The sequence below is a fragment of the Emydura macquarii genome, unplaced genomic scaffold, assembly GCF_026122565.2.
Source record: "Emydura macquarii macquarii isolate MOO-44397 ecotype Brisbane River unplaced genomic scaffold, CSIRO-AGI_Emac_v2 contig_3240, whole genome shotgun sequence".
Taxonomy (NCBI): domain Eukaryota; kingdom Metazoa; phylum Chordata; order Testudines; family Chelidae; genus Emydura; species Emydura macquarii.
Window position 1 is genome coordinate 4,593,167 of NW_027133377.1, and position 288,358 is coordinate 4,881,524.

General features: G+C 40.5%; 2 protein-coding genes and 1 long non-coding RNA gene across 7 annotated transcripts; 1 reads left to right on the forward strand and 2 right to left on the reverse strand.

The window, feature by feature from the left end:
• The first annotated feature begins 44,421 nt into the window (after nucleotides 1–44,421).
• MPPED2 (metallophosphoesterase domain containing 2) lies at nucleotides 44,422–183,740 on the forward strand. Of its 2 annotated transcripts, none has more exons than XM_067532135.1 (7): nucleotides 44,422–44,813; nucleotides 50,513–50,756; nucleotides 95,134–95,315; nucleotides 122,718–122,943; nucleotides 173,931–174,046; nucleotides 178,302–178,415; nucleotides 182,394–183,740. In XM_067532135.1, exons 2-7 carry the CDS (start codon nucleotides 50,629–50,631, stop codon nucleotides 182,510–182,512), a joined length of 885 nt encoding a protein of 294 aa, XP_067388236.1. In that variant the 5' UTR covers nucleotides 44,422–44,813; nucleotides 50,513–50,628; the 3' UTR covers nucleotides 182,513–183,740. The 2 variants fall into 2 exon arrangements, with proteins under 2 accessions (XP_067388236.1, XP_067388237.1); XM_067532136.1 differs by lacking the exon at nucleotides 44,422–44,813 and adding an exon at nucleotides 47,603–47,661.
• A 33,658-nt stretch (nucleotides 183,741–217,398) lies between these two features.
• Nucleotides 217,399–220,632, reverse strand: LOC137142693 (uncharacterized). 2 transcript variants are annotated; one of them, XR_010917000.1, is made up of 2 exons: nucleotides 220,334–220,632; nucleotides 217,399–218,242 (listed from the first exon to the last, which is right to left on the reverse strand). It is a non-coding gene; the product is annotated as an uncharacterized lncRNA (long non-coding RNA). The 2 variants fall into 2 exon arrangements; XR_010916999.1 differs by lacking the exon at nucleotides 220,334–220,632 and adding an exon at nucleotides 218,487–218,639.
• A 17,630-nt stretch (nucleotides 220,633–238,262) lies between these two features.
• On the reverse strand, nucleotides 238,263–248,725 carry ARL14EP (ADP ribosylation factor like GTPase 14 effector protein). 3 transcript variants are annotated; one of them, XM_067532137.1, is made up of 4 exons: nucleotides 248,479–248,725; nucleotides 243,353–243,861; nucleotides 241,176–241,306; nucleotides 238,263–239,097 (listed from the first exon to the last, which is right to left on the reverse strand). In XM_067532137.1, exons 2-4 carry the CDS (start codon nucleotides 243,776–243,778, stop codon nucleotides 238,869–238,871), a joined length of 786 nt encoding a protein of 261 aa, XP_067388238.1. In that variant the 5' UTR covers nucleotides 243,779–243,861; nucleotides 248,479–248,725; the 3' UTR covers nucleotides 238,263–238,868. The 3 variants fall into 3 exon arrangements, with proteins under 3 accessions (XP_067388238.1, XP_067388239.1, XP_067388240.1); XM_067532138.1 differs by having other exon boundaries at nucleotides 248,484–248,499; XM_067532139.1 differs by lacking the exon at nucleotides 248,479–248,725 and adding an exon at nucleotides 247,386–247,531.
• Between the last annotated feature and the right edge of the window lie 39,633 nt (nucleotides 248,726–288,358).

Sequence of the window (288,358 nt, forward strand, 5' to 3'; positions counted from 1 at the left end):
AAATGGGTTTAAGAGGAGAATCAGGCTCATATTGAGTGCTTTGTGTAGGCCTCAAGTGCTCACAGAGGGCATTTTAGCATTTAGCAGGGAAACAAATATGACCTCACCCTAAGAGAGTTCCTGTGGTGTTTAGGGCCTGATTGAGCTCTATTGAAGTCAATGGCAAAACTGCTATCTTGATCCACAAAGGTACTTAGGCGCCTAAGTCCCATTTTTAGGCACCACCACAATCCACAAAGCTCCTGCTCAGTTGCCACCTAATCCTGCAGTTGTCTGAAGTTGCTCGTCACCTATGTTTTTGCAGTAAAAGTTACCCGTGTGCCTGTGTTTCTGTCTGAGTGTGCGCACTGCTGCCTCAAACTAGGAGCCTGGATGCCTGTCTCCCTGCTAAGCCCCAGAATGAGCCATGAAGCTGGGGAAAGATGGGCATTCAACTGCCTAAGTCACATGCAGTGCCCAATCTGGAAGGTGTGCTCAGAGGCCACTGAACTCCACACAATACAGTGTGGGTGGTTGTGGGAGGGACGGGAATGAAGGATATTTCCTTTAGCCCCAGTGGTTAGGGTACTCAACAGGGATGTGGAAGACCCCCAATTCAAATCCCCCTTCTGCCTGATGAGGAGAAGGGATTTGAACAGGGATCTTCTATGAGAGCTATAACTTGTACAGTATCTGTGCACAAGCAGGGGAATCATTCCCCTAGATCTTAGCCTACAAGCAACATTGCGTGAAGTGACTGTGTATTGGAACTCTCTGCCACCAAGAACAAAATAAAAAATTCCTTTCTAATCGGACTTGTTTTTTTTCTCCCTGTTGGTGTTTTAGCGTCAGGCTCAAATCTTTTCTACAGCAGATCAATACAGAACTTGTTTGCAGTTGCAGGGCTAACTTTGCAATTGGCTGAGGTGGGTGGATGTATACAGAGGTCAGTTCAGTTGGAAATGCTTGAGAAAAAACAAATCTCTTTTACTTGTTCTGGTTGAATCTAGGGACGAGTTCAATACATAAAAAATTCCTCCTTTTTTCACAGAGAACTGGTTTCTTCTTAATTGTAGCTACCATAGTTTGTTGTTGTTAGCCTCTCTGAGGCTAGTAAGAAATCTTAGCTTTAATCTTATTTTTAAGCTCACTCAGCAAAAACTCAAACCACCTTCCTGTCTTGCAGCCCCTTTTTATGTAATTCCTCCAAACCTTGTGGTCAGATTAATTTGCAAAATATTCATTTAAAAAGATTTTCATAAATCTGTCATTTTGGCTAATATGTGCTTAATCATAGCACATTCACTCACTCTACACTAAAAGAGTGCAAGCTCATTGTAAAAGATATCACACTTATGACCAGAGGAGTTGACTCTCCTTGTTACCTGACTCTTCCTGCACGAGAGTTTCTAAACTGTACTGACATCTGCTGACGACGAGAGGGTTATGCCCTCAGTGGAGGAGGTAGGCAGGAACTGTGACCATCTATCAAGTAGAAATGGGTTCAGGTGTATAGAGAGGAGTTAATGGCTGGTTGTGGGAATCAAAAGTGCTAAGAAAATGAACTTAGCATTTTTCATCCAAATGATTTCCATAATGACAAAACATCTTTCATTTCCTTTTGTTAAGGAATGGTGCTTTTCATCCGTATGGATACCTAAACACTGTATCTACATGTAATATCATGTACTACATGTACTAAATGGTTATACTAAACTGTTTACCCACTGGCTGAGTGCAACCACTTCTTGGATGAAATCCATAAACTGTTTTACAGATCTCAGCAGTATTACACAGACCGTTATGAAGAAAGGACAACTGTGTCCATTTGAAACTGCATTTGGAATTTTAGTGAGACAGGAAGTAATAAAAAGTTGGAGTTTGACCAAGACCCCAGGGCTAATTTAACAACAGTACTCTTGTGAAAAATACCACTGGACTCTTAATTAGCACAGTTGGCCAGAGCCTTGGTTCTCTGGAAAATCCAAAAGATGGCACCTCCAGCAGCAGCACGGTAAGCATAGTACTATGCTGGAGCAATGGTTCAATACCAACCTGATGGAAGAGTGCTATTTACTAAATCAGCAGCACCACTTTCCTATAGCATGCTGGGTTTCCCTATATGTTCCCCCCTCCAAGTACTGACACAGCACAGCCCCATTTAGTTTCTGAGATCTGACAGAGTCACAGCTTGTGTTCATATGGCTGCAGAATCCTTAATACACAGCCTTTTGGTTTAGAGCAAGGGGGGACAAGGCTCAGGCTGGAATGGATGGAAATGTTAAAGTTCCACAGATGGAAAAAAGTTGTTTCTCCACTTAATTCTTTTGTGAATTCTTTGTTTCTCTAATGCACAGAGTATCCTTAGAAAACATAACCCACAGATACACTTTTATCCATCATAACAGAGGTTCTGAATTTCTTTTTTCCTGAGTGAAGCGCAGTAATGCTTGGGGCTAAAATCAGAAGCATGTATAAAGGCAAAATAATTCCACTTCCTCGTTTCTGAAAGTGACTCTGTAAGACCCAAACCTCAACTACACTGACTTCACTGGGAACCAGATTGAGCCATTTGTCTCTATTTTGCCTAAGACCAGTTGCGTGAGGTGCTCAACACCAGACAGGAAGCTCTCAGCGCCTTGCAGGACTGGGCCCTTACTTTTTCTGTTCTGTGCCTGGTACTCTGCCTCTTAAGGATAGTGGTGGGTGTGTGTAAGGACCTAAGAGATGTTGGTAGAGAGAAAGATGTTCTGGGAATAACTTGTGTCTGGGAGGAAATCTGTTACTGTTTCAGGGACCAGGAACTTATCAGGGCTTATCAGCTTTTGGAAAGGACCCGTGTATATGTTGCCTTCTCTCACAGAAAGAGACACTGGCAGGAATAGGCTATTTGCTGAGCGCTCTGAGCCAAAGAACTAATTGGGGGGAAAGGGGCCAGCTGGCTAAGGCCCTAGAATTAGCCTAAATTACAACCTATCTCCAAGGAGGAGAGCTGGGGACTCCCGTCTTGAGTGGATGACAGTTTATAGTACAACTCCAGCTCTAGGAAGGAGGCTGTGGGTCTCATGAGCAAGGGAATGAAAACCTTCCAGGACTCTTTATTGTGGACCCGGAGCAGTTATGAACTTGAGCAACTAAGAAGTGGTTACACTCTGCAGAAAGAGTTAATAAAGCAGACACCAATGAAGGGGATATATATTTTTGATCTGATCTAATCTGGGTAATTGACTGGAAGAACCTGAGTGGCTGATGAGGGCAACTGCAGGGCCACAGGGAGGTGTGTGTGAGGACAGCACCCTGTCCCAAGTTCAACAGAAGATCCTGCAAAGTAACCAAAACTTTTTGTGCTTACTGAGCTTACCTGAGCTCTGTCTGTTTCCAAAGGATAGGATCTGTTTTAGTGTTTACAGCTGCGATGGGAGGTAATAGCAAGAAGGCTTCAAATAGAGTTGTTCAAAATGTTTTGAAGCAGAAAAAGCATTAGATTTACATCAGGTTCACAACAAGCTACTAACATTCCCCCCCAAACCACAATCACTTTGTGCAGACACATATTTACTATTTGCCCTAATAAACTAAGCATTCTTTGTAAAGGAGAAGTAGGCCTTATTCTTTAATAAAAAGAATGTGCAAAATTATCAATTTGCTTTTAGAAAATCACAATTTGCACAGAACTTTCGTTACAGAAACTAAAATAAATATTTCAAATGGGACTTGGACAATAGGTATAAGAAAAAATATGGGATAATCTATTCTTTAGGAATGAAAATCGTATGGATAGTCCTTTTGGAGGATATTTTGCTCTATTCGGGTGGAGACTGTTCATTCAAAATAAGATTAATTATAGTTCTACATATTGAAAAATCTGTCAGTCTTAGTCTGATTTCTGACATATAACTAATGGGTTTTCATTTTGAAGGTGCAATTGGGCTGTTTTACTGTGTGTAGTCAATACATAAATGTGCAACATCCAGAATCTTAGTCAAAGCAGTGTTTGTACATAGTTCAAATTAGCAGTTCACATGAGAAATCTAAAATAAGCCTGTTAGTAGGAAATCTTAATATATCCTTCACCAATAATTTTTTCATGCAATTTAAATTCATACTAACCCAATCTGAAAACAAAGGAAGAAGCTAATGCAGGGTCTGATCCTGCAGTTCCAATTTCTGAGTCAAGGGTGCATGATTGAGCCTGAGATAGGAAAGTTACTATTACAGCGTCCTGTGTTCACCTTGAGCAATTATATGGTTTAAAGTTTATGCAGCAGATTAGTAGGTTTGGCAATGACTCAGTCATCAAGATTAGTTTTACACCAAATTGCTTGCAGACACCAAATGACAAGCTGTGTAGTGAAAGGTTGAAATTATTTCTAATTTCTTCAGTAGTAGTCACTAATCACTGATGCTAATTCTCCCATATGAGCATGGCTTTTTTTTTTTTTTCCCCCAGACTATCCTGATGTATCTGCCTTTCCAACGCTTTTATTCAGCTCCAAAAATGGATGAAGAAATCAGGTAAAATTCTAAATGAGCAGGAGGAATTTTCAGACAAATTACTGTTAAATTATCAGTTTTTGCAGTGCATTCTTATTATGCCTCTAGTTCCTAGGTGGTATTGTTCATTGTCTATCATTCATATTTATGGTTTCCCCTTTTGATTGATTAAAGTGAATTGCAACAGAATGTGAACTTGATTTATATCCATAATTTCTACAGTATGATATTAATACTGAACCAAATGCTACAGCCTTTACTCAAGCTAGACTCCCTTTGAATTCAGTTGGAGTTTTGATTGAATAAAGGCAGCAGGATTTGGCCTGGTGATATTGATACTACTACTCTCTTAAGCATTTTTACAAATTCTGGGCCTAATCTGCCAAGCTGAAATAAATAAAACAGGAGTGGGCTCTCCTTTTAGGTATATATCACTTATACCCATTTTCATACAGAGAGAGATGGACTAGTTGGCCAAAAATCCTGGTTCTTCCCAATATGGAGTTTCCAATTACTTTTGAAGAGACTTACAAAATAATCCTTGTATCCCATAAAAGTTTTATCCTAAGAAGACCTGAGCTGATTTTTTGCTTCAGGGACCTGAAATCCCAGGAATCTCATTTAACGCAGTGAGAGGTTCAAACTGAATCTCTGTTATGCTTAACCTTGGGCTACATCAGACACCTCAGTATTAGTAGCACTCTCCTGTAGGCCAGAAAGCAAGACATTAAAGTTCCACCCCATGACATGTGCTTGTATCCATTACAGAGAGTCTGCTATGGTACAAGTGTCAGGGGAAGGTTATATGTATGAGATGGATCAAATGAGATGGTAAACTGAGGTGCCTGTTTGCTCATTGGGGCTGTTCAAGTGCATCTTAAAGATCAGATTGCACTTTTCAAAAAGAAATAACTGAGTGTCCATTATGTTTAGTGAGCACTGAAGAGTCAGGCTGGTCAGGAGAGAACACACAATTCAGACTGAGTTTGCTCAGGTTTCTGAAAAACTAGTGCACATTGGCCATGCCCAGAAGCTTAACACATTGCGACTCTCATATAATCTTCTTCTTATCATGGTCACTCTCACTCAGATAACATGACAACTTATCCTGACATCATCCTGGCCAGTATTAATATATATTCTCTCCCTCAATAAAAAAAAGCTTCTAGTTGGCTAAGCTATGTGTGAGCTATTGTCTACATGGTTACTATTGCTACTACAAGTGTTGAACAAATGACTTTGTAATACCATACATATGAAAAAATGCCATGTAAAAAGAAGCTCTAGTTTATTTTGTATCATGTTCCAATAGTCTAGCATACGTGAAACAATACTATTGTATTGGGCTTCTACTGCTCTTTTCTGATAAGTGCTTTTTGTAGAAAGCTTTTGCTCCTGGTGCATGTATACTGAATCCTACCAGGAATGCACAGCCCTATGCTGGCTATTCATATGCAATGGAATAGTGGAAAGTTTTTGGACGTGATTGTGAATGAATCTGGAGAAAGTAGGTTCTGCTTTTTGTTAAAAAGAGTACTTGAATGTAGGTTTTCTATTATAATTCCTTTTATTTTTCATGGTAGTATTAGGAGAGAACTAAACTGCGCCAGAGTCAACTCCTCAATTGCACCAACTAAACAGGACTTTTTATTTAATTAAATATTAATTTCATGATTATCTGCAGTCTCAGTCCAAGCTTTGTTATCTCTCTACACATTTGTATGTGGTATAGTAGGTACCAGTAGTTGGTATTCCTGTGGTGCGTCATCTCTAAATTTGTCCAATTATATCACTCACTAAATCTTCCAAATGATCTGGTTATCAAACATGCAACTCAAATCCTGTCATATTGCAGGAAGCAGCATGACTAATGCAGCTTAACATAATACTGTGTAGCGAAGGCAATACTCCTCTTGGGACATTTGAACAAACTCTGGGTTTTTTTATTTACATTCCAGAATGAACCTCATTTTTTAAAAATGCTGAAGTGTTTGCATTGGATTTATTCAGATACAATGGGTATTTTCCTAAACTCAGGAATACGGTTGGGTAGATGTTTGTTGCTGTAGGGAGAACCTCTTCCCTGATTCTGGGAAGAAACAAATTGTAGGGAAATGACTGCTTTTAGTAGACAAGAAAAAAGTCTCTCCATTTTCCTCATAGAGACCCACTCCTATACACTTTAGAACAGATCCTCCACTGGTGTAAATTGTCATAGATTCACTGAAGTTAAGATTACATCATTTGGTTGAAAATTAAGCATGAAGAATAATCCAAATCACGCAAATCAACCTGGCCTCTGGTTTAATGCTTGCAATTTTTTGCACTTGCGGAATTGGTCGTGTGTGTGTGTGTGTTTGTGTGTGTGAGAAAGAGAGAGCACTTTGTTTGAACAGAAGCAAATATCAAACTTTAATACACCTTAAAGCATTATTATTAAAATGTAATCTGTCAATAAATGTTGAAATAATTAAAATAGGATTTTATTCTCATGAGATATTTAGAGTATGGTGTGAAAATAAGTTCTGAAAGCTTGAAGATAAAATATTTTGAGTTTCCTGGGTGGAGAAAGGTGCAGTGTTTTTATTTCTTAACCAAATGATGTTCAGAACATGCAGTTTTGATACAGATACAGACTGCTAGTCTGGAATTGAGCTCATTCTCAAAGATATAAATTTTTATCCAGAAAGGCAAATCACAGGGAAGAAAGTTGATGGGCACAACTTCTTTATGTCTGTGTCCCTCCCTCCACTACAGGCTCTGCAGACTTTTCTGCTTTATCAGTCAAGTTAGAGGACCACTGTATGCTGGTGCTACTGAAGAAAAGCATTGGTGTGAGCTGCTAACCTCAGAAAACCGGTCACTACACTGAAAAATGCCAACAGTAGCACTGACAGTCCAACCATAGCGAAGCTTTTTTGAGAGATAACGAGAACCTGCAGCATGTCTAACGCATGGCAGTGTAAGCAATCCTGCTGACAGTCCAGTATAACACAATGAATTCCAGGAATGCATCCCAGATCCTGCTGCATGCGATGGGAAAAATAATACTGTATGCTGGCTGGGGAAGGAAGGTGGCAAAGCATTATCATCAAGAATATTTTGGGGAGGCAGCAATCTTGTTTGTTCAGCATATTTTATTAGTTGTAGAATATGTAGCGGATTCTTAGTAGCAGTTTTGTGGTGAACAGTCTTGTCATTTTACAAATAATAAATGAAATGGAATTCAGTACAAACAGGATAGGAAGGTTAGTATCTGCTTGCAAATAGACTATGACTAACTATCATCACAGTAGGGACAGTAATGCTTGCTCACAGGGCGAGTATTTCAGCCCCTATGGTATTTGATTCTTAGTACTCCCAGGTGGTTTTCACTCCCCAGTCTGCCTTTACATTGAGTGTGTTCTTGTCTGACATAACAAGCAAGCAGGGTTGGTAAGTCATTGAACCTATTCCTCATCATGTTATTAGGGAGCACTTTACTACTGGAGCTGCTGTCTTACAGATGAGACATAAAGCTGAAATGTTAATCACATGTATCCTGACCAGATTGCATTTTGGGCAAGTACATCTGTCTTGTTCCCCACTACAGTTTCACACAGACACCGTATTCTTCACTTCCTGTCTTAAATTGTGCAGTGTTTGAGCAGTAGGTGAAGTGTGCCTGTCTATTGTGAAGTTCTGCAAAGCACTTAAGGAGTACTGCAGATGAAAGGCTCTGTATAAATGTAAGGTAGTATGAATAAATAGTCCCTTAAATCCTGCACTGTGAGCTAATTAATCTAAAAACTTAAATGTTACCTTAATTTCTATCGCATATTTGCTTTGTATTAGGGAATCCGCTTAGACAGGAATATACAGGTGGTTGTGTCACAGAGAACAAAACAAATAGCAAAGAAGCTGGCTTTCGTCTTTCGCCCAGCTTATGAGTTCTGTACACTATGCTTAATATTTGTCACGTGACACAGAGCAGTAAATATTGTAAAATTTCGTGCCATGATGTCTTAGTAATGAGAGATCATGATCCACCAGAATGACCCAGCTCAGACAACACAGATATGCCTCAATCTCTCTCATTCTATGGGAAATTCCACAGTATATAAAAACTCTCCATTATTTCAGCTCTGTATATTCAAAGCTTAGTTATTAACCTGGTTTATTTTCAGCTGTCTCCATGCTTGTCTCAAATATATTATTTTCTTTAATAAGTTCAATGATAAGAAGATCATATCCTTCTAATGAGGTCTTTATTATTACCACTTTCCTTTGACTCCAGAAAATCTGGTCCCAAAGGTAGCAGATTTATTAAATCCAGAGAGATAACAACTTTCTGAATGGCATCCAGTCTCCAATTACAGGTGCTTTTTCACTGGAACAATTTAACTTTTCTAAAGTATTTTGCCAACTTGAGTCATTTGATGGGGGCCCTTCAGGGGAGAAGTTAGGAGGTGATCGAACAGCACAAAAGAGGGAGACTGCTTCAACGCCCCAGCCCTTACATTTTGCTCTGACTAAATTGTTTTGACTTCCCACTGAAGAAATATTACATATAAAATTGAATTCCCCACCACAGTGAAAAAGCGAATGCAGTAAATCGGTGTAGGACACAAGGCTGATATAAAGTTCACCATCCTCCCTACTCTCTCTCTCTCAAGTTTATATGACCTGTCCTTTGTCACATGGAGTCTGTCACTGCAATGGTTGACACAATTTCTTTTTCTGTACTCTGTCATTTGGTGCAGTCTCTTCTTCCCAGTCTGTTCCCATGGGCTACTGCCTGGGACTTCCACTTCATCAAGGTACAAATATCATGACAAAAAATATGCAAAAGGAGAACTTAATGGCCACAGCACTATTCTTGCAGGGTCCAGAAGACACCAGCTAAAGCACAGTTAGTTTATACTTTTATAGTGCTTTGACTGTAAACCTCTACTGGTTGTAAATGAAAAATACTATTACTGTTAATTGACAGAGGGATAATTTTACATACTCTTCCTCTGTTGTTGTTAGATCCAGAATATCCACAGAATAAGGCCCCCTTTCAGAAAAGCATCCGTATTCATGGCAGCACTTAAACATATGCTTAAAGTCAATTGGAACTAAAGCATGTGCTTTAAAAGTAAGCATGTCCTTATGTGTTTTTCTGATTAAGAATGAACCAAAGCATGTGCTAAGTGCTTTTCTTAACCAGGGTGTCCTTTCTTGAAGAACTTCCTGAAGTTCTCACTGAGTTCTTATTCAGTCCTTACTCAGGCAAAACTCCCATTAAAGTGAATGAAGTTTTGCCTGAGTAACGGCTTCAAATTCGCAGCAAGTGTGCAAAGTAATGTTAAGGCATTAACATTAGGGTTGAAATGCTGGCCCTACTGTAGTCAAAGACAATACTCCCACTGACTTGAGTAGGGTCAGGATTTCACTCTAGAGCCTGCCTGAGCTAATCAATTTCAGCCATGCTGCATTTAAAAAAGAACACAATATGATAGTGACATCTAAGGAGGTCAAAGAAGTTTATAGATAAAAGAGAGAAACATCTTGGAAATATAGGAAGGTCTCTCAGCTACAAATGTATAAACTTAGCTTGGTCAATTAGCAATAGCTACTCTTTTATGTTATCACTAAAATGTGCAATACCCTTTCTCTTTAAAAAACTAAAAAAGATGATGAGTATATTAAGTTATCATTATAAGAGCATGAAAACTCAAAAGATTCTGAAAATAAATGAGTACTCACATTGCTCTCTGCTTTCCACATTTGGCTGTGATCCCATCAGATCTTATAAGCTAAGCAGTGCTGGGTGGGAAATATGCAAGGAAAACCAAGGATGCTGCTGGAAGTGGTATTAGCAAGTCAGTTGATGGCCTGCAGACCTTCCCTTTGAGTGTGTGCTGAACCTATGCATCCACCGTGTTAGGGGATGCAGCACTGCTGCAATGTCATCTTTAAGATGTGCCATAAAATCAGTGGATTGACTACTTGTGTTAATTAAAGATCCCATGATGCTTCTCATGGCTTGGTAATTAGCCTGGTGTCCTGGCCAATTGCCATTTTAATAACTAGATTCTGCCTACCAAAATTCCCCCACAGAGTTTCAAATCGATAACATAGGTCAGATTCTCTGGCCACCTCTAGCACTTCTGCCCCTCTCTTCCAGCACCGAAGGGCCAGAAAGCCACAGATCTTCCCAGCTGGAGACTTCTCTGCTATAGAGAGCTCCCCAACTCTTGTATTGCTTGTGGAGATGGCTTCTACATCAATCTGCCTGCTGTACTCAATGTTAGGAGGTTAGAATTAGAAAGCAACATGTCTGGAGTGTAGCCAGCCAGCGTAGATTGGAGCATCTCTGTGGCTGCCCTGATCTACTCTGGGACTGACATAAAAACTGGCACCAGAATCAGAAAACTGCAACCAATTCCTTTGCACCCCGGCACCAGGTCTCTCAGGTGCACTCACTGGATAGTACTAACTGCTAAGAATCTCACTATATTTTTTCTACTTCCTGTCATAAACTGTTGTGCATTAGTAAATATTTGCTGTATTCTACTACAGAAGTGGTTGTGTTTTAATGGTGGGTGAAACAGTTGCTACATATAAACTGAGTAAAGAACATTGGAGTGAACAGATGCTACACAAATGTAAGATATTTTTTATTGCATTTAATTGATTAAAAAATCTGAAACTATGTTTGTGATGATGATTGAACAATATTAAGAAACATGCTGTAGTTTCAAAAACTACATGAAAATGAGAGAGCACAGAATAGCCTGCATTCTTTTAACCTCTGGCCAGTATGCCTGCTGACTTATTTTTAAAGAGGTAGAATATTAATCATGAGAACTGGATCTGCAGTGGAATTTGCAGAATAGAATAAGAATTGGATATTGCCTTCAAAGTAAATCAAACACAGATAGAGTGTTTACCAACATATCTTTGCAAGAGATCTTGAAAATAATGTACCTATCTACCAGAAGATCTTTTTCTTTTCCTTTCTACTAAATTGTCATGAAGCTTTGACTCCAGATAAGGGAACTATAATGAAATAAAGGAAACATTGTTTAGTTGTCAAAATGAATTTGAAGCTTGACATGTGTGGGACGGAAGAAACCACACAAAAGTGGATATTGGGTCTCTGAAATTTACCTATGTGATGTGATGACTGTGCATTGTCTAAAATAAAAGCTAGCCCTTCATGCGTGATAGAATCAACTGTTTTGTTGGTTTTCTTGATTTCACAAACAAAGCAGAAAAAGTGAGATGGTGAACTAGAGCTGGGGAAATACTACAAGAATGTTCAGTGAATACCTATTTGAGTTATTTAACTAATTTACTTTGACATTGTCTCCTTTTTCATTTGATTTTTGTGGATTTTACTGGAAGGATGTTTGTGGAAACAGTAAATTTTAAGTGAATGTTGCAGAATATACACAGAAATTACATTGTTGAATTTGTAAATGTCAGATCAGGTTTGCAGAGCAGAGACTGAGTCATTCTCATCCAGTCAGGGAACAGTAACATATCATGTGATCTTTGAGGCCGATCCATACAGTTACAATTTCTAATATCATGTTTTTTGGGTAGGGATAAATGTCACATGCCCCAGCTATTGCTCAGTGTCCTGTACAAAGGTTATTTGTGTACAAAGGAGCATATTTCTCCATACTTGTCATTGTTGTGTATATATTTATGAGTAAGTTGAAAAATTGATGAATTGACACACTTTAAAACAGAGACCTGAGTTTAATATTTGTGTTTGTCTTACAACAGCTAAGCAGTTTTAGGTAGCTGTGATTCTATCAACTTTCTAAGGAGCACACAGAATCCCAAACTCAGGTCTTGATAGTTACAGAAAGAAGCTGCTTTTCAAGTATCTTGTTTTAAAATGTCCCTTTACAGAAAAATTCGGGAGCATTTTCAATAACGATGAAGCCAATAGGATGCTATAAACATTTTCTAGAGGTTTTCATAGAATTTTATAGTATTGTTCAAAAACAGGTTATCATTTCCAAAAGAGTCTTGCAAAAGTATTTGATATTTTGAAGTCTATGCCCATTTTAAGTTAATGATGTTCAATGTTGAATAGAGGTGTTTATTTTTTTAAATCAGAGCTTTGTAGCCCACTTTTCTGGGAAGTAAACTGAAAGGTTAAAGAGTTAACTTAGGAAATCTGAACTCAGTGTTGAAGATCAAGTACAGATGTCTCCTCTCTTATTTACTCAATCCTTTGTAATGTAATGTACTCAGTGGAGTACATTTTTTACCATTTCTGCTGGGGGAATTGCACACCTAACTTTATTACTGTTATCAAATTATTGTTCCTTCTGCATGATATTGAAAATGTTCCACAATAAAGTTACATTTTTGTGATGCTTTTTCCCTACATCACGTGTTACAAGAACTCTGGTTAGAAAACAAGAAAAGCCCAATTATAAGGTAAGTTCTTCTTTCCTTCAGTGAAGTTAAGCTGAGAGATAAAGTGACATGGATTTAAATCAACATTCTTGGCCCAACCCCATCTAGGTGCTTTGCACTACTCAAGGTGGTATTTAGTATTCCCAGATTGCTGGGTGGGAACTCCAGCCATTTCTGTTTTGTGATGTTAAGAGGAACCCTTGGATACTGAACCCAGCCCATGTTGCAGTTGACACCACCTGGGAGAAGAATTATACCTACTTGGTCTAAAACCATGTGAACAGCTCTCCTCCTCCTGCCCTTGCTGTCCTTCATAGTGAGCATGTTGGGGATGGGTCAAGGATGGAAGGCTATCACAAGCTATTAGGGCACTTCCTAGGAACCTACTACTGGTGGCATAATATAGAACAGCCATCAAGTTATGCTAGAAGCCAAACTGTTCCCCTGCCAACCCAGGATTTGGGGAGCAGAAAGTTGACTTACGAGATCCTTCACTGAGTGCAGCTCGGCTGGACCTCAGGATCTGGCCCACTAAATTCAAAAGTATGGGTTATTACTGAAAGTATGGATTACTAAGCAAATTGCCTTCCACCAAAGAATATAATATTTATTCCATTTCTTAAGAAGATACTTGCTTTTATTAACTATACAGGAAAGGTTTAACAATAGCAGACAATCAACATTTCTGTTATGTAGGACTGGACAGTTCAAGTGATTGGTAATAGACCACTGGTTAGTGTCTGCCATACGTTGTATTAATGACTTTTAGTCACTATCTTGACAGTTCTTTGATAGTCAGTGTAAAAAAACTGGGTGGGTGTCCAATCAGCTCCAGGGTCACAAGTGTCCCACATTTCAGAAACTACTATTGTGATTGTCAACAACTGCCATGCTTTTTTGGCAGTCTCTGCAGGGATATTCAGGAACTGAATGGGTTATGGAGACTTGACTTAACCCTCTTACAACTACAGGTGGGGTGGACCCTCCATCCACAATTCAAGGTGTTGATGATATTGATTTATAAGGCCCTAAGGGTTTTGAGTTCTAGCTACATAACAGGAGAACCTCCCTCTCTTCTCTCATGTTTTGCCACGTCAGTTGAGGTAACTTGAGGTAACAGTCCCTTAATGTAAATGCCTCAGGGTTGGTAAAAGGACTTTCTCATTGGAGGGACCACAACTCTGGACTTATTTTTCCCAGTGACCTGACAGAACCTGAGTCTAATGAAATTTAGAACATAGCGCAAAGCTCATCTGTTTATATAGGCTTTTTCATAAGAGAGATTTTTCTGTGGGTCGAGCCCTCAACTCTCTAACTTTAGCTTCTTGCAGGATTAAACCCTAAAATAATAACCCTGAAGGGCTCCTTTTCAAAGACCTAAGATGATTCTGATACTTACTCTAGTATTTTATATCCGTCTGCCTATCTAGCTTGTCTTTTGTTGGTGAGGATATTGTGGTCTGTGGTGTTGAAACTAGTGCATAATGGGTGGAATTAAATATATTTGTTCACCCAGTCATGTATATAGCTCTTGTCTTTTCATTTTTCTGCCCATGACTGTCCTGAAATGTAGTCCACTAGTGTGGACCCGTGCAGCATCTTGTTGAAGTCACAAAGACTCCATATGTGTGCAGGGCTCTTCCCTAGTGGTTCATATTGCAGGAACAAGGCCCACAATTTCAAATGAACTAATAGTGGGCCAGATTGTGCTTTTAGGTACAGTCTGCTGTTACAGGTGGTGTGCAGTTGCACTACCCCAATGTAGCACAAGGAGTTGCAATTGCTTCCCTGTACTTACTTGTACATGGGGGAAAATAATCTGCTACCACTGACATTTAGCAGTACCAGACTAATCCCCTCCACTCTCCCACAACAGCTCAGTTGTTCTGACTGGGATATTGAGGGCAAAGCCAATGCTCCACTCATTCCACGTGTATTTACACTGGGGGAAAGGGAAACTGGGTTTGCAGCCCCTGCTCCCCTGATGTACATATAGCTGAAGTGAGAAGAGGATTCATCCCCTTATGCCCCAGTATGGCTATGTAAAACCAGCCCACAATATGGTCTGGAGTTAAAAAATGTGGTGATCCAACAAAAAGCTACGAAGCCCAGATGAAAATGGCAGCGCATTTGTGCTGATTTTTAGTTGTTAAAATATGTCATCAGCAGCAAAACTGACCTGTGTTTAAATGGTGGTTGAGCCACCCCAGACTTGCAAAACTCAGCTCACAAATTAAGAATTTAGTAAAGAGAGGCTCTATCATTTGCAGTCTGATACTCGATGCAATGGTCGTGCGGATAGTTGAAATGGATTCTGAACAGTGTGTTACTAGGGAATGGAGTTTGTTCACGGAGGTTACAGTGGCGATCAGCCCTTGTGTGGGCTCCACAAATGAAGGAGGCTTTTTACACATCCCCATCCTTCCACTCAGCCTCCCCACCCCCATTGTGCCTATGCAAGGTTGGTCATAACCTAGCTCTAAGTGTAAGGAGGCGTTCTTCTACTAGACCTAGGTATTAAGGCAGAGGGCCAGACTCTGATCTCAGTTACACCAATATAAATCTGAAGAAAGTCCATTTGCTGTAATGGTGTCACTCCAGATTTATTGTGGTGTAGCTGAACTCAGAATCTGGCCCTTAGATAATATTTTCAAGCATTCTTGAGTATGGGTGCCCCTGATAAAAACAGGGAAATGTCTATTATTAGGGAAGGACTACGAAGGTGTTTAGTCTGTGTTTTAAATGTTAGATCCTTCTCAGCTTCAGTTTCCGTCTGTAGTTAGATTGTACATATAACTGTACATACAGTTTTTTATCACCCTTTAGTAAAATTGAAAGTCCTTATGACAAATTGTAATTAGATATTTGAGCTTGTTCTGAACAATTTGATGTCTAATTCGCTGAAATATACCCTAACGTTTAAAAAGCTACCAAGTACTGTGTTTCAAAAGCTTACATTTGTGCTAGCCTCATTATATTTTATTAATAGGCAGTCACACTACAGTAACAAACTCCAAATTTGCATCAGTAAGATTTTAGAGATGAGGTATTATTCATTCTCAATATATAATTCAATTTTGATGCTGGTTTTCCACTAAAAACCAACAATTTGGTGTATTTCTATTATTAGAAGCCATTTTGCTTTGATGGGGGGTGTTTTAAGTAGCCAATATTTTCGAACAAAAGTTCTCATTTGTAACTTGTCATATGTATAATGTATAAGAAAATCTTATCTATCATTTAATTAAATTGTGAGGAGAAAGAAATATTTCTTTGATCAGTAGTAACCAAACTCTAAGAATAAAGGGAGAAAAAGATGTGCAGAAAGGTTCAAAATACAGAACTGCATTGTTTGCAAAAAGCCTGCTGTTTCCTTTATGTCTAACTGATCCGTGCCAGAAGCCCTCTTGAATTTCTACAAGAATAGAGCTTCAGATCATCTGCATTCAGTGCCAGAGTCATGGCCCTGGAACCGATAATTGCCTCTGACAGGATTTAATTACCTTCTCCAGGACCTTTTCTCTGTTTGATTGGAGACCACCCCCTGCCTCCGATCAAATCAGACAGTAATAACACACTGAAGCACAGCAGCCAATCACGAGTCAAGTCTGAACAGTGACCTTGCTGAGTAGAAGCTGATTGGTGGTGTCAGCCTTGTCAACTGTGTCAGTGAACCATCAGACAAGAAGGAGAGAGAGCGAGAGAAAGAGAGAGAGTAGAAGATAAGAGAACAGCATTAATGCTAATGGAGTCTTGTCAGCATGCAGAGCTCCAGGTTGCATTTCAAGCATGTCAATGCACAAAAACAAAAATATTATAAAGCCAGTGCAAGCCTGAAATGTTCAGAAATGTTCCTTTTTTCAGGAGGCTAGTTATGGGAACACATCAAAGCTATAGTTCACTGACAGCTCAGATAAAGTGACCGACATATGCACATGATGTGACAGAATCACTTTCAGAAAAGAATCTCCTTGCACCCTTGCATCCCTAAATAAATTGGGCAAATTTTTCAATTATAAACTCATGACTGTTATATCAGATAGCTGTGGAATATTAGTAGTCGGTATGTGCCAGGCAGCCTGTGTTTTTAATATTAACCACTGTATTATTTATGGTCATGTTAATATGGAATCTAAATGTACCTGTGGTTTTAAGAATATAGCATTCTTTTAGCAGCCAGCTTTTAAATTATTATTTCTTTTAAAGAGAAGCACTGGCAGAACTTAGAGAGTGGTATTTTTTTGCCAAACATTTTCTTGGTATGTCATGGAAAACTTGATAAACTTTACTCTTCACTCCCCCGCCATGTGCCCCCTACTTATAAACCAAATATACTTATGTTACTAACTATGAAAGTACAAAAACCTTGAAAATTGAATTGGCTGAACTTGGAGAGAGAGTCCTAATATGTTGACAAGAAGCAAGGAGTACCAACCGGTCTTTTCATTTTTGCTTAAGTTTATGTTGCTCTTGGTACAGGTAGAGTTGGGCCCAAGCTCTCTTCGCTCTGTATTGGTTACTGTATCTGTTTCACCTCAAAATAAGATGTGAAAACACTTTGGTAAATGAACAGAGAGGTGGTCTAGTTTCATGGTGATTTCCCCAAGTGCCCCTAAATCCTTAGATGATGTGCTATACTGTAATTTACAGCAATGCTTCTTCCTGAATTGTAGCTCCTCTTACAGCAACAGAACACTAAGGGGATTATCTTTCCTATGTCACCACCAGTGGGAAGAGCTACTGTACTAATGAATGCACTAATTTGGGGCATTTCCCCTTCTGTCCTGATACCTGTAGGATTGGGTGGCACATGATTCCAGCCTTTGGGAAGGCTGGGCGGGGGGAACACCGGTGCTCGGATTGTGGCCCTGCCCCTCCTCCATCCCCTCCCTGAGGACCCACCCACACTCCACCCATGCTCTGCCCCAGGCCCCGCTCCTGTTTTGTCCTTCCCCCAAAGTCCTCCCCGCCACTCGCACCTCTTCACCCCCTCCCGTTTGCCGCTTGTGCCTCTCAAAGAGCGCGAAAAGGCACAAGTGGTGGGCAGGGGAGGGGTCTCAGAGAAGGGGGACGAACGGAAGTGGGGCCTGGGATGGAGCATAGGCAGGGCAAAGAGGTGGAGCAGGAGTTTCTGGTGGCATCTGAAGCCTCCCCAAGCCTATTATACCTGTAAGTTCCATTCTCAGGTTATGTTCACAAAAATGAAGTTATAATTGAGCACCAATGGTGCTCTAGCAGAATCAGTAATAGTTGAAGCTGTAGTGTAGAAAAGGCTCAGGCATTTTCACTCCTGTATTAACCAATCAAGATCTGTGCATGAATTCCACATTGAGTTTTGCTAATGTATCTGCACCCTTATTAACACATCACATTGACACCAGAGATATCAGGTAAGTGACTTATATTGTGGTAGAAAAATATAACTAAGGTTATTCTCCTACTCTCTGAACAGCAATTTACACAGGAGCTGAAACTTCCACATTAGGGCCAAAGAATCCCAATACATGGAGCATGGCTTGGGTGAAAAGAAGTGGTTTTACTACCATGCATCAGTAAATCAGATTTTTCTGTCTTTACACAGGTTTGACTGAAGGATTGTTCTGAATATAGTTTGCAGTGTTGTTGTAGCCATGTTGGTCCCAGAATATCAATGTGATAAAATGGGTGAGGGGATATCTTTTACTGGACCATCTTCTGTTAGTAAAAGAGATTAGCTTTCTAGTTCTATAGACTTGCAGAAAAGTTCTGTGGTGTTCGAAAATTTGTTTTTCACCATCAGAAGTTGGTCCAATAAAAGATATTACCTCACCTACCTTGTCTCAGTTCAAATGATAGTTATTTTACCTGTTAGATGGACTCTCTGGCACACAGCAGGGTCCTGGGATGTAGAGCATCTAGAGAGAGAGAGAGAGAGGGTTGGATGTATGTATTTTTCACTCCCCTGCTAGAATAAAGCTAAGAATCAAGAACATGTCTGGATTTGGGACATCCAGTGAATGATCCTAATTCCATTAAATATTCTTTGGCAGTCTGTGACATACAATCCTGCTCTAATTTTTCTTAGGGCAAACTGTCAAATAAATATATTAAAATAAGTACTTCCTTCTCTTTAGAATTACAAATATAGAAAAAAGGACTGGGTTTCATTGTTTGAAAATGCAAACTTCTAGGATTTACAAAACAGATACATTTTTTCTTTACACTGTTCTGTGAACTTCCAGCAGCAAGAGAGCAGAACAGAATGGAAACGTTTTATGCTAAATGTGGAAGGGGATTTGAATAATGTTTCTTTTGTCAGCCATCTGCCACAACCTTGCATTGCAAAACTGTATTGCTACAAATTTCATAGCAACGTATAGGGCCTTATTTTCAACTCTGATGCACCAGTTTTGTGCTGAAATAACTGTTTTCAGAATGGAGAATCAGTTTCATCATTCACACTTGCAGGGAATAGGAAAAATTAGTCTGATTTCTTTCTCCTTTGAATGCTATATGGTAGTCAGTATAGATTATGTCAGCTACATCCATAATGGCAAAACAGCAGCAAACACACAAGCAAAAGAAGGACAAAGGATGGTCCAGTGAAGCTGCTATTCTGAAGACCCAGGCTCAATTCCCTGGTGCCACAGACTTCCTCTGTGACTTTGAGCAAATCACTTAAGATAAAATATTCAAAAACACCTAAATGATTTAGGAGCCTGAGTCCCATTAAACGTGAAAGTCAGTTGAAAGTCACTGGGACTTAGATTCCAAAAAGTCTAATTCACTTCTGAAAATTTTATCCCAGTCTCTCTCTGCCTCAATTTTCCATATGTAAAATGGGGATAATAGCATATTCTTAACTCCTTTCTTGATCACTGTGGACATCACCATCTCCAGCCTGTCACTCCAGCCCATAACCTACCCATCATCTTCAACTCAGACCACTCTCTAGGTCCTCATGTCAGGCTATATCTAAAACTTACTGATTCTTTCTGAATAACATCTCTAAGATGTGTCTTTTCCTGTACATCCACACAGCTAAGATTCTTGGCGAGACTCTTTGTCTCCCATCTTGATTACTGCAACATCCTTCTCTCTGGCCTTACAAGTACATTCTTGTCCCACTCACCCATTCAGAATGCAGCTTTGGCCATGTCATCTGTCTTTTCATCCTTTCACTGGCTACCCCTTCTCTAACACATCAAACATAAGCTGCTTGTCTTCACTTTCAAGGTTCTTCATGATCAATTCCCTCCCTATCTATCGTCTTTCAATTGCTATCAAACAGTCATTGCTCGCCTCTGGCCCATGCTGGTCTTCTGATTGGTCCAGCCTCCATCGCCCATTTGTTAATTTTTCAAATAAGCACCTTTGTGCTTTCTCCCCGGCTGTTTGATGTGTGAAGGAGGAGCTCCCCATAAACATCCATAAAGCTACCTCATTTAACTCCTTCAAATCTCCGCTCAATACTCCTCTGTCATACAAGGAGAACTAGACAATGGTTAGTCTGCTTGTGTGCAGAAATCACTGGCTATCAAGTTGGCCAATACTATCTAAAGTTCCCTTGTACTCCCCAGTCTGTCTGCATTCATCTTTTCTTTTGTCTTGTACTTAGATTGTAAGATGCTTGGTGCAGGGACTGTTATTTTGTTTTGTATTTGTACAGTGCCTAGTACTGTGCGGTCCTGGTCCAGGACTAGGAGTCCTAGGTGCTCAAGAAATACAAATAGTAAATAATAATAATCATGAGAGTGGTGTGAGGATAAGTACATTAAAGAGTTTCAAGTGCTCTGATCCTTACATGGCCCCAATTACAGCAGTATCTAAAATAGTGCATTTTCTCCCTCCTTTGGCACCATTATTCTCTCCCTGGAGAGACCCTAAGAAAATCTGCAAATGTCTCCAAAATTAAACAAACACATTCACTGTAAAAAAATTATTCACTTTTGAATGAACAATTAGGCTGTGATTATTTTTGTTATTTTGTATACTTAGAAAAGGAATGGGTTTTCCAGAACTGTAAATGTTCTGTTGTAACACATCAGAAAGGTTGATCCTGCTTCTATAGAAAATGGGGGAGTTTTGCCATTGATTTCAGTGGGAGCAAGATTGGGCCCCTAATTTTTGTCTATTTCATGTTTTGTTTTGTCAGAATATGCTAAATACATAGACGCTACCCTGTGTATAAGTCCTGTAAAATGACATGTGGGAGTTACACTGTTAGCCAGTTTGATGGTGTTCGATTATAACAATAATCTTCAAATATGTTAAGGGCTCTTTTAAAGAGGATGGTGATCAGTTGTTCTCCATGTCTATTGAAGGTAGGACAAGAAATAATTGGGTTAATCTGCAGCGAGGGAGATTTAGGTTGGATGTTAGAAAAAAAAACCTTTCTAACTATAAAAATAGTTAAAGTCTGGATTGAGATTCCAAATGAGGTTGTGGAATGCCCATCACTGGAGGTTTATAAGAACAGATTATACAAACACCTGTCAAGGATGGTTAAGGTACAGTTGGTCCTGCTTCAGTGCAGGAGAATGCACTAGATGACCTCTCAAGGTCCCTTCCAGACCTACATTTCTGTGAGTCTATACAGAGTCAACTCCATCCCTGGAGTATCTTCGTGGACTTCAGTGGAGTTACACCAAGGATGAATTCAAACCATTCTGTGTAGCCCAGGTTGTTTAAAAAGGAAATGCTTTTACTAGCAGAGCAAGTTAGGGTCCCATCTGGCACGAAGTCCTTTAAAGGCTAGATCTGTCCTGGTATCTCTATAGTGATTATTGAGAGGAGTAAAGGAACGAGAAATTCAGCGACTCAGAGTGTTACAACTTGCTAAGCTACTTCTTGATTGTACACCTTTCCTCCCCCCATTTTCCTGATGAGCAGCCATCTTTGGGTACTTACTGGTCTAATTCACAGGCCGATTCTGAGGATTTGTTGTTTAATATTTGAAAAGTGCTACAAAAACATAGGGCCTGATCCAAAGCCTAGGGAAGTCCACAGGTATCGTCTACTGACTCTAATAGGCTTTGGCTCAGACCCTATTGAATTCAGCTCACTGAGTAGCTGCAGAATCAGGCCTATAAAGCATAAGTGCTAAGCAGCAGTAGCATTTTTTATTTTGGAAACCCAAAACTAGGCAAAATTTACCAGGTGTCATGTGATGAACCTGAAAGTTGTCCCAGGCTCATGAAGGTTTGCAAACATACTGACATGCCTGGGCTGAACGTCAAGCAAACCTAGGCTGATTTGTGATTTCAGGTAGAAATCAGATGGAACATGGCATTTTCAGCTGAGTTCTGCTTTGATCTTCTGGCAAAGTGAAGCTCTGGAGGTTACCCACGTGAAATAAAGATGGAAAAAGAAGTTCACATGACTCCTTTCTGAAACAAAACTCTACATCTCATTACATATTTAGTTAGGCCTGTGACATGTGCATTAATGTCAAGGGCCTGGTCTACACTTACCTGGCGATTTGGTGGCAGTCGACGGGAGTTACGCAAGCTACACAGAGTAGCTTGCATAACTCTCGTCGACTGCTGTGCTTCCCTTCTGCGCGCTGTCTTCCCTGCACTGCACCGATGGAAACTGCATTTCCATCGACGCAGCACTATGCCACTTGAGGAGATGGTTCAACTAGGTCGACTTCTGGATCAATAGAGCAGTTCTTCACTGACCACTGAATTGATCCAGATAGGTCAATCTGATGGCGGCGACTTTGCCGCCATCACTATAGACATAGCCTAGTGCTATACAGGCAGGTTGGGTTAAACCTCTTTGAAACTGATGGGCGTAACAGCTGGATAAATGTAAGAAGCCATCCTTTGGGAGTAAGATTTCTGAAACAATAAGAGCCACTGCCTTAAATGGGTCACATACAAGGCCGGGCAGGAGCTGAGTAATGTGGGCAGAGAGGTTTCACTGAGCATTGTTTGGTGGAGCTGTGTTGGAGAGAAAAAGCCAGAAACACCATAAAAAGAAAATAGAGAAGGCAGCAGAAAGCTGGGAACAACTGGAGAAGTACTTTTAGCATGGCCCTGAGAGAAAGCTAAAAGAGAGAGTGTTTGGGGCAAAGTCCTGGCAGGAAAAAGAGGCTTGGAATATTGAGCAAGCTATATATCTCCTGCTGTTTGATTCCTCCAATGTCCAGTGAAAGATGACTTTGTGTACATTCTTTGTAAATAGGATTGCAACAAAGAAATACCTGACTCCATCATCAGTTTCTCCCACTAATAGAAACAACTTATTTGGCCCCGAATATTGGCAAACCACTTGGGTAAAAAGGGTAACAATATGTATTACAACATATTTTTATGTTCTACAATGGGTACTACAATTATTTTTACCACTTGTGCTGATATCAAACAACCAACACAACAGAGAGCTGTTTTTGTAGATAATATTCATAAATACCTATATTTCTGTATGGTGTTTTACTTGCATAAAATGAGCTAAGGTAGCTTCCCCATGCAATTTACAATCTGTGGAGTGTCCACGGAGTTTGAGTTTTGTGCTGATCTTTCAAAGTGAAGATACATTTCCCCTATAAGGAAATGACTAATTCTTAGCTGCACTGTGCTATAAGCCATGTATCAAGTGGACTGAGATCAAAAGTAAATTTGAGATGAAATAGTTAATAGAGACAAACTGGCTTTGAGACTATTAATCTGATGCTGCTTGTGATCCTTGGCACAAAACTCCTATCGGAAACATTATACATGAGAACAGGTCCTGGGGAAATTAATGTAAAAGGAGTTGCTTATAAAATACCAGTGGATGTCTTTGTTTGTGTATATGTCTGGGGAGAAAGGGTTGTTTTTAAGGTGACCCCATCTGATTAAGTGCACTGCATATTTATTTTAAAACCCTCATAAAAAAAAGATAAAATACTGAATGCAAAAAAGCCTAGAAATGCATCTAAATTGAGAAACTGCAGCCAATTGATTATTCAGCTGGCAATATGGAAATTTCAAGTTGCATAGACTGCTAATTGTGGCCTGCCTATGGAATGACAGGTCTATAATTTTTAGTTTTGTGCACATTCAAAGCCAGTCACCTTGACACTTAGCAGTCCATTATCTGCTGGCCACCAACCATATGATGATATTCAAAGAGTGACAGGTCTCTTCCATTATAGAATGATAAAATGTGCCATGCTTTATTTGGATAAAGCTGTCTTCACAGACAGAACAAATCAGGTGCTTATCTGATCCCTGCATGTGACAATGACTCTGGGGCACCTAATACTCCACAGGGTTAAGATATTTTTCGTTCTTCTGGGAAAAGGAAAGTGAAATTGGCATCCTCTGCATTGCTTTCTAAACAGACAGGTCACTTGTGATTGGATTCTTTCAGAATTGAGCATTTTCACAGAAGACAGGTTCCGAGAAGCTCTGGGTTCCAGTTCATGGAACAAATGATTCACAAACAGTTGAGAAATGTTTTCTTTTTTTAAAAAACAATTTTGTTGTGTGTGTTGGGTGAATAGAGAACAAGGTCATGAAAAATGTCCCGGGAGACGCATTATTAGACAATAAAAATCAACAAACCAGGACAAATCAACAATAATCCAGGTCAAGACCCAGCATTTAACTCAGACTTAAACAAACAGACAGTGCCACATTCAGCCTGGGTTTATGTATAGTTTCTGTGGCACATATAAAAGTGCAGTGCCGTGTAAGTCTGTCAGTGGCATAGCACAAGATAGCTGCAACCTCCCTTCTACTTTAGAGCAGTGGTTTACAACCTGTGGTCCGCAGACTCCTGTGCCTCCACAGACTATGTCGAAGATTTCCAAAGGGGTCCGCATCTCCTTTTGAAATTTTGTAGGGGTCTGCAAATGAAAAAAGGTTGAAAACCACGGCTTTAAAGGACAAGCACAGACTGAAAAGTGAGTGGTGCCTACTAATAAGGAGGTGTTGCCATTTTGGCTGTGGGATTCTCTGGGATAGCTTATCCCGCTCAGCAGTGGCACTTTTTGAATGCTGTAGGAAAGTGAAGCTGTTGCTCCCTAGCAAAATGCGTGAGTAAGATTGGAAATTCTGATTGCCCTTTCCTGAGGAACACATGTTGAAGCATGGCAAGCCTTGCTGGTACAGGGATGTAAGAATTGCAAGATCCCAAATAGGGATGGGCCCAAGCAAAAATCCTGGACTATAGGGATGTTCTGTTCTGGCTCCAAAGGTTTTGTCTCAGGCTCAGCTCTAGTTTCTGTATGTAACCAGGCATAACTCAGTTCAAATAACTGAGTTTTGATTTTAGAATTCTACATATAACCCATTCAACAGGAAAACTATTTTAGAAATATTTTAGGGTGTTTTAACAAGACACTAGTACCGTGTTTGTGTATCTCTGTCTGTAACTCCAAAGTTACCGTATTCACTATAGGCCTGATCCAACACTCACTGAATTAATGGGTCAGGCTCTATAAGCCCAACCAAATGCAGAGGGAGGAAAAAAACTATCAATAATATATTTTAGAAATTTCTAAAAAAAAATGACCTGAAATGGATTATCTGTACACAATGCAGATTTAAGGTCCAGGACCTTTTGACTAACCAGAGCTAGAAACAATAGCCTTATACTTCAGAAAAGGAGAATTCCTTGCTTTTTAAAATGACACCCACCTGCCATTTCATTGTGAGATTTTGTACCTTAAACTCCTCACTCAGCTAGAACTGGTACTAAAGGCTAGGGTAATCTGAAGGGGAAAAGCCACATTATTCTTGTAGGTTTTTTTGTTTTTAGGAAACTTTTGGGTATATAATATATTGCATACACACAAATTCCCCCCTTTTAGTTTGTAATGTATAGATCATGTACAGTACACTCCACATACCTTAACTCTGGAGAATGGATTAATGGAGAGAGTGCTCTAAACTGAAAATTCTGAGATTCTCAGCTATTCCCTACATGTAACAATAGCACTAACAGAGCTTTTACTCCACAGGATGGCTTGCACTTAGGGAATTCTGTTTCATCCAATTTTCTTACAAATAATGAACAAGTTCTATCAGGTTTATTGGCACTATCTTTGTGCACACTTTTTTGGTGTAAATTATGTAATCTACTAATTTAACTGCAAACCGTCATGGACCGTGAGTTTACTGCGGCAATTTCATACATATTGGTTGTAGGTTAATTATTTAGAGATTGAGATATCTGTGGTAATGCCAAATAAGTGCCGATCTCATCAGTGGAAACAATTGGATGCTTCTAGGTTTTTCCAAAACTCAGATCATGCAGCCATTATATGATGCCTACAAAGTTCTGTATCTTATCACAAAAGAACACATACATGGTTTGAGATAGTCCAGAAGTTAACCCTCTTGGTTCCCATTATTTCCCAGACTAACAAAAGGCTATGATCCTTCTGAGCCAGCTGGCCAGAGCATGCATATCTATAAACTATGTTGCTGTAGTAAAGGGGATGGTGCATGCTGCTACTGGACATTATTTTCTGAGATGTTCCAGTGCTTAAGGTGTGTTGGGCATATTTGAAACTTGGATGCCCAAATCCATTTTAGGCACCCAAATAAAAGTGGCCTGATTTTCAAAGGTGCTGAGCCACTCAAAAGTCAATGTGATTTGAGTACCTCTGAGAAGTAGGCCACTTTTATTTGGGTGCCTCCATATGGATTTAGATGTCTAAAGTTAGAAAATGTTGTGTTTTGAGTATAATTAAATAGCTTGAGCTCCACATAAGATTGATATTCAGTGTTAGCGACATAGAAAAATTGTGCAGTATTCCTTTCCTATATAACTGACAAAACATCACTCTTGATCAACATAGGTTACTTGATTTGCAACAGGAAACTTGAACAGTTCACTTGAAGGAAGTGTGGACTCTGATTAGCATGGGCAGAGACTGAGTGTAAAGAGAGATCACCGTTCCCAGGGAAGATAAAATGTTACTATTACAACAAAGCTGCTCCTTTTGTCATCTTTTTTTTTCTGCAGTGTTATTACTACACTGTGCTGGACCATACAGTTACACACCTCATGATATTTTCAAACCAGGCTTTCAAAAAGGCCTGAAACATGACTTGTGGCTCACAGCATATTTTTATATCCATATTTGTGCATCACAATATTGAATGTTTTTTTCAAAGCTGCAGTTACAATTTGTGGTGTAGGTTTGAGAGTTTTATTTAGCAGACTAGATTTGAGCTTATGCGTAGGCTGTGACCACCCGGTGATTGAAAACCACCTGGAGGAGTGCTGTCATAGCTGTTGTAGTTCCTCAGGTAGGTGGTCCCAGCTCAGGCCAGCCAGGAAATACACTGGATTAGTGCATCTCCTAGGAGACTTCACTGATGGAACTCACTCACATTCTGGCTGGTGCTACATGGAAGCCTTTCTTGTCTCCTTCCATAACCTTCAACAAATCCTTTTTTGTTTCATAACCTCCAACAGGCTCACTGTCCTTACCTCCAGCCTGTTCCTTCTCTGCAACTTCACAGTCATCACCACCACTGCAACCTTCCCTTCCCTCTCTGCAACACACTCTTTTTTGTCATCTTAAATGCACAGCTACATGATATACCATGTTGAAAACTTCACTGCAGGTAGGGCTGGTTTCTAGTCCTTCTGCTAAGCAGCACATCAAATGACCAGTTTACATCATGTGTATTCTGGGGCTTCCCCATTCTGGTCCTACCCTAATTCCCCTTAGAAGTTAAGTGTGATCTAAAGGATTAAACTGAGGGCTGGGAGCCTGGAACTCCTCAATTCTGGTTCCAGCTTTGTCACTGGTTGACAGATTGTAACTGTGGGCAAGTCAAATCAAGTTTCTGTGTTTGTTTTTCAATCTGTAAAATGAGGATAATAAATAATACCTACTTAACATACTGAATTTTGCAATCTTTATTTACAGGGTGGTGTATATGTCTGTTGCCACTCTCATCAGTATTCTGGGGGGATCCTAGGATTATCAAATTTTAATTTCCTGATCATCTGTTCTGATATACTTTTCTTTAGTATTTTACTCCCTCCCCTCGGAAACGTAAATGCTTCATACATTTATCCCTCATTCTTAATGGAATTGATAATATTTTTTCTCTCTCTCTAGTAATATCTTTTTCTATTAATTGCCTAACCTAGCTATCTTTCACTGGCCTCCTGCCCTTTTTGTGCTTAAACTGACCTATCATGTATCATCATGTATATATTAATTTTTTTCAAGCTTTTTTTTTTTTTTTTTTTTAAATCAATGCAGTGCTGGGAGTGGGAAGATGAGAAATCATTTATAGTCTGACAGTAAGGGGTTGTCTACATTGTAATGAAATCACATGCTCGTGTATACATAACTAGGGTACCAAAGCAATGAAGCCGCAGCAAGCACATGCATCAGTTCAGGCTGTACTAACTTGTCTGGAATCCTGGGTAACTACTTGCATGACTAGCCTGTGTGGAAGCCCATGCTACCTTGACTTCATTGCTCCTTAGCTAGCTAGATTAAAGCTATTACGGGGGTGTCTATGCAAGCTGCAGTCATACCCCATGACTGCAATGTAGACATTCCCTAAGCCACACTGATCTGCTTTGATGTTTTCTGAGCTCCCTGGTTCCTCTGAGGTTTTGTGCTTACATTTTTGTATTACGATGGCAACCTCTCCCCAAAAAGAGAACTAATAAAACTCACCAGCCCAGAAAGAGGATAGAACTTTAAATAGTACTTTAATAATGGAGTTGCTTAGGAAGGCCACTAAGCAATTAATTGTAAATTTGCTTAAATTTTGCTTAAATCAGGTGTGCAAGGGGCTAGAATTTGATGCTGGTCCATGGCTAGCTTCTCAGTAGGGATCCAGCAGATGGATACTGAGGGCTATCAAAACTCTCAAGAAGATATTGGGTGGGGTAGAGGGGAAACTTACAGTAATGAGCTTAAAGATTGATTCTGTCAACCTAGATTTCATGGAGCTGTGGAAACTAAAACTAAAAGTCGTGGAAAAAAGGCTGAAATTGTTGGAAACTTATGGAGAAGCTTAGCCAGGACATGAAGGAATGTATATAAGAGCTGTAATTAATGAAAATACTCCACTTTAAATAGCATATGTCATTAGAATGTGGTAAAAACAGCATTGTTTGGGATTCCCAGCAGGTAGGGAGGAGGAGGAATCCACTAAGCAATGAATTATAATTTTGCTTAAATTATTGTAGGTTAGGAACAGACCTCAGATTAACTAATGTTCAGTGTCACAGCCAGGGCATGGGCTGTCAGTGTAGTGGGTATAGCCAGATTCAGGCCTAGTGGGCAGGGCCAGAGCCAGAATCAGAATCAGGACCAAGTCAGGGTTGGAAGCCAGGAACCATAGCCGAGGGTCACAGCCAGAAACCAAAACAAGGCAAAAGAGCAGGGTCTGTCACAGCAATTGGCTGGGGATCCACGTAGTTACACGGACAACATCCTGATACCCCTCCAAGCTTAAGGAGTGCACCTGGACCAATCAGGGACCCGGCAGCATGCCCTCTGTGGGTGACCATACAAAGCTCACGGCCTGTAGATCACTACTTTCCCAGAGCTGTCGTAGCGACGTGGATGTGGCAGTCGATCAGGGTCCAGCAGACTCAGGTTCCAGCCCTCTGGAGCCTCATGCAGTCCCTGTGCTTTATCTACAGGTCCATCCTTTCAGTTTAAAGCCCTGAAAGTACTTATGGAAATGGAAACGCAGCGAGAAAAAGTCTTCAGAATTACATTATGAAAAAAATATTAATCAGGAGTGGATAGGATGATATGAAAGATTTGGAGCAACTGGGAAATATGCCCACTATCATTACTTTTTATAGTCTTCTTTTATTAAAAACTAGCATTGAAGCCTGTGAAAAGTAAAAAGGATTTTTTGTTTCCCCAGAACATAAGAAAATACACTTTGCTAACCTAGCAAACAGGGATGAAAGAAGAAAATTTCTTGAAATCTGACTTTTGAGGAGTAGGTGTACAATACAACATTAACATTAACTGCAAAGCTGAGAACTCTGTGTAAGGAAAAAACAAACAAAAAAAAAGCTATGAGTAAACTATGATTTAGCTGTTTCACTTGGATAGTGAATTAGAGCAAGAAATAGAAGAGAGCTCTTTATAAACTGAAAAAGTTCTTGAATGAGACAATCCAAATCTTGAATATAGGTCCAACATGAGAAGAAAACATTTATGCCAAGCAATAAAGTGTGCTTCCTAGGGCACTAAAAGCCTTGATGTTCTCAGGATTTTCAAGGATTGAAATATTTATTTTACTGACTGGTGTGGGCATCTTGGCTAGTCCAGTGTTTAACTAGGATGTTTTGCTATAAATTCCATGATTTTTCTGTCTCTCTCTCTCTCTCTGGCTGTGAAAGAAACTAAGAGCAACTTACAGGCCATAAAATTGCATGAAGCATTAGAATTCCTCCTATTTTTAAAGTGCTCCTTTTCCGCTAAGTAAAATCCATTTATTCTTGCCTGAATATTGGTAATATCATACCAGAATTTTCAAAAGACTTCTCGATCCACCTCTAGCTTTGAGTACGCAGCAGCAGTCTCTCAGTGATCAGCCACACACCATCTAGCCATCTCCTTAATGGTCACCCCTACTAAAATGAACTGCCACCATTCCTGCCATGATAATTTTCTCAATATTATTTCTATCTTCAGCGATATTTCTAACATAAATATTTGTCATCTTTTCCATTCAGGAGATACACAAGAATCTTCCCTAGCACCACATTGCAAAGGCTTCAATTTTCGTCTTGTCAGCAGCATTAGTTTCCCATGATTCAAATCCATAAATCACTTGGAGAAAATTAAGCTTTTCATCAGTCAAACTTTTGTACATTTCCAGATGCCATGTTTTTTCCAAACTTTCATAAGGGAAGACATGGCTGAGTGAGCCATTCCTAGGCTTCTTCCAGTTTCTTTGGAACAGCCTCTGTGGTTCGATCTGTGTGATTCCAGATAATTGCATTTATCTTCCTCTACAGCTTGACTCTTGTGATGTCTGCTTCCATCCTGTTTTTGTTAATCATGTCAATGTGCGTGCATTTCAATTTCACCAAATTCAGAAATAGCTCATGTTCCTCACAACTGTTTTTACAGACACCAACATTTGTTGTATTGCACCAGTGGTTATGGTAAATAGCATTGTGTCATCTGGGAATATCAGGTTGGGTAAGAAGTGTCCACTAATGGAAATCCCAGCTCCTTTCACTTTGTCAAAACCTTCCAGGGTTTGTCCCATAATAAATTATGTGTAAGTGTTGATGTTTCTGCTAGACCTTGAATAATTGTTAAATAAGGTAGTTGACATCAGTGGAAGCTACTTCATGCTCAATTCTTGAAAATCAAGCCATTTATTGTGTGTGGCTAACTATGGATTCAGGTAATGTCTCTTTAAACAAAAGCTCACTGTTGAAATGTTTATTATTTTCTTTCTGATATTTACATGGCCAGGATTTGTAAACTTGTTAATAGTTCCTAAACGAATAAATAGTATTATATATTTTATATATGTGTGTGTGTATGGATTCAGGAGCCAAACCTCCATCACCCAGTTTTAAAAAGTTTGGCCTCAGGTTTATGTGAGTAGAGTGAATTTTAACCATCATGACTACCTGCAAGGATGGTGAGATGTGTTCAAAAGTGATGATCAGTGAAGAAAGTAAATCAATGTTTGAGAATCTTCTTATAGTTGAAGTCTGATCTACACTGCCGGTGTCGTCGATGGTGGATATGCAAACTACGTACTGAAACTTGCGTATCTCCCGTCGACTTACTAACTTTCACTTACCACGGCATCTTCACTGCACTGCGTCAACAGGAAACGCCCGCCCGTCGACACAGTGTTACTCTTTTGGGGGGGACTGGATTTACTGCATCGGCTGAAGAACACTGTTGGTATCAATTGTGCGGGTCTCCATTGCCCACTCAATCAATCCTGCTGCATCAGTCCTGATGCAGCACCCGCAGTGTAGACATAACCTAAGTAATTCTCTTCTCTCACTCATATAAAAATTACTCTACGTTTCTTCTTCCAGCATTTATTTAGTAGCTGTTGGAGAATATGCTAATAAATTAGCCCATCCCATGTTACCTACTGGGAAGGCGCATAGGTGGCAAATTGTCCATTGGATGATGAACATTCCCAGGGTGAAAGTTGCCAAAATGGATCACTCCATCACACATCTCTACTAAATTCCCAAAATGCACTTACAGTTTTTCATTTAGTTTTGATTGAAATAACCCATTTAAGATGCCTGAAAGAAAAAGCATCTTAAAACATTTAAAGTCATCAAACATTGTGTAATAATGATACATGATGCTGATGAAAGTAATGGAATGTAGAACAGAATTATTCCAGTGCTGTGTTACTGCTTATATATGACTATCTTATCATCAAATATTGGGCCCATCCCTATCTCATTCCTTGTTTCTCCTCTGCTACACCTACTGGAGAGAAACTTACCATGGATGTGGCATGAAGCCCAATATTCTAGCCCCAGGTCTTTCCCTTGATTGCATAGAGAACCCCCAAATCAATTCCATTATTAGAGTTCTATCAGCATTTCTATTGTCTCTCAAGGATTTAATTCTCTTTTTGTGGAGAAGATGGTGTACTTTTGCAGAAAACTAGTTCTTTTAGTTTAATATATGTCTTCCACAAAACCAAACTCACTGAAATCCTGTAGAAACTCAACATACGTAATATACTGGGCTTTATTCAGTATTTGTTGTTTTGTTTCTACTGAGAACACCTCACTTATACAGCAGACAAGGATCTGAATAAAAGCACTAAAAATGACTGTCTTACTGATCATTCTAAGATCGAAGAGGCGCATCCCTTTGAGCACAATGCAAACCTTGAAACTTTCAAGTGGAAAGGACTGTACTTTAATACAAAGTGTATAATGGCCTCTAACATATTATTGAACTGTTTTTCCGTTTCCTTCTTAGTGCTGCTGGTAGCACAAAGCTGAGACTGCGCTATAGGAAAGCTCAGACTTGCACTAGAGGCGCTTGAGTTTCAGATCTAAAGATCTGGACTGCCTCCCTAAACTTTGCTCAGCAAGCTCTTAGTCCATCCAAATGAAAATGAGGGCACGTGCCTGATTTGGATAGAACCAAAGTGATCTGAGAGGTTTGAAATAAAAGGAGTTGACAGATTTGGGGGTTTCCTGATGAAATGTTACCTTTAAAAGACTCTCTCTAGAGACTAACACTTTGTCTTTCATTGGAACTGAGTCCTCTTATTTTTACCCAAGGAAGTTTTATTCTTTAGCATAAAATGTTAAACTGAGATTCTATCTGCCTGTCTCAGAAGTAGGTCAGAATTTGATAGCTATATTAGAATGTCTTTGCTAGAATCCTCTTTCGTTCTCCTTTACTAATGTGCTTGCCATCCCTCCCAATTTTCCTAAGCAGCCATGTTCCATTTCGGAAAAGAATTTTTAGTCTCCTCTCTTTTTTGAAACTGTCTCCGATAATGGAGGTGGTGTGTTTTTGTGTATTTGTTTTTGTTTTGTTTTCATCTACTAAAACAGCTTCCATTCAGTCACAGACATGGGGCCAAACTGGCATAAACAGTGACAATCTTCACTGCTTTCACTGGGAATTGCACTTAGTTATTCCAGGGCTGAATTTGTGTCTTGCTCCATTGTTCTGAAAATCTAGGAGCCTGTGAAAATCTCTGTGCAAATGCTTAGAGTATATTCAGAATATTTAAATATATTTAGTTTAATTCTCAAGTCTAACACCCAGCTCATTTTCAGTGTGGTCAATCATTCTGGTATGACACTACTGAAAACCTTCTGATTAAAGCCAGCTCTCTTATGCATACTTTACCTCTGTGACCTATGAGTAGCTTGAAACCATTTGAACTCCGTCTAAATTGGATCCCCCTGGTTGTGAGTGTTACTGCCTGTCAGTTCTATGTCAATTGGATGGAAATCTTGCTGCAGAGGATGAAAGTTCATGGCTCAGTATTAATCTACTGGGCAAACTACATCTATTGCTTTCAGTTTTCTTGAAATATAGTTTCTGATGATCTCTGACAGGTAAAATGCATCATTGAATGTTCTAATAGTCATGTTTAGTGAGAATATTTAAAATATAGCATGTGTCCCTAATGTATGCCAAATAAATACTGTAAGAGAGAATATTAAGAGCACTGAGAAATGGCAATTGAAATGAAGGCCTTGTTAATATAACATGTTTGGGACCATTTCTACATTATTGTTTTGTTCTACCTGCAGAAAACAATGGGCTTTTCTTAGTAAGAAGGCTCTCTCGCTAGTACAGTCATGGTTCCCTTGATATAAAGTGAAGCAGGATTAGACATCCAAATAGGTACGTGAAAGTGACTCTCAAAAATACATGGAGCAGCACTACTTCCAAAAGTGGCAGAATAAGTCATGAGGATGCTTGGTCAATGTGTCCTCAACATGTGTGAACATTTTTAATTTAGTATCAACAAATGTTTAAAAGAGAATTTGTACAGAACATTGCCCAGGTGATACAATAAATAGCACACAAAGGTCTGCTTGCCCTTGTACACCACTTTGGCAATGTAAAAGAGCCCTAAACTGGGAGTAAATTACATTTATCCCCTCTTTAAGTCAGTGGAAAGGAAAATGAAGTTAGTGTAAATGAAAACCCAGCCCAAAGAATATTTGTGAGTTTGTAAACCTAAGGCTCAATCCTACACCTATTTAAATCTATGATAAAACTCCTGCTGATTTCAATGGGACCAGGGTCAGTCTCTTGATTACTATATTATTCATTGAAATATAGGAAACTAATCCTGCATTCCTTGCACATTCAAAACTATATTTGAAGTCAGTGGAGTTTGGAATGAGGAAAGAAATCCAGGACTGATCTCTAACTGCTTATCTTGGAAAAACCAGTGTCACTTAATAGAAATGATGCTCCTAAAGTACAGAGCATGAATCAAATTTATCCCTGACATATCACAGTTTCAGTGCTATTGAAGTCAACTGGAAGAAGTGGCACTGTATTTAGCTAATTATACTCTTCACTGGGTATACTGTACTTTTTTGGATTACACTGGCTTCTTTTCTCATTTCTGTATTTAAAAGATTTTTCTTTTTAAAAAACATGACAATTGTGACAAATCAGGTAGAATACCACATCTGGCAAACCCTTGCCATGCTGCCATTTGGTGGCTCTCGGACGCTGCTGAAAATAAATAAATAATTTTTTAAAAACTGATGGGCTGTAATGTTGAGATAAATAAAGGTGGGTGTGATTCCAGATGTTTATTGTGATGATTCCTTGGACAGGACAGGAGCATGTTTTCCCATGAGTTCTGAGTTTGAATCCAGACTGTATCCAGACTCATGAGTGTGAGATTCTTTCTCCTGTGAGCCATGTGCAAAAGTAAAGTTGTGAACCCAAATGAATAACAAATGCAGAAGAATTACAGTCCAGAACAGGGGGTTCTTTCCTGTCAATACTCTGACTTCGATTTAACTGCAGCATTAATGTAGCACCTCGTGGGTGCAGAGGACCTTCCGTGCAGATATGATTGAGCGGCTGGGGCCTAGTGTGCTAAGTCCTGGACTTCAAGACCAGAAGGCAAATAAAAAGAATATAAACTTTTTTATTTTTAAAATTTCATGATTTTTAAGCCAATCTCATGATTTTGGGGGGCCTGTCATGATTTTTTAAAATGCTTGAATTTGGCAAAACTGAGCGTATGCACCATTAGTGTTATGAACTGTGAAGTCTAGTGGAAAAAAAAGTGATACAAAAGTGCAAGAGATAGATGCATGTTTCAAAATGCCTTGCCTTATAGTATGTCTAACATATATTTGGCCGACTAGGGAGCTTCCCAAATTCTGAATCAAAATTAGCAAAGCGTATATTGGATTGATAGTGGTGATCTTGTCCTTCATTTCTCTTTGGTTCTGATTGTTTAGTTGGGGTAGAGAAACCCCAAGTATGAAGAGAGAACCTGCCCTCAGTGCTAAATGCTGCATTTTTAATAGTACTGACACGTTTCTACTTACTTGGTATGTTAATAAATTGGGAATAAGAAAAAGTATTTACTTCAAGCAGGATGAAAAATAGAGGAAGTAATAGGTTTTAATGTTTTTATTGCTTATATAGCATCTGGCTAAGAATAATGTGTGTTTAAGGACAAAGTTCCCAACATATACTGCAGTATAGACATCTCTACTTCTGATGAGAAGTCACAAATAAAAGGTCTGATCATGCGAGATCCAGAGCAACTGCAACTTCTAAAGACATTAGTGGCAACTGGCAATAAGTTCTTAGGAGCTAAGATCCATGAGGAATGTATAGATGTTGCTTGCAGACTTAAGTGGGATGAAGGGGACTGCTCTTTCCTAACAATGTGAAATATGGCCCTGGTCAAATTGAGGCTTGGGAGGAGATAAAGGTGCACATACACTGCAAGATTTTTCCGAATTTGACATTACTTTTTTCTGAAGAGCAAAGGTGGGTGAGGTGATATCTTTTACTGGACCAACTTCTGTTGGTGAGAGACAAGTTTTCAAAGGTCAGCAGTGAGTTCAGATTGGTGAAGTGAATGATTTTCGGGCCACTGATATATCTGGCATCTATATTCCACTCTGACCTCTATAGATAGGCTCCAATTGGAGCCTACATACCAGTCTCCAACCCAAACCCCGGGGCTGTTCGGATCTGGATTTGGCTCCAAATGCTGCAGATTTGGCCTATCTGTAAAGTGGGCCCAAACAAGAACTCAAAATCCAAACACCTCTGCACTTGTAGAAAATTGTGATCTGAATCTGGATCTAATCACTGCTGTTCAGGCCCAGCTCTAGTTTTTTTTTTTTTAATTTGCCTCCTTCCTTACTTTTTTCACTTTCAGTTCTTCCTACTGTATTTTATTCTCCCCCTTGTCTCTTTTTTCCAGAGGTGAGAGGCTTTCCAGACCACTGTGTTCAGTGACAGACATCTCAGTGGGCAGTTTCTTGTGACTACTGGGGTGTTACAAAGAGACAGTGCAGTTCTGCTTCTCTCAGCCACTGTCTAAGACGATGGCATGTTCAAGTCTGAAAGCCAAACTAGAATCAACATAAATCCTAGACAAACTCAAAGGTACTCTTGGTAAAATTCTAAATGATCTTGATTTTTATAGACTGCTTCTGCTTTGGATGGCAGACTGGCCTATGGGGTCAATATGTCTGAAAAACAAAATTATACAGAATAGATCCTAAAATGCAGAGTTCAGTCTGAGCAGTGAATTGACAGAGGAAAAAAAAAAGACTTTTAACACCTTGGTTTTGAGATTTCCTCCCATGTAAAGATGATATCAAAAGCCAAGGAACTCATTGTCTGGATTGCTTTTAGAAGTCTGTATGTATTTTCTGGAAATCATCTCAAGATTCCATTCATCTTTTTTTCTACTAAGCCTCCTATCTTTCCACTCTCTTATAGGAAGAAATCTTCAAGCTGTTTATTAACACAAGTTGTACTCAGGCCTATTGACAATTATTTTATATAAACCTGTGTAATGAAATTTCTCAAATTTAACTTCAACACACAATACAAAACTTTCTTGTGGCATTTGTTGTTTAACCACTAACAAATATTTAATTCATACTGTCTGCTATCTACACCTCATATTGATGTTGCGAGGAGTAATTAATGTTTTACAGTGCTTTGAAATTGTAATGAAAAGAAAAAAGTGCTAAGTATTGTAAATGATTACTTTGATATTAGTATTTTCATTTGTACATAAATAAAATCTTGATGTCATTTTTTCCTCAAACTCCTGATATTAATTTTTAACTTATTCTAGCACTTTCCCCCATTACTTCCTATTGTTCAGTTCTGTAAGCATGCTGCTAAATGGCAGAGGGAATAACATACATAGCTCGCAGTCTATCATCTGCATTCCCTTTGCATTAGGTGTAACACTGGCATGAAAATCAGAGCCCCAGCTCCAATTTTTCCAGCTGTCTCTGTTTCCCTGTGATCTTTTGGTATAAATTTTCTGGCATGTCTTTGAAAATATAGGCTTACACCCCTTCCTTGATTGTACCAAAGCATGACGCCAGCTCAAAACATGGATAAATCTGTACAGAATCATTGACTATTTTGAACAGAAGTCATTTTAGTGAGTTTAGTGATATAGTTGAGCACTAAAAAAACAAAACAAAAAATCAGCCTGTCTTTTTTTCAATTTTATATATAGTTTAGGTCTGTTTTGATTTCACACAGATGCAAGAATATTAGGATCTCCTCACTGCAGTCTTCACGTTGTCTTTATGGAGTCCTTTAACAGCTTCATGAATTGCTAACTTCTAGGCAATTTGTGCCATCTTACTTCAGAGGTTACATTCTTTCTCAGCAAATTATTACTTTAAATCATGTAATATATGTTCTGTTTTGGTCTTTTTTTGTTCCTCCGAGGGATTGAGCTATAGCCAGGATTTACACTGGCCACTGCAAAGTGTTCTTATTAGGCACATGGTTAGCGTAGACAGGCTACAGCCGCCAGGACCAAACATGACATTCCTTGTGAAAAGCCTCTGCCAAGCTTTAGGTCTGAATAGTTTAGAGGAGACATGATGTCATTGTCTACCTAAAGTGAATTTGGATAGTATTTTTTGTTGTATTTTTAGGTGTTGGTTTCAAAAACAACAATAAAAAAATTGCATACATTTCCTTAACTTTTTAGTTTATTATGTGGCTGCACAGCCTTTGCCCTGCATTTCTCATGTACTGGTAGTATTTCTGTTTCATTATTTTTCAAGCACTGTTTGATGACACTGATTTAGCAGTTTCTCACAGTTCACTGCTTCAGTTTTCATCAAATTATACTTCTAGTTACACTAGACACTTTCATCATCAATTTCTATATGCCTCAAAGACATGTAGGGACCAGTTTGCCAAAACTGAACTCAAATGCTAGACAATAACTGGAGTAGAATAGTTTTCTCATTGAATGCCTGAGACAAAGAGCTTAGAACTCCACTGTTGTTTTTAGCAGGCGGTTTCTGCTTATATGAGCCCAAAATCTAGACACAGGTAACTATTAGACAATATTCATTTTAGTGTCAAATCAAAGTGTAAAAATGAACATTAATTCATTTTGTTTGTGGTTGAAGTTAAGACCAGTAACTGTGTGGAGATTAATTGGGATATATTTTCACATTCTGCTACTTATTCCCTTAGGAAACTTTTCATGATATTCACCCTCCAGTTCATTTTCTATAAAGGGAGCCCTGCATACGAGTAGAATTTGGTCTATAAACCATAACTGAATGTAAAAATGCTGGAGACTGTCAGTTGTGGATCCATCAAAAAACATAGTTAATTATGCAAAGCATAAAATGAAGCAACGATGCCCATATATCTGAAGGTAATAGGGGGTTGATCCTGACTATCTGTTGACAATGTTTGTCATCAACAGATTGTTTTTCTAGTGTAGATTGGAATTAAATCTGAAAGGGAATATCTATCTATACCTTAAAATAATCTTCAGGACTGTTACAAAATGAGCAAAATTCACCATCCCACTCCACCATTAAGATCTTGTATGTGTACTGTGAGTGAACCTCTATGGCAGATTTTGTAATTGTTCCATATGTGGAGCTCCCACTGACGTCAAGGGATTTCACATATGAAATGAGTGCAATATATGCTATAGGGAGCCACACTGAGAGGAGAATTTTACCCTAATAGTAGGAATATTGGTTCAGTAAGTCTTTTATTTAGTGCATGTAGTGTAATATGAACTGCTTTAATCTATACTTTACTTCTCTTTCTAAAATCAGAAAGACATAACCAGAGAAGGAGCATGAGGCGGAAGCTCTCTGACTTGATTGTGGCTCCCCAAGACTCTGATTGTTTGTGAGTAGAAATGTATTGTGGTTAGAGGGTTTTAGTCTGTTTGCCTCTCTGCACTGGCTCAGGTCCCCTGTTCAATGCTGCTTCTGGATTGAATAATCCACATGATGAAGAGGGAGGGGTCTGTTTCATAGGTCAGAGGTCAAGCAGCATTGATGTTCACCATTATGTTCTTTGTTGTATGAGTGTGCACTTAATTTCTAAAACCTAGGGTATTGGAATTTTTCCCTACAGTAGGTATGTATGCTAGATGTTTGAGTGGCTGGGCTGCAGTCACAAAAAGCTGAAATCACCATTCTGATATATTGGCTGTTGCCTGTATTGCAGTATAGTCAACCCTTTTGAGCAGCCGTAATCCTCCCACTTTACATTAGTGATCAATAAGTGATCATTTGAGAGAACTGATTTAGTGAATAGTATAAGTGTTTGTTATCTACTTAACAGATAACATACAGAACAAGTAGGAAGTTGGGACACCCAACATTACTTTTAAGCAGGATTCTTTTGTGTTCAAGACCTGAAAGTGAACTGCCATTGTTCGTTGACCTGAAGGCAGCCTCCAAATATCTTTCCTCCAGTCATGGCCTAGCTTTCCCACATTTTACTAGGTTTCACTGTCTGTGGATCCTAAGTGCTCCTGATGTAATGTTTGTGCAATATCTACCTTGGTGAAACAACGTTAGCATTTGTAGAGTACATGTATATATGAACCTGAAGTAACTACATACCCTGTTTACCAAGAAGTTATAAATCATTCTGATTTCCTTTGTACTTTTAAAAATAGTGCTCAGCAGAATATTCAGAAGAACACAAATGAGCTGCAGTAGTTTCTTATCTAGGTGCATTTATTGGTAGATACACATCTGAAAATTCCAACTATAAGTGATTAATCTGCAGATTTTTATATCACTTTTTTATTTCTACAGAGAACAAGGGGGAATGTTCCAATCAACTAATTTAATTTTATAGGGGCAAGGCAGCAGATGACCATTACCCTGTGACAATGTTCTGGTCCACTGAATGTAAAAAGAATGCCCAGAGGAAACTGGTGATATTTCCTTCAGTAGCCTTACTTGATACTCTATCAGCATTACAATGATGTATCCCTCCCTGACTGAGGATGCTGACAGCACATGTGAGAGTCACATCCTTATGAGAATTGTCCCCTTCTCAGAGTCCTGGATTGCTTGTATGGACAGAGAGGAAGATGGACTCTGGGTCCTTTCCTAAGATGCAGAGCTTGCTGGAATGTTTGAGAGCTTAGTTTCTGAAGCCTGTTTTTGTGAGGGGGAAAAAAAAATCAAATAAAACTACAAACCAGCAGAAATGATAGAGGGATGAGATTACAAAAACCTAAATCTTGGACACTGGAGGTAGCATTCATTTTTCCAGGGTTCAATTTGCTGTCATTTTTTCTTGTTCTATTGTTTCCTTAATTGAAAGCACTTCTAAGAGCTATAAGAAGAGCTCTCTAACTAGTCTGGATATCTTGTAGTCTGAATCCTCTCACTTCTTGAACTTATTCTGTATGTACTAACTCTATCATAGAGTCAACCAAGTTGCTTACCTAATAATATGCAAATTTTCAGACTATATAATGGGGGGGAAAAACAAAACCCAGTAGAGATCTTCATAGGTCTGTCTATACTTTTGGAACATTATATCTTCTCTCTGGGGTGCGATGACTGATCCAATATGTAGTGTTTGTTTTAACTGTCTTCTGTTCCCCCACTTACTTAAAAGTATAACCTTCTCACCAGAGGGGTAGGCCTGCATCCATTGTAATCCCTGGCATAATCCCACTAATCTCTGTGTGTGAATATGATCAGGCCTTAGGTCTTTGTTGTAAAATTCTACTTGTAGAGTTCTTCCTTGTATATGTTGCTATTAATTAACGATCACTTGGAGACAACTAGATTCCCAGATCATATCTTTCTTCAAACAAGAACCCTTAATTCTCTAACCTTAAGATGTCAGAACATTATAAGCAATAAAGCACTACAAAATCTCTCTCTGGTGTTGCATCCAAACCAGAAGAAACTTCCAAATAAATGTAGAGCAAGCATGCTTGAGTCACACTGGGTAGCAGTTTACTCCAGAAGTAGTCCCATTGAAATAAATAGGGCTGTTCATGGGGCGAAGATGGCAGAATCTGGCCATAGATTGAATGCCATTTGGGGCAGGAATTGTGTCTTCTTGTAAGTCTGTCTAATACTGCAAATACATACCAGTACCATGATTTAAGTCCTTTATTTCTTTCCTTATGGAAGCTGTGCAAAACTGTTCTTCATTTAGGGAAACAGTTCTTAACCAACGATTTTTTTAAATGCTTTTCTTGTACAGTTTCAGACACTTTGTGGAGACTGTCCAAAGTGATTGACAGAGTTAGGAGCTCAAGTCCATTGATTTTCATTGGGACTTGTGCCTGACTTCTTTGCGCACTTCTGAAAATCCTACCCTCCTTTCTTCTGTTTGCCAGAGATAAAATGCAGTGGGACTGCGATGGGATGATAGTGGGAGCTTCTGTAGCGCCTATTTATTTTACAGAATAATGAAATCTGTAATGAAATTTTTAACATGCATCAGCCTAGTCCGTGTATTTCTTGTAGTTCATGTTAAATTAATAAAAGTATAAAAAAAGTGTCTAGGGTTTAAAAACATGTTTTACATAGATCTTTTCCCCTTTAGAACTAAGCAGCATTAATGTAAACAAAAGCTGTTTGTTAGAACCTGAAGAATATTTTTAATTTCATCCAACCAGAAAATCAAACCTGTGGCATTCAAAACAAACCATTTGTTTATTTGCAGTTCCCAAATATATACCCTTAGATACTCTTGTCAGAATTTGTATTAATAAATCAAAATCCCCAGTCAAAATAAAGACAAACATACCATATTTTTTCTTACCTTGCATTCTTGTGTTTTTTTGTTTTGTTTTTTTCACTTCTTTATCCATTACAAAAGAAAGGTGAGAAAACAAAATAGGGAGTTGCTTTCCAAAAAAACACTTTAATCAATCTAAGATTTGCTGTGATAGAACAGCCGCAGGATCACATCTATTCCTATTCCTCACCTTTCCAGAGGGGCCGCCGGTTTCTGGTGCCCCGTGTTCAACCCATGATCACTGAAGAACATTTTGACCCAAGGTCCTGCCTCCTTCCTTGCACTGTCAGTTTGACTAATGATAACTCAAAAATTCTTGCCACTCCTCTGTGCATATAAGAGAATTGCCTAGGAGGCCCCAAATGGTCAACAATTAAATAGTTTATTAAAAGAATTAGGGGTCCAATGGGTCCCCATTTGACTGAAAATGTTATGTTGCTCAGACACATTTTGAGCATGGTGATCCAGATGACTGGTATTGACTTAATATTTTTTGTCTGAAATGGGTGGAAGGAAGCAAAGTGATCTACAAGTTAGGGTAAATATATGCCCCAATTTACAGATGAGGAAACTGAGGAACTAAGAAGTGATTTGACCAAGGTAAGGCAAATCAGTGATAGAACCTGTCTCTTCTGATTCTCAGTCCTGTGCCTTATCAAAATATCTCAGGCCAATTCTTTTTCCAGTGGCGGGATGTGTTTCTCTGAAGTTCAGACTCCGTTTCAGTCCTTTATTTGTGAAAAGGAAGACTCACTTATCTGAGGCCCATTTTATCTGAAACAAGTGAAATCTCTTTTGGGCCCTTACAATGATCACCCTACAATAAGCCCAGATGTGCCTTATGATCAGCATTGAAAAAACTCCTGCGACTTAATATATTTTAGGCTACTTGTTTGGCGAATTGTTAATGTGTTGTATATGTACACTGCTGCTTTTGCTCTCATGCTGGATTTCCATCTGATGGTGGTCTAGATCTTTGAGGCTGTCTTCAAAAAGAAATTTAGGTCTGGTTGTCACGCATATCCTAAGGATGGCCAAAGCCAGTATTGCTTTTAAATGTGTGGGACCCTACTGGCATAATTCTTTAAGGTCCAGCTAGAAACAGTTTTATCAGCCTGATTTTTCTGGGTTTTCTTTTACATTCTCTCCCCTTTTTGGCCCTGTACTTCTAAAATCATACAAGTCTTTTCTTCCATTTGTTGTCTTCAGAGAAAAAGAATAACCAGTTCTAATGTTTACTTTCTTGTTGATGTGACTGTTGACAATTACTATAAGGTGCTTATTAGGAAAAGAAAAAGAAAAAGAAAAAAAAAAAGAAAAATCCCAACAAATTCTACTAAAAAAAAAACCAAATCAGGTTTATTAAGCTTTCTTCTGGGCGCTTAGGCTAATTCTACTGTAGAACAATTAACACATTTCAACCATCATTGTATTTGTACCTCCTGTATTACTGAAAACAGTGCTTTTAACAAGGGAAAGCAGAGGTGCAAGAAATCTATGATACACAGGTCTTTTCCTTTGTCATAAAGTATGCCTAATTTGTTCTCACCTAGCCCCAGCTGGGGGCTTTTCACCCTTCAGTACTGGGGAGGTTTGTTTGTGTGCTCCCTTATCAGAAAAGTGGCTGGTCTCCTGAATTGCCTGCCTTTTATGATTATTTATTTCCAACGTGATGATCAATCTGTCTTTTTCCTTTGACCCAAGTAACACAGAGCTTCTCCTTTCTTTCTCTTCCAGGCTCCATGGGAGGGGGAATTGCAGCAGTTTGGCAGAAGAACTGTACTCTTCGCCCCCCCTCCCTTGCTCGGGGAGTGAAGTGAGAGGCAGCAGGAGGAGCTGGCTAGCTGTGTGTGTGTGCAGAGCTCCTTGGCCGCCCTGTTTCCTGGTGCTCTGCTCCCTGACCCCAGTGGCAGTCCCTTCGCACTGCACGGCTCTCCTCTCTCCCTTCTCCCCTGCTCTCTCTCCCCTCTGTCTCTCTCGCTCGCTCTCTCCCAGATCGAGGCTGCTCTCATTCTTTCTCTCTCTGCCTCTCATTTCCACTCTCCAGCCAGCCGGGGGACCCTCAGGGTCGAAGGTTTCGCCCTGCCTACACCAACCTCCTCCACTTTCCAGCCTTTCTCTTAACCAGCTCTCTCACATCCCCCATGGATCGCTTCCTCTCCCAGCACTGAAGGCATCCCTAGGACACACAGCAGCAGCAGCAGCCGCCGCAGCCGCCAGAAACAGAAAGGTAATCAACCCCGATTAGAGAGCAGGGGAAAGAAATCAAATGGAAAAATAACAAAACACAAAGCCTTGGGTTAGAGGTGCCTTGTCATGTACCAGTAGACGGGGAGCAGACAGGGGCTATCGCAGCTGTGCTGAGCCAGGCTGCTTTAAACAATAATAAGAAAAACTGGCTGCTTATTTTCCGCTCACCAGAATGGTCATTTAGCTGGATGCTTTGGCTTTGATTTGTTTTGGTGTTTTTTTTTTTTTTTTTTTTTTTTTTTTTTTTTTGCAGAGTGAAAGCGAATTATTTTGTTGAGCTGTGTCTCGTCTGCCTCCCTCCACCCCAGGCAATACCCCCTGCTTCCCCCACTGCGTTATTTCTTGTCGGAGGGGGGGGAAGGTAGCGGTGGAAGTGATTTGGCAGCAGAGAGAGAGAAATGGGATGAATTTTCCTGGCTGTTTACTAGAAAGTCTCGGGTGATCGGGGTTATAATGTTAGAGCACAGCCGTGGGAGGCTAGGCCAGGGTGCATTGTGCTCGCCGGAGAGACCAGGGAAGCGGCAGATCAAGCGGGCGAAATACAAAGTACAGTTACATTCAAACTGAGATGTAGCGTTTGTTCCGATTTTTCTGCATTTCAGGGAGGTTTTTTTTCTCTCCCCCTTTCCCTCCCCCCCAAGCGTGCATGTGTTTGGGGGCGGGAGACTCCAAGAAAAGTACCTATTGCAAATCGGTTTCTTTTATATTCAGAGGTGGAGTTCCCATGTCTGTTTTACATGCGGGAGAGCTACATTTTAAAACATGTTTTGAAATTCTGATCCCAGAGGCCTAGGGCACTTGGAAACCTTTAGAGAGGAGGGATTTTTTTGGGGGTGGGGGGGGGGAATGAATTGTGGAAATGACACAGCTGCAATAAAAAGTGTTTGTTCCCTTGGTTGAATATGTAGCTCGTTTCCCCCCCCCCCCCCCGTCCCCCCCCATTCAGCTTTAGTGCAAATGTGGGCGTGGAAAAAACCGTGCATTAGTTTCAGAGAGCGGGGAGGAAAAAGGAGGATGGAAACTTTATGCATTTAAGAAATTGCAGAAATTCCCCCGTCCCCCCCGACATAATAAACACGGGAGCAATTGCAAAATCAGGAGCTTGTAGAGCGGGTTTGTGCTTCCTGGGGGCTGTGTGTGTGTGTGTGTGTGTGTGTGTGATGGGCTGTAATGCCAGCTCGTCTAGTGGAAGGGGGAGATCGGATGGGATGAATGACGTTGGGAAAAGGGGGCTGCTGTACAAAAGGCAGGATGGTGCGGTGTCAGAGCCATTGGCCACTGACTGTGATCAATTGATCCGAGCCTGGGAAAAAAGGAGTGAGAGAGCGCCAAGCCCCCTGCGTAATCAGACCAGCCAGCACAGGGGCTGCCCAGAGAGTAGGAGGCAGCAGCAGCCGGGCATGGATTGACTGATAGAGGAGGTGTCGTGTGCAGACTGGTACCACTTCTGCCTTTTTTGCCTAGTTCTGGGTACCACATAACTAATTTTGGCAACTGGATCGTGTATGCTGAGAAATCGGCTTGCCCTGAGGTTTTATTCCGCAGACACATGAAGGGGGAGGGACGGAGGTGGTATTTATGAATGTACAGCCTTGCGTTTGTTTCTCTGTGCGACTCAAGGTGTGTGTGAATGATTTTTTGGATAAGCTTTCTGTGGGCATCACTACTTTGATTTAACTTTTCATGTCTCCCGCTCTGTCTTGAAGTCTGCGAGAGCTTATCTGGAAGTGTGTGCGGAGTGCGTAATGTGTTGCCTAGGATGAAATTTTAAAACACACATCTACACTTAGTATATGTAGTATCACTTTGATATATGCACCGCTCTTGAGGAGATGAAGTTGGAGTTGCAGGAAAAGTATAGCATAACATTGCAGGGATTTAGCAAATTGTTAAATAATTTCTAGCACATCCTGCAATAAGCTATGAGAGACCAAATAACTATCTTATTTCCTGGGATAGGCTTGTGTTAATATTTTTTAAAATTATTAAATGCTCTGTCATTGTCGGTATAACAGATATTGGAATCCTACTTGAAAAGAAAGTGTTAACATCTAATTTAACCCTTCCCCCCCCTTCAGTCTTAACAGACTTCTGAATTTTCTCCAACTAAATACCAGTTAGAAAGGAAAAAGCACTGATTGTTCAAACTGAGGACAGAAAAATGCATAAATTTGAGTGGGATTTTTTTCTATCAGTGCCATAAATAAATACGAAGTGCTATTATATACAATGTTGTTTTAATTATAGTTAAAATTAAAATAAAATTTTAAAAGCTACTGAGTATTAATACTCATTAAAAAGTATACAAATTTTCTGTTGTATAAAATTAATATGCCTGCTCTTTGTTTTAAAAAGTGCCAGTCTTGTACATTTTATAGATTTAAAATTGAAAAAATGGACCCACACAATAGGGTATCTTTTTTGTGATATTCTAAATCATAAATATATGCTGAAAGATGGCTATTGTAATTGCCAGAATAACCTCTGGCATATCATTAGTAAAACATGATATAATAAAGTGTGTTGCTTATCCTTTTTATAGTTATATTTCTTGCTTAAAAATTATCAGGTAAGAAGTTGCAAATATTGCATATTAGGTTGCACTTGACAGCTATGAAAAAACATGCAACTATTCTTTTGTGCTCATCTACTCAGTGAGTGTTTACTGTTAGGGGGCGAGAAGAACAATAGTGTTGAAAAATAAGCCTTTTTTTCCTTGGGCCCAATATAAATTTGGTTATGAAAGTTTTGAAATACTTTGCTTCTGTTCGACATTCTCTTCAAAGAACTCCCCATTAAAGAAGATGATAATCCAATACATCTGATAGGTGAGCTATATTGCTCTACAAAGCATTCAAGAGATAATAGGAAAAATGAAATTAAAATCAGCCTCCCAGTTATGTATTTGACTTTTTCTAGGTTGCGTATTGTTGTTGCCTTTCAGTTTAATAGGATGCTTTGTTTAACTTAGTCTTATTTAAGTATAGAACTGTATATTTAGGATTAAATACTATGGGAAACAACTGTAGTTTTTGCTTTAAATATTACAATGAAACAACTTAAAAGTATTTTATATGACTATCCAATATCCTCGTAGTACTTGTCCTATGCTAGTTAGCTGAAATTTATATTTTTGTAATAGTTTTATGAACACCGTAAAAAGGATGTTTAATATTATCTTTGTATATAATTCACTCTAATGGGCAAATTACATTTTTTTTCCGACTTACTTGTAATATGAAATGTTCTGACTTTTGCTTACGCTATTAGTGAAACTACAGTGGCGTAGCTTTTCTAAAAGTCATCTGAGCAAAAATTTGGTTGGATTGCTTTTAATGTTCTCTGTTTTACATAGTAGATTTTTATTGCAAAAAAATAAGATTGCGTTGTAATTTCCACACTGTTCCCCAAATTATGCAAACACTAAAGTTCTTGCTGTATAAAAATGTATATTTTTTCCCTTCAAGCCTTGATGGCTAACATTCTTTTTAACGACAGTCATTTCTCTAACAGGAAGATTTGTTCATTTGTATTTACTTCTCAATGCAGTGCAATTATGCAGTTTTATGCTGCACACACTTAATAGTTTGTATCTCAGAAGAATTACAGTACTTGGAACAGGACTACAGTTTGAAGCAGGTTTTGTGTTTTACTGTTATGCAAAATAACAGTAAAATATAATTGTGAGGGAAATAAAGGAAACAGCTGCAAACTTGGTATGAAAACCTCCACATTATGATTTGAGTGGAGTTATTACACGTATCTTACTTACTTCACACTTAACAGGGCAAAGATTTGATTTAGTAAATCTTATCTTGTTGATTTTATCCCTCAGACCCTTCGTACTATTCTTGTGAAGGCAAATTAGTACAAAGACCAAATAGTGACTTCACTGAAACATAAAACTATAAGTAGTTGTCTCTCTCTTGGTGAGAATTTTAACGTTCAGTTTAATTTTGCCTGCTTTTTTACTGATATTGGAAATGGATGTGAGAATCCTATTCTTGGAATGAAGAGTGTGGAATTTCTTTGCCCAACAAACATATGGAAGCCTAGGTAGGCCTGAGGTTGTAAAATAATAAAATAAATGGCCTATGGCAGACCATATGTCATTTGCTGGGCATTTTTGTAGTATTTTATATCAAACTGTAAAGTAATCTTTTATTCTAAATATATTTTATTACAAAGCAAAGATTTCAAAAGTTTAATGTTACATGTTGTAAAAATACTTCTGTTTGGGAGCTAAGGGTAGTCCAAGAGCATCGCTGTAGGAAAAATATTACATAGTTTGATGCCTGAGGCTCCAATCACTCTCCTCCCTCCTATTTTGTATGTTCTCATATCAGCAAATGGAGATTTACTCTTATAATTTACACATAAATACAAGAACCTGCTGGTTGCATCTAATAATTAAAGGCCAGATCCTCCAGCTGAGGATCTGCTCCATAAATAGCAATTACGCAGAACTTGAAAGCACTTTACAGACATTGATCAATTTTCACAAAACTCTTGTAAAGCAGGGGATAGTCTTCGTATCCTATTTTACAGATTTGGGGAGGGGATGAGACAAAGTTTATGAAGCAGTCAGGACTGAGATTCGAAGTTGAGAGTTCCTGGCTCTTAGGCTTGTGTGCATGCTGCTAGACCACCGTGCATCTCCACTCTGAATGCTAATATTCTTTATGGTGTATGTGTGTGTGTGAGAGAGAGAGACAGATACAATATATATATATATATATATTTGTGAGAGAGAGAGAGAGAGAGAGAGAGAGAGTGTGTGTGTGTGTGTGCTTTGAAGAAATGAAACAGTTTGGCATAATGCTGTGACTACAATTTGATGATGTCTGGTGTACCAGCAAAGGTGTTGGTACTTTAATTTAGTGACTGGCACATTGTGAACCTGTATCTAAGGCATTTGTGTGTATAGGCAGAGGAGCATGTTTTTCTCTTATCATATATGTAGAATTCTCATTAATAGAATTATATAGGTGCACTCAGAGAAGACTGATAATAGTAGCAAATAAATCACAACTATTTGATTATGTAAAGTGTAGAAAGCGTAGTTTTGCTGGAGGTGGAATGAGTACTTAAGTAATGCTGCTCAAATGCCAGTTTTCCTTCTGAGAGATATAAATACTTTGATCCAAAGTGGTTTGAGTTTACCTTTTGTTACAGCTTTGTAAGATGGGCTGTCTTATATTCAATTGGCAAAAGATCTGATGAAATGTAACCAATTTTGTAAAGCTAATATAGTACTTGAAGAGGGTGCAGGTGTTGGATGAGCCATTTGACCTTCATGAAGTTAGGGCCAGTTATTCACTTTCACAGCTGTAATTAGTGCAAGATGTTTATTTAAAATTAAGAGGAATAGTAAATATGGGGCACTTAATTGGGGCTTTCCACACAGGTTATTTTGTAGTGGTAAACAAAGTCTTACTTTAAGCAATCCATACTACAAAGGTACTTAAAATAGTACAACATGAGGAAGCCTTAAAAAAAAGATTCAGATATAATTAACATTTAGTGGCTAGATACCAAAATAATGGGTATATTAGAAATATATAGACAGAGATTTCCAAAGGAAACCAACATAGGGCATATTGAAATGTATCATAGTATGATTTTTATGGAGTCTCAGAACTTTAAACACTGTCTTTGTTGTTTTTCTTCCTTTTGTAGAAGTCTATAGTGTTGATGAGGAGATCCTTGGGTTCAGAAGTTGGCTGGAACACAATGCCCACCCCTATTCTTGGCTCTGGAAAGTTGTAAATTGCTCATGTCTATAAGGAGGAAGGATGGCTCATGGAATTCCTTCACAAGGCAAAGTTACCATAACAGTGGATGAATACAGCTCAAATCCAACCCAGGCATTTACACACTACAACATCAACCAGAGCAGGTTCCAGCCTCCACATGTACATATGTAAGTATTATTAACCCTGATTTTTAAGCTAATTTAAAATGAGGACTGTCAATAGGACAGTTGGTTGAAAGCCAGAGCAAGTGATTTGTCAGGTAAACTACTTGATGAAAACTGCCAAATTTGTTGCATACTATACTTTACAAATAGTGTTCCATCACCTCTAGCTGCTAATTACTTTGCCCTCCCAAAAGCAATGGCACAGACTTAGGCCTGCTCTACACTAGAAAATTAAATTGGCTTAACTATGTTGCTGAGGGGTGTGAAAAACCTGCAACCCTGAGCAGTGAAGTTAAGCCAACTTAACTCCCGGTATTGACAATGCTAAGTCAACAGAAGAATTCTTCAGTCAGTCTAGCTATTGCCTCTTAGGGAGGTGGATTACCTACACAGACAGGAGAATCCCTCCAGCCCTTGTAGATAGTGTGTACACTAAAGGACTGCAGCGATGAAGCTTTGCCACTGTAGCATTTTTAGTGTTGAAATACCCTTGGTGAAACTCATCAGAATGTAGCATTGTGTATGAGGTGCAGATTCTGAGGTTGACTTGTAACTTTAGTGATTTCACTGTAACTTGCCAGAGGGATCTATTTCTTTAAAATTTTATCACCCTTCCCCCACCCTTTACACTCATCTGGGAAATAGGCCTAATTGGGACTAAATGTCTTCTGATCACTAAATCCTTTGTCCTCCTTGTTGTGAGTGGAATGTGTGCCACATGCTGTATTCCACTCACACCAAGAAGGACAAAGGATTCAGAGATCGTGGAACAATTAGTCCCAAGAAATACAAATACTGAGTTAAAATAATGTTCATGGCCTGAACTTAAACCAACAAAAGCATGGGAAATTCAGAGCGAAGGCGCCTTACCTTACCATGTTATGCCTTTAGAATTGTATGACTTGTAAAATCATTCTACAATATAGTATCTAGGCACAATGGGGAGTGTTAAGAACTAAGTGCTAGCTTTAACTCTGAATTTCCTTCCCATTGTTTGGTTAAGTCAGATCCTTATCAGCTATTTCTGTTTAAGTTCTTTTTTTCTTAATAGTCTCAAATGTATGTTAAACTATAAAACAAAAGGGATGGCTCTTGACCTCACAGATGGCCCCTGTGTTAACCAGGATTTTGTACATTGTCAAGCTATTGCATTTGATAGGGCCTTTGCATAGGAAAGTGCTAAAGTGACATGCCACTTCATAGCCTTTTTCCTATGCAGAATTTTGCCAAAAGGCTGACAATCCCAACAGTAGAGCATTTTCTCCTGGGACTTCATGTAGTTAACAATATTCATAAAATCATAAACCATCAATGGAGCTTCTAAGAGGAAAGGTCTGAAGAGTAACTATTGTAGAGTAGCCATTTTCCAAACTTGGAAATGTTTGCCTTATATATTTCTAATTACATTTTGTTGTAGCTGAAAAGATCATATTGCTTTCAGGGCAAAACTCTCCCCTCAGCTCCACAGTATGGATCTCTTATCAGCAGTGCAGATCTCCCTTGCACATTTTGCACTCCAGGCTGCACTGCTGACTTCCATCAATATCAATAGAAGTTCTGTGTACAGAATGAGTTCAGAATAACCCGTCAAGATCCAGACTGTAGATTGGAGAGAATTTTGTTCTTAAAGGGCCCCTTCCAACTCCTGTTGAATGCAACAGGAAATTGCCGTGGACTTCAGTAGGACCTGAAAATGACTAAAAAGAAACATTTTTATTTTTCAAAATGCAGCTCTGATTTGTTCTAAAAATGGGTGGTAATAATAATGATGATGATCTCTCAATATTTTTGTGCATCTCTAAGCCAGAAGTAGTTTGACAGATATCTTAAAGTTTCATTGGATTTGAAAAACTCCCTAATTGGAATTAAAAATCTGAAGTTATAATTTACAACATAATGAAAATGAAAACAGACTCTTAACTACAATATTGCTGCTTTGATTTCATCACGAGCATAAAAGAAGGGTGTGATGGTACAGAGATGGAGTGATGGGAGAAGGAAATGATTTTTGCACCAAAATCTTGACTAAACTGGAAGCGACTGAATGAGGTGACTTACTTAGAGCAGAAAGACAAAGATTGCAGTAGTTGAGGCAAGTTTTGGCAGTTGAAATGGAGAGCAAATGCTGGATTTTCCAGAAGCTATAGAGGAAGAAATGGCATGATGTGGGGGCGGAGGCGAGTGATGAGATGAATACTCGAGATTGTGAGTGTGGGTGATCAGGACAATAGAGTTGTCTTTGCTGAAGGAGAAATGAAAGAAAAGTGAGAGCTTCAGAAAAGGATACTCATTTGCCTTTCCAGGGTGTTTATAATTGGAAGCTGGGTGCATACACACAAGTGAGGGGATCAGCAGGTAAAAATCTTGATACGAAAATTGGGAAAGACAAAAATAACCAAGAAACCTTTCCTTTTTCCAAAAGCGCACATGCTCTTTTTACCCTACTATTAATGCCACACTGCTGCAGCTGCCGACCTTTTACACAGCTTTGTTTTTCTTAGTGCACTCTTACGTTAATGCCTCTTTATAAAGAATTCAAAGAACATTTTTCTCTCTGTTAAATGGAAAGTTACAATGCAGCCTGATAAAAGAGTGTCGGAAAGTTGACAAAAGAGTATACAAGCACTGAGCATGCTACAGCGGTGGTTCTGAACCAGGGGTATGTGTACTCCTGGGGGTACGCAGAGGTCTTTCAGGGGGTACATAAGCTCATTTAGATATTTGCCTAGCTTTACAATAGGCTAGATAAAAAGCACTAGTGAAGTCAGTACAAACTAAAATTTCATACAGGCAAAGACTTGTATATTTATATTCAGTTGATTTATTTTATAATTATATGGTGAAAATAAGCAATTTTTCAGGAATAGTGTGCCGTGACACTTTTGTATTTTATATTATGTCTGATTTTTTTAAGCAAGTAGTTTTTAAGCTAGGTGAAACTTGGTTTATGCAAGACAAAACAGACACCTGAAGGGAGTACAGTAGTCTGGAAAGGTTGAGAGCCACTATACTAGAGTATACTAGCACATGCCAATGGACTGCTACATCACTTTGCTTGTTCTACACACTAGGATCCATAATCTAAGGTAGAACTCAGTTTGAGGGCCAAGCATGCTCTCATGCATGAGAGCTCCCAAGCGTTTTTCTCAAGGGATTTTCAAAATGACGTGTGTGCAACATATCTCAGTTTACCCTTTGTGTGTGTGTTCCTCTGTGTGTGAAGGCGAGGGTTGGGGACAACAGTTAAAGGGGTAGTTAATACAATTTATTCTGGATTGATTGAGCTGCTTATATGCCTCTTGCATTCATTGGGCTTGATTCTGATCTCACACTGGTGTAAATTAAAAGTCAGTGGAACCTTATCAGTGTAAAACCACAGCATGAGATCAGAAACATGCTTACAGTTTCCTGAGACCTTGTCCTCCTCCCCCTCCATTTGATGTCTCAGAACAGAGACATATGGTGTAATCAACACAGAACAGAGAGCCAGTTTCTCTTGTGTTCTGATTCTGGCTCTGCCACTGACACTTTCTGTGGCTGTGGGTGAGGTGTTTCAGAGGGGCACTATCTTCACTTTGAGTAGGTGACACAAGGCCAGTTTCACTTTTTCACTGTCTGATTGTTCTGCATGTGCACAGTGATTCAGTTTTTGGTTTGCAGACACCATGAGACCAAAAATGTGTCTTCATTAACCTTTTTAAAAATTTATTAAAATATTTCTATTGCATTTTGTAAAACTCATTTGTTTTATGTTTTTGGACTAAACTATCTGATTGTACCCTGCTTAAATGGAACTTTTTAAGGAAAAAACACAAATTGCATTTGTGTCCCCTTTTGCTTCTTAAGAATGTATAAAGAAGCTGTAAAAGATCGGTTTTCCTCCCTAAGTTTTCTAATTCCTCATTTTATGTTAATAGTTTCAAGGATATAATTTTTTCCCCTCCTGATTCTGCTGGAGGTCTCATTGGTTGACTCTGAGAAGTAGATTGGGATCTTTCATAGTTCTTCGTTGAACCTTTGACAAAGATAACTTTTACTTTCATTTGCTTACTAAGCATTTGAGTTAAATAGGTATAAAAAGCTCAACTGGCCAGCCAGAAAACAAAACAGAACACCAACCAAAAAACAAATAACAGCACGGATCATTTTAATCAGTCTGAATAAAAATAACTTTCCTTCTCAGACGAGTATCACTTCTTTGATGGTTGTGATTTCATTACCAGTTCTCCAGTCATTTGCTGAGTAATTCTGGAAAAACAAAATAGAGAACTTTTATAATGTAATGAAGCATGGAAGAAAAAGCTTTAAGAAATAAAATGACCTTAAAGACTTATAAGTACATCAAATACCTGCATTATTTAGGTACATTGTAAGCTCTTTGGGGCAGGACTTTCTTTTACTGAATGGTTATACAGCACCCAGCACAACTGGGCTCTGGTTGTGGCCTCTGTGTGTACTTGTAACACAAGTAATAATAATAAAGCAAAACAAAAGACTTCCCCCACCCCACCCCGCCACGCTGCCTTTTCCAGGCCACCTTTTTATCTTCTTTCCTCAGTTTAATTTACTAGGAGTGGTCTTTTTTATTTAAACAAAACAAAAAAAAGTTTGTCCAACTATATGAAAACTTTTATAGAAATGTTCATTTTTAAAATTTTTCATTGAAATGAATCAAAAATGTTTAGATTTGAAAGAAAAAGCTTGTTTTTATTTTAAGTGAACTGAAATTTTTTCAGTTTTCTGGGTTCAGACCCCTCCCCCCTTTTTTTCATCTAGAAAAGAGACTAAACGGATGTGAAAATGGAAAGGAAACCCCCCATTTCACCTCCCACCCAAACTGAAAAATGTTCAGTTCTTAATCAAAATGAATTTTTTTTATTTAGTTTTGACAAAAAGATCAGAAATTTCTTGGAAAACTTTTGGGTGAAAAAGCTAATTTTTTTCTTTACTTGGAAATTTTTCATCATTTTCATAGTTAGCTTACCAGTTTTTGACCAGCCGCATTATTTACTTCACAAGGGTGTTGAGAGTATTTGTTAATTGAACATCCTGCTACTGCAAACTAGTCCATGTAGACAGATTCTCATTTACTTCTATGGGGGTCTGCCCAGATATAAAGTTCCAGAGGGGTAGCCGTGTTAGTCTGTATACAGCAAAAACGAGAGTCCTGTAGCACCTTAAAGACTAACAAATTTCTGTGGGCATAAGCTTTTGTGATGCATTTGACGAAGTGGGTTGCAGCCCACGAAAGCTTATGCCCGCAGAAATTTCTTAGTTTTTAAGATGCTACAGGACTCTCGTTTTTTCCAGATATAAAGGTCCACTTATGCAAAATAGCTTGCAGGAATGGGATCATTGTTTTTAAGGTGCTTTGAAGATGAATAGTGCTATATAAACAGTAAGTATTATTGTGTTAAATATATGATTTGGTCTAAGGACAGTTCATTACCTCTGGGAGTAAGGAAGGTGGCGATCTCAGTACAGCAGCAATGGATGGAAACTTGCCTAAGGGCTTGTCTACATCAGGAAATTTGCCAGTATAATTATACTGCTATCCTTATACTAGTATAACTCCCCATGTGGACACTCTTATTCCAGAATAAAAGTGCTTTTTTTGTCAATCTACTTTGTGTTGCGTCGGTAGCAATATATGCTAAACTGGAAAAAGGTATTCTTATTCCAGAATAAGAGTGTCCACATGGGGAGTTATAGTAGTATAAGGATAGCAATATAATTATACTGGTAAATTTCCTGACGTAGACAAGCCGTTAGGCAAGTTTCCATCCATTGCTCTGTACTGAGATTGTCACCTTCCTTACTCCCAGTACCAGTATAACAATAACAAAGTAATTATGCTGGAAATTTTTGTTCACACTGGGATGCTAAATTGTTAAATCCACAGTCATTATGAGAGAGTTAACTTTGGAAAGTAGGATCTTTTACATTTTTCTTCTTATAGGGAGTTGATCAAACAGTCACTCAATGCTTGGAAATCCTATTGAAGACAATGTATGTTGCTTGGATTTACTTTTTAATATTTACTTTTCAGTATTTATGCTGTTTTTAAAACAAAATAGTAAAAAAGCAAACACACTACATTTAGGGCCCAATCCTGCAAACACTGAGGGCTTGTTTATACTTACAGCTCTGCAGATTCTCCCCTTGGCATAGGTACTACACTTCCCTGAGAGGTGGTAGCTATGTCAATGGGAAAGGCCCTCCCATCCATATAGTGCTATCTTCACCAGAGTTAGATTAGTATAACTGTTGCTCAGGGATGTGGATTTTCCATATCCCTGAGTGACAGATATACTGACATAAGTTTGTAGTGTAGTCCAGGGCTTGCATGCCTGAACTTGTGTTTGCAAAATCAGGGCCTTACTTTGAGATGTGAAAACAGGCTAGTCAGTTTTATTTAGTCAGTTTCATTTTCTGGTGCTCATGCAGAAGAACAATGAGAGTTGGACTGCAAATATGGTAATTTTAACTTGTTCTTAAAAAATCTGTTCCACAGTAGTGGTGTTGTTGTTGTTTTTGTTTTTTTAAAGTAATGGAAAGATTTCTACTGGTCTTAAATTTTTAATCACTTATTTTATATAATCAAAGTTTGGGACTTTTAATTTCATTGTACATAAAATTCTTCATCTGTAAAGTGAAAATAACAGTGCTTATTTCCTTCACAAGGACATTGCTAAGTTTAATCCATTATATGTAAAGCACTTCAAGATCCTTAAATGGAATGTGCTTGAAAGTGAAAAATATTCCTGTTATTATTGTGTATAACTCAGAGATTGTCCTGTAAACACTTATACATGTGGTTAAGTTTAAAAATGTATGTAAAGTCATTCAGACTATTCAGGTGCTTAAAGTTAAGCATGGAGATGAGTGTTTGCAGGACTGGCGCCTAAAGGAGAAATCCTGGCCCTATTGAAATCAATGGAAATTTTGCCATTGACTTCAGTGGGGCCACAATTACACCCTTTGTTACATTTGTAGTACATTGTGCTAAATTCTCTTTAAAAAAGTATTCCATCTGCCTTCTGTTTGTAAGGCACTTCATATCAAGTTTATCATTACAGCTTTTTCAACACACTCTACATTAATCAGAGCATTCCTTTATTTAATTTTAAATAATATACAGTGTCTCACTCAGTTGAAGAATTTAGTGCAGAGAGTTAGTTGACCTTCAGCAAGTCACTTACCTCTCTATACTTCTGTCTTGTCATCCCTAAAATAGCAAGACTGATGTTGACTCACCTTTTTCAGAAGTGCTTTGAGGTCCTTGAATGAAAAGTGCTATAGAAGTCCCATGTGTTATTGTTATAAATACAGGGCATAGTTACAGAGGTGATGTTTTGCCACTGTTATTTCCAAAGGCATTGTGCTTTCACTGTGCAACATTCTCCTTTAAAGGGTCTGACTGTGTTTCCACTGAATTCAGTGACAAAATTCCCTTTAACTTCAGCTTTAGCAGGAACAGGCTGTAAGAGTCTGATCTGGAACCCACTGAAATCAGTCTTAAAACTTCCATTCACTTCAGTGGGCCTTGGATGGAGGAAAATTCTGTGGGTGTAAGTCTCATTTCCGTTAAGGCCCTTTGACATCACTCTAGCAGCATATAAAGAGGCCTCATGGTGACCCCACTTTCAGGCCTCTGTAGACCATCAGAGCTGTGTAAAGAGGCCTTACTGTAAATGAAAATCAAACCCTGTGAATCATGGAATTCTCTGTGTATTGTACTATCTGGGGTGGAGTTTGACTTTAATGAAGGGAACCATGGGTCTGGGGCCCTAGATTTTGCTGATCCACTGGGATCTGTAAGAGACAAGAGCTAGCCAAATAGAGTCTGTTCACTAGCTGGTGTCACCATCCAGATTGCTGGCAGTCCAGCATCAGTGAGGGCCTCCTCTAGTTGTGTTTGCTCTGGAACAGCTCATTACAAGGTTTGCCATTGTGAAGGGGCTCAGCAGAAAAGTTGACTGCTTCAAGGGACCAGTAGGGGAATGATGTGTGTCCTCATCCCCTCTGAATGTGACACTCCCAAGCCCTTTCCCAGTATAGAACCCAAAATACCAGGAAGGCAGGGATGTTGCTATGTAGGCTGCAGACCCCTCCCCTCCTTTCAAGCGTGAAGAGTGGAATCGAGAAGGTACAATCTGACCTTTTCTCATCTGAACTTAAAGCTTCTGCCTGATTGTTTCCTCAGAGGGGCGGGGAGGAGATGGCACTCCTGTGGAACTGAGAAGGGAGTTTGATTCCTGTAACCTTTGGATCTTCCAAGGTTGGTAGAGGCCCTATACCTCTGCAGTGATTCCAGGCCTCTTGTTTTGTGTGTCCTTGTTTGCGCTTTTCTAATGGGGAAATTCGAACTAAAATTAGAGACTAAAGAAAAGCCCTGCAAATGAGTATATGTATGTAATGTAACTGCACAGAGCCTACACGCTGACATTTTGCACAACTGTTTCAGAAATATCAAAACCTTAGTGCAGATGTCCATTTCAAATTCTATTTTACACAATGACTCTCACGTTTGGATATCAAGTCTTGAGCTGCCAACCTTTACTGAGGTTAAAACAAATAGCTCACTGCTGAGCCAGCTGTGGAGCAGGAGTTCTGTTGTAGGGTCCTAGAAATCCAAGGCAACATGTCTTCCCTCTCCTCAAATGATATCTGAATGATTTTGCTTATTTCTGACTTCTGTAAAATGTCTTTCTGAGGATACCTTGACCCTTGGTAATAAAGCTTCTCAGATGTGATAGAAAAATAATAGGGCAGGGTAATTTCTTCAAAGCATGTACTTTTTCAGAATGCTTCTAAGTTACATGTTCAGAGACATAATAAAATTTGGCCTGGGGACTACCTGTGTTGTCACAAATGACAACTGCTAGCTGAAAAAGTCAGCACCAGTGTCAGGCATAGAATCCCCTGAGTCTCATAAGGTGAATTCATTCACCTATAAATCTCAGACCAGATTTTCTGAGTCCCTAGAAAGGATTCCAATATGTATAAGTCCTTGTAATATTGGCATATAGAATCTGTGGGCCAAATTCAGATGTGATGTAAGCAGGGACAATGCCATTTATCTCCGTGAGGTTGGTCCTACTTATACCATGCCTGATTTTGACCCCCTTTGATTTTCTTTTGTTTCACATTTCTTATGCGCAGAGTTGTGCAAAATGCAAAGACTAAGGATATTTTAAATATACTTAGCAGCCTTCATTCCAAAAAATCCTAAAGTGCTTCACTAACTGTATACATATTACACCACTGAAATTCAGCTGCCTGTGAGGTGGAACGCAGCAACCAACTTCAACATAGCTCACTGCTCAAAAGATAAGGAGAGTACATTTTGGCTAATGACACTGGCTACCCTATTTTTGCTGTATGACTTTTTAAATTTTGATGCCGAGCAAACAAGGTCTCAGTTCTTAAGATCTTGTCTGATGCAAATAGACAGTATAAAGATAGTCTATTGTGTTTTTGTTCCTTTAAAGACAAAGATATTATACCCAATACAATGACCTTATTTATTGTGCAGCATTTTGGAATTTTGTGCTGGTCCTCAGGAAAGGTAGTGACCAAAAAGGAAAATATGTATAAGTTAAAAACATTGTAACAGGAAGTGCTGTGTAATTAACACAACTAGACCTTTTAGGATTTTATTTCAGTGGACATTGCAAAACAAGATGATAGAAACAAGATGACAGCATGCAGAGATGTATTTCCCCAATATTTAAAGCAGGACACTGAACTCAGGTCTCCAGGAACCCTGACTTTTGCATTGTGTTAGAGTCCTTTTATGTGGTCCAGCAGAGTAGGCCATAAACGAGCAGTTCCAACCAATGGGGTCTATTCTTGCATAGTAGTTCTATCTCTCTTGCAGCTGCTGGTTCAGGGGAGTATGGGGATGTGCTCTGGTTATTCTTTGTCACTGAGACCTTAAGTCACTTTGGGGACCGAACCAGCCCGTGGCTGGCTGAGAATATAGGTAGCCCTGTTTATGCTTTGTGAAGCCTAGCTGGACCTGAGAATCAGGGTCTCACCATCCTTTCCTGGCTCTTCTACTGCTTTTAGCACATAGTACTGTATCAACCAACCTTTCTGTTCTTCCTAATACCCTAAAGGAAGGATGATACCACCATATCTCACAGGGATGTCCTTTTGTAAAAGGCTTGGAAATCCTTAGATAAAAAAGTTTGTCAGAGGAAAATTTGAGGTAATATTCTGAAATGGAGTAAGTAATGGAGGAGTAAGACATTTACTCCATAGACTTGCTTCTTGTGTGTAATTTTAGATTTAATGGAAAACTTGTCAGCGCTGACACATTTTGTATTGTTCACTGACAGAAGAAATGTCTGCCCATCTTTTTTATAAGGTGCATATTTTAAACATGTATCCTTACTTATATGGATAAAATAAGTAACAAGAAAACCAAAACTTTACCTTGTTTTTACCAAGAGATTATTCTTCCCTTTTTGAACTGTTACACCACGGTATCTTGTAAGATTTATTTTTATCCCAGTTGTTGGATTTCTTATTCCAAGCCCTTTCTTCTGTGTATGCTGCTTCACATTAGGGCTACGAAGACTCAAATAGATGTTGACAAGAAGAGATGGTACTTGGAGGCTCCCTCGTAGCAGAGCCCCGATGTATTGTAGTGGGCATTACCTTATATCTTGCACATTGGATTTAAAAGCACACAGCCATTCAGCTTAGACTAGTTCTGTCCCTTCCTAGGAGGGCAGCTGCTCGGGAGGGTTTGGAGAGAATGTGTGTATGACAGAGGGATCTTATCTGATGTATTTGTAAGCCAGGAACTTGCTAGTTAGCACATTTGCAGTTTCTGTGGCACAAGGAATTGAGTGCAGTGACTGAGAGCTGCAGGGTCAGCACATTATTCCTAAATGGTTAGCTACTGTATCAGTTTGCTGGGAGGTAACGGTGCCCCGTACTGTACATTTCCCCTCATATCCATGTTAAAGAAGACACAAAACAAAAGTTCACCAGTTTTTAATTATATTAGAATATCCATCTTTTGAATTTCATATTTGCTTTTGACCAACAGTTGGAAAACAAAAAACTCTTCTGAAAACAAGAACATTTTCATTTGTTGAGGTCTGATCCATATTGCAGCCTCTTAGATTCTTTGGAGATTGTTTTACTTGTGTTGCTGAGTTTCTAGACTATTTTGTCTACTAGGAATGTTATCGTTATAATGAGGCAGCACAGATATAATACAGTAATAAAAGTTTTTGGATACCATGTAAGAATTTCATTTAAAAAAGAGAGAGAGAGAGAGAGAGGGAGAAAAGATGATAACCCAGGAGGAGTATTATATATAATTTTTTTTATTTTCTTTCTTTTTTCTTCATTGTGGCCTTTGATGGTATTTTTGCTAGACTATTTTGTATTGCCACACCTTGACAGTACTACAGTGTCAATGAAACGAGGCACAGACCTTGTTTATTTCGGAATTTGAGACACCATTTTTTGCAACAAAACTAAGACCTTTAACTCTTGGAGTTTTCACCATTTGTTGTTAATTATCTGTTACCATAAATTCAATGCCTTGGAGAAAAGGGTGTGTTTTGAAATGTGTATGTAAGTAGAGCATTCAGTTTCTCTGGGCGAAAAGGAGTCAATCCTATTGGTATTGCTTTCAAGGAAATTAAATGCTCTGAGGTTTTTTTTGTTTTTTTTTCCCCAGCCTGATTTAGCTAGATCCCATTAGTACTGAAAGGATTTTACAATAAAGGACCTTTGCAATTCAGCCATGGTCTAGATTAGAGAGAGAAATCCCAATTTAAGTGAAAAATGAACGTTGCAATGAGTTGCTTTCCTGATGGTCTGTTCATGCCATAATTATGTATTGTATGTGCAAGACCCTTTGCTTTCAGCCAAACTGTTCCTTTAGAAGGTTAAGACAGCATGCTATAAAATGGAAAGATGCTTCAGCTACCAGTCTTTTATGATGTGTTTATTTTGTCCAATATAGAATTAAAGAATTTGATCCAATGAAAGTCAGTGGAAGTTTTCAAGTGACATAAATGGGTTTTGGGTCAGGCCCAAAATGAGCTAGGAACCATTAGCAGATTTGATGCAAGAAACGACAGTTTGCAGAGAAGATTTTACCTTGAGTCACATTATAAAGAAATAATGCAGTTTCGTTAGGCACAGTATGAAGGGCCATCACACCTCCTGTCTAATAAAATGCAGAAGGAATGCAGGAAAATAGCAGATGAAAAACACAATGATGTTAGGCAGGAAACAGAATAAATGGAAAATGAAAGATGAGCAAATGATTTGAAATAACCAGAAAGCAACCAGAGGAAAAAATGTTGGAATTAAGTATAGCTCTCTATACATGTCCCACAGCTGTGCTTTGTGTGTCAGGATTTTATTGTCTACATATGAGTTTGAAGGCAGTCCTGCTCTAGCATGAAATACAGTGATTGCGTATGGCACACATTATTACTGAAGCTTTAATGCCAGAGTCAATCTGAAGTTGTGTGTTTTATTATTTCCTTAACAAAAGCTTTTTTCAGCTCTTACGCCTCTAGCCTTGTGTCTTGTAGTGATTCACAAAGGAATCTCTCAATGCTGACCAAGGGTTTATATGTTCACATACTCACACAAGGTCATTTAAACCTTTCAGTGCCATGCCCAGAGCCTAAAAGCTTTAAAGACAATAGTTATTTTTATTATTATTTTATTTTATTCTTTGCAATTTTTCTTCTATTAAGCTTAGTGTGCTTGTGAAAGGTGCCACACTGGGAGCAAAATCCATGCTTTACAGAGGCGCACAGATATATTGTAGTTGCCATTAACGCTTCCTTCATAGTGTCCAACAAATGACCTTCATCTCTTTACTGCCTTCAGGATAGAAACGGTAAATTAGTCTTCATGCCCATTCAGCCCTAGACATTTCTTCAGAGAATGCCAAATGTAGTGGTTGTGTTTGTAGAGCAGACACTTGTCCATGAGGAAGCAAACCAAGGCCACTAACTTGTTTCAAGTAGGCTACCAAGGATCCATCTGATTGTAGTGGGTTTTGTTGTTGTTGTTTGTTTCTGTTTGCTTATATAAAGTCAGATTAGAAACAGTGACTTCTAAGTGAACAACCACATAATCCATTACCAATTCCCCAAGCCACCTACTTCTACTCAATATATGCTATGTTCCCAGGACATAAAAATGTCTCAACTGGACCGACAGGATGTTTCCAATTAATTTATGGGTTTCATCTAATTATTTTTCAACATGAAACAGGGCCAGTTTGAGTTACTATTGCTAATATGGTGATTGATTTTCCCTTTTCCCCCAAATAAACAAGATCTTTTTGTGGCACCTGTCACATAAAGTGGTCACCCTTAGAAGTTCACTAGCTTTGCCTTGGATGGATGGATGGATGGATAGTCCATGTACTGTTACCTAGTTTACTAATGAAATACCTAGAATAGTGCAAATACGGAAGTAATATTATTTAGTTATCTAAAACAGGTGTTAAAGGTTGAAGTCTCATATTAAAGTTATTATCAGATACAATCGGACACTTTAGGATCTTTAGAGCTAAGCTAGTGTAGTTCAAAAGTCCAAGGCATGTACAATGAGCACATTTTAAAGCTTACAAGTGCCATTAAAAACTAAACATTTACCACGCTGCAGTGATTGTGGTACCAACCACAGTATCCCCTAAGAAACAAAAAGTGTTTTAGTTAGTGCAGGAGCTGTGAAAGGTGAGTGGGTTTTTTTAATAGAATTCACTGAATGGTCCTGGCAAGGTCATAATTTTAAGAACCATCACAATGGTGAAAAATTTTAAAAAGGTTCTTTACAGTTTACAAAAAGTCACTTATTTTTCCATTAGTTTTGTGTTCCTTCTGCTATTATTTGTGTTTGAATGAAAGTTTTTACTTCATTATCCCCTTTACCTCTCCTGGATCCTGTGAGGAAGCCATAAAGCTGTGTTTTAGAGATGTCTCTTGTTAATGATATAACTGTGATGGCAGAGAGTTGGTATTACGACATCATAACAGAATCAGTTTGAAAGTTCATATGGTCTGTAAAAGAGAGAAACGTCGTTTATTAACCACCCTCAATATATCTTTTGATCATTAGAAAAAGAGGTAGAGGCAACAGTAAAAACAATTGAAAGGCCTAAAGTATGACATTAGAAAGTATTCCCCCAGTTTGAGAATCTCTTTTTAAAAGGGGTGAGGAGAGAGATACCAATATCCATGTCCAATTTAAATGAGAGATAAGGTGGGTTAGGTAGTAGTATCTTTGATTGGACCAACTTCAGTTGGGAAAGGAGACAAGCTTTCGAGCTTACACAATGTAAGCTTGAAAACTTGTCTCTTTCACCAACAGAAGTTGATCCAATAAAAGAGATTACCTCACCCACATTGTCTTTGTAATATCCTGGGACCAACACAGTTACAACAACACTGCAAACAATTTCAGTGAGTCTGTAGTCTACATTATAAATATACACTGGATGTAGGGTAGAAAACCGGCACACACTCTCTGGATTCTGTTAGGGCCAAGCAGAATCTCATTAGGGACCACTTCAAAGATCAGTTCCTCATGTCCATAAAAACAAGTGTAAATTATCTAGTGTGAGCCTGCTTTTAGCAGTTGCACTGTTATATTATGCATGATTCTAGACTGCGCATGGTTTGAGCAAACTGCACTATATTCCATTAGTTTTTCATTTTTATGCTAAGCCTTGCAATTTAGCAATTTATTGGTGTTATTTTGGCTAATATATCATTTGACTTAAAATTTCCCATTACATTTGCTGTTAATGGTGACACAATGTCTAGAAAGGACCAATAAGGTACTACGGAGATTACATTGTTAAAAAGGAATAAGTTATACAACTCACTCTGTTTTATTGACAGCTTCACATGCTTTCTCATTCCACTGTTTCCTGAGTCATGGGTACAGATTTTGAAGAAAGTAAATGCTTTTGAGAGACTGTGTTTGAAGTGAATCTAGAAATGCTTCTTGGGATACTGCACTACGGCACTTGACCAAAATATTAGTGAAAATAAAAAATGTTAGACCCTCATTAACTTGTACTGCAGCTAACCCACACACCAAAAGGGCATTCTCTTACCACTACGCAGGAGAGATGTAAATGTAAAGCAGCCTATGTATACTATGATGTTTTGCCATTAGCCTTGGATTTGGCCCTAAGCCTTCATTATCCTTGCAAATACACCACATAATAGTTACTAGTATGCCATGGAATATTGTCCTACACTTGCATAAAGAATGAAATGCATTTTTTGATGCAGTGTCTTAGATTTGTTTATATTGTTTGGTCACTTAGGGCCCAATCCAACTCCCAGTGAAGTCAGAGGCATTCTTTCCATTCTCTTCCTTGGAGAGTTGGTTTGGGCTGTTACTAGGTAATTTCATAACCACCAGTTGCTCTCTAGTGTATAGTTTACAGCTAACTTTACAGATAATTTGCAAGAGCATCTTGTTTGATATGTCTAGGTTACCGGCTTATGTGATTTGCAGTAGTGATGGGTGGTTCAAAGGGGTCAACATTCAGTTTACAGGTGAACTGCAAAGTTTAAAAAAAAATCCACATACTGCTTTTGTAACATTACAGAATAAGGGGAAATGATTGTCCAAAGCTGCAGTAATCAGGACTCGGTCATGCAAGATAATTACCACATCCTTAAGGGCCTGATTCTGCACCTATTGAGAAGTGAGAGTGAGCGTTTTAACACTGGCTTCCATGAGGACAGGATAGGCCCATAAGACAGAGAGAGATCTGAACTTCAGCTGCTCTGATTTCTCTACCAGAGTCAGTGAAATCACAAGCACCTGAGATAAATGTTAAAAAGAAACATCCCATTCTAAATGCCTGTTCTCATTCCTTTTGGATATGGCAGTTGTGATGTCAGAGAAACCCTGACACCTGCAGCTTTTCTCAGAACCCTGAGGCCTAATTGGCTGCCTCTGCTCAGGCAAACTCCCATTGGTTCCAGTGGACTGGCCATAGCGAAAGGATACATGTCAGGTTTCAAACAACAAGCATTCTACGCAGGATGGAGGAGAGAGAAGGCAGCCCCAGACTGTAATACCTTTCCATTGGGCTTTCTCTGTGGTGATGATCCCCAGGGTCTCATAGACTCTAAGGTCAGAAGGGACCAATATGGGACCAGAAAGGACCATCTAGTCTGACCTCCTGCATAACGCAGGCCAGAGAACCTCACCCCACCCACTGCTGTAATAGAGCCCTAACTTATGACTGAGTTATTAAAGTCCTCAAATCATAGTTTAAAGACTTTAAATTACAGAGAATCCACCAGCAAGAGAGATGAGCCCCATGCTACAGAGGAAGGCAAAAAAAAAAAAAACCCAGATCTTTTGCCAATCTGCCCTGGGAGGAAATTCCTTCCTGACCCCAAATATGGTGATCAGTTAAACTCTGAGCATGTGGGCAAGACTCAGAAGCCATACACTCAAGAAAGAATTCTCTGTAATAACTCAGAACCCACCCCCATCTAACATCCCTTCACAGTCCATTGGCATATCTATCACCAGTAGTCAAAGATCAGTCAATTGCTAAACTAGGCTGTTCCATCATACCATCCCCTCCATAAATTTATCACTCAGTTTTGAAGCCAGCTAGGTTTTTTGCCCCCACTGCTCCCCTTGGAAGGCTATTCCAGAACTTCACTCTTCTGATGGTTAGAAACCTGCATCTAATTTCAAGGCTAAACTTCTTTATCGCCAGTTTATATCCATTTGTTTTTGTGGCCACATTGGTGCCGAACTTAAATAATTCTTCACCCTCCTTGGTGTTTATCCCTCTGGTGTATTTATAGAGAACAATCATATCTCTCCTCAGCCTTCTTTTGGTTAGGCTAAACAAGCCAAGCTCTTTGAGTCTCCTCTCGTAAGGCAGGATTTCCATTCTACAGATCATCTTAGTAGCCCTTCTCTGCACCTGTTCCAGTTTGAATTCATCTTTCTTAAACATGGGGGACCAGAACTACACGCAGTATTCCAGATGAGGTCTCACCAGCACCTTGTATAACGGTACTAACACCTCACTATCTCTACTGGAAATACCTCATCTGATGCATCCAAGGACTGCATTAGTTTTTTTCATGGCCACATCACATTGGCGGTTCATAGTCATCCTGTGATCAGCCAATATGCCCAAGTCCTTCTCCTCCTCTGTCACTTCCAACTGATGAGTCCTCAGCTTATAGCAGAAACTCTTATCAGTCCCTAAATGCACGACCTTGCACTTTCCACTATTAAATTTCATCCTATTTCTATTATTCTAGTTTATAAGGTCATCCAGATGTTCCTTTAAGATATCCTGATCCTTCTCTGTATTGGCAATACCTCCCAGCCTTGTCATCCACAAATTTTATTATCCTATTCCCACTTTTTTTGCCACGGTCAGTAATAAAAAGGTTAAATAAGATTGGTCCCAAGACTGATCCCTGAGGAACTCCCCTAGTAACCTCCCTCCAGCCTGACAGTTCACTTTTCAATATTGCCTGTTGTAGTCTCCTCTTTAACCAGTTCCTTATCCACCTTTCAATTTTCATATTAATCCCCATCTTTTCCAATTTAACTAATAATTCCCCAGGTGGAACCGTATCAAATGCCTTAGTGAAATCTAGGTAAATTAGATCCACTGTAGTCCCTTTGTCTAAAAAATTTGTTATCTTCTCAAAAAGGACATCAGGAAATCTACCTTTTGTAAAGCCATGTTTATTTTATCCCAATTACCATTAACCTTGATGTCCTTAACTACTTTCTCTTTCAAAAATTTTTCCAAGACCTTGCATACTTCTGAGGTCAAACTAACAGACCTGTAGTTACCTGGATCACTTTTTTTCGCTTTCTTAAAAATAGGAACTATGCTAGCAATTCTCCAGTCATATAGTACAGCCCCTGAGTTTACAGATTCATTAAAAATCCTTCCTAATGGGCTTGCAATTTCATGTGCTAGTTCCTTTAATATTCTTGGATGGAGATTATTCACCGTTTCCCCCTTCCCCCCCAATTTAGTCCCATTAAGCTGTTCGAGTTTGGCTTCTACCTTGGTTGTGGTAATTCTACCTCCATATCCTCATTCCCATTAGCCACCCTACCACTATCCCCAAGCTCATCATTAGCCTTATTAAAAATGGAGGCAAAGTATTTGTTTAGATATTCGGCGATGCCTAGATTATCCTTAACCTCCACCCCATCTTCAGTGTTTAGCAGTCCCACTTCTTCTTCTTTTGTTTTCTTTCTATTTATATAGCTATAGAACCTTTTACTATTGGTTTTAATTCCCTTTGCAAGATCTAACTCTACTTGGCTTTTGGCCTTTCTCATTTTACCTGTATGTGTTCTGACCTCCAAGAGGTAGCTTTCCTTGCTGATCCTTCCCATTTTCTACTCCTTGTAGTCATTCTGCTTTCTCTTAATCACCTGTCTGAGATGCTTACTAATCCAGCTTGGTCTACAACTCTTGCCTATGCATTTTTTCCCCTTCCTGCAACTTTGACTTGAAGTAATTCCAAGCTCCTCCACCTTTAGATCCCTAAGTTCTTCAGTGCAGTCCACTTCCCCAACTAATTTCCTTAATTTTTTAAAGTTAGCCCTTTTGAATTCAAAATCCTAGTCACAGATCTATTTTTGTTTATCCTTCCATTTAGTTTGAACTGAATTAGCACATGGTCGCTTGAACCAAAGTTGTCCCCTACAACCAATTCTTCTGTGAGGTCCTCAGTACTCACTAATACCAAATCTAAAATGACATCCCCTCTTGTTGGTTCAGTGACTATTTGGTGAAGGAATCCGTCAGTTATCACATCCAGGAAAATCTGGGCCCTATTAGTAATACTAGCACTTGTTCTTCAGTCTATATCTGGGAAGTTAGTCTCCCATATTTACACAGTTCCCAGTAGTATTTACTTCATTAAAAGCCTTAAAGATGTCTCTGTCCATGTCCAGAACAGATTCTGGTGGTCTGTAGCACACCCCAAGCTCTATCCTAGAGGAAACTCTAGTAGTTTTCTTCCCCAGTGTTGTTTTTACCTAGACAGACTCTGTCTTATCAATTCCATCACTTCTAATTTCTTTACAGTATAACTCATTATTGATATACAGTGCTACTCCATCACCTTTGCCTTTGTATCGGTCTTTCCTAAACAGCACATACCCTTCAATACTTGTACACCAGTTGTGACTACTATTCCACCATGTTTCTGTTATCCCTATAATATTTGGTTTCACTTCCTCTACCAATAGCTCTACTTCCTCCATTTTGTTACCCAGGCTCCTCGCATTAATTTTTGCTCTTTGGCTTCGCTCATGTTCCTTACCTGATTTGGCACAGTCATTCTACTGCCAATATCACCTATTAGACTGGTATCTACACTACCCTTCCTCTTAATGTCCATTCTGCTCCACACTGCTGTGTCCTTTCTTACTTCATTTTCCTTCCTCTCAATGCTAAAATCAGGTGTGGAGATTACCTGGGCATCTTCCAACCATTTCTCCCAACTCTCTAGTTTAAAGCTCTCTTAATCAGTTGTGCCAACCTCCATTCTAGAAGTGCATTTCCCTCCCTACTCAGGCGAAGTCCATCCCAAGAGAACAGTCCTCTGTCCACAAATGCCTCCCAGTGACCATACATCCCAAAGCCCTCCTTATAGCACCATTGCCTGAGCCATCTATTGATCATCAGATTCTTGTCACGCCTTTGTTATCCTCCTCTAGGGATAGGCACAATCCCACCAAAGATCAGATGAGCCTCGATTTCCATAAAAGTCTTCCACAGCCTGTCATAGTCTCCTTTGGTACATTCCAGAGAGAATTTAGCTATATCATTTGTATCAACATGAAGGACAATCAGTGGATTCTTTCCCGCTCCCATTAAGATCCTCTTCAGCCTCAGTTCTACATCTCATATCTTAACACCCAGCAGACCAACACACCCTTCTGTTCTCTGGATGAGCTCTGGTTACAGGCCTGTCTGTTCTTCTCAGCAGGGAGTCCCCAGTCACGTAGACCTGCCTTTTCCTGGTAACGGTGCGATTCTCCAGCCTATTCCCTGTTCTTTCTGGCTGCAAGTTCTCCTCTACTATTGTCCTTTGCAATCCTCTGCAACCGTTCCTGTATCCTCCTGGGGTTCTTACTTGGTGGTATCTCCATTGGCTCATCCACTCTTTATATAGGGCTAGCTGCTTTTCTTTTCTTCCTTGCCTTCCCACCTTCAGCAACCACCTGCTGTGCCCCTTCTTCATTTTCCAACTCCGCAAACCTGTTTCTGAGCTCTACTTCTCCTTCACTAGTCTGTCTTTTCCTCTGCTGGGTTCTCGCAGTCACATGCTTCCACTGACCACTTTCCTCACCCAGCATTCTCCCCTCAGAGTTCGTTGGTCCTGCTTACATATGCAGTTCTGGGTTCTTCCCTTCAGCCTCCTCATTCCTTTGCTCCATCATCTGCTCGAACCCCCTTCTAAACACAACCAGAGTTTCCACCTGCATCTCCAACCCTCAAATCTTCTCTTCCATCAGCTCTATGAGGCGGCACTTCTTACAAACGAAGCTCTTTTGAGGTATCCCCTCCAGGATCATGTACATCCTGCAGCTTCCACATCCAGCCATCTTCATTGTCTCTTCCACTGCTTGAGTGACTACCACTACCTCTTCTGTATCAGTCAAAGCCTTTCTCCCTACTTCCTGTCACTGAGAGACACTAAAACAAAACAACCCCCAACAATACCAGAACACCCCACACTCCCTCCCCAAACTCCCACTCAAATTCCCGTTTTCAGTTCTGTTTGGCTCCTGTGCTGCTGCAGCTGTGAGACAGCTACAAGCGGCCAGATGCCTGTCAGTGTGGTTCCATTGGAGCTGTGCTGGCAGGACATAGTGAGGGAAAGGAGCCTTGAAACACATGCCCTGGCCTCTCTGATTTCTTGAGAACCGTACCATGATTTCCTCCTGTTTAGCTCTGTCCTCCAAGTTTTCTGTGGGAGGTGATGATTGGGCTGAACATAGGCCAAGTCTACATAAGAAAAGGTTTACTGGGATAGCTATACTGGTATAACAATATCAATAAACCTTCCTAGGATAGACTCAGCTGAAATGCTTATACTGCTTTGGTGAGTGAAATACTTTATACAAAGTGCTTTTATGTCAGTATCACTGCATCTATGCTAGGGCCTTTGCTGGGATAAAAATGTGGCAAAAAAAAAAAAATCACACTCCTTACCAACAGTGCTCTGCTGGCTAAAGTTTCAAAATTGCCCCACTAAAGGACAAATCTGGAGTGTTTTTTATTCAGGCAAACTCCCAATGACTTCAATTGTGCTAAAATATGATGAGCATGATCACTCCCTCCTATTTGTCCAGGTGTAACTGAGCACATAATTTGGTCTGTTTGTCTTTATTTCTGTCACTAAAAAGAAGGTTTCACAACACCATTGGGTGTGTTATCGGTAATAGTTACCTGTTGTGTGGGGAAGTGCCTTTGTAATAGTTGAAAACCTGCATCTTTATGTCACTTTTCAAACTGTAATTTTCTTTTTAATTCATCAGAGTCCCAACAATCTCTGCATTATCTGAATCTAGAGTGATCGGTTAAATTCAGACTTTAGTGAGAAGGAGGTGGGAGGAAGTGTTCACTTAACATAATTGTTCAAGCCTGGGTTTTATCTGACCACGGCAGACAACGATAGAAATGGCCATAAGATAAGAAGCAAGTGATAATCATGCTCTAAGGTTACTAGCAGGGCATGAAATAACATTTGAACATTGGAGGTCTGAGTCTTAGTTGTAGAAGTTGATTGAAATGTTCCTTTCCTAGGTTTGACAGTTCATGTGGCATTCATGTCATTGTGTCTCTTGGGGGTGGGGATCAAGGGGTTGTGAGGAAAACCCTATGAACGAAGGGTGCAATGCAAACTTCACTTTCCCTTTACAATATTGTTGCATACTTCTTTTAAAGGAAAAAAAGGGTTTGATAGTATAGTGGTCAAGGTCTTTCCTCATGAAAGGCACAGGATTGGAATAGGAGAGTAGGTCAGGAATGAGAAGCATTGGAAGACATGATTGGGGAAGGATGCAAAACCTGGCGCCTAAGCACAATAAATAATGCTGGCACAAATCATGCTGCTATTTACCTCAATCTCACAAGTGCTAACTTTTGAACTTTTTTGGGAGTGGGGCAGCAGCCTGGGCAGGGAAAGAATGAAAGTCAATTATGGGGAAAACATTGAGGCTATTGGATTGGAAAGTCTGTTAGACCCAAATCTAACTTCCTCTCTAACAAAATGGATCTTTGAATTTGCATCAGCTTTTAACCCTCCAAACTACCTTTGGGATTAGAAGAGAATTTAGCTTAATGAGTTTGAAAAGCCAATGAAAACTTTGTGCTTTGTCCTGTACATAATAGCAAAATAAAAATACTGAGGTTGCAATGGGGAGCGGCGGAGTGTCTTAAACTTTGTCATGGTGTGGACCACATCTTAATAGAGAGCAGGTCTTTTAAGTTCTTCCACTTCCATTCGTGATTGCACAGATTACTTTGCCTATTATTGGTGACTGAGTAGCATCTCTGTGGCAACAATGGCAATTGCTCACATGGAAGGGTAATATTTATTGTATTTTTAGCTTCCCTTAATGTGATTTAACAGCTGGATATGAGGAGCCAGGACTATGTCATGAGCTGACTCTCAATGGACCATCAGCAAGTGCGCTGCAGACCATTGGTGGTACATGGAATCACAGTTTGGAAGTAAATCTGTGAAGTAACAATCAGATCCTCAGAGTCTTCCCTCTGTCCTGCCCGGTTGGACTGTTTTTGTTTATACAGTAAATAGTGATTTACTGTGGTTCATTTCAAATGTAGAAATGGTGCAACTTTGTACTCACTTCACTGCATAATTTTGACATCTGGTTAGTTGATGGGAGATTATGCTAAGAATCCTGAGGCAGAATTCTGTTTGTCCCGTACTGCAGTTGTCCTCCCAAAGATTGTGCATGTACTTATCACACTTGGATTGGAGCTGCATTTTTACCATCAGGCGGGGAGCTGAAAATTGAGTGGCAGATGCCCCAAGTAGGATGACATGTTAAATTCCAATGAGGTTACATGTCATCTAAACAGTTGCTTGAATGAGCTGAGTGTGGCTAAACAAACCTGTATTCTCTAAGGTCTGATGATACAAATGTGATCTAGTAGTCTGAGACCTGGCAAGTGTGTAGACTCGTGCATGCTATGCTGTGGTCATGGTTATTTATCAAAGGTCAAGGGCAAATTAATGTACTGACTCATATGTTTTTATATATATTTGTTTCTATACTACTGCCCTCCACTGAAGTAATTATCAGATCTACTGTTGACTGTGTCACACTTTATTTAGGTGGTGTACAAAGGATACACAGATACTTATTTAGCTAATTTGTGTTTGGAGCTATCCTTGAGGACAAGTGTGAAGGCTGTGCAGCCATGGAATCATTACAGCAACAATACAGGTACCTCTACTTATTACCCAAATAACAAATATTATAGGATCTTATTAGGGGATAAGGCAACAAGCCACGTTTATTGTGAACACAGAAACTTCTGTAGATAGTATTAAAGAAAAGAAAAGTATCAACATTGTAATAATATCAATATTGTGCTTTACCAATGAAATAGTATTACTAATAATGTAAACACTAGGAAAACAGTATTAACATTATATCAATACTACAAATTACAGACACACATGTTTCAATTGATGCTTTCATTCACATTCACACACACTGACAGGCACACACAGATAGAGACAGACAAACATACATAGGGATCTTCCAGATGTCATAGTTACCAGCTTCTTGGTGTTCATGATAGTCACTGGCCAGGTGACTAGAGCATGAGGATGAGGAGCAAGGTTCTGCCGATGCGCATCGGTACTCCTGGGTGATGTGATGTTGTAGATCCGAACCTCCAGCCTTCATCTTCTTGTCCCATTTTATAGGGAAAGGACCCCATGTAAGTCTATGGGTTTTGCATTGTCATGCTGCAACTGCATTCTTGGTGTGATTCTCAATCACCCACATTCTTGCAAGCCTGATCAGATTTTGTCCTTTGAAATGGGCTGGCTCCAAAGTCATCAGGGTGGGTTCCTCTTCGGCCATTTGATCATCTTTGCTTCTTTCTTCTTCCCTCAAGCATTTTAGGTGAGGCTGGTGTCTTCTTCATGTCTGTTTTGATATCCCTTACTCAGACCAATTGTTCAATCACTCTTTTTGTCTACACCCAACTCAATTGCTCGGCCATTCACACTTCAATCACTCAGGGCCAACTCCTAGCTGTTTAGAGCAAACCTTGTTTCATTTTTGACGGTGTCTTTCACAATTAGATAGATACATTACATTGCACAGTGTGGCTTTTGTATTTAGAATAGGATTTTTACAAATATATTGGAAGCAGGTAAAATTAACAGATAAACTGGCCAGTGGACATAGTACAGACATTTACAAACAATCTTAAAATTATACAAAGTGCAGACAGACTTGAATTAACATTTAAAAGGGTAGAACAGTAAGAGTCAGTTTGAGGTTTTAGCTTTTGATTCAGACTGATGTGCCTTTTGGTAGGAAGTGGGGGGGTTTGTGGCTCTGTTCTTACATATATTTCAAAAACAAGATTTTGGCCAACATACTGGTGAGAAATTGACTGTGGTCACTGATGGGTGATGATGTTTTGGACTACCAGGAGTTCCCTCACATTTCAGAGAAAATCAGAGCAGTTACTCAGAATTAGGAACTGCACATTATTCACTTCACCAGGAAAGACTGTTGAATGCTTGAGATCTGAGAAACTTTGTCACGATGGAAAAAGGATTTCAAGATCCACTGCCAGGAGAATTTGTAATACCCTACCCCCTTTGTGGAGAATGCAGCTGAAAAGTGTAAGGTATGAGATTCATGTCCTTATGTGATCACAGCAGCAGCTGCTGGAGAATCAGTTGCAGTGTCACCTCCCCTTGGAGTGGGCACCTTTAGACAAATTCCACTTTTGAACAAAAATTTGGTACAATAGCCATATCATGAGGCAGATTTGCCTGACCCTTACAACTGTTCCTGGAAGTTTAAGGCGAATGGGCCCAATCCTGCAAGCTGCTCAACATATCCTTTGAGGATGAAGGCTTCTTTAACTGGCTGGGAAGTCAGCAGGTGTTGAGAGTACTTCCCAGATTGTAGTCTATTTGTTGTTCGGATTTCCTGAATAGTCTGTGTGAAAAATGTTAGCCCATTGATTGTTTTGTGAGCTTGTTTTTCATGGTGTGTGGTTGCTCATTTAAGTTCCATGGTATTGTTTTTGTTCCATGATTAGATGACTGAAACTTTTCAAAAAGGAGAATAATGAATAACAAATAACTTCTAGTGTTAATCATTTGAGCTAAAATGGGTGAACATCTCTGGTGGCATGTTCTCATGGATAATGGACAATATAACCCCACCAATAACCGCAAACCGGCTTTGATTTTTTTAGACATGAAAATATTTGTGAATCACTTTTTGTAGTTTTTTTTACCATATCTAGAGATTTCACATAGCTTTTGTTTAGATGAGGTGCTGATGAGGTGTGGAATGTGAAAATTTGTGAAAGAAACTGGTCAGTTTTTATCATAATGAGCAGAACTGAAAAGTCAATTTCAACTCATTTTGCAATTATTATTATTTTATTTATGGTTTGTATTAACGTAGCACTTAGGAGCCTTGTCAAGGATCAGGACCTCACTGTGCTTGGCTCTGTATAAACACAGAACAAAAAAAGTGTCCCTACCTCATAGAGGTTACCGCAGTTTACGCTTGACTCCTGGTGCATTGATGTAAACAAAATATTGGCACTTTGGCCCTGATCCTGCAGCATTAAAGTGGGTGGGAGTGTTGCCATTGACTTCAATTAGCATAGGATCATGGCCTTAATGATGTGCTAGTAGCAACATTTGTCACACTGCATTACAATTGCTTGCAGAAATGTAAAGAACAGTACAAAAGAATAGACTTCCTTAGAGAAACAGTTCCATGTTTAGAGGAAAGAGTGGTTAAAGGACAGCTGATCCCAGCTCTTTAAAGGACTGGACTTCCTGTCTTCTTGGGCAGGTCACTTAATTTGTCTCTGCTTAAGTTTCCGTATCTGTAAAATAAGATGCCTGCCTCTCAGGGGCATTAAGAAGCTTAGCTATTCAGTGTTTTCAAAATGCTTTATGATCATTTTGCTGGAAAGTCATAGAGAAGTTTAAAAAAAAAAAAAGATCCTACAGCCATGCAAAGCTGTTATTAAGCTTGACCATCCCATGCACAAAATGCTTCATTACTTTTGCCACGGTGATGATGCTAATGAAAAAAACTAGTGATATCTTATTTGCATGTCAAAATCCAGTTACCCTGGATGAGTGAGTGGATAGAATTTTGTAAATTTTATTATTAAAAGCAACTCACCCCTTCTCCCCTCCCCAATTTTTTTGCATGTATTGGTATAACCCAATATAATTGCAGCCAAATATCACTAAGATTATGTTTGCGTGTGACAAAAAAAAAAGTTGCCAACTCTTGTGATTTTTATTGAGAGTCTCACAATAGCTGGTGTTTTTCTTAAAGCCCCAACTATGAGAGGTAACTTCTTACATGAGAATTTCAGCTTTCATTTGGAGAAAAAGAAAAAGAAAAAAGAAGTTTCTAATCCTCTTCGTTGCAAAGAAAAGCTTGAAAATGTGACCTAAGTGTACAAGCTTATCTGCATGGGGAAATGGACTGAAATGGCTGTTGTGGAATAAACTATTCTGGAATAGCTATAGTGCTTTAAATACACACCCCACTTTATTCCAGAAAAACTTCCCTGAGTTGACTACTGTAGAAAACAAATAAAGGATCAGAAAAAATTCAGAAAGCAAATAAAAAGAACCAAAACATTATTCTTTTTAAAGATCTCATGATTTTAAGCTAATCTTGTGATTTTTTTGGGACCTGACACATGATTTTTAAACACTTGGGCTTCGCAATATTTTTTCTGGGTAAAATTCACTCCAGTGCAAGGGACATACACAGTGCCCTAAGCACCAGTTACAACTTGGGTTACAGGTTTAAGTGGGGTTTAATCTGTTTCTTGCCTGCATCCACTGTAAAGGGGTGTATTTCACCTATTGAGATTGCCAAATATACCTAAGGATGTAAAGGTCTCAGACCAGTGGCGCATGTACTACTGCAGGCAAGATGTGTTATGATTTTTACATGTCTATTGTAGTGGTTGCTAAACAAGCAGATTCAGTCTATTGTTTTAGAGCATAACCAGTGAGATAACATTTGCACTGCTTGTAACTGAATCACATCAGTGAAATTACACTGCCTCCATCTCATTTTGTATCATAAAATGTTATGGGATGCAGCTTGTTTCCCTCCCCCCTAGAGCTTCTAATGGTAGTATTCTTTTTTTGCATTTCAAAGCTAGATTGCATCCGCTTTCTTTGTTAGGCATGGAATTAGCTGTTCTCCAATATGTGGCAACATCTGCCATGCAAAGCAAGATTTCAATTCTGCAAAAAGTGTTGATTTGGAGAGTAACCAAAGTTTTCAAGGTCTCATGTTCTACTGCATAACAGTGATTGCTAATCAGGTTTATATCATTAGTGATGACTTCTCCTTGCAAGGTAGCAAATGCCTAACAGCATTCCCATTTGGGGACATATAAAAGTAACACATTGAGGCTTTTCAGAATGTTTGACTACCAAATTAACTTGTGTAATAGAACTGCAAACATTAGCATCCAATCTGTGTTTTTCTAATTTTTGTTTCTGGCATAAAAGTGAAGGTAAATGTATTTTCATATTGAGTTTTCTAGAAGTATTCGTAAGGCAGATTTTTATCTTGACCATCATTCATTTTAGAATTTATTTTTTTTGTTTGGTATCTCTTTGAAAATAAATGATTTAGCACAGTAAGAATAATTGTTGACTGCAGAAGTCAAAAACGTTTGTGATAAATGCATATATCCCAGATAGTCCCTCTGAGGATTTCTTAATTCATTAATTTTTAAGATGAACATAAGATAAGCAAAAGTAAACCTTTTCATATAACCTATAACATAGTGTGGTTGCCCACAAAACCTCTGCTTATTAACTACATTATTGATAAAACCTCCCAAAGATGCATGCAGCAGTGCTTCTCAGAGTGCTATTTGCCGAAATGTGGTATGTGTTTTAAATAAACTCTACAGACAAGTTATGATAATGATGTTGTAAAAATATTAATTGGTCTTCTTTGTTTTAAATTCATAGAGAAAATAGATTTTGTGTTACTATTAGTGCTAAAGGGGTTCAGTGGCCTGTGGCATAAAAATAATTATTCAGGAGAAAATGCATGACTATATCAAATGGAGAAGGAAAGTTTAAACAACAACAACAAAGGTTAAAATGCATGAGATGTGCAGTGTTAAGGTGGGGAGATTCTGTAACTCTTTCTGGAGTTGCACTGTACAGTGATTTATCAAAGTGGATGTCAAAATTTTGTTTCCTTAGGTAGCTTTGTCTGAAACTGAAATAGTTTGTTTCTTCTTTGAGTAGCGTCCCGATGGGTGCTCCGCTTTAGCTGTATGTGCGTCTTTGCACTTCTGATTGGAGATCTTTGGTAGCAGTGTCCGTTTGACCCTCACATGCACTCTCGCCTCCTTGTTCTCTGCCTCAAGGCTAATTAGTACTGCATGGGGCGAACCACCCTCAGTTGCTTCTCAGCTGTCCCGAGATGGAGATGGAGCAATCTGTTCACGGATACTTTACTCTTTAGAAATTCATTCTTAGCCAACTTTAGTGTTTTTCTTCTTTGTTTCATAGAGTTTCTTTTCATTTTTTTCTCTTCCCCTGTTTAAAAGTAGTTATTTGCTTTACCCTTTTCCCCCCTGATACTGGGGATTGGCCCCAATAAACGGTATACCTGGTTCACCCAGGTTTAAGAGGTGCCTCTCCTGCAAGGAGTCCATTCCAGTAATGGACAGACATTCCTACTGTGTCCGTTGCCTCGGGGAGGGCCACATTCCACAGAAGTGTACCAGTACCATCAGTCAGCAGCCAAAGACCAGATCACAAAAAAAATGGAACTGAAACTAAATCTCCTTCTAATGGTGGGAGCTCTTTAGCCCTGAGACTGACCAGCACCCAGAGTTTCCCAAGTGATTTGGGTCTTCTCCGCAGTCTTTCGCATCCAAGGCTGGTGAATTGAGGAAGAAACCCTTGGACTCCCCATTTAAAAAAGAGAGCTTCGAGCCCTCATAGTGAGTCCTGAACCAGCCAGAGGAGATCCCCAGCACGTTCAGTCTCCTCGGTACTGACGGCGCTGAAGACGTCTAAGCACAGACCCATAGATGTGTGGGTTTGATGCGACAGATACCACTGGCTTGTCTAAGGACCCTATGGGCATAGGCATCGAAGCAGCGATACCACTGATCAGGGACAGGAGTGGAGACCGTACCGCCTCTGGGAAAATGGCATTGGTATAGATGCCATCGGTACTGACAACTGTGAGGCAGTCATCATTGGATCGCTCAGTGCAGCTAAGCTTGCCGGCACCCTCAGTACCGTTGACTCAATACTTGCAACCACCCACAGTACCGATTACTGCGGCACTGCAGGAATTTTGACTCTCTAAAGACCTCATGGTATCTGAGGCCAGAGCCTCCTCTATTCGGTACTTGGTGCATCTCGAGCCCAGGATTCACTCCTGGCACTGAGCCATGCATCTCCAGTCTCTGCATTGGCTCCAATGTTTTCCAGGGGAGAATCGGATAGTGACCAGGAGGAGGTCCTCTCTCATCACTTTCCCTATATTTCCTCCTGCTGCAAATCCGGACCTTCCCAATGATGCCCTAGATCTGGACCTCAACCCCTCTGATATGACCAACCATGTGTTCAGCCACCCTATGCCTTTTCTACCACCTCAGTGGCTCTGTTGGGAACCGTGGGCAGCCTATAGGCACCATGCTCCCAGGCATCTAGTATTACACACTGAGGGATTGCGAGACATTCCCCCTCAGTCACTGTCTCTAGGGCCTCAGAGCCTCCCGAGGAGAACCTGGAGGAGCAGGAGGTCACACCACATACCAACAGCTCTTTCTTCTCTTCAGATGAGGCAGTAATGCCTCGTCCATGGTCTATGGCAAATGATTTTAAACTCTTCCAAGATCTGACTGAAAGAATGACAGATACTTTACAAATACTTTCCGCGGAGGTAAAAAACACTCACCATAAGCAATATTTTATATAGCGCACCCCATCAATGCGGCACTTTTGGACCTAACAAAATTTATATGACAAATGTCAGCGTCGGCCACACCAACATGCAAATGGGCTGATAAAAATATTATGTACCTCCCAGGGATATGGAATTTCTTTTTTTCCCACCCTCCACCTAAATCCATCATGATAAATGCAGTGAACTCCCGTGGTTGGCAACATCATTCCAAGTCCACTCCTTATGGTAGGGACTGGAAGTGCCTCGACCTATTTGAACAACTACTCTTCTGCTACTCTTCAATTTAGAACTGCAAACTACCAGGCCTTAACTGCAAAATAGGATTACACGAATTATACCAAATTTAACATCTTTATTCACCATCTCCTGGAATCATAATGAGAACAATTCTGAGCCATTATCAACAAACGGCAGTTAGTGTCCAAAACAGCACTCCAGACGGTGCTTGATGCAGGTGATACAGCAGCCTGGTCCATCTCAGTAGCGGTTGTGATGCAGTGAGCTTCATGGTTGCATCTTTTAGACTTCCCAAAGGAGGTGCAAACAACTATCAGAGACCTCCCCTTGGAAGCCTCTAAATTGTTTGCTGAGAAGACAGACATCACTCCACACACTTAAGGATTCCAGAGCCACATTTTGATCATTGGGGATCTATACGCCTATACAAGAGAGAAAACACTACTATGAGCCACAGAGAAAGAAATCCAGATTCCAGAGGCGCAAACCATCAGGCGCTCAATCTTCAACTTCATGATCTTCCACATCAAAACATCAGTTTTTTACATCCTGGTCAAGGCCCCTGAGAGACCACTCACTTCAACATCAGCTGCAACTTCCTGACCTATCTCTTGTTCTGCCACACCAGGGAACACGTAACAGAATCATAGAAGATTAGTGTTGGAAGGGACATCAGGAGGTCATCTAGTCCAACCTCCTGCTCAAAGCAGGACCAACCCCAACTAAATCATCCCAGCCAGGGCTTTTCCAAGCCACACCTTAAAAATCTCTAAGGATGGAGGTTCCACCACCTCCCTAGGTAACCCATTCCAGTGTTTCACCACCCTCCTAGTGAATTTTTTCCCCTAATATCCAACCTAGACCTCCTCCACTGCAACTTGAGATCATTGCTCCTTGTTCTGTCATCTACTACCACTGAGAACAGCCAAGTTCCATCCTCCTCTGGAACCCCCTTTCAGATAGTTAAAGGCTGCTATCAAATCCGCCCTCAGTCTTCTCTTCTGCAGGTAAAGCCCAGTTCCCTCAGCCTCTCCTCATAAGTCATGTGCTCCAGCCCCCTAATCATTTTTGTTGCCCTCTGCTGGACTCTTTCCAATTTGTCCACCTTCCTTCTATAGTGGGGAAGCCCAAAATTGGACACAGTACTCCAAATGAGGTCTCACCAGTGCTGAGTAGAAGAGAATAATCACTTCCCTCGATCTGCTGGCTATGCTCCTATTAATGCAGCCCAGTATGCCATTAGCCTTCTTGGCAATAAGGGCACACTGTTGACTCATATCCAGATTCTTGTCCACTGTAACTCCCAAGTCTTTTTTTGCCGAACTGCTGCCTAGCCAGTCATTCCCCAGTCTGTAGCAGTGCATGGGATTCTTCCGTCTTAAGTGCAGGACTCTGCACTTGTCCTTGTTGAACCTCATCAGATTTCTTTTGGCCCAATCCTCCAATTTGTCTAGGTCACTCTGTATCCTATCTCTGCCCTCCAGCATGTCTGTCCCTCCCCCTAGCTTAGTGTCAGCTGCAAACTTGCTGAGGGTACAATCCACCCCATCCTCCAGATCATTAATGAAGATGTTGAACAAACCCGGCCCAAGCATCGACCCCTGGGGCGCTCGACTGATAGAGATTTTGGATATTATCTCCAATGGGTATTTGATCCATTTCACCTCTTCCTTCTCCTCCATCGCCCCTCTTCAGGGATCCTTCTCACGAGAGATTGTTGTGACAGGAGATAGACCTCCTCCACCTAGGAGCCATAGAACCCATCCCTCTGCCACAAAGGTTTTTACTCTTGATATTTCCCGATCCCCAAGAAAAAGAGAGGTTGGAGACCCATACTGGACCTCATGGCACTGAACAAATACATCAGGGCCCAAAAATTCAAGATGGTCACACACATACACTTTCTGGAACAGGGAGATTGGTTCTTGACTTCCAAAATGCATATTTCCACATATCGGTCCTACCGTCCCACAGATGTTTCCCCAGTTTTACTCTGAGTCGGGACCATTACCAGTACAGAGTACTCCCCTGGGCCTCTCATCAGCTCCCAGAGTATTCTCCAAGGTCCTTTCCATAGTAGCGGCTCAACTGGGGAATTCTGATCTACCCATACTTGGATGACTGTCTCTTCAGGGCCCTCTCCTTCAAAGAAGCCCTACAAGCCACCCACCAAACTATGGACATATTCATGAATCTAGGCCTGCAATTCAACGTCCAAAAATCTACTTGAACTTCGCTACAATATTTGGAGTTTATAGGAGCCAACCTCAACTCACTTCAAGAGAGGGTAGGGCGCTCCTTCCACAACAGATTTCACAGCCTGTCCACGCTTATAGAGACAGTGCAAGCCTGCCCTCAGACTTCGGCCGGACATTGTCTCCAGCTTCTGGGGCACATGGCAGCTGGTATGTTCATCATATCTCATGCCAGGCTATACATGAGGTGTCTGCAGATGTGGTTCAGCTCAGTTTACAGGACAAACAAAGAAGGTTAGACAAATCTTTCTCGATACCTTTCAGGATCACACACTCCCTAAATTGGTGGAAAGACCCTGTAAACATGCACAGGAGTCCTGTTAACTCAGTCCTCCGACATTGCTGCTCACTATGGATGCATCCCTTATGAGTTAGGGTACACAGCTGAACAACCTCACGACTCAGGGAAAATGGTCGCTCAAGGAGATGACTCTGCACATCAACCACCTCAAACACAGGGCGGTCAGGAACACTTACATTCACTTTCTCCCACTGAGCAGAGGTACACACACAAAGGTCATGACTACATAAATTGTCAGGGAGGTGCCAGATCATCCTTCCTCTGCGCAGAATAGCTAAAGCTCTAGAACTGGTGCATTTGCCACAATGTTCTAATATCAGCAGCCTACCTACAGGGAGTGCAGAACACAACAGCAGACAGTCTCAGTCACAAATTTTCACGTGTGGGAACTGAACCAAGCAGTACTTCACAGCGTATTCTGTCAATGGGGGACGCCGACAATAGATTTGTTAGCTACTTATCTGAACAGGAAATGTCCACACTACTGCTTCAGGACTGGCCTCAGACAGTACTTACTAGGGAACATTCTCCTTTTTCCATGGGACAAGGGCCTTCTTTATGTCTTTTCCCCGTTCCCTCTATTGTTGAAAGTCCTGTTGAAAATAAAAAGAGAAAAAGCAAATGTTATAGTGATTGCTCCAACCTGGATAGATGTGGTACTCATACCTGTCACAACTGGCGACGTGTCCACTGATCTCTCTTCAGCCCATTCTTTATCTCCTCTCGCAAAACAAAGGCCATCTCTCCATCCAATCTGTGGATACTCCTGCTCACGGCTTGGTTCCTTCATGGTTCCAATGCATAGAGAGCTCTTGCTCTGAGGAGGTACAGGAAGTGTTACTACACATTTGGAAATCAGCTACCTGTCGTATGAACCTATAAAAATGGACCAGGTTTCAGGTTTGGTTTGATTCCAGGCAAGTTATCCCGACATCTGCTACTCTCTCTGCAGTGTTAGATTACATACTTGCTCTCAAGAAGACACAGCTATCCCTCAGTTCACTCAAAGTACACCTGGCAGCCATAGCGACTTTACATCAACAAGTAGAGGGAATACTCAGTTTTCTCTCATCCAACTTTAAAGAGATTCCTCAAGGGTATAACGAACCTCTTTCCCCAACCCAGGTGCCCTGCTCCAACATGGGACATAAATCTAGTTTTAAAGAGCCTTACTAGACTGCCCTTTGACTCTATGGCCACTTTTTCGCTTACACATCTGTCAATGAAGACATTTCTCGTGGCCATCACCTCGGTGAGAATAGGGGAAATAGCGGAACATCTGGCACACCCTCCCTTTACACAGGATTACTCTCAGGCCGTGCCCAAAGTTTATTCCCATCTTTTCACAGGAACCAACTGATTCACCTCCCAACCTTTTATCCTAAACCTCACCGTGATAACAGAGAAGCCATACTGCACATGCTACACATTAGGAGAGCCCTTGTTTTCTACCTGTACAGGGCAAAGACTTTTAGGAATCTCCCAAGCTCTTCCTTTCCATTGTAGAAAGGTCTAAAAGCACGGCAATATGGGCCCAGATGCTCTCCAGGTGGGTCTCTAACTGCATTAAGCTGTGCTATCATGTTTGCAATATAGTACCTCTTTCTGGAATTCGCATACACTCCACAAGGTCGGTTTTCTCCTCTGTTGCCTTTCTCAAGACTATCCCTATCTCGGAAGTCTGCAGAGCAGCCCCCGTGCATCCATGCATGCATACCTTTGCTGAACACTATGCGATTACTGGGGACTCTACTTCTGATGCTAGCTTCAGCTCTGCAGTATTCTCATCCGTAACAGACTTGACTCTGAAATCCCCACCTCCCGTTAGCGACTCTGCTCGGGAGTCCCCTACAGTGGAGCACCCATAGGGACACGACTCGAAGAAGAGGAAGCTACTTACCTTGTGTAGTAATGATGGTTTTTTGAGATGTGTGTCACTGTGGGTGCTCCGCAACTCGACCTCCTCCTCTCTGCTTCGAAGTCCTTGATAGGGACTCTGCAGTAGAGAAGGAAAGCAGCAGCAGCAGCAGAGGAAGATGCCTGTTGGCCCTAAACCAGAGCCAAGGGCCAAGGAAGGCTGAAGGCAGGGGAGCAGCAGAGGAGTTTACCTGCCAAGATCTCCAGGGCCGGAGAGCTGGACCCAGAAGAATCATGAGAGGGCCAGTAAGAGTAAGGGATGATAAAGATGATCTCCCAGCAGTCAGGCCATGGGGGTAGTCTCTGGGAAGAGCAGGGCTACAGTAAGAAGGGCTATGGTGGCTGTCTAGGTATAAGGACAGAGAAGGACTGCTAGAGAATCCAGGCATGGTCAAAGGCGCCAGTGTGTGGTATGTGGGGTGTCATGGGATGAGATGTCAGGTGATCTAAATTACTGTTTACTCTGGGGTGAGAAAAGTAATATGTTTTGGACCATTTGCACGAGGTCTTATAATAAACCAGCCCCCAAGGTATGATTGTGTCAAGAGAGCTTTCATGGAGTTACTGGGGACTCTGAAAGGGGAAACTGAGGCAGACATGTCTGTCATGTTGTGGCCTACTGCTTGGGGGGGGCACTGCCATAGGACATGCTGGTATAGCTTATATTGATTCCCTGAATGAAATATGCTATCCTGGCAAAAACACTTCTTTCTGTGTCTGTGCTAGGGCTTTTGCAGGAATAAAAATGTAAAAAATCACACCCCCAATCAATATAAGTATACTGGCAAATATTTCTAGTGTAGACCAGACCTTAGAGTCAAGGCTGTTGGATTCAGTTCCCAACTCTGCCACTGACTTGCTGTGAAATCTTAGACAAATCAGTTAGACCCTGATTTTTAAAAGTATTTAGGCATCTATAGATACGGATAGCAGCCTAATGGGATTTTCAAGAGCAGATAAACTGGGTTAGGTCTTAACTGCTTTGGACCTAACTACTGCTTAGACACTTTTAAAATCCCATTCGGCATCTATCTGCATCTTTAGGCACCTAAATACCTTTGAAAATCTGACTCTCAGCCTCTCTGTGCATCTATTCCAGTCATAGCTCGGGGGTTAACCAAAGTTTGGGTTTTAAATTGTTAATGTTTGTAAAGGATTAGAAGTGGTTACTCCAACTGTTTATAGGAAAGCTTTCAAAGTTTATCTTCTTTTACCCAGGTTGAGACAGTAGATAGCTATTCAGTCTCTTCCAGTAAACCTCCATAATCTAGTATTACAGAGATCCAAAATTTCCCTTCAACTATAATTGTTGGAAACCCTGGTATAAGTAGGGTGCACAGAATCTTGCCACAGTTTGGTGAAAGCATTTTTTTCAAAGGCTTTACACTGGGTCACAAATATCACATCTTCCAAATATAATTTGGGACTCCATTTTACAGTCCCACAGCAAACTCCCATGTAACTTCCACTGAAATCTAAGTGCATAAAGATTTTGGGATGAAAGCAGATGTTTTAAATATTCAGTGATAATCTGTTCTTAGATGTGTGTAAATTTAGTATCTGTTAATAAGAATATGAAAGGCGTTATTGCCCTGGTGTGCTTCATTTGCTAGACAGGAAGGAAAACAAGTGTCTTTGGGGCTTGTCTGCACTGGGAAATGTCATCATGTTATAACATGTGCTAATGAACATGACGTTAAATATTTGTTAGATTGGATTTAGCAGCCTGACTACAAACAGCTAACATGATTTCATACACAACAGTCTTTGTGTACAGTGAGTGCTAATAAGTATTTAATATGTCAGTTAACACATTGACATGCTGTCATTTCCCAGTGTAGATCAGCCCTTACTATTCTTTTGCTGGAAATGTCAGGATATCTGTTGTGATACATTGCGAGTTAATGTTGTAAGAACTTATTAACTAGTCTTCCTTTCGGTAATGGATACATGTAGAGAAGCTACTAGACAATCTGCCTGTCCATTACCAATGTGCTCGTAGTTCCCGTTTCAAGGTTGGGAACAACAATTATAAATATTGAAAAGTTAATCCGTGGTCCAATCTTTTTACTGTATATTTAAAGACAATTTTTAAAAAAATCTCTGCAGAAGATTTCTTAGGACATTCTTTTTTTAACTCACATGGTGAAATGATATAATTGCTGAGGATAGTAGAATGAGTTCTGGAACCCAGAGTCTTATTCTGGTCATTTTGGAAGTAGGTGTCCTGTATGATAAACCTCAGCACACTAATAGATCACAACTCCTTTTTAATAAGAACTGTCTGTGTGTGTCATTCTCCCCCCCCCCCCCAAAAAAAAAAAAAAAAAAAAAAGCAGCCTTCCTAGTTGTAGAGATACATTTGGTTGTTTTCAAGGTTAACTGATGCAGTGCTCTCTGCCTCATTCTGCAGAGAGCCTGCAACTGTAGCACTGAGAAATCTGGACTGTCCCCTTGTTCTCTGTGAGATGTTAGTCTGAAAACGAGAGATGGCTACCTGTCAACATTAACTCTTTCACAACTAGCAGAAACATCCAGCTAATGTACTTATCCCATGTTCAGCGTCAAAGGCCCCAACCCTCTCCTGTCTAGCTGCCAAAACTTCTAGATTTCCGCCTTGATACTTATGCCGTGCAGTTTGGCATTGTCACTAAAATATTTGTGGTATATCCCAAACTGAAAATGTGGAAACAACGCAAAATAAATGAAATGTAATATGAAAATCAGTTGCACAGGGAATGTTGTAATGATTGCAGTATTTGTTTTCATTTTCATTAACGCATCCATTTTTAACATTTAAATGAAGCCAACGCAGAATTCCTAGCCAGCTGCATGAGAGTGTGGTCAAAGCTAGGCTCACCTTCACCTGCAGCGTATGTAGGGGCACGCTGAAGACCCTGCCTCTATATTGACACCTAGCTCTCATGGCCCCCCGTGTAGCCCTTTTCAATATAGTTCCATAAACTACTGTAGGTTCTATCCATGGTGCTTTGGCTGCCACATTGGCTTAGTGGAGGCAGTTTTATATGGATGGTGATAGACCCACACACACCTCTGCTCATTTCCACACTTCCCAAGCTATGGCTCTAGGGCCTCACATGGACTCCCCCCTGCAGAAAGGCACCTGCAGGGTGTAGGGAAAAGGAAAAATGCTAGGATCTGACTTCTTCGCCTTTTGCCCCATCATCAGGCTAGCTCTGTGGGTGTTGGCGCCTCTCCCCCTTGAAAGTGGGGCCCTGAATTCTCACTGACTTTGGAGAATTTTAGCATGACTGTGAATGGCTGTGATCCGGAGAACTATACAGAGTTTGGGGGTGTTCTGGTTTCTTTTGGCTCAGATTACCAAAGCATGAAAAGCTGTAGAGGTATCTGGAATTTTGTCCTTTGTTGTTGTTCTGAACATAGAAAGGTATAATCAGTCAGAGAGTTGAGTTTAGCTATAGTATATTGTGCCCACGCTCTGACCCATGTAGCCGTCTATTGAACACTACACAGCTGATAAAGCTGAGCTTGGTATATGGGCTGAGACAAGTGGAGGTCAGGGCGACACTCACAGTAATGAGTTAGTGAGAGTCTGTTTTCAGTGGAAGGTGATTCTAACCTGCAGTTGAACTGATGTTCCCCCTGCTCTGCCCCCTCTCCTCATATTGGCTCTGCCCTTGGAGTATACTAGAATTTCAACTCCTAGTAAAGTGATCTATCTTAGGTATTTCTAAGTATCCCCATGGTACTTGGATGGCAATTGGCATGGTGGTGGTTAGGAGAAGCTTCTGCTGCTGCTGCCCAAACTGTACCATACTCACTCTGGGCTCCGTTGTGGGTTTGCCTCAGCCTTGAGTTAAGAGGTGGTGTGTGATCCAAGAGCATGAGCAGGCCAGGAACCAAAGAGCGAAGTCTGTTTTTTGGTTTCCCCCTTTGTCTGTGTGGAAAGCATCTGAGCTATCCCTATTCATGGTGCAGATTATTTCCCCGGGCCTCCGGTTGCGGTGGTCATCACATTGGAAAGACAGGGTGAAGCCAGCCTCTACCCACTCCCCACCCAATGCAGGAGGAAACATGCTGGCTACAGGACAGTCTGCCACTCACACTCTGTCTCTGTCTCTGTGCAATCTGCAACATGGATGGCCGACGTTGGGGAGCAAGAGAGTATGTTATGCTTTCTTACTGTCCCATGCCACAGCCTTTGGCTAGTGGTGCTCTAGACATCTGCAAGTAAACAGAAGGCTTTGGGATGCTTGGCTGCCAGTAGTAACCATAATATTACAGGAAGATAAAATTCACTTTGACTGATGAATCTGTATTTGTCCTTAATTGTGGTGTCAGATTAATATTGTCACGTGATTCATGTGATGCACCATTTTGTACAGAATTGGAAACCTGGGGTATACATTAGTGTAATGAGGAGTTTTTAGACAAGGGATCTTCTATAGGGAATGAGGTTAGAGCTGGGAAGCTGAGGGTAAAAGCACCTTATTTTAAATTGAGCAGTTATTTTGGGGGCTGGGTCTGTTTCTAACACCCTACTGCTTCTGATTCCTAAACCGTATGTCATAGTATTTATTTGACGTGTTACCCCAGAGTGTGCAGAACTTACTATTACTCTTCATAATCTTAGAAAGCATTTGGTGGTTTGGTATCTTATGGAATATCCTTAATGGGGCATTTTTGGGGCTTGCATAGAGCACTCTCAAATTCTCAGGGAAAAATTTGAAAAGCACCTAAATCACTTAGATTCTTGAGACACGTTAGAAAATGGGATGTAGGCTCCTACGTCATTGAGGTGCTTTAAAAATTTTACCCTAGTGTCACATTCTGGGATGCAGTCCAGACCAGTGAGGGGTTGTGGCACTGCCTGCCCCACAGTGGCAGGTGTCTCACAATGTTTTGCTGTTGTAGCTTCCAACCAGGGCTGCTCACAAACAGCCTACCGGCATGTGAGTCACACCCTGAGAGTCCATGTATAGCTGTGGCCCTAGTCCGGCAACTCTGCTCTCAGCCGCCTGTCAGCAAGATTCCAAGCACACTGTGGCTTCCCCCAGCCTGGGTTACTACTTGCAGGGTGAGCCCAACACACAACTAGCCCCAAATTTTCCTAAGACGTGAGTTCTGCACTGTCCAGCCCTTTCCTGGACAGTTCAGATATTAAAGGTCCATTGCCCCTGTAAAGGGTTATATTTAACAGTTTGGTACTTTAACCGGAGTTTGTTTTAAACGCAACACTGGATTAGTTTAGATTAAAAATAAAAAAAAAGTTTATTTAACTATAAAGAGAGAGATTTTAACTGAGTATGAGTATAAGGTATATGTCAGAAATGGTTACCAAAAAAATAAAGATAAAATGCAGCTAACATTTACCAAACTAGACGTGGTCCAAGGTAAAATCCTTACCACATGTTCACAGCAACATGGCTGACCAAATTCTCAGGTTAGGATCTGACCTCAAAGGTAAAGGGCTGGTTCCTTTGTTGTCTTAGGTAGAAGAGAGAGCGATATCCTGGGGTGTTTTTGCCCCTTACTTTTATAGTCCTCTCACCCTTTTGGAAGGGGTTTTCCTGAGAGTTACCCTAGTTAAAGTTCATTCCAACTGGGGGAAGGAGACATGGAGTCTCGTGGTAAAAGAAGTTCCATGTTACTGTTCTAAAATGCAGATTAATCTGTTCCTGCCCCCTCCATTGCCAAAGAATGGCCACTTGACAGGTGATTGCCAATCAACTTTGATGACAGCTGGCTAGAGACGCCAGCTGGTCCTTTGTCTTTGAGAAACAGGCTTACCCACTCCACAGACTTGTCTGGTAAACACACTAGTCATAATTTCATCTTATTTTCATAACTCTTAATATGCATTTCATACGTACATGACACAAGAATATTGATGATCAGTGTGGTATTAGTTTTCAAATGATATCTCACAAGGCATATTTTGTATAAAGATTATTACAGTAATGTGTAGAGGTTGAATACAAGGAGGCTTTTGGTCACACCCAGTGCTTTGCATGGTCTGATTACCATATTAATCAAAACAGATGCACATGTGAAAGAAATAATATACTTTATTTATTTTTGTTAAAAGAAAGCTATGGCTGCCCAGTAAAATCATGCAATGTCAGGCTATATGTCACAGAGATGGAAACACATTTCCATTCCCTCCCCCCTTCCAGAGATGACAGCGGAATAATCTTCAAGGTGTTTCAATCTGCCAGCTGGGATCTTTTTATTAAAAACCTGGGAATGGGCTGTGGCAGGGTGCTGAGTGGTTCAGGGAATTGGTAAAGGAAAACAGAGCCTTTCTCCTTTCTGTCCCTGATTCTAATCGGGATCAGGCTAGTAGTGGCTAAAGCAATTAAATGACCCTATCCCATTGTATTTCAGTGTGAATTGGATACTTGAGTCCCTTGGTTCCTTCAAAAATCACAGCCTGAAATTTATTTTCCTGTGACCATTGAGGGTATGTCTCCACAGGGGTAAAAGACTCTCCATCCTTGCAGAGTCCCAGGACTCAGGATCCAGCCTGAGCCCGAATGTCTACACAGCAGTTTTACAGCCCTAGAGCCCAAGCCCTGCAAGTCCAACTCCGCTGACTTGGGCCAGCCGTGGGTTTTTAGTCACTGTGTAGACGTGCCCTGAGTGGCCAAGGTGAAGTGAATAAGGGGCCTCAGTGCAGATCCTAATGGATAAGTATGCACATCACAAATAGTACCCTGGCTGGCTGTTCAAGGAGGTGGTTGAAAGTCCCATTGGCATTGTGCTGTAGGGGGAGCTTGCATTGCTGCTGCTTATGTTGCAGGGTTCGCAGTATACCGTTTTTCATCAGCCTCCGTTGGAGAAAGAGGATGTTGGAATGTTCAGCTTGTCAGATGATCTGATGAGCTGGGCTTGGTGTAAGAACCTACAATGGTTTACTTTCAAATATTTAGTAAGTTAGCATTGCTTAATGAGAGAGGAAATTAAACTAGAATCCAGAGGAAAAGATATGCAGCAACATCATAGCATTCAAAGAGAAGAAAGGCTTTTAATGAATTTGGATTTTGTTATGCTCTTTAGGTTAGTTATTGCATGCATAGAAAATAACTTTGCACTAGTCTCCATTAACATGCTTTGATGATATTGCCTGTAGCAGAACAGATCTTGAAACAACCAGTGTTTTTGGGAATGAGCTGGCAGCAGGGAAAGTATGGTGAATGTTTACAAGCAAAAGTGGGTGCCACAGGATCCGATAATGCTATTTATCCCGAATGCAGATACCCAAACAAGGTATGCTACAGCAATGAAAGCAGACGTTCATTTCTTCTATTGTCTGGGGGAAACATTCCTGGAAGAAAAGCTGTTGATAAGACTCTAGCCGTGGAGACCCACATATTTACTTTGTAATATATAGCGCAAAGTTTTCAATTTAGCCTCAGTAATGGAAAGAAAGATGCCAAATAAGAAAGCGCTACTGCTTATAATCACAGTTCTGCCCAGGCTTCCAGTGTGATCTCAGTGGATTAGAGAATTTTCTCTGTGGTAACAGCCTTATTAATTTCTAACCCTTGTGGGGAAAAGTCTATTAATTGTGTGTTGGAGTTAAGATTTCTTTTTGGGTTTCCATTTAAACCCACGGTGATAATCAGTTATATGGGCCATATAATCATAAAATCTGCTCATTATTTTATTTTTTGGGAAAACAAAATCTTTGCCATAGTAAAAGAAATACAGGAACATATGCAAGTTACATACCAAACATTTCCTCCCCATCCCACCCAACTTGCAAAATAAAGGCCAGGGGAAAAAACTCAACTAAATACAATTGAACCTCACTGATTTGCACCAGTACCTGGGAGGTACTTTATAAATGTTTGAATTTTGCAAAGTAGCAAGTCAATGAACAAATGCAACAAAAGCTTGATTCATTTATATGACAAGTGAACTGTGGGTTAGGCGTAGTTATTTATGATCGTGCGTCATAGGATACTAGTATCTAAAAATGTGATCTATCCATTTCTAGCACACAGCTTTGTAGCACTTGGGCACTGTTCAGGAAATGTTTTGTAGTATATGTGATGATAAATAAATTCTTGGTAGTAAAAAATACTAGTTAGAATATTCTTTCATTTAGGCCCTGTCTATACAGGGGTTTGTCTTTTGAACGAAGGTATTTAAGTACTGTTTAAGTACTGAAGATAGGGGTTTACATCAACATAGTTACACTGCCGCAACTTTTTCTACTTTACACAGATCTTAGTCTTCACTGAGGATGGGGAGGGACAGCTAATCAACACATAAACCCACACTTTACACCTGACACACACACAACCCACCTGAGTCTGGGTTAGGAAGTGGCAGTGAGAATAAAGATCTAAAAATCTTCAGAGTTCTGCACAAGATCCTTTAGCTCCATATAGTGTTAACTCAGCAGAATATTCTGTTACACAGTTTCTGGATATAATCTTGTGGGATATTGCTCCACGTATCTTGTTTTATATTACACAGTTCTCTCATTTGTCTCCTCTTCTTGTGACATTTTCAGTGTGTGTTCCAAATTCTCAGCCTGCATAAACTGGCACTACCCCATAGACTACAGCAATGCTCTGCCAGTTTGCAACAGCAAAGAATTTGAACTTATGTGTGGAGGCCGCCACACAGCTCAGGACATAAATAAGTATATGTGCCTATTAAAAAAAATCAAAGAGGAACCCTGCTAAGGATTATGTTTTCTTATGAAATTGTCTTATTTCTGTTACATTATTAAACTGAAAACATTTTTTAAAAACAAATCAATATTATTCTTATGCTCACTATTCGCTTTTTTCCTTTCATTCAGTTCCATCCAGCAAGGTGCTGAGCACCAGGTCCCTGATCCAGCACAGCACTTAAGCATGTGCTTAACTTTATGCATGTGATTAGTCCTACAGCAGTCAGTGGAACTATTCATGTGCTTAACATTAAGCATGTGGCATAGTGCTTAGCTTGACTGAAGTCCTGTTGCTCAGTCTCTTGCAGGATCAAGCCTAGAAGGAGACTATTCTGGCCCAGCTGGCAGCGATGTTATTTAATGGTCCATGCACCTGGTCATTTAATAGGATATGTGCTAGCATCTAATGGTTGGTTGGAAAGTGTCTGACTGGATTATACATTCCTAGAATCCACCTTCTCTATTTCTTTATTGATGTTAATTTCAGGACTTGGTGCTGGCCAAGATGTAACATGTATAATTTTTGTCCGTCTTGTTTCCCTGTCAGGTAAGTGTTTACCATTTGGATTGTTGATGCAGCTGCATTATGGAGTCCTAGACAACAGGACATTTCTCCCTAAGCACTTTGTGTATAGAGATTTATGTTCATATTTGAACTAATGCCATGTGAGGGTTGTAACCTATGTAACTGTTACGGGCTCTGTTATGTGTCTGCTTTAGGGTCGACCCTATCCCATATGACACTCCAAAACCAGCGGGCCACACGCGATTTGTCTGCGTCTCAGACACACACTCCAGAACAGATGGCATCCAGATGCCTTATGGGGACATCCTTCTCCACACAGGCGATTTCACCGAGCTGGGACTGCCCTCAGAGGTTAAGAAGTTTAATGACTGGTTAGGTAAGGAATTATTGTGTTTTGGTGACCCCAATTAACCTTTTCTGTCTGAGTGTCACTCACTGCCTTCTAATTGAATTAAAGCACTTGGAGACCCCACCTCCACAACCCCCGCATCAGTTCTTGTGCGATGTGCTCTGTCTAATATGATTCCGTTAATTAAAGATACATTTAGATATTTTGCTTTATCTCTGCATTATCTTGGGGTAGAGACCTCTGTCATTCCAAGGCAAGAGTTCAGGAGCTAGGCGGCAGCTCTGAGTGTATGCTGTCATGGTGGGACTGGATGTATGCACGCAGTGTGTACCATGGGTTGCTGGCATTGCTGTAGCTCTGGGTCTGCGGCCAAAATATTACTTGCTATGTGTCAGGTAGAATGGTGCATGTGGCAACAGTGTAACAAGAGAGGAGGAAATCCCCTTTTCCCCACCATTGGGAGGGGCAGCTCCAAAGAGGTTGTAGTAGGCAGTATGTGGTTATGGTGGTTCAGATGAGTGCACCTTTCGGACAAAGGAGTGGTAGGGCTGCTGACTCCTGCTATGCTCTGGAATCTCCCAGATAAAAGCACCTATTGCACTGCTGACTTTGCCAGATGTGTCCTAATGATCAGTTGACACTGGTGGTTCATTAAGAGGATGACAGCTGCTCCACAGGAATGGGGAAGACAGCAGTGAGTAGGTTATACTCAGGAGAATGGATTTTCTCATGTATCAGACATGATATCATGAGGCCAGTTGTGTGTTAACATGTCACAGTTTGCACTGAGGTATTAAAGAGGCTAGGATGTCCCAACTGAGCAAGCTGGTCTTCCAAAATCTCTTTCTTCTCAAAATGAATCTGCAGCATTATATAAAAGCCTTTTAAAGCTTGGGTGAATCATTGCACTGTGCCGCAGTCATTGCACTCTCTCAGCTGCTGCTGTGTGAAGACCGTGTCTCTAAAGGCCTTTGATAGCATCATTAAATCTCATTGGCTTCTCTTGCCTGGCCTTTGGGGAGATAAGAGGAGGGACTTTTTTTGGTTCATAAAAGGATGTTTTTTAAACAAAAGAGCTTCCCTTCTACATCCTTGACCATTCTCTCCCTCCTCCTTGCTTTTCTTCTTCCTGTCTTGTACATTTATACTTTCTTACTCTCTTTCCCCAACTTGCCTTCGATGTCTCCTAGTCCCTTGTCTTATTTTAAGAATATTTACCCCTCCTCTTGCTGCTGTATACTGGTTACAACAGCTTCTAGTATCCCTCACTGCCATCATGCTGTAATTATGCCTCACCACCCTATGATTAGAAAGTCCTAGTGTATTCTAATGGCTCAAAACACATCTTTTTCTGCAGCAGTGTTAGTTCAGGGTCATAATGTGACAGGAGCTTCTGTGGGTGCATAGGAGGAGGAGCATACAAAGAGCTGTCTTTCACACCCTTTGTGTATCCTCCACAAAAGCCTGTCACAATTGAAGTCCATATGCACAGCAATGTGTAGGGACTCTTGAGGATACATGGTTTCAAAAGGGGTTGGTTATGCCTCCTATGAGTCAGTCCCACTGGGGAAGTAGGCAGCACTATTGTTAAAGATGGTTCAATCTTCAGATGTCTTGTGTGGCAGGCTGCTCCTGGAAGGATTTGCTATCCTGAGCCCATACATCCAATATCCCCTATGGATGGAGGTCAAAGCAGTGTCTAAATATTGGGTTATTACTCCGAAGTACCATAGTAGTATCTTGATAAGGATAATGCTAACATCCAGCACTTTCTCTGAAGATGCCAATCTGTACTACAAGAAGCCAGCAGGAGTAAGGGTCTGTTCTATTTTCATTGTTTCGTATTGAATTTTATGTATCAAAGATATCCCTTTATTTAACAAGCATTCATTATGATGCAATTTCACCACATAAGCCCCTGGTGTATGTACCTAGAGTATATATCTGTGCAGGAGTTATATGTGCCTAGTTCAGCACATTTATTCATTTTGCTCTGTGGTTAAGTTTAACATTAACTACATAAGTTATCATACATTGAATAGATACTGCTCCAGCCTCCAATATTTCCCTCTCATGTACTAAGGAGATTGCTATTGTATTTCATTCTGGTTTTGATAGTCCATAGAGTCCACCTGTAAATTCATATACAAAACAATACCTGCCACTTTGCTTGCGTAATAGAATGAGGCTGCAAATGATTTTTTTTACACCACATAATGGTTGCAGTTATTCTTAGCATTCTCTCAGTTTATCTGTTGTCTTGAGTACTATTCATACCTCACAGTGGTGCAATTCCCTTACTGTCTTTGGGACATGCCTGTACACTCCCCTTGAGTTACACAATGCAGAGAGGAGCTCAGTGGCCCTGTGGAGAGAAGTGGGGGAGGAGTGACTGGGCAACACATGCCTCCAGCTTAGTCACCTCTCCCTTCCGTGAAAAATGTCATCACCATGAAACCATGGAAAAAGGCCATGTCCTGAATACTGCCCAGCCTGCCACTCTCCACCTCTATAGAGAGCATCCATGAAGGTGCTTTAGGGTGAAGTGGTAGGGGGAGTATAGCTGGCACTCCTCCATTATGTGTTCTGCCTGTGTGGATCTGTTGCTATTTGCTCTTCTCCTCTCCTGGAATTAGAGCAGTGTGACTTGGGACAAGATTTTTAAGCACCTAACTCCCATTGATTTCAGTGGGAGTAAGCATCTAACTCCTTTAATCTGTCTGTGCCTCAGTTCACCATCACTAAAATGAGGATAACAACACTGCCCTGTCTCATAGACATGTTGTAAGGAGAAATATATTAAGAATAGTGAGATGCTTAGATAATGTGGTAATGGGGGCATAGAAATACCTACATGTGCTAGACATGAGCAAATCGCCCTCTGTTTCCTATTCTTAAGATTTGTTTTCTCTTTTGCACAATTATATTATGTTGCTTCCTTTTGTGTCTCATTCTATCTTAACTGTTCATCCCATCCTGTCTGTTAGGGCCTGTTCCCAAAACCTTTCTGCACGCAAAATTCCCATCACAGGCTATGTCTTCGTGGCAGAAAAGGAGGGGAGGAGGGTGTTTCTACAGTGGGATAGCTAACGCTTGTTAGTGATTCCGATGTAAAATCCTGGTGGAAACCAGCCACCTGTAGTTTTCACCCCAAGGTAGCTAGGTCAGGGTAACACTGTATTCCTAGCTGTGGTTGACCTTGTCTAATTGACCTTGCGGTAAAACTACAGGGCTTTGTTTCCTAGGATTTTAGAGGGATTGCTAATGTGCGTTGGTTATCCCGTTGTAAAAACACACCGTTTTTTGGCAGAGAAGCCAAAGTCACAAGTTTAATATCCTAACCCATTTTTACATGATTAGGAGTTTTGTGTGCAGAAGGACTGAGTCCTTCATTTTGCCCTAGGACTAATTCTTTGTGCGCCTGAAATGCCTGCTGAATTCAATGGGTGTTTTGGTTGTGCATAGTATTCAGGGTTGGGCCCTGTCTGTCTGTGTCATTAATATATGCAGTGGTGTTGTAGCCATGTCCCAGAGAGACAAGTTGGGTGCAGTAATATCTTTTATTTGATCAGTTTCTGTTGGTCCAATAAAACAGTGTTTCTCAATGACCGGTCCGTGGAGCGTTGCCAGTCCCTGATATCTCCCTGGCACAGTTTAGGAAGGCAGCAAGCCAGTCCTTGGTATCAAAAAGGTTGAGAAACATTGCAATAAAAGATACTACATCTCCTATGTTATTACATTAATGTCAGCTCCTCTTCCTGTTCCTGTTGTGTTTTTCAGCCTCAGTATACCATTCACCAAACTTTGCCTTCCACATCATGTCCCCTATTCCCTATAGTTTTGTAGTCTATAGTATAACTTTTGTTAATTCTTATGCTTTTTTTTCCCTTGACTGATAAATTTTCATTATTGGTTTTGCATGAAACTCTTCTGGGCTTGTACACTGAATAACCTCTGTGGTCACTTAGTGATTACACATGCCAGCTGAGGTAATTTATTCACTTTGTTTTGGTGTGAACATGTCCCATGGGTCTTGTAACTGCTGTAATCGCTTGACCTTAGTGACTGTTAAATGCTTTAAACACAGTTATTTAAAATTTATAATTGTTTTCATTAAAAATCCCTTATAGTAACTTAACTGACCTTGCAATAAACACACATCTATGCTGGGGAAGAATTAAGATATCATGCTATGGCTAATACATTTCTTTCCAGGTATATTTAGTGTATTATTATATCACAGTGCACATTTTTCCCTTCTCTTCACATTGAACCATATGTAGAAAATTAAACAGAAGAGTATGTAATTATAGAATGGTAGGCGAAATACAATATGTCCTTTCCCACGTGCTGGGAAGTGACTGAATAAGTCATGAATGCAAAAGTGAAAACAAAGCTGAGTTTATATAATATATATCTGTAATGACTGAAAGTAATTGTATTGTGTTGGATAGGGCCTGATCTTACAAACTCTTGCTCACATGAGTAGTCTGCATCAGTTTCAGTCGTACTTTTCATGTCTGAGGTACCATTTGTGGGAGCCTTTTCTAGACCAGCTGAAATCCTTCAAGCAGTTTTAGTTTTTTAAAAAAATAATTGCTACTACTATTTATTGCCTAGATGCTTGCTCTATTCTTACTCAGGCAAAGCTCCCCCATGGGGAGCACAGGATTGAACAAGTTAGGCTAAATTATAGAATCACAGAATCGTAGGACTGGAAGGGGCCTTGAGAGGTCATCTAGTCCAGTCCCCTGCACCCATGGCAGGACTAAGTTGCTCTGTGGCAACAGTGATGAATAACTCCAGTGAAGTTGGTGCAGCTACCACAAATTTATATCTGCATAAATGAAAATAGAAAATTTGGTTCATTGTTTCTGAAATGTTTGGGAAGGGCAAAGTGATTCTTTTATGCTCTCCTTTAATCTTTTACATTCATTGCTAATAATGTTCCTCTTAGGGTACATCTGCACTGCACACCGCTGGTGGCAGCGTGTAGGGCAGGGGTTCTCAAACTTGTTTTGCTGGGACCCCCTTTCAAGCTCTGACGACCCACCGCCAAAAGTGATGACCCCCCCACCCCAGGCCATGCCACCCCCAAACCCTCCATGCCACGCCACCGTTACTTCAGTGCTGCTGCTGGGGGGGCACTGCCTTCAGAATTGGGCACCCAGCCAGCACTCGCTGCTCTCTGGCCACCCAGGTCTGAAGAGCTCTGGCTTTCAGCCATGCGTAGGGCGGGGGAGGAGGGAGCTGACAGCTGCAGTTCTAGCATGCATGGGGCTGACCGCTCACGACCCCCTCCCATAATAACCTCCCAGTTTGAGACCCCCTGGTGTGGGGTATGTATAGCTACATGCTGCAGTGAAAAGCAAGCTGCATCAACACTGTGTTGTGTAGCTACATGCATCAGTGAAAGGCTCTGGCAGGAGGGAGGCAGCAAGGAAAGGCTCCAGCAGCGGGGAGCTCCAATGTCATTCCTCGCTGCCTCCCCTCATCAGAGCATTCCCCCCCGGATGGCGTCTTTCACTGTGGCAGAAAAGGCTCTGGCAGCAGGACCGTACACTGTTGTTTGGAGCTGTGTAGATGGGGGAGGCACTGCTTGGGCAAGTAGAGGGCCATATAGAGCTCAAGTGTGTCTTTACTTACCTCAGAAGTGTCTCACAATCTACACTGCTATTTATAGCAGTGCTAGGGGGAGCATGCAGTCAGTCAGTGTGCTCTGCATGTTTCTGTAAGGAGTGTGCAGTGTAGATGTACCCTTGGGGTTTTCTCTTTCTATTGCTGCTGCATGTGATAGGTAAACTGAGGAAATCTGTGAATCATGTGGCATAATAAGGCAAGTCTGATTTTGGATTAGGGTCAAATTCTCCTTAGTTACACCAGTGCTTTGTTGACTTCAGTAGAAATGCACTGATGTAAGTGAAAGAATTTTGACTTTATAAGTGGTACATTTAGTTTGTCCAATGTGTTAGTGAAAGAAATAAAAAAGCAGTGGACGCATATATTTAAATTTGCTGGTTGGCTGGTTACATTGCGCTTATTTGTGTGTTAGTGGTGGTTCTGTTAAGGCTTGTGTTTTACGCCAAGTAGAAAAGTCACTGTGGGTCATTTTGTACATGATATTTGATTAGCTTAATGAAAGGAGCAGCTTCAGATTGAAACTGTTGACTGTAATGTAGAGTAGATGATAAAGCCGGAAGAGCTGTGATAACATGGTGTTGCTGTAGGAAGTATGAAGAGATGACCTGTTCTAATCCGTGCTTAGCTCGTCTACATTAGCCCTTGTCAAAATTTGAGAGTGTTTCCCACAGTTGTAGGCTGGACTCCTGCCATGATAGCATTTACTTGTTAAAAACCAAATTCTTTCTGAAGAAGACAAATTGGAACACAAGAATAAGATTTGGGACATTTTCTTACCACTGTTCAAAATTCAGGAGTACATTCCTGAATGATTCTTCCGGTTCACTGTATTTGGGGACGGGGCGGGAGGAGAAGAAGGCAGGGAAGGAGGAGACCTGGTTCCTTTGCTCTGCTTCCCCTCCCCCTCTTTCATTTACTCTTTTTTGGTTTAGGTTCCTCCTTCATTCTTTTCTCAACCATTCTTTCCTTGCTATAGTTGTACACTTGGATCTTCTCAGGACCCAGTCCTCCACTGACTCAGGAATAGTAAATGGGAATTTTGTCTGAGTGAGCTATTTAGGGCTGAGCATTAATCTCACACATTTAGGAACGTTTAAGATAATAAATTTCCTGTAAGCAAACATTTGACTTTACAGGACTTTATTTCATTGTACTCCTTTTAAAATATTTTTTATAAGAATTCTGTCAGTGTCTGACATGAAATATAAACATCTTTGAGTATTTATTAAAAAATAACCCAACAAGTTTTAAATTGTCAGAAATGCAGAAGGATATTAATGCAAAATGCTCTGAGCAAATTTAAAACTGAAGACAGTTTCTAAATATTATAAAGTATGATTATTGCAACAGAAAACAAATCTCTCTTTATTTTTTATAAATTTTTATTTATTTCTACTTTCTGCTTTGACCCTATGGAACTTGTTTTAAAACCTGCTCCTCCATTCTTTACATACAGAATGAATAATTAAGTGACTAACTGTAAAATACCATATCGATGCACTTAGCTCTTGTAACAAATTTTGAATGCATTCAGTAGTTGCATTTGAAAGAAAATGTTCTGGTTTAAATTCTCTTAAGGGTGTTTGAATTCTACACTGCTGCTCTGGGAGGAGGGAAGAAACCTCCAGAAAAATTTGTTAATCTCGTTTTGGAAAAAGCTATGTCTTCAGTGACTGACTTCTAATACTTTAGGACTCTTCTTTTACACATTCAGACAAGTTCTGCTCCCGTAGGTTCAGTGGGAGTCTTCAGTGGGAGCAGGCTTTCCGTGATCCCTTTGCTTGAAATATTTGTAAAAATATTTGTATTGTATGATAGTCCAATCTCATCTTTAATTGTTTCCTAATTTGTAGTGTCTTTAACATCACTTTTAAACCCTGGCATTAATTTTTTAAAATTCCCAAATTAATCTATGTTCACTTTTTGTTTACCTATAAGTTTTCTTTCTTTCACAGGAGAATACAAAACAAGTATGAATGTTGCATCTTAATATATTTATAAAGTATGGGTAAATATAACAATAAGCACTTGTCATCATAAGATAAGGAACTATATTTCCCCCCTCACCTAGCAATGTATAAAGAAATTCAAAAAATACATGTAGAATTCTTTCTCCATGCCATATTCATTCCAGTTCTTTCCTGATATTTTATTTTACTACTTCGAGTGTCAGTTGAAATTCTTACTATATGCTATATAAAAAACAGCACCCTGAAAGTATAACTTTGTAGGTTCAGTAGAAGGGACTATTTTCCTGCCATTGATTTGCATGCAAAAATTAAGTTGACTTTAGTGGAATTCTCTATGTGGATAAATGCAAGTATTTTTAAAACTTTTACATGTATCTGATCTTTTTATTGTTTTTTCCTGGAAACTTTTCATAAAGAACTTTCTCAAGGAAGTGCATGTATTTGTATTGTATTTTGAAGGAACCTTGGTCCTTTCTGTCTGTCACCTCTGCAATCAGAGTAACTTATTGGAAATATACTGTAATGCCACCTGTACAACTAATACACTATCAAGCATTAGTATGGAAATTCATCTTAAAACAAGTCAGTGTACATTTTAAGATGGTATCTGAATACTTTGGAATACTTGGTTGAAGTTAATCTTGCTTTCAAAAAGGACACCCTCCAGAGACACTTAATATAAAGAAACCTCTTCAACAAGTTAATTTGGTAATTTTCATTGAAAGAAAGGAGCAGGGAGTACTAGAAAATATTTCACAATTTTTGGTTGTGACTTTTCATCTCAATAATTGTTCTGTCATTTCCTAGATCTGCTTGGTAGGGCTGCCCTTGCTTAACACTGAGATAGTTAGGTTTCAAACAATCAAACCACAAGCAAAACAAATGCACTTAAATAATCATAACGATGCCTTCCCTCCCCAATCCAAAATCCCTGTTAAAATATATCAAAGTAAAAGCATTGCAGCAAATAGCCATGAGAAAAATTCAGTGTGTTCCACAATAACTACTTTCAGGTTTATCAAGCATTGCTGCTGCTACTGCTGCATAACTCAGTCTGGGAATGATTTCAATGAAAAGCAGTCCCAGACTATGTACTAGGTATACTATTTATTTATATATAGCTTCCAAATTAAACATAACATCAAAAATAAATAAATTTACAAAGTACAGATATGTATACCTCTCTACTGAATCTTTCATGGCACCATATTAACAGTACCTAATTAAAAAAAAAAAGTCAGTAGAGCATTACATTCTTGCTTAGTAAGAACAATGGTTTCATGGGAGGAGTTGTTGCTTGGAACAGAGGGAGGGGTTGGGGTTGGAGGAGAGAAACCGCTGTGTAGATTTTAGTATAATATGTAGTGTCCAAAGAAATTTTATCTCATCATAAAGATTAGCAGGCTGTGTAATTCAATTTAAAATTGGTCATCAGTGTCCTGGTTGCAGACAGTACAAGGGCTCTTAAGGTTTTTTTTGTTTTAAATTTTCCCTCACAGTTCTACACATTTAGGAAATTGTTGGTGAATACAGGAGATTCTTTTTAAGATGAGCTAAGAAAGTGCTTGCATAAATGAATGCCTCCTTGACTTTTTTGTGTGTATAAAATGAATTTCTTTTGGTCAGACAACCAGTGAGAGTGAAGATCTGTTTAAAGCATTTGTGAGATTCAGGGCTTGAGTCCTAAAACTCTGATGTTAGCATTTATTCACAGTATCATGGGCATTAGTGTACCATTCAAAAGCAACTTGCAGTAGCTTATGTTAATGGAAGGCTGGCAGACCTTCGTCTTATGGTAATTACCAATACTGGGGAGTTAATAAATGTTCCAAGAATTACTGTCTTTATTTTCCTTACTGCAAGAAAAATGGGCAGTTTTGTGAGCTATGCTTCCTCCTGGATATTACCAGCCTATGTGACTTGTTAATGAATCCTCTGGTTCCAGTGGGCTAGAGGCCAGGATCTGAGCCCTAACAAATTTAGCATTGCGTTTTTGTATCAGGAATGCCTGACACTTGGCACAGAAGGATCAGAAAAGAAAAACCGTGTAATTAATTTTTGGGTTGGGTTAAGAGCGTATAAAAGATTGATGTAGAATATTTATTTGAAATTTTGTACTGGGATGTCTTGAAATGTAAAGCTTGATTTCCATTGGTGTTTCTGGGGAGGTGCCAGCAGTTTGGTCATTTATCCACATGGTGCTTGTTGTAGTGAGAAAGAAAATGTCATATTCTACTGTCTTTTTTTAAAGAGAAAATTTGTTTTTTAAATATCCTGCAGTGTCCCTCTGAGAATGACAGTGTAAATAATAACTGTTCTGAAAGACTTCTAGATAGGCCAGTCTGGAGGCCCCCAGGCAGCTTCTGTTCTCAGTTGTGTAAATGTGAAATAATGCTGTTGAAGTTGAAGGAATTAAACTGGTGTGTATGAGCAGAATTTGCTCCACAGTGACTATCTATTGAACTGCCCTGTGAGCTTCTTAGGTTGATGAGTGACGTGGGGGGACTCGTTCCCGATATCCAAAACATTTGAGAACTTGAAGTTTCTCAGATCGCTCAGTCAAGACGCTCCATTTTTAGAAGATAGTTTCACTCAGTTGCTTCACTCCACCTTATCCTGCTGTCCTTAGCTGTACTGGGCTTTCTGTTCCCACTCTGCATGCTAGCTATGAGGCAAAGGTTACTAAAACCTCACTACTGATGGCCCATGTAGTATAAGGCAGGAACAAAGCAGCACAACAGGGGATAGTAATGTAAGAAGAGAGGCGAGATGTTGCAAAGTCAACACAAATTGATGACAAAAGAACATCAAACTGGGGAAGGAGATGGAGGTAAACTACAAAGAACAGAAAGACAGATAAGACAACAGGCGGACACAAAATCAGTCAAATGGAAGATGTTCTTTCTTTTCCTAGGGCTGACTTTGATCCATCTTATTAAGAACATTTGGGGCTTAGGAACCCTCTTTGCTCCGTGAATTGCATATTACTAGTGACAAGTGAACCCTCAAAGGATCCAAGAGTCTTGTTTTGGATGAGCCTCCAGAAAGTTTTATTTGCATCTTTCTAAACCAGCTGAGTTTCTTGAAATAGGACTACACTAGCCTTCCTCCTGACATTTTGGCATTTTCTCTTCTGGTGCTGTTCATAACCAAGCATCTGTAAATGAAAATTTCTAATTAAAAAACAGCCACCCAAAGTTACCCCATTTTGTCAGAGCTGTATACAGGGTCTGCTTGGTTATTTATCTGAGCTGTCTACTCCCTCCCTATGTATTACATCATGTTCCTGGAATTTGTTGCCCCTCAGTAAACCTCACTATCCCTGAGAAGCACATGGTGTTGGAGCTCAAAGGCTTAGAGCTGAGGGACAGCAGAAGAGCTACAGGGAAATGACAACGTTCTATATGTGAAAGGTCCATTAAGTTTTCTCTTGGAATTGTAGTGAAGGAGATTCATTCTTCTTCCTTCTCTCCTCTGTCACAGTGAAGCCTCTGCTGCTGTTGGGAAGAAAGTATATTTGTTTGTCTAAAGGATTTTTACCAGCCTCACATCTCTCTATAACCACAACTTTGTAACTCCTAGAATAGCACTATTGTCTGCTGTAGAGAAAGAAGGCTGTTCACTTGCCCTTCTGGAAGTAAATTACAGTACCATGCTGGTAGCCAGAGGCTGAAGAGAAAAAAAAGGCAGTGAACAGTGATGGTGTGGGAGATACAAAACTCACTAGTCACCTGGACTGCTCCATTGGGGTAGCATTGGGGCTGAGCAGAAGGAAGAGCCCTTGCTTTGATGACTGGGCGATTCTGCCTATGGATGTTAAAATTAGTCTGGTATTTGACCAAGTGACTTGAGAGGACATGCATAAAGTTATAGTGGAAGCAATAGAGCCATTCATAAACAAGTATGGCCTTCCATTAGGCCAGATGTAAAAACAGTGATGGCTGCCTTTTAGGTGAAGGGGCAAAAATGTTGGCAGAAAGGAATATAAATAAGAAGTAAATTGTTACTATTTCTTAAATGGGTGGAATAGTGATTGTTACCTTTCATTATTAATTGCCATTTCTGATTAAGTGTACTTGTCTGTTCTTTAGTGCTTAAGAGGTGCAAATCATACCTTTCTTTAGGAGGTTGTTTTTTTATTTAACAAAACACTAGAAATGAAGTCTGAAAAGGATAAGTGAATAGGGTCAGTGGAGAGTAATTGAAAAAGACACAATAGACTAGAAATTCAAAATGTTGCCTGCCCAGCACACTGTTACAAATGGCATTTAGGTGCCAAAAGTATGTTTTCCAGCAAGGCTTTTGGGTATGTAAGAAATTTTCGTACAGGATGGAAGACTGCATTTGCAGCATAACTCAGCTACTTCAGAACCTCATTAAAATAAATGGTGCTGCGGATTCAGATGCACAGATACAGTCGCAGTGCTTAACGCTTTACCACGTCAATGTTTTGTGTGTTTTGTCAATTAACACAACAGGTAACTAATATTATCCCCATTTTAATAATGAGGAAGGTGAGGCAGAAATGGATGGGAAAGATGGTCTTCTAGTTAAGGCAATAGACTGGAACAGAAGAGATCTAGGTTTTATCGTGACTCTGCCACAGATTTCCTGTGTAATTTTGGGTCTTGGACGAATCACTTAGTCTGTCTGTGCCTTGGTACTGGTAAAATAGAGATTTTACCACTAATTACTGTCACCCACGCTTTGTCTGTCTAGGCCCCTATCCTGCAATTTTACTCTGTATGGGAAGTGAGTTTATTGAGGTGACATGCCCTAAGAGAGTCAATTGCAGGATCAAGGCCTTAGGTTTTATTTCTTCAGGACTGTGACAGTCTGTAATCATATATATACAATGTTTAGCACAGTGGAGCCCTGTGCTCAGTTGGTGCCTCTAAGACAGCGGTTCCCAACCTTTTTGGCTCACGGGCCACAAATACCATTTTTACAACCCCGAAGGGCCACCAGTCTATCAACTCATAAAAAATGTATTGACGTACACACCATTAAGGACTACAAATCACTACCCATTTAAAGTAAACATTTTGATGCTACTGTGCTCATTTTTACATTTGCTATTTTACACCTGCAAATTACTCACAGAATGTCACACACTCAGAGACCAAGCACTAGTGTAGATGAGTGACTGTCACTAGACTCTGAAGCACATGGCTAGGAAGTTAAGTCACAGTGGGTGGCCATACTGGAAGGTACTGATTTTTAGACCCTCCTCAAGCATGGTAGGTAGGTCCTCGCTGCTCCACCAGCAGTCTCCCTTCCCCCACCCACTGCAGCCAGACAGAAGGAGTGCAGTGAGGAGGCTTCCTCTTGCTGATCTCCCCTTTCCCTGGCTGCACCAGGGAAACTGCAGGTATCCTGTAGCCCTGTGTGCTCCCCCTGGGTGCCTAGGCAGTGGCTCCTTTCTGCAGCCCAGGGGACAGGAAATCAGTGCTCCCCTTCCTCTGGCTCCAGCAGGGACCCGAGCAGAGCATTTTCCTCTCTGCTGGAGCCAGGGGAGGGGCGCACTGATCTCCTCTCTCTCTCTGGCACCAGCAGGGACCCCAGTGCCTATGGACCCAGGAGGAGCGCTTTGCCTTGCTTCCTGCTACAGCCATGGGGAGGGAAGCGCTGATCTCCTGTCTCCTTGGCTCTAGCAAGGAGCCTGCACTGGTCTTGTAGCCCTGCAGGAACATGCTATGCCTGAGTCCTTAGATGGCGGCTCCCTTCAGTCAGCAGGGGAGGAATGGTGGGCCCCGGACCACAGGATGGGAACCACTGGTCTAGGAATGACCATAATATAAATACGGTAGCGTCTGTGGCTTGCCCAAGGCCAAACACCCAGAGACAGCAACAAGAACAAAGTGACAGAGCTAAGATTAGAACTCAGGAGTCCCTGGCCCCCAGTTCCATGGTTGTTCCTTTGGACCATTCTGCTACACTCCTCTTTTTGTACAGATTTCCTTGTGGCTGTCAAATGGGGCGTTTTGTACTGTATGTCCCTGCATTTTCATGGAAAATTTCTGCAGGCAGGTGTTACTCTCCTGAGGCATCTCTAAATGGTTAGAAAAAATAAAATAAAAACAAGGAATAAAAAAAAAAAACCAAAAAACCTGATTGGCTGAAATGATAAGCTACAGCTGGAATCATTTGGTTGTCTCATTTTAGTAGCTAAGAAACCTCTCAGTGGGTTGGATTATTAAAGGAATTTCCTTACAAGGCTCCAGAGATTCATGGTATCCAGGTTCATCTCAAGAGACTGTACTGGAATGTTTAGATTTATTTAAAATAATAAATTTAAACCTGGGCAGTAAAAAGAGGCAATAAATGATGGATAACAATAGCTCACAAACACCTTGCACCTGAATATATTTTTTTAATTGACTGTAACCACTGATAGCATCCTCCCTGCAACTAGTCATTTGTTTTCATCGCCTGTAGAAAAATCTGGAAAAGAACCATGATGTTTATTGTGAGATCAGATATATTAAGCAGGGCTATCAGGCAGTGCCGTCAGGTTGGTATTGATCAGCTGCTGGAAGTGGAGTTAGTTCAGCTTTTCATCTTTTCCTTTTCGGATAACAAAGGAACCAAAACCAACAAACCAAAATAAATTCAAGAAAGATTTTAAAAATACTATTTTCTTTAACAGATGTGCTTATTATACAAATGCTAGCAACTAAAAACCACACACATACACACGCAAGATATAGGGTAAAATTTGTTAAGCACCTAAATGGCTTAGGAGCCTAAGGGCTTGTCTACACTGTTTTATCAGGTGGATTGTGGGGTTGTGAATTGCAGAGTGCACCAAAGTATTGCATGCTAACTGCTCTGTGTGGATGCTGCTGGTATGAACATGTTAATATTAATTGTGTTTTGAAAGAGGACTATGCGAACTACTTACCTTTTAATCCACTCAGAGCAGTTAGCGTTCAACACTTCAGTGTGCTCTGCAGGCCACACCCTTGTAGCCCACACTGCGGCGCAGTAGATATAATTTAAGGAAAATTAATGTGAATTAGCTTTTAAAGTGGATTAGTTGAACTGTATTAAACCCCTATCTGGATGCTCTTATTCAGAATTAAAGTGATCTTAATTCGGTTTAGTTTACCGTAATTTATTTACAAATTGAATTAAGATAAACTGAATTAAATCCACTTTAATTCTCAGTAAGCGTGTTCATATGGGTTTAGTGCAGTTCAACTAAGCCGCTTTAAATTCACACTTTTAGTCAAGTCTGATGAACTTTCCTAAGTGTTCCTATGTAGATAAGTCCAAAGTCCCATTTTCAGAAGTGATTTAGGAGCCAAAGTCCTAGTGACAGTCAGAGAATTATTCACCTATGTCACTAATAGGGTAAAATTTTTGAAAGCATCTATCTTTTTTTCCCTTTGTATATGTTTTTACTTCTTTTTTGTTGTTATTGTTGTTGTTCCTCTGTATTGTCCTGGCTTATTATTTCTTAATGATTCTCATTAGTACTTTATTCAGTTACGTTTAACATTTGTACTGCAGTAGTGCCTAGTAGCCGGCCAGGCCTGGCCCCATTATTCCAGGAAGTACACAAACAATGATAGTTGCTGCTTCAAAAAGCATATTATTTCTTGAAAAAACACATTTATTATTTCTACATAAAAATCTGAAAATTTGCCTCAATGATATTGTATCCTAAAATGATGGTTAACAACAATTCTTAATAATAAAAAATCCTTTCATGGCTTCTCTATCTGTGTGTTTGAAACTAGAGGATACAGAATAATCAAGGCAACTTACTGGATTTGTTTGGAGGAATTTTGTTTTTCAAGAAATACTAAATGGATATAGAGCGTGATTCATATAAATGTATGTGCATGTGAACTGTAGACTTCCAAGAATGTGGGTCTCTGATTTTAGAAACTAGCAACAAAATAAATAGAACAAATTCATGAGATGGGGAAAAAAAGACAAAAGGAAGTGTTTTGGTATTTGGATGTGACTCTCAGTAAGAGGCATTCAGGTATAGGGTCAGTTCTCACTCCCATGGACAGCAATGAAAGTCTCTCCATTGACATCAGTGGGAATTGGATCAAGTCTTTATTGCACAAAACCAGTAAAGATTTTTGGGCCACATTTGGGTCTGGATCCTGCAGTCTTTATTCAAGAAAAATCTTCCATTGCTTTTAGGGCATTGTTTTGCCTGAGTAAGAGGTGAAGTATCAGGTTCCAATCTTCTTATGTCTTTCTTTAAAACAAAGATTATCTTTTGATGTGAAACTCTAAATAGTAGCATTTGTTGGCCTTTTGAAGTGTGGAAATATATATACATGAAAATACCAAGACTGTCCTCCATGGTGATGATTAATTTAATTACATTCAATATAATTGTTTCTCAAGATGACCTCCTTTTCTGATAGCCTTTTTTTTTCATTTAAAAAAAGACGCTTAATTGGAATTGTAAATTACAAAAGCAAAAGAGGATGTTATTAGAAGTATTAGCTGTTTGTGTCAGGCACTCATGATTGGTTTTGCTGTTCTTAGGATTCAAAGAGCAAATTATTAAAATTGACACGATGTCGATGTGCACAAGGTAATATCCACTTCTGATGAGTTAGTTTGAAATCTGGAGGTTTTCTTGATACAGGATTAGGTTATATAGTGAGTGGAGACTCTGAAAAGAAAATAGAATTGTGTATTGATGCCTTTAGAAATATTATTTGATGGCAATAAAATGTTCCCTGAAATTCCCTCCTGAGTGGAGAAAATGGAGTTTGTTTGCAGTAATTGCATTTTCTAGCATTTGCTTTCGCACTTTCCAATATGAGTTAAGGCAATTGGAACCTGTGATTTGGTTTTGCTTATTGGCAAAAGTACCATGTAAATTGATCTGTGATGCATTTATAGAGAATGCTTTGAAAGTTTTGAAATTGAGATGGCTTTTTCTTATTAGATTTAGATAGTATTATGATTCATTTCTATATTTTAGTCTAATGTAATATTAACCAAAAATGTTCTTTTTCAATTTAGTTTTAATCAAGTTCTAGAAGAGTATTTCCATTGCACTTCACTGGCACTGAGCTTTTTGTTTCCATTGTCTCCTCTGTATTCAAAGTTCAATATCTCAGGCATTTGAAACTACATTGAGATGAAATTTGTCTGGAATTTGTCAGCTTTAATGTGTTATATCTTAATATATTTAGTATTTTATGTCCATGGTTCAAAGAGATAAATATTACGTTTTTTAGAACAATTCTTCTCCTTCCCTTTTAAAGGTACATGTTCTTGTAAACTATATGGGACTAGACACTGATCTTATTTACACTAGTATAAATCTGGAATAATTCTGCCTAAATCAGTGGAGCTCTTCTCCAATTCACCAGATGAAATGAGGGCTAAATCTGGCCTATTACCCTTATGTTATCCCAAGTTAGTGCTATTTCATTTAAATGGATCCTTTTAAAAGCAAACATACAGCACTCAGCAATCATGTTAGGCCTTCTCTTTGTGCCCTGTATTGTTTATATGAAGTCCTAGAGTGATTGGCACATTTAAAATAAATTCTGCAAGGATTGATTTTAAAAATGAATGAAAAAAATTGCATGATGCAATGACCATATTGCCCCTTCATACTTGTCTAAATTTAATGGTAGACTTTAAGGTAAATCAGTGTTGTCAACCCTTGCAATTTTATGTGAGTTTTGTGTTGTTTGATATTTGCCTTAAAGCCCCATCTCCTGGAGTTGTCATAGGAGAATCTCAGCTTTTTTTAAGTAAACTTCTAGCTCTCTTCATTTTGGAGGAAAACTTGAAAACATTAACTCTAAAGGCTCACTCACCAGCAGGCAAATAAAAAGAATTACAAACTTATTCTTTTTTAAATCCCATAATTTTTAAGCCACTCTCATTATTTTGGGGTGGGGCTGATTCAAGATTTTTGAACATTCCGGTTGGCAATACTGTAAGTTACAAATCACGCTGCAGCTTTCAAAGAATGCCTAATTTGGATTCCACTTCAGGAGAAATAAACATGGTGCATCAGTTGTTAAGATCTAGTGAAAACCTTCCCTTGCTAGATTCCAGGGGAGCAACAGTTTCAATAATGTTATCCCAACAAACCTCAAACTTCCAAACAAACTTGAGAGGTAAAAAATAGCTGATGTCATTACAGCTGTAAGTAGGCTGTGGCATCACCTCATAGTGAAACAAAAGATGATCTCTTACTGTCATGCCACATTTTATGTTTTTGAACAAAAATAACCCCGGATATTAATCACAAACAGTTACATTAGAATAATGTTACGGTTGAGACATAAATGCATAAAAGCAAGGAATTTCCAACTTACCATTGTTACTGCATCCTTAAATCATCCCCTTTGTAACTAGATACCATAGTGTACATGGTCCTATTTCAGGGGTCCTACTCCACTGGGCGATGTTACATGTCACTGTCATACAATTTATTTTACTTCTATTTGGGCCAGATAGGTGGATAGGAATATTTGCTTTTGGGCACCACTGGTTCTGCAGCATCAGACTGCTGGTCAGGGACCACATAGATCAAGTAACATCTCCTAGTGCTGTGGACTCCAGTGGAAAGCCTTATGTGCTGCAATGCTTCAGCTCTCCAGGACTGAGTTATGGGTGATGAGACAAAGATTCACTCAGCATTTCCTTGCTTTCATGGGTTTATGGCTCAACCTTGGCATTATTGTAACGTAGTTTTTTGTGTTTAATGTTTCTTAGACTTGGTTTTCCATTGCCAGCATGGAAGAAACCCTAATGCATGAGTTTCAGAGGAGAAGGTAGCAGTCTGAACCTGCTGTGTGGCTCGATCAGCAAGTGTGAGTATTAACGCTAGAGCTGTCAGGCCTTGTGAAAATTAATGAAGCCTGACGGTTACAGAGTGAAAGGTCAGAGGCAGAGCTTGCACTTACGAAACATTTCTTTTTTGTTGTGTCTAACAACTTTTTCAACAAAGGGGAGCTTTTATGTATAAGCTTTAGATTTATCACAGGAATCCAAGGGTCTCAGCCTTCACTTTTTTCTGTACTGTGGTCTGATGTTTTCTTTGCATAAAACAAAACAGTTAAACTTTTACACTTTTACCCATCTTGATATATTTTCCATGTGTCTTTATCTTTCCCCTCACCCTCTTTCAAAACCAAGTGTTGCTTTAAAAAGGCATTTGTGAACTGATGGTTCAAAAAAACTGGTGGAATATTTTGCATCAGGAAGATTTGCAGAGTTGTAGGACTTGGGCCATCTTCATGGTCTGGAGCTATGCCTAGACCTTGTGTTTCTGCTTTTCATGTGTGTCTTGTTTGAACTATTTTATTGTCGTGAGTTGTTTCATGCTTTTTTATGTGTTCAGGATGTGTGAGAGAATGGTTGGAAATGTGTGTTAATCCATTGGCTTGTTTGGCCAATATATTTGTTGGCTTCTTTTTTTAATTATTTGATTAAAGGATTTTTTATTGGGGGTGGAGAGAGATAGTATGAGGGATAATTATTCTGAGAGGAGCCAGAGCTTTTTCATTGCTGGTATAATCCAAGGAAAGATGTTTGCTCCTGATATCCTGTTTTGGATTCTAATTTTTACAGAGGTCTATTGTCGTTCACTGCAGTGTGGGGAATCCAGCATGTATTATAAAAACTGGCACAGATACCCAGTTCAATCTATCCATTCCATGTGGAAGAAGGTAGCAGAGATTTGAAGGCATTGTCCCCACTTCTCTCAAAATGGTGAAAGCCCCCTGTGTGGTTGGGGCATTGTGAGTTTGGGAGGTAGGGATGACCAAATGCAGGGATGAGCAAGAGGTGAAACTGCTGTTCACATTCACTTCCCAAACCAATGGACTTTCCACCACAAAATCTATTTGGAATTATGGCTGCTCAGAAGAGCCCCAGTACCACAGCATTTGTTGCCCTCACCTCACTGAGGGGGTTTGTGTACAGCTGCAGCAAGGCCACAAATGGCAGCCCTTCTGCTGGGTGAGTTTTGCTGCCAGTAGCAAAGAATGTCCTGGAGAGGCAACTGGCTCTCTGTGAGGATGTTCTGAGGTTCGCTGATTTCCCTGCTGATCTCTGAGCTTCTGTGTAGTTACAGGAGAATGTTCCTTGCCACTTCTACACATCTTCAAACTCTGTACGTTGGGTAGCAGTTAGACCAGGAAATTGAGAGTCAGGCTCTGACTTGCTATATGACCATAGACAACTCACGTAACCAGTCTGTGCTGCAGTTTGCCCACCTGTAAAGTGGTATGGTAATACTTATCTATTTCATGGAGGTGCTGCATGTCTTAGTTAATTAATGCTTGTAATACACATTGAGATCCTCAGATGAAAGGCACTGAAGGAGGGTAACAGTTGTAAAAATGAGAAGACAGCAGTCAAATATCTGTGACTGAAATACATTTACAGTGTTATGTACAACAGCTATAGACAGCAGTAAAGTCCCATTTCCATATAATCAATCAAAATTAATAATAACAAATAGCAAAGTGTGTCTCTACCCCAGATATCTCAAGCCTGAAATTGAAGGCAGTGTGTCTTTTATCACAGTGTGAGATTTGGAGTCACTGCACTTATAATTGTTGTTACATTTTTTTAACAGTTGGCTAAGAAGATCTGGCATTTTTGGTTTTAAGAGGGACCTGCACAGTTAAACCTCATAGCCAACCACGTATCTTTTATAATGCTTGTATCAGGCAAATCTTTACTTTTATGATCTTTACTTTTATGTAGGCCCAGTGAAATCAGAAAAGATGGCCTGGCTGAGTAAGGGCTTCCAGATCAAGCTCTTAGGAAGCAGAAATTTCAAGAGAATTATTTGGTGCAACATTGGATTCAGGTTTCGGAACACTTAGCGAAATCACTTACTTAAACTGCCAGGTTATTTTACTATTTAAAGTTAATTTGGCAAATCAGTTTCTTATATACTCATATGCAGTCAATGCAATCCTTTTAATTCCTAAATCACGTCTTAGTGGCAGCCGCTGAGTGGAAGAGGCACCAAAAATTATTTTTTGAGCCTTAAACTGACTTATTTACCTGTACATGTTGTTATCTGAGCAAAAGTGCTACTGAACTGTCAGCTTTAGGAGGAGGGAAGCCTGCGTAGCCATTGCAGTATTTTGCTAGTCGAGGATTAAATTCTTCCCTGGGATGTGCACAACTCCCATTGCATGCAGATATTCAAGGTTGTAATAGGCCCAAGGAATATATTTTTGCACATTGACATGCCTTTTTGATTTTGGAAGTTAGAGATATTCAAATATTAGTCACTCTTCATCATCAGCTCCTTACCAGTTGCTCCAATGGCCTCCTTTTAATCTTCCTTATGTTAAGATTTCATGTACATACAGTCAGCAGCTGCAGTTGTGACCTTTGGCCTCATCTGGAAACTGGCCGAATGGTTTAAACTTAGACCTGACTGTCACCTTGTGAGTCTGTAACTGGGGTTTTTGAAGTGCTCACTCCAACAAACACATCAGGCATCTTCACCAGCTTGGGGATGGATCCCTCCCCACCCAGCAGTCTCATGGAATAATTTAGTTAGAATGAGTAGTATTACTGTTACACTTGCATAATACAGTAGTTTAGGAAGCGATAGAAAGAAAAAAATGGGGAAATGGCCATCAAAGCTTGCACTGGGCTACCTTACACCTCTCTGCATTGAGCACCAAACAACTTGAATGTAGATACATAAAGATTAATCTAGTCGAAAGGAAAACTAAAAATACCATTGAGTAGGAGATTTGTGTGCGACTGTGCTTATGCTTCTATATAAAACATACAAGGTCAGCAGATTATAGACAAAGGGCTCCGCTGCCAAAAGCAGACGTGCCAGCATACTTCATAAATTGTATCACAGAGAATGAATGTTCTACACTATCAGGGCCCTTTCAGGAAGAGATAATATGAATGAGATGTACAAATATGTAATCTGATTGGAGGTAATTTATTACTGTGATTAGTACTATATACCCTTCCTAAGGGAAGCGGAAAGCGATGGTGAGCCGCCTCCTATGCCCCAACCCCTTGGAAAAGGAAAAAAAGAAATCTGGCAGAATCTAAAGTCAGGAAACTATGGAGCAAAGTCAGATTTTCCCTGTTCTGTGATACATAATGAAAGCTTTTACAGCACGTACAGTCCCATGCATGATTAAAGATAGAATGAAGCACATTTAAAAAAAAGTGTACAGCCATTCAAGGTCTGCAGGCAAATACAAGCATGCCCATAACTGATTATTACTCAAGCTACACAATATACCTATAGCATGGTTGCTTCATTGGCAGATGCTGATGTACATTTCTGTGTCCAATGCTGTCACATGACAGTCTTAGTACACTACACTTAGGCCTTGTCTACACTAGCACTTATGCCGGCAAAACTTTTGTCGCTCAGGGATGTGAAAAAAACACACCCCATAGCGACATAAGTTTTGCTGGCATAAGTGCTTGTGTGGACAGTGCTATGTCGGCGGGGAATGCTCTCCCGCCAACATAGCTATGGTCACTCATTTATGTGGTTTTATTTTGTCAGCGGGAGAGCTCTCTCCTGTCGACATAATGCAGCTGCACAAGCGCTCTTACAGCTGCACCAATACAGCTGTGCCACTGTCAGTGTTATGTGTAGACTAGCCCGTAGGCATTGGGATGCTCAGTGTCACAGGGCCTAACTTTTAGGCACCTAGAAAATCACAAGAACAACTCTGCAATCCACAGTTAGCTTGAATTAGGTGCCTTGGCTCCCTACACAATGCACAGGAGGATAGAGGTGCCTTAGTCTCCAAAGCCAGTACGCTGTTCGGGGAGCCATCTAAACTAGCCAATGGGAGATGCCGATGAGAAGGATGTGTGCCAAACCCTGCCCCTCTCATGGAGATAGGTGCCTGCCTCTGCTAGAGATCCATTTACCAAGGGAAGACAGAGACTCTGCTGCTTCATTTGTGTGAAGGGACTGAGCCGGTAGGCTTTCTCAGAGGCAGCTTACCTTTGCACAAAACAGATTGCGTGTAAGTAGTATTCTGAGGTTGGTCCCCTCAATCTCTCCTGTTGAAATTGTTCCACTTTAATTAAATAATTGGGCCAGATAGAGTGAGATTCTGTAGCCAAGGGGTTAGGACGCTGACCTGGAAGATCCTTGTTCATCAGGTAGAGTGGGGACTTGAACTATGGTCTCCCACATCTTGGGTGAGTGCCCTAACAACTGGGCTAAAGGGAGCTTCTCCTTCTGTTTTGCATGGAGGTAGGTGACCTCTGAGCATGCCTACTTCACAGGCAAGTTAAGCGGAGGAATGCCTTACTTCCCCCAGTTCATGGATTGCATTTGGCCTGAAGCAGGAGTTAGGTGTCTGGATGCGTAGGCTACGTTTATACTGATGGCAACAAATTCGCCGCCGCCAGATCGATCTTTCTGGATTGATTTGAGCAGTCAGCGAGACCCGCTCAATCAATCAGGAAGTCGACTTAGTAAGTCCACCCCCTCAAGTAGCGTAGCGCTGTAAGTGTTCCCGTCGGCTCAGCGCAATGTAAACAGTACACAGAACGGAAGCAGAGCAATCGACGTGAGTTACACAAACTATTCTGCGTAGTTTGCGTAACTCCCGTCAACTGCTGCCGAATAGCGCGGTAAGTGTGAACCAACCCCTATAGTGTGCTTGCTTCCAGGGGATACTCGAGGTTGTGACGCACTCCCCTGGTACCTGTCCTTAGTGTGAGAAAGCCTTTCCATGCTTGCTGTGGGTGAGCTCCCCAATTCCACTAGCCTCTGGCAGCACAAGCACTCCACAGACACACTCCAACCCCCAAGAACTCTGAGCATCTCTCTGGACTGTCCAGTTCCCAATTCACTGGACACTCACAGAATCCCCAGCTCCTCTGTTCACAAAGGAACAGTACACCCCAGCTTACCAGTTACACCACAGAACACAGCTCTGCTAATCACACACACCACTTAGCAAAAGCAAGTAGAAGTTTATTTAACAAAGAACGGAGATTCAAATGATAGCAATCAGAAATATTGGAAACAAAGGTTACATATAAAATGAAATAATAACTTGTATACTAGAGCCTGAATTAAATAACAGGATACTATTCTGTCATAATAGCAAAAGCGTACCCAAATCCTTCCAGCCTATTACAACCAGGCTTGGCTGTGATCTTCTATTCACGAAACAAGCCCGCTGTCAGCTTACTTTCTAAGTGAAAGATACCAGGATGTCCCTTTGCAAACCTAGATATATCAAAACAGTCCTTTGATCTTTACTCATAAACCAGATACCATCCTGCTATGTATTCCTTCCTATAGATTTAGCATTGTTAATTTCTCGATGTTGATTAGCTGTGGGCTTAGTATGTAAATAGAGATCTATTGTGAGGTATATGATACTTAATTTGCATATAGCCAGATAGATAGGCATCTCATCCGAAAGGACCATGTTTTTCACCTTTTGCTGACATACTTTAACTCACACACCTTAAGAAAGTATTTTCCAGTATAGGCACATAACTCCTTAAATATTATCCTTGCATACATGTTGCAGTGACTATGCCGACCAATGTGTTACTGGCTCTCAGTGGAGACTTTACATGCCATCCTTTAATGAATTATTGTTCATATAACTGACCCAGGGGATCCCTGTAAAACTCTGTGCACACCCGTGCCCTTTGCCCGTTGGATCAAGAGGTGCCTGTGTCACAATTACCCAGTGGCGGAAGCATAGGTGCCTAGGGAACTTCTACTGCAAACAATTAGGAACCAAGTGAGTTTAGGTGCAGGGTCAGGCGGTTGCTGAGCAGGAGTTTTGTGGATCACAGTTGAGCCTGAAGATGGGATCTTAGGCACCTGAATCTGGAGAATAGGCACCTTAGGTACCTTTATCTATAGCCTCTCTGTGGCTCAGCTCCCCATCTGTAAAATGGGGAGAATAATACTTCCTTCCCTCACAGGTGTGTTATGAGGATAAATATGTTAAAGATTGTGAAGTGCTTTGTGGTTTACTGATGAAAAACACTATATAAAATAGGTATTATTAATGAAGACCAGCCTTGCAAAATGAAGGCTGAACAGGGATATGGTTACTAGCTATAAATACATTGGGGGGGAGGGTAAACACCAGGGAAGAAGCAATATTTAAATTAAAGGAAAACGGGTGTAAACTGGCTGTGAACAAATTTGGGCTGGAAATTAGAAGAAATGTTTTAACCATCACAGGAATGAGGTTCTGGAACAGCCTCCCAGTAGTTGTGGGGATAAACAACCTAACTAGATTTAAATTGGAACTTGATAAGTTTAAGAATGGGATTTATATGATGAGAGTGCTTTTGACAGCGGGACTGGACTCAATGACCCAACATGTCCCTTCTGTGACTTTGCTATTAACTACAAGAGAAAGCCCAGTGTTAGTTTCTTTCATTCTTTTGGGTTTATGCTCATGTATATAATTCCATTTATGGACTCACATAAACAGTGATTCAGTTGCAGTTTATGTCTGCTGTGTTTGGCATGACTCCAAAGTGAACTATCCAACTTGGATGTTTGGCTGAAGAAAAATTAGCCTTGAAGTAAAATGTACAGCTTTTCATTGGGCATGAGCTCAGTGTAATATGCTTATTTTGAAGTATCTATTAAAATAAATGGGGAAATGTAAAACCTGGTCGTTTATCCAGAGTGTGGCTGGAAGTTTTCTCCACTGAAGTTGGCAAATATTGATACTTGGCAAGAACCTGATTTTAACGTTGCCATCCAGCTTCCCTTAAGAATTTCACCAAATCTAGCTTCTTCGTGGGGTTTGATAGTTATGACAAGCGTATCAGATTTCATGCCAGTGATATCTTTTTATGTTTCCTGAGAGAGAAGAAAACAGCAATTCTGCTTTGTGTCCAGGAGTCACAGAGAGTAGGAATTGTAGGTACCTGTCATTCTTAGTTTTTAAATAAAATGAATTGTAGAGCAGAACGTAACAGAGATGGGGAAGAGGGAGGAGAGGAATGAGGGAGTGGGGCATAAACTGCAGTGGAATGACAGACACATGCCTAGTAGAATCTCCCTCAGCTTTTAGTCTAATTTAGTACCACAGAGAGTTATTAATATGTATGATTTGCATTTTGTTCAGACATTAGGAATCTGTGAAGATGTCTAGTGTTTTGGGGCGGGGTTATAAGTTTTTAAAATTTTTCTACCATAATTAACTAATTTTGATCAAGAAATGTTCACAATTTTTGCATAAAAATCCTGCTGAATTCCCATTTCTGTGCTATAAATATTGAAAGGGAGAGAATTCTCACTGTTTCTCCATAAAGTCCAGTGGAGTAAAGTTAGTTTTACTACCACAAACATTTTTCTAAATATTTTTTTAAGTAAGCTTTTTTATTTTATTTGCAAACCAAATTTTGAAATACAAAAGTTATATGTGTTTATGGGGGATAGTGCTGTCAAGATGACATAGAGCCCAATCCTGTATTCCTTTAGTGCGAGTTCTAAGAGTGCCAAGACTGAGGATTTGGACCGTGGTGTCCCCATTGAAACAGTATTAATAAGTATAGAATTTTAGTCTTTCCTTCACAGTTTGTATAACCAAGCAGGGCCAAGAACAGTAAGAAGAGGTAACTGTATTGGTCTGTCTAATCTGTGGTATTTGTAAAGAACTTATCACCTTTGTGAAGTTATTCCCTTACTTAGTGATCATTAGGAACATGCACTAAACTAAATGAGTTTGTATAAGAGAAGAAAGATGGTCTTGTGGTTAAGGCATTGCATATGGATACAGGAGAGAAGAGGCCAATTCCCAGCCCTGACACAGGCTTTCTGTGTGATTTTTGGCAAGCCGCTTTGGTGCAGATTTTTTAAAAGAACTCAGCTTCTGTTAAGGCACTGAAAAAAATGACCTGATTTTCAACGTATTTTTTGTTTTTGTTTTGTTTTTTTGAAGATCTGGCACCAAGTGGGGGTACTGAGCACTTGAAAATGGTCCCGATGGGCCAGTATCGTTGACTTCAGTGAGCTTTAGATTAGGCCCTTAGGAAATGCTATTTTCCCCATTTTACAGATGAAACTGAGGCACAGAGAGCCTTTCTCCCACTCTCTATCTGTCTTTTAGCTTGTAAGTCATTTAGCTTATCTGCCACTTAGCTTTTAAGCCCTTTGGGGGTAATGACTGTCTCTTACCATATGTATATACAGTACCTACTACAGGGTGGAGCCCTGATATCAATTAAGCACTACCATAACACAAATAATAAGAATAAAGTGAGAGTCCATTTTAAGTGTATTGGTACTGTGTAGAATGGGGTAGTGTGTGGGAATATAAGTACTTAATGGGAACTTTGGCATCCTTAAACTCTCATAAAATATACCTTTAATAAGTAATCATACCTAAGGCATACACAGTATAGAGCCTTTCCTTTGAGCACTTTACAAACATTCATTCATTATGTCTCGCTACATAGTAGACTGGAACCCAGGACTGCTGACTCCCAGCCAGTCCCATGTACTAATAGACCATATGCCAGATCTTCAGCTATTGTATCTCCATTGGAACCAGTGGAGCTGAACTGATTTACACCAGCTGAGGATCTGGCTGCATGCCTGCCAGCTTGTTTTGTTTCATTTTGCAGTACATGCCTTTGGTTATGACATTTCTTTGTGCAACATTACTTTACGTTTTAACAAAATTTCTTTCAAAGAAAAAGCAGCAGCATTAATAACGTTCACTGCACATGGAGATACACACGGATCCTGTGTATTTCATTCTGTCAGTGTTAGCTGTCTACTTGTTTTGCCTGCTATGCTGGTGCGGGAAGCAAATGTGCTAATTAAGTGCTCTTTTTGTTATTTCAGGAAGCCTGCCATATGAATATAAAATAGTGATTGCTGGGAATCATGAACTGACATTTGATAAGGAATTCATGGCAGACCTTGTTAAACAGGATTACTACCGCTTTCCTTCTGTGTCCAAATTGAAACCAGAGGACTTTGACAATGTTCAGTCACTCCTGACAAACAGTATTTACTTGCAAGATTCAGAGGTAACAGTTAAAGGATTCCGAATATATGGTGCCCCATGGTAAGTCTCTATTTAAACTTTCTGTGTTAAAATTTATTATTTCAGCTGCAGCAAGAGTTACTGGCACTGAAAATGCAGTGAGCTCTGCTTTGTTGCACTGCTGTGCAGAACTGCACTGTATCTTTAAGTAAACCCTGCATTGTGAGTAGCTATGAAAACACAGACAGTGTTGTTTTAATTGTAGTGATAAAGATTTTATGCAGCAAGATAAACATAATTAATTTGTTTGTGTGAGTGAGGGACAGAGTGAGGAGAGCAAGAAAAGAAGAGCTGTGATATATCTATGCTGACTGTTGTTTGATTAGTGGAAACTTGTGGACAGATTCTGCTCTCCCTTGAATCCTTGTAGTTCCCATGAATTCAGTGGGCTAGCATTAATGTCAGCGAGGGTAGAATTCGACCCCTGTGGCCTGAGTCTCCACTATCTTCTGTGTTGTGTATGGTACCATTTTACACCCACATTGCACAAGGTACAAGGCAGGTGGTGCCTTAATCTCTAATTTTTTATTTTGCTACTAAAGAATACTGAAAATCTGTCCTTTTTTGTTCTCAAAATTTTGATAATTAGACTTTAAGCCTAATTCTGACCTCATTGACACCACTGTAAATCCACTTTTATCAGTGTCTGTCTTGACTGACACTAGTATGAGTGAGATAAGATGCTGAACAAACTCAGGAAGGTGTTGAATGTAGCTGTCCACAGTTCTGTATTGAAGATTCTTAGATACCTTGAGCTGAGTTTTTAAAATGTCACCTCCTTTATCTAACTCAATGTGTTGTCACATCATATTGCCCAGCTATTTAGATATAGGATCTTGGTACTTCTTGAATTCAGCTAGCACAGTAAGAAAAACTGATAGTGCTGACACCACAAAATTGTGGCTCAGGCTACGTACACACTGACGGCGGCAAATTTGCCTCCATCAGATCGATCTTTCTGGATCGATTGAGCGGTCAGCAAAGACCCACTTAATCAATCAGGAAGTCGACGCACTAAAAACACCCTTTCAAGTGGCACAGAGCAGTGAAGACACCGCGCACAATGAAAGTTAAGAAGTCAATGGGAGTTACACAAGCTACTCTGTGTAGCTTGAATAACTCCCGATGACTGCTGCCGAATTCTCAGGTAAGTGTAGACCTGGCCTCAGTGAGGTTAATAATTTGCTAAATATGTTGGGATTATAATAGTAACCTCTATGCTTATTTAGCTGATTAAATATTAGTGTTTGTCCTCTAGCATGGGCTTAATATATCATGTAACTCGGTGATACCAGATTCATTTTAAATGAGAGACGGGGGGTTCTTTTGTGCAAAGAATAGGACTGCATTATGTGCATTTCTCACTTGGCACTGTGTTGCTTAGCAGTTCACAGGCAGCACATTTACTCTCTGGTGGTGATGTTCCTGGCAGTGTCCCTTGTATGGTCCACATAGAGCAGTACTGGCTACAGGCAACCCAGGTGGGAAGGGAGAACTTTATAGACATACTCTGTCTCCAATGCCTCTGACTTAAGCTTTTGATTTTTCTTATTTAAAAGTCACAGGCTTTAGTTTCTATCTTACATCAACTTGACACTACTTAGTTTTAAAAAAATACTCTTAAGATTCACAGTCTCTGCTAATTGGTAGAAATGGTCTTAAATCAGGTTAAGAACATCTCTTAAAGACATTTCAGAGTTGGTTTTTTTTTTTTTTTTAAAGTAACCTATGTAGTTCATTGAAGAAGACAAGGGCACATAAAGACCTTGATAATGTAACATGGATTTGAGGCTGTTGCTGGAGGGCTAAAAGCTCTGTGAACTCTGGAATGTAAGATGTTAAGATTACAAAGGTGAACAGTTTCCTTCTCCTTGTGTGAAAAGCTTGCAGTTTGCAGACAACCTCTGATGTTTGTAGACATCCTTTCATATTAATCTAGAGACGTTTTATTAATCTAGATGAAGATTATTGCCACAGGAGAGACTGGATAGGAAAATGTAGACTATGGTTTTGAGGAATATCTTCCTGCGGGACATGTGACTTGGTGTTTTAAAACAGAGGACTCTATTACTCAGCATGTCTGTATAGATGTACTGATTTTTTGCCTTTGTTTCCTGAACCAATAATGGTGGCCTGTGTCCTCTTTTCTCCAACTGCATCCAGAAGTCCTTAAATTTTGCATATTGTATGTGTGAAAATAGGAAGTTTATTATGAAATATTAAGGGACAACTGATCAAGGAACAGAGGCTCTTATAAGAAGAGGTGCTATGAGTGGTATAGGTGATCTTCACCATGCAGCACAAGCCATTGAACTCTTAATTTTATTTCATAATGACCTCTCTTCTTAACCCATTGATATTGAGATTTCCTGGTGCAAAGTGCTTGGCTGGCAATGGATGCATTGCCAGAAAGGAAAATTGAGCTCCATCCAGCATAGGACAGTTCTCTAATCTCCGTTGAACAAAGTCTGTAATTTGTGTCAAACTGTGATGAATTGTGGTAAATATGTGTTTAGGGCAAGTGAGAATGGGGAAATTGAGATGAGACAACTATTTTAAATTCATGTAGCTCTTTAGGTTAGGGAGTCTACTTATCTTGGTTTGGTGGATGCTGACTGCTGATGCTGAAATGGCAGCTTTCATCTCCTCTTGTGTCAGCTACTGGGAAAGCGTGAAATCCAATTAGCTGTCTGTATTTTGTGTGGCTCCTTCAGAGGAGGAAAAAGGTGCATCAGGTGCAGGAAGAGTCAGTTGTTCAAAATTTCACAGAGAGGAAACTGCACCTTCATGATGGGAAAAGACTTTTAGCCTTTTTGCTCTTCTGTTATACCACTTTCCCCACACTCCCCACACTTACCCTGAGCTATTATAAATCTTCAAATACAGATTAACACAAAGGGAGGAAACCTTTGGGTGTTTTATATGTCTGCTTACTTTAATTAGGGTTTTTAATCTACATATATAAAAAACAAACACGCACACACAATTCTGTCTCAGAGGTGGAACACAAGTGCATTAAACCAACAGACTCTCCAACCCTACATTGAGCTAAGTTGGCAAGTTTGATTTTATATGCATTTCGGATATTTCCAGAGGGGAAAAATCTGTATTTGCTGATACAGCTAGTGGTTTTAATTTAAGAACAGGGATCAAACCAAGAATAACATCTACGATTCTGAGGGTTTCAGCCTGTCAGAGGTTTCTAAGAAGTAATTGCCATCAGACTGGGAAAACTGGCTATAACTCATCTATCTATTTAGAAAATGTAAATTGCCAACTCAGTGTAGCTACAGGAAAGGAATATCAGTCCATATTCATTACATGTTATTACTCCTGGTACATCTGAAAGCTTTCTAAAGACCTAAGAGAATTCAAGTAGTGCCTCCTAAGTTACAATTTAGTAGAATTTGTATGTAGAAAATAACTTACAACACACAAGAGCATTCATGTGTATTTGCAATTGGAGAGTGCAGTGGAGCATATCAACAGTCTCTGAGATGCAGAAAATTTGAATGTAGTCTGATGGGTCTGGGAGTATTAAATGGCATTAGTTGCAGAGATGTTGAAAGTGGAATGCCAACCAACCCCTGGAAAGTGAAAGACTCCTAAGCAAGAGTGGGACATGCTTGTTGAACGCCTTACTTTTAGAGGCTGGGGAAAACTGCTATTTTCACACCCTAATTAGGAGACTTGATGCACCTTGAAGAAATAACATGGGAAAAGATTTTCCAATTTAGTCTGTAGGTAACAATCCACTTCTACAAACTGCCTCCTTTCACATCATGCTGTCTTTGCCCTATGGACCGGTTTAGTTGATGGAGAAATATCTGATCGTATAGCTCCTAATGCAGACAAAACTCCTAGTGATTTCAACAGGAATGTTTCAGGAATACGAGTTTAGGCCTTAACATCTAGCCAAAAGTAACTAACTAAATAAATACCTTTTAACTTTATAACTGATATTTAATTATTTCATTCTTAAAACTCTTTAATTTCCACAGTCATATGCCTCAGACGCTGGTGTGTCCAGTAAAGAGTGCAGAGTGTGAATCTGGTTTTTTTTGGATCTCTAGCATCTGAGCTGGGAAAATCCTTTCCCCTCCCAACAGGAACAGCTGCATTGTTCAGCAATATCCTGCACCTTTGTCAAGTTGTAGCTTGGGCAGGTCTCAAGAACAGAAACACAAAGCTGGCCTCCTAGTAAATGCTTTTAATGAATGCTAGTGGGTTTTTCCTATGTCCAGGAATTTGATCTATAGGGTGATCCAGAGGTCAGGAACAAATAGCTCACTGTAGCTCACCTTTGAGACACAAAGGCTTTCATTTGCTTTTTTTAGTAACTCTGGAGGAAGTGCCTTAATTTTTTTTCAGAAGCAAAATTTTAATTGGTAAAGATAATGTGACCCTAAAAAGGCCAAGAGAGGTTAAAAACAACACCACATAGTTCAGTCATCTCCTTTAAAATACAACATTTTTCTCCTTTCTCTGCGTGTGTGTATGTGTATGTATCTGTTATAAAATTGCTGGGTTCGTTCAGTCATTTGGCATAATTTTGCACTTATTTCAATGATAGTTGAAACGGAGTGTGGTTTTTTTCTATACTGCATTTACAGTTACATTTTAGTACAAATAACTATTGGGTTGTTACAGCTTCCTTGTTCTGATCAGTGCTTTAATACTTTGTGTTTACCCTGTCAGAAAAGCATCAGATTTTTTTCCAATTATAAGTTTTGTGATGCATCGTGGATTTTGCTGACAGTCTTCAAGTTCTTGAAATAGCGAGCAAATTAACAGCAGATATTGAGTGCGAGGATTAGAAAACCAATTGGCAACTCATATGATAGGATTCAAATATACTGATGGGTAGAATGGATCTCATTTCTTTTATTTTCAGAGTCTTACTTGGTAATTAACTTGGGCCTAAAAAAAAGTGAAAAGTGAAATTGCCATGATCAGCAATAAAGTTCCTCCTTGCTATTAGCACTGGGGAACACAAAGGGAGAGTGGAAAATAATATTGGTGCTGCACAGTCTTTCAGGAATTCCGCCATTTATTCGGCAGAAATCAGCAGTTGAAGAAAGTATTGGCAAAGAATAATGTCTTCTGTCTGTGTGTTAAACAAATAGTCGCACTACTGAAACATGGTTGTGCTCCTATTTCATTTTTCTTGGCATTTGTCCTTCAGTTCTCTCACTATAAGATCGAAAAGTGCATTTCCCCAGGGCTAGAATTACAGGGGGGGATTGTTTATATTTTTGCCTCTTTGGGAATGCCACTGGTTTCTGTTCAGGCTTCCTGAGATCAGATTGATTTTTAACTTAACAACCTCTGATTTTTTTTAACAACATCAGAAGACTGTAATGCTGATCATTTTAAAACGGATTGTTTCCAAATAGCTTTTAATAAGACTCTAGCCAGCAGCAAACCATTTTAAAAAAACTCTACCTTTAAACATTGGGCCAAATCATGAAGTCCTTATTTAGTTTTCCCTAGGACTTTACTTCAGTGGGAGTGTTGCCTGAATAAGGAGTGAGTAAGTACTTGCAGCAAATTCAATACTAGTGTAATTTACAAACCATGTCTGCTTGCAGATGACATGTTGCTGAAATGAAAAACACGAGCAACATTCCATACATTTCTGTGTTTGTCTTGATGTGGGGACAGGGATTTGGACTAATTATTAATCTCCTCATTGCTCCATGAATGTTCAGTGAGCAATCAACCAGACAGCAAAGGTAACATGCCACACATCTCAGACTTCTTAAGATTTTCATGAAGCACGATAGGCGCTATGGTGCCAGAATGTGTCTCAGCTGTGGTGCTCAAGAGGTTAATGGATTAAGAGAGACTGCTGCAGTTCATAAGTGCATGTATGATCTGATCAAGAATAAAGTCATTTTAAAATGGAAGTTGCACTTACAAAAGCTACAAGTGGGGTGTGTGAATGCTTTTCTTCCATTTGGCAGCTGTCCAGAAACAAGTTCCTTTTCCTCTTGCCGAGTGCTGCAGCAGCGCCTGGGTCCATGTGGCATTTGTATGCAGTGGTACAATGCAGTGTCTCATTGAGCAGCTCGGAGCATTTGCACCCAGCAAGATGTTCAACAGCAGAAGGCACTCCTTAGATTACTACAGATTCTGATATTTCCACCCCCACCTCTATAAGCTCCTGAGAGGAGCTGAGGGCACTTAGCACCAGTCCTTTTTTAGCCCTGCAGCCCAAGCCCCACAAGTCTAAGGCAGCTGACCCAGGCTGTGAGACTTGGTGCTGCTGGCTTTTTTACCACAGTGTAGACATACCCTGAGAAAGCTAGGGAGCAGCTGAGTGCTTGGAATCACAGTCAGTGTGAAGAAGAGCAACAGAGCCAAGACCAGTGGGAGGAAAACAATATAGCCTGAGGGGGGGAGTGGACTAGCAGGGGAATTAGGTTCTCCCATCAGTGGGGGATCAGATGGTGCTGAACAGGGAGACCTAACTACCAGAGGCACCAGAGTTCTGGAGAAACCAGGCAAAAAGACACTGGGTTCATCAAGCCCAAGATGCCTGGGGAGACCCAGCCACTGAGGGCACCTGGGAAGCCAGATGGGTAGAGAGCAGAGCCTTCAGACCCAGACAACAGAGAGACCCAATCAATCTGGAATCAGTGGCTGGGCCTGACCAATGGGAACCCAAGGCCCTTAGGCCCTAGCAGCAGGTAGTCCTGACAGTGAAGAGGAAGAGAACCAGACAAGCATGAAAGCTCTGTCAGAGCTATGGCCGTTGCAGAAGCTGACAAAGCGTGGTACAGTCCAAATGGAGGCAAAAGTTTCAATTAATCTTCTGTTCTGCTTCTGCTCAGCCATGAGAAGAGAAAGTTCCTACAAGCCAATTAGGTAAAAAATTGTTCATTTTAAAAAATGCTGTTATAGTTACAGAATAGGACTTAGGCCACCAGTAATTTCAGACCCTGTAGAACAGGAAATGATCTTAAAAAGTGTGATCTGAAATTAGTGATGCTCAGGATTTGTCTCTGGAAATTTGTGAGTCTCCCTCAAAATCAAGCCTTTGTACCCATGATAACACAGGGTAGCTAGACCACTTACAGAGGTCTACAAGTAGTAAAGGCTAATGCTTTTAAATCCAGAGGTACTAAGTTGAATTCCTTTAGATGGACCTCTTGAGAAATCTTCTGTGAGATGCAGTTACCTGCTTCAGATCTACTTTCAATGAAGATGACCATTAAAGTGGCTTTTTCAATTGCCATTCTTGAGACAGATTTAGTGGAGGAAACTGATATGCATGTAGTTTGCCAAGCCTCTTAGATAGTTAAAGGTAGAACGGGTCTTCCTTCCACAAAAAATTTCAATTATAATGAAACATTAATTTTTGTTGAATTTTTCTCTGGAAGATTTTGTGTTTAAATTCAAAACCCCCAAACAAAACTTTTTTTGGCTTAACACCTGAAAATTTTTTACCAAAACAGAATCTTTTATGAAAATTTCTATTTAATTAAAAAGGCATTTTTCTCTTTAAAAACAAAAACAGATAGAAAATTTTTGATCAGCTCTAGCTGAAAACCATCTGGAGAAAGTATTCATTCTTTTGCCAGCTGATACATAATCAGGAGGTGGGCAGAGACTGTATCATAGGAATGTCTGAAAAGATAAATATTCGAGCAAAAGCCCCAATGCAGCAAAACGTTAACGCTGGTGCTTATCCTTACTGCCACTTTGAGGCAAGAGTTTGTGCCACTGGGATCTGCACCTCATCAAACGTAGGATTTATGTGAGAGGGAAGAGTGAGCCTTTTGTTCTCTTGTTTTCTGGCATAGTTTTTAAAACACACATCCCACAAACACATATGCACTCTCTGAGGTGTCACATGCTTCAATCCATGGTTGTGACTGAAAAAGAATTTGAAACTTGGAAGTGTCTGCTGAAATCAGCAAGTGCCAAATGAAATGGAGAGATTCCTACAGTAGAACTAGAGTAATGCATCTTTCCCTTGAAAGATTTTGTTTCTGTGTTTTTATCTTGGAGTTAAAACATAGATTGATCATCCTGAGATATGTCGACTGATCAGCCTATTAGAACTGAGCCTCTTCAGTACAGAATAGTGATTCATCTGAACAAGAGATATTCTAGACTTGGCCCTGAAGATTTGCCTTTGGTTAATAAGTATTAACAATCAAATACACATAGTGTTCACCTTCCCTTATTTGTATTCCAGTACTGTAACCTTCCGTATTCTCTTGTGCCTTTGTTCTATTAATCTACCAAACAGGGCTCGACTTGTGATTAGTCCTTAGAGCTTGTTTCTATTAATCAGTCTGCAAAACAGGTCTACTTGAATGCTTTGGTGTAAGTGCTTAATGTACTCTCTTCTTCTGTCGATAGCATAGAGCTGCTAGGGATGGCTTGTGTTAAATGGGACTAAAATCAGTGTTATCTGCTTCAATTTCTTTGTTTTTACATATTGGTTTTAATTGCTGTGGGATACTAGCAGAGGAAAAAATTCATTTGAAAAGTCAGTTGAAGATTGCTTAAGTTTGTTTAAGGAATGTTTAAGTGGCTATATGCTAGTAGAAAGTTTGTGGAAGATTATCAACAACTGGAACAGTGTCCTATCACCACAAATTGCTTGTCAACTATATCTTAAATAAAAAGGATCCTCTCACATTCCAAAATGCAAGGATCAGAATTTAGGTTTTTATGAAATAAAATGGGGGTAGATTTTAAAACCTACAATTACATTTTTTTCAAAAATGCTAGTGGATGTTTAAAAATGTAGACATTCTCCTGCTTTGGAGGAAAGCCAAACAAAAGATTCCTGCTAATATCTGAGAATGAGGAAGTCAAATGGATTATAAACAAAAAGCAAAACTGATCAGTAGCAATTTCATTGTTAAAGGTGAGAGAAACGCAAACATAAAAACGGCCATACTGCTTCAGACCCGTGGTCCATCTGGCCCAGTATCCTGTCTCTGATAGTGGCCAGTGCCAGGTGTTTCAGAGGGAATGAACAAAACAGAGCAATTTCAAGTGATCCATTGTCCCATGTCATCCACTCCCAGCTTCTGGCAAGTGGAGTTTAGGAACACCCAGAATATAGATTTGTATCCCTGACCATTTTGGCTATGGACCTATCCTCTATGATGGACCTATCCTCTATGATATCCCCTGGCAGTGAGTTCCCCAGGTTGACTGTGTATTGTGTGAAGAAGTTCTTCCTTTTGTTTGTTTTTAAACCTGCTGCCTATTAATTTCATTGGGTGATTCTTAGTTCTTGTGTTATTTGAAGAGTAAATAACACTTTCCTATTCACTATCCACCCCATTCAAGATTTTATAGACTTCTATCACATTCCCCTTAGTCGTCTCTTTTTTAAGATGAACAGTCCCAGTCTCTTTAATCTCTCCTCATAGGGAAACCATTCTATACCCCTAATCATTTTTGTTGCCCTTTACTGCACCTTTTCCAATTCAAATGTGTCTTTTTCGAAATGGGGTCACCAGCTGCCTGCTGTATTCAAGGTGTGGGTGTACCATGGATTTATAAGGTAGCATTATGAAATTTTCTGTTTGAATATTTATCCCTTTCCTAATGGTTCCTAACATTTAGGGTTTTTTTTATTGCCCACTGCACATTGAGCGAATATTTTTAGAGAGCTATCCACAATAAGTCCAAGATCTCTTTCTTGATTGGTAACAGCTAATGTAGACCCCATCATTTTGTATGTATAAGTGAGAATTTTTTTTCCCCAAGGTGCATTACTTTGAACCTATCAACATTGAATTTCATCTGCCACCTCTCTGTTCACCCCTTTTCTCGATCATTTATGATGATGTTGAACATTGCAGGTCACAGTACAGATCCTTGGGGGCACCACTGTTCACTCCCTCCATTCTGAAAAAAAACTGACCATTTATTCCTACCCTTTGTTTCCTTTCTTTTAACCAGCTACAGATCCATGAGAGGACCTTCCCTCTTATTCCATGACTGCTTAGTTTTGCTTAAGGATTTTCTTAAATCCAAGTATGCTATAACAACTGCATCACTCTCAAAGAATTGATAATAGATTTCCCTTTACAACACCTGTGTTGACTCTTCCCATGCATATCGTGTGTGTCTATGCACCTGATAATTCTGTTCTTTACTATATTTCAACCAATATGTCTGGTACTGAAGGTAGGCCTGTAATTACCAGGATCACTTCTGAAGCCTGTTTTTAAAATTGGCATTACATTAGCTACTGTCCAGTCGTCTGGTCCAGAGACTGATTTAAGCGATAGTTGTTCTTCAAGTGCTTGCTCATGTTGATTCCATGTTATGTGTGTGCACGTCCACATACATGGCTACTGGAGATTTTTTGCCTTAGTGGTATTTGTAGGGCTGGCTTTGGTACCCTCAGGATCCCAGTGCTCATGTGCCAGTATATGAGGCACAACCAGCCCTGCGCCTTCTCAGTTCCTTCTTTCCACCTGTGATGGTTACTGGAACTCTCTCTCTCTCTCTCTCTCTTGATGAATGCTTTGTAGTTGCCTTATAGTTGTTATAAATTCATTTTCTGTATATATAGTTAATAGTTAGAAAATTAGGTATGAGTAATCCTGCCAGGAATGTCTTAGGATGGGGCATGCCCTGTTTCCCAGGCTTCAAGCCATGTTCTGTCTGCCATAAGCCCTTCCTGCTCAACAATCCCCATGATAGTTGTTTAAAGTGTTTAGGGGAGACGCTCAGAAGGGATAAGAGCAAGATCTGTAAGGGCTTCAGGCCATGGACTAAGAAAGATGGGGACATTGCCTGAAAGCCCTGTTAATGGAGGCAGCACTTAGACCAGCGTCAGAACCATCCCACTCTGACTTGGTGCCAAGTATGTCAGCATCGGTGCAGAGCACACCACCAGCACCGGGGCCTTCTCAACGCTGCTCGCCTTCGTCGGTACCGAAGAAATGGCAGAAGCAGCAGCATGCAGACAGAGGTCGCTCTCCCATGCCCAAGAAGGTGGGATCAGGCAAAGGACCTTTATTTGGCCAGTTGCCTGTGTTGGAGAGGCAGGAGCTAGCTTCTCCACCTAGGGCTTCAAGCCCATTGAGGCAACCATCTCTGACTCCTGGGAGTGGAGTGGGGCCCCTTCAGCTAGTGGTGCCATCAACACCAGAGGCCTTTCAGGTGGCCAGGGTCCTTATGGTTCTACCAGTGCCCCCCGCTCCACAGGACCTTCCCTTGGCACCAGAGTTGGTGAAGGCTCCTGTCTCCAGGGGAAAACCCATGATGGGACCACCATGGTGAATGCTCGACAGGTGCCATTCTCCTGAATCCCAGTGCCGGTCCATAACACCCAGCTCCGGTTCACCACTCAGCGAAGGTCTTCCCCTTTGCGACAATAGTCTCCAGTAGTGTGCTCCCGGTCCCCAGCACCAAGCCGTGCATCTCCGATGGGGCAACACCAGTCTCAGTCACCCCGGTACCCAATCTTTATCCTCTTGATACCAATGATGAGGCAACAAGCACAGGACTTCTGTCACCGATCCCCAGTGCCCTGTTCCCTGACGCCACACCCTTCACCCCGCTATTGGTGCTTCTTATCAGAGCAGTGGTGCTCCCGGAAAGCCTGGTGCCAATCTCCCTCCATGTGGCACCATTCACCGGTACCACATTGTATCCAGGTGGAAGCACCGTCTGCTCTGGCTTGGTCCCCAAGGGAAGATCCATCCTCCTTGGACTCAGAAGGGGAACTCATCCCCCAACCCCGAGAGTACTGACCATCAGGTGCTCAAGTTTTTGGTGCAGGTGGCAGGCTGGCCAAAGGGACACTGGCCAGTCCAGTGGCCATACTGGAATCCGTGAGGGATCCCATTGGTACCATGACTCTACTCGTGCCAGTTGTCTGAGAAGCAGTCTGCAGCACCGACTGCACTGATGCAGGGTCAAGATTTGGTTTCCAACCCCGGCCCCAGACCAGAAGACTCAGTGACAGGGGCAGCCCCTGTACAAGAGGAGGAAATGCCACCTCACCCTCAGTGCTACAGTCATCCTCATTGTCCCTGGACAAGGCAGTCGCCAGCCCAGCCCACCCCAATCCCACCAGACGACTTTTGAGCCCACCAGGAACTCCTTAAAAGGGTTGCCTCCAATTTGGGCCTAGAAGCTGGAAAGCTAATGGAGCCCACAGACAGCCTCTTCAGCGTGCTGGCTGCCACAGCGCTGGCCCGGGTCGCATTCCCAGTGCATGAAGGGGTGCTTAAGGTGGTCAAGGCCCTATGGCAGACTCCATCCTCCCTGCCACCAACATCAGAGAAGGCTGAAAAGAAATATTACATCTCAGCCAAGGGATTCAAGTACCTCTTCTCACATACATCCCCAGATTCCCTGGTGGCAGCAGCTGCGAACGAGTGAGATAGGTGGGGCCAGGCAAGCTCTACCCCTAAGAATAAGGACTCGACAACTCTAGCTTCGGCAGAGCAGTGTTGCAAACAATACATCCATGAACTCCAAGCCCACCTCCAGGGATCTACTTGCAAATCACCTAACATGGAATCAACATGAGTAAGCAGTCGAAGAAGAAAAAATGGTTACTAACCTTTTGTAACTGTTGTTCTTTGAAATGTGTTGCTCACATCCATTCCATGAGCCTGTCCTCCATCCCCACTCTCAAGAGATGACAGCAAGAAGAAACTGAGAGGAAGCAGGGCTGGTGGTGCCTCAGGTATTGGTGCATGAGCGTGGGGCTCGAGAGGGCACCAGAGTCAGCCCTACAGCTACCACGAAGGCAAAAAATCTCTGGTAGCCATGCATGTGGGCACACACACACAATTAACCATAGAATGGACGTGAGCAACACATCTTGAAGAACAACAGTTACGAAAAGTTAGTAACTGTCTTTTTCCCTGCAATTTCATATTTGAGTTCTTTCAGAACTCTGCGGTGAATACCATCTGGTCCTGGTGACTTATTACTGTTTAATTTATTACTTTGCTCCAAAATCAACTATATTGACATCTCAATCTGGGACAGCTTCTCAGATTTGTCACCTAAAAAGGATGAGTCAGGTGTGGGGATATCCCCAACATCCTCTGCAGGGAAGACCATTTCAAAGAATTAATTTAGCTTCTCCACAGCGTCCTCCTCTTCCTTGCATGCTCTTTTAGCCCCTTAGTCATTCAGTTGCCCCATTGACAGAGGCTTCCTGTTTCTGATGTACTTAAAAACTAACAGCAACATTTTTATTTTTATTTTTTTGTGTGTGTGCCCCCCCCTTGAGTTAGTTGCTCTTCAAATTCTTTTTTGGCTTGCCTTGCATACTTTTACGTTTGAGTTGCTAGAATGTATGCCCCTTTCTATTTTTCTCATCAGGGCTCCAATTTCTAAAGAATGCCTTTTTGCCTCTAACTGCCTCTTTTACTCTCTTGTTTAGCTGTGGCAGCATTGTTTTGGCCCCTTACTATTTCTTTTGCTTTGGGGTATATATTTAGTCTGAGTTTTGATTATGGTGTTTTTAAATAGTCTTCATACAGTTTGCAGCCATTTCACCCTTGTAACTGTTCCGTTTAACTAGCTTCCTCATTTTTTCTAGAGGTTGTAGTGGGTTTCTTTGGCATTTTTTCCCCTATAAGTATGTTACATTTAATTACATTATCGTCACTATTACCAAGCAGTTCAGCTATATGCATCTCTGGGCCCGGATCCTGGGTGCCACTTAGGACTCTATCAAGAATTACCGCTCCCCTTATGGGTTCCAGGAATAGCTGCTCCGAGAAGCAGTCGTTTATGGTGTCTAGAAATTTTATCTCTGCATCGCTTCCTGAGGTGACATATACCCAGTCAATATGAGGCTAGTTGAAATACCTCATGATTGCGTTTTGTGCCTTTGTTAGCTGCTCTGATATCCCCGCACATTTCACAATCACCATCCCCATCCTGGTGAGGTGGATATGGTGGTATATTCCTATTGCTATACTATTATTATTCAAGCATGGAATTTATTTCTATAGAGATTCTTTCTTACAGTTTGATTCATTTAAGATTTTTACTATATTTGATTCTGCTTTCTTTCATATACAGTGCTACTCCCCCACCAGCATGACCTACTATCTCATTCCTATATATGTTGTACTCTGGTATTACTGTGTCCATTGATTATCCTCATTCCACCAAGTTTCAGTAATGCCTGTCACATCGATATCCTCATTTAATGCCAAGCCACTCTAGTTCACCCATCTTAGTATTTAGACTGCTACCATTTATTTATAAGCATTTGCATATTTTGTCAATATTCAGTTGCTTGCCCCCATGTGTTATATTTAAATAGGACTCTCATTCACAATTGACGGATCCTAATTAGCTCCTAACTGTACTTTACGAACTTCTTCACTATCATCTTTATTAGGATATAGAGTTCAACCCTAAGGGGTATAAATAATACACAAGCAGCATAAGTGGTGAGAAATAAATTAGCTATTTAGATTAATTTCAGTATATAAAGTATCGTTAACTATACAAAAAAATGTCATTTAAGGATATTTTTAAAAGAAGTTTTTATTTCAGCAAAGATTTTTATCAATTTAATGATTTATCTGTCTAATTCAATACAATATTTAGTCCATGCAACATGAAAATATATTTTAAAATACATATTAGAAAGAGCATGCCAGAATGCAGCCATTTGTTGCTGATTTTTTTAAGTTTTACCCTTCTGGTTTTATTATGTATTTGTTTGTTTAATTTAAATTCTGTCATTGAACAAAACTACTGAGGCTGATTTGGCTGGTTTGCTATCTGTATAGAGAATCAGTAGTGATACAACAGAGTTTGTGTCAGCTGAGTTGCTGATCTCTTGCTGTATATATGACTAGTTTTCCTTTATTTTGATGGCATGCAGGCAGAACTCTTAATCCATTTTCATTGGTACAGAAGCTTGAATTTTTCATTCCTCTCAAAAAATGGACCCGATCCTGCTCCTAGTGAAATCAGTGGATGAACACCTGTTGGCTGGAATGGGGGCATGATTGAGCCTATTTTCACTTTGTGCCATGACTCAACTGCTAATTTGAAAGGCTTTATGTCTCCTCACCCCCAGATACCAGCTGCTTCAGTAGACTCTGTTTTGTCCAGTTTGACCTTCCATGGCCTGGAGAACACAGTTAAATACCAACACTCCTATTTGACACAGTCCAGACATAATTCCTTCAGTGCATATCTTATCAGGATCTGCTACTGAGATGAATAGTTGAGTGGTCTATGTGCACCCAGTAGCCTGCTTCATAGCAATTAAGGTGAATGGGTTCCAAAGTGTATTGTTCTTTAAATACGTCACTCACGTTATTTATTTTTGTCCTGTTGGTTAAGGAACAGTTTAGTGGATTTCTCCACTAGCTATGTTGTTGTTTTTTTCCTGGCGTGAATTAGAAGTGTGGCAGTACTTAAAATGTGGAAGCCTTTGTAACATGTTACAGGCTTGCAAAATAATAATAATAATGTAGCAACAGACAAAGAAAAATAATTGGTAATGGCATTTAATGCTTTGGGTATTTTTCTTTCTACGTATAGCCATAGCCACCTCGGATTAAACTATTAGGAAGCTGCTGATGTGCAGATTTTCATTTATAGTATTTATTAGAAATTCAGAAGAATAAACCCCTAAACGTGGTTTTGTATATTTCTTTTTGGTTATTTCATTTTCACTAGCTTTATCTACAGATTTTATTTGATCATTTTCCCAGCTATCAGAGAAATCACTCTTCCTGCATTGATTCATTTCGACCTATGTCTGGAAGGCAGAGAGAATCAAATTAACTAATATTTTACTTTTGCATGTGATTAATGCTAATGCTTACAAAGAAGAAAATACTTTCTCATGATTTAATTTCCATTCTCTAGTTGATTCTCAGTGATTTAATTTTGCAGAGGTTGTCTCTGCTTATTGTCTTTGGAGCTCATATCATGGAATCATAGAAATTATAGAGGGAAGAGACCTATTAAGTCATCCTGTTAGTGCAGGATTGTTCCCTGGACTATATTCTTGAGTGCTTTGTCCATTTTAAATAACTCAAGCACTGGGTTTTTAACCATTTTCTGGTGGAGACTGTTCCTCAGGTTATTAAATATTACTAATAGGAAATTTTATTTGATATTCAACCTACACTTTTCATTGTTTTAATCCAAGTTTTATGCCCATCTTGATTCCTCTAAACAATTTCTTTTCCTCATGATGTGTTTACTCTTCAAGTACTTACCATACCTATCTATACGTATTTAATTCTTGTAATTCTCAAGAATAAAATATGTATAGACAGATTATGATAAATACTTGAAGAGATTAATTACTCCTCCCTTTACTTGTTTCTGTTGTTCTTCTCTATATTCATTTTTTCTATACTCCTTTTTAGTCATATTTTTTTATTGAGGGGCTCAGAACCAAAATACTGTACTCCAGGTGTGATCTCCCCAGTGTAATATATGTTGAGAGAAGATACTTGGCTAGATAGACCACTGGTTTAATCTGGTGTAGCAATGCATATGTTTCAGTGCTCTTATAGAGAGGGACAGCCTAGGACAGGGGTTCTCAAACTTTTTTTTCTGGGACCCCCTTTGAAAACATTTCAGGCTGTGACCACCTCTCCCCTCCCTCCCCAAAAGTGATGCCATGCGGCCCCCTTGCTTCTGTGCTGTCTTCAGTGCACCTGGCCAGCAGTCACTGCTCTCTGGCCGCCCAGCTCTGAAGGGCTCTGGCTGTCAGCCATGCACAGGGCTGACAGTCACAGGCACGGCATGCGTGGGGGCTGACAGCTTGCATCCCCCTTCCCCATAACAACCTTGTGACCTATTGAGGGGTCCTGACCACCAGTTTGAGAACTGCTATCCTAGGATCTCCTTGCTCTCTGATGCGATGCTTCTGCAGCTGCAAATCACTTTAGCTTGTCATAGTTCAAGCTTATACATATTTTGCTATCAACTAGCTCACCTAAGTCTTGTTTGGCTTAACTGTTTTTCAGGTTTCTTCCATTAAATATCTGTATTTTGGATTGGTTTTCCTCACCTGGATCAGGTTCCCTTTTTCCAGGATTAATCCCATTTTTTATTTCCTCGCCATATTTTTAACCTCTAGCTTCTTTTGCATGATTTCTCTCTGCTGGGTTGTGCTTGTAACACCTCCTAATGTATATCAATCTATGAATTTAATTAATGTGCTGTTTATCCTTTCTTCCAGATCATTAATAAAGATGTTAAGTAAAACTGATCCTAATACCAATCCCCACAGCAATCCATCGAGCACCTCCCCCACATCACTTCAATCCCTTTGTTCATGGCCCCAAAGCCACAGTTCAATCCATGTGACAGTCCTCATATCTAAGGCAATTTGAGTTCATTTCTTAAGAGTATTGTGTTTCTACTATATTCTCTTCCTCTCCACTGCTTTCATAATTTGTTTTAAAAATAAGTTTACCTGTAATTCATGTCCCCTTCATAAACCTATGCTGTTTAACACATATGGTTCTGTTAGTTATCTTTTAGAGTATGATTGATGGCACCTTCCTCCCCCCCCCCCGGCCCCCCCCCCCCCCCAGTGGTGTGATTATTTTATTCAGCATTGAATTTAGACAGACTAGTTGGTAATTGCCAGTATTATTCCTTAATTTGTATTTGGAGATCAGTACTGCATTTGTTGGGGGTTTTTTTTTTTTTTTTCCCCCAATCTTCTGGTTCTCCATTTCTCTGACTTCAAAATCACTGCTCTGATACAGAAAGTTTGTAACTAATTTATAGAATTTTGAGATGCATATCATTGAAGCCAGAGATATTGACTCTCCCCAAGCATTTCCAGAGCTGTCTGTTTACTTGATAGCTTTATGGCAAGCCCTTTGTTACTGTCTGGTTGTACATATCCATTGTCTTTATTTTTCATTTGCCGATTTGGAGGAGCAGCTCTATAATTCAGCCATCTAAGTTGATCTTTTACTTCTCATTTAGCCTGATCCAGCAGCACTGGATTTGACTTCAGTGCAGGTCCTGTTAGGGTGGGATTTTCAAAAGTACTTTTTCTGCTCCCATTGAAGCCAGTGGGAAGTATTCTCTTGACTGGGAATAGAGTTAGGCAAATGCCAACAGCACTTTTGACAGTCTCACCCTTACTACATAACTTATCAATCACTCTATGTGAAGCAGTTCCTGGCTAATATTCTTGTGGTAATTAGGTGACAAAGCCAATTTTTGCCCTCAGACACTTGCACACAGCTCCCATTGAAGTCAGTGAGCGCTGCATGCAATTGTGTAAGTCCCTGATTAGGCAAAGCACTTAACCATCTGCTTAAATCCATTCTTATTAGCAAAACACTTAAGCACATGCCTTAATTTTAAGTACATAATTCTATTGAAATCTCAAGGATTTAAGCACATGCTTAACATTAGCATGGCTTAAGCGCTTTTCTAAACTGGGGCCTGAAGAAATAATTTGGCTATTAGTGCTTTGAGTTTCTATTTCATTCAAAAGCAAAGGTTTTAAATTGCAACAACACAAATCTTTTGCTTCACTGTTTTTGCCCATTATAGTGCAAGCATCTACACAGAGAACAGACTTTTAACCATCTGTATTGTCAGCGGTTGGATATAAGATGTCTTGGGAAATTTCAGCTTTTTATATGATTTGTTTGATTTTTATATGCACAATGCAAAATTTTATAAAAACTGGAGAGTTTATTTGGCAGAGCTAGGTTGGAACGCAGTACAATGCAGTCCATAGCTGACTCATAATAACTGGGAAAACAAGGTGTATGGATATATTGATTGTGGGCCTATAGTAATCCAGAGATTCAGTGACATAAAACTGAAGTAGCCTATCTGTTTACTTTGACTAGGCCTAAATTAACTGTACTACATGGCAGTAGTGAAATGTAATTTATTTTTATTTTTATTTTTTTTGCTGTTTGCAAAACTGCTGCAAATAGTAAGTTTAAAAAAAAAATTCCTACTTACTAGTTATGTAACATATGCCAACTGTGCTCCAGTCTAGTGCCATTTGGGTGTCCGGAGGAATGAGCATATGGTTGAGAGGTAGGAAGTTATGAGTTCAAATCCCTGGCTCTGCCACTACTGTGCAGGCCTTGAGCGAATAACTCTGTTTCCTTGCCTCAGTTTCCTTATCTGCTAAACAGGGCTATAATACTTAAATGCTTGCTTCACAGGCATATTATGAGGGTGAATTAACTAGTCAGTGTTTGTGGAGCACCTGGGGCCTGTAAAGTGCTGCATAAGTACTAACTATTGCTATTACTTTATTTTCAGTAAGATGATCTGCACCCCATTTCAGCAAAGCATTAAATGTGTGCTTAACTCTGAGCAAGCGAGTGGTCCCATTGCAATTAATGGGACTATTCATGTTATTACAGTTACATACTTGCTTAAGTGCTTTGCCTCCATCCTAGCATTGGTGAGCTAAACAGGTGTTTATTTTTACAGAATGAAAAAATGGTATTTTATAGGGACTGGTGGGGTTGTGCTATTTGGAATGGGAGCTGATAATGTGTGATTGCAGGACACTTAAAACCCTCTCTCCAAAACTGAAAAATAAATATGACACCTGTGTTGAACTGACCTCTTGCAATTGCTATTTGAGGGAATAAGCACATTGCATGATAATTATTAGTTCATTTAAAAAAAAGGCTTGCAGGTAAACTTAAATCTGTATTGAAATATTAATGGAGCAGTGCTAGTAAAAATATCCCAAATATTTTGATAGAAACATTGTGCCTTCTTGCTGCTATCAAAAGGAAGTAGCTAGCTCTATGTATTTTTATATCTACTACACCTTAATTCTAGAATATTTGCTTTAAAAAAGAGAAGAACTTATACACTATCTAAACCAGGGGTCGACAAACCCCATGGTGCCTAGGAATTTAATTCTGGTGCCTAGTATTTCTCCCAACGAAAGACTGGGTCCCGGAGGGAGCAGCCAGGGTGCCACTGCGTCCATGTGGCGGGGCCAGGCGGGGGGAGCGCTGAGGCTGCCGCACTCCAGCCAGGGCGTCCCGCCACTGGGCCCATGTTGTAAGAGAGGGGCAGGGCCAGGAGGGGAGAGCAGCTGCTGCGCTCCAGCAAGGGCAACCTGCCGCTGGGCCCACGTTGTCTGGCTCCTTAATTTTTGGGCTGGCTTCTAGCTACAAAGCAAATTTGTTGAGCCCTGATCCAAACTACCATTACTCCAACCCAAGGGCACACAAAACTGCACTCACTGACTGACTTTAGTGTAGGATGAAGGAAGGAGGACAAATTACATTCCCACTGATAGTAAGGTACAAAGTAGCTGGCTACTGAAAAAAGTTACACAATATTTTTAAATGGTTGCCCAGGAAGACATCTACACATTATTGTCTCTCAGTGACTCCCATCATTCCCAAGGAGTTCATCCGTGCAGTTTAGTTCCCAGCCAACACCATGCACACCCCGGCCAGCGAGGAGAAAAAAGCAAAACCAAACCCTGAACCTTAACTCCCATATCCAAAACCCCATGGATATTATGGTAGTTTGGATCCAGTTCTGAACTGTTTGGTTGTTCCCTATTCTTTGATAAACTCAGAACTGAACAATTCCAAAACTTTGAGGTTATTTGGAGCTGTATTCAAACTTCATGGCTCGAGTGCATCTAGAGAAAAAAAAACCACTCTGACCTACTATAAAATAATAATAATAAAAAACGAACACACACACACCCTGGAACAATCCTGCACTTTAAAATGAGAGAACACAAGGTAAAAAACAAACTAAATACTCCATGGGCTTCCATAGTGAAGGGGTTCTTTCCAAATATTTCCCTGAGAAAAGAACACTGCAGTGCAGGCACTGAAAGCCTTACACACTCCTTTTCACCTTGTATCAAAAGCTGTGTTGAAATGTAGGGTCTGCTATTGTATATTTATTCAGGCATCAATCACAATCAAGCTTCTTGCCAGTTCATCTGTAAGGGCATTGTAATCCTATTTTTATCAGTTCCTTCCTGTACAGCAGACAGTTAAAATAGCACGAGTAGGGGGTCAGAAATATCTTAATGGATTTGGTTCCCAGAGATATCAGTGACCAGAGGAAGAGTTTTGCTGAAATTTCTTCCTGAACGGATAAGGTAGATAAGCAGTGGCAAGGTGTAGAAAGAGGGCATGCAGTGCACGCTGGAGCATTGGGTGGTACTATAAATGCATTTGTAGAAAGCAGAGATTAAATGGACAATATCAGTTATGGAAAAGCAGTGAGAGCAGAGGGGAATACACTGATATTTGCAGATTAACACATTCTGAAAGTAAAATTGTTTAATTTGATTATGGCAACTCGAGTACTTTCTTCTGCAGCCTTGTTTGATAAACTTGCTGATGAGTTTAAACAACTATCAAACATGCACACAACCTACCTGTCCGTCTGTGTCTCTTGTATCTGCTCCCTCGTCTGAATCCTGTGCAATGAGCTGCTTAGAGTATACAGAGTTCAGTTCATTTACAGCATAGAAACATGAAAAAAAGCTTTGTTATGCTAATGGTTGTCTGCAGATCAAATGGCCCATAATGCACCATGTTTCTTTTTAATTTAAATTCTTAATAATTTAAAGCCACACATTAAAAAATATTCTACCACATTAAAAATGATTTAAAAATAAATGGAATCACACACACAAAAGTGACCAGCCTGTAAAACCAGGAATTCTTTTGAGGATGGTAAAGCTGTGAAAGCATCAGCATTCTTCAGTCATGAATAGTAAAATAGGAATATACAGAAAACTGAGCTAACCCCTGACTTTCCTCACTAGAGCTAGGTTGCTGATGGCATGGCAAGAACAGTACTGGCTGGTATGATGCTTATCAGAACCAACCTTATCACTGGAAGGGTTGAGGGTCGTGGGGGCATACACTTTAATAAGCTCAAACCACTTACTGCATAGTAGCTCGGTGGGTCGGGGGGAGGTGGGACTGACCATGCGCTCAGCTGGCTGACTGCAATCCTATATGGCTGTGAAATGCTGGCAAGCACAGTAGTTAGGTCTTGATAGATATTTTACCTTGATATTCTCTGGAAGAGGCTTCACATTCTCCTTCAATGCACCTTCACCAAACAGGGTGGGATTTCACCCATGGACATTCTGCTGATTTTTTTTAAAATGGCTGGACAATTTCATGATCAGTAATAGTTGTAATCATTCATATTGAGTAATCAAATTTCATGCTTCTGGGGAGCATGTTGAGTGCCCCATTGGTTAGGGGCAATAAATTCAATTGTTCAATTGCAATGAGAGTTGGGTTCCCCACCTCATCTTTTGAAGTATCAAGTATTGATCACCACTGGAGGCATAATATCCAACTCCTTAGACCATCAGTCTGACCCATGATTGCAAAGCCTATCTAAGTGGCAACAGATAAATAAAAGGCTGGAAATTTAACATTATTTTGGTTGTGATGAAGTTTAATTATTCTTTGCTTTTGTCAGTTTCACATCACAGCTTTCAGGTAATATGCCATAGCTTTTGTATGTAATTATATTGCGGCAGTTCTTTTCTAGATAGCAACATTTCAGCTGAATAGATTTTAATACAAATGCTTTAATGCAAATGCTGGCTAGGAATTTATAGAGATTGTTGATTCTTGATATTACATTCCAGGGTCTAAGTTTTTGAGTTAACATGATGATTCTTTGAAACACCAGCCTTTAGGGGAGCTGAGAACCTTAGAATTGGCCTTTAGCTTTGAGCAGTAAATCTAATCTTAATATTCCACAGCTCCCGTTCGATACACTCAGCTCTTCGCTGTTCAGAATTGAAGAGTTGCTATTTAAATTTGCACAACATAATATACCTGATATTTCAAGGACCATAAATTCCCAGCTTGGGATCCCAACATGCAGTGAGTTGGCAGAGCCCAGTTGTATAGGAAGTGGTGTCACCATTTCCTGTGGTATTAGAGTCAAGACTCTATGGGGAAGACATAAAAATACCTGGATTACAGTCGTTTTGTGCTTTCCAGTTGTGTTTGTTTTATTGCTAACACAGCAGATGAGGATCTACTGCTATAAACTAGTCCCTGCCTGTTTCAAACCATGTTACTGTAATGCAGGTGGTGTTCAGAAGAGACTTGAATAGATGAGATATAAGTGATGTTAGAAAGCAATACTAAGATGTGTATGTCCGGTGAGAGAGAATGTGTGTAAAAATGAACTACTACTTGCTTACTGCATACTAACAAGATCCAATCCTGCAAATTTCTGTGCATGTGGGTAACTTTGTTCATACAAGTAGTTCCACTCAGTCCATGTTAATAATATGGTCTGAGTTGAGCTACTAGTATAAACGAAATATGGATCCAGCCCTTCCTTCTGTTTCTGTTTCTCCGCTGTGCAGTCTGAATGGATGTCTTTTCATCTGTCATTTGATTGTGTTCTGCAATGATAGTCAGTTAATATAATTATGTATATTTTTTCATGTAAATTTTTGCTGGTTTATAGATGCTGTTGCTTTACATTCAAGACCTGGTACAGAGCTCATTGAAGTTGATGGGAATCTTTCCATTGATTTCAATGGGCATCGGATCGGGCCTTTACATTGCTTCTTTCAGGAACTCAAAGCATTTATCAAGGTTAATTAGTTAAACCTCACAACAACCCAGAGGCTAGTAGATGTTGTTGTTCCTAGTTTACAGATGTATAAACAAAAGCACAAAAAGGTGAAGTGCCTTGCCAGTAATCAGGTAGGGTGAAATCCAGCCCCATGAAGTCAACAGCAAAACTCTTATTGACCTCATTTGGAGCCACGGTTTCATCCTAGTGAATTAGTCAGAGCTGGGACTAGAACCCGGAAGTCCTGACTCCCTGCTCTTTGTGCCCAGTATATGACATCACTGCGATTTGGTGGCCCAGTAAGAGTTATTCTGGATATCCACTTTAAACTATATGCTTAATGGTTCCTAATTAACGCAGGATATTGCACTGGAATTAATATTATTTAAGATGTTTCGTTTTTGAAGGATAAATGAAAGCTAGGCCATACAGAATACAAAAAAGCAGATTACATTTACAATATATACAAATATGCATGATGTGTCTTATTCAAAACCCATTGAAGTCTGTGGAGAGATTCCCGTGAGCTCTGGATGAGACCCAGTAACAGTAGTAGCAGTGAAGTATTATTGTATCAAATAAAATATCTATTTTTAGTCTCACACCTCTGGGACCAAATTTACAGAAGTTGTGAGAATTATTTTTAACCTGGCAGCATCAAAGGAGCTCTTCTGGATGACTGGATAAATTGCCCTGTTCTGTTTGTTCCCCCTGAAGCATCTGCCACTGGCCAGTATTGGAAGACAGGATACTAGGGTAGATGAACCACTGGTCTGACCCAGTATGGCCGTTCATTCTCAATGAAGAAGAATCTGTGCACATTTTTATTACCAGATTTTAAAAAAACACTATTTTAAAAAAAAATCTATTGTCATCATAGTCTGCTATAAAGATATTGTGCTACCATAATACAGTATTTTCTGTTATAGTTACCCCATAGCAAGAATTCCTTCATAAATGAATACCACTGAGAGTATCATTTACAATACAAAAGTATCATTGGTTGGGGGGGGGGGTGAGTGAAAGCTCTGATAATTTGGTCCATTCCCATTTAGGAAGAACAGAATTTCTTTCTATAGCTTTTAAAGGAAATACTACTGTGGTCGTATCTTGTAGCAACTCTGGTTTGGAATCACCATTTCCAACAGCTTGAGCTCAGTTCCATAGAAATTAAAATATCCTTGTAATATCAGTAGAGGCGTGATGATCTGTATTTTATCACAGATGTCTACTGCTAATAAGTAGAGAACTCCCAAATGTTTGAGAAAGAGAGAAGAAAAGAAAAAAGGGCCAGAGCCAAGGTACAGGATGTCCAACAAAACAAAGGGTGTCTACAGAATGTCAGACTGGTCTGCTTTCAGGTCAGAAATAAGGTCAAGATAAGGGGGAAATTAAGTTGAGTGAAAAATAAGATGGGCCTGATCCTTAGCTGGTGTAAGTTGGCATAATTAAGTTGGGAATCTGGCCCAAAGTCTTTGTTGATGACCCACTATTTAGGCACCTAAAGATACAGACAGGTGCCTCCTGGGATTTTCAAATGCCTAAACAGGTTAGATGCTATGAAAATCCCATTGGGCAGCTGGCTGCCTAAGTACCTTTGTATATCTCACCCCGAGGGGCTGAACCAAAGCCAATTGATGTCAATGGGTGTTAGCATCAGTCCCTCAATCCTGAAGACCTTAGTCAGGCAGAATTCTCAAAGAAAACAGGAATAGTGTATTAAGTTAACTGGAGCTCTGCCTGATTAAGGACTGCAGGTTTAGGTTCTGAGACATTTCAATGAAGCCCAACCATTCATTTTCTTGACTTCAGCTGGAATGTGATACATAAATGGCTTAGACGAACTCCCCTGTTAAGACCCCAGTCCTACTAATACTGACACACAATTAACTTTGCACATGCATATAGTCCCATTGGCTTCAAAGCGACTGGACATATGAGTAAAGTTAGGCATAGGTTTAAGTGTTGGCAGGACTAAAAGGCCTATGACAGTGAATCAGTGATTTATTTTTTAAAAATGCTGGTTGCCTTTGCATGGGGAAAATAACAGTTCAACACCACACATTGATTGTAGAAAAAGTTCCAGGAGTGAAATCCAGACCTCAATCAAGTCAGTGACGGCACTCTCATTGACTGCATGGGGCCAGGATTTCACCTAAAAATCTTCTATATAGAGGACTGAATCCTTCTAAATAGGAATGAAGACCAACACAGTCTGATCTCAAAAGGACAAACTAAATCATTTATATCCCTTTTTCACTTGTATTCTGTCAGTGTAAGAGCAATAGAGACAGCTACTTGAAACAGTTAATTCAATGAGAAACCCTTCTGAAACAGGTTTCTGAAAAAGTAGCACAACTTTTACTGAAGAATTTTAGTTCTAAATGTCAGGAAACTTGAATTTAGATCTTCATTATGCAGTCCGACCCCATCACAGTTCAAAAGGGCAGAGAGGGAGGGCTGGGGATTTAATGTGACCCACACAGAACCTTTATGTTAACCCTGTCTGTAGTACGGGCTATATACTTAGAGCTTTTTAAGTTAAACTTTGTGTACTTGAAAGCAACAATATTGAATATTTTATGAGACGCTTCTCAAGGGTCCTTACAGCAATATCATGGCTGCTTTTTTATAAGCACTGCACATGTTCAGTAGAAAATAATCTGAAAGGTTTGCAGAATTTCCAGATACTGACACATAATTTTGTTTTAGGTGTCAGATTTTATGTGTATCTACCATGTTAGTTGCCATAGTGATGTATTTTAAAAAACAGCTCTTTCTTGCCACTATCCTTCAAAAGGTTTCTCTTTGGGTGTGTATGATGTCACTTATTATCACGGGTTTTTTTCCCTACTCAACAGTACTATTGGGTGATATTCATCCCTAACTCGGTTGAAGTAAATGAAGTTATAGCAGGAATGAATCAGGCTCAGAAAGTGTGCACATTTCAATGGTTTAAGAACTGAATGGAGCCAAGCAATGTGTAAGCACCTTCATATTGACAGTCATTTTGTTTCAATCTTCTTCCTAAATAGAGTTTTTATTTAAGTTGTCCATCTTCAACCAGGATGACTATTTTATAGACTATGTATTATAACAACAATATATATTAGATTATTTTTAACATACAAAGCCATATTCAGTCCTGGTGTGCTAGGTTGCATTTTTATTTCTGTGGCAGTATGTATTTTAGCATCTGTGTGTGTGTAGTAGGAAAAGGTACTGTAGATTCTAATATTTATTATTTGTGAGTGATTTGCATCTTTTTAGGCATCCAGAAATAATAATAATACACCTTTGCACTTGTATAATAAGTTTTTCATCAGGAATCTCAGTGTTTTGCAAATATTAATTAATAAAGCCACCAAACAATTCATTAAGGTAGTGAAGTATTATTTTCCCTATTTTACAGATGGGTAAACATGCAGAAGGATGTTATGTGGCTTCCCCAACACCATGTGAATGAAAATATAAGTCCCCTAAAATCCATTTCCACAAAGACTATATCTGTTCTTCAAAACAGATCCTCCACATTTCAGCTCCCAGAGAAAATTTGGCTTCCAATTTCTTATTTGCTTTTATTCTGCTAGAGAAAGCAAGAGAAACCAGAGAAAGATAACAGCTTCTCCTTCTGAGAGATTGTTGCTGGACTCTGTGGCTCCTCCTGACATACTTTCAGGAGGCCTAGATGGAAAACAAGAGACTATGATTGCTGGTAGATAGTATCCCTTCTTCATCTACTTCCTTTTTCCAGTAGAATTCTTTCCCGTATATTCAAATAATCAGGAAAGGGAGAGAGACCATCTTCTTCCATTTAACAAAGAGAATCTCTGATCCCACTGCTAAGCTTAGATGCATGCTGACTGAGTATGCTACAGAACTTATATCCTCTTATTCAGCTCAGTGATCAGTGTAGCTCTATTAAAGTCAACAGGGCTATAACGATTTACATCAACTGAGGATCTGTCCCAGGATATGAAGCAAAACTCTTATATTTTATATTACTCCCTCATGCTACTCAAAAGTAAATACCCTATTGCTACAAGTGACTTTGATAAAATGTGGCTATTTATGAAAGAAGTGCCATGATGATTTACAGTGGGGCTAAAGGCAGGTGAGAGTCAAAGTCCAGTAAGTTTATATCAGAGAACAACTGGCAGCAGGGTTTTGTAAAGCACCTCCTTAGATAACCTTGTGTTCTCCGAAACAAAGCAATATAAGAGTAGAAGAGAGATGGACTTTTTGAAAAGTAGACCATGAGTGAAATCCTGAACTTTATTTCAATGGGCCCAACATTTCATCCCATGTTGGTACAGATGCTAAATGTGTTTAGATAAGTAGTGAATTATTTTTGTCAAGGTCCAAATTTCTTGGTCAAGATGTGGTCCAGACTGTAGAGAAAATCATTTAAAAAGTAATAACTAATGACAGTAATAAGTAAATAAAAAGATTTCAGGGTCCATTGAGAAGCATCTGGCGGTCCAGATTTGACCTGCAGTCCGCCTGTTGACTACCAGTGTTCTAGCAGCTGACATATAAAAACCGTCCCTCTGACCCCTTGTGGTTGTTCAGGTGAAAAAAAAGTAATTACTGTTGTAAGTGTAACATCCCAGATCTTATCACACAAAGTCGGGTTGATGTTCAGAGTGATTGGTTCCTCTGAATGAGGAGGAGGGCAATATTTAAAGTGATTAACACTGTTGATAAAACACATCAGCATAACTTTTGATGGCTGCTAAGTCTGAACTGTGGGCAAGCATTCAGAGTGGTGTTTGCTATTGGCAAAAGATGGCCTTGTTGTTTCCATCCTGAAATAGACAGGGAAAGAAATTTGGAAAGAAAAACACAAATTAAGGGCCTGACTCAAGATAATCCATTGTTGGGAATGGAAATATTCACATGGGGAAGGGCTGCAGAACTGAACCCTTTGGGTCAAATGAATACTAAATGTTATCAAAATAAGCGTCCTATTCTGCTGTCATTGAAGTCCATGACAAATCTCCCATGGACTTCAGTGGAAGCAGAATCTAGCCCCAATATGTTTGTTTCTGAAACAGAAGTTTCATAAAGGGGGCTTTCTTCAATTTTTCATTCATAGACTGAGTCTTGGGCAAAAGGATAAGTAATTTAAAATATCTAATAAGGCTACTAATGGATCAGTCCTTTTAACTCTTAGTACTGATGCGTTGTTTTTACTGCAATCATGAGACTACTTACTCACGGCAGTAAGATTGAAGTGATTTACAGGATTGGGCCCTTAGTGGATTCATATTTTCTGACGTTTTCCTAACCATATTTATAAATGAAGCTGAATGGAGCCAAGTCCTTATACTTGTCTTAGGTACATTTAACATTTGGGTGGGGACCAAAAGCCAGCATGCAAAATACATTTTCACATTTGCCAGGTTTGGCTCATGGGGGAGAGGGGGAACCCACGAGATGGCTTTCCTGTCATTTGCTCGTTGTTGTTGTGGCAATATGTAGTGACATTTCAAACTCCCAGCGTGGAAACGAGAGAAAAAGTGTTTGGGACAACTGGGAAATTTCATTTAGACAATGTCACAGCATAGTCTGCAGTGCAAATACTGTAGCTTCACCATGTCCAGCATTGTGATATCATTTTATATTAAATAGGCCAGCCATGAGCAGGAAAACAGTTGAGCTTGATAAATAAACTTTAGTTCATAATATAATTTTGGCACCTCTGGCCCTTTTCCCTTTCTACAGCAAATTATAGTGCATAACAAATTGCATTAAAAACCTTACTCTGGCCCTCATTGTTTTCTTGGATCGAGTTCATGGTGGCTAATGGTTATTTAGATTTGCACAGTAACCTAACACTGATATTTTAGGACAAATTAGGCACAAGTGTGGCTCCTGAATGGGTGAGTTGCATGTATTCATAAGCCATTCCATTCATTTCTCTGACATATGGGACAGGGGAGGGAAAAGGGTAGGGCTGCTTTCATCCTGCTGCCAACTCTTAACTTTAAAGAATCAAATTTCAGGAAAGCTTCCTGCCTGGGTCAGGATTTCAAAGGCCTCCTGTATTATTTAGAAACTTCAACATTTTAATTCTCATAATTTTTCAGTGGATGTTTCTTTTCCCACCAAAAAAAGGGGGAGGGAATTAGTAAAAACGTTTGTGTTCTGTTTTACTTCACTTCCTACTATTCAGGAATGTACATTGTTAAAACCGATTCAGTGTTTATACACATTGTGCTTATGGCTAAGGCCATGGCTATTGTTGAAGGATGTTATACAACCATTTATCACAGTATGTCAGTAAACCCATTGTAAAAATGTCCTACTAGTTAAATGAGGCTTAGATTTAATGAGGTTTTAAAAGAAAAGAACTTTTTTATCATACTGTAAATAAGGTTCCTATAGCAATGTCATTGGGATTAAAGTGCAGATTCCCTTTTGTTTTAAAACAACAATAGTATCCCTGCAAAGGTAAGCAGGCAATTTGAAGAAGGGATAAAAATGAAACCTTTGAAGAAATGGGTGGTTTGGTCACACGCAGGCAAGACAAATATAGTAAACAAAGTATGGCAGCATAAAACCAAGGCAGGAAATGCATATTTTTCAAAGAATGGAGCTCTCTCTCACCTTGGTGCATGGCATCTTTAGTCAGGCAAGAGGGCAGCAAAATGGGCAACCATAATGTACTCAACAATAATTTACATAGGCTCTGGTATCCAAGACTATATCATTTGAGGGTAGGGATGTTGGCAAAGACATCCTCTATTCTTTTCATAAAGTGACATGGATTTACTACTTTATAGAGCTAAATTGTGCCCTTAGTTTTTATTTAGGCAGTCACAATAAAGTTTAAGCACTTCAAGTCCATACATAACTGCACCGATTTACACCATCTGAAGCTCTGGGTCAGTGTACTCCTAGGGATTTTGCGAGGCAAAATTCGGCCCATACAGTCAGAGTCATAGTTTAATAATAGACGGGTTAGTTCATGTTAATTTAATGACACGGCAGAGTAATAACACTAAGCTTTCAAGAACTGGGGGGGAGGGGTGGATCTTAAGTGCATTTAAAAGGACTGTCAGTTAAAATAGTTTCAAACTTGTGACCTATTTTACAGTTGTAATAATCCTTTGAAGTTAAAATACATATTTTTACCACATTTCTGCAACTGAGCAATGTAAAAATGAAACCCACCGCCACTGTTAATGTCTGATCCAGCAATATTTAGGTTGTTGGGGATTTTTTTCTGGTTTTTTTACAACTGCAGAGGTAGCTAGCAAAAGGTGCTCATGGTAATTTTCAAAACCTATTCCCAGAACTGCTGTGGCATCAGTTATGGTGTTCAAGAAAATCAGGGAGTAAAAAGAGGAAAGCCAAATAAGCTTGTATGCCATTAGATAAAGACGATGCGTTTAATGTATGTTAAATTAAGTAGTATAAAATTGGTAGGGATAAAAGAGGGAAACATTATTTTAACATTTCCAAAAGGACATGAACAGTGGAAGGGCCTTCAAAAATGTTTATTACTAAATTGCTTCTTTTAAGATATGTGACTTAATACTTTACTTCTAGGTCACCAGTTCAAATCCAGCCCAGATGAGCCTGCACAAAAGCTCTTGCCCATGTGATGACTGCTTGGCTTATGTAGAAGTAATTTTATTGTTTCAGTCCACTTAGTATTGGACAGGTGTCTACATCACAAAAGTCACTATTAGAGTAGGAACTATCTTGTACCCTTGTTCATTGTTACAACAGAGGGTGAGCTCAGCTGACTTCAGCTTGGTCACATCAGTTAGAGGCTATGGAACTTGATTCTGCAATCTTGGATTCCAAATGTTTATGGCTGGCTCCAAATGAAAGATCCAGACAATAGAGTATTCTTAGGGAAAAAATGAGAATTCAGGATGAAGATAATTGGATCCACAGTAGCAGCCGTAACCCTTCCTCACTCAACACAGAGAAGTTTCAATCTACCTCCCTTTCTCAGTCTACTTTATATCACAATAATGTCTCATGTTAGCCCTCTGCAGCCCATTCTTTTTCCGGTGCTAAGCATTTGGCTTACACCTTGCCAAAGGATGTTTCAATGGGCAGGATTTTGATTATATTATTTAACGCAATTGTGAATCCATGTGCCTCTCTGTTTAGAAGGCTATTTAATGCTGTCTCCATTTGGAATAATGGTCTTGTAAAAAAAAAATTAATTAAAAAGTTTCCAGAAAGTAGTTAATTATAAAAACGATCAGGGCCTGAAGTATAAAATACACTGTGGATTGATGAATCATGTAGGGGTGCACTACTAAAATAATTAATTTCAAATTTTACGTATCATCCACACAGCAAATGCTCCTGCTGCTAACATGAGTTCAGTGCCCTCCTAAATCTGTGGTCATCTCTTGTGCCTCACATATATGCCATTTTAGCTATTCTATTATTACTTTTTAATGTGGGCATATGATTTGTATTTTTTTTTAAAAGTCTTTTTACATGAGGGCAGTAGAGGGGGTGAAATCCTTGCCCCATTGAAATCAATGAGACTCTTACCATTGATTTCAGCAGAGTCAGGATTTCACCCCAGGCGTTCACAGTGTAACTCAGGAGAGGGGTGCGCAAAGTTGGCTATAAGCCACCATGTACTCCCCCGATTCTGTGTTGCCTGTGCACTATCTTGTATCCTGAATTTGTGCTAGACTGGTCTGAGGGCTGATCTAACTTGTGCCGGTTGCCCGAAGGAACCAATATGATGCCAGGGATCTCCAGGGCGCAAGGAGCCTCTGCCTATGCTACTTTTCCCTAAGTCTGGCCCCGTACTGTGGTGGGTGCAGGTGTGTGTGTAAAAATCATAGAAATGTAGGGCTGGAAGGGACCTCAGGAGGTCATCTAGTCCAACCCACTGCACTTAAGACTATGGAAAAAATCCACTTTTATAAGTAATCCATAATTGGGGGGGAAGAACCTGTCAGGAATTTTTTGACCCACTTTCCATCTATATGAACATGCATGTGCCCATTGTAGTTTATAATAGTTTAGTTTGTGTCCCTGTCCAAACCTTGTTATGTATTTATCAGCTTTCTCTATTGTGAGTCTTGCCTACATCTAATTCTGATTGCTGCTGGTTCTTGACATCCAGCACTTTATCAAACAAACTGCTTTGCTCCCATTACCACTGATCTCAGCATTGCTAATAAACAGCAACACCAAGGCCATATTTTCTAGTTCCTGTCAGACCACTGCTTTCCTGGGTGAAATAAAAGTCCTATTAACATGCTCCTCCAAATTGGCTCTGACAGCTTGATTAATTAAGGCCCCTCTTTAGATGACCTCTTCACTGACACAACAAGGAGGTAAATATCAAATGAATAGTTTGCCCATATAATGGACTATTGTAAGTTTCAGATTTTTATCAGATCATATTGTCTGAAGTTGGGAACCTGTATTAAAATCTATAGTGTATAGCCATATGTGATTCTGGGTTATGAACTGCCTAGCTTTACAACACAGTTAAAGAATTGAAAACAAAATAAAAAATCCCAGCCAGCTGACATATCAACTTTTCCTCTAAGAATTATCCTTTCCTTATACAATACAAATCTAACTCCTTTTATGTTATCAAATAAAATGACCTTTTGTTTTCAGCAGATTTTCATTACAAGAAAATACAGTATATTAACTTTGTGGTCATTCAGCCTCCCATAAAACACTAATGTAAAAGCTGTTGTTATAGCACCACTCTAGTTAAATGTCAGTCTGCCTTTCCATTATAAACCCCTAATTCAGGGGTTTATAGTAGAACCCTGCACAGGATTAGTGTAGAGCCCAGCAGCAGGACTGGAATCCCGCAGGACCTCTGCCATAATAGCAGGAATGGGATTAAAGAAAGTCCCATGCAGGGCTCTATCTTATAGCTTGTCTGTAAAAACATGCTCTAGGCTGAAACTTGATAGGTGAGGTCACCAACTTTTTCTCTTAGTAAATATAACTTTTAAAATACAGGGATGCGATGTGCTTTGCACTGCTACTGGCCTTGATCTACCTCCATTGAAATCAGTACCATTGGGGCCCAAACTTGAATGTTGTTGTAGTTACACCTAGCAGTTAAGAAGGGGGACTGTTACTAACAGACTTCATTAAAACAAAGCACTTAACTTTAATTGTCAATTTATTTTAAATATTAAAAGATTTTCCCCAGCACTGTTTTAACCCTACTTTGTAGAAGTTGGTTTTTTACTTTAGCTTTCCGCTTTCACCACTCCCCCCAATTATACTCCAAGACTAAAATTCCTGCTGATGAGTTTTATTACCATTGTGGCTTGAGTTGTGTTGCATGTGAGGTAGGTAATAGTTGTGCTTGTAAGTATGCTAAGTGGAAAGTCCATTTCCTTTTCAGAAGATTTTCTTTAAAGTAACAGCAAATTGAAAAAAAAATGCTCTTTCCTCTTCGTACCCCATTATTGTCTCTTCCCTAGCCCGCTACTGGACTTGACTTTGCACCGTGGCTTATACTGTGATGTCAGTGCATTTCCTGTCAGCAGTGCTATTCCTTATTTGTTAAGGAGGATCCAAACTGATTTATATCTGCCTTCGTAGAGTTGGCTGTGCTCAGCTCTCTCTCTCTCTCTCTGTATCTGTCTGTATAAGGTGCAGAGTATCCTCAACTCCCATTACACAACACCTCAGATGGTCAGGCACTCTGCTACTTACCTGATTGGCGATTTCTGTTCACTTTATCGTATAATACAGAAACATTCCATGAAACTGAAAGGTGGCAGATTCAAAATGTATAAAAGGAATACTTTTTCATGTAATGCACCATAAACCCACGGAATTCATTGCCACAAGATGTGATTAAAGTCGAGAGCTTAGAAGGATTCACAGGAAGACTGGACGTATATATGATAAGAATATCCAGAGTCGTTATAATAACTATTAAAACATGAACAAGAGCTTTAGATGTATGCTTCAGGGCATAAATTAATCTCCACCTTTTGGAAATTTCACCTACCTCATGTAGAGTTTCTTGTATCTTCCTTTGAAGCAGCTGGTACCACCCATTATCAGAGACAGGATACTGGACTACATGGACCATTGAGATGATCCAGTATAACAATTCCTAATTCCTATGAACTATCAGAGCTATTTGAGGCTCTCTCCATCTTTCCATATCTCCAGTATGCCCCTCAATTCTCTCTCTCCATTGCCTTTGGCCCATTAATAGCCCTATTTCTTCACTGAACACCATATATTTTAAGTATTGTATGTAAGGCATGGTGACCGTTTATCCAGGCACAATTATATCTAATAAAAGGTACATCAGTGATCCTTGAAGTGAAGAAACTAGCTTACTTGCCCTAATATCCCTCCACTTGTCTTCTCCTTTTTCACGCAATTATGCAGTGCCCTCAGGGCTCCCACTAACTTCCAGTCGTCCAATGGGCAACCACCAAACGGGTGAATTTAATCTCTGTGCACAGGAGTGAATATTACTCAAAGAGAAAATAAGGGCTGGCTGGATTGTGAAAGCCCTCCCTCATTCAGCATTTCCATTAAAGTCAGCTGGTGTTGGAAGGGTTGAGGGATCAGGCCCTAAATTACTCCTTTGGGAAAACATTAATCCATCACATTGATGTATTAAGTTACATAGGTTAGTAGGAATGTGTATGCATATGTGTACAGTTAGTGTGAAGGAGCTGGAACAGTGTATTAAAAATATGCACCTGGCATTCATCTTGTTTGTGACCTTCAGCATTTAATATTGAATAAACAATCCCATTGTTTCCTGGCCAGTCCAGGCTTTCAATAATGCAAAGAAATTAGAGACTCTACGTTGCTGCTACAGAAATGTTATAAGCAGCATTCAAAAGCACAAGTTTCTAGAGACTGCTCCTTGGAAATGCTGGGTCAAATTCACTACTGGTGCAAATAAGCATAACTCCTCTACTTTCAGTGGAATTGTATATGTTATACTGGTTCAAATTTGTTCTGTTAAATTGAAATAAAGTTAAAAAGTCAGCTGCCTTTTAAATGTATGTTATAAAGTTGTTGTTTTTTGTTTGTACTGTGCTTTTTGAAACATCTCCCTGCAGATTTTGATCTTTTCAGATGTCAAATATTGATTCTTCTCTTCCCTCCCACACCTTTTCCTAGATTCTTTTTATCTACATAATGATCTCTATCTTAATTTAATCTAGATTTTTATACTGCACTTCTCACAATGTTATCTGTGCAAACCATGGTATTTTCAGCAGAGCCAAAATAAATGAGGGTTTTTGTTTACTTCAGTGATGTTATTACAGTATTAGGAAAAGGTTATGGAGGTGAAACTACTGCTTTAAATCCAGCTGGGGGAGCTCAGACACTTTTTATAAATCACACACAAAAATGTTTGCTCTTGTATGGATGCTAGCAGATATATAAGCAACATGCAATGATCATTCTTTGTTAAGGACATTCTTGCACAATGCATGCATCGTGTGTGTAAACTTGTATTTGGGCAGGTGTCATCCCAAGATGGATGTTTTAATTTTATTTTGCAGTCTGAGACAGGGTTTCAGCCCCAATCTTTCAGAAATGGCCACAAAAATCTATAATTAAAGTGGTAACACTTAAGCCCTCATATACTGTAGCACTGCTGAGCATTGTAGCTATGTGCAACATAGAAAATTTAGAGTTGTAGAATTCCAAATTTGGACATGCTTACTCTTGTACGTGTACAGTCTTTTTTAAAGTAGAGTAAAATTAGCCCTACAGTCACATTTTAAATTATGTTCATAATTTTGGGATATTAAAATACTTCCCAGAGCTCATTATCGAAAGCCCTAAATAAAATTGCAATATAATTAGGATTTGGGAAACCTCAAAAGATTTAAAGAGTGTTTTCTTTTCAGATGAGCATTGAAGCATGTAGATGCTTATGCAAAGTTTATCTGAATCTCAAACTTTTAAGAGCTACTTCCCTCTCCTCTTCCACCATCTATCTCCTTCTCTGTGGTGTCTCCTTAGATCCCCATCTCATTCAGTATTCCCCTCCTACACAATTCCTACCCTCCACAGACCATATGTTTTCTACTTCCTACTTTACATCTTTCTTTCTCTGCTACAATCCCCCAGGATATCATTTGCATCTTGGGCAACTGCCTTTGTGGCCCTGCTTCTCAAAGTCTCCCTGACACACGTTCCACCACACAACTGCCTTCCATTTTCTTCTTGCACGCTTGTATTCCTTACTGCTGAAGACCAGTTGTGGTGGCTTGATGCTTCTCTGCTGCCCTCTGGCACTGGTAATGTGAAAAATGCAAGTTACGTTACACTGTGGTGCTTCTCCAGTGAGATGCATACCAGATAATATTGCAGGACAGAGAATGATAAAGGGATGGCAATAGTTTTGAGGCCAATCATAGAGGAAGTGTGGTCCTGAAACGGATCTTCTGAAGTGGAAGCTCTTTAAAGCATGTTAGTGAAGATAGGACTCCAAGAAGGGAGCAAATCAGAGAGAGGTCTGTTAGGCGATAGCAGGGAGGGAGAGAAGTGTATTGCAATCCCTAAAGAATTAAACCTCACAATGCTGTGTTGAGTTAGAGTAGTAGTAGTCTCATTGTACATTATTCCTCATTTCAGGAACATGGGGCACTGAGAGGTTAAGTGACTCTAGAATCACACAGGAAATCTGTAGTAGATCTGGGAATAGAATCAGAGTCACCTGACTCTCAGAGCTGTGCTTATGTCACAGGATTATTCTTATGACAAACAGCTATGAGAAATATTCTATTATTTATCCTTTAAGATTTTCACATCATGACCCTTATTTATTGTCTGCTTCAAATCAGTTATCAAATAATATCCTGATGTTCACTATAATAAAGGGTTTAATCAAAATTAGGTTCCATAGAGCTGAGTACCAGGGTTAAAAGTCTTTAAATTATAGCTGCTCTTATCTTGTAATTCATAGATGGCTTTTAAAAATGCACTTAATCCATTTTACACTATTTAGTTTTCACTTTGATTTTATTTACACCACATACACATACCACCCCTCTCTACAACAATGTAATGTGTCTTCCCAGGAAGCAGTGGTTCTCAACCTTTCTAGACTACTGTACCCCTTTCAGGAGTCTGATTTGCCTTGGTACCCCCAAGGTTCACGTCACTTAAAACCTACTTACTTACAAAATCAGCCATAAAAATACAAAAGTGTCACAGCACACTGTTACTGAGAAATTGCTTCATTTCTCATTTTTACCATATGATTATAAAATAATTCAATTGGAATATAAATTTTGTACTTGCATTTCAGTGTATAGTATACAGAGCAGTATAAACAAGTCGTTGTCTCTATGAAATTTTAGTTTGTGCTGACTTTGCCAGTGCTTTTTATGTAGCCTGTTGCAAATATCTAAATGAGTTGACACCTGCCCCTGGTTGAGAACCACTGCCAGGCATCTGATGAAGTGGGTTGCAGCCCACGAAAGCTTATGCCCGCAGAAATTTTAGTCTTTAAGGTGCTACAGGACTCTCGTTTTTACTGCCATGAGGCACTCTCGATTTCATTAAATGGAGAAAGGCACACGTGCTCTGCCTCCTTAGCAAATATTTATGAGTTGTATGTTTTTTATTGAAAGGCTCTTGTTTATTGTGCATAAAGATCATGCCTTCCCTTTACAGTTTGTTCAGTTCAGGACTCTCCTCTATTAGGTCCAAAATGTAAAACTGACATAGGTACTTTCAGGATATGTTTATAGGGCAGTTCTATAATTGAACAATTCTGGATTATGCCTATTTAGTGCCCTGTTCTATCATTTCTGTTCTGCAAATGAAACTACTATCCTCTTCCCTAGCAATCTCAGAGATTTGCATGTTTGCTCTAAATGCTGACCAAAATAGAGCGCCTATCATCGTTATTACTTGTGTGTAAGTGTTTCCTTTGGAGATGGATTTTAGGCACTTTCCTCACTATTGGCCTATGGAAAGAAAAACAGACTGGGATTTTTGCTCCTTGGGTTAAGGGTAAAACTTCTGGTTTCCGCAGCATTGGATATCTTTTTTAAAATCCAGAATACATCGTTATATAAACAAAGGGAGCTGATCCTCCTTTTCTTGCTGTATAAATTGTACAAAATTATTTAAATTAGGAGTACACCACTGAAATCAATAGCTTTATCACTGTGTAAAACTGCTGTTAAGAAAGAAGAGGACCAGATTGTCACATTTTATGTGTACTTTTTGATTTGTTTGACTTCAGTGAGCCTCTATGCAGAAAATAGATGAATATGGATAATGGGGGATGCTGTCTTTAAACTTCTTTAACCTCCAGAAAGAAATGCAATTCTTTTATCTGTTTCTGATGAACTTTGTCATTGGCTTACAACTTACTTATGGACTGACTTACTCTTGTGATGATTTTGCTCCTGGGATTCTGTCCTCTTGAGTCACCTAACACTCTGAATCACTGCATAATTTTTGCTGTGTAAGGGACAAAATATTAAAAACACAAAAAAGGAATCATTTTGGGAAAAGGAGATGGGGGGGAAAAACAAATCTCGTGTTGCCTTTTGGCAGCAGATGGAATTGTTTTCCTTGTTAGGCAGTTCTCTCTTCGAATGATTGCTCATATGCATTCCAATATAGGTGAGTGCGCACCCCGTGCACGAGCCTCCGGAAGCTTTTCTGCCCCTAGCAACCCCCTGCGGGTCGGCTCCTGCGCCCACTGGAGTGCCGTGCTCATGTCGCGGTATATAGGGCACTGCCGACCCCGCAGCCCCCCAGTTCCTTCTTTCCGCCCGTGACGGTCTTTGGAACGCTGCCCCTTGCTCATTCGCAAGTAGCAATCTCCTACTTAGTTTGTTAGTAAGAAGTTCATAGTTTTTTTATATATATATATATTTTTTTTTTTACTATATAAAAACCAAGTTAGTTGTTATAGTTGAAATTAGTTTAGTTAGCCCTTAAGGGCTATGCGGAGCCATGCCGGGCTCCACGGGGTTCAAAGCCTGCGCTGAGTGTTCGAAGGCTTTCCCGGTCAGCGACCCGCATGATCTCTGCCTCCGCTGCCTGGGGGAGCTGCATCGGAAGGACAAATGTCGAATTTGTAAATCCTTCAAACTCAGGACTCAAAAGGAGCGCGATGCCCACCTCAGGACTATTCTAATGGAGTCGGCGCTTCGTCCAGTCTCCGAGCCCTCGGGGTCACCGACAGCACCGAGTGTTTCATCAGCACACAGCGCTCCCCCGGCACCGACAGCGGCAACGATGCACAAGGTGCCGAAGAAAAAGAAACGGCTGGAGGCCGTGTCCATGGACTCCCCCCTGCGACCGGTACAGCAGGGGGTGCCGCAAGAGATGCCCCAGCCACGTGCCGTAGAATCAGTTCCGGCACCGGCATCTCCGCGCAGGGAGCCTCCCCCGACCCCGGGGGGTGGGGGAGCACCCCTGCAGGGGCCGTCGACGCCGGAGGCATTTGCAGCGGCACGAGCCCTCATGGCCATTTCTACGCCTCCGTCCCCCCCTCGGCCGAGGGAGTCAGGGATGGTGTCTCAGGGTAGACCCGCACTGGGACCGAGGCTGAATACCCTCCTCGACCTTCGGTACGCAGCTCCCGGCACCGGTCGACATCGCCCAAGGACGCCCGGCACCGCTCCCGTTCTCTGCACCGGTCTTGTTCGCCTGCGGAGCCGAGACGCTTAGAGCGCACACGCGAGCACCGCTCTCGATCCTCAGTGCGCAGCTCCCGGCACCAGTTGCCGTCTCCCAGGGATGCCCGGCACCGGTCCCGCTCTCGGCACCGATCCCGTTCACCTCCGGTGCCCAGATCTTCGGCGCATTCACGCGAGCACCGCTCTCAATCCGCGGTGCGCAGCCCGGCGCGGATCCCGGTGCCGCAAACGACCAAAGCACCTCGGCACCGGTCTAGATCCCCGGACCGCACTCGCGCTGACTCCCGGGAAACTAGACACTGTTCCCGGTCTCTTAGCAGCTGTCGTTATTCAGCTGCTCCTGAGTCTCATCGTTGCCGCTCAACATCAGGAAAGACTAGCCCTCGGCACCGCACACTTCAGCACCGAGGGATTCTCCTGCACCGCACCATGATAGAGGGCGTAGTCGCGAGCGGGACCCCCCCAGGTCGCCGGCAGATAATCGCCGTAAGACCAAGAGGGCCCGGGGGCATTCGTCCACCAGTTCCAGCCGGTCACCCCCCTGCCGTCACCATAGACATCGCCGCTGTCACCATAGACATCGCCACGGCCACTCCCGATCATCCCGGGATCATATACGGCACCGGGACCGGTACCGACGTGGGTACAAGGGCCCTGGCAATGGCCCTATTGGGGCCCGTGGCCACAACAAACGACCCAGGGCACAGCGTCAGCTCCTTCAGTGGCAGCCCAACCACCACCTCCGCCTCCCAGCCAGGACAAAGCACAGACCTCAGATGAAGAGTCTGACCCCATGGAGGGTCCTTCCATGGGTCCCCTCCAGCAGTCCTCCTCCTCTTCTCCCCCGGACACTACATCCAGGGACCAGAGAACCCCCCTTCCTGATTTTAAAACCCATCAGGAATTACTAAAGAGGTTAGCTGACAACCTACAGATTGACCTCAAGAAACTTTCAGAGGAGGAGGACCCTCTCTTTGGGGTTTCAGGTTCAGCGGGACCTTCCCGGGTCGCACTCTCAGTCCATAACCGGGTTCTTAAGCTGGTCAAGCCCCTCTGGGAGACTCCTGCATCAGTAGCTGCCACCTCTAAAACCGCTGAGCGCAAATACTATGTTCCCCCTCAAGGGTTTGAATATCTCTCTAATCACCCTCCCCCAGGGTCATTGGTGGTAGATGCTGTCAACCAAAGGGACAGACAAGGTGCCCAGTCGAGCACTCCCAAAAATAAGGAGAACAAAAAATTAGATCTCTTTGGGAGAAAAATTTATTCGACTGCAGCTCTGCAATTACGCATAGCGAACCACCAAGCGTTCCTTGGCAGATACAACTTGAATCTCTGAGCTTCCCTCCAGAGGTTCCTTCACGCGTTGCCACCAGACATGGCGGAGGATTACAACACCATTCTCCAGGAGGGCGCGACGGTTGCAGGAGCCGCTCTCCAATCCGCCAGCGATGCCACCGATGCGGCAGGGAGGGCCATGGCATCTGGAATAGTCATGCAACGATCTGCTTGGCTACAATCCTCCGGTCTGTCGCTAGAAGCACAGCAGGCCATCCAAGATCTGCCCTTTGATGGCATAGGCCTGTTTTCAGATAAAACAGATAGTAAACTCCATGCCTTAAAGGACTCTAGGGCCACCCTAAAGTTGTTAGGCCTGTATGTGCCACAGGTCACAAGGCGCCAGGGCAAACAGTGCCCTCAAAGACAGCAGCAGCCTGTCCCCGGCCTGCCCAGCCAAGGAGGGGCTGAGACCGCTTCAGGCAGGCGAACCGCAGAGACTGCCAAGGCCCTGCAGGGAGCTCCCAGCAAGGCCAGCAAAAGAACAATAAGCGGTCCTTTTGATGTGACGCTCAAGGGCAGCTCTCTCTCCATCCCATTGGATCCCACTCTACTTTTCGCAGACAGACTGCACCCCTTCCTCCGAGAGTGGCAGAGGATAACCTCGGACCGCTGGGTACTCAGCGTGGTGAAACGGGGTTATGCCCTCCAACTCTCAGCATTCCCACCGGACTTTCCCCCACCCCGTCCCTCTTCAGGGACCCATCTCACGAGCTACTCCTCGTCCAGGAGGTGCACTCTCTCCTCCTTCTCGGGGCGGTAGAGGAAGTTCCTCCTATGGACAGGGGCAGGGGGTTCTATTCCCGGTATTTCCTTATTCCCAAGGCAAAGGGAGGCCTGAGGCCTTTTCTGGAGCTTCGTCGTCTGAACAAGTTTATCAGGCTCCTCAGATTCCGTATGGTCTCCCTAGCCTCTATTATTCCTACTCTGGATCCAGGGGATTGGTATGCTGCCCTCGACTTAAAAGACGTCTACTTCCATATATCTATCCTCCCTGGGCACAGGCGTTTCCTCCGCTTTATGGTAGCGGGTACCTACTACCAATTTTCGGCCCTGTCCTTTGGTCTCTCCTCAGCGCCCCGGGTCTTCACAAAATGCATGGCGGTGGTAGCTGCCCACCTCCGGCGCAGAGGCATCCAGATCTTCCCCTACCTCGACGATTGGTTAATATGAGGAAGATCCAGGGTCCATGTACAGAACAGCCTGGCCCTAACTTGCGCGACATGCACCAAATTGGGGCTGCTCATCAACGAGCAGAAGTGCACACTCACCCCGGTGCAGCGCATAGACTTTATCGGGGCTACCCTCGATGCGGTTCAGGCCAGAGCCTTCCTCCCACTGCCTCGATTCCAGACCATGACTGCCATAATCTCGGAGTTACACAGGTCCCCCACGACGACAGTCAGGCATTGCCTTCAGCTGTTGGGACACATGGCGGCATGCACATATGTGGTGAGGTTAGCTCGCCTCAAACTCAGGCCTCTCCAAGGTTGGCTGACTTCTGTGTACACCCCATCCAGACATTCCCTCTCCAAGGTGGTCACCATCCCAGCCCAGGTACTAGCTTCCCTCAACTGGTGGACAGACCCGAGGGAAGTGCTGCGGGGGGTTCCCTTTGCAGAATTGACCCCCTCTGTAACGCTAAAACAGACGCTTCAGACGGGCTGGGGAGCCCACATGAGCCGAGACCTCAGCACGCAGGGTCTATGGTCGCCTCCTGAGTTACACCTCCACATCAACGTCAGGGAGCTTCGGGCTGTCAGGCTGGCCTGCAAAGTGTTCCTCAGGTTCCTGACGGGCAGGGTGGTGCATGTCCTTACGGACAATACAGCAGCCATGTTTTATATAAACAGGCAGGGGGGGGCACGCTCCTCGGCCATGTGCCAGGAAGCCATACAACCATGGGACCTTGCGGTGAGGCACGATTTTCACCTATCTGCCTCTCACCTCCCAGGGGTCAGGAACGACGAGGCGGACCGCCTCAGCAGGTCATTCTTACCCCGCCACGATTGGTCGCTTCACTGGGAGGTGGCAACTTTTCTCTTCCACAAGTGGGGTGTTCCCCAACTAGATCTGTTTGCCTCAGCGTGGAACAAGAAGTGCCCGAGGTTCTGCTCACTCCGGGGGCGCGAGCAGGGCTCCCTCTCGGACGCCTTCTTAATAGACTGGAAGGGGCCCCTGATGTATGCATTTCCCCCTGTTCCGCTACTTCCCAAAGTACTTTTGAAAGTCAAGAGACACAAAGCGGATGTCATCCTGATTGCACCAACCTGGCCCCGACAACACTGGTTCAGTATGCTGCTGGACATGTCCATAGCCGAGCCAGTACCGCTTCCGAAACGCTACGACCTCCTCTCCCAGGACCAGGGTCGCCTTCTGCACCCGGACCTGGACTCCCTCCACCTGACTGCATCGAGGCTCTGTGGTTGACGGAGGGAGAGAGAGCCTGCTCAATACAAATTCAGCAGGTCCTGCTGGGTAGCAGGAAGCCTTCCACTCAGGTGTTGTATAAGGCTAAATGGAAGCGTTTTACCTTTTGGGTGCAGTCCCGGGGTATCTTACCCAACTGTTCGCCCATCCAGGCAATCCTAGAGTACCTGCTACACTTAAAGATGCAGGGCCTCGCACTGGCGTCCCTGAGGGTACACCTGGCGGCCATCTCGGCCTTTCACCGGCCGATGGAAGGGAGGTCTATCTTCTCTCACCCTATGTCCTGTAGGTTTCTTAAGGGGATAGAGAGACTGTATCTGCAGGTCCGTGACCCGGTACCTCTCTGGGACCTGAACTTAGTCCTCTCCATATTAATAGGACCCCCATTTGAGCCCATGGCTACATGCCCTTTGCTCGTCCTTTTCTGGAAAGTGGCCTTCCTAGTAGCCATTACATCGGCTAGACGGGTCTCCGAGTTAAGAGCTTTGACCTCGGAACCCCCTTATACGGTCTTCTATAAAGACAAAGTGAGGCTGAGACCCCACCCAGCATTCTTACCTAAGGTGGTGTCTCAGTTTCACTGTAACCAAGACATCTTCCTCCCCGTGTTTTTTCCCAAACCACACGGATCGGAGGCCGAGCAGAGATGGCATTCCTTGGACGTCAGGAGGGCCCTGGCCTATTATATCGATCATACAAGGCCATTCAGGAGATCAACCCAACTGTTCGTTGCAGTCGCGGACAGAATGAAAGGCTTACCTGTCTCTACACAACGCATCTCTGCATGGATCACCGCCTGCATACGTACCTGTTACGATCAGGCGAAGGTGCCGCTGCCGGGGACGGTGACGGCACACTCGACCAGAGCCCAGGCCTCATCGGCGGCCTTCCTGGAGCGCGTGCCACTGCTGGACATCTGCAGGGCAGCGACCTGGTCATCAATCCACACCTTCTCATCTCATTACGCCATCGTACAACAGGCAAGAGAGGACACGGTTGTCTGCAGAGCCGTACTAAGAAGGGCTACTCGACAGTGACTCCTACCCTCCTCCAAGGTATGGCTATTTAATCACCTATATTGGAATGCATATGAGCAATCACTCGAAGAGAGAAAACAGGGTTACTTACCAGTAACTGTTGTTCTTCGAGATGTGTTGCTCATATCCATTCCAAACCCACCCTCCGTCCCCGCTGTCGGAGTCGGCAGAAAGAAGGAACTGGGGGGGCCGCGGGGTCGGCAGTGTCCTATATACTGCGACATGAGCGCGGCACTCCAGGGGGCGCAGGAGCCGACCCGCAGGGGTTTGCTAGGGGCAGAAAAGCTTCCGGAGGCTCGTGCACGGGGCGCGCACTCACCTATATTGGAATGGATATGAGCAACACATCTCGAAGAACAACAGTTACTGGTAAGTAACCTTGTTATTTCACATACACCTGCAAGGGGACAGAAGTCTCATCATGAAGTTTAAAATTCCCTCCCTCTTGCCTTTATGTCAAGTAACGTGTCTCTCTTTCAGTACAATGTGTGAAGATGTTTTGTGGCCTAGTGCAAGGCATCTTTTTAATTGCAGAAAAAGTAGCTTCCAAATTGCCAAGTGGAGTGGAATCTGTGGGGAGAGTGTTGGCTTTCTGCATAGAAGTCGAGCTGAGGAGAAAAAAATTGGCCAGGTGTCTGCTCTTCATCTGGATATTCAATGTGACAGCTGGTGCCAGTATAACTGCTATTTCTAAATGATAAAGTTTTGCAGTCATGGGAGGGTTGAGCTGTCAGGTGAGCCACAGATCAAGAATTATCATGACAGTTTCATAGCACGTGAAAGATGCTGTGAAGTGCAGTATGATTTTAACCAGCAATGGTTAAATTAGGTTCTCTTGGACTTAGTTTGCTGTGCAGGATAAGAAGATCCCATATCATTCCATGCATGGTGTAGGAGGAATTTAGGATTTGTTCGGGCCCACCAAACAGACAAAATCTCTTGTAATGTCTTATTACCAATCCCTATGTTTTACTCTGGGCTTCAGTAATGGTGTTACTCAGCAGTCTAACTACTTTCTTTGCTTGAAGATGTCATAAAAATCAAGTATACCATTAATATTTCCAGGAGCCAACTAGCCACTTTCACTTGGTACCCAATCTTGGAAAGTTGTTAGTCTAATCATGTGTACTACTGACTAAGCAACCTTGACAAACAACTTTGCACTGTGCTTCAGCATACCAAAAGCATATCTAAGGAAAACAGATTGAAATCTTTTTAAAAAAAAAACAGAACATTTCCTCCTGCCCCAGAGCTAAGGAAGTTTTTTTTTAAAAAAACAAGTAATCAGCCCAGGAAAATTGTGCAGAATGTTGGTAACTACAGATCCAAGTTAAAGTGTAACAGTTAACATGACTAGATCTTGCTGTTTAGGCATGCAAAAATATAGCATGCCATGGAAATAATTTGCAATAGGGAATCTAATAGAGATACTTAATGTCACATGTCCCCAAGTCCAGTCTTTGTCTTTTACTCACAATACATGTTTAAAGTTTGTCGGGGGTAAACAGATATTCATTGGTCCACCCAAGGGATTCACAGTATATCAACTTCATTTTGCCTGCAACACAACACAGTACAAAAGTGGGATGATCTTTCTTGTGATCTCATCTAAAACCTGAATCTGTGTCAGAAACCCATTTTTATTGACATTGTTCTGAACAAGTTCTCCTGTGTGTTCTTTCTAACAAGCTTCTGTCTTCCTTAGAAACTTGAGGCAGCATAGGGCAAGTGACTAACTTTATTTAGTGACGGCATAATATTCTCATTGAGTATGCACACGCTTTAGTAGATTCAAGCTGAAACAGCTCCACCAGGGATCACAGTTAAAATCGGTCATCCCAGCAGTTCTTTCGGTCACCTCTATATACAATATTAATTGCTTATGAAAATGTTTAGTGTATTAAGGAGAATGTTTTACACTTTATACTGTAAACACGCTGCACTACCAGGGAGGTTTGCAGGAAGTTGTCTTACAAGTTAGTTCCCATGTGGCATCTGTTAATCACAGCTAATTATTAAGTCTCGAATACAGACTACACTGAAACACTGATTCTCTTCCTCCTCTCCCCCCGCTGCTAAAGAACAAAAGTCACTGCAGACTCTATAGATTTGTAGCATGTATAATGCTTGAAAAAGCTCTAGTAAGATCACAGCTGAGGTTTCACATTTCAGGTTTAACTGGTATTACTGCAGTAGCACTCTTTGCATGAGAAATGGGTAAAGAATCATTAATTGATGGTGACAAATTCAACCCCTGCTCTGTGTTTGTTTTGTCATAGAGTTTCACTATGTTCGGTTAATTTGTTGAAAATTCAGCCAAATTATGTTTTAATTTTAATATGGAATCCTGAGAAATATAATCTGCATATGCTAGAAACTAGAGTGTTACAATAAAGGAAAGATTGTTAGCTAGTTTAGCTATATTTCAGACAGCTGTAAGCAAGAACCTGAACTTCACGGCAATGGAAAAGAATAGAAGAACAAAGTTGTGATGTGGCAGAGTTCAGAAACACAAACTCCAGTCCAAAATCAGCTTCCACCAACTGAACCTTGCTGAAATCAATGGGAGTTTTGTCATTGACCTCAGTGGGTGCAAGATTAAGCCCTAAATGGAAGTAGAAATTTTTTTCCATATGTAACTGGGAAGCATTTATCTTGTGTAACAGGTTTAACATTACTGGCATCTAATCCTCATCTTTTTGGTTCCTGAGTTTCATTCGAAGATCACAGGCTGCAATCTTGCAAACTTTTCTCAAACCAGTAATCCTGATGTACATGAATTACTATAAACTCAGTAATGTGAGTAGGTCATATGACAAAGTACGGTCCATCTACTGTATATAAAAATTATTCCTTTCAGTGAATCTGATATCTGCAAAAGTTCCCACAACTCTTATACATTACTTTAGGAGTCATTTTTATAGGACAAAAAAAATTGCCATTTTTACATACAATAGATTGAACAGGTGTTCAAAATACCAATCCTTGGTTCCTCCTCAGCTAAACTTCTGATAAAAACAAAACATTTGAATTAGGAAACTGAAATATAGATTTATAATCACAAAGGGAAATTGTCAATTTAATTTAGCTCTCAAATATAGGTATGTGTATAATATGAAATGATGTATACAGTGGAGGCATGTTTAGACTATTTAGAAGGCGTGGACATTCACAAGTCCATGGGGCCGGATGCAATGCACCCGAGGGTGCTGAGGGAGTTGGCTGAGGTGATTTCAGAGCCATTGGCTATTATCTTTGAAAGCTCGTGGCAACAGGGGGAGGTCCCTGAGGACTGGAAAAAAGCAAATATAGTGCCCATCTTCAAAAAAGGGAGGAAAGAGGATCCAGGGAACTACAGACCGGTCAGCCTCACCTCAATCCCTGGAAAAATCATGGAGCAGGTCCTTAAGGAATCCATTTTAAGGCACTTGGAGGAGAGGAAGGTGATCAGGAACAGTCAACACGGATTCACTAAGGGAAAGTCATGCCTGACCAACCTGATTGCTTTCTATGATGAGGTGACTGGCTCTGTGGATGTAGGGAAGGCAGTGGATGTGATATACCTTGACTTTAGCAAAGCTTTTGATACTGTCTCACACAGTATTCTTATCAGCAAGTTAAAGAAGTATGGGTTGGATGAATGGACTATAAAATGGATAGAGAACTGGCTAGAGCATAGGGCTCAATGAGTAGTGATCAATGGCTCCATGTCTAGCTGGCAACCGGTCACAAGTGGAGTTCCCCAGGGGTCGGTCCTGGGGCCGGTTTTGTTCAACATCTTTATTAATGATCTGGAGGATGGGGTAGATTGCACCCTCAGCAAGTTTGCGGACGACACTAAGCTGGGGGGAGTGGTAGATACCCTGGAGGGTAGGGATAGGATACAGAGTGACCTAAACAAACTGGAGGATTGGGCCAAAAGAAATCTATTGAGGTTCAACAAGGACAAGTGCAGAGTCCTCCACTTAGGAAGGAAGAATCCCATGCACAGCTATAGACTGGGGACCGATGAGCTGGGCAGCAGCTCTGCAGAAAAGGATCTGGGGGTAACGGTGGATAAAAAGCTGGATATGAGTCAGCAGTGTGCCCTGGTTGTCAAGAAGGCTAATGGCATATTGGGCTGCATTAGGAGGGGCATTGCCAGCAGGTCACGGGAAGTGATTATTCCCCTCTATTCGGCATTGGTGAGGCCGCATTTAGAATATTGTGTCCAGTTTTGGGCCCCCCACTACAAAAAGGATGTGGACAAGTCGGAGAGAGTGCAGCGGAGGGCAACCAAAATGATTAGGGGGCTGGAGCACAGGACTTATGAGGAGAGGCTGAGGGAACTGGGCTTGTTTAGTCTGCAAAAGAGAAGAGTGAGGGGGGATTTGATAGCGGCCTTTAACTACCTGAAAGGGGGTTCCAGGGAGGATGGGGCTAGGCTGTTCTCGGTGGTGGCAGATGACAGAACAAGGAGCAATGGTCTCAAGTTGCAGGGCGGGAGGTCTAGGTTGGACATTAGGAAAAAGTTTTTCACTAGGAGGGTGGTGAAGCACTGGAATGGGTTACCTAGGGAGGTGGTGGAATCTCCATCCTTAGAGGTTTTTAAGCTGAGGCTTGACAAAGCCCTGGTTGGGATGATATAGTTGAGGTTAGTCCTGCTTTGAGCAGAGGGTTGGACTAGATGACCTCCTGAGGTCCCTTCCAACTCTAATATTCTATGATTCTATGATTCTATGTAACTTACTGATTTCACTGTAAACTGAAAATTTAATTAAATATTTCTTTGGGGTTTTTTAAAAAGTTTTAATGGAAACAGATTTAATCAGTGTAAATGTTCCTTTCCAGAGTAGTGATTCAGAAAGACAACAGCTTTGTGATAGTATGTAACTTGAGAGGAGGAGCTAAAAATCTAGAGGGGGCCCATTGTCTAGACCCACTTAGTTTGCTGTTTGATTTTAGTCTGGGAGCATCTCTAATAGAATGTGAAACTGACTAGCCTAATTTAAGTGGCCAAGCCACATGAAAGGCAAAACTGCATAAATGAAAAGCAAGTGAGGATTTTGAAATTCCTTCACTTGTAATAACCTAAAATGTTGTTAGAAATAGAGATAGGGATATAGTTTTTAATCTTGACAGCATTCGTTTTTCATCTGATAACAGCTTTTATATTTCTGCATCAGAACAGCTCAATTTTGCTTTCACATTTTATAGCAAAACTTATCAGGAGAAAACATTTTTGTCAAATATTATAGTTTGTTTCATAACCACCTGCATACTTTGATGGATAAAAGAGTGTGTCTCAATCAGATGGCTTCTATAACAAGACTTTCATAACTGCTATGGTGGGGAAAACTCAAGGGCTGCATTTTCCCCTGGAATTAAATATGTATTTATGTATTTAATATCTTTTTAAGGTTACTACTTATGGTTATGTTGTGTCATTTCACGGTGCCCTAATTTTAGAGATAATAAACAGGATGAGTAACATACAATGATGATAATCTTAAAATGTGATTAGTCTAGAATAAATTTACCACAGTAGATTATACAGGATCCGTGACCATTGCCACAAAAAAGGTACAATTTTTCTGTGGGCCCATTGCCCATCAGGGTACCCTGTACTGTAAATGGCCCTTTTCCTTGCTCCCAATTTTATTTATTTATTTTGTCTAGATGCTTACCTTAAAGTAAGGGATGAACCCAAATCCTGGAACTGACATCCCCCAAAAGATCTAGATCTGAACACATTGACTGTCTCCTTTCTTTATGATGAGTAAATCTAAGTCTTGGAATGAAATACCCTTGAAACTATAGGAAAATCCTCTTTGGATCCCAATTTACAGCTAGAGCACTTAAATCCATTTGTTTTGGGGATAGTCCCTCCCAAAGACAAATGCTCTTTTGTCAGTGAGTGTTCTTAAAAAGACAGAAGAGATGGCCCGAACAGTACCGAAAAAATTGCAATTTGGAAATTCCAGAGGGAGAAAAGGTATCAGACTGACACAGTCTGTCTTATTTTCCCCCAAAGGACACCGTGGTTTAATGGATGGGGCTTTAACCTACCCAGAGGTCAGTCTTTACTGGACAAATGGAACCTTATCCCTGAGGGCATTGATATACTAATGACACATGGACCTCCTCTTGGTAAGTGAAGGAAAAGTTTTGTGTGGTTTTGTCTGTAAAATGTACTTTTAGTGCAAGCAAAACTATTAAATGTTTTAAGAGATACAATTTTACCCTACCACAAAACTATGAATTTTAAGAAGTCAATAAAGAAGTCTGGTATGATAATTAAACTTAACAATTATGTTGGGCTTCTCAGTATTTTTTTAAGTTAAATTTTCTGATTTAGTGAGGCCAAGGAAAATCGAAGGCATGTCTAGCTCCACAGCCATTTGAGTTGGATCATTTATTTAAAGAACAGTATTCATCTAAGCACACAAAGCTTCCAATCACAAGGGCCTGTGATTCTCAGGGACTGACTAAAAACGTTTTGAAAGATTGGCCCTCCCCCACAACCACCACTGTTACAACATAATGTTCCTTTAAGCTTTTTATTTGGTCAAGATTAAATAATTATCTATTTATTCGTCTTTACCTTTAAAGTATTTCCTTTGTTAAACAAATTTAACAAACCAAAAATTTTACAATTGCTCTTAAATATTAAAAATTGGATTACATTAATGAAGAACCAAAATTCTGTTGCCACCATTTTGTTTAGTACACCCATTTATTTCAATGAGAGATGAGTGCACGTATCTGAGCGCAGAATCTGAGCTCTCATGAATGGCATCTTGAGCCAAATCCTGCTTGCCTTACTCACATGAGTAACCTGTTGATCTACAGAGTTATGCTATGATAAGAGGCAGCAATAAGGTTGTGTCTTGATTGCCTCAGAAAGCAGGTAAGAGGAGTATTCAGCACATACGTGATTTTAGATAGAGAGCGGGATTTTCTAAAGGACTCAGCTTTGGCCTAACTCTGATCCCCTTGAATCAAAGGGCAAAACTCCCATTGATTTCAGTGGGGAAAGAGTTAGGCCACCGCTGAGTCTTTCAGAAGCTGCTATCTATAACCTTTTTTTAATGCTGTGTTCCACAAAGTCACACATTTCTGGTTCCTGCTCTGTAAGACATAGGTATAAATCTAGGGTGACCTCCTCAGCTACTGTAAATTGTCATAGCTCCATTGAAGTCAGTAGAATTGTGATGACTTACACCAGCTGAGGCTCTGCCCCATAAAAATGTTCCGTCAGGGTGAGGAAGATCAGGTACATGTATGTATATATATATTTAGTAGTAGATTGTGTGGTTTTGCCAACTGTTTAGCCAGATCCTCAGCTTACATAAATTAGAGAACCTCAATTGACTTCAACAGAGTTCTGCAGGTTTGCACCAGCTCAGCATCTGAGCCAACCGTTACCTAATACTGTTTTCAACTGTGTGTATGAAATGCTGAAAAATGGCATTTAAATACTACAGGCCAGCTGAATGATCTAGCAGTGTCGTGGTGGATGAAGTGTGAGGAACTTAATGCACGGTAGGGCATCACGGCTAAGCGCTTGTCTACACCAGTGCTTCTCAAACTTATTTGATCACACTCCCCTTCTTTGTGTCTGGAGTAGTTTGTTTCCTTCCCCCACCACACAATTACATATACCGATAAAGAAAAACCAACCTGCAACTCTCACTAAATATGAAAAGCAGCAAAGCATTGATTGAAACAGAGCCCACAATCATTGTAATAAGAGCAAAAGCAAAACTGCCCTGGTAATCGATGCTTGCAATTATATGTGCACACCACGTCGTAGCAAATGGATTAAAGTACAGATGGCAACGACTTCGTATAATGCTATGCAAGCTTAACAGAAATCCATCCAAATGCACAGCACCATCTCGAGTCCAGTGCACAGTGCCAGCTGAGGACCTGATCTCTCTGGAGGGATCAGCTTGGCTAGTTATTCATGGTGGTGGGTAAAATGTGCGCAGTAAATTTTTTTTCCTAAAGCTTCTCCTGCCCCCCTCAGAATACACTCTGCATCCCTTCCTCCCCCCCTCCAGCCCAGCAAGGCCCCACCCCCCAGTTTGAGAACCTCTGGTCTACAACATAGCAGCATAGCTATAGCGCTGAAGCTGTGCCACCTTGCTACAGTGACGGAAAAGGGGTTTCACATCACTATGGTTTATCCACCCTCTTGGCAGATGGTAGCTTGGTCAACAGAAGAATTCTTCCGTCTATACTGGGGCTTAGTTCATATATGTCTCCGGATGCATGTGTGAATTTTTCACATCCCTGACTGACAGATAGGTTGACCTAAGTTTTAGTGGTAGACCAGGCCTAAGTTAGGAGTCAGCCATCCTAGCAGAGCTGAACATTGTGGGACCTAAGAAGAACAGAAGAAAATTTTACACTAATAATGTGCTCAGTGCTTATCTTTAGCCTGGCTATTAGTGGCATTCAGCATATAATGCTACCAAGGAAATATTGTAAAAATTTGTAGGTCACCCTTAAATCCTCCAGAGCCAACATGTCTTCAACAGAGCTGTGATCTAGCATGGTGGTTCTCAGCCTTTCCAGATTACTGTACCTCTTTCAGGAGTTTGATTTCTCCTGCTTATCCCAAGTTTCATCTCACTTAAAAGCTACTTGCTTACAAAATTAGACATAAACTACAGAAGTCTCACACCATTACTGAAAAATTGCTTACTTATTTTATAACTGTATGGTAAAAAGGAATCGATTGGAATATAAATATTGTATGTACATTTCAATGTGATACTGGAGCCTTATCTGAACCCCGGGCAGCAGGGCTGAAGCATGTAACTTAATTTTGTGGGGCATCCTGTGGCATGGGGCCTCAAGCAATTGCCCTGCTTGCCACCCCCCCAGGGCCTGCCCTGCACTTGCAGTCCCCCTTAACCCTTCCCGTGACATCTCTGGGGATGCAACCCTCAAGGTTGAGAAACATGAATCTGGAGGAGTTGAGTACCCTCTGGAAGACCTTTGCCGTACCCCCCATGGGTGCATGTACACCTGGTTAAAAGCCCCTGATCTAGCACTCCTTCTCAGTGGAATTCACTGTACTTTGAAAATCAACATTCTGATTGGAGTGACTGACATTTAGTCTATTTCCTTCATCCCAAAGCACAAGCATGTTTATAATTTGTCCTGGTTGCTAGATTTCAATGGGCTGCCAATCCACCTGTTGTAAATTGGTTTCCTATAATGTACTTTAGCCTCAGCAGCATCACAATATTTCTTAGTTGGATTTTTTGAAACACTCCTTCTGGAATTTTACCCCATTCCCTATTTAAAAAAAACATTTAAAAAAAATCAAAGCAGAAGTATAGCCACCTTTTTGTGGATACAGTTTACACCCATTTTAATTGTAGACACAGATCAGGGAGTTAGAGATGCAAATAGAGATACTGGGCCTCAATATACCCCACATACTGCCTTTTGAAGTGGTTACATATTAATGCTTTGGCTGTTGGACTACATGTACTCTTCAAAGCCAGTTGAATTTATGTCCCACCATCTTTAATCAGCTTTATTCAAATTCATCCATGGTATAACTACTTTGAAGTCAATAGTAACACCAAGGGTGAATGTGGCTCCTTCTTTCAGCTGTGATTTAGCTTTTGCTCCTCACAATCCTTCCCACCCTTCTGACTGCTAGTCTAAGCTTTAATAGTCCAAGCCCACTTTTATAAAAATTGATGTCAAATTTTATGGATTTTCCATATTAGCCTTAGCACTAAGTGGCTTTTATTTTAAAAGTAGTTAATTAGCACTAGTTTGCTTGGAGTTGTTTCACTGTCACTCCGTGCTGCCTGTTTTCAGTGACCCGGGCTCCGATGTAATCCACACTCTCAGACCCTGGCCTCTGGAAGTTGTGGAAGATGATGTATTTTAAATCTCTGGGGTGGCAGAGGTTCCAGTGGCCTGTCTCTGGAATAACTGTGACCAGCACTTTTTACCTACTAGCTTGGGAAGTTGACTGCTGCAACAGCAGCAGAAGGGAGGAAGAAAGAACTTGGGGGTGGAGGGAGAAATCATCAAGAAGGGGGGGAAATTGCAGCACTGCCAGGAATAAGTGTCACAAAGCTTCCACTCACGAAGAAGAGTCTAAGCCTGTAGTTTAATAAATCAAACAACATATAGAAAAGTGTTAATGGAGGTGTTGGGGGGAGAAGAGTAAAAAGGAAAAAACCTTAGGAACCTAAGAAAGACAAAGTGAGAGTGAGAAGTTTCTTAAAAGCCATTGTATGCTTTAATGGAGAGGTTAGGATTACAGATAATGTAATAAACCTTCAGTGAATTATGGCTTCCTGAAAGTCGAAATGAAACCTTACCTGAATAGAGAAAATAAAGAGTATTGATTGAATTTTGCCCTCAGGTTTTCGAGACTGGGTTCCAAAGGAGTTGCAGAGAGTTGGCTGTGTGGAACTGTTGAACACTGTGCAAAGACGAGTAAGGCCCAAACTCCATGTCTTTGGTGGGATTCATGAAGGTAAGAAATAGTAGGGCTCCCTTGTTCAGCATGAGAATCCTCCTTTGGGGAAACAAGTAGATCTTGGATACGTCATACCAAATGTGGGTTTTCCATTTATTATGGTATAGTAGAATAAAATGGGAAAATTCAGTGAGATCTGCTTGGGTGCTCAGCTCTTTGGAAACCTCACATCTTAGTGTCCAAACAAAGACATAGCGGTCTAACTTCGTATTTTAAAATCTTGACCACATACATGATACCTACACCTGGAACTTACAATAATTGTGCTGTGCCAGGTTACTTGCTTTCAGAAATTTTGCGGGAGGAGGGGTCCCCTCTTATGCAAGAGAATAAATGCACATTGAAATTTGTCCTACCAAACCACCAGAAAGTCCCAGTTACTCCAAGTACAGGAGCAAGCGAAAGGAGCTAGAAAAGACAATTTGCAGAAAGCTTGCAGCATCTAGTTTTCTCACTCAGTTTAATGGGGGAGAGTAGAAAGAAGGGCAGCTTGTGCCATATTCAGGAGGGGAGAGAGGGGAATCATCACAATTCCTTTGAAATCCACTTCTGAAGTCTTTCTGTAATACATTTCATGATGTGTAATCTTTCAAGTTATGTGAGCCTCAGAAAATCTTTTTGAGAACATACATTTCCCCATTTTTAATCTCACACCAGGCAGGCTGAGTGTGAAATTTCAGAACAATAAGCTCATTTTGTGCAGAGGGGAGGGAATAAGAAATTAAATAAATACATTTTGGAGGTTTTTAAATATTTAATATACTTTGTGGCTTTCATGTTCCAATGAGACAAATTCTAGGAGTCCAGCCTGGGAGAGAGAACTAGATTTTGCGACCATAGGACTAAAAATTACACACTAAGTGCTTTATATTTCCCCCCCTGGAGATTTCTCCATTGACTCTAATTAAGCTCTCCATAGGCTCACAGAGTTGGAGAACTTTATAAAAGAAAAGACAGCTTACTCGCCTGCCATTGTTGATTTTCCGAAGCCCTCACAATTTTAAACAATGAATTTTTATGCCTGGGTTATAAAGTCCTGTAAATAAGGAGTTTATAATGGAAACACTGACATGACCTTAACCATAGTGGCATGAATAGCAGTACTCTAATGCAATCCAGGAAAGAATTAGACGTTTTCTATAAATATTAATGCTCAGATATTAATGATAAGTGAATACAAGAAGGCTTCCAACTAGAACATGCAAATGGTCTATAGCCTTTTGTAGGTGCATTGTAAGCTGAAAGTAATCAAACTCCTGCAGTAATAATGCTAAGCTGAGGAAAGCAAAGGCATCTTAGCACACAAGATCATTATGAGAAAACTCTGTAGAGTCACATGCAGCATCTTGTATTTCAACCTTCCAAGCAGGATGGCAACATACTTAACAAGCATGGAACAAACCTTATTTGAGCATTCAGATGCACTAAAGAAAGATCCAAATCTGCTCTCTTGACTAATGCTGAAGATAAAGTAACTGCCCATTGCAATAAAGTGAGTAAGTTTGGCCTAAAGTGTTCTTAGAGTTTGAGTTAAGGCATGATTAATTCTAGACAAAGTTCTGCTCTCAGACCACATGTACCCATTTTTCATTGATGTCCCTAAGAAATGCGCACAAGGATTTGGGGCAGAATTTTGCAGTGAATCAATTGATTTGTTTTTTTAAACCAATATTTTTCCACTGCAAAATGACCTAACTCAAAATTGCCAACTTAAATAAACAAAACGATACAGGCAGGTCACACAGTAATTGTGAAATAATTAGTCTCTGACCAACTCTGGTAGCACACAATTTGTGTTAACTTTCATGCAGCAGCAATCTGTTCTATATCACACTGCAAAAGGCAAAATATTTTCCCTGAGGTTTGGCCTGCTAGTACTAACAGCGGGAAGTTCCTCTCTTCTGTGAAGGATCAGACAGGAGCAAGAAATTTGGTGCCAAGCCCTTCCTACTGTGTCTCCAGACTCCTGTGTCTTTGCCTGCCTTTCCATGAGGAAAGCAGCAAGTGTCATCCTGGGGCACCATCATCCAGGGCCAGATGCAGTGCCATGGAAGACAGCAAAGGCAAAGCTTGCCCTTGTCCTCAACACAGAAAAGGTGCTGATAGTGCCCTGTCTGTCCTTTCCAGTCCTTCAACAGGCCAGCATGCCCTCCAATCCTGCCAGTGGGAGTCTGATCTGAACAGGTATCCCAGGAGAGCCAAGAGGAAGAGGTGACGCAAAGGACTCCCCCCCTCCCCCACACCACAATTTTTTTTTTTTTTAATGGAGAGGCACAGACCCTTTCACAGGGCCAACATTTATTTCAACAGAGCTTATCACACCTCTCTGCTCTCCCCAAAAGCAGCTCGCTAAGCAGGCTGTTCCTCTCCTGTTCCCCCATCTCCTGCTCTACCCTCAGCAATCTCTGGGGACTGTTACCAGTTTTCATTCCCCTCCTTCACCCTATAAACACCTTTGAGAGGAGGAGGTGGTGTGTGACTCAGAGCCTGAAGGCTACTGGCAGATAGTGGACCCTGAGGGTTTATTCCGGCTGCCCAGCATTGCAAGAGTGCAGGACAGTCTAGCCACATCCCCTCCTGCCCCTACACCAGAGGGGCCAGGAATAAATAGCGTAGAGCTGGCTACATAGGCTTTATCTCATCCTTTGCACAAGAAGAATCCCAAGCCAGCTGTCCAGATCCTTTGTTTGAGGATGGAGCAAGGTTGAGAATCTAGCCTTAAATTCCTCAAGACTGTGTCCACTAAAAAAGTAAGGTAGATGTCCATGATATCACCTTGACAGGTTGGGAGAGCTTGTGGTCTCCAAGCCAGGTGATCATCCCGTCTTTATTTTTCATTAAGAAAACAGTGTGTTTCCCATTTGTTCCAGACCCTTTAGCGGTCTTCTCTCTTCACCTTTTCATCCCACTTCTGCCTTAACCCTTAAGGCTGGAGGAGAATCCTGTGGGCTTTCCTTGGACATCCATGGGCCCATGATGTCCTATTGGTTCTAAAGCCTCTTTTCCTTTTCACTGAGGATCCACTGCCCTCCTCCATTACATCCATTACTCCATCTGGCTCACCTATACCTCAGTGAGCCTCCCCTGCTTGAACCAGCTTAAGGCCCATTCTTTCATTGTCCATAGACCCCTCTTGGGTCATGAGAGAAGAGGCCAGCCTCCAGAGAAGCTCTGCATAGCAGTCACTAGACTCCACCCACACTTGCAGTTCATTCAATCGATTTGTACCAGCACTTGTGATGTTCAGACAGTAGAATTCTCCAAGCAATTGTTCAGCCACAGCCTTAAGGTTTGAGGGATCTAGTGTCCCATTCTTTCCCATCTTCTTTGCCCAGTTCTCAAAGCCACTTCACCTCATCTAACTGGCCTTTCATTTTCTGTGCCCTTGTTTGGAATTGTTTATCAGATCCATTGGGAAGCCAAGCTACAGAAAACACATTTTATTTCCTGCAAATTTGTTTCTAAGGCTTAGTAAGCTGCTGTGAATACCCACCCCCACAACTCTTGAGCTGACAAACTGGACGATATGGCCAGAGCAGGATAGGCCAACCAAGTTTGTTTGAACTCACGAATGGGGATGTCTGCAGATCGAGTGCTGAAAAGGAGAGGGGCTTGTGCTCTTGCTCCTTCACAACCTGACTGACACTAGAGGCATGCCAAACCACAGGAAACCAGTTGGCTGCAAGAAAATGTCAGGTTTTTGCCTTGTTCAATTGGAGTACAGTAAAAGGCCTTTCTGATCAGAAAACTGCAATTTTTAAAAAACCTTGTTCTTGTTCCAGATACAGAGCACTGCATTATTTTTTAATTGCAACTGTGTGGTAGCTTTCCAAAGCTCGTAACATTTTGACAGGGTTGAATTTTACTTCAAACCCCTGCTTTCATAATGGGCTTTTATGTACCTACCTATAGGCACTGCATTAGGCCAGCATCATTTGTTTATATTATAGTAAGTGTGACACTTTCTCCCTACAGGTTATGGCATTATGACAGACGGTTACACAACATACATCAATGCCTCAACATGTACAGTCAGCTTTCAACCAACCAATCCTCCAATTATATTTGACCTTCCAACCCCTCAAGGATCATGAAGCACTACTGCACAGTTAAGTGGGGAAGGTCTATAAACTGCCATTTTCTAATTAAAAAACTTACATTCTCTTACATGTTTATTTCCAAAAGTATGTGGGGGTTTTTTGGTAAATTGCTGGTACAAAAAGAAAAAGATAGAGGTTGTGCTTTTTGGAAATGCAGCATCCATTTTAAATTTATAAAGCATTGTGAATTTGTAAAATGAACTTCTTTTGTTTTCTCAAACTTGCCATTGTAAAATTGTTATAGTGTTCTCAAAAGGACAGCCAAGCTTTCTTTTAACAAGTGAGAGACCTTATTTTAATATTATATTATAAACTAAAAGCAGCAGCATTTAAAAACACCAAATTTGCACAACTGTTATTGTTTGAAAGTTTTTAATGTAATCTTTTCCTAGTTAAGATGTCACCTTTCCCTATCCCCCCTCACTCTCCATTTATGTTAAACTCTTTTTTAGTAATGTAAACATGATTTAGGGGTCTGTTTGCCCCTTGATGAGTGTGCATGCACTGTAGTTCCCTCCTATTACCAGTAATGTGCAGCAAGGGGAGAATAGACATCACAGCTGTTTGTCTCTGCCTACTTTAAAGATTGATATAGATATCTGCATCCTGTATGTGATTACCTACCTTTTTATTGTTTGGGGTTTTTTTTAAATTATTTTAGCTTTAAAAATATGGGGATGAAAGCTGCAAAGAGCAGGTGTTTCATGCAGTAAAAAACATGTAAATGCGGACTCCTTTTAAATATGAATTTATATATATATGTATTTTTTGTGCATTATAACTAGGAATTTAATATTGCAAGTATAGCATCTGCAAAACTGTGCTGTATAGCACATCTAAATTATGAAGGATGTGACATTTTCCAAGTGCTCAAAGCCTTCAAGAGCTTGAGTTAAATCTTTGTGCAGTTTCAGGCATGTATAGAATCAAATGGATACAATCAAGCCTAACTAAAATAAGGCTTAGTTGTCCTTTATATTTAAATATTCTTGAATTGTCTTTTTATTTCTTTTCTCCTTATTTTGCACTGTGTGTAAATGCAATCTTGCTAGCACAAAATATTGTTGCAGATAGTTATTTCTGTTCCACCACTGTAAATGCTATTGAGCTTTGTTCTGTTTTATGTTACCTTGTTAATGGAATTTAGAAAAGCAGTTGTTTCTTTAAATTTATTGTGATATTATATATCTAGCGGCCTTTATATGCAAATAAAATTGCAAGATTTTTAAATACTTGGTGTTAAAGAGTCTTAATTTGAATTAACAATCTGATGGGTGTTGATTAGTATAAGTAAAAATTTCTCATTTTCCATAAATTTTTATTGCTCACCATTCATGAGCATGGGTCGATAAAGCACTCAGTGGCGTTTTCCTTCCATTCCTCTGCCACAGATTTTAGATGGAGATTTTGTCTTCCGGTATAATTCAGTGTGAACTGCGTTTATGTGCAGTTTAAGGCTCATAGGACAGTATTTCAGACAGTGTATGGAAAAATTGATTATGTAATAACCTTTGTACCTCCTCAGTTATTCATAAGTACTTTAACTGCTCTGGGTGTTTTATGTTGTTCATCCACCACAGGTTAAAAAAAATGAGTAGTCCTGGATGAAGTATAGTGCATATTTATTTTGTTTTGACCTATTCTGCAAGTCTAGGGTCACAGAATTCGCAGCAGAACACACCCGTTGTAGGAGAATTGTACAAGAGTGTGAGCGCCTTAAGGCAGTGACTGTAATTTACTGTATGTCTGTACAAGGCTTAGCATCATAGGGCCCAACCCTACTTGGCCTCTAGAACTACTGCAATATAAATGTTAAACAGTATTTTGTAAATTACTTTTAGCTCTTATGGTTATGAAGATAAATGTCCAAATGGCAATGGGTACAGAGCTGTCTTCATGAATCTGCTACAGCCTCAAACAACAGCACCCAGTCATTTAACTTTTAAGCCTACCGATGATTTTGGAAATGTCAACATTATCAGCTGTTTCACTACTGAGCATCTTTTGTAGAAACATCCAGCTAACTGGTGCCAAACTGCTTTTGTTCCTTTTTAAAGTCTCCCCCAACTCCCATTGGTTTTCAGTGTACTTATCCAACACACAATCACCACCACAGAACTTCCTTGAGCCCAGATTGTCCCATACCCAACTTCCAACCTTCTCCCCTGCCCTCCGGCTTTCCCTTTCCAATCGGACACACTGAATGCTGAAAAAAATCCTGGGGCATCTATAAAATGATTTCAGTATGAACAGGGAAGCTGTGCTGCTAGTATTCTGCTTGCTGAATTAATTCAGTAATGTCCATTTTTTAAACTTACCTAAGCTGACATCAGGTCTCTGGTCTGCTACAGCAGAGTTCTACAGAAACTAAGAGTCCTTGACTTTACATATAGCGTATGTTGAAATTAGGCATCCAAATTCCCTAGACAGATTTTCAAATCTCAGTCTCAATATTTTTCTAGCCATAGGTTTGTGTGGCTTTGATAGTCTTTGAAGTAGGAACTTTCTTCCCACAGATTAAACCTGTGCCTTGTCTTTGGTGCTTTGCTTGGTTTCTTATGAAACAGACATTCAAGAAAATGAACACAGCTTGGTTGATCTTCAGAGAAAAAGCTTCCTTCCTCCTTTGCTTTGCTTACATCAGGGCTGAGTTTGGTCCCTTAAGTCTATACATGTCCACTCATATAAAGCCTCCGCTTCTGGCTTATATTCAGAATCCTTCTTATATGGGTTTTCCTTTTATGAAAGGCTAGTGCAAAGATTCAGAATCCTTTTAGGCAACTGCACCAGTTTACAAGAGCAAGAGCTCAGTTGTAGCAGTCAATGGCCCTTATCCCTTCCCCATCTCCTACAACCAATCCCCCACCCTTCCCTTCATACTTTAGGATTCAATTATCCAATGAAACCAAAGAGCAAGGTACTACTCAACACAACAAGTGCTAGAATGTGCCTGTAAGAAAGCTGTGCATTGGTGACCATCACCTCCACCGGGGAAGCACCTGAAAGCACTCTTCCTTGGGTAAGCAGAATCTTTCCTGGTGCTCCCAGGCGCACACAGGCAGTGCACCTCCAGTGCTACCCCCTTTCATAGGTCTGTTTCTGATTTGTTCATACTGAGGCTGTGTCCATTGCCTGGAATCCTTTGGGATGTCACGTGCCTTTGAGAGAGCAGGCACAGAAGAGGGACTGCAATACTGGCTGGACCTTAAGTGAGCTCTACAAAAGGGAGAAGGTTCTTTGTGCCATTTTCCACATTACCTAGAGGTTGGGCACAATCTGCAACTCCAATTCAATTGTATGTCTCCAATAAAGAAATCCTAGAGCAAACCACATGGAGAGTTAGGGCAGCTTGAGTCCTTCTATGGGTTAGAGCACAGATCCCGTTGAATAGGGGTCATCACTGATGCTCCAAGACAAAGCACAGAAGCTGAGTCTTGACTAGGGTAGGTGAGAATAGCTAGCCACATACGAGAACTGGTACCAGGAGATTAAGACACATCACAACTGTTCAGGAGAAGAGTACAGTTCCTGCAGTCTTCTGCATTGAAAAGCACGAGGACCTGATTGTGTAGGGCACTGAGCATTCTCAAGTCCCATGTAAGCTAATGGGTCTTTAGAACCCTCCCCCTCTCACCACCTATTGATGTAAATGGAAATTGGCTGTATATAACCCTAGTGAATTTAATTTTCCCAAAAATAATAAGATAGTTTGTATGGTTCGCTTTCTTGTCTTTTCTTGACCTGCACTGTCTATAGTTTCAGCAATCTGAACGTATCTGTTCTCTAAAAACCTTTCCTAGTCTTTTTCCTCTTTTCCCAAGAGATTCCAGAAGGCAGTCTAGTTTTTTACTCTTCCCTGTGAAAGCCAAATACCTGGCTAATGGAAACTGCATGAAGACAGAGAGCATTATAAGCAGATACAGAGTTTAGCACTTTTTCTTTGTGCTTTTCAGGGACTTTGTTTTCTGTCACAGGCAGGTAATTTTCCTTTGCTAGATGGTTAGTCATGTTTGACAAGCAGTGTATATCTACGATAGCATCTCTGTTGAAGAACTATGCTTTCATGGGGGTACAAATCTGTGATAAGTGTGCTCCTTTTCAGGGGTTCCTCACCCTTACAGGGTTCCATATTAGCAAATGGAATAAGCCTCTGGTAATAATCCTTCCTCTGGAGCCTGATCCAAAATCCACTGACTACAAAAGGGCTCTGGATCAGGCACCTGGCGTCTGATTGGAATGAGTTTCTATTACTCACCCTTCAAGCTGGAAGAGAAGTCCCTGGTTAACATGCAAGAACCTTTTGGCAGAATGAGGGACCTACTTGTTGCAAGTGCTGAATCCTTCCAAGTGATTGATTAACAGCACTCAAGTCGATTAACCTTTCCTCTTTTGGGAGCAGCTTTCATCTAGTCATCTCGATAAGGCTGAAAGCAGGCAAGGCCTTTATCAAGGGAGGGCTGCACAACAGGATGTTCCCCAGAGGTGACTGGTTCCCAATTCTCTGTGAATAGTGAATTCAGCAGACCTTGAGGTCAAGCATGTATTAGGTTAAGAGACTGTCAAATCAATCTGGTCTACTCCAGGCCACTTCTATGAGGAGAATGGATTTTGCCAAGACCACATCTAAGAAATAGATTGATGGACTCACTCCTGTGTTAACTGCTTGTTTTTCATTTTCTCTGACTCAGACTCCCCCCCCCCCCCTCTCCCCAACCCCTCTCCACTGACATAGATATTTTCCCCTTAGGAGTTTTAATAAGCAGAGCTCCAATAGTCAAAGAGAATGTAACTTAAGTCACAAGGAGAGCTCCACCAAGCCTTGCAGCCCTTCCATTTTGATGCTAAATTGACCTGAGAACTTTTCGGGGGCTGGCTTCTAACCATACTGGGCTGATTAGTCATCAAGAGAAGGCAGAAATGCTATCAACCATTCTAGTTGAACAACCGGGCATCTTTCAACAATAGCCCAGACTGCCACCTGGTATGTCTTGCTTACTTTACCAAGGTCTGTACCATTTTATGTATGGTCCCTTCCTCCCCATCCCAATACGCTAGGCCCCACTTTTTCCTCTGCTGAGCATTATTGGCTTCTTGCACTGAAACAAGGAATACATTCCCAATGCTTTGTGTAACAAAAACTGCAGCAATTTGATCTGGCCTTTTCTTGGAGGTAGAGATCTCTGCATTTACACAGATCTTTCATCTTCCATAACCCCCTCTTGTGCACATTTGCTGCTTATTTATGTTCATCTGCTACTCAATTAAAATCCTATTAAGTATCCCCTTATGATTCAGTCTCAGACAACCGCTGCAGGCATTAGCCCTATCTTACACCCTGTGTGTGTAGGTTTAAGTTTTTTGCTTAGGCTGATGAGACTCAACAGCTGAAAATGTTTGAATACACCTGGAGTCCTCCTTTGTTACACATTATCTACTTCTTTTCTTGAACACTGCTGCAGAGTCCTTTTGTTTGTTTCTGTAGGTCAGATCAGTCCTTTTAGTGGCTGTGTTTTCTGCAGGGGAAGTCAAAATGCATTTTGGTGTACTGAAGCTCCTGCTTGCTTTGGTTCACCATGCAGATTTACTTTTCCCAAGCTAGGTCTCCCTTTCTGAGAGAGCTTGCATCTTTCTATTGAGTCAACCAGTTTTGTCCCAATGGATGGCTGTAGTATGTTGCCAACTCTATGTGGACTTTTTTTCCCTCCCCCCCCCTTTTTTTTTTTGGTAAATTTGGAGGGTTTTTGATACCTTGTTCTCCAAATCTCTGATCATGTGGTTTTCATCTTCAAGTTCAGTGTGTTTGCTATTTAGGGATTAGAGGTAGAATACGAGTCAAAGTTCTGACCATTTCATAGTCTTTTACAGCAAGAATCCCTGTATATATCCTCTTAGTACAGAATGCATTTATTTGCATATCTTTTCATAACTGAAGATTATATTTCTGTTAAACAAACATCTGTGTCTTGAGATCCCTCTCTCTTCGTGGCGGTGTATCTTCACAACACAGTTAGCTCATGTTATAACTTTCGTTGCCCCTAACAACTCCTGTCAACTCTGATAAGATTGTGTGTGAAGTGGTGCTTTAAATTCAAGATTATCAGCCTGTAAGGGTTGGGGGAACTGGGGTGGGTGCAGGTAGAAATTCAAGCTAGTAATGCAGTGGGAATGCAACAGATCAAATTATAATGGCTCATTATCAACTAATCCAATCACAGTACTGCTAATCAAGTCACTATCTCAATCCAGTGCTGTTTTGAAGTGTGACTCTCATTCAAGATAGCTGTTGCAGTGAAGACAAGCCCCATGGCATATGTTCTGTATGCACCTCTCTCTCTTCTCAGATCTTGTGAGTATCATGTAGGTAAGTGACACAGTAGTACTAATAAATTCCATTGGTTAGCTGGCAAGAATGGGGGCAGGGAACTCTCCAAGTGGTACTGAAGGATCTGACGAAGAGGATCTTTTCCTTCTGTAAGATGCTTCAGTAAACTATGTAAATTGTGGTGTTCTTTGCAAGCAGTTATAATATACATCATTTCAAAGTTCTCATATAGCTATTCCCGATAGAAAATGCTGCATTACTCCTAATTTGAGGTCAAACTTGTCAGTCAATAAACAAAGAGCTCCCATTGGTGAAATATGGATGTTTATAATGATAGAACAATACAAAGTTAGACTTCATTTTACAGTCTATTTGAAAGCATTTTAAATATGCTGTACTTCAATTTTCATTCTTTATAATTAGAAAGAGGTTAATTTAAAAAATATTCCAGAGATTTACCATTGTGCTTTGTACAAGTATATAATCAATACATCAGTAAAATGCCTGATACCCCCAGTGCAGCTAACTTCTCTGCACTTCTGGTGCACACACATATTCCTTTATCCCCTTTTAGTTCATTGTTTGTAGGCACTACTGTAATTAAGTCATTTTGGCCCCCGAAGTTTGGGTGCTGTACATGCACATAGTAATATAAATACACAAGACAGGAGGAGGATGGGAGAGAAAATATTGTTTCCCCATTTTAAAGATGGAAAAACTGAGGCACAGAGAGGTTAAGTAATTTGCCCAAGATCACCTAGGAAGCCTGTGACAGAGCTAGGAATTGAACCCACATTTCCTGAGCCCCAGTCCAGTGCCTTAATGACAAGACCATCTTTCCTATTTTGAGCAATGTCTCTCTCTGGGAGTACACCAAGGGAGCTATCCTTTTGCTACCCCACACAAGGGCTCCAACTGTGATAGGCTTAAGTGGAACATAAGTAGTGCATAGGCCTTTTGTGGTGCATCTCTGTGCAGAGATGAACTTCTTCGTAAGTTAAGATTGAAAAACGTAGGGCCAAATTCTGCCTCAGGATAAATTAAAGCCATTGGGAGTATTGCTTGAATAAGGATGTAGAGATTTAAGGATCCTTTGTTTAGCAGAACATGTTGCCCACTAAAAGCACAGGAACATCACTATCAGTCACCTCAAAAGTGTTCAACTGCACCAGACATTTTTCTCCAGGAGGCAAATGTGCAGTGATTTAGTATAGTTCAGCATCATTGCAGACGATCACTTGGGTGGATTCTTTTAAAAGGTCAGAAGTGAGTACCAAGCATTTCCATAAGATTACGGAGTAGGAGCCAGATGCAGATTGGTAGCTTCATCACCCTTTTGCAGCAATGCAGTCACATTACTCAGAGCACATCATGTCTGTAGATAGTAGAAGTCCTCCTGCTCTATACCGCCTCTTGGGCTTGCCTCTGCTACAGCACTCAGTTGGTTTTGCTTCAATGAGTTCTATCGCACCAATGAATACATTGGACCCAGGGTTTACCCATACAGATTTCCAGGTAAGTTGCACTGTGTGGACGTGCCCCTAGAATCAGGGAGCAGCGTCCGGGTCTGGCCCCCTCTCTGGGTCCTCCTCAGAGGGGGACCACCCCTCCCGGCTACCTCTCACCGGGAGCAGTCTTGTGCCCTCCTCAGGGCAATCAAGGAGTCTAAAGTTTCTGGCCAGGCCCTCAGGCAGGGCTGGCAAGGCAAGCAGTCTAAAGCCAGGCCTTCAGACAGGGCTGGCACAGCAAGCAAGCCGCTCTCTGGAACAGCACAGTGGGGAAGGGTTTCCCACAGAGGACAGGGAAGGGGGGAGGTGGACACAGGCCCGCCCGTCTCCACTGCGTCCCAGCCCAGGGCCCTGGTAGTGGCAACGGCGTTTGCCACAGGGTCGGCGGGGCTCTGGCTGCAACACGCCGCCCAGGTTGCCCCTGACTCCTCCACTAACGTGCGGCTATCCCTGGGCTTCTTCCTCCCCGAACCCCCCGGTACCTGCCTCCTCCGGGTCGCTGAGGTTTGGTAGACCTGCTAGGCCCTCCTCGTCCACAGGCGGCAGCTCAGGCAGCTCCATGGGCTTATCTTCGGAGGGTAGCTCTTCCAGGTCCTGCAGGCCCCAGGCCTCGGGCAGGGCTGGTAGATTCTCGGGGTCCCAGGCTCCATATTGCTCCGGCAGCTCCGCCTCCAGCTCCCAGGCTCCGGGTGTCTCCGGGGGTTCTCTTCTGGCTCGTAGTCAGCGGGGAGTTCCGCTGGGCCTTCTTCCGGCTCCCAAGCCATGGGGGTCTCTGGTGGGCCCTCCAACTCCCAGGCTGAAGGGTACCTGGGGGAGGCCTTGGTCGATCCCCAGGCTGGGTTTAAGGCCGGCCACTCTCTCTCAGCACCACTCCCCGGCCCGGCCTTCGCTAGGAGCTCCGGAGGAGACACGTCCTTCCCCTCCAGCCATCTCCTGCCAACTGAGCTCACGGGCCTGGCTCTTAAAGGCCTAGCTCTGCCCCCTTGCTTCCAGTCAGGGGTTTCCCTGGGGCAGGCATCTGTCAGCCAGGGTGGGTCTGGGTCCTCCTCAGAGGGGGCCACCCCTCCTGGCTACTCACTGATTGATATCTCCAACCATCAATAGACTTTCGAGTGTGAATGTAGAGTGCTGTTCAGTCACCTGAAGGAGAATAATTGATGTAACTTTCTCCAGCATAGGTGGCCCAAGGACAAGCAAGTTTAACTGTTGCATCTCTCACATACTGAAAATTTGTACCATTTTGTCATATGCCAGGTTTCTAGTTAGGAACTGAGGGCCAGATTTTTAAAAGGTATTTAGGTGCCTAAGTTGTACATAGGCATCTAGTAGGATTTTCAAAAGTGTCCAGATGCTTAAATCCCATGGATTAGGAACCTAAGCACTTTTGAAAATTCCACTATGCACCTGTCTGCATTTTTAGGTGCTTAAAGATTTGTAAAATCTGACCCTGAGTTCTTGGTCTTTCATGGATTTGTCCTACGTAGAACGTCATCTAGCACTCTAGGCTGCACTTACACAAGTTCTTTTTAGAGCTTCTGTTCAGTAATTACTGGTTTTACTTACAAAATACAGGGGATACTTGCACACTAAGATTTTCCTCTAACATACCTCGTGTAACATTAGGATATCCAAAATGATTATTATTTGTATGTTATACAACTGTTCTGTCCCAAGAACACTAGAGCTCCCAATTTTATGCATGAAGGAACTGAGAAATTAAGCAATGTGTACACGGTCACAGAAGAAGTATGTGGCAGAGCTGGGACCTCTTCTGAATCTCTCATCTGCTGCTATCACCATACGACTGATCTTCCTTTCCAAATACTACAGTTCCTGGTTATTAGTTTTGTCTTGAACTCCCCCAACTATTTATTTTTAAGGATCTGAAACTCATATTAGCTTGTCTCAAAGCCTTGTGAATTTTTAAATGATTTCTCTCTCTCACACACACACACACACACACACTCTTAAAATCAATTAATACAGATATTAGAAAGGGCATTCTAATAGCACTCTTGATTTCTATGCCTAAATACACTAACTGTGCTGCAATACCATTTCAAGCACATCACAATGAGATGCCCATTGAAATTTTAAAAACCTACACACGAACTATGTTCAGGTCCTTATGTTCAGACCCTAATGATGCTGGTAGATGAGGTTGTTTGTCATTTTTAGCTAAGATGAGTAACATCTAGTTGCATGAAGCAGTGGATGTGGTATGTGTTGGTTTGTTGATGGAGCACTGAGGCCTCTGGGTGTGTGTTGAAATAGCAGATATTGTTAGAGCTTCACATCTCTAAAGATTTTTGCTCAATACTTCATCAAGTCTATTTCTTTGGGATGGAAATGCTTTGAAAAATTAAGTTAAGATTAGGTTTTCAACTCAAACCAGTCAATAGGGCTTTTATACACTGTGTAATAAATTTCTCTCAAACTATGTTTTGATGGATTTAGTTCCCTGACAAAGACATGCTCGAAGAATAAGGGCAGGGAGGCAGTATGGTTGTACTGATGATTTAGGATTTGCTAGCTTTTATATGGAACAAGGGGAAAGCTGGAATGGTGTAAGTAGTCATTACAATCTGTCTGTGATGTGCTTTCCCAACACAGCAGCACTTGATAGACTGCTTTGTAACTATGTTACTATTAAACTAGACTTTTCCAGAGAATGAATTATGTATCTAATGTGTAGTAGCAATATGCAGGCAACCACAGCTGTCGATTCAGCAATAGTGTGTTTACAGATCTGAATATTTCTATCGGTGCCAGTTAAGCTCAGTAGCGTTATTCGCAGTGGAAAGTTTGGCTAAATCTTGGAAATCTCTCACTGTTTCTGAATGGCTCTCTGTCTTTAGACCTTAAAGTGCTTTCAGAATACGAAGGCAAACTTTAAAAATAAAGTAATATTTACTGAAAATCCCATCAAGTGACTTCAATTAACTAGGTTTATAGGACTGCATATATAAACAAGGGGTCCAGGATTTGGCTCAACATTTTTGACACACTAGTAGTGAATGATGAAGTCAATGAGATTGCTCAAGTAAGTTAGGCTTGTAGGATAGGCCTTGTGATACCAGCAACAATTAAATGTGGCATTGGTGAATAAAATTTATAATCCACCTGGTTTTGTGAAAGAGACACTATCTTGACACCCTGCAGATGCAGTATATCTGGTCTCAGTATAAGTGGCCATAGTGACCTGAATATTGCTGAGAAATATTTTGAAAAGTTTACATTCTCCTCCAAAAGATGATGATGACATCCTGGTTGAATGTCACAATTGTAGGAGGAAATTGGCCAGATACAAGTAAAGCATTAGTATGGTTTAGAAATGATAGTGAAACATCATACATAAGACTATGAAACATCACATGTGCCAAGTCTGCAGACCAGATAATTTAAAACAGCCTTTAGCATTTTCTGTCCCCAAGAAATCAGTGAGTGTGATTACATTATTTTTACTAGACATAGTATCTGAAGGCTGACACTGTGGTGATAATTTGGTACGTCCACAGTAAGCATATAACTGTTCATTTACATCAATTGGTTCTTTTTTCCTGAGACCCAATAGTAGGACTGCATAGCAAGTGAAGCCTCTATAATCTTCAACCATTATCCATTTAAATGTGAGCTAATATGTTAAATTGTTCCTAAGATGTTAGAATACTACTAAAGACTTATGCAAAGTGACTTTAGCAACAGAGACCATAATATGGATATCATCTGCCAACGTAGCAAAAACCAAGTGCTGTATTTGATAAAGGAACAAATTAAAGAATATGAAAAAATAGGATTTCAGCAGATTCCCAACCCGCATTGAGGAAACAAGAATTCTCTGGCGAAGGTGTTCCCTAACCCTGATTTTGTTCATTCAGCAGTTTTGATGCTGATACAAGAAGTGGTCACTGCAAGACAAGGAGAAATGGGTGCAGCATGAAGAACAAAACAAAGTTGCTCTTTAGTTCAGTGTGTTTGAAATCAGGTCTTCTCAGTTATACACGAGAACAAGGAGTTTAATTGTATTCGCTTTTAATGTGTACAGAACTATTGCAAAGTCCAGATAATTTGATGTCCATTTAATCAAATCAACCTTTAGTGTATGTCTTTAGCAAAATAATGGCCAAAACCATTCCATCTTCTGGTGGAGCGACTGAAAAAAGCGATGGATGCCTGTCCTGGGCCAGTGAATTGAGAAACAGCCTTCCGCAGCCTTGTTCCATGTCCGACCTGGGTAAATATGCTCTGAGGGGGATGGGAATCCATGCACAGAGGGAGGATAAGGCAGAAGAACAAGTGCTTTCTGCACAATAGTAATTCTCCATCAGTGTTAGTATTGATGGCGGACAGGGGGGGTTAGGGTTCTGAGTGAAGGAGCCTGTGGAAGAATGCTTGGCAATGTGACCTCCTTCAAGCAGCACTGCTCTGGACCCAAGGAGGCCACAAACACAGAATGGAGGTGTACAGTCTCTATCTGGACAACCCCAATCCCTGGCACACACCTAGAGTTCTGCACAGATCTCACTTGGTTTTGTGGCAGAAACTCAAGTCATCTCCACAGGGGGTCAGTTTCCCCCAGACAGAACATTCATAGAATTATATCTTTTAAAGTCCAAAAGGGTCCATTACAATAAACTAGTCTGACCTCCTACCTAACCAAGGGCAGAGAATCTCACCAGCTGCATTATGTCTATGACTTCAGGGGATACTACATGAGTTGTCCTACATCTTTTCCGGTCTTCTGTGTCGTTTCCCCCCGCATAGGAAATGGTATGCAATAGCAATACATTGTATATCAAACTTCACATGCAGGGGCATTGCAGAAGTGTATTCCTCAAATGGCATGTCTAAAATAAAAGCAGTGGACTACTAACAACATTATTGCGTTAAGCCTGAGTTATTAATTAACCTAGGCAGCTTCCCAAACCCATCTTTGTCCCTTAAAATCCAGAAAGTTTCCCCAATCTTCTAATAATCACTTGATATTATCCCTTCTATTTGGGAAGTTTGTACAACACAATTCAGTCAAGACTTATGGCTCATACTTACAATAATAGGTCACCAGATGCCTCCCTTCTGGTCCTACAGAAGACAGCTAGTTTTAGGAGAAATTCCCAAGAGTACCATAAGTAGGACTAGCAGTGCTGATAGTTTAGAATTTCATTAACCACCATTAAAACCCCATTCTATTACTAGGCATTCACAGTAAATGTGGCTATAAAGGATGCTCATACACTGTGTATTAGAAACCTGGCCTGGATGCAGTTGTGTTTTTTAAAGCGGTCTAACTCATTAGATGGTCAATGGACAATTTCTCCTAAATTCTTCAGAAATGATAGAGCAGAGATGTTTTGAATAAAAGAGTAATAGGAGAACATAAGCTTGTGTATTTACATCTCTTGGTCCTTATCTCTGATCTGGAGCCAGAGGAAGTGCTGTATTATAGTTTCATGTAACATCTAAATAAGCTGCCAAGTGAACACTACAGCAGTGGCCCCAGCTTGCAAAATAGTTTTTAACTAATACGAAGTTTCCTTTGAAGAATGTAAGGGGTGACCACTCCTCTCCCTGGAAAGAAAGTTCCACACTCCTACATTATGGAAGCCCGTGTTTAAACTGGAAGTATTTTTATTTTCCACAGAAATGTAAATGCAAAGTGAATTTAAACACAAATACTTTTGTGTTGAAATAATACTTCAAAAGGGCCGTGCAAATGGTCCTGCTAACAGGGCCAGTCTTAGGGAAAATGGCACACTGGGTGAACTTGTATTTTGGCACCCCTAGCCATCATAGGTGCAGTGCCCCCCCCTCCCCCCCATTGTCCTGACCCCCATTCGGAGCCCACCCATCATCCCTGGCTCAAGCCCCAGCACAAATTAAGCACTGACAGGGCACCCAGCTCTGAAGGTAGTACTGCTGCCAGCAACAGCACAGTAATAAGGGTGGCATGATAGATGATGTATTGCTATCATTTTTTTTTTTTGCATGATCCCAAGCATAGAGTAAGGGAAGGAGAAAATCCAGGTACACAGAGGGGGAGATGGACCCATCTTGTGCTAGGGTAGAGGAGCTAAGAGATGGTAGTCACTGATAACATTGAATGCGATTCCAGGCATTTAATCTGAGATGTATGTCTGAAATTATTTGTAAAAACCACTACCACCACCATACAATTGTAGAACTGGAAGGGACCTGCGCAGGTCATCTAGCCTGCACTTATGGCAGGACTTAGTATTAGCTAGACCAGTGGTTCTCAACCACGGGCACATGTACCCCAGGGGTATGCAGAGGTCTTCTAGAGGGCATATCAAATCATCTTGATATTTGCCTAGTTTTACAACAAGCTACATAAAAAGCACCAGCGAAGTCAGTACAAACTAAAATTTCACACACACAACTTGTTTGTACTGCTCTATACTATACACTGAAATGTAAGTACAATATTTATATTCCAATGATTTATTTTAGAATTATATGGTAAAATGAAAAAGCAAGCAATTTTTCAGTAACTGTGCTGACACACTTTTGTATTTTTAGGTCTGATTTTGCAAGCAAGTAATTTAAGTGAGGTGAAACTTGGGGGTATGCAAAACAAATCAGACTCCTGAAAGTAGTCTGGAAAGGTTAAGAGCCACTGATCTAGACCATCCCTGACAGGTCTTTGTCTAACTTGCTCTTAAAAATCCCCAATAATGGAGATTCCACAACCTCCCCAGGGAAATGATTCCAGTGCTTAAATATACCGAGAGGAAGTTTTTCTTTATGTCCATCCTAAACTGTCCTTGCTGCAATTTAAGCCCATTGCTTCTTGTCCCGTCCTCAGAGGTTAAGGAGAACAATTTTTCTCCCTCCTTGTAACAACCTTTTATATACTTGAAAACTGTTACATCCCCCCTCAGTCTTCTCTTCTACAGACTAAACAAATCCAATTTTTTTCAGTCTTCCCTCATGGATCACGTTGTTTAGACCTTTAATCATTTTTGTTGCTCTTCTCTGGACTTTCTCCGATTTGTCCATATCTTTCCTGAACCAGAACTGGACACAATACTCCAGCTGAGGCCAAATGAACGTGGAGCAGAGCAGAATTACTTCTAGGGTCTTGCTTACAACACTCCTGCTAATACATCCCACAATGATGTTTCTTTTTTTGCAACAGTGTTACACTGTTGAATTATATTTAGCCTGTGATCCACAAGGATCCCCAGAGCCTTTTCTACAGTACTCCTTCCTAGGCAGTCATTTCCCACTTTGTATGTAGGCAACCGATTACTTAGGAAGGAACAGAGTACTTTGCCTTTGTCCTTGTTGAATTTCATCCTATTTATTTCAGATCATTTCTCCAGCAGGCCAGATCAATTTGAATTTTAATCCTATGCTCCAAAGTACTTGAAACCCCTCCCAGCTTGGTATCATCCACAACCTTTGTAAGTGTACTCTCTATGCCATTATCTCATTGATGAGGATATTGAACAGAACCAGAATTGATCCCTGCAGGACCCCCCTCAATTTGCCCTTCCCACTTGATTGTGAACCATGCATAACTGCTCCCTGGGAACGGTTTTCTAGAATGAAAAACCCCTTCTCTCCTAACCCCTCCTGCACACCTTCTCCCCTAACCCCTGCACCTCCTTTGCCCTTAATCCCTGCACCCTCCTGCTGCAGCCCTAGTCCCTGCTGCACCCCACCCTCCTGCACCCTCGTGGGGAAACTGAACTGGATGCATGTAGCAGCTGGCACTGCTGCTCGCTGTCCCCCTTGAACACTGCTTCTTCGTGCCTGCCTAGGGGGCTAGGAGGAGGGGAGCGAGGAGCAACATAAGGCACTCCCTGCACCCAAGTCACTTTCCCCATTTGGGCTGCGTAAGGAAAGGGCAAGAGAGCAGCGTTTTTTGATGCTTGCTTCATAGCACAGACCAGTCACTTCTGTCCCGCACCTCACCCCCACGTTCCTCCACCAGGAGGAAGCAGGGAGACATCTGGGCCCCCCCATGTGTCACCTCTGTGAGTTTGCAGCATTCCCCTGCCAGCCAGCAGTGTGCACCTCGGTGCTGCTGCACACCACTCCCCTGACCATGGTGCCCTGGGCGGTCGCTCAAGTGACCCACCCCTAAGGTCGGCCCTACCTGCTAAAATAAAATATGCTAGGTTGGTTAACTTGGGACCTGAACTGCTCACTGATTGCAAAACTAGGTAAAATCCTTCAGCTAGCTAGTCAGTATCTTAGTCTCCCTTGGCTGATGAATCTGGAAGAGTCAGAGTCTCTAAAATGGAGTTAGCTTGTTGACCAGAGGGTCGGCAACAGGGCCAAGTACATATTAGATAATAAAATTCATAAACTGAGGTAGTTTCCTTGAAGGCTTTGATGCTGAATGGTGTCAAAGTAGGACACAGACAAACATCTGAGAGAGAGTGGTGAGAATATAGCCAACATAAAATGAATTACGTTCACTCTGCATTGTTGTTATTCAGCAACACAAAATTTATCCCAGGCTCCATTTAATATACAGTGACAGCGGAACAGTATGACGACAATTCTTGGCTTGAAGGATTACATGGGTTTTTCTTTCTAAAAGGACTGCCTTGTATGCCAGCATTGAACGAGGTGGGAAAACCTAACTGAACTCTGTCTTCTGTGAGTAAAGTAAAACACTTAACCCTGCTCTATTCATAGTGAGGTTTCTTTTAATCAAGATTAGTGAAGGTCTGGAGGCCCTGGTGCTATATATTCAAATCCAAGCAGGATCAACTCAGCCCGAGATTTTGAAGCCAAGTTCCATACCGTTCACCATGTAGGGGAATCTTTCAGATGAGTTCTTAAAAAATTGGAGGTCCTCCTGCTCTGCATGTATCCTGTATCACTTTTTGTTAGGGCAGAGGTTTCTCCAGTACCCTGGGTCAAAATTTCCCCCTCCAACTGCTGTGCAATGAGTAGTTCATTCTTCCACCCCAGATGTGGCTGCATTTTATATTACAAGTTTCTACAGTTTTTTAAACATTCTGTTAGCCTTCTGTGCTCTGTAAATTACTATTCATGCATATTACATTAGTTGCTCTCAACCCATAAAGTAGGTTGAATTTGGTTCTCTCTCACTAGACAAAAACTGGATTTATTCCACTGACTTCAGTGGAGATATTCTAGAATTACACTGGTGTAAATGAGAGTGGGTTCTGGCCAAGACACTAACGTTTGGTCCCTTTAAGGGCAATCCACGTTTGGTGGCTGGCTGTCTCCCTGCCAGTTTAGAAACTGGAGCATGAGACATTTAAAAAAAAAAATTGGAAAAGTGTTTTTTTTTTTTTTCAACTGCTCAGACTGTGTTATTAATAAGGAACAATACTGGAGATATACATATACAGACTATAATGTAGGTTTCCAAGGTTAAAATGTATTTTAAGCTTGTGCTTATTTTTAGAGGGTTTCTTGCTATTATTGTCAAACCTATGATAAAGCAATTATTTGCTGGGGTCACCAAAAGTTCAGTATTACTGAGAAACATACAGTATTTGGTATTAATAGCATGAACTGCTGAGCAGCCTGGACAGAGGCTGAAAGAAGCAGAACAGCATTGCAAATGCAAATATAATAATTTCTATTTTTTTAGAAGTAGATTTAATTCATTGTTATTAATTATGCCAAGTCACACTCCAAGGAAATATTACTAAGATAATAGCACTACTTTGCATTTCTCTTCTGCCTCCCCTCCCCCATAGATCTCAGAGGTGTTTATAAACAAATTATAAGCATCACAGAACCCCTTTGAGGCAGGTAAGTTTTATCACTAAATCTAGCCTAAAGATGGGTAAACTAAGGCAGGGAAAGTTAAATGACTCATCCAAAGTCACAGCAAGCCAGGGCAAATCATAGAAATAACGGACCCTCAGTCTGATGCTGAAACCATTAGACATCTCTTCCACCACTTGACCAGCTGCCAGGATCAAAGATCTCTATTTCTCTGACAAATTAGTAAATCAAGGTATGAAATTAAATTACTTTGATGCACATAAATGTCACTCCTCTGAAATGAAGTTGCATCATTATGGAAGTTTTTACTGTTTGCATATAGTTTTATTTTTAATACCAGATTTTCCCCCATTTGATTTACAAAGTCTTAATTTTAAGTAACTTCATTTTTTCTTTTAGGCAGGTTAGGAAATTCGTTTCTCTGCCCAGAACTCTGATTGGGAATTACGGAGGGAGTGTAAAGCAAGGCAGCTGTTCCTACACTTTAAGGCAATAACACCGAGTTTGAAAACTACTACATAGAAAGCAGCCTGCAACAGGCAGTAGAAAGACTGTCAACCCTGGCAGAATTTCTCACTGGACACTTTATACGAAGGAAGGACTGAGAATTAAATTACTGGTGTGTGTGGTGGAGCAATATAGCCTTACTTTCATCATAAAGAAAACACAGAAAACAGTTGTGATGCGTAAGTAGTACATGCCCCCAACTTTCCCATTTCAATACACTCACTCTCTCAAAGCCACATCCAGAGTAGAGAGCATTCTAGGGTACAGCTTTTCCAGAATGCATTTTGCTCTCACAATAGCATTTCAGAGAAACAGGACTGATGCGGTTGCTACTCTGGGGGAGAATTTAAGTTGTCTCAAAAATGCATCTCATAGTGTAACAGTCCAATCTCAACATTTTCCAGCAGATATGGTAGCACACAGTTACCACAGTAATTTCCTATTAGTACTAGGTGGGGGGGGGGGGGGGGGATGGGGGGCGGCGCAGCGGCAAGAGAAGGAGAGGGGAATCCCTTACCACTGTGTAGTAACTGTTGGCAAATAGTGGGTTTATTTAATAGTGGTCACTGTGTCTATCCATACCTATTTTCTTTGTATTTACATTTATACTTTGCATTTCCATAAGCACCTTTCATCTCAAAACATTTACAAACATAAGTTGACCAAGCCACACTACAACCCTGCTGTCTTGTGTTGTTTGTGCATATCTATTTTTTCCATGCTTGAATATTTAATCCACTTTTAGGTCCAAGAGCCTCAGCAGGTATAAATCTGCATAGCTTTATTGAAGTCAAAGTAGCTACACGGATTTACACCAGCTGAGGATCCGGTCCACAATTTTCTGGTCCCCGAAAATGGGAAAACATTAATTTTTCACATTGACACCAGTGAACCCACAGAACTTAAATCCTCTATGGTTTTAAGGAAGACTTCGGTCAAAAGCAAAGCCTTGTTTCACAATACACTACAAAGGAGGATATTCCTCACGAAAACCTCCTGAAGTTACAAAGTTTCATATATATTTAACATGTCTTCCAATCACTGGGTAGTGTTTCGTTATTAAACAATGAAATAACTTGGGAGTTGTGACAAGATTAAATGAATATTTAATTCTCCATGCACACTCTTAGAACACACTGAAAGGATACGGAGTAGATTACAGATGTGCGGATGCTGGACATAGAATATAACAATTAAAGGTCATGATTCTGCATCCATCTAAGTCAATGGGCGTTTTGCCATTCATTTCTAAAGGCACGGGAGCAGATTCTTAAACTGAGATAAAGAGATACTGCCAATTTTGGAGAGACAAGGCGGGAGAGGTAATATCTTTTATTAGACCAACTTGGAGTTTACACAGAGCTCTGAGGTGACTCAAAGAAAAGCTCTGTGTAAGCTTGAAAGCTGGCATCTCTCACCAACAGAAGTTGGTCCAATAAAAGATAGACCTCACCCACCTTGTCTCTCTAATACCCTGGGACCAACACAGCTACTACAGCACTGCATTCTATCAATCCCATTCAGTCAGCATTGTTTTATTTGCTGAGGGATAATAAACTCTCAAAAAGCTTTGAAATCAAACAGCACAAAATGTGTCTGGTCACAAAATCATATAAAAATCTGCACATTTAATTATAAGAAATATATTCAGTGACATCAGGGCATCAGAATCAAATCTGTTCTGTAATGGTGATTGGTGCTTTTAGAAAGGAGTCAGCCTTTATTGCCTGCAAGGATGTTGTCAGTGTAAATAGTTATCATGAACTTCAACATAAAATAACCAAACTTAGTTGTATGGAAGGAACTTTATTAAAAGCTTGGACTGTTCTTAATTTCTAGTTCAATCGATTCCTTAGGGAAACAGATAATTAAAAAAAAAAAATCAATGTGCCATAGCCAGGGAATCTGAGGTATTTTGGTTATGTCTACCAGAGGAAGTGGAACCGTCTGGAGAAGGGGACTCTATCAGTCCCAGTGAAACATAATGCTGATAACGCTAGTTGAAAACAAAACCTTCTAATCAAAAGCTCTGGAACTACCAGGAACAGATGACAACATTCTAGAAGCAACTCAGACAAGATTAACCATATTTGAAACAGTTTCTCTTTAAGTCCCATGGTGATAGCATTAATCTCCTGTTTTAGGTTTCCCCCCCGTTTCTTAATTGTTCTTATCTGGCTAGTTTTGCATGACGTCGTCTAGTCTGCCATCCTGATACTTTTTCACTTCTCACTGTGTGCAGAGAGCATGCAGCTGCATTAAAGCTGGACTAACAGCTACTTTCCAGCTTCAAGTTTAACTTCCATCTTTAGAGTGAGACACAACAAAGGAAGCTTAACCACAGCTTCTGCTTATTTTTCTTAGCAAAACTCTTTAAAGTTTTATAACTTCACAAGTCAAAATATGCTGTTGGGGATTTTAATCTCCTTCATTCATCACTTTTTCTTTTAAGGAGAAACTCCAATAATACAGAAGACCTAATTTCAAAGGGGAAAAATCCTGGCCTTAATGAAGTCAATGGCAAACTCCTATTGATTTCAGTGGTGTCAGGATTTCAGCTGGTGGGTGAATCTCTTTAGCTTTAGGATCCTAACACAGATGGAAATGACCTATTTGATCATTGATAGAGAGCCTGGTCTTGCACGAATAATCCTTATTCATGCAAATAGTCCCATTGATTGCCTTGTGGTGCTTTTTCTATAAACACATAATACTATAGGCATTGAGAATACCAATAGAGCTAGTCAAAAAGTGAAAATTTTCACCAAAAACTTGAAAATGTTTTTGTTTTGCTCGATTCAAAATGGACCCTATTATATTTTTATTGAAATACTTAACCAAAAACTGAGTAAATAAATTGTTGCTAACCATTTTGATAACAATTGTGATAAAAATAGTCAAAATTTCACAATTTAAAAAAAAATTTTATTCCCCCCGCCCACATACACACCAAAAAAGTTTGTTTTTTTTGGGGGGGAAAAAGGCCATTATTCAGCAAAATCCCTTTTTGTTTGGAAAAAAATCTCCACTAGTTCTAAACTACTAACAAGTGCTAGGATCACTCCCACAAGTAAGGCTTGCAACATCAGCCAATATTTCCCAGTAGCAGATGTTAATGACCACCTTGAGCTGAACTATGCCTGAGATAACCTCAAGCTAATTTTAAGATGAATAAGCAGTAAGTCATATGGATGGAAGATCTATCTAAAGAACTAGTTATTTCCCTTTTCCTTCACCGCATTAGTATTAGGAGATCAAGGGCCTGGTTTCAAAACTGGAGTAACAGGCCTCAAATCTTTCAAGCTACTTTTACACAGAATCCTTATTTTATGAGACAAAGCTTTTATGCCATTTCAGCCTCTTTCCAAAAGTAAGCTCAGAGAGCACTTTTAAATCTGCAAAGAGGACACCCTGACTTGCTTTTGCCTTAATAATAATGTTAGTGTGAATGTTTAAAATAGCCACTATTTTTGTGTGGTAGAAGACATGGTTTTGAGTGACTGACATGGCAGGTGCTGCTCGAACTGAAACAATTCTGTATTTCAGCTGACCTTTGATTCAACCAAAGCTGGTTATCTAGAGCAATAAAATTTAAGATTAGGGAAATTCTGGATATTTGTGTTATTTGCCACAAAGCTCATCTTCTAATAGACCAGCTGCTGTATTATACTCTTCCTCACTCCTTCCCTTTTTATAGAGAAGCCACATGTAGAAACTGGCATGTACAGAGGCAGACCTTTTTTGCCAGCTGGCAGCATCATATCATCCTCAGTCTGCATCTGGGAGTATCAAATTATTGTCAGTCTCCAGCTGCGAACTTCACATCTTCCACCTTGACCAACAAAGCACACCACATTATTCTCAGGCTTCGGCCAAGAACATAAGCTAGTCTCTCTCCATGCCTCCTTTCTGTGGCCTAGGAGCATCACTAAGACATTCATTGTGGACAGTTGCAATCAGAGCATGTTTTATATTAGAGATGTAACTGCTAATGTGATAAAGTCCTCACATTCTCTTCTCTGATGTAAGTCCTTAAAAAGGTATTTAATTTCTGTAGCAGGAAGTACTCAAATGAAACTGCCGACCATTCATCACCATGAATATTTATGGATCTGTTCTCCTCAGGGCGCTCTTAAACTTGCATTCTCTGATGGCCACCACATTAAGAGATAATTGCCACATATCTTAGTATAAACCAGGAGCTAGCTAATGCCAGTGAAGTGTAAGGATATCATCTATTTCCCATCTATGGCTATGTCTACACTAGAAACATAAGTTGACCTATTTTAGCATGCATGTCCACATTACCTACCCTCACTGGTTTTGATGCAGTATGTCTGCACCAGGAATGCTTCCACCGACCTAAGAAGGGCAGTGTTGAGATGGGCTCCCGGCAAGGCCGTTTTAAGACCTTCATAGGCCCTAGGCACACTTGCTTCCGTAGGCCCCCCGACCAAAGTAACTAATTTGATTTTAAGCTATTAATAAATAGTTCGTAAAATAAAAATTATATATTAAAAAAAATGTTCATAGGCCCTGAAAGTTTCGTAGGCCTTAGGCACTGTGCCTATTGTGCCTAATGGATAATATGGCCCTGGCTCCTGGGATCCCAGTGGGCTGCCCCCCCACCCCTCCACAGCAGTGGGGGGAGGAAGTTGCCCAGGACTTCTTCCCTCTCCTTTCCCTGCTAGGGGCCAGGGGAAAGCCACCTGGGGGGCTTTTCGCCCCCAGGGACTGAGGTTCAGCTGCTCCAGCTTTTTGCCCCCTCAGTAGCCAGGCAGCCTGGCTCCTGTCAGGGAGCAGGTGGAGGGGGCGCCCAAGACTTCTCGCGTCCTTGTTCCCCACCAGGAGCCAGGGGAAGCCACTGAGAGCTTGAGGTATACATCCACTCCAGCTTCTTGGCCTGGCTCCCACCTAGTAGTGGGGTCCCACCACCCAGCTTTCCAGGGGAACAGGGGAGTTGCAGGGCTCTAGCTGCCTGGCTTTCAGGAGCCATGAAATTGAAAAGACAGCCAACAGCTGATTAAGTAATACAGTGGCTACACAGACACTGCATCGCCCTGACTATACCGACATAAGTCCTACACCTCTTGGGGAGGTGGAGTTATTATGTTGGTGTAGTAGGGCACTTACATCAGCAAGGGAGTGTAGACACGGACATAATTAGGTGGACGCAAGCTGCCTTACACATCAACCTACCTGTGTAGTGTAAACCAGGCCTACATTTCTATCTGTGAAATACCCTAGATTTGTTGTAAGAAATAAAATCAGTCAGTGTATATTCTGCATTCTAGTTAGCAACATAAGAGTACTTTGGGAATACAATACTCTGAATTTACAGAGCATCTTCAATCCAATGGTCTCAAAGAGCTCAACAAATATAGATTGATATGGCCTTAAACACCTCTGAAGAATCTTCCTCATCATTTCCATTTTACAGAAAAGAAAACTGAAGCACAGAATTGAGGCCCAAATTTTCCTAAAATTTGGGAGGCCATAATTCAGACACCTGGGGCCTGTTTTCCAGAGCTGCTGAGCACTCAACTCCTGTTGAAGATGGGTGTTCAACAACTCAAATTCAGACCCTACATGCACTTAGGGGAAAATCCAACCTCCATCCTCGCAACTTGAAGAGCCCCCAAGCAGATGAACCAGTTAAATTTGCTGAGGAAGGGAGGTGACTGAATTCTAGTGGCCTTGTGCAGGGTACTCTCTTGCATGGGATAGAGCTCAGAGCCTCCATATATGCAAGAGCTTGGGAAAACTAGGGGAGGGTTGGGTGGACTAGTGGATCCTGGCATTGCCTTCTACACTGCATTTAAGAATTTGCCCCTTAAAGAACATGTGCTGCATGTGTTAGCTAGAGACATATACAAGAATCCTGGAACCCAACACTGCCTATTCACAAAGCAGAGCGGAGGTGTAGCACAATGTGCCCGTGCATGCATGAACGGAAACAAAGCTAGAGTAATTTTTGACCTGACATCCTTTTCTAACCATACATGACACTGTGCACCCTCCACACTGGATGGAAGGAAGCATGATTTCCCTTCTGTGTGGGATCTGAGTGGATTCTTTTCATAGTTTAAGCTGAAGCGACTTGTTCAAGGTCTCATAAAAAAAGCTACCGAGTCAGAGTTCTAGGCCCAAAAGGACGACCAGAACTTCTATTCTGAGCTCCTATATATCACAGGCCGCCACCACCACCACTCAGCACCCACACCCAGCAACTGAAATTAGACCAACGATACAACCTACAGGAAAATAGATTATGGAGATAGATGGAGAATAGGACGGACTGAAGTACACCAATGCTCGAGGCCCCTGCAATGGCAGGGAAATGATTGAATGATATATAGCTACATAATCCCAGCAACTGACCTGCACCCCCACACTGCAGAGAAAGAGAACCCTCAGCCACAAGGTCATTGCCAATCCTAACCTGGGGGAAAATTCCTTCCTAACCACATATATGGCATTCAGTTGGTCACAGGCTCAGTATCTAAAGAAATAGACAACCAAATACCAGAGAGAAAGAATTCTTGGTGCCACCTCAGAGCCCTGACCCTCTCCAGCCGTGGCCATCCCTAATGCTTCAGATGGAGAAAAAACCTCCCAGAATACATGGGGGGGAAGGGAGGAATTCCCTTCCTGACCCCTGCAGATGGCTGGGTGAAACCTTTAAGCATGAATTTTTAGGAAGATAAGATAAACTGAAGTGAGCCCTAAGCCCTTTTCCCTATGATCACAAGCAACTCCATCACATAGTTGCACTCAGATTTGTTCAGCTCTCCTAAAAACTACATTATTTGCCCCCACAATTTCTATTGGGGGCTGTCCCAGAATCTCACCCCTCTGATGGTTAGAAACCTTCTTCTGATTTAAAACCTGAATTTGTTTATGGCTAGTCTATATCCATTTGTTCTTGTGCCAACACTGTCCTTTAACTGTAATAGCTCTTCACCCTCCTAAGGTATTTATAGAGAGCAATCATATCCCCTTTCAGCATTCTCTTTGCTAGACTAAACAAGCAAAGATCTTCCAGTCTCTCATAAGTCCTCTGTTCCCTTGATCATCCTAGTATCTCTTCTCTGCACCTGTTACACTTTAAATTAATCTTTCTTGAACATGGGTGACCAAAATTGTACTCAGTATTCCAGATGAGTGTCTCATACAATGGCATTAATACTTCCTGTTCTTTACTGGAAATGTTTCGCCAGATACTTCCTATTTTTACAGCCACATTACATAGGTGGCTCAGTCATCCTGTGTTCTACCACACCCCCAGGTCAGTCTCTCCTTCTGTAGTTTCCAACTCATGAGTTCCCAACTCGGAACAGGAATTTTTATTATTAGACCTTAAGTGAATGAACTTGCACTCGTATTATTGAATTTCATCCCATTTCTGTCTCTACAGTCTTCAAGGTCACCCAGATCTTCCTGTAGAATATTCTGATCCTCCTCTGTATTGATGATGCCTCCCAACTCTGTATCAGCAGCAAATTTCATTAGTAGTGCACATCTACTTTTTGTGCCAAGGTTCTCAATAAAAATATTGAATAAGATTACTAGTAGCCATCCCTCAAATCTCAGATCAACTTTCAGCACAACCCATTGCCTTCCCCACCTTCTAGTTCTTGTGCCGATCTCTATCTTCCCTAATTTAACAACTAATTTCCCAAGAGGTACCATGTCAAATTCTTTACTGACGCCCAAGCATATTAGATCTACTGCACTTCCCTTGACTTAAAAAAAAAAAAAAAATCACCTACAGCAGAGCTAGGAATGGACCCAGATTTCATGAGTTCTAGTTCTAAGCCTTCAAGTCATATTATACCTTGAAAAGTGACTGTGCAACAATAACATGGGGACATCCCATATTTATGGCCTCTCTGACCCCAGGTCAAATCCACTACATTTAGAAGTAACATCATGAGTTGTTTTCTCTAACTGCCAGCTCTCATGAGGGCTGGTTTATGAGATCATTCAGAAAGCTAAGATGTGTACAACCACTTTGTCTTGACTGGCCATTTAGAAGAAAAGGCCCTTTTTGATTCAACATAGGTAATTAAGGAGGAACCTTGGACATGGTATTTCCTTTTGCTCAGAAGAGACAAATGTCAGTTGATGAATGTCCATGAACAACAAACAACTGAGCTTGAGAAGATGACAGCTTCAAGCTGGCAAAATTCACAAAACACTTTTCACTCTGGAGTCCCAAAAACATTTTTAAAACAGACACAATACATCTATTTATCCAGCAGCAACTACTACAAAAGGATAGATAATAGTGTTCCTTGAGAGAGGCAGTGTGATTCAACATACTGTGAACCAGATTTGGCGACCCAAGTTCAATCCCCAGCTCTGGCACTAACTTGCTGTATAATGTTAGGCAAATCACTGACCCTCACTCTGCCTCAGTTTCCCCCACCTATAACAAAATAGGGATAATAAACCATACTCCCCTTTGTAAACTCTTTAATCTGCAGGTGAAAGGCATATGTAAAGTAATAGGGTTTATAGTATTAAGGTTTGGGTAACTGAAAAAGGCAAGTGTATCAAAATTAGGCCAGTTCTTTAGAAATTCAGCATCAGGAGCTTCTTAATGCCAACTGGCAAAGGGGCACGTAGAAAGGGTGCATAGAAGATACAGGTATCGCTGGATACTGACATGTACATCCTGGTTCACCAAAGAATGTCATGTAAGGTATCAAGAAAAAGCCAGCATCACTGGTTATGACTAATGTGTGTACTGCTACTGTAGGAGTTATAATTGTATATAGGACATATGAATGGTTTATTTCAAGGTGTTAATTGCCAGTAGAGGTGAAAAACTGGTTTCCTGCCAGACCGGAGATATTTAACTATCTCCCAGCTGAAATGTAAATTGAGCACTGTTTTTTTCATAGCCATCAATCTGAGCTAAATGCAGATGAAGGATTGAGACATTTAACAGGAAGAGAACAGCAGCAGGGGGGAAAAGGACCTTATCCCAGGTTCACTTCAAAGGTTTAATGGACTATAACCAGTGGACAAGGAAAGCACCCTGTTATCCTGCAGCTAACAAGTAAATGGACAGCACATTTACATTCATGAAAAAGGGATCACAACCAGCCCTGGCTGGAAATGCTGCAAAAGGCTTTGGGTGAGAAAAAACTGCTTTAGACAGGAGGCAAACTGTCCAGTTAAGTTTATGTTCAAGAAAGTGTGTATTGATTTTGTTTTATATGCAACTCTTCTGTTCCCATTATCCTTACTCATTATCTCTTGAATCTTGATCTTTGGTAATAAACAATTGTTTTCACTATATATATCTTGCAGTACTGTGGATTATACAAGGAGCTGATCCTCAGGTGAATCAAACAAACTTGTGTGTATGCTGCCCCCCTGGGGAAAGCAAACCTCGTATTTCTCTGAGCGTTCAGTGGATAACACTTCAAAGGGGCCCAGAAACTGGGGTGCACTTCTGTTAACCTGCAAGGCAAAGGAAGGGCTGGCGTAGCCCAGAAGAAAGTGCTTGGGTGCCTAACAGGCTGGAGAGGCCGAGGAACTGGCACCCAATTAAGCACAAGCAATTCTCCCACTTGCTGAAGGCAGGGCGTAGCAAGGTGACACTAAGTCCTGCTCGTGCCAAGAGCTATCACAGGAGGCTCTAACAATTCTCAATAGCAGTTTAGAACAGAGCCCTGTCTACATTCACTCCAGCTACAATGCTACAATTCACTGCTGTAGGCTTCTTTATCATAAAGCAACAGAACTTAATTTAGCTCAATAAAAAGTGTCAGAAGATTAAGACCAAGCTGAACATTTCTAGTGCTCTCCTGGGATTCAGGGGTTATGCTGAAATCATTAATACAACCACTATTTGTACCCTTTTTGTCTCCAAGTATTAAATACATCCATAAGTACATAAATCCTAGGAAGTGGGAAAGCATAGCTCCCCATCACACACAGCCCTTTTCACTTGCCTCCCTCAGCATTGCCAATGGTTGTGGGGTCCTCCAATTACCTCGAACACAGTGAGGCATCAATATTATTATTGCTCCTCTCTGCAATACTGGCTTAAAACTCTTTTGAAGCTCAGTTCTGGAACCTCTCATACAGCGTGTGCAGAATTCCTTGCTGGGACACTGTATGGCTTAGAATTAGATCTGCTGGGCCACACGCAGCCTTGCTGGAACTCTGCTCAAGTGAAAGGAGCTACACCAGGGCTGAATTTTCCCTGGTGATCTTTATAATGAACAGGTGTCCCTTGAGTCCCTTTGTTCAAATGCCACTGACGATTCAAGAGACAGAGAGGCAAGTTTATCTGCATCCCCACAGCTGTGCAGGTCCCACAGAAGCAGTGCAGTTTGCTGAGGAATGAGGGGGCCTGAATTCCTGAGGACTATTTGGGTTCTGTCACCCACCTACGGCTAAAAGCCCCTCCCCCAGCCTAAGGGATGGAGCTACTGAGCCTGAATTCCTGGGGGCCAGGCAGGCAAGCATACCCTCTGCATGGCAGAACTCAGCCTCCCAGTAACTCCAAATGGCACAGCTTGGGTACCTAGTTGGGAAGAATGTAGGGTCAAATCCCCCCATTGCTTCCATCACCCCATACAGCAGGGCCACATTAAGAATGCACAGGGCTATTTCAGGTGTGGGGCAGAAGTAGCTTCCATGGAGAAACATTAGAGCTGCCCCACGAGATTGGGGGAAGGATTTCTACCCCTCATTCTTATACAGCTACTTGGACTGGATCCTGTTCTCCAAAGAATGTGCATGCTGCCTACTGAAATGTACAAGAACAATTAAATCAAGCCAAAACTGCCTTTCCAAAAGCCATGAATGGAGGCATATACATACAGCTGTGAACCAAAACAAAAGTACGTCTAATTTTATGTCTAGCAGTCTTGACCACGTCCCTTTGCTACCATAGAAGATTCTCCACACTTTATGGAAATAGAGATGGCAACACGATTTCCATTTTATATAGGACTTTATTAAGTCACCTGCTAGAAACCAAAACGCTGAATCCTGAAAGATTAATATATTTGTTCATAAAGAGGGCTATGTTGAGTCTGGACCAGATGGCACAGCAATCAAGGCAAATGTTTCATAATTTAAAAGAAACCAAACTATGCTTCAAGAAATTTTTACACTTATTTTAATATATTTCTGAATCAAATAAAGGATATTGCTAATAGGGGTGTTCAGTTGAGATTGTCATCCAGGAGCTATAGCTCAATGTCAACACCCATGCTTCCTCCTAATAATGTCTGACCTCATTAAAATGAAGATCTTTAACAAACATCTTCGCAGTGAAACGTTGAATTCTTCTTATAATTATATTTTCTATTCCATTTTAAAACATATTTGTGTAAAGTTCTCTCTAGAGGATTATTCAGTTTTTCTGTGTTATTTTCCTTCACAACCACTCCCCCACATCCTCCCCTCAATATCCTCCTAAAGCCTTTATTTAACTTTGCAGAAATTTCTGATTTTTTTCTGATGCATTGACAGCTCAGGTTACATTATGAGATCTGTTAGGAGATTAAATGGTTTTAGTAACACTTTTGACTTTCATTGCTCAACCAGATTATATCAATTATACCAACACTGACAGTCTGGAGAATTAATTGGTGCATTTGACAAGGACAGCTATTACCCGATGTTGTTCCGACAGCTAGGTTTGATATCAGAAATTTGTCAACCTTCCCTTTCATGTGACCTGCTGAATGAATGGTTGAATGGATCAGGCTAGGACATTTCAAGATTCCCCCGCGCCCCCACAACCTCAACATCTCATGATAACCTAAACAAAATCATAGACATTCATAATATCAGTAAGCCAACAGCATGTCAGACTTGCACTATAAAACATTCTTCTGTCTTGGCTGACAGTGTTCGAGGAGTCAGAAAACTAATTTATTACCAGAAAAGTTAGTACCTTCCCATAATGACTTTCCACGTGTCCTTCAAGTGCCAGTTAAACTTAAAATACTTCAGATATACCTATTTTTGTTGAAGTTGAGTGAATTTGTCTATGTAGTTACAAGACTGCAAATAAATGTGATCATGCTGAGATCACCAGTGAGATTTATTTGGGTTGTGATTCAATGTAAATAGTTCTAGGCACAAAAACTGGAAACACACTTTGAGTATGTGGGCTTGGTCCCATCTCAAGAGCCTAAATTATTGACATTTTTTTCCATGGAAGTATGACATGGAGAAGAACCAGGATACTAACTTCATTTCAGTTCTGCGGTTGCTCCCAGGGGCTTTTCTTCATCTCTTAGGTCTAGAAAGTGGAGTTATTACGAGCACTGACTAATGGGCAGCATATAGCTGTGCTACCCCAGGAGCAGACCAAACACTGAACTGACTTCCCCCTTGCTCCAGGAGGAAGTAACCAGTGCCAGCCCGATAGCATAGAGAGGAAATAACTTGCACCAGCTAGCTAGTGCATTGTGGGGATGGAACCTTAGGCAGGTAGGGGTGGAGATGGGGCAGAGCTATCTGTATGGGAGGAGGAGAAATGCTCTCTGCATTCTCTAGAGTGACTGTGTGGGCAGACTTGCACTCCCTCATGTGGCTACATAAGGCAGCTCACGACTTGATCCAAAACTGGGAATCAGACTCAGCATTGCAATACCTAACTCTGTAGGCACCCTGCTGCTTGGTGGATCCATAGCCCTGAGTTAGATACCCAGGCTCCCTGTTCAATGCCTGGGGAGAGTTCAGTGCCCAAGAGCACACTGAGCAGGAAGCCACCTAAACTACCAATAGGAAGTGCTGAGGAGAGGCAGGCATTTTAAGTCCCACCCCTCAAATGGAGTTAGGTGCCTCCCACTACTTGGGCAGTGTCATTATAAATCCTCTCCTGGAGTTAGGCCTAAACCAGGCGAGGAGAAGGAGTGCACTCACCCAGGATGTGTGCGACCCAGGATCAAACCCCCATTCTGCCAAATTTGGAGCAGCGATTTGAACCCTGGTCTCCCATATCCAAAGCAAGTGCCGTCACCACTGGGTTACGAGGTATTCCGGGTGGGTCTCACTTTCTCTTTGTATGAAATAGTCTTTGGAATAGGGACTGGAACCCTGATCTCCCATGTGAGGGCCCTAACTGCTAAGCTATAGAGTTGGGTTATACATTTACTTTGAGCCTCTATTATGATGTTTTTAAATAGTCTCACAGCAGTTAGCAGGCATTTTACTCTTTGTACTGTTTCTTTTAATTTCTGGTTAACTAGAGTCCTCATTTTTGTGTCATTCCTACTGTGGCAGGTTTCTTCGGCATTTCCCCCCCCCCCCCAAAGATGTTAAAGTTAGTTAAATTATTCAGCTATAGCTGTTCAGCTATATGAACCTCTTGGACCAGATCTTGTACTCTACTGAAGACTAAATCAAGAATTGCCTCTCCCTTTGGAGGTTTCAGCACAAACTGCTTCAAGAAACAGTCATTTAAAGATACAAGGGTATGAAACTGACAACACATAGTGTAGTTCACTCCAGACATTTAAACTGAATGAAATAATCACACAATTAAACAGCTTATTTAGTCAGGGAACAGAGAAGGTCTGCAAAAATGACGGAACATTTTGATTCTGAGGCACCACGTTAAATTACACAGTGTACATCAAACTAACTTTTAAGTCAAGTGACCTTTGGTTAAGGTAAATCGGAACTACATAGTCTGATTTTGTGAAATATTGTTACACCATAGAATATTACGTATATAAGGCACAGATTGGCTTTTTGTTAAAATTGCAGAAACTTAAGCCTTTTTTTTTTTTTTTAAATGTCCTTCATTGGAATAGATCTTCATTCTTAGAGGAACTACCTACGCATGCCCTTCGAGAGAGAGAAAATCCCATACTACTTAGAATTAAATAGCTTCTTTTTAAGAAAACTAGTAACTGTTGTTTAGCATAAAATTAACACAAGATAATCAAAGGTAGTATTTAGCATCTGTAAAGTTAATTAGCAGAGTCAAAACTGCAGAAGTAGATTTCTTTCACAAAAAGGATAATGAAATAGACAAATACTGTAAGATTACCTTTAAATATTTTACTGTAGACTTAAAATAGCTACCCAGTTTTTAAAAATGGAACACAATTTCAAAACCCTCACCTTATTTTTAATTTATAGTCCTTGGGAAAAAAAATAGTAAGTGGATAACCCGATCATTTATATGCCTGGGCAAAAGCAATACATCTATATAAAAGTACAGTGATATATTTCTGTTGCTAGTTTAATGTGCTGCTCTGTGCCCTGTATGTTCTGATTCATTGGAGAGCAGCAATCATGTCGACAGGAGCTGTTCTTCAGTTCCCATCAGCGACAACTAAAGGCCAATTCAAGGTTGTGGTGGGGTCATGAATCTAACAGTCAGTGATAGAACAATTTCCCTTCCACATGACACTGTCAGTGGGACACACTAAGAATATACAGTGAGAACTGCTGTAGATATCTCTATCTTCTTGATGTTATTTTATTTTTGTTTCAAAACATTTTGGGCCATGGTCTGTGGGCACAAAGAGGCACTGGGAAATAGAGAGTCAGTCAGTGGAAGATAGAAAATTTCTGTTCTGCCTAACTCTTGAAGAAACTGGAATAATCCTGCCCTCTGTGCAAAGAAGCCATCCAACAACAGAAATGTAGGTCAAGATCTTGGCCAGACAGAGAGAGAATAGCGATCCTCCACATCAATATCAGAGTTGTATATGGGAAAGACACTGAACCAAATAATGCAGCAACCTGAGGCCTGATCCAAAGGTCCTTACAACTAGTTATAACCCCACTGAAATCAATGGCATTTTATGGAGTGCAAGTCAGGGCAGAATTTCACTTTATGGCTCTGTACCACTGAATGAAGTCCACCTACTTAAATGGGACTTGGATCAGGCCCTTAGTAAAGTCACAGACAAAAGAGTTAAACTCTGCTCTCATTGCTTTTGCATGTATCTGAGCGAGAGCAGAGTTTTGAATGAGATTTTTTAAATTTCATTCCCAAAACACCATTGTAAGTGACAAACCGAATGTGCAGGTCTGTGGTGTTAAAACTGTAGGACCTGATCCTGCAAACACTTTGTACCAGCCACTAATAAGGCTTACTACTGGGAGTAACAGCATTGCAGCTGATGGCACTACTTATAGGAGCAAGCTCTATGCTTGGTAGGAAGTGTGTGTAGGACTGGGCCTTTGCTGTGTTTATATACTGCATACTGTAGTTTACTCAATCTTCTTATTATAAGAGCCACATTTGCAAAATGTGGGTATGCACATTTATTGTAAATAATAAAAATTAATACTACAAAATACTTTTATGTGCTTGTAGTTCTTACAGCATGCTAGCTTCTGTACAAAAAAAAGCTGCAAATCACTAGTTCAAGAAGTGTAGAGGAAGCTATTACAATGGAATTCTAATCCAAACAAGGAGCACACTTATACCTGAGATGTCAAGCCTTAGAAGCACAGCTCTGTGGTGGGATGTACATGGGACCACATAGCAAGGCTAGGCCCAGAATTCTAAGCCATTCAGAATTGCTTTTGGTGCTACCAGGGAACATCACCTGCAGTAGCAGCTCTGTCACCCTTTCAAAATGTGCATCTTGGGCTCCTCCCTGTATCTGGCCAGCTCTGCCAGGCCAAGTCTCCGCTTCCTCCTCCCCTCCTATTCCTGAAACAACTTCATTTAATTGTTTATGTGGAAAATTACACTTCGGAAAGAATGTGAAGCATTTTAGATGTTTTAATGCAATTTAGCATGTGGGGAAAAGGCGGCAGAGCCAGCACCACAAGAACTGCTGGCTCTTCTCAGACCACTGGTGTCCCATGCATCACAGTTTGGAAATTTAAAACAAACTCAGATTGGAAAGTTAATACCAAGACCCTTGGAGGTGGGACCACATCTTTTTATGATAGCACAGCAGCTAGAACATCTTGATTAAGGCCTCTGAATGCTGCCACAATACAATACAGAATATTCTAATGGCTTTTCAGTACTTAAGCATATGCAAAATAAACTATTGGGCAGATGTCTGCTCCACCAGTACTGGCATACTCATTACAATCTCAGCAGGGACCCCTGGGAATGAGGGCCTCATTCAACACTCAAACTCAATGGACAGACTCCTTTTGACTTCAACTGGCTATGGATCAATCCTTATAAAAGCATGAAACTCTGAACAATCTTCTCACTCCAGAGATTGTCCTTCTAGGTCTGGGCAGAGGCATATTGGTAGGGCACAGAAGGGAAGCCTGAACTACTGCTGCTGGCTCTGTGGATAAATACAGGGCTGTACAAACACATATTAATAGAGACTGTAAAAATGGATGAAGATTGTGCCTGTGAACAAAAACTGGAAATGGAACTGCTGGAAAAAGCAACTGCTGGAAATCGTGAATTTCAGCATGAAAACAGACTTCCCTACAGTGTCTCACCAATGAGCTCAACTCCCAGCAGTAACTCTTCATTCTGGCTCAGGTACTGTCAGCTGTACTCAGCTGTGTCAAGGCATGATGTATTTTTATTTATGCAGTTCAAGCTGATACTAATCAAACTAATTTCAGATAAGATCACAGCATGCACTTGAACTCAAAGGTGAAAGTGCATTTCTTTATCCTCTTACTAAGCAATTTCCCAGTCTCACACAGATATCACAGAGTAAGAAAACTGAGGTTCTCTAAAATCTACTGTCTTTGGTGTCTGTGGAACTGTTTAAGCCTTCTCTTCAGACACAAAATATTTTGCCATATGGCTTTAACTATGGTGTTAAAAATGCTTTGTGAAAATGAGATATGCACTTAAGTCTCTCATATTTTTTAGATCAGAGCTGGCTACAGATTTATTATTAAAAATCACACAAGAAAAATACCACATTTCTTATGTTACAAGTTACAGAACTAGCATTGAGCGAATTAATCATTATTAATAATTTACTTGATGAGCTTAGCTTCTCTTTTTCTGCTTGTGGGATACCCAAACACACATTGGAATTTCTTCAGATTCATTCATTATTTGAAATCAATTAACAAATTTTATAAAGTTTGCACTTTGCTTCAAGTATTCAGTGTTCAGTATTTGAAATTTAACTGTTTAGTTAACTGTGATTAATTAACTCAAATGGTATTGTTTCTGTCCATGTAAATACTTTCCTGGGAAATACTTGCCTATGTGAATTTAATATCAAGTTTCCACAAATATTGATTTACATGACTTTGAACTTTGCTGTCTAGGAACATTCATAAAATAATAAAACTACTACTACTAATAAAAAAAAACACTAATAAAACTGAGTTGGCTCAAAAAATTGGCACAAAGAGTGTAAGCATAACCAAAGCATATTTCTATCAAATGTAAAACAAATTTTTGCAGAAAAAAATAGTAGCACTGCCATTCTCTAGAAAGAAACAATTTAGCTTATTAATATTGTAAGAATATTTACAAATTTCACTTTTCTTTTTGCACTTTTAGTTACCCATCCATTTCAGCTTCAGGTTCTTCTACATTGACATAACACTAGAGAGGACAGTTTTTAAAGGCACAAATGGGAGTGAGGTTCGCCAATTTCCATTGATTTTCAATGAGAGTTGAGGGCTTAGCCATCCTTTGCACTTTCAGAAACCTCCAACATAATGTCTGGATTGCAAATTCTGTTTCCACTGTAATTAGAAACAACATGCCATGGAAATATTTCTATTGGTCACATGGTTAGTAGAATCTCATTACTGCTCAACTTAAATGGTGGGCCAAATTTGACCAGACAGCTTCCCTTTTAATGATTCTCCATTTTATTCTGCTCAGTTACCTTTCCCCCAAAATGTTTAGTTTGTTTTCTCTTCTCATTCCAACAGTTTAATTAGATTCCACTTGGAAAGAGAACAAAAGAAAAAAAATCATAGTTACCTTATTACTGTCTCAGAATATAGTACCAGACTTCTGGCCCTGCTACAGCCTCTTTGTACTACTCACTTTTCACAAACCACAGGGCAAAGTGTGTAAGGGTAGAGGCAAACAAAAGGGAGCTCTGGCTATTCACAGCAGCTGGAAGAGCCTTTGGGTTCTGTGAGCAGCTGAGTGCAATTTAGAGCACTTCTGAAAGGGTTCTAATTAATCAGTGAATAAAACCAGCCCCTCCCTCCCCCATCAGGCTCTGGGGGTGCACAGGTGGTGAAAAGCCACCTTTACCCATCCCCTCAGATCTGCACTGAACAGAGCTCAGCTGGACAAATCAGGAATACAGGCTTCACAAATGTTAAACATGTAGAACACTTAGCTGCTCCCTTAATAAACTTGCAAAAAAATAATTCATTAAACTCTCTGACTCTGAATAATCTGGTGAATCCCAACATGCATTGTCATCTATTCCTTCCAAAAAATAAAATCAGTTAAAATCCCTGGCTGGAACAATGGTACTTAGCAACCTTCATTTGTCTGGGATCCCAGCTTCTGCTCAGACAGCTAAATTCATTGCTGCTCCAAGATGTCCCTGTATGAGGGGCTATCAGAATTATTAGAGTACTTCTTTAGTGCTACTGCTCTCCAGTACATTTAGGAATTTCAAAGCTGTCTACTGGACTTTCTAGCTGAAAATCTATACCTTCAGCTAAGAAAAACGTATGTACAGGGACAACAGCTTCTCCAGGGTACAGCATTTTAAGTAGGCACTTACAATGAGAGAGCGCTCTGTTTTCCATTCCTACATTCTGATAGTATAAATTTCAGCTGTCTAGTACAGCAGTTATCACTGAACATGATCAAACTGTGTATAAAATTTGCAAACTATTCTGTTAAATATAGGAATTATACATGCATGTCACAATGGCAGCTGTCGATTCAGCAGATGCACTGTGAGAGCAACAACAAGAAATAGTTTTACTGAATAATAAATGTTATTGCTTCTGGAGTTCCTATGCCAAATACACAGTATTAGTTGGAACCCCTCTAGGGCAAGCCAGAAAGAGGGTCTTGAACCAGAGATCTTCAGTGCCTAAAGCAAAAACTTATTCACCTGAGCTAATAACTAAATCTCCAGCCTGCTCCTGCAGCAGCAGACTCAATAAACACTTAGTCCAGCCAGTAGATAGGGAGAAAGACCCACACAACTGTGGGTGGTTACCATAAATAATATAACTCATACTGATGTTCTGTATTTATTTAAACAATAAAAATAACTGAAAATTAAAAGGCTCTGGCACCATGAATGCAAATTCTGCCATTACTCTTCACTTAACTTTTAATTCATTTTAATTATTTGTGTTACAGAAGCACCCAGTGGCCCGAATTAGGATCAGGTTGCCATCCTGTTAGCTGATTTACAAAAGATAGTCCTTGCTTAACAGACTCTGGGAAAGCATTATGCTAATATTAGGTGTAATGTTTCCTCCCCTTTCCTGGATCTCAGCTTACTTCTCTGTTGTGGTACAGAGTTTAGCCTTTTCAGGACTTTGAGATCCATATCTATTATACAGAGTTAAATCTCTGATAGAAGAACACCACAGTCTCTACAGGAAAACATGGTCTCCACACACACACACACACGTGTGTACATACACACACACACACACACCATCCCCTAATGCACTTAACTCTTGAAACAATTGTGAATATAGTCAGTAACAAATCATTTATAAATAACACTTGAGGATTGGAGATCCCCAAGTTTTAGTATTTATCACAAGTTCAAATGCAAAAATATCATTAGGTGCACACACATACAAACAGACACTCCCCTAGCATTCCTCTGGACTTACCCTTCTTAGTCTCTGTGGAACGGTGTCTAAACTCCATGTAGGGCACTCCTCAGGTCCTTAAATTTGGGAAACAAATAATAGTCTCACAATCTCCCTCAAAACTCCCCTTGAGTCGTTGCAACAACAATCTGTAATTTGCACAGGCCACAGCAAATTCTAGTCCTTTCTTCTTCTCCAGTGAGGTGAGGGAGCCCGTAGTCTTACATCCAACAAAAACAGGCAAAAATCCCTGGACACAATCCTTGCAATTGCCCCTTCTGGTCCTTACTTTGCTCCACCACTGAGTCCTCCCAACTGGCTCCCACTCCTCTGATTTATAAACTTCTCCTCCTCTTGAGCACCAGTGGTTTCACTCTCATAGAGCATGTGTGGTACGGGCTACACCTAATTACTGGGAAAATCTACTCCAGCCCAGCCTGTGCTGGTAAAACTGCAGGGGCACAAGTCCCCCAAAACAAAAAATGACATATGCTCCCTACTGTTCCTTAATTTATCTACCTCGCTAAATGCTGCAATGCATGCATGGGACTAGACTTGGCTGCAAATCTTCCATCAATATTTTTTTTAAACAAACAAAATGCTTTTTTGGTGTAATGGAGATGTTCACAGGGGGGGAGGGGGGAATCTGTTTTTGCTGAAATGCTTGGGTTTTCATCAAACAAACGACCTCCCTTCCAAAAATGTTCATTTTTCATTTGCTGAATACTTTTATTTCTCAGTGAGACCACAAAACTGTCCAAAAAAATTTTTTTTTCGGTGAAAACAAAAACTGAACTGGCCCATTGCATTTCTTCTCCAATAGATGTGTCTGGGGAGTGGGGAGCTGGCCTGAGGCCTGGCATCCACAAAGGTGAGGGGTCCCTCTGCTGGAGCTGAGTGCAGAAAAAGTCTCAGGTGGGCCTTATTCTCCTATACCCCATGCTGCAGCACAGGTTGGGATGGGAGTTTGTTCCTGGGGACTGACTATCCCCCCCCACCAAGAGCACTGTGCTTCCTTTCCAGCCCAGGTGGCTGGAGGGCATCATCTGACATAATCCTAATTTGAAATGCTGGCATAAATCTCCAAAGCAGTGCCTCACGTGGGGAAGTTACTGGCACAGAATTTGTGTTTTTGACTGGGCATCAACTTCAGTTAAATGGATACTGACATATGGTTCCAGCTGAAGAGTTAGAGAGATCTGCACATTACGGTCTAATACTAAAGGGCTAACACTTGTAAAATCAAATGCATTTTTCTCTCACCATTGGAATTTATCTCATGAAAACCTAAGAATGTGATGACAGAAGATAATGGTTTGCATCCAGTTTATATTACAGCTTCAGTATAATATATTGTAACTTTGCAATTCAGGCCTGGAGCGAAAATATCTATAAAAAACCCACAAAGGTCACCACTAGATTAGCTAGTTCAAATCTAACCCTTGTCACTATGCACCAGTGTGTATGGTAGCCTCTCTGGAATGATTGCTGACATGATCCAAAAACCATGGACATCAAGGGAAAGATTCCCATTAATTTTAATGGTTTTTACACGAAGCCCTTAATCTTGTTTCTAGTAGACAATTGTTCCCATCATAAAAAGTACAATTAGCACTAATTAACAAATATGTAAGCAGTCTAATCAGAGACACCAAGGACTGAATTGGTATGGAAAATTCAGGGCAGGGTTGAGGCAAGCCTGTATTTCCGATGCCTGGGTTTGTACCCATTCCTGAATAAGTAGAGGATTTATCTCTATATAAGATTTCAGCCATTTCAACACTTTTGATGGGCACTAAATTAACACAAACATTTTACCAAAAATTGGCAGCTTTACCAAAAAGCTTTTAGAAATGAGTAAACTATTTCTGATGAAGAACTGAAACACAGACGCAACCAGAACATTATTCAGAAGCATGTGAGAACACAGCATTTTTGGCAGACATTTAGACTTTAAGAGGGTAGTGTGTGTCTGTGCAATCTAGGAGAAGGAAGAATAGATTTAAAATGTAGCTGCTTATTGATTTACACTCTTTATACTGGACATGGCTTTTTATTAAAGAAAGCAGATATTCAATAGTGTTAACTAGTAATGGGAATTGACTTTTCACTAATTGCACAGACCCTGGCATTAATACACTTTAATAGAAAACGGGTCCTGTGTACACCAGATCAATCCTGAAGTCTTTCTGTAACTCACTATAGTCAAAGGATTCCAACAAGAAGACTAAATGAGACATTTTAACTTTCTCTTTTTAAATTTAATTCATCCAATTAGCAGGATAAGGCATTTTCCCAAGGGAAAGAGGAGGGAAGCTCTTTAACACAGTAGCTCTCCTTCTGTGTCTTTGTTCCTTGGGGATCACTATTCCCAAATGGGGAGTCCTGTCCTTTCATTTTATACATGCAGGAACACTGTGTGCTCCTCAGTAGCAGTGAGATGTTAAGCTAGTATGTGCTGCCTTGAGATGATGCCAGCATTAGTCATTATCATCCTATTACATGTTGACTGTGTGTGTGACTAATGCTTGTGTACTTATATAACTTTGTTTTACATTCTAATTTAAGAGGCAGAATCAGGTTAAAAATTATATCATACAAAATCTCCACCCATTTTACTAAATGTACTAAAAAATTTACATTTCATAATGCAAGCTGCTCCCCATTTTTAACATTTGGCCAACACTTCCTGCCAGCCTCCCATTAGCCCACAGTCGATGAAGAGGCAAGAGAAAATAATCATGAATTAAACTGTAAACTCATTGGGGGCATGAACTGTCTTTTTGCTGTATGTTTGTACAGCACCTAGCATGATGGGTTCCTGATCCCTGAGTGGAGCCTCTAGGCGCTATGACAATACAAATAAATAAATAATAATAAAAGTAAGGATTGTTGTTGTATCTTATGAACATCAATAAAGCTGATTAGAAAAGGGAGCTCTGAATTTGAGGTTTGCTCTATTCAACCACTGTTAGTCTTCTGTAGATATGAACCCAAAACAAAAAAGGCAGAATTTCAATAACTCCCACTCTGGGAAAGTTCAGATCCAGATCTTCATCTGAATCTCTTGGCTTGGGCTCACCCCTAAATTCTAGTGATATTTTCTGAATACACTTGATGGAGGAATTTTAAGAGCCACACAGTTATGTCTTATTTCTCTAACATGCGGGCAGTGGAGGATTGTGGAGGATTATGGGAACCCTGGAGAATTTTTTTTTCAATAGGAAAAAACCATAGGTCTACGCACCTTAGGCATGTGCAGCTTATGCAGCTGCATAGGCGCCCATGATGTTTGGGACCTTGCCCCCAGGAGCTCTATCCCTCAGAAGATGCAGTAGTTGCAGAGGGCCAAATGGTCAGAAGAAAAAGAATTCTAGAGTCCATCCCTGAACATCATGTGGCGGCCTAGGACCTATCAGACAAGCAGCCTGTCCGCAGGTACATTTGAAGATATGAGGAGAAGCCAGGGAAGCCAAGCAGTGAGTGAACTTAGGACAGGCAACAAGAAACTGCTAACACAGATTATGGTAGTATTTCTTTAATGACAGTACTCAACCAATAGCATCCAAATCCTGCTTAACCCACTTAATGATGTGTATTCATCCCCCCAACTTCTCCTATAAGGAAAACCATCTCCAGGTCCCACTGACAAAGGTCCCTCTGGACCCCCTGTGCCTGGCCAGTAGCAACAAGTGTGCTGAATCCTCTTCCCCAGTTGCCCAAACTTCCTGCTTCTAGTGAGAAATGGCCAGCCTGACTCCAATGCTGCCAACTCCCCTCCCATTCACCCTCATGATGGGCAGTGCACATCTACATCACATTACTCTCCACAAATCCTAAAGCAGCCCTGGGAAAGGAGAACTTAAGTTTTGAAAACTTCTGACTCATAATGGTGATTATTACCTAATAGGGCTAGAGGCTGGGGAGAGAAATTCTTCCCTTTCTGAAATCTATTTGTTTCTAGGCTAGACCTAATGAACCAGATTCAGTCCCTTTCAATAGTGAGACAACCTCCTTTTAGTACTACTTTTGACTAGACTCTAGTTTAATAATAGCATTTGGCTAAGCATATACAATAAACTGTTGTAGGTAGCTTTGTGGAGTCTATAGTAATTGGTTTTTCCTTAGTATTTTATTGCTGATGCCATATCTGGACATATGAGCAATTGAACTACATCTCAGTATATAGAAAAAAACATGTCAGCAATTTAGAATGACTATTATTTCAAAGCTTGTTATGTTACTGGCAATAAAATGTGACTAATATACTATTAATTAATATTATGTTCTAAAGCTAATTTATCACATTATTAATCAGAGTGATAAAGCCAAGGAAAACTAAGCTCACCTATAGTCTTTCATCTTCTTTAAATATGGTTGTTTATACACAAATCTGCACTTCTACTGGCAGCACCAAACATTTGGTTGCTTCCGGGTATGTGCATTGTATTTGCTAGCACAGTAACCTGCCCCATAGGAATATTTTATTTAGTGAGACAGGACTTAAGTGAAAGGGTAACCATTTCTGATCATAACCTTGGCTTTGCACTTCTAGTAATTATCCTTTAATTGCATTACCCTATTTGAAACAGAGTTGTAATTGGAAAAAAAACAATTTGACATTCCCTGATGCTTACTCTGACATGCACTATTTGCTTTTTATTCAAATGTAAATTTTCTCTTTAATACTATCAAAGAAAGAGAAAAAATAAAGCAAAATTGAAATGTCAGTAGCAATTTCTGACACACAGGGAGCATCATCAACTAGTGCTGGATAGTAGGCAAGGCTTTCAGATCAGTTAAAAAAAAAATCAAACTGTGAAATTAGCGTAGTCAGACAAAAGGGAGAGATGTAAGGTGGAAAAGAATTGTAGCTCCATTCCTTAGGGATATATGTCCATTTCACACTTTAGTATCAAAATATCAAACAATTACAGCTAGCAGCTGCAACTGTGTGATGAATGAGCCTTTCAGATTACAATGAAGGGAAAAAACATAGAAGGATAATTTTTCAACAGCAAAATATCCTGACCTAACAGTTAGCTCTTGAGTAATCATCAGGATCAGTAAAAGTCAACCAAAAAGCATAGGATTCCCTTTTGTCTTACCCTACCTTATAGAACATGTACCGATATAGAAAAAAAAGTTTGTGCACTTCCTCTATCAATTCAGACACAGGAAGCCTGCCTCTCAGGAGTATTCAAACAAACCTAGTCTAATTATTGCCAATTTATACCATGTAACTTGTGCTTTGCACTTGGGTGATCCCCAGAATGCAGGATCAGACAAGCTGCATAGGGCCCCATTCTGTAAACACTTACACATAGGAGTAACTTTACTAAGACTCATAAAAAGCATACATTACAGGGTTTGGGCCATCATCTAAACAGGATTGTATTTTGAATAGATTAAATTAAAAAAGTTAGCAGGCTAGATTCAACCTCACGGATGCAAGGAAATTAATCAACAATGAGTAATTTTCTTCTGGGGATGAGGCCCCACCACTAAGTGGTTGCTGAATAAATATATTCCACCATCCTTGGACAGAATCACCCCATCTGGGGGGAACAGGGTTTCAAGCATTCCTTCCCTCCCACCCCAGGGAGGAAATAGCAATCATCTCCCACTGCCACTGTTGCATTTGCTGGATTTTCCATTGTCAGGGACTCTGCATCCTACTTTACTCCAGTTGAAGCAGATATAAATCAGAGTGGATCTGGCTCAGTGCTCTACCTTAAACAATCAGCAGCACAGCATACAAGAGGTAAGAAAAGGGGAGCTGTAAACCAGAGGTAGCTGCCCCATAGACAGGATGAGCTGTGTCCTTCTGGATTTAAAAAAAAAAAAAAAAGTAGGCAAAAAAGAAAAATAGTAGAAAACAAAAAGATCCCCCCTCATCAAGAAAATCATATTGTGTTTGCCTACCTGCTTTCAGATGTCACCAGCTTTCATTGCTGTCAATGCATTACCACTAGGTTTCTGCCCAGTTAGTATGATTGCATCCAACACCAAGGATGGCCTCCTTATTGGCCTCAGAATCACTGTTACCTACAGGTATCGTCTTTGCTGATCTGTTAGTGCTAAAACATATATAGCAGCTGAAGGTGAGCTGTGTCTGTGCTGGCTCTAATGTGGGAATAGTGAGAGAAAGGCTTTTGGTCTATTATCAGCATCAGCTGACACTTTAAATATGCTTTTTGTCCTTTTGTGGGTCTGAACTATCGGCTTTGAGCTGTCTGCTCCACTGTATGTAAACTTTGGCCTATATACATGTGAGTATATAGTCAGTGGGACTACAGGGATAAGAACTCAGCAGCATGAAAGAGGTATGCACAACTGGACCCACAGTTTTGCCAGTGAAAAAACTAAATAAAACAGAGTTTTTGACTGAACAGCCTATCAGAAATTTGGGTTTCCTCTTTTGGCTAGGATTTTTCTTTTTCAGCAGGTGAACGAATGGGATAAGGTGACAATGGCGTATTCTCAGCCCTCACCTCTTCGGTGACAAAAATGAAGGGTTTCAAGATACAAAGTAAAATCCGTAAGAAAATAAATAAATTTGCAAGAGCAAAATACATGACTGAAGAGAGTTTTCCCCTCCCTCCCAGTTTAACATGCAGCATTGGTCTATTTTTTAAACAGTCTGACCGCTTCTCTATTTTTCATAAAAAATGTTATGGGCAGACAGTGCCATCACCTGTTAAGCAGAGATGTGAGTTCACTACATTCCATTCACCAGTTAGGAAAATGCTGTCAAACACAGCTCCCTTGAACCTCAGAAGAGCAAACAGCAGAATACTCCATGGAGTCCTCACTATGTAGCTCTCCTGTACCTGTCCAGCCCTTACATGGTACAGTAAGTGGGACTATATAAAACCATACGAACAATACAGGTCATATTTATAAACCAGTGAAATCAATGTACAGCATTGGGGCTTTCTGTGTGGGCTTGAGAGGCATTGTCTATGCTGCATCACCTTCACCTGCAGTCCGCAGGGAGTCCATGATAAGTAGCTCTGCAAATTTTTTAAAAAACGTTGCAAATAAAGGCTCCTTCAGCTTGCCAAATATCATAGCTGAGTAAAATGCCTTGCAAGAGAGGGTCTTATCCTGGAAAAACTGACACTCTTGCATCAACAAAGTGTTTTGTTGTGGTAAGGATTGAGCAAGAGAACATCAGGCAATCTAGAAGAAAAATAAACCAACCTGCTGACTTTTGGGAGGAAGGGGGAGGAGAGGAGGTCTGACCAAATTAAAGGTTTATGATCATTATTTCATAGTGAACTTAAAAGACACTGAAAATCTATTGTGTTTAAAAGGAGAGCTACATAGATGTTGCCTTGAAGGGCTAAAGGTCCATCAGCAAATTTGAAAAACAGATAGTAAGTCAAAGTACACAAAGCAAGCATAATACATTTTGATGTCTCTATGATTTTAACATTAACCTCACTTAAAACAGCACCAATCTAAAAGGGCTTGATCCTCACTCACCTTACTCACATGACAAGTCCCATTTCCTGCTTTTGGCTTCAATCCTGCATGGATCCCCTATTGTGGACCCCTGAATCCACATGGCGTCTCACTGTACTTGCAAGCATGTACTTGTTACACTAACCCGATAAACTTAACCATTCACGTTTGTAGTAAAATATTGCCCTCTGCTGGATTTAAGAGAAGCCCTCCCACTCTACAGTAAAACATAGGAACTGGACCATGGATATTAGTGCTGTTAAAAACAACTACAAATAATCAGTGATGTGCGGCTTAATTATTATTATTATAGTGGGTATTTATTTCTATAGAATTCCTACTATAGATTGTGCATAAAAGGACACTGCCAACTTGAAATCTAGCCAGTTTAGGAAATGAGTAAAAGGTAGTTTCAAATACCCCTCGGGTCAGTTCCTCTGGCCAATTTTTGTGGTGTTACTATTATATTTTTCTATTTTAAATTTGTTTTTCTCTTCCCTGTCGCTGTGTGTGAAACAACTACATAAGTAACAATTTAAACTGACTGATTGGCTAAAGAGCTATTGGGAATCAATGTTGCTAACTATGCACAAACTGCAGTCAAATACAAGAACTAAATAAACCTAAATAAGAGAAACATTGTTACTTCAGTGTCTTTTACTTTTTCTAGCACAGTAATTTTAGGTGTCACTTGTAAAAACAGTAGGCAAAAGCCACTACAACAAAGTGTGATTTTTAAATTAACTATCCCATTAATGTCAATACTTAAAAATGTTATAGATGCTTTTAACCATTGATCCAATTATAGGCTTGTGTTGAAATAAAGTTATTCATATCACCCTAATCAATTTCATTTTCCAAACACAATCAGTCAGTTTGGAAGGTGAGTCAAAACTTTTACACCATCTGATAAAGAATTATTGGGGGGAAATTACTGTCCTGAATTATGGCAAACCTTGGACTAAGTCCCTTCTGAATGCAATGGGAATTTTGCTAGGGTGAGATCTTCTGATGTCTATACTTTAACAAATGCCACTGAGAAATACCTTAAATCTGGCAATTATCAAAACATGGAAAATAACTCAGGATCTGGAAAGAAAGAAAATTTTAAAGGAAGTCCAAAGTCAAGTGACAAGAATGAAATGACTGTGCATGTGTGCGCATACACATCTCTCTCTGCTGCTTTGAGCACTGGACTAAGAGTAGAAACTCATGTTTTTGCATGTTGGTTTCACCCATAGGTGGAGGGGTTTAAGCTCCTTAGGGACAGATTTTCAAAGGGACATACACAAAACCAAATGTACAATTGCCCACATAATCTGTATAACTATAGCTGTGTACCCAATCCAGGTATATTGTTGTGGCTGCTCTCTGTGCCCCTCCACTTCTGTTCTTTTGAAACCCCTGGTCCTTAATCTCCATGCTGCTGTACTGCAATATTTATAGTTTGAAACACTGAAATTAAGATTTCCTGCAGAACCTTAACTCTGTCCCCAAATTATTTTCTGCAAAGATTTTTCTTCATTCAGTGCCCATGCTGGAGTCAGTTATTGCTTAAGAAAGTACCTCTCCACTTATTCCATGAGGCTAGGCATCAGAATACCTTTCACATCAGGAAACCTGGATTTAAAGTGTGCCCAGGACATAAGTGAAATAATTTTGATGGCCTCAATCTGCACCTGTGCGAGTATTTATTCACATTATTAAGTGCCCAAACTTCAGCTCAACTCTAAGGCTATGTTTTTCCAGTTTCAGTATTATCCTACCAAAAAAGGAGGCTGAAGGTCAGACTTGAGATGCATTTGTAGATCTTTATAGATAGAAACCAGTTCAGTTTGCCCATCTCAAATGGCCATCTCCGGCCAGTGTTAACAAGTCTTATTTCATGAGCCTGAAAAGTCAATTAATGAAAAAAAGCATCCATAACGTTTTAAAATTTCACCAAGACCATATTACGATGAAGGGGGAGAAAACCTCATAAAAATTAGACAAATTAGATGTCTTCAAGTTACCAGGGCTTGATGAAATACATCTTAGAATACTCAAGGAGCTGACTGAGGAGATAGTTGAGCCATTAGCGATTATCTTCAAAAAATCATAGAAGACAGGAGAGAGAGAGAGATTCCAGAGTTAGAAAAGAGCAAATATAGTGTCAATCTATAAACAGGGAAATAAGGACAATTCAGGGAATTCCAGACCAGTCAGTACCCAGACTTAACTTCAGTACCCAGAAATACTATGGAGCAAATAATGAAGCAATCCATTTGCAAACACCTTGAAGACAATAAGGGGATAAGTAACAGTCAGCATGGATTTGTCAAACAAATCATGTCAAATCAACAAGTAGCTCTTTGACACGGTAACAAGCCTTGTGGATAGGAGGGAAGCAGTAAATATACTATATCTTGACTTCAGAGAGGCTTTTCATACTATCTCACATGACCTTCTCATAAACTAGGGAAACACAGCCGAGATGGAGCTACTATAAACTGAGTGCATAACTGGTTGGAAAATCATCCCCAGAGAGTAATCATCAGCGGTTCACAATCAAGCTGAAAGGGCATATCAAGTGATGTCCCACAAGGATCAGTTGTCAGTCCAGTTCTGTTCAGTATCTTCATCAATGATTTAAATAATGGCATACAGAGTACACTTACAAAGTTTGCAGATGATACAAAGCTGGGAAGGGGGTTGCAAGTACTTTGGAGGATAGGATTAAAATTCAAAATGATCTGGACAAACTGGAGAACTGGTCTTAAATAAATAGGATAAAATTCAGTAAGGACAAATGTAAAGTACTCCACTTGGGAAGGAACAATGGGAAAATGGGAAATGACTATACAGGAAGGAGTACTGCAGAAAGGGATTTGGGGGTCCTGCCAGATTACAAGCTAAATATGAGTCAACAGTGTAACACTCTTGCAAAAAAAGCAAACATCATTGTGGAATGTATTAGCAGGAGTGTTGGAAACAAGACATGAGAAGTAATTATTTCGCTCTACCCTACTCTAAGTTGATTAGGCCTCAACTGGACTATTGTGTCCAGTTCTGGGCATCACAATTCAGGAAAGATGTGGAGAATTGGAGAAAGTCTAGAGAAGAGCAACAAAACTTGTTAAAGGTCTAAACAGCATGACCTATGAGAGAAGATTGAAAAAATTGGATTTGTTTAGTTTGGAGAAGAGAAGACCGGGGGGGGGGGAGGGGGGCGGGATAACAGTTTTCAAGCATATAAAAAGTTGTTATAAAGAGGAGGGAGAAAAATTGTCCTTAACCTCTGTGGATAGGACAAGAAGCAATGGGCTTAAATTGCAGCAAGGGTGGTTTAGGTTGGACATTAGGAAAACCTTCCTAACTGCCAGGGTAGTAAAGCACTGGAATAAATTGCCTAGGGAGGCTGGTGGAATCTCCATCATTGGAGATTTTTTAAGAGCAGATTAGACAAACATCTGCCAGGGATGATCTAGATAATCCTTAGTCCTGCAATGAGTTGAGGGGACTGGACTAGATGATCTCTTGAGGTCCCTTCCAGTCCCACAGTTCTAAGAAAAAGATGACAGATGGCAGTTAATATTGGTTATTTGTGTAAAAAGAGTTTATACAATCTCTTCATGAAAGAAAAGCACTTATGCAGAAGGAACTGGTTTTTCCTTAGTTGCTAGAGGTGTCATGGACTTTTGCCCCAATTCATTTCCCTAAGGTATATTCATGCATTATTTATGTTATGTCTTCAGTAGCATAGGTGTTGGCAGCCATTAACAGAATCCTCTCTCTCAATAATTAATTACCTGAATTTGCTATACCCATGATAGACGCATTAGCTGCTGAATCAATTAACAGACAGCATCCAGGAAATGTTTTATCACTGTGTAAAAACATCTCCTCCACCAGAAAATATAGGGCACATCACATCTCAGCTACAAGGGCCTGATCTAACTTTTATTTAAGTCTTTATTTAAGTAGGACTACACTCAGAGATTTCAGAAGTTAGGTCAGTCTTGAAGTGGTATTCATGTCAACAAATTCAGATTATTGTACAGGTGAGAGATAAACAAAAGAGTATGTAATGTATTTAGAGAAAATTTCATGAATTAGGACCATCTAACCATTGCATAGCTCAATTGATATGTATTGCATTTTATTCATACATGAAACTGTTTGCTTTTTCATTGTGATTATTAATTCATTGAGTACATAAACTTTGTTTAGATGGCACCTGTGTAAATTTTATGCAAATTGTGGTTTTTCAAACTTTTTCTAATGACAAAAATTTTAACACAAGAACTTATGTTTATTTGCCATTAGGCCGTATTTTTTAAAGCATGTGGAATTCAAGGTTGTTATACTGGGTTTATAAAAGGTTTTGCTTTTCTGTTCTTTATGATAAGCGTAACAATAGTTTTTTTTTTGACCATGGTATAAGAACATAATTTTAAGGCTTAGTCATATAGTAATTCAGAAAGATTGGGGAGTGCACTGTAACAACATACAATTAGTTTCAAGTGAAGATGGGAAGAAATAATCTTTCAATATTATAAATGTTATGATGGGGAAAAAAGATTATGCATTCTTTAGTTGTTTGAGCTAAATTTATAGAGGAAGCAAGGCTGAGAAATTCAAAGATATAACTATGTTTGAGTCTAGCAGGATAGTAATAAAGTTTGACTTGGAACAAAATGAAGAATTTTTTAAATGAGGAAATAAAGCAGACAACTTGAAAATTTATACAATCATATTATTCAATTTAATAATACAGTACAACTTATCCAAATTAAGGAAGTCTGTTCTATTTGGTTAAACTTCATCAACTTTATAATTTGTATTGATTCATTTGCAGAATCAAAAGGCATAGTGAAACCCGCACACCACAGATTATTTAAATTACCTGTTTATTTCACTCACATGGATTGTTTGAATCTAGAAATCTTTTAAAATCATCTTCCTGACCACCATTTATTTGTTTGACCAGTATTAGATTTTTTGAAAAAAGCCCAAGGAACCAAAATTGCAGTAGGCCCATTAAAATGTCCATGCATCTCACCATTATTTTAGGTATACAGAAAGACTGGTATCTCAGACACTACAGCGTGGTAATTTGCCAATGCTGCTTTTTAAATGGTATTAGGCTGTAGCTACTGTATAATGTAGGCAATGGATAAAAATGTGTAGGAGTCATGAAATGCAGGTAAAAGGTCCATCCACATTGCAATACAACTATGATAGCAAACCTACCTGGGATATTTCTTAGAAGCACCATCAAATTTACCATTTACAAGTACAATTTAATTTGTATCCACACAGCAGCTGGATATACCATCACAACTTTGTTTTGGGTCAACCCCTTATTTGTCTTTTGCTTGTCTGAGTGCATTCTTGGCAGCTATTGCATAGTGCCTTAGAGAGCTGCCACCATCTTGACATGGGGTTCTTTTTGTAAAGACCTTTCTCCCTAGGATCATGGAATATCTTATGCAAGTCCCAGAATCCTCTGTCTCAGGGTTCATAGTGACCATTTGCCAGCATAGACACCTGCCATCAGTTTAGGTTGTTGTATCCTCCAGCTTCTGGAGTTTGCTGTTTGACAACCTGGATGAAGGCAGAAATGAAAACAGCACTCAGAGCAGTCTGAGACAGTAAAATGAATATGAGATAGAGGTAATGAGAGGTTCATGTCTAGGAACACCATCAAGTGAACTACAAGGGCAGATTAGAGCTGGTCCGTTTGCTGATGGGACAATATTGTAACTGTCTCGACTGATTCAGTGTTTGAGATACCTACAGAAAACCAAGTCCACTTTTGACTTTCAAAGGATGAAACTAAATCATCCATATATGAGCTACTGTCTGCGTAGATGCAATTGCACTGTGGAGTGCAAACAAACAGATTATACTCTATGACAGAGCTCTTTAACATGGGGAAGTCACAATGCAAAACATGATGCTATATTTTCTACTGTAGACTTCCGCATGAAAGCTATCACTTTGGAATGATAGGTATTAGAGAACCATTCCCATTAGCATTGCATATTGTGGATGAGATGGAGCTTGAATGCAATAATGACCATAGGAGGCTGGATACAAAGTGACACCAACATCTTCCCGGTTGTCATAGAGTAATGTTTCAAACTGTTGTGTCCATTTCTTCTATTGCCAACACTGCGTCACTCTAGCCTTTTGTCTTTTTCTTAACCTCTTGCTGCACCATTCCACTATGGCCTGCTGGCAATCACCAAAACTACTTTGTGTCCAGTTATGATTTTGTTCTATTTCCTCTCTCTCAGGTTCACCGGGCTTCAACGAACTTTTCCTTGAAGCAACCCCTGTGATGTGCTATACTAACACAATCAGGCACAAGAACCTGGCTTTCATTTTAATAAAAGAACAGCAGTACTGGGAGACATTCAGCATGAATGTTACCACAATCTGGAGACATTAGGCCACTTTCAATAGGTGATGTCAGAGCCATTGTTTTCCTACCTTGTACCATGACCAGAGCTTTTCTTTTTATATATATGCACTTCAAGACACTTCTCTTTAGCATGCTGTTCATTCCACTATATGACACCGATGTGGCCTGGTACTTCTCATAGCAGAAACTGAAGGCCTCAAGACAATAGTAAATCATCTTTTAAGATTCACGATTGATTGATAGCTTTGATTTCAGCTGTAGTAACACAGTATAGGCAAGAGGGAAGAGCTTATTTTACATGCTAATGCTACTCAAGCAAGCAGACAACTGTTACCTCATATTATAGAGCTCATCTAGTTGCTGGATGCTGGGAAAGCAGACCACTGTGCTCTAAACATTTAAAGATATAGAATAATAAGTGCAGTTACAAAACAAGCATAGAGAGCCTTAGTATCATATACAGTCTCGTTAAAGAAACATGCACTGCTTATGAGCCTGGTGCATAAACTAGAGGAGGAACAGATTGAAATTTTTTATTTATCACTGATACAGGTCAAAGATTATAAATTAAAATATTCATATCACTGAGCCTTCCCTCCAAAAAAAATAAAAGATGTCACTATTAGCTATTGCTAATTGCTTCTGACATACCAACATAATCAGAATGTAAGTTTATTTGCTTTTGCAGAGATAGGAGGCTGATGCTGCACACCACCTTATTTACACTCACACTGGTCTTCACTCTTCCCACTACAAGCATGAAGGCTAAAGAAGCAGGGAAGGATTTTCATTTTTATAAGGCACTAGAGGAGCCTTATAGAGGAGGTTGGTACAGAATTAGAGTTAAAATTGCTTATTAAATGACTGAATGGAAGGTTATGACTGATGAAAATCTACTCAGCAGATATGTTGTAAGGCAAAATTGGGGGAAGGAGGACGGTTTCTGCCTCTCAGAAGGAAGGCAGGCAAATGGTCATCTCAGCAACCGCTAACATCTAACAGCAGGCACCTTTCACCAGAACTCCACAACTGTGGACTGGGACAGATCAAAGAGCAAGGCTGCCCCATCAGCATTTGCTTATCTGCTTTCTCACTCTGCATTTTGTAACACCACAATAGGAAGTCACTGACAGCATTTATTCTGCAGGAACCAGTATGAATGCTTTCCTCATCTCCATCCTCAATCCATGTAGGCTGACCTTTCAGTTCCAGGGGATCTCCCAAACTTCCAAGGGAAGGGAAGAAAAGAAAGAAGGAAAGGAAGACAAACCCTAGCCCCTTATAGAATTAAGAGGGAATGTAAGTGCATCTCGTGGAATCCCCAGTCCCACAAGAATAACATACACTGGGGAAATCACAGGGCCCTCACTTCTCTTTCAATTAGCCTTACCTCTTCATGTTGTGGCAAAATGGCAGGCTTTCAAAAATTAGACTCTCTACCCACCGTGAATCTTATGAGATCAGCAAATCAATGAGTAAAGCTGATATAAATTATGAATATACTTTGAGCATTTAATCTAATCTTTGTCCCATAAACAGTGCTGTAACCACACAAATATTTTCTGATTTATGAAGATGGAGATATCTTCATGATCAGATAGTATATAATCTTTAGACTTTAATAAACAGAGGAATGAAACTTAGCAGAGAAACAAAATCTTGAGACTACCTTCTACAAGGAACAGCGAATTTGGTATTTGCACAGAGTTCTGAACAAAATAAGAGTTTCTTTGCTCTTGTTCCAGTGAAACCTCTGCTAAGTACTGCCTTCAGTTAGGCACTCCTGTCTAACACAACCACTCAAAGTACCCAGTGTTTTCAGTGAATTGTTAGTTTAACACTAGCCACATTATTTTTACTTGCATGGTAGTTAAGACAATTTTTACCTTCATTTAACTTGTAAAATTTATGTCACATTACTACTGAAGTAGTAAGTTAAAAGACTAAGTACATTTGACCAAGTTAAAAGTTACTGTCATTTATATTTATTTGAATTTGATTATTGAAATTACAGGACTTCTTATAAAGTTGATAGTGCAAGGACTAAGATAGTACTTTAATGCTGTGATGCTAAATGAAGTTTACCAGAATTTAGAATGCCAAGAGATTTTTTACATTCAATTTCAGTAAATTATTTCATAGTTACTATTCAATTAATCAAAAGCCCAATGATAAAATAAAAGAACATCCAACATTTTCTTAAAAGTAAGCAGATTAAAATGCAGTACATGGTGTTTAATGTTTCATCAGTACCAGCAGATGTCAGTATAATCCTATGAAGCTAGCAACAGTAATTTTACATCCAACCAACCAGAAATCTGAATATTAGTTCTATACCTGCAAACCTCCTGAGTTTCACATCATTTATTGGAAATGGAAATACCTATACTAAACAGTAAAATGTCATGATTATAAAATGTTACTATTATCAAGGAAGTCCTTCAAAAGGCAAGAGTTGCATGGCATCCTTGAACAAAATTAATGTGAAATTGTCCAAAAATATGTAAAGTTCCATAAAAATAAGTCAGAAGCTACAATAAGAGTACAAATTTTTCTATCTTTCTCTTATTCAAACACAATGTTATGTTCAACAGTAGAGCTGCTACGTTCTACTTGTTAGGAGTTTATTAGTATTTCTACTATAAAATTTAAATTTCCAGGAGTTTCACTTTAATTTAGTGTGAAATCTTAATTCTGTCTGAAGCTAAGTATATAATTTCAACCAAAGAGTAAAATTTATTTAAATTCAATTGGTATGCTCAACAGTTTGGCTATTTTTAGTCTGAATGACAGAGCAAAGACATTTGGACTATTTTCAGCTGCATGTGTAAACCTTTACCTAAAAAAAGCCATTAAAATATGCAGTTCAGTCTACCATGGATTAGCCAGGTTGAACTTTTGTATACTACAGCATTACCTGTAAATCTAAATGGATTAAATAATGCTATGTAGAAATCATGTAAGAATTTATGGTAAAGCAGTACATCAAGTTATATCAATGCATTGACAACGCCAAAGAACATGAAAAAATGTTTTGAGTGTAAAACCTGATATTTAATCTGGCAGATGGTTACAGAAATATATCACTAAGTAGTTTCATATGCTATGATCCCCTATAGTAGCTGAAGAGATAAGTGAAACAGTGAGAAGCAATTTTATCATAGGCTTGTAATAACAAAGCCATGGAAGCCATTACTGTGTATCACTACAATCCAGGTGCCACACATGCATGTAGCTATATGCCAGATTCAGCTTTTGCTTACTCAGTTCAGTTTAGGAAGTGGGTTGCAAAGATGGCTTTGCTCTTGCCTACTGCTGATCCAGTTTCCCTGTGTAAGAGAGCAGCCTTCAGGTTGTTCTATATTTTGTCAGCTATATATAGTCTCAAGGACAGTGTTAGCAACTGGCCATAGCCAGTATCCTGGCTGGGGAAAGGGAATTGGGGTTTAAGAGCACTGTATGATCCCAAGCCACTCTGATTCCTCTATTTAGGGAGAATCTGCAAGTGACTGTTTAAGCTGGATACACAAGAGTAGCCATAGCAGGGAAGATGATCTAGCCTTCTCAATTGCTACCAAAAAGACTCTCAGCAAATGTGCTGTAATACAAAAGTATCCTCTAAAGAAAAGCATCCTCCCCACATCCCAACAAACAAAACAAACAACATGCAAACAAACAGAAGACATATCACACCTAGGTTACCTGGGAAAGATCTGTTTAAAACAATGTGTTGCAGAGTCCTGTCTCCATAACTGTGCTCCTGCCATTAGGAATCAAACAGTTATTGAGTTTTATTTCAAAACTGAATAGACACCGTGTATGCCAAGTTTAATTCAGGAAGGGTTGTTTTTTTTTTTAAATAAACATCCCAGTTAGAAAACTCCAAAACTATGGTTTTGTAAAAGTACTGCTGACAGTCTATACACCTTTGGTGTTAAAGTCGGGGTTTTCCCCATCCCAAAATATTAGTTCTTTCCCAATGGTGCAACTAGCAGAAACTATCAACTCCCATCTGAGAGGGAGTTCCCCCCATGTGCTTAAATACTGTTAAAATAATTAGGACAGATCATATATTTTTTTAAAAGTATATTTATAGCAAAGCAGTGCAATGAACATATTGATTTAGCCTGTATATTGTTATATGTTTAATTGAAATACGTTATAACAGTCCCAAGTCTCATTTAGAAAATACAACATTTACTATTTGTTACACATCTGCTAATACTGGTCATGATTGCCACTGTTTACATTTTAAACTTAAAGAGACTAAATTTATTTTTTAAAGACAGTGAAAACAAACAGGAACACCCAGTCTTCTAGGGGAGAGGGGAAAAAAAAAAAAGAGATGCATGGAGAAAGAGCCTCTTCTACAGAGCAGAGCATATGTAGCAACTAATACTAAATTTCTTTTTGTACTTAACCAGCCACTCAGTTTCAATCTCTCATAGAACAATCAAGCACTGCGTTGTTCCAGCCTTTTTGCTGGTTTGCATGGATGAGTACAAGGTGGAATGAAGTGTAACAATATACAATTAGTATGAGTAACAACCCTCCTAAAACCATATCAAACAATGAACATGCAAGTCTGAACAGACTGTTCATGTGTGTTCTGATAGGTTCCACTGATTTTAATTAGACCACCAAATTCTGTAACGGAATGCAACGAATACTTATAAATTAACCCACGTGCTTATTGCGAATAATTTCTCCTCCTTCTATCTCAATTTGTTCATATAACCATTTGCGGTCACAGCGGCATTCAGCTCCACATTTGTTGGAACCACACTTGGGACAAGCATAGAAGCATCCCAGGCAATCTTCATCAAGACAGTCACAGAGGTCCATCCCACTATAAAGCAGAAGTCCCTGGCTATCATAGACTTTACTCTTTGCTGGGATTACTTGCCTGTATAATGAAAAACAATTGTTATTTCCAGCAATTCACAAAAGAAGACCCTCCATAACAAACAGCAATGAATGAAGAGAAGAGTTAAACTTTGTCAGCAGTTTTCTTGTGCTGAAACGTTTAACACCAAGCCATTTTAAAACTTACACATAACTCCACTGTTTATTGTCAACCACGTACATTAAAATCTGACCTCTAAACACTGGATCTGTAGTTTTTGTAGCACTTTTGAGCAGAGGGTGTTAACAAGAAGATTCTAAATTTCTTCCTTACCATCATTCCATATTCAGCCACTTGCAACTCAGTTTACTAATACACAATATAATAATCTTTTGCAACAGTAGCTGCATTTCAAATGAGACTGTCCACAATGATATATGATGTGCTTTTGGCGGCTGAGAAAATATTCTTTTTTTACACTATACTCATAGCTTACTTGCTAGTTAATTCTAGTCAATCCAAAAAAGTGTGGTTTAAAAAAAGAAAAAAAAAGCCAAGTACGGGGGAGAAAAATCACATCACAAAAAAGCTGAATTGCTAGTTGTGGGGTATTGCCCAAATAGATGGGCAGCCCTTTTCTGCAGTGGTGTACCGAGGGTCTCTGGGGGCCAAGCCTACATTTGCATCCCTCTCCTCCTCATGTGGGGCAAGGGGGTCCCGGCGTCACCCCCCAGCTGTCTCGGGGAGGGGAGGTCTGTACCTATGGGGGGGAGAGGCGTGAGGCTTGGTGGGGGGCGGCGCAAACACATACTTGGCTCCGCCCCCCCTCTTCCTGCACTTACCTGCCATGCGGCACCGGCCTCTTCCACTGCAGCCCCGCAGCCGGCTCGGACAGGGTGGCCACACCCCCTTGCCTAAGGAGGGAGGCCGGGCCAGGCCTTTATGATGTGTGGGGTCGAGGCGCTGAGGAGCACCCCTCAGAGCCTCCTGAGTCTCCCCCACCGGCCCCCTCAATACACCACTGCTTTTCTGACATGGCAGATTTATATATATATAAAAATCTGCCATCAATAAACTTTTTTCTAAGTTCCTTTTAACATGAAGTACCTTAATTCAATTTTTTTATGCCTTAGAAGTGTGCAAGAAGTATATTGAATTTAGTACAATGAAAGGTAATTGATCACATGAACATTTCTCTCATAAGGCCTGCATTATTTGGCTTAGTTTGTTTTGCCTCCTGTCAGACTTTACTTTGCATAATAATTACATGGAATTATTTGTTATATCTAAATTCAGTCATTTAGTGTTGCCATGTTTTAACTAATATTTTATTTTATTCTAATTTCAAAGCATGGTTTGACAATAATATTTTATTGCAACATTCTATACATTGAAACAAAATTAACAGGTTACCTCAGAAATGAGATTGGGCTATATAACAGCAGTTCAGTTTTGTCCTCATCAGTGGCGCACCGTGGGTCTCTGGCGCCCGGGGGCCAAAACTTTCCTTTGCGCCCCCGCCCCCTCGTCAGCAGCAGCGCCCCACCGGCAGTGTATGTGTGTGTCTGCGGGTCTGTTTCCTGCTATCTCCTACTCCCTCCCATCGGCAACAGGGTCAGCAGTGCCCCACGGGGCTGGGAGGTGTCTGTGGACTCGTTTCCCGCTCTCCCCCATTCCCTCCCCGCTGTGGAGGTGGCAGGAAGCAGGAGTGACATGGGCAGTCAGATGCCCCCAGGCCGTCCTGCAGTGGGAGGCGTGATGAGCTCTGGTCCCTGCAGCTCCCTCATTGCGCCCAGAGAGGGGCCAGAGGGACTGGGAGGATGCTTACTCCCCCCCTGCAGCGGGAGTCCTTGGCTGCCGGTGTAGGTCCTGGTTATTGGTACTATCAGACTTTAGGACCTAGGTCTGGAACGGTCTCAAATTCTGACAGGTCCTAGTTATCGATACTACACTTGGCATAGCTGTAGGGCCCTGGCCACCTGCGACAGCGGGGGGCAGCTACTCTTTCGAGGGCCTGGCTGTTGCCCCCCCCCACCCTCAGTACACTAATGGTCCTCACTCCTCCAAGCTTTAAAAAAGAGAGAGACAATCCAAACACCCTATATTTTCCATTTGAATTAACACAGTAAACAGCCCACCTGTCTGAATTAGCTGATGTGCTTTTTGTTTGTAGCCTTCTCTTTTCCCTTTTACTGCTTTCTGGAGCAAATTCAGTCTGTCGTCCTGGATTAGCAAACTGCAAGGACTTCAAAGCTTTAGCCGTTCGCCCCTGAGCAAAGATAGAAATTTTCAGTTTAAATATTAATTACAAACCAAATCCATAGGTGAGTTGACAATCAAGCTGGGATGCTGTGAAGCCTCAAGTAAATTGTTAAGTACAAAGCTGAGGCCAAGTGCTGCATCTACCAGCTGAGGACAATCTGAATCTTAAAAGAAAACAAACAGTTATACCAAGTAACTGTACCACCCTTAGTGATGCAAGTTAAATGAATCAATAGTAATATAAGCCTCACTTAATGGTAAGGGGTTCTTATTTTCTGGTTCTCACTCACTCTGACCTCTATCCCTTTCCTAATAAGATTTTGATGTGTTGTTAAAATATAGTTTTGGGGAATGCTCCATAGCAACATGGGCAGCTGCTTCTGGATTTCAAAGGGAGTCTTCTCTTATGGCAGGTCTACACTACGGCTTAAATTGATCTAATTTACATCTCTCTGGAGTGTGAAATAGACACCACCTGAGCAACAGAAGTTACAGTGACCTAAACGCTGTTCATAGCATCCCTATGTTGGCGGGAGACGCTCTCTCATCGACATACAGAGTCTTCACCAGATGCGCTGCAGCTGCGCCGATGTAGCGCTTCTAGTGTAGACCTGCCCTGAGACGCATAACCTGCAACCCTTCTAAAGCAGTCAATCTTTCCTTCCACAGCACCAAATTAGTTTCTTTTAAATCGAGCCAACATTTAAACATTATCAAAATGGTCCATTAACACATTGGTTTTATTCCCATTAAGTCCTTTGTTTTCTATTTCTTCTCTTTTAACCTCTGAATACTTAAGAGAAAAGTTTCCAACTCCATTTCCTTACATCAATGGATCAAGAAATAATTCTCTCCAAAAGAGTTAACATGTACAGGAAAATGGCTTGTAATTTTAAATGTGTTTAATATTTATAGGAGCTGATTAATAGAATTTTTAAAACTTTCCCATGATGCCACTGAATTTCTGATGGGAATTTTTATAATGAAAACTGATCTGACATGAGTTCTGGATAGTGCCTCAGATACTGACCAGTCAAAATGCAGAAATTCCTAAAGCAATTATATTGGACATTTGAGGATATACAGTAAAACTAAACTAATAAACTTGTTGGCATATTTCTGAAAAAAGTATGCACAAAAATGGAGGAGATAGCCTGGCTACAAATGAGTTTGTCTTGTTGACTTTCTAGACGAGTAACTCAATTAGTCATTTTAGAAGTTTGGCAGCACAAATATGCCAAATTTAGAACAGTAGCCTTGTAGGACTGAGACCACCACATCACCGACTCAGTCCATCATAAATATCAATTCCAGCTAATTATTTGCTATAAATATTTTCTGTGCAGTATGCAATACTTCAGAAAAAATCTGCAATTAATATATCATTCATATTTTGATTAGACAATATTTTATTGTGACAAAAAAGCCAACATTTTTCAGGGTTTAAATTTTTTTTTTATACATTTAGCAACACTTTGACTTCGTCTAGACTAGGATTTAGCTAACCTGTGCTAACACACTTGTTACATGTTCTAAATATCTACTGTAGACAGGCAGTGTATACTTTAACATGTGCTAAGTTAGTTGGGAAACCCAGGGAAGAGTGTGGTCTTTTACTTGATCAGTTTAACACGTCAAAAGTAAACCCAGTCTTGTCTACATTAGATTTTACTAATGTGTCAGAACGTGTTAGCTAGTAGGCCAAGAAAGGACCTTTACACACATCTAGAGGGGAACAGAAAATTCCTTTTATATTTTCTAAAATGTCTAGACGCATACTATTTAATGACTGCCCCATAAGAAAGTGGAGTTTTTTTAAAAGTCAGTATAAAAACAAAAGAGATTGACAGTCTCCCTTTAAAACACATACCCATTCAATTGGTGAGTTTTCCAAAAGAAGGTTTATAAATATCTCACGTACATTAAAAAAAAGTAACACTTTCACATTTTAAGGAAACAAGTTAAGAGCTTTTTTTTATGTAGGACTTAAATCAAGCCCCACCCAATTAGCTTGTAGAGTTTAGAGGCGTGAAAAATTGACCCATATACATACGTCTGAATCAAGTTTCCTTCTTTGGCGATCTTCAGGTTCAACATCCACACTTCCATTGATTATCTGTGTACACTTTGGACAAAGCTTCCAACCAGGTACAAACTGTCTTCCAAACTTGGCACTTAGAAAAGTTGCATCATCTAAGTCGATTGCACGCAAGTTTTTCTTTGATACTTTTCTGTGTATGTTAAATGGGTCACAACATGATTTTTGCAGATCTTCAAATCTGTCAATATAAATTTTTGCATGATGGAAGCAGATTGTATTGTTCTCAGAAAGACTCATTCCAGTCCTAAGCTGAAGTAGTAGCAGATCAGATGAGGATAGATCTTGCTTAGTCTTGAAGCCAGTGTGACGTGTATAATATATCTTATGACATTCATTGGCAGCTTGGAGCTGAATTCCAACTGAACATGGATCCATCATACTTGATCAGTATAATCTATTTCACTGTTACTTTGCCTAGAATCAATTCTTTGTAGTCTTTAGTAGTTTCTATGAGGATCACCCTGGAGAAAGCATTAAATTCAATCAGATCTGTGCTGCAAACTTTTATCTGTGAGCTTGACAGACTAAGTAAAGTGTTAAAATACCCTAAAATTAAGTTTTAAGAAATACTAGCGTACTATTTTATTTTATTATACTTGATAAGGCTGAGGATATATTGGATTTTATTCAGGAATTAAGCTATATTATATATTCTTTTCAGAAAAGAGGCTTTCATTCAAATCTATGGTAAATGTTGACCTACTTTAAATATCTAAGCTCATCTATATAGAAGCACAAATTTCAAGAGTGCTATCTTAGATATACTGCTATTTGGTATGATACACACATCGAACCTAGTTGCAAGCTCAACATTAGCCCTTAAAAGTGTAAAAAAAGTCTGATACAAAACTTTTGAGAATTTTTAGCGCAACACAATGGTCCAAGTTGCATGTGCTTGAAGCCAAAGGGTTAAGAAGCATTCACATTGAGTTCATTTGCTTTTCAAAATGCCAAGCCCACCCACAAGCAATCTTGAACTAAGATACCACAAAAAATTTACTTGGAGTTATAAAAGTCAACCATATGATATTTTTGTATAAAGGATTAGGCAAAAATATAAATTAGGGACCACTAACAAGAGTAAGTATATATATTTTGCTAAATATGAAGACAGTACTAGCAATCTTCTATTTATAGATATATCAAAAGCCAGCTGTACACTGGAAAAAGGTATTCTAGAACTACTTGAGTTATCGCTTCCAACAAAATAAAAGATACCCAGCACACAAAATCTAATGTTCTAGCAACAATAAAGACTAATATTTAATGAAAACGTGTTTCAGACCTAACCAATGAAAATGATGCTAGCAGCTTCTGTATAATTGTCCAAAGCTTAGAAAGGTTTCTTGACACAGGACAATGACAAGATAATGTCTTTTAAAAACAGAGACCTTGAATATCAATTGCATGCAGCATTTTTGCAGCAGACATCCCCTTGATTGTAATGCTTCAGAGTTTTCCTAAACTTAACATCAATGTTTCCTATATGTTCAAAATGTATATTCAAAATTTAACTACATTGTGAAAATATAATTATGAACAAATGCGGAACACATCAGAATGTTACTATTTATTCATTGCATACACAGTTCACAGGTGTGTTGCATGAGATATAGTTGTTTCTAAAAGTAAATAATCCAAAACCAAATGATTTGCTGGGCATTATTTTCAGTGAGCATCAAACCAGTTTCCAGTGCACAATTCTATAGCAGTTTGAAGACAGAAATAAGCGTACTACAGAATAATAGTTTTTACTATATACATTACTAAACTGTATATGTATACTATATATGTATATTTACTATTTACATTAAATAATACTGTTTTTATATTATTTTGGGCTTTGCAATAAAGTGCTCTGTTAATTTTCTGAGTTTAAAAAAAATTCCATGAGACACACCAGGATGCTATGGAACCAGTGAAGAATATTATGACACTACTCAAGTGGCAGATACGTGGTTTTCATTTTAAGAGCAGCAAGTTTGTTTTCATTAGATACTGAAATGCATTGATTGTTTGCCTAACAGATTTTAGGCTGTAGCTAGCTTTCAATCTTGTATTTTAAGGAATGTATTTAAAGTCAAATGCAGATTATCTGAACCCTGCTTAACCAAAATTCTTGGTTATCTGAAAAGTCAAGTTAACTCTGTGAGATCTGACTGAAGCTCTAACCCTACCAACTGAAATGCATGAAGTTACCCTCCCTTTCTACAGTTACCTAAAATTTGGAAGTCAATGGGGACTTAAGAGCTTTCAAAAAATTTTATTCTAAATTCTTATGCAGATCACTTTCATAGAACTGGTAAGCTCTTATGTGGTACCTATATGTTCATTTGAAAATGTTTATAATATTACGTTTATATACTATATATATAGCTGGAGTAGAGGCATGACACCAGGGACTCAATTTTTACAGAATGCTCTGTCATTCTCCAGTGCAAATAAATTTTCTAATTTCAGGAAGTGTTTCCTATATTTTGGGTCAAAGTGTTCCATACATGGAGAAAGGCTCCCCTACACAACCATTTCAATACAACTCCCATTTCTCTACATATTATCTTGCACAAAGGCTGAAGACAAGTGTAATAGTATTTTTTCATTATTGCTTCAATAATTTTAAACGGGACACAGTCAAATGAAAATCCAGTCAATAAAATTAGCTCAAGGACCCCTGTCAATTTTTGTGGCTTTACCACAACAATTTCCTATTTATTTTTATTTACATATTTTTCTCCCCTCCCTTGCTCTTTAAGAGAACCACACAGATGAAAATGACTGACTACATTGGGCAAAGTAGTAAAACTGGCTATAAATGAAAAACTGTCAAGTGAACAAAGTAAAGTAGATAATACTTTCCCCTCTAATATTTTGGAATGATAAGAATTTTAGTTTTTACTTTGAGCACAGAAAGTGATTTTTTTCCCCAGACAGAACTGATCTTGAGTGTACCTTTAAAGATGTGTCTCTTATAGCTGGCATATACAATTTTTATTTTGTTTTCAGACTTAATCAGCTGAAAATGTAACAACTCATATTTGCTTTGCTATATGCTGCACTGATCATTTTCTTAAGTATGTTAAGATTTCCAACCTTTTTTGAGCTTTATTTTGCAAATGACCTCATTTATGAGAATTCTTGTTTACCAATTATTTTGAATATTTTAATCTTACACTTTACAGATTACATTTTAGAGTGGATCAGAACAAACAGAACTATATAATCAAATATTTACATTCAATATAAAACATTTACTTCTATGGCCTGGCCTTCACCAAAAATGTGTTTTGGGTTAAATGCAATTGACAGTGAATGATTCTGGCAGTGGTGTAAATTGCATACTGATAGTCTTTGACTATGTGACTGTGTGTTTGACTATGTGCTGGAGAAATAAAAGCTTGTTTTATTCTTTTCTCCTAAGGGTGTATTTCTGATTCCTGCTCCTGCTAGATTAAAATAGCACATATTATAATAGCCAACATATAATTAAACAGGTTCCCATTTTTGCAGATTCATTAAAAAGTAGAATACTTGGAAGCTGAATTTTAAATAATAAAGTAGATTTCAAAAGTATTTGCTGTTCGCCTGCATCTATTTTCCTTAAAATGAAATTGCCAGCCAGTTTTTAAATTACTATCTTTGGCAGGCACCTGCACTAAAGGAGGACTGCACTTTCTATAGCTCCAACTGTGCTCTGTTTTGAGAAAATATTTTTTAAACAGGACATCACTGTGCATTCTTCAACAATAATACAAGTTTATAGCACAATAAGTTTAATTCTCATTCCTTTGATTTATATGTGAATTCTTGTCATAAGCATAGAAACTGATGAATTTCCAAATTAGAAAAGAAAGTATATACAGTTCTTTTAAATCTAGAATAGCTTTCAGTGCAAAATGGAACAGAACAGAATTTCACATAATAGGACAATAGAGAATTTTTTTTAAGTTTGTATTCACAGCTCCAGGTCCTCCTATTTGGCACTTACTGCTTGAACAGAGTGCTGCAAACTGAAACAGATCAAAGTGATGTGTGACACAGATGCTCAAGGCACAATGAAGCACTTGTGTAAGCCAAGCCAACAACACTGGAAGGAGTAATGCAGTGTGAAAGCAGGGGACAACTGCTGAAAACTAAAGCAAAGGTAGTAGGAAATGAAATACAACTAGACTGATAACACTAGTCTAGGTTACATTGAGAATAAATGGGAGAAGAAAGGCCAGAAGCTGCAACCTCAGCTGCAACCTCAATTCCCAGAGGGACATCAGGCATGGCAAATTACTGCTTTTGATTGACAGTCGAAGAGTAGTTGCTCATCTGTATCTAAACAGCGGCGCTAGTTATGGCCAGCTTTTTTAGATGTTTGAATTTTTATGTACTTCAGTTTTGAGATCGCATCAGCCACTACTTTTGGCAAATGATGCTGTAGACATTCACATAACTAAGAAAGGTCCGGCCTATCTACCTAAACATATCACACTATTATACTACCAAAGTAGGATTTATATTGCGCGTGACTCTTATTTAACTACTTGGGTACAGGGGTGGGGGAAATCAGTGATCTTAGAATAAACCGTATGTAGACAGAGACAAAACTTGGAGCAAAGCAAGGTTTATTACAGACGAACGGACACAAGCGCTGCTGGTGACAAAGGCTGTACATTGTAGGCAGCTCCACAATACAAGACCAAGAGCTCAAAGTTAAGAGCAAGTACGTTGAGAAGAAAAAAAAGGAGAAGAAACGCCCCAGCGCGCAGCCTGCTGCAGACGGGAGCGGGGCGGAGGCCTGCTCTACACTGGTAAGGTAGGTCGACACAGACAGACCCAAAGCTGCGGGGAAATCCCCCCGCCCCCGCTGTGACGCGGCAGTGCAGCCACGCCCACCTGGCCCAGGCCCAGCGCAGCCGCACTGCGGCCGTTGGCGCGAGACGGGCGCGAGGCCGCATTCGGCACCGCCTGTGTGACCCCGCCCCTCCGGAACCCGTTACCCGCCGCCCAGTTCCGACCCCTCCCTCCACCCGTCTCGTCTCCTTCAGAGCACCCCCTCCCCCCCCCCGCGCGCGCCAAACCCCTCCCCGTACCTTACTGTAGCTTTTCTTCCGCCCTTGTCCCGCCGCCGCCACCCCGGAACCCGACTCCCGAGTGCCCCCCACCAGAGCCGCGGTGCTAGTGGCCGCCATTAAACCTCGCCGCGCACCGTAGTGGAAAAGAGAGCGGGCGAGGCGGAAGCTGCGGAAGGGAGAGGGAGGGGGAGAGAGAGGGAGCGAGCGAGCGGCGGCTCAGGTTACAGGTTAGCGAGAGAATGGCGACGCCCACGTGACCAAGTTCTAGCGCGACAGACAGCGCACGCGCGAGACGTGCTGCTGCTTCGTCTGCGTCCGACCCCGAGCGACTCACCCTTCCCCACCCACCACCACCACCACAATGACGCGCTCCCTCGGGCCGCGCGCTTGGGGTGCTGGAGGGACTCGCGCGCGCCGTCCCCCGAACCCGACGGTCCCGCCCGCTTGCGACGCGCGAGCGGCAAGGAGGGGAGCGCCCGTGCCCCGGCTGCCGGAGATGGGCGGCTGCTGCTGGCCCCAGTTCACAGGCGGGAGACCGGGGCCGGGGCTGTCTTGTAAGATCGCTACAAACCTGCCTGGTAGAGGCGCTGTCCAGGCGGCAGAAAGGCGCCGTGGCCGCTATAGCTTGCAAAAGTTCGGCAAACAGCTGCAGCGCTCGTCTGCCCTCGGGCTTGTGCCGGCCCTGGCCCCAGAGCTATGCCGGTAACACGGCCGCGCCAAAGCAGGCATGCAGTGAGGGAGTCGGGGCTTGCCCAGTGGGATGCAAGAGGAAGCGTGTGGCAGAGCAGAGCACTCGACCTTGGTCCCTGCCAGGCTGGCATCCTGAGAGCACGCTTTCCTCTTACATCCCATGCAGCAATATGGACCGGAGCCCACCACAGCCAGCCTGAAACAAGCCTGCCCTGAGCTGTGAACTCACCCGCTCTTGTATTTCTCCAGGGTGAAATGAGGAGAACAATATGTAGAGGTAATAAGTGAAGTGATAAGGGTGAGGCTCAGAAACCCCAGCTCAGCATCCACCACCCCAAACCAATGCTCTTAATTTAAGATTAGAGCGGGTTGACAGTTGGTATTTCCATTTCACAGGAATTCCACCATTCTGAAATTTTTTTTGGTTCCAAATCTGACCGAAGAGTCTAAAATGTGTATATAATTTCCTCCCAACATGTATATAAAATAAATACAAATTAATAAAATATAAAAATTAACTTGTGAAGAGTCATTTTGAAATTAAACAAAACATTCCATTCCAAGAAGATCAATCCAGAATTTTTCAAAATGGAACATCCCCATGGGACAAAATCGTGGCATTTTGATACTGTGATGTTTCATTGTTGTTTCTTCACCCACCTTATCTTTCTAATGTTTGTTTCATGACAGAGTATAAGTACATTGCCTCTGTTTCCAATGTTGGTTTTAGCGTTATCAAAATGCTTAATTCTGATCTCTTCCCCCGCCTTCCCCCCCAGTGAAAATTTGGCAACATTGACACATTCCCATTGTGAGATTTTTTCCAATGGAAAAAAGTTCCATTGGAAAGTTTTTGACCAGGTCTATAATAAAACCATGCAAGTTTTGCTAGTTTCATATTTACAGTGTTTCACAGTTCTAATTGCCAGCTTTTCCTTCTGTCATTTTGATTGTGGGGTGGTTGTCTCATGAGACAATTACAGAGTTGTGAAACGTTTTGGGGAATCAATGCAATGTGTTCAAACATTGTCATGAAATAAACATTACAATATGTCACAACTTTGTCCTATGGGGATAGAAAGTTCCAGTAAAGACCATTAAAATCTTTTAGACAGTTGTTGCCAGTTTTGTTGGTGGCTGTTGATTTAATTTGAAGAAGTCTGTCAGAAGAGATCTTTTGAGAGAGACTTACAGTCAAATTTAGCATTTATTTCTGCATGGTGAAGTCCTGACAGATGTGACCAGTTAAACAGCATTGTTATGGTTGAGTACACACAGCAATCATTACAAGATTCATAGCACGGTGCAAACAAACAGTGTCAGGCTCAGCACATTACAGCAATACACAATTCTGTAGCTCTGTGTTAAAATGCTCCTTCAAGGTCTCCCTCAGCTAAATAGCCTCCCTGTTGCTCCCACAGCCAGGAAACATTGACCTAGTTACTGCCTCTTGAAAGGATGGATTTACTACAGCGATGGAAAACCCCTTCTATCGCTGTAATGTCTACATTACAGTGCTACAACAGCATAGCTGCTGCTGTGCCACTGTGGTAGACATACTCTCAGTTACACATGCGGCACTGCACTGAGGGTAGTGGAAGCCCCCATGCATCTATGTGAAGACAGAATTTGGCTCACAGTGCACAGAAATGGGCTAAAATTTTAAAATGAAGCCAAATCTCAAAGTGTAACGCAGGACTGGTCTACACTGGGAACTTACATCAGCATAGCTATATCTCTCAAAAGGTATGAAAAATCCACACCCTTGAGAGATGTAGCTATGGCAATCTAACCCTTACTGTAAGCAGAACTAGGTTGGTGGAAGAATTCTGTCAACCTAGCTACTGCCTCTCAGGTAGGTGGATTAACCACAGCAAAGGTAGAACCCCTCCCATCACTGGAGTGAATGTCTACACTGCAATGCTACAGCCACTATAGTGTTTTAAGTGTAGACATGCCTTTAGGCCGTGCAAATCCACAGTAACTATAACTGAAAAATAAAGTTAACGTAAACCTCTGTGAACTGAAACTGCTGAGTTTTACACAGCTCTGTGTATCAGAATATTGAGTTATATCCAGCCAACTGCAAGTGCAGTTATGGAGCAGAGCCAGAAGAGGGCACGCTAAACTTTTTTTTGGTAGGTTTTGCAGACATTCTGTTTGCTGTTTTTTTAAAAAATATCATTTTAACAAGGCAGTTGTAGATTCCATATAATTCAAATTATGAAGATTTTCACTGTTATTAGACTACAATAATTTTAGGCAAGCAGCCATTATGCCCTCTTTTAAATACCTCCTTAAAACACATTTTTCCCCTGAAGGCTAGCAGTAATCCACCATTCACTGAAGTGTTATTTATTCTAAAAAACTCCAGAAAACCCGCCTCATCACTATTTGTGATGAAACTACCTCCAGATCACCTGATGTTTTGTGAATCTTAATTGTTGCCTGTTTGTCTTTTAAAATTATATCTTTGGGGCAAAGACAAACTGTTCCGATCTTGAGAGATGCTATGCAATTCCAGCTATGTTTATGCAGGTGGTGTATTCCTACATGTCTGCAAAGCATCATGCACATCAGTGGTGCTATATGAATAATAATAATAATAAAAATAATAAATAATAAGTATAGCATACATACTTTAAGAGACGCCTTAGATAGTAGTACCATATACTCAAAGATAAATGGATAGTTTTCCATTGGTGACATTTTTGTCCATTCAGAGGCACTGCGCTTCTAGCTGTCTAATTATAGAATTATAGAAGTGTAGGACTGAAAGGGACCTCAATAAGTCATCTAGTCCAGTCCCCTGCACTTAAGGGAGGACTATGTAATAACTAGACCATTCCTGACAGGTGTTTGTCTAACCTGTTCTTAAAAACCTCCAATGACAGATTCCACAATCTCCAGAGGCAATTTATTCTAGTGCTTAACTATCCTGACAGTTACAAAGTTTTTCCTAATGTCCAACCTAAACCTCTCTTGATGCAATTTAAGTCTATTGCTTCTTGTCCTTCCTCAGAGATTAATGAGAATAATTTTTTGCCCTCTTCCTTGTTAACAACTTTTAGGTAGTTGAAAAGTATTATCATGTTCCCCTTCAGTCTTCTCCAGACTAAGTAAACCCAATTTTTTTCAATCTTTCCTCATAGGTCATATTTTCTAGACCTTTAATAATTTTTGTCGTTCTCCTTTGGACTTTCTCCAATTTGTCCACATTTTTCCTGAATTGTGGCATCCAGAACTAAGCACCTGTGTAGACACTGTTCGGTCACCAAACTCCAGCTGAGGCCTTATCAGCATGGAGTAGAACGCTTATTATAATTATATGTGGCATGTACCCTTGTCCAGCAATGACCTGCTCGTCATTTAGTAGCTGAATATCTGATGTTGTCAGCAGATGATAATAAAAAAGGGTACATTTTAGTCAGAACAAAAACAGCAAGCCATAGTGTGAACCCATTTTAGTGACCCAAACAAACTAATTTTGGTAACAGGGTAGGGGAAACAACATGCCCATAACCTCAGGCAAAACACAGCTGATGGATAATATGATAACAGATGACATCTCATTCACATTCTATATATATTAACAATGTCATTACTTTCATCAGCAATCAGGGTCTGAGGAGCTATGAGTTAGAGTACGAAAGAGATTGTGATGGAATCCTGCCCTGGCTCCTTGTATCACTAGGGACAAGCCAACACTGGGAGCAAAACCAGATACCTAAAATTGTGCTCTAAACAGCTTTCATGCATGGTTCTGGCAGAAGCATACTTGGCAACCTGTAGCTAGAGCAGATGATTGGAGCACAGATCCCTTTTACAAGTCTGAAAGGAGTATTTTGGCCTTAAAGGACACCATAAAGTTGAAATATTAGCCAGTTTAAAAACAGAATTAAAACTTTGTTTCAAGTGTTACAACTGAGCACTTCAGCTAATTTGTGGCTTTATATTAATATTTTCCTATATTTTTTATGTTTTTCTCTTCATACAAACAAAAGGAAAAACTAAAGCTGACTATATACACAAGTGCCGTCAAATGCACACAAACTGAAAAAAGTAGAGGATGTTTTCCTACTCATCTGTCATTTATAGTAACCTCTTGTGTTACTTATAGTAATAGTAGGTAAAAAAAATCATACAAATGTGATTTTAAATTGATTGTATCCCTTTAATATGAAAGGTGAATAATATGAATATGAATGGTGTCCTGTCTTTGAACTATTTGTCAGAGTGTTGTAGAATGGGTTAGATGGTTTTATATATATATATATGAAAGTAAGAAAGGGAATTTACATTTATGGCAGAAGATATTCAGACAGGATTCTAAAGCACCAAAATACATTGCATAGCTTTTAATGTTTCAGATAGTGGACTTAGGCTACTATGCTTGCCATTTCCCAATCTAACTATTAATAGAAAACCATTATAAAGTTAATTTATGTTGTTTAAGTCATATATTGCCCATGACTGACAGAGAAACTGTAAAGTGCTATCAGTCAAGAAAGGTGATAAGCCTTCCTTGAAGAGTGGCATTGCCTATGATGAAATGTGTGAAATTAATGAAGGAGAATAATTCATGAGATGATATTTTCCTGATATAGGTTGTGACATCAATTTATATTAAATGTCTAGGGAGAGCACTCAAATCCGGGTATTCACCTTTTCAATGCTAATGTCAATAAATAAGGCTGATGCTATAGGGCCATACCCTGATTTCATTCACAGTACTGTCAATCCAGAGTAAATCCATCTTCAGTGGATCTAAATTGGCTTTAGCTGATCATACTAGCTTTACACCTGTGTAAATGAAATCAGAATCTGGTCCATAGTGAGGAAGACCTTTCAGTTCTAGAGTAAAAGGGTTATCAAGATTAAAGATGAATGATGTGTAAGGTCCCATTCCAGCTGTCCATAGTACAGGATTTAAATCATCCAATCTGTTTCTCTTCCAGTGCAAGATTATTCACAACCATATATCTTATGTCCAGCTTTTAAAACTGTTGTATTAAAGCAAGTGCTGTAAAGTAATGAGTGGATTCCCTCTAACATATTTTCAAATTGATCTAGTAATGGGAGCATGGGACAGTCAGATTACATGAGTTCAGTTCTAATTAGCTTGGTGGAACTGAGCAAATCATTTAACCAATCTGTACCTCAGTTCCTCCATTTTTAAAATTGGATATATAATTAATAATAAAGCATTTGTTCTAATGACTTTTTTACCTCATGAATTATTTTCTTTCTTTAATTTCACACATTTCATCACAAGCAACACCACTCTGAGGAAGGCTTATCTCCTCCTTTGCCTTTTTGCAGTTTACTATGGCCCTGATCATGCGGTATTAAAGACAATGACAGATTTGCTCTTAAGGAATGCTTGCAAAGTGCTGTGAGAGTCTCAGATGAAAAATGCTGTATACAGTGTATTAAAAAACCAGCATGGTTTAGAGGGGATGTGAAGGCAGCTTTAAAAAAATAAAGCAATATATACCAAATTGAAAAAAAGAGGGTAAATTGATAGGAATGTATAAAATCAGAAGCTAGGAATTGTAGAAAATTGATAAAGGAAGCAAAAGGACACAGAAATCTATGGCCAGCAGGGTTAATGACAATAAGGAAGTTTTTAAAAAGTATATTAAGAACAAAAATATCTTAATGATGTTATTGATTCATTACTAGATGGAAAGGTAGAACGGTAAATAATGCAGGAAAGGCATAAATATTCCTATTCTGTATTTGGAAAAAAGAGCTGATGAAACACTTACCATTACAATAGTAACTCAAGAGGATGTTAAACAATAGTTACTAGCTTTAGACATTTTTAAATCAGTGGGTCCAGATAACTTTTATCCAAGAGTTTTAAAAGATCTGGCTGAGAAGCATGATGATGTTGTTTTTCAATAACTCTTGGAACACTGTGGAAGTTCCAGAAGAGTGGTAGAAAGCTGACTGGACCGAGGTCCCAGAAAACCGGTAGCAGGATGGGACTAGTAACCATAATGTATTAATCCAGAAAGCCTAGTGGGGAAATGATACATAGAGAAAGGGAGTAGTAGATTTAGGGCCAGAAGGGAAGGGAACAGTTTCAGGTCAAAGGGTCCTGAGGAAGGGAAATCCTAAGTTCTAGAGGGGGAATCCTGAGGTGTGTTTGGGGATATTTGTCTTTAAGAATGATGAAGAAAAAGGACCATGAAGGAAGCTCAACATGGTGTGTTTAGTTTCTTTATGTAAGGGGACTGATGGCCAATGCTCCAGGTCAGCCTGACTGACAGGATAGACAGACAAATGAGGAGGTCACATCCTCCGGGTGAGCGGGAGCTGCCTGAAGAAAGTGGGACCAAGGGGAGAACAAAAGCAGCACACTAGCCAGCAGCAGAGAGGGGCCAGAGAAGAAGCCCAGGAACTTGAGATGAGCAGGGCCACAGCAAAAGAACCAAGGAGCAATCCAGAGAGCCGAGCTGAGCAGAGCCTCAGCCACACTGAAGCAGAGTGGAGCTAGGGCTGGAGGCGTTTGGAGCCGGGTGCAGTGATCAGCTGAGGAGAGCAAGGGGGACCCTGGACAGAGGGCCTGGCTCAGGGAGACGCCACCAGCCAAGAAGCCTTGTAGGTCAGACTTGGAGGGGATCATGACCCCGATGGGGGGCGACACTGGGAAGAAGGGCTCTGTCACCTAGAGCCTGGGGCCATGTGGCCGCACTGCTGGAACAAGTATCTGACCTGTTGCATCCCTGCAGCACAGCCAGGGCGGGAGGCCTGTGACATGTGAGAAACAGACTGTGAACGTCCCTTACACCCCAGAGATGCTGTGTGTGGTTCTCCCGGGCCAACAGGACAGAGTTAGGTGTTTTCCTTTAACCTTTTCCATTTTTTCATTATTTTTAATTGATTACTGTTTAATAAAGTGTATTGCTTTGAACTATATGCCTCAATTAGTCAGGGAAGCGTCCAGTGCAGAGAGAGTACCCTGGAGTGGGGACAGCTTAGCCCCTGTCCTAAGTGACCACGACAAGATTGGGGGTCGAGCTCCCCAGGGATCCTGGGCCCAGCCTTGTCGGGGTTATGGGGACTCTGCCACACAGGAGAGTGGAAGAGGGGTCCTCGAGGTCAGACTGGTCTCTAGGTAAAGGGAGTGGGAGCAAGGACTCAGATCCTTTTGCTCACCAATTCCACTGGGCTAGTTTATGAGCCAGGAAAGATCCCCACAATAGCAGGATCTTTCCCCCACTTACATGTAGCATAATCTGTCACTTCATTTTCAGCGCTCTGCATTTGTGATCAGTGCCACAGTTAATGGGGGGGATGTGACGGCCCCACCCCCACCTGCCTCTAGGTATATGCATAGTGCCTTTTCACATGGGGCTGGAGAGTGAGTGTTCCCTGCATTCACCTGGCAACAGTGACTGCTGTGCCACAGGGCTGGGCCTGGTTCCTTGCTCTTGGTCTTGTGACACGGCTCATAGGGTTGTGTGGCGTTCCGACCCTGTGCATTGTGACCTAGCATCATTCACTCAAATTTGGGCTGGCCTCCCCTCCATCAAGCCAAATCTTAGTGGCACTGCAACCCCATGCGCCAGGTTGCAATGGTCAGATTGGAGAGCCGGGCCCAGCCCCATTGGAGGGGAACCTCTGCCCCTTGGTGAATGCTGGGCAGGGCTCACTTTTCAGCCTGCTTTCCCCTGGGGCCTGCTGTTTGCACCCATCCAGGATTAGGATTGTGTACCTGCTCAGAGGGTGCTGCTGCTGGTGGTCAGTGTTCCCTTGGCCATTGCTTACCTGCAGTTGCAAAAATTGGTTCAACCACTGTTTGTGATAGCAAATCATTTACAGCAGAAGACACAAGATGCCACCAGATCTGAGTGGATGGAAGAAGATTTAGGATACAAGTGAAGACTGAAGAATGTTGCTCCTGATGAGTGAGAGTTGAGAGGGATGACTGAGCAGCTCCACCTACCTAGGACACCCTTTTTCTAGCTTCTCCTTAGCAAATGGATTTTCAAGAGGCCCCGATTCAACAAAGCACTTAAACATGTGCTTAACTTTAAGCACAGGAGTAATTTCATCCCTATTCAGCACATGCTGAAGAGCTCTGCTGAATCAGGATTTGGAGAGTAATCCTGCATCCCTTCTTCACAATAAGTAGTACCTTACTCTGCACATAATCTTCCATCAGTGGGATATATAGAGTCAGGGGCATGTTGATGTTAATGGAACTACTCAAGTAAGCACTCATCAACGTAAGTAAGGGTGCACAAGTAGGCTCTACAGTACTATCCAATGTGAGGAAAGGTGGCAGAATTGGGCCCTAAAAGAATTTATTTGACTGTTAACTGATTGATCTGATTGTTAATGCAGTTTTTCTAAATCTGTTGCTATTTGCTCAGTCATCGTATTTGTTTTTATCATCTGTATGGAGCTATGAATGGTTGCATTTGAATGACACTTAAATAAAGATACCTTATCACAGATAGGATCACATGTTAATTGTGCCTTTTTTAATCTCCACATAAACTCAAAAACAAACACTAAACCTCAAACACAACTGAAAATACCAAACTCATAGTTAGTTGGTCCCAATTGTCCTGTGAAAAATGTGATGCCAAGAACTTTCTTTTAACTCTGAGCCATGAACTTATTTTCACCTTTGATACTTGTCACCAGCAGAGCTGTTTATTTCACTTTGGATCTTAAAGTTGCCAAAAGTTTGGAGATTGTTGTAGACCTAATGAGTAAAAAACAAAAATCGCCCTTAACTAAAGATATCTTGGGACCTTTTCATATTTATTTTCATTTTAAATCCAAATTCGGTATGGATATGATCTCAAACCACCAATTGCAGACCTGCATTTTTAACATCCCAAAGCACATATTTGGGCTTAGGGGAGCATTTTCAAAATGAATTCAAATTTTGATCCACAAACTTTGGAAATGTTTACATCTGAGTTTTGACTCAGATCCATTTCTAGGATAAATATCTATTTGGTCAAATGTACATAACTGTCTTTTTTAGCCATTTTGATTCTCTGTTGCTATTTCAACAGTCTCAGTGGTAATCATCTGACTTGCTGGCATCTAACTTTGAGAAGTCGCTATGGGAATCGTCTGCCCTTTCTGGCCCGATTTCTTAATATCCTTTATAAATTTATTGCCTGGAACATGCTGTCTACTCACTGATGTCTTTTTCCTTTCTGCACAGAGCAGGATTTGGCTGTTGCTTCAAATTTGCACTTCTTGTTTGAGAAACTTCACAGATGATGTGGCAACAGGCATGTCGCGCTGGTACTACACTGTGTTCTTTGCTTCAGGGCTGAAAAGAATATGCTTTGAAACATGGATGTGTGCTATCCTTTGGAATCTGTGAAGCATCTTCCTGCCTGCTTTGTTTCTCATTCTAGCATAAAATGCTAACAGCATTTTGCTTTGACAACTGCACCTCATCTTGCACCAATTTTCCACAGAAGTAGTCTTCTACCTCTTCTGTAATGGGATCTTGAATATTTCTGACACAGGAACCATGAGAATTCATTTTTGTATTTTTAAAATCCTGTTTAAAAGAGGCTAGGGAGACTCTTTTTAGTCTCCCTAGAGTAGAACCAAACAATTCAATCCTGCATTCCTTGCACAATCCGCAGTCCCATTAATGCTTATTGCCTATTTACTTTAGTGTGAGTTTGGGGTATGACAGGAATACAGAATTTAATCATAGAGTATCTCAGGTAGGTTTGGATTATGGAAAACTAGGTGATGCAAGAACCAGAATTTTTTTTTTTGTCCACAAGCAAAACCAGGAAAGCAAAAAAATATTGTTCTGATTTACACCCAAGTGATCTGCCTATTTTTCTGCTATTCCTTCCCTCCAATTTCCCTTCCCATGTTCTTGTTCACCTGAGGAAGGGAATAGCTATCCTTAAATGATCAAAAATAGACTGTAGATCTGAAGCAAGGAGCTCAGTTTCCTGTTCAATGCATCATGCTACATGGGTACCTCTCAATAATCTGAGATGAGGTTTCTTCTAGCAGGTAGGAACTGGAGATATGTACCTTGTTGGTCCAGAGACTGATTCATAGTTGCTCCACCAGGTCTTTTACACAAGGTCTGCCAGCATAAGAATGACATCAAACTATTTAAACCAGTCACCAAGGATCAGGAAACAGCAGCAGAAGAAGTGGGGCACTCAGTCAGGGTTGAGGGTTAGTAGCATAAAGGCCAGCAGTCTTAGGATATTGGCAGGAATAGTTCTTATGTTGGGATGAATTTTAAAAATCCAGGACTGTTCAGGCGAAACTTTTGACAACTATGACTGGAGATTCACAGCAAAGGAGATCAACTAGCCATATTTGCCAATATAGCAATGTTGGTTAGGGATGTGGTTTTTTGCAATATTTATATACCAGAAAAAGTCCTCGTGTAGATACAGTTATACAGACCTAAAAAGTGCTTTTGCTGCTACAGCTTATTTCAGTCAGAAACAAGTGCACAGTAATTGGGAAAAAGCACATTTATGCTCCTATAAGTTGTTTCTAAACTAATAAAAAAAATAATAATAATACAGAGCTCTGATACTGCTTTTCATCTGTAGATCTCAAAGTGCTTTACAAAAAGAGGTCAGTGTCATGATTCCCATTTTATAGATGAAGAAGTGGAGGCAAAAAGAAGGGAAGTGACTTGCCCAAGGTCATTCAACCGAGCTGGAAATAGAACCTAGGTCTCCTTAATGCCAGTCCAGTGTTCTATACATTAGGCCGTGCTACTTAGAAAAGGTTCACCAGTATAGCTATAGTAGTAAACCCTCCTAATATAGACTTTGCCTTAGTGAGTCCACTCATATCCATCACTGTTTGCCGGGATCACTGCTAAGCATGGGCCCAGTATAATGGCCATACTTGTCTTCCCTGATGGTGGCTTCTCTCCCCATAGAGTATCTCATTTTGTAGGACAGTACTTTGAAAGTTACTCAATCATCGTGGAACATGCCTCATGATAAAACTCAAAATATAAGCAAATCCCTTTGAAACAAAACAAAACAACTTGAATTTTATTTCCTCATTTGCAAGAAAATGCAAGTATATCACTAAATCAAAGATTCCACATAATCTCTTCATTTACACATTTTCCTTTATACTGGAATTTGCACAGGAATTATTTGTTTACATTATGGTAATTCAGGTTACATTATTATCTCTCTCATACAAGGCCCTGTGTACTCCATGGCAAGCTTGATCTAATTTCTGCAGCACCCCAGTGCAATAGAGTACAATTGTGTGATTTCTTCAGATAAAAAGCTATTGTTATTAAATATTTAATTACATTAATTAAATCATTAAATTAAATTAAATTAATTAAAAGTAACATATTTAATTGAATTAATTATATATTTATTAAATTAAATATAAAAATGAGTAATACTGTGGGTACAACATTCCTTTTGCACCTGACCCAAAACACATTGACTTTGATAGGTTTTGGATCAGGTCTTTGGGGCTTGTCTGTGTAAACATTTAGGGCATGTCTACACTAAAAATTAAGTCAACCTAACTTTTGTCAGCATACAGAGCTGCAGTAATTACATTGCTTGTGCATGTCTACACTTCTAATGGCCAGTGCAGGATGGTTTCTGAAAGACAGCAACAATTGATGTAAGCAATGCACTGTCTACACTGACACAGCATCGACCTAACTACATCAACATTGTGGTCTTGTCTATACTACAAAGATAAGTCAACCTGTGTTAGGTTGACATACAGCCACTATACAATACAATCACTGTGGTGGCTGATGTCCTCTTTGGGTCGGTGGTGCGTGTCCTCACCAGGAGTGTTTCCACTGACTTGACATGGGCAGCGTGGGGAGCTGATAGCCTGATCTCTCAGCTCTGCTGGCAGCTTCCTGGCGGGAGCCTGGCCGCCCCACAGGCTCCTGGCAGGCTGCACCCCCACTGCCTCTTCCCCTCCAGGAGCCTGGGGAAGATGCCCAGGGCTTCTCCCTTCCCTGTTCCCTGCCGGGAGCCAGAAGAAGTCACCTGGGGCTTCTGGCCTCCTGGGAGCAAGGTCCAGCTGCCCTTGCTTCTGGCCCCTCCCCCTCCGCTTCCTGCAGGAGAGTGGCAGCCTTGTCAATTTCAGCTCAGCCATGAAATTGACAAGGCTGTCCCAGCTCCCAGTGGGGAGGGTGTGGAAAAGCCACCTGTGCTTCTCCTGTCCCTGCACCTTGCTGGGAGGGGGTCTGGCTGCTCAGGGTGCTCACCCCGCTTCCAGATGCTGCCCGGCTTTTTTGTCAATTTCACAGCTCCAAGACAAGAATGACAGCCAACAGCTGATTTGAAGAAGGCAGTGTCTGCACTGACACTGTGTCACCCTAACTGCACCAACACCTCTCGTTGAGGTGGTTTTATTATGTCGGCATAGCAGAGGAGTTACATCGGTGGGAGGAGCATTTCAGTGTGTACACCTCCACAATCTTGTCAACGAAAGCTAACTTTTGTCAACAAAACCCTTTAGAGTAGGCCAGCCCTCACTCTACACCGCTCGTAGATGTGGAATTATTTAGTCAGTGTAGTGGGCGAGTTACGCTGGTGGGAGCAAAATTTTAGTGTTGACACTTACAAAGTTAACTTGACGTAAGCTGCTTTGTGTCGACCAGGTCTACACTACAGATCTATATCGGTATAACTAGGTTGCTCAGGAGTGTGAAAAATCCTAACTCTCTGCATAGACAGCACTATCTTAATGAAAGAGCTGTGGGAAAGGTAGGTTAACTACATCCATGGGAGAAGCTGCACTGCTGTAGCACTGCATGTGAAGCCAAGCCTTAGCTCATAGCAAGCTGGGGTGTTACTCTACCTTGCATCAATTTGCTGCAGACCAACTGTGTGTGCACACTGCTGTCAAGCATTAACACTTGATTAATGCACATTGAGATAACTCTCTGAAACAGGAGTAGATCAAAGTGCATTGACAAACTTTTAATATGTGTCAACAATGTGCACAGGGACAGTTCCTCCACTGTAGGCTAATGTATGGTAGATTCACACCCCATTGCCATGTGTTTAGACAAGACTTTGGTTACTTCATTTAATATCAATTCCATTAATTTTACGCTGCTCCTAATGCCCAGTTCTGCCACCCATACTCAAGGACTTTAATGGAATAAGGTACTACTTTGTGAATCAGGGTGGAAGAATTTGTCTCTCTACATTTAATTGTCAATGTGCTGCAGAATTTTGTATTGAAAACAGAGAACTATTCTGAAGGTTTTGACAGCTGGGCAGGAAACATTTGGGGCACCTGGAAAGATGCAAAAAGGTAGTTTGAGAATAACACATTAACTGGATGTTTCTGCTAATGTGACCCACAGTGAAACAATGACATTGAAATTGCCAGCCTGAGCTTCAAAATCAATAATCCCATTCATATGAATGGGTCAGTTCACAGCTTTCTGATCTAAATTTCATGCTGTCTGCCTATTAGCAGATGTTGCTGAATTGGTTTGCACTTGGTTCACATTTAGTTTTTTTTTGCAAATGTAGGGGCTAGATATTTAAATCCAGATTCTCTGCTGGAGTAAACAGCAGAGCGCCATTAAACTTCAAGGAAGTTGTACAAAGTTACACAGGCAGAAAATTTGACCCTTCTTTTTTAAAAATGATTTGAAACCTTAGGTTCTGCAGTTCAGTTCTACAGCAAGGATTCAGTTCTATCCCAAATTCCACAGCTGTGGTACTGCAGAGTACACAGGGCTCTGTCCTTGTCGACCATGATTTACTGTAGAATAATGCTCCTACCAAACTTAACAGTAAACTGTAGTTGTGAGAATCACCACGGTAGCTTCAGAAACTTATAGAAACATGAGGCAGTTGTTCCATGAGACCTTTACTAATATCAGGTTTTATTTATATGCCTTCTCTTCTACAAGACAGAGTGACTTTTTCTTAAATGCAGAAGACAGTTGCATTGTGCAGCAGTTTTACAGCTTTGTGACAAATCTGAGTGACCTGACCACACTCCATTTGCCCCTGGATTTCATGCGTCATTATGTATCTGGAGAGAGAATAGCACAGTTGTTTGTCTATAAATGATAGCAATGTTAGCGGCTACCAGTGTGAATAGTCTTATTTTAAATGTATGTTGTTTTTAACTTTTGAAAGCTAATATAACACTGTTACACATTATGCTAGGTAACGTTATTTAAAAGACCTTCAATCAAGAAATCTCAGCTTGAATTTTTACACTCTGCCTTTCTTTGTCCTTTTGAAAGCTAAAAAAACAATACCTATGATAAATTATGTTTGTAAATGCTAATTTAAATTCTGCAAAAGAACTAAAGAGTGTGGTGTGAAATTTCAGCCCGAGATTGCTTGATTGATTTATTTTCGGGTGTCAAAGCCAAACTACTACTTATTATGCTGACAATTTACAATCCAATTTACAGTAAATCAGTCTAACACAGGAATGTCATACAATACTTTATAAGTGACAGTAATAGTGTTGGTTATGGATTTAACTTAATCCAACTACATATATGCTTAGAAAAGGACGTTTTTGGGTGCTATATAAATAAATAATAGCATTAGTGACAAAGCCACAAACATCTAAGATCATACATAAATAATCTCATTAAAGATGACCTTCAGTAAAAAGTAGTTGGACTCATGCATTTTTATGCTTTGTTATGTCATGTGCTAAATAGCTTTTTATTTATATTACAAATTCACATCTTGTCTATGCTATTTTCCCCTACATCTTCCTGCACTATTTTGGGTCTACAACTTCATGAAGATGGACTTTTCTCTGCCTTCCTTTGCTTTATTTATTTTCCTTTGTGTTATTTCCTGATTTAAGAACGAGAAAGATGATGACATCATAGACACCAGGCAATTAAGCTTGATTAATTGAGAGAGGGAGTGAGTATCATTCAGATTCTTTGTTCAAGTTTTCACTTGAATGCCTACAAACATTTTCTGGGCGAAAAAAGGACTCCCTCCCCAAGTCCAGCTGACCTACTGTCTGCCCCAGGAGCTGGGGAAGAGAGGCTTTATGACTTAGGCTCTCGAGCTTCAGGCTAAGGAGCTGTTTAATTGTGGTGTGAACATCGGGGTTTGGACTGCAGCCTGAGTTCTGGGACCCTCCCATCTCACAGGGTCCTAGAACCTGGACTCCAGCCCAAGCCCAAAATTGTACACTGCAATTAAACAGCCCCTTAGCCTGTGCCCTGGGAGCCTGGGTCAATTGGCTCAGGCCAGCTGTGGGTTTTTACTGCAGTGTAGACATACACAGTCTCTTTGGCCCAATAAATATTGAAGTATTTATACCATGCTGAACGATTTCACCAGAAGAGATTGAGAGCAATTTCACCAGGCTAGTGGTTAGGGCACTCAGCTGGTAGGAGGGAGATCTAAGTTCAACTCCTTGAACCACAGTGAGAATTCAAACCTAGGGTCTTCAACACCCCATGCAAGTGCCCTACTCCAGGGTTATGAGGGACACAGCCTCACTCTTGCACTTTCTTATGAACCAAAATGGACTTTGCTGACAAATTCTGAAGCTTTTTGAAACCAAACTATTTTTTCTGATATTTTGGTTTGCTTGCTAAAAACAAAAAATGCCCAGTTGTTTGCCCACCTCTATATATGATATTCCTGGTATTTAAAAGGTTAGAAAGCAAGCAGAAAGAAAGCTTTTTTGGGGGGAAAAACCCTAAAATATTTTCAGGCCTTTTAAAAAAATACATCATAGATTGAGATACCTGCAATGCTGAAAGCTAGCCTTTTTAATGTATCCCGTACAAAAGCAGGACAGGTCAGACTGGGATAGTATTAGGTTACATCCTGTCATTAAAATCATTATGAAATATGAATGACTGATGCTAAAAGTTCTAACTTAAATAATCTCCTTCTCTTCACTTGTTCCATCCCCCATCAGTCCCCCCCTCTCTTAATTCTTCCTCTAGTCATAGGAAGCAACCATTTGGGTCATTCATTTCCTCAAGTCTCTAAGGAGAATATTTATTAGTGTGTCATTTTAAGTGGAGGAATATTCACTGGAACATTTTTATTTGTTTTAATGGGCCATAACCAAAATGTTATGTTCCTATCCTGGATGGTGTCTGCTTCTCTTCTTTTACTTAGTACTGTATAATCTGTACATTTACAGTGTATGAAAGCATTAGCACACACAAGTCAGGAAAAAAAGCAACAGAAAAATAAAAGCAAAGCAAAGTGTGGCCCTGTGATGAAGTAGGGCAAATTCTCCATCACATTAGTCCCTATACACTGCAGTGTTGTAAAGCCAGCTGATCTAGACACTTAGTCTTTAACACGTAAATGCAGATTTAGATTGTCTGGGTCAGATGTTAACAAAAAATTAAAGGTTTAAAAACACAATGATGTTTTAAAGTTACCGTACGTTTTGTAAGTATTTTTCTGATTAACAAAAAACAAAGTTTGGTTAAATACAATGTGACACTGTCTCTTTAATAGACTGCAGCGAGCTTGTTCCTTTCCTCTATACTTCTATAACTGACTGATTTTATTTTTTGAAGACAGATCCTGTTTTCAATTACTTGGACCCTCAGCATAAAAATAGTAACAAGGAGGAAATACAATCTAAGATGTGTGGCTTGCAGCAGGCACTCAAACTCTAAATTAGCTGTTCTTATATATTACCATATTCTGTAAGATTCATTGTCTCATTACAATACCCTCTGAATCCATCTGAGGCATTTACAAGTGGTTTGTGCACTCAGTATAGAGTGCTTCAAACATGCGCTGAGAAACTCAGGAAGTGGCTGTTGTATCTTGCTAAACGTAACAAAATGAGTTTATGGAGTAAAGTGTCATAAAATGTAAGTGATAAACCATGAAAACATTTCCTATGGATCTTGTTCACCTCTGACTATGGATAGCCTCATCTTATTCATTGTGTTTACATTGGAAAGAAATGCTACCATGTACACTATTATCAATCCCAAGTCTTCAAAAATTGTGAGTCAGGCCTTAAAACATCTGAAACTGGCTTAAATATAATGAGATTAAAAAAAAAAGACATACTGGGTTTTTTATTTCCCTCCAGTTTGAGCCATTAGGGTGGACTTAAGTCACAGGGCTTTTTCTGCAATCGTAATTTTAAAAAAATGAAAGTGAAATTCTCATGTAATCACTGTGTTCTAGTAGCAAGAACTTTAAGAAAAACCATCAAACATTGTGAGACTTGTGATAAAAAAAATGACAAGAGCTGCAATAATGCATATTGAAGAAAAGACTTCAGCTATTCTGGATGGGACAAGATGTTTCTACTTTGGGTCATGCTCAATGCTTCATTTCTAGTAGCGAATTGTTCTTTTCATTTTTTTATAGCAAATAAGTCCAAGGGAGAATTCTTAAAGAACCATTGGTATTTGTTACAGAGACATGAATCTTTCTTCCCAGACCAGAGTGCTTTACCTTCTCCAGCCATGCTTCATTTTCCCTATTGCAGATAGGAAGCTAATTTGTTTAGCCCTTTAGCAAAGCTGCAAACTTCTTCCTTCCAGGGTAAGCAAAAATGCAAATGAAAAACAAACTAAAATTATTTGCTCTCCCCAGACCAGAAGCATCACTTGAGATCTGGGTGTAACCATGCTCCTTGTACAGATCTGTGTATGTTACACATCCCCATCCTTGCCCAATTCACAGCGTTTGAGGGCCTGGTATAGCTCTCAGTGAGAGTCTCTTTAGCTCAAGCTGTAGAAAGTCTCAAGCTTTGAGCTCTGGAGATCCGACATCACACATACAACATTTTCCCCTAGATTCAAAGCAAAGTAGTGGTGGTTTCTTTTCACCCTCTGTGGACCCTCCCACTACAAGAAGCCAGGACCCACACCAGGTCTCAAACTCATACTGCTTCATTTGCTTGAGGCCATTTCTTCACCTGCATTAACCAAATTAGTTTAAATTCTTTATCCCTTAAACCAGTGCTCACCCTCCCCACACTTATTCCAGGATTTACAAGTGGATCTTTACCAAAACAAATGTTTACCTTTTCCTGAGGAGTTCCTTTCACTTTTCCTGTGTCTAGGTCTTCTGCCTGGTCCGTTCCAACAGGCTTCTTTCCATGTACCTTTCAGCCTCCTTCCGTGGTGCTCTCTCTGCTGTGAGTCCTACTATTGGTTTCTCATTCTTACTAGAGAAGCAACCCACATGTGACCTAACCTCTCGCAGAATATTGAGAGATCTGGGATGAAGCCTACTCCTAATATTCCCTGGCACTTATTCCCAGAATGCTTTGATGCAGCCTGTTCCTAGGTTTCCTCTCAGAATTTCCTTGTTTTGTGGCAAAAACTGGGAAGAGGCTATGCTGGGCCTGTAGCCTTCTTCCAAAGATCAACGCCTTGTTTTGTGCACCTTCTTGAAGACAGAGCACTTAGAGTCATGTTTCAAACAGAAAGCTGATTTAACCTTGAGTTCTGCTATCATATAGTGAAGGCTGGTTCACACTGACTGTGCGATTCAGCAGCAGTCGACGGGAGTTACGCAAACTACGCAGAGTAATTTGCATAACTGACGTCGACTGCTCAGCTTCCCTTCTGCGCGCTGTTCACACTGCACTGAGCCGACGGGAACAGCGTTGCCGTCGACTCAGTGCTATGCTACTTGAGGGGGTAGACTTACTCAGTCGACTTCCTGATCGATTGAGCGGGTCTCACTGACCGCTCAATTGATCCTGAAAGATCGATCTGGTGGCGGCGATTTTGCCGCCGTCAGTGTAAACATAGCCTAAGATTGGGGAGGCCATATAAAACCTAGATTGATAGAATCCTGATATTTGATTTTTTATAATAAATATAAACATCAGTGCCGATGAGTGGCAGGTTTTTTTTTAATAAAAAGCTTTGAAATAATAGTTTTGTTTCTTCCATGTAAGATCATTATTCACTGAAATGAACAGAACTTTTTAACCCAGAACTTAGTTCAGATACATATAAATGTAAATAACTTTAACGTCAAACATGCATCTTAATAATTAAGTCATTTCCTGGGCTGACTGTGAAACTTATCTCTTTGAAAGATATTCAATATAGCTGTAAGATCAAAAAGAACCATGGGTTCCAAGCTAGTCTAGAAAATCTATTTTTTTTGTGCTGCAATAGTATATTATTAGCAGAGCTAGAAAGTCACATGTGTAAGTTACAAGTTGTTAATAACTTCATATTAATTTTTAAATGATCTTTTAGATTATATTTTGTGGGGGGAAATGTAGTGTTCAGGTCTATGAAAGACTAATACCAATGCCTTGAGCCAAACATAATACAGGCAAGCTGGTATACACTCTTCCCCACATAACATAGTAGAGATCTCCAGCATACTTTACTTTTCTGGTTGCAGACCTCTCATGAATAGAGACTGGTAATTAAGCTAGATTTTACATTGTTTTTTGAAATTGAGTTTAGTTCTGTTTAAGAGTGGCAGCCTACATGATTTCTTGAGACTCAGGTTCTGCAGTTAGCTAGAAAACAATCATAGCACACATAGAGGCAATCAAACATCTCCATCCCATCAATACACCTTAGGTGGATTCCTGGCTCTTCAATGGAGGGCAAGGATTTCCATCCTCAACTCCATCCTGGAGGGATAACATCTAATAACTACCTGAAAGGGGGTTCTAGGGAGGATGGGGCTAGGCTGTTCTCGGTGGTGGCAGATGATAGAACAAGGAGCAACGGTCTCAAGTTGCAGGGAGGGAGGTCTAGGTTGGACATTAGGAAAAAGTTTTTTACTAGGAGGGTGGTGAAGCACCTAGGGAGGTGGTGGAATCTCCATCCTTAGAGGTTTTTAAGCTGCGGCTTGACAAAGCCCTGGTTGGGATGATATAGCAGAGGTTAGTCCTGCTTTGAGCAGGGGGTTGGATCCTGAGGTCCCTTCCAACTCTAATATTCTATGATTCTATGATTCTAATGGTAAAACCTCCTGCAGGATCAGACTACCAACAACGGTTCCAATTAGTGCCGATTGTGATAGTAATTTTTGGAATGTGAACACCTACCTGCACTAGGCACTGGACTGAAACCAACAACTCATGTCCCATTGACTTTATACAGCCTTCTGGTGATTATAATGGCCTTTCTGGTGGCCACAAAGGATGTATGAGGAGGAACAGTCTCTGATGTTGCCATCTTCTTCCATGCCTTTTGCCCTGATACTCATCTTCTAAACATCTCCTTAAAAATAAGCACCTTGAAGAATTATCTAGAGCAACAATAAACATGACAGAGTCCATTTTCTCCTTTTGGACTTGTGATTTGTCCACTGTGGAACTAGATTATTGCCCCTTAGAAGGGCATGGAGCTCTTATTATCACTTAACTTGTATCAGAGTTCATTGCTTTTTAACTACCATAAATGATGAGATATAAGTTCACTCCATAATATTGCAGCCCTCAAAGATGTGTTAAAGCCAGTGCTTATGAAAAATGGACTTTCACTTTCTGTTAAACTAAGCTACAGATGAAATCCTTGTTACTGAAGGAAATGGGAGTTTTGCCATTTGGCTTCAGCAGAGCCAGGATTTCACCTTACATCTTTAGAACTTAGAATATGAAATCATAACTCATAATCTTTTGAAGAACTGGAATGCAACACAAAATGAATACAAGCAACAGTGATGCCAACATTTAAATATAGGTTTGATATGAAATACCATACATAATTTCTTTGGGCTTCTGCAAATACATATTATCTCAGTGTTTGCAAGTGAGTGGGTTTTAGGTAACCTGCCCTGATGATAATCCAATAAATAAATTGGAGTGCATATTTCATTTGAAGGAATTTCTCCCTGGAATGACTGCCCTGTTACTAATATTTATATAGAACTTTGAAAATGTGGATTGTTTGGCCAGGAGTTATATACAGCAAAGTTGTTATCTATTAACATTGATCATTATTAATTATTTGTGTTACTGTAGTGCCTACAGGTCCTAGTCATGTATCAGGAGCTCATTGGGCTAGGTACTGTACAAACACAGAACAAAAAGTCAGTCCCTGCCTCAAAGAGCTTACAATCTAAGTATAAAACAAGACACAACAGGTGGATAGACAGGAAGACAGATGGGAGAGTACAAGGAAACAATGAGACGATATTGGTCAGCATGAAGGGCAGTGGTATCAGAGACTGTTGTAAGCTGCACATTTTGTACGTGGATTTGTATCTGAATTTCCTCAAAGTTCTAAAGGAGTCTGGATCTGGTGTTCAGGTTCAAATACATCTCGAATGATAGGTTTCTCAGGTTGGCAGCCTGCAATGACATCATGCTGCTTCCCTAGGGAGGGTATCCTCTGATACACACATTTTCTAGAGATTTATTCTAGAGATCCCTGGAAATAGCTGCATTTTCATTTAGCAGCTATGCTCTGTGTGAAGAAGCAGAAGCCACTGAAAAACACAAAAGCCAGTATGCTTTGTTGCGTGTCTGTGTGAAATGCTAATTACCTCATGGGAACAATGTTTCATTCTTCAGTAGGCTCTTTGCTGGAGGTTTGGTTGTGGGAAGGAGGACATAGTGTGACTTATCCAACAACGAAATATGATCACTGCATAATATATTTTGGATGAGGATAAGTATTGAGCGATATGCTAAATAATTAGTTTTGTAGGGATATATCAAACTTTTATTGGTTAGTATTATATTTAACAGTTTGTCTTTGGCTTGGTTTCCTATGTTAGCATTGAATTTTTGTGATTACAGAAAGCATCACAAAAGGGTGACAAGAAGGAAAATAGGACTGGAAGACAGATTTTATATTAGGTGGTAGAAGGGGTGATTTTCATCTTTGAGGGACTAGGGCTTTTATCTCTCTTCTATCTGTCCTTCCTCCCAAAGTAAGACCCAGCCTCAGTGAAAAGAGACTATCCTATTTTACGGTCAGTGGCATAGAATACATCAATGCCAACTGCCCTCTGACCAGATCTGGTGGTGTTCTGAGAGCTCTCCAAATAAATAAGCTATTCCATGACATATTAATGTTGAAATGTCAAGCACTCAAAAACTAGGAAATTCTAAAAGTTATGATCCATCTAAATTTTCCCAACCTGCCACCAAAGAATAAGAAAAAGACAAAACCAAGAACAAAAAGCACCCACAACCTTTGGGGTGAGACGAATCAAGAAAATATTGACTTCCAAAAAAAAGTGGAGGAGGAAATGAAAAGTGGAGGTTCAAATGGAAGCTGAAATACACCTGTAACTAAATTAGGTGTTAGTGACTGTTGTAATATCAGCTTTCATTTAGAAGGATTATAAAATGCTTTACAAACCATATTTATAGATAACACTTCACTGATTAATGACATGTCTCCTCTGGGGTGGAATGCAACAGCTCTTTAACAGTTCACAGCAACCCTATGCAATGGACAGGGAGAGAATAATAATTTTTCTTTTGATAAGCACAGTAATTATCCACTGAGGTAAAACCCCTCTAATCTTGTAAAAAATGCAATGGGTCCATTAATGATCACATGTAGCAAGGGTCTTGGTTTTATTTGTGTGTCATTTAGCATACAGAACTAGCAGCAGAATTCAGTGCAAACTTAGTAGAAGGGATGATCAGAAAAGATTTCAAGAACATTAAGAGAAGCAGTAAATCAAATGTCTGAGCAAAGAGCATGAAATTCACCCCAGTGCAGAGAGCCAGCACAAGAGGTCTGCAGGTACCACTCATTGAAGGGCTTAAAGAGAAACTTGGTAGTGCATAGGCATTGGTCCTCTGCATGAAGAAAGCGGCGCAACAAATCTTGATGATGTGCATATGTACAAGTTGGATTTGTAAGCCACAATCCTGGTCACTACAGCTTTTCATATTGTAAATTGTCATTTTATTTAGAATAAAGGAAATAGAACAGCACTTTTGGGCTTGGATGTATATTGAGGAGTTAAAGCAATTTCCTTCTCTACCATAAGAATTTGGCACCTATTTTCTTTTGTTTCAGTTCTTGTCAGTGACATCCCAAAATTCCATGTGCTGTCTCAAAAAGCCTAAACATGAGCTGTGTATTTGCATGATAGATTTTTGATTTACTGTATGATTGATAGAAAAACAAATCAGTTCCACCATACTGCAATGGGAGGTGTGTGCACACAAGTACTGGTTTGTACTGTAATGCTTTGATCAGTATGTCAAGTTCTTGTGGGTTTTGTTTGTGTTAGATGTGATATTATAGGTTTATAAGGAAGTTTAGAATCCTTAAACTGTTGGTTTCGCTGTATTTTATGTACTTTGCCCATCTGATTTTCTGTCGTAAGGGTCAATTTTAGGTCTAATAATCTTGGTAGAATCTATTTAAAAATAATCACTGAAGTTGTTAGATAAGAGTTGTAACGTGATGAAATATATATTGTCAAGAGATAAAAATGAGATCAAATGTATAAATAAATTCAAATTCTCCTTTACCACACTTGACATATTTGAAAAGTATCTGTACTCTGGCACCAGCCACTTTCACCACTATTTTTACACCTCTACTTTATATTTCAGGGGTGAAATCCTGCCCTTACTGCAGTCAATGGAAAAACTCCCATCAGCTTCCAGGGGAGCCAAGGTCAGGTGGTAACCAAGTCTTTGCCATGTTTTCCATTTCTCATCTGCCTCAGTCATTCTCTCCGCATGTTAAAGCGTTCACAAAGAAGCATAGATCTGGTGATCTGTGTATAGGGTTTATTTTTTAATGTTATTAGAACTTGGATTCAGGAATTTCTGTGTTTGTAGCCTGCCTCTAATGTTGATTCTTAAATCCTGTATGGTCTTGGGCAAGTCCTGTAGCCTCTCTGCCTTGTTTTCCGCATTTATAAAAATGTGGATGACACTTGCTCGCAGTAGCTCAAATAGGTGTTGTGAAGATTAAGGGTCCAATCATGTACACATTTGTGTGTATTCATAGGCAAATACTGAGCCTACTACAATTGAAAAAAAAATCTGTGCTTATTATCTTCTAGCTAATGCTGAGCATATTCTTGACATTAGTAGAAATATCTTTCTTGTTCTTTACTGCCACCTCTTGTTCTGGTTTTTACGGGTAAAAGCAGCCAATCTGCAAATCAGCAGAATGTTCATTTAAATTCAGATGAATTCTGAATCAAATATTTAAAGTTGAATAAACCTATTAATCAATTTTGACTAAATATCTTTGGTAGGAGTTTGGATTTGGAAGCATGAACAGTTACTAAAATAATTGGGATTATTACAATCTTTATGTAACAAAAATATTTCAATTGTCTTCATAACAAAAAGATAAAATAGACATTGTAGATTAAAAAAGAATCCAGTTAACGCTGTAATATAAAAGCCAGTTACAGTTATGTTGCATTTAGCGGAGTCAAGGCCAAGAATGGATATTTATTCAATAAGCAAATTAGCTTGGTTTAGATAAATCCAAGAGAAACTAGAGACATTGAAAGCAGGACATTAGATAGATTGAATCTGCAATCTGATGTTTCAGCACTAATTACTAGACTGGGTGGGTTGGGTTTTCAACCTGAATTCTAGCGCTAGAATATTTTGGAAAATTTACCAGCCTTACACCCCTAATTATATGTTGTCGTACCTTTATAATTACCCTTCCCATTATGCTCCCAATCACTCATTTGAATGTCAAGTACAGGAGAGAAGTAATATCCTCTCATTTATGTTGTTAAATGGAGAGAAATGTCAGCACACCAGGCAGCCATTCTAGAGTATAATAATGTGGGCCTTATTCTCCCCTCTCTTGTCCCTTGTATCATCACTTAGACCTGTGCAAAATAAATGCAAAGTGGGTGTAAAACACTATCTGCTTCATAAGGGCCGAATCCAAATGCGCACTGTAGTCAGTGAAAAGACTACCACAGAATTCAGGAGGCTCTTAGTGAATAAACAATTTGTATTGGAGTATTTTACATCCCCTTTTCACAGATGTAAATAGGTTCATAGATTGTAAAGCCAGAAGGGACATCAGCATCTAATCTGACTGACTACATAATGCAGGCCATAAAATATCACTTAGTAATTCTTGCACAAAGCCCTTAACTTCTATTTGAAATAGAGCAACTCTTTTAGTTAACGTCCAATATCCCTGTAAATCACTACACAGGTATAAGCAGTGTTATTGTAATATGTTGGTCCCAGGATATTAGAGAGAAAATGTGGGTTAAGCAATTTCTTTTATTATAGCAATTTCTATACAGTTCTGAAGAAGAGCTCTGTGTAAGGTCGAAAGCTTGTCTTTCACCAACAGAAGTTGGTCTGATAAAAGATATCACCTCACTCACCTTTTCTCTCTACACAGGTATAAGGCAGTGAAGGATCCACCTATATTCAGATATGGTCACTGATTGCACAATCCAAGTAACGTATCTTTCATTTTTGTATCACTTTTACTAGTGGAGATTTTCACATTTCACATTTCAGCTCTTCAATTATATCAAAATTACAATGAATATATTATGACTTTTTGGCTTCCAAAATCAAGTCCAATCTTTACAGCAAGAGAAATTTTCAAACAAATTTGAATAAAAACTCTAAAGCCTCTGTTAGGTAAGTGTCTTCATATTGTCTTAAATAAGTTTGCCACTATGAAGTTCTGAGTGGCCTTAGCTTGCTGTGTAATGATAGCCATAAGGATTCTAGGCGGCCACAGATTTATAGTATTTTTATTTTAAAGGGGGGAAGTTTTTCCTTCTCTGTGATCATGTATAATAGTTATAAGGCTGGGATTTACATACCAATCATTTCTAGAGTAACTGGCTGTTCAACATATGGTTAGGAGCTCAGTCCTGCTCCCACTGCAGTCAGTGATGTTCTCTTCTGCTTCATCATACAGGAAACACTAGTTGGATAGGAGAGGGGAAAAATTCCTTGTGCAAACAGATATTGTGGTAATTTTAAAGGAAGAAGGCAATACTGACCCACTAAATTTCTTTTTGTATAGATATTTGCTGTTCCAAGATTGCTCCAGTATGAATATTCCCCTTTCAGTTCTTTAAAGTGCAACTATACCCTGAAAAGTACATCTGTAAAAATATCCTGGGGTTCCTCATTTATGTTGTCTTAGTGACTCCAGACTAATTTCCTGTTTACAAGTCAAAAGATAATTTTTGTAATTGTCATAGCTGGAAATTCAACCTTGGAGATGAGAATCCAACTGTGTTCTTTATCTCTTACATCACAAATAAAGATTCTTCAATCAGGAAAAAAGCTGACAGTTTTGTTGATGTGTAAGGCATTGAAGACTCTAGCTCATCCTTTCATGGCTTTGTTGGCTCTGCACTGATGATGCAGTGAAATTGTGTTTTTTGTCAGTTGAACAAGCAGATTTTGCTCAACGGCACACAGGAGGGGAATATAGTGGGAAGATGACATTTTTACCTAATCAGTTTTCTGACTATAGCTGCACTTTAAAGGTTATCTTGATGCTAATGATTTTATCTTGGCAGCTCTTTGCTCTAAACTTCAGTCTAAAACTTTTATTTGGTTCTTTATGATCATCATTCACAGTAAACATTCATGGTGGTTTGTGCTGGTTAACAGGAAGACAAATGTTTCAAGTAGGATATCTTTGGTATTTAATACCCCCTGTCCCCTTTTGACTTCTTTCTTCCATGGCATTATCAGTCTTTACTGTTCATGAGGGACTGTTTGAATTGATAAGGATCAGATTCTGACCCCAGTTACATTGGTGTAAATTTAGAATAACTTCTACTGACTACAGTAGAATTACTCCAGTTTCATACCTATGTAATTAAGGTGAGAGTCTACCCTAAAAGTTTAGACCTGTTCTAAAGCTCTTTGAATCAATGAGAGTCTTCATGTCAGGCCCTTAGTGTAGAGAATTCTAAGAAACTATACACTTCTTCAAAATGTATAGCATACTTTGCTGTAAGTATTGCATGGAGCTTTGCAGCTCTAAATCATTCTGTGTAGTTCTTGTCTTGATTCTTGTGTTTCACAAAAAAGGCAAGACCCATTGCAAGGAGGTGAACTCTGCCTTATGCATTCATTTTTATTTCATTTCCATGCTCTTGGAAGATAATTGTCTATTCAAATTGGAATTAGATGGCAGAATGGCTAAGCTGGAGGAGCAATTTCAGGCTGCCTAGTCTGTTATTACAAGAAATGGGACTGTGACTTTGCTCACTCCTGGGCTCAGGACAAACTATTGCAAAGTCCTTAGTCAGGAGTAAAGAAACAAAAGGGTTTTTATTTGGTTTTCACTCCTTTTAGGTGGGGCACCACCTTCAGACCCTTGCCTCTGCAACCACAGACAAGTCACCAGTAGCAGATCAACAAAACAGTTGTCCTGTCTCAAGTCTACATTCCTTCAGAGAGGCTCAGACTGGCAGCTGTCTCTTTAGGCTGTAGTTTCTGACCCCAGCCAGGCCCCCCTGTCTCAGTTAGAAGGAGCCTCGGCTTTTCTCCTCAGGTGGCTCCCAGATGAGCTATGCTCTCTTCCTCTTAACCCTCCCTCCAGCCTGAGATCTAATGGAGCTGTAGCAGGGTGGGGCTGATTGAGCCCACAGCAGCTGGTTAACCCTCTCCTAGCCAGCATGGGGTTGGTAAACTCGTTCAGAGTGTTCAAGCTGTAAAACTGGGATCCAGATTTTAAAACTTTCCCTTCCATTCCTCCTTGAGCCAGTAGTAATTTTCCTGACCGGGATGGGAAAGCTGCTACCAAGTGGCTCTTCTTTTGGCCTCCACAAGCATTCATTCATACTCAGACTAGCACACCCTCACCCCAGTCCTGCCTTCCCTACAAACCCATCAACTTCCCTGTCTTCCTTCAACCCCACCCCAACTTCTCTAATCTAGCAAATTCGCTCTTGATTCCCCTATCCCTCCCAATAAGCTCCCCTCCCTCATGTTCTCCAATGATAAAGCCCTCCCTCATGTCCTCATCCATCATTCTGCCTTCATAGTTCCTCCAATCTAGTGATTTTCCCTCTTACCTCTTCCCCCCAGTCCCAAGAGTCCCCAGAGCGTTGGCATTTTTACAGAATTGTTTCAGTCCACTTTTTTTGGAATGTCGGCACTTTCAGCCTAGCACCAATAGACTGACTCCTCTGCTGGAATCAGCAACGAAATCTGTGACACAGTCATGCCAGTCCAGGACATTAGGATCTGCCCAAACACCAGGGAAATGTTCTGGGATTCTCAAAGACTGCTGAGTTGTGTGAATGCATGTAACCGAAGGGCACTGTAGTTACATAGCTTCCCTTTAAAACGGTCATGCTTCTGATCATACAAGCGTACTTTCCCTTTTGAGGAATATAAAAGTAGAAACGTTCACGTAGGATGAGTAGGCAGAGGGCATGTTAATCAACTGAGAGCCTTGTTAAAGGGACAAAGCTCTTGCTCACTCAGGGCCTGATCCAAAGCCCATTGAAGTCAGTAGGAGTCTTTCAGTCGACTTCAGTGGGTTTTGGATTAGGCCTAAATGCTTCAAATGAACAATCTTTTCAGTGAAACAGAAGTTCCATTGGCTATTAATTTCAATGAGAGATCTCCCCCTGCATGCTTTTTGGGAAGGAGGCAGATTGAATTAACCAGGCTGTTTTGGTGCTGCTTGTTGGACTGCATTGGATTAGGTCCTGATTTGCCCGCTACTGGCAGTTTAACCCAGGCTGCACAGCTAAATCTATGACACCACGCTTTTATACAAGAAAAATCACAGAACAAGTGACAGCTTTGAAATTCCATTGTCTAGTTTCAGGTATGGGCAAAATTAGTAAATGCATGAGCCAGTCTAAACTTGTCTATAGCCTGACGCCTGGTTCCAGTTGCCCAGGTGACCTGCCACAGCTTCTGAGAAGTCACTCCCCCAATCTCTGTGCAGCTTCCATAGGCTCCTGAAAGCTCACTACATTAGCCCTTGGCTGCATCCAGGATTGCTCTACTGCCAAAGCCTCTGAGCCTCTGCTTTGGTCTCTGTGCTCTATGGGTTGCTCATCAGCTACATGCCCCTGAGATCTCATAGGGCTATGTCTTCACTGCAGAGTTAGCTCAAGTTATCTACACTTCAGTTAACTCTTCTCAAGTTAGCAGAGCATCAGAGTGAATGGCCATACTGTGAAAAGCTGCACAGAGTGATTGGATTAGCAGCACAGCGTTTGTATTAGTAGCACCGACTAGATGAGAACCCACTGCATTACTAGCTTGAGCATCAGTGAGACAAGTTTCAGCCCACCACCCCTGATGCGCCAGCTAGCTCAAGTTTAAAGCACCACTTAACTCAAGCTAGAGACGACTAGTGTCAGGAGTCAGGTTAGGGGCAAAACACGAGTTATTTCTCACGCTATCCCTAAAATAAAGACAGACCCATTGTCATAGCTTAAGTCTGCTGACAGACTGCTGTGCTGCCAATGGTTTTTATATGAGAACCGCTTTCTCTTCACTCTCCCTCCTCTGTTGATTTTCCTCATTGGTTTCTAAAAAGAAGGAAGTGTAGCTTTTCATTGTAATTGTGTTTCCTGTTCCCTTCATTGTTTTTCCGGTGTTAAATGTGAGTGAGGATTAGCATTAGTATCTTCTGAATACCAGTTATTTCTGAATGGTTTGCAGCAAATATCGAAAAGTTTTTTAATATAAAAGCAGGAAGGTGTTTTAGTGTACAGTATTTCCTTTTCAGTATTTCCTTAGTGTACAGTATTTCCTTTTGGATGTGGTGTAGTGCCATCTAATGAAGCTTTTGCTATATTACTAAAACACAGAAACTTCCATCAATTGCACATCCTCACTGTCCTTTATCTTCACAGAGAGACCTGTAGATATTTTCTTACTTTAAGTGCTGGAATAGAACACCAAGCTCTAATGCCTGGTCTATGCTGGGAAACTGGGCAGGTGTCAAGAGCCATTTTCAGCTATGGTTCCCCCCCAATTGATGTTGAAAGTGGTTTAAGTGCTAGGGTAGACCGTTTGCAGTAGTGTTTAAAAAAGGACGATAGAATCTTGGTTCTACCTTGGTATCCCATGGGATTCTATTATTACTGCCATTTCCTAGGTGCTGGGATGAGGAAAATGAGGCTGAGTCCCCAGGAAGAATGTAGAATTTCACTAGTGGCTCTCAGCTGTTCTACAACACTGGAGAATAAGGATCATGTTAATTACATATCCATCATAAATACTAAGCTCAAAGGATGATCTATTTTCCATATATTTTACAGATTTTATTTAAAACTAATCACTGAAAAGCCTCTACCCAATATTCTTACTTGTATCATTTGCCAAATGTATCATTGTGGCAGCAAAGGCTTGGGGGAGGGGCATCCTCATTGTGGTGTGCTGCAGGGAACAAATTTACCCTCATGAATCATAGTCCTGAGATAAGAATAGTCCCTAAGCAAGTTACTGCCAGAAAGCAAGTACATGTATCACAGATCAAGCAGCAATGCCCGGCCCTCCAGCTGCATTTATGTTGTGTACTTAACCACACTGTCACTAACACAAGAGGGATCATCGGTAAATGTGAAACCATTTGCTGTATGTATTTGAAATGCACTGTAAATTAAGCAAGAGTGGTTATAGTGTTGTCTGATATCCTAGTGCTCTGAGGTCCTGCAGATGTTATCTGCTGACCTGCTATGATCTGATACTATTAAAGATGGGCAAATGTCATGGAGATAGGCTGTATTTTTTTTCCCAGTGAATCTGTACTGACATCATTTTTGTCTCTTTTCCCATGGCCACTTGAATAACTGAGTTTTACTTATGAGAGTTCAAGTAAAGTGAGTTTACAACTCACACATGGGAATGCTCGTGCACGGTGAGATTTACATTCACATGTGTGTATTGGTACTAGAAGTGCTACCTACAAGAGTTAAGATCCTCCAATCAAAGAAACAATAGCACATAATCATGTGACGAACCACAATTAACCAATACAACCTGAATTTCAAATGCTGTGTCTTTATTACTGGTATTAAAAATGTTCCCAATCAATCTGTAGAATGAAAAGGGGAAAAAAGTCAAAGTAGTGCGAGTAACTAATCAACACTTGGAAATCACAATTTGCTTGAAAATATTCTGTGGTCAGAGAAAGAAGTTAAATGAATTGAATAATTTACTAGGAATTTATTATCTAAGCTCCAGACTCCCCCCTATTTCCCCAGCCCATGTTGATTTTATAGGGTTGTTTTCTGAATACAGACCCTGGGGCTTGATCCAAAGTCCATTGAAGACCCATGGTTAAAGAAAGAACCATAAAGAAAGAAAAAAAGAAAGAAAGAAAGAAAAATATGCTTCACCAGGAATCCTATGAACTGTTATATTCAGAAATACTTAAACCTTTGGCAGGAGGAGACGGTAGAGTGGAGGATTTAGAGTGAAATACTGGCTCCAGTGAAGTCAATGGCAACATTCTCACTGACTTTAGTGGAGCTGGTATTTCACCCATTGATTTTTAAGGCCAGGAGGGAACATTATGATCATCTAGTCCATGGATCAGCAACCTTTGGGAAGGGGAGTGCCAAGTCTTTCCTCCGCCCCTCCCTGGGTACAGCGCCCTGGCCAGTGCCCTACGGGTATCCGGTGCCTGGGAGCCATTATTTATATTTGCGCCCTCCGGTCAGCGACAGCGATGGAGGGGGTCTGTAGGCCTATTTCCTGCTCTCCTCCTTCCCCCCCCCAAACTGGGGTGCAGCGGCAGTGGTGTACCGAGAGGGACCATGCCCCTGGGCACCGGCCTGGGTGGGGAGCTGGCCGGGCCCTCCTCTGAGGAGCCACTCCCTGCTGACATCCCTGGAGGCCGCGCTGACTCGGCTCCTCCGGCATGGAGTGGGAGGCGCAGATGTCCCCAGGCTGCCCAGCGGCTGGAGGTCTGGGGGGGAAGGCTGCCTGGCCCCTGTGTGTCCAGGGTCCCCGCAGCTCCCTCAATGTGCCCAGTGCGGGGGAGGAGGAGGGGCTGGGAGGAGGGGAGGCTGAGGGGCCAGGTCGACATGGCCGCTGAGGATGTCAGTGAGGGGTGGCTCCTCCTCCGAGGGCCTGGCTGGCGCATCACCATGGCGCCCCCCCATGGATCCCCCGCCCCCAGTACGCTCCTGGCCCCAAGCAGTGCCGCACAGCAGTCGTTCCTCCCTTGTCCCCGCCTTTCTCCTACGTGACATGGGCCCAGCGCCCTGGCCAGGAGCCACTCCCGGACCCAAGCAGCGCCGTGTGGAGGCCTATCCCCCCTCCCTGCCCCTTCCTTTCCCTCTGCCTCTGCCTGTCCCTGACGCGTTCTACTCAAAATCATCTCGCGTGCCGTGCCATAGGTTGCCGACCTCTCTAGTCTGACCTCTTGATCTGTAATGTAGGTTTCCTGTTCTTTTAAGATCAAATTTTGCCATCCCTACACATTGGAATCAGTGGGAACATTGCTTGAGTAAGAAAAGCAAGATTTGGTTCTTAGAAAATAGGGCAGTTGGCAATGCAGATTATTTTGGAATTTCTTGGCTTTAAAACTTTTCTTTTCTATTGGTTGCTAAAAGCATTCGTGACTGGCTCTGTTGTAAGTTTTTTCATATTCATAAACAAATGGCAAAAATGCACAAATGCCCTGAAGAAATAGCTGGTCATATAGTGCAGAATAGAGAGTTTTATTTCTCTACAGAAGGGATTTGGATGTAACCATTTAGTTGGTAGGACTGGCTGTTCCCTGCTCCTACCCAGCTGGATTCTATGCAGCCTGAAAGATTAAATAAATGCTACATAACACAACAGTATGTGGTGGGAGAGCACGTAGAGAATAAAGGACTCGTGTTTATTATTATTTGTATTACAATAGCACCTAGAAACCTCAACTGAAATTGTAGAAATATTGTACAAACACATACTGAGAGACAGTCCTTGTCCCAAAATGCTTACAATGTAAATGGATTTTCCCTCTCACCCCCCCAAAAGACAAAGGGTGAGAGGGGAAGAGAGACATAGACATCTGAAGTGACTTGCTCAAAATCAGTCATCAAATCAATGGGAGAGCCAGAATCCTGGTTTCCTGACTGCCAGGCCAGTGGCCATTCCAACAGGGCACATTGTCTCTAATATTATCACCATGAAACTCAAATCTACAAGCAGCATGCTATCAAGCTATGTGCCTTACCACACTTCTGAGTTATGGAAGATAATATTGAATGGCAGAGACAAAGCAATTTTGAGATATTGCATGAGCACCTGATGCAGCAAAGCAACATTTGGGTATGCTGCTCTCCTATTCATAGTCCTAAATCTATTAGTGTGAACACAATGGCATCACTGCTCACCATTAACCCCTATAATTGCACAAGATTCTATTTTTTAGTTAATCATCCTAACATCTGCCCTGCCAGTTGAGGCTTGAAAGATGAGAAACACTGACTCAGGTGATAGTTCAGAGATGTAACCGAGTTCTATGATTCTTGCCAGCTGTAAGGATTTAGAACAGTTTCACATATGGATTAAAAATGAAGACTGGGATTTTCAAAGGTGCCTCAGGGAGTTAGATGCCCAGCTTGCACTGAGTTTCAATAAGACCTTTACAAATAGAGGGTTGCTTGCAAAATTTTGAGTTAGATCCAGCTTCTGATTTCAAACCCACTCAAAGTTCAAGGATGTTCACATCTGGTGATTTGATTTTGGGCCCACTCTGGACAACAGTTTCAGTTCTTGAAATGTGGGTTGTACCTACTAAAGGAGAAAATATCCATGCACAGCCTTCCTGCTAAGTTATTCTTGAACTACTTAATATTTGCTCCTTTGTACCAATTGAGTGTAGCCAGCCAGCTGAGGATCCCTTGGTGTGAAGGAATCCCCCAGTGATGGGTATGTGGCTCTAGAACACCTATCTCTCATCCTCCAGGGTAGAGGCATATCAAGGGGGCATTGCCCTGAGGTTGCACTGGGACCAAATAGGCCCCAGGAGCTTAGTGGTATAAAAGTACTGAAAAGCCACTTTTGCCCTTTATCAATGGGTCTTGATTCAACCAGAGTTTAGCAACAGCCAAGGATCAAGCCCCTGATATGTACAGATTCACTGGTGTGCTTGGTGCTATGTAGACAAATAAGATAACAAAGAGCCAAACTGATAAGAGCACTTAAATGATTTAGGACTCTGAATCCCACTTTCAAAAGTGAGTTGGATCCAGATTCTCAAAGATATTTAGGTACACAACTTCCATTGAAATAATTTATGTCTAAATATCTTAGATGGTCCTAAGGCCCAGATCCTAAATCCCATTGAAAAAAATCAATGGAATTTAGGCACCTAAGTGTCTACATCCATTTTGTAAATGGGAATTAGGATCATAAGTAATTTAGATATTTTGGAGAATTTTACCCATGGGCCAAATTCATTGACACTCTCCAAATTTACACTAGTGTTCCTGAGTATGATTAGACCCAAGGTAACTGATTGAGGAGTTTATAATCTAGATTAGCCAACTAATCTGTATAGGAGTGAGTTCTTGAAAGAAATGTTTATTGTGAGTTACACTGTTATTTGGTTTAGACATTCAGCAATGCACCAGGAAAATATGTCCTGCCTTAGTCTCGCTCTCTCTGAATCACTGCTTCAGTGTAGATGCCAACTAAAGGTCATACCCACCCAAGCAAAGAAAAACATTCTGCTCAACAAATGACAAAGGCCATTGTAGGTAAAGTACAGTTGAAAGGGGGAAATCAAGGAATCAGCCCTGGGGAGAAGATTGTATCAGTTACTGTCAACACCTATGTACACTTCTTGTTTGTCGCAATCTGGCATATTAATTTGGTTCTCTTCTTCTTCTTCTTCTTTTTTTTTTTTGTGGTCCTGTGCTAGAGCAGGAATAAAATTACTTAAATAGGGAATAATGGTTGAAAGCCAGCCAATAAAGGGAATGAGATTTTAAGGAAATATTTGAAAATACCATCTGTGGCCTATGTCATGACATTACTGTACCTGTTTCTAGTCTGGAGAGACCAAAGAATTTAATCAAAAAAACTTCTGCTGGCTTCTCCAAAATAAGCCCTGTGCTTTAAAGCCCAAAGTGAGGAAACTGATCTTAGTGGGTATTATTCTTTTCTAGGTTCTTATATCATCCTCATCCCCATAGTATCTGAGTACCTTCCAGTAGTTCTTTAAGTGATATGTCATATGTAGTTTGTTCTCTCCCCTGGTGAGAACTGTGTTTGCAGTGGACTGTTTTAATTTGGTAGGATTGTTTAGAAAATAAATAAATAAATAAATAAATAAATAAATACTGTTAAGTGTTTATATTAAAGAAGGCAAGGTCAAAGAAGTGCATCTTCCACTTGGAACAGGAGGGGATGAGGTTTATGATGGCAGTGATGGAGCAGGAAGATCTGACTGGTAGGAAACACTGGCCTAAATAGATGCCGGATATAGTGTCTTCAACCCTTGAATTTCAATTATCAGCTTTGTTTTATGTAGAGTTAGTGGGGAAAATGTTAACCCTCATTGTAACACAGCAGCAGCATGGGGCTTGAGCATCAGGGTACCCAACTGAATTAGTGTTCAACTTCATGAAAGAGATTTCTCCACTCTTGGAAGTCTGGCAAATGATTAGCCTCTGTTATTTATCTTCCCTTTGAATATTAGGAAATAGCAGATGGACACTTCATGAGTATGGAGTTGTGTCATTAACTCATCTGCATACCTGTTTGGTCAGAAATCCAGTAACTGGCACAGGAGCTAGTCATTAAAATTCATTACAGTTGATAATAATGAAAACACTTTTTATGAGCACATGGCCCAATTCTACTCTAATGCAACATTTTTATTGTCTCTCATTTTCTTTCATTTGCTCATTGGAAAGGGTATGCGGTATGGCCATCACTGCTTAAATTGCTCTCCATCCGTACAGCTCCAGTAATGTGAAACTCAGGACTAAACTGAGGAGTATTCTCCTTGAAGATCCCTTTTCTGGACATTTTAGGCTTTCCCAGCATAAAGGGAAGCACAAGGGTCCTATTGCCTGGTGGGCAAAGCATAAAGAGGGGAAAGTAGCTACAGACTAAGTTTCCTTCCTCAACTCCATTGTTTAGTCACCTCTCTTCCCTGTGTGATGGTTACATAGGAACTCTACTGCACAAAGGATGAGGGCTTTGTGGTAGGAGGAGTCTGCAGAACATGTGATTTAGGCACCATAGTCGTCTCATGGCAGCATGAATTAGGTTGCAAAATATGTTGCAGGTTCCTGCTATTCTGAGCAATCATGACACAGTGTCTTCCAGGGAGGGGATTTGGGCCCAGGTCAGGGGCAATATGACCTCTGCACAAAGTATGCTACCCTTGATGGTGGGGGTGAGAAGCCTGAAGGCAAAGAGGCACCTTTCTGCGGCCTGAGACATGTGGTTTTATGTGGTTAGGGGATTCTAAAGAGAATTTCCATTTAAAGAGTCTCAGTCCTGTCCTTGTTGACAATCCTAGTGTTTGCTGAAATCAACCCCTGCTTCTGCACAACGGTTTATTCCTTTCACTAACACTTATGGTTTTGGGTTTGTTTTCTTGCCACATTGCTCCTTGGTGGTCTTCTCTTCCGAGCCCTAGGAATTGCATTCCTGTATTACCAATGGGGTCTCCAGTACAGATTGTTTTCCTAACCTTCACTGACAAATTTAGGTTCTCAAGTTTTCTTCAGGAGCATGCCCAAGTACACCATGGTAACTTCATTTCACAAATAGACTCAATATTTATCCCTGTATCCCCTTCTGTCATCATTACTCACAATGCATGCAGCATATTGGTGGTTGGCTGGGGAATTAAAGAGCCAAACTCTAACCCCTTTCACTATATTTCTCCTCATTAGTGCAGGGATGAAATGTAACTAATTCCCCCAGGATCTTGCCTCAGTCTAGTTGGACTGCATTATCCATGGCAGGGGACCAGTGTGTGCACGCACCTCTCTCTAATTCGTCTTTTCTCTTCTCACCCTCCCACACATTGAACACACAAACAGTCCAAAAAACCCACTGTATTCTTGATCTCTTTTTAATGTGGGTGTGGAAGGTATATTATACCACTGATCTATGGTGGAAAAGGACTATATAAAGAACTAGGTGTTATTGTTATTGACTTGCACTGAGACTTAAACACTTGGGAATGTAAGTCCCTTTTGAAAATGGGACTTTGTCACTTTTTAAAATTGTTATCTTTAGTCCCAGGTTTTCATTGAGCTGGTGAAAGTCAGATTTCTTTGGGTGAGTTACAAAGATTTAAAAATTCTCTTTTGTGCATGTGCAGTAGACAATGTTAAATAGTAGAACTAACAGTCCAGTCCATTGGCACTGAGCATGCATGTGTAAATAAAGTGAATTAGAATTAGAAAAAAGTGATGCTGCAGGATTCCATTGAATGGGCACAATGGAATGAAATTTCAGGTTAACTAATAGAGGATGTGGAATATTATCTGAAGATGTGTATGAGAGGAGGACGAGCTAAAGGAGGAAGGGCCTGGTTATCTGGGCACCAGCAATGGTGGGCTGCCTGCCTGCAACCCCAGCTAAGGTCTCTCTGGGGGGCTTCCTGGCTTCCACAGCCAGCTCAGCTAAAATCATGTGTATGGGGTCCTGCTACCACACACACAATGTGCAAGAGAGGGCTCAGCTGCCACAAGACCTACAAGATCCTTCTGCTTTATAGATTAGGAGGTCAACCCTGCAGATTAGACAAAATTTGAAAGGAGTCTGAGTCTAAACACCCTTTGTCTTGGGAAAGTTTGGATCTATAGTCACATCTGAATGTCACTGCCAGCTCATCTCTCTCTTTAATGGATGGAGCAGAAATTCCTGATCTGAATCTTCATCTAGATCTGGTTCTAAATTTGTGTGGGTCCATCTTTAGTCAATACATAAGAAACCAGTTTGACTTGTGTAGCTGACCTTAAATATTCAATGACAAGTTATACTTTTCATGAAGCTTTAAAGAACTATGTCTTATCTGAATTGAGTCTTATCATCATCTAACCAGGATCTATATAATTCCTTCACGGCAAACAGATTTAGAAAGAATGCCGTGGATAGCAGAAGTGGTTGGAACATAGGACTGCTTTCAGGTACAAGAGCTTGCAAGCTTCCCATTGCAAAGACAATGGGATCCCCTGTGGTGCCCTGCAGTACACCTGTCAACCACCTATTTGTTATACATACATTTCTATCATAACCCGTTTTTAACAGCACCTCTCTATTATGCTTTCATTTTATAAATCAGCAAGACAACGTGGCCAATAGAGCTTATCATGGGTTCAAAGCTAGATTTTTAACCAGACATTTATGTCATCTTTATGATAAATATTTACTATGCACCTGTGAGATGAGTTCTGATTTGACTTGTTCAATTTTGTGATCACTTCATAGGGAGACTAAAAATGTCATTACCTGGCTTGTGCAGTCTGGCTGATATATGGCTGAATAGTGGGAAGTTCCCCCTACTCAATATAGTGAATTCTGTATCTCATTTTGATTCATTCATGTATGTGCCACTTCTGATTTTTCTGTGAACATTTATGCAAGAGATTTCTTTTGACAAAAATGTTTGGGGATGAATACACTTGTTTGTTCAAGGACGTATATTCTTCCTTGAAGTCCTTGCCCTGCCATCCTACACACACACTTTCAGGGTAATCTCTCTGAAATCAATGGAGTCACACTGATATAAGACAGATGGGAATGGAGACTCAGACTCAAAATTCAGAATGAATATGATTTAGCCCATGGGAAAGAGAAAAGTAAAAAGATTTAAAGTGTCTTGATTAAATTCCCTGTTCCGACCTATGTTCTGCTACATCTCCTGCTGCCATTTGTCTCAAAGTACTCCCACCTCTTCCTGACATCGGTTCAGGAAAGTATCCCTATTCAAGAGAGTACTTAAACATATCCTTAAATGCTTTCCTAAACTGGGTTGCTAAGAGATCAAAGGATCAAAGGATTGCACACTGCGATCTGAGGTGTGACTGCCGCAACTGTAGATGTACCCACGCTAGCTTTAATCTACTTAGTTTGAATAACGATAGCAGTGAAGCTGTGGCAGTTCAAGCTAGCCATTTGTATACTCATCCAGGGTCCCAGGCAGGGCTGTAGGGCCAGTGCTGCCACTGTATCAGAGATCAGAGCCAGGTGAGATCTACACATGCTACAGTTACACCCCTGAAGGCAGTGTAGACCTACTCAAAGTTACTGAAACATTACTACTGTTTATAAGTGTTAGTTCATCCAGTAGAAAACCCCTGTGACTTAAGTGACCAATCTAATGCTAATGTGTCATTTTTTT

Bases quoted from the DNA above. Each gene is read 5' to 3' on its own strand.
- MPPED2 (XM_067532135.1), top strand. From the start codon at position 50,629: ATGGCTCATGGAATTCCTTCACAAGGCAAAGTTACCATAACAGTGGAT. The intron at 95,316-122,717 runs GTAAGGAATTAT...TTGTTATTTCAG, and splicing joins GAAGTTTAATGACTGGTTAG to GAAGCCTGCCATATGAATAT. The intron at 122,944-173,930 runs GTAAGTCTCTAT...TTTCCCCCAAAG, and splicing joins CGAATATATGGTGCCCCATG to GACACCGTGGTTTAATGGAT.
- ARL14EP (XM_067532137.1), bottom strand. From the start codon at position 243,778: ATGATGGATCCATGTTCAGTTGGAATTCAGCTCCAAGCTGCCAATGAA. The intron at 241,307-243,352 runs GTATGTATATGG...ATCTTTGCTCAG, and splicing joins GAAGGAAACTTGATTCAGAC to GGGCGAACGGCTAAAGCTTT. The intron at 239,098-241,175 runs GTGGGCTGTTTA...TTCATTATACAG, and splicing joins ACATCAGCTAATTCAGACAG to GCAAGTAATCCCAGCAAAGA.